At 43.6% G+C, this 288,358-nt stretch overlaps 1 protein-coding gene across 2 annotated transcripts; it reads left to right on the top strand.

The window, feature by feature from the left end:
- Nucleotides 1-49,679: 49,679 nt before the first annotated feature.
- LOC144764004 (uncharacterized) lies at nt 49,680-217,530 on the top strand. 2 transcript variants are annotated; one of them, XM_078650129.1, is made up of 23 exons: nt 49,680-49,835; nt 69,762-69,920; nt 104,606-104,749; nt 111,260-111,400; nt 112,617-112,772; nt 119,145-119,291; nt 124,252-124,395; nt 125,272-125,421; nt 129,000-129,149; nt 140,355-140,495; nt 143,095-143,238; nt 145,771-145,911; nt 148,506-148,649; nt 151,030-151,176; nt 165,053-165,199; nt 167,052-167,213; nt 182,222-182,368; nt 189,844-189,987; nt 190,510-190,659; nt 195,636-195,776; nt 199,642-199,794; nt 201,088-201,237; nt 217,179-217,530. In XM_078650129.1, the coding sequence occupies exons 1-23, from the start codon at nt 49,736-49,738 to the stop codon at nt 217,211-217,213; spliced, it is 3,237 nt and encodes a 1,078-aa protein (XP_078506255.1). In that variant the 5' UTR covers nt 49,680-49,735; the 3' UTR covers nt 217,214-217,530. The 2 variants fall into 2 exon arrangements, with proteins under 2 accessions (XP_078506255.1, XP_078506256.1); XM_078650130.1 differs by lacking the exon at nt 129,000-129,149.
- Nucleotides 217,531-288,358: the final 70,828 nt, after the last annotated feature.

Below are 288,358 nucleotides of genomic sequence, written 5' to 3'. Positions count from 1 at the left end.
CAATTTTTTTTACCAGACATTTGATTGGTTATATACCTGAATATATATAAAGGAAGAGAAGGAAACACAGCCATTTTGACTACTACTTCCTGGTGTACATTTCAATAGGATTTTCACTAATAACTTCAACTTCTTTGTAAAGGTAAATTGTTATTTTAAAAACTGAAGTATATTGTGCACTTTAAGGTAATATGGTAAACTTTTTCCGATAGTTATATACTATCCCTCTGTAGTAGTTATAGATTTTGATAGACTTCTCTATTATAGTTATGGATGGATTTAGACTTGTCTTGTATAAATAAGAATTTACTTAGGTTAAATCACATACACTTTTTTATATTCCTACTTCCACTCTGATACTATACACTGCCCAAAGATAAACTCACTGTTAAAAACTGCCTATCTAAAATTAATCCCAACAGTGCCCTATCTCTACTAATATATATTTTTTTAATGCAAATTTCAGGCAAAATGGAAGGCGAACAGAAAGTATCATTTGAAATTGTCCTTGCAGAGACCAACCAAGAAATCATTGATCCAAATGATATTGAATTTATGGATGAATCTTGGGACCAAGAACTACTGCAATGTGTGCAATCAGTAGATATCCTCCTTGAAAATGAGGACATTTTACACACTCAAACATTACAAGCTATGTTCAATGAAAATAACGACATTTCAGACAGTGAAATGTTAGACATTTTATTAAATTTTGAAACACAATCACAATAATAAATAATTCCTTAAAAAAAAAAAAAAAAAAATCAACAAAACAAACAATCAATTAACATAATATATTTGAAAAGTCTATTATTCTTTTTTCCTCATAGTACGCTCCCCGGGCCGCTTCCCGGTTCGCGAACCGGGCGCTTCCCCGCGGGGCACTTTTAAAGCCTCCACATCAAACCTAGGGGGTCAGGGAGGATCTACTATGCCCCCTTATGGTCATTTGCCCCTTCGCTTTGGCCTCCTCTTGTCTCTCGATCCTACCGAGAGACAAGATGGCGGCCGCTACGGACTGTTTGGAATGTTTACAGACACCGGAGAGCCAATCAGCTTCGCTTCGCGAAGTTCCGTTACGTTCCGGAGCGCTGTTACAGATATATATCATAGGGCCAACCGCCCTATGGAAATTAACATGGGAAAAACGCGTTTTGGGACCCCCATTTTTTCTCGGCCCCCCCTTGACGAACCCCCCCCAAATTTTCAGTGGCTGCTCAGAAACAAAATGTTCCATTTTCCTGAAAATTTCAGCCAATTCCGTCCACAAACGCCAAAGTTATTAGACATAGAATTTTCAAAAATCCCATAGAGAAAAAATCCTAACTATATATACCTACTGGCGACCGCCAGTAGGTAATATATATATATATATATATATATATATATTCACTGAAAAAACCATAGGTTTCACACCAGTTATAGTTAGGAATTAGCATTTAAAAAACCTAGTAAATTCACTGAAAAAACCATAGGTTTCACACCAGTTATAGTTAGGAATTGGCATTTAAAAAACCTATTAAATTCACAGAAAAAAACATAGGTTTCACTCCAGTTATAATTAGCTGAACATTTTACTCATGCACACACACCCCCCACACACATACCCCCACATACACACACCCCACACCCACCCCTCCCACCCCCCCCACACATACCTCACACACCCACACCTCCACCCACACCCAAACACCCCACACACCCACACCCACACACACACCTTACACCCCCACACCCCCACCTACACCCACACACCCCACACACCCCTACCCACACACACCTCACTTCTCCCCCCCCCACACACACACACACCTCACAGACACACCCCACACATCCCCCACACACACCTCACCCCTCCCCCACACACACACACCTCTGACACACACTCCCCCCCACACACACACACACACACCACACACACACCTCACACACACACACCCACACACACACTCCTCTCACACACACATACCCACACACACCCCCACACACACACCCAAACACACACCCCACACACACATCCACACATCCTACACACACACACCCCACGCACATACCCCCCCACACACAACACCCCCCCACCCCCCCACACACACACCACACACACACACTCATTAATGTTTTTTCTTCTTTTTTGAGGGGGTGCCCCACACACATACCCCCCCACACACACACCCCACCCCCCCCCACACCCCCCACACATACCTCATACACCCACACCTCCACCCACACCCAAACACCCCACACACCCACACACACACCTTACACACCCACACCCCCACCTACACCCACACACCCCACAAACCCACACCCCACACACCTCACTCCCCCCCCCACACACACACACCTCACAGACACACCCCACACATCCCCCACACACACCTCACCCTCACACACACACACACCTCTGACACACACACCCCCACACACACACACACCACACACACACCTCACACACACACACACACACACACACACTCCTCACCCCCACACACACCCACACCCCCCCACACACACACACCCACACACACACCCCACACACACACCCACACATCCTACACACACACACCCCACACACATACCCCCCCACCCACACACCCCACACCCACCCCCCCACACACACACCACACACACACACACACACTCATTATTTTTTTTTATTTTTTTGAGGGGGTGCGCGCCCCGGTACACGTATCGGTACACGTAGCGGTACGCGTACCCTGGAGAAAAAAAGAAAGTGTAGCATTTTTATATAAATTGGAGGTAGTTCTGAAAAGAACTGTTTTTTAATTCTTATTGTTGTTTTATATTTTGTTATAGTTTTTTGTACCCCGCGACTTTTAAAAAAAAATATTATTTTTTTTGCCTTGGGGGTCCTTGTGGGACCCCCTGAGCAGGCCTAGGGGGTCAGTGTGTTTCTACTCTGGCCCCTTTGCGAGTTTCACACCTTTGTTTCACTGCTTTCTTGTGCCTTGGTTCTAACAAGGCACAAGATGGCTGCCAGGGACCCCCAGTATGCAAGCGGAATTAGTTCCCCCTCTTCAAACATGCACAGGGGCTGCGTTGCAGAGAGGTGTAAAAAAGGGTGTAGCGTAGCCTCATTACACCTCTATGCAATGCAGCCATCTGGCGCATACTGGAGGCTCCTGGTGGGCTAGATGGCCCCCAGGGACCCCCATTATGCAAGGGGAATTAGTTCCCCCTCTGCAAACGCGCCAGGCGGCTGCGTTGCAGAGAGGTGTAACAAGGGGCATAGCCTCATTACACCTCTGCAATGCAGCCCCCTGGCGCATACTGGAGGTTCCAGGTGGGCTAGTTGGCCCCCAGGGGCCCCAGTATGCAAGGGGAATGAGTTCCCCCTCTTCAAACATGCACGGGGGCTGCGTTGCAGAGAGGTGTAAAAAGGGACGTGGCTTAATTACACCTCTCTGCAATGCAGTCCCCTGGTGCATACTCTAGATTCCTGGTGGGCTTTCAGGTCTTATATAGGTAGGAATTAGCATTAAAAAAAACTTTGAAATTCACTGAAAAAAACATAGGTTTCAGGCCTTATATAGTTAGGAATTAGCATTTGAAAAACCTTTGAAATTCACTGAAAAAACCATAGGTTTCAGGCCTTATATAGTTAGGAATTAGCATTTAAAAAAACCTTGCAAATTCACTGAAAAAACCATAGGTTTCAGGCCTTATATAGTTAGGAATTAGCATTTTAAAAAACCTTTGAAATTCACTGAAAAAACCATAGGTTTCAGGCCTTATATAGTTAGGAATTAGCATTTAAAAAACCTTGCAAATTCACTGAAAAAAACATAGGTTTCAGGCCTTATATAGTTAGGAATTAGGCACAAGAAAGCAGAAAAACAAACGTGTAGAACACAAAAAGGGGGCAGGGTAGAAACACCCTGACCCCCTAGGGTTGCTCAGGTGGTCCCACTAGGATATTAATATATTTAAACGTTATCCGCTAATAGAATTAGCATTTAAAAAACCTTTGAAATTCACTGAAAAAACCATAGGTTTCAGGCCTTATATAGTTAGGAATTAGCATTTAAAAAACCTTTGAAATTCACTGAAAAAACCATAGGTTTCAGGCCTTATATAGTTAGGAAGTAGCATTTAAAAAAACCTTTGAAATTCACTGTAAAAACAATAGGTTTCAGGAGTTATATAGTTAGGAATTAGCTTTTACAAAACCTTTGAAATTCACTCAAAAAACTATAAGTTTTAGTGGTGTTATAGTTAGCTGGACATTTTACTCATACAAAACCATTGAAATTGCTCCTATATAGTTAGTTGTACTAACTTTATTTTGCGCACCCGCAATCCACTGCTGATGATGTCACATATTAGATCATTCATGACATGGTCAGTGACATCACTGATGACATCTCAAATGACATCACTGATGACATCACTGATGACATCATCCACGTGACAATCACATACACCTTTTCATACACTATTATAATTTTTCATCACTCTTTGTAAAATACAGAGTATCATATTTAAATCCATTGTCACAGCAATACAAGTATCTAAAAATCCACTCAGTGATTCATAGATGTATACACACATCTAATCCCTTACCTATGGATTCACTCATACATGCTGTCAATGAACAATAGAACACTATCAAAAATACTTATACATCTATATCGACATTAAACAACAGCACGCATCCTATTCACATATGAAGTCATCCTACTCACTTATGCAAACAATGGATCATACTTACATATTTACTTAGCAAAACACTTATACAAACACCACATCTTCTATTCATTTAGATAGTAAGTCATACTTAGTGAATTATAAAATCATTATTACAAGTATACAGTTATCCATACAGTCACTCACACAATCATTGTGTCTTATGTATACTTATTTATATACAACAACTGACACATACACTGCCTTTTATTTTTCTAGTTTGTTGGACCTGTACCCTTGAGAAATATATTTGCTCATCACCACACCCATAAAGAGATTCCCTCACCCAAACTGTTAGAACATGTAGTTTTAACTTCATATATCTACTGAATCAACTATTCACACATCTTTGGACAGTCACACCCCCCCACCGAACCACACACACTTTCACACTCCCATACAAATACTCAGTTAACTAATCAATAACTGATATAGACTTTCACATAGCTAGTAACCAACTGTAGAATCAGTTTACACAACAACTGACAAAGTGATACAGATATTCACACAGTTTAGTCACTATCCACTATATTTAGTGAGACATTATAAATTGGTCAAGTAAACAGTCAATTACACTGCTACTAAATCCTCCATCCAAATATTTATTTATATATATCCACTCATTCTTCATTGCAAATTGCTATATATATAATGCATATTTAAATAACGAAGCAAACCACATTCACTGGATGATGTCATCAGTGATGTCATCAGTGATGTCATTTGAGATGTCATCAGTGATGTCACTGACCATGTCATGAATGATCTAATATGTGACATCATCAGCAGTGGATTGCGGGTGCGCGAAATATAGTTAGTACAACTAACTATATAGGAGCAATTTCAATGGTTTTGTATGAGTAAAATGTCCAGCTAACTATAACACCACTAAAACGTATAGTTTTTTGAGTGAATTTCAAAGGTTTTGTAAAAGCTAATTCCTAACTATATAACTCCTGAAACCTATGGTTTTTTCAGTGAATATATATATATATATAAAAGACTACAACTCCCACAAGTAAGTGGGGGTCACGTGCTACAAAGCACTCAGGTTGAATTACTTAAATATCAACTCGAACTGCCTTAACGCTGCTTTGTCAATTGCCCCTGAGGAAAGTGCTGACTGCACGGAAACGCGTCGGGCGGACAGAAAGAAATGACGGAATTTGGCATCTCATCCAGAAATGCAATAAAGAACAGTTTTCAACTGGCCTGCTGTCGAGTGATCCTTTGTAAGCTGAGCCTTTGTGAGAAACAAATCAACACGACAGCTGCGTCGTGAAAGGAGCACCGCCTCAGGACGGTAGAGGAGCCGGTCTACAGGGACCTTCCCTGATGGAAATGGTGACAGCAGACTGCTACTAATGCGGGTGAATCCAAAAACCGGAGCACACTGAAGTGCTTTAATATCACAGCGAATGGACAGTATATAGCGCTGTGAAGGTCTACATTTTAATTAACAACCAGGACCCACTGTGGGTTTTACGATTATCAGTGGCAGTAAAAGACTACAACTCCCACAAGTAAGTGGGGGTCACGTGCTACAAAGCACTAAGGTTGAATTACTTAAATATCAACTCGAACTGCCTTAACGCTGCTTTGTCAATTGCCCCTGAGGAAAGTGCTGACTGCACGGAAACGCGTCGGGCGGACAGAAAGAAATGACGGAATTTGGCATCTCATCCAGAAATGCAATAAAGAACAGTTTTCAACTGGCCTGCTGTCGAGTGATCCTTTGTAAGCTGAGCCTTTGTAAGATATATATATATATATATATATATATATATATATATATATATATATATATATATATATATATATATATATATATCCAGAGATTCAACTTGTGATAAATCCTTTAAATAGTACTAGTTGCTTGATACAAAATTCCAAGTATTTCTTCACTCTCTATGGTCACATGTCTAGACACGTATTGTGAGTGGGTGTGCACTTCACAGCATTTATAAAGATACTGTGATGTCATTTGAGATGTCATCAGTGATGTCATCAGTGCGGTCACTGACCATGTCATGAATGATTTAATATGTGACATCATCACCAGTGGATTGCGGGCACGAGAGTTACAGTTAGTACAACTAACTATAACGGAGGAATTTCAATGGTTTTGTATGAGTGAATTGTCCAGCTAACTATATCACCCCTGAAACCTATGTTTTTTTTAGTGAATTTCTAATGTTTTTTAAATGATAATTCCTAACTATAACCTGCCTGAAACCTATGGTTTTTTCAGTGAATTTCAAAGGTTTTTTAAATATTAATTCCTAACTATAACATGCCTGAAACCTATGGTTTTTTCAGTGAATTTCGAAGGTTTTTTAAATGATAATTCCTAATTATAATGTTCATTAAGCCTATCTATTTTTTCTATCTTTTTTAATTATCATCCCAATCTCATCCTAGTAAAAACTGCAAATATCACCACTCTTCAATTGATTCCTTCCGCCAACAAAATCGCCACAAACCACTAAAAAAACAAGCGATAGCTCCACTTACCTGTAACAAATTAACATCAACATTTAAATGGTGTAAGGAGGTCGACTATCTACTGCGTGATTTACACCCAACTCACACCCATATTTAAAGACAAACATGTGATAGAGGTACTAATCATGCACCTACGGCACCAAACAAAATCACAACACCCAGCGCCACCACCACCACAACCACCACCCTGGATCTCTCCCCCTACTACCTCAGAGGCAGTGCAAAACAGGACGACGGACCTTCCCAAAATAATATATCCCCTCAACAGCACACTAGCTCAATGTTCAGAGATGTGGCAATAAACTATGTATAAGGGAAGGAACTCGCACATCAACAATAATGTACACACTGCTAATACTACGGGTGATATGCTATACACAACTCACTATACAAACCAAAAACTTTTCTGTGTGTACATATACCATTGATACGTGTAGTGTACTGCACAGTGGACGCAACCATATTATCTCAGACTCTGGGATATATATTGGTCATGTAGCTGTGTTGTTCTCCCCCCCTTGAAGCAGAAGCGGAAAGGGCTGTACCAATGTACGCAACTCCAGCGTAAGAGTATAAATAATTAGCATACGCCTTGGGTGTGGTTCACTTCTGCAAAGAGAAAAGACTCTGCCACAGCGAAGGTCCTCACCCTGCCACGTGGCTGCCACCATGACCACTTGCCTCCTCGATAAAGGCCCATTGCGAACTCAGCGCCACAGCACCGCAAACTTATGTCTGTATCAACTACTACCTTCCATCTACACTGCAGACAGCAGGGTTCACAACTTGAATTCAGCTTTGGATCTACACTACGCATTGCATTGAAGTTATCCTTGATTTATGTAAGGCAAAGACGATTCTACTCTATGTCCTCAGACTTTGTTAAAATAAGTGATACAAATTCTTTGTCAGTATCTGTGCTGACTACTGCCTTCGATCTACAGTGCGGTCAGTAGAGTTTACAACTTGATACCAGTGGCGCATCAGCACTACTGACAACATTGAATTGAGTCTTGATTCATTTGAAGCAGAGACAATTGTACTATGTCCTCAGATTTTGTTAAAGTATGGACAGTAGGAAATTCAGCCTTGATTTATTTAATGCAGAGACAATTGTACTATATGTCTTCAGATGTTGTTTAAATAAGTGACAAAAGCATTCCTCGATGTCTGTGTCAACTACTGCCTTCGATCTACACTGCGGACAGCAGGGTTCACAACTTGAATTCTGGTTTCCATCTACACTGCGGACAGCATTCAAGTTAGTCTTCATTTATGCAAGGCAGAGACAATTTTGTTAAATGATGCAACAAAAAACATTCCTCACTGTCTGTACTGAGTACTGCCTTCAAATCTACACTGCGATCAACAGAGTTCACCACTTGATACCAGTTCATAAGTCCTGTATACAGCAGTCAATGTATGGAGTACATTACAGATAATGCAGTGCAGCCTAAGATCTACACTGCGAACAGCAGGGTTCACAACTTGAATTCAGCTTTCCATCTGCACTACGGACAGCATTCAAGTTATCCTTGATTTATGTAAGGCAGAGACAATAATGTTAAAGGATGCCACAAAACATATTTCTCAATAGCTATACTGACTACTGCCTTCAAATGTACACTGCGATCAACATAGTTTACCACTTGATTCCAGTGGTGCATCAGCACTAGAGACAACATTGAATTCTGTCTTGATTTATTTAAGGTGGAGACAATTGTACTGTGTCCTCAGATTTTGTTAAATTATGTGACAAAAAAGCATTCCTCGATTTCTGTGTCAACTACTGCCTTCGATCTACACTGCAGACAGCAGGGTTCACAAATTGAAGTCAATTTTGCATGTACACTACGGACAGTAGGGAATTCAACCTTGATTTATTTAATGCAGAGAAAATGTTACTGTATGTGTTCTGATTTTTTTAAATAAGTGACAAAAATCATTTGTTGATATCTCTGCTGACTACTGCCTTCGATCTACAGTGCGGACAGCAGGGTTCACATCTTGAATTCAGCTTTGAATCTATACTACGAACAACATGAAATGTAGCCTTAATTTTTTGAGGTAGAGATAATTGTACTTTATGTCCTCAGATTTTGTTAAAAGATACGGCAACAAGAATTTTTGGATATCAGTGATGACTACTGCCTTCGATCTACATTGCGAGGGCTCCCAATTCATGTAGAATGGCAATTGTACAAGACGCATTCCAGTTGACAAGAGACATTATACCACTGCGACCCCCCCGAACCACGAATCATCGCAGGTTGCGCACACACTGAGTTCTTTCGGTACCACTAACTCACTGCACCACAAGTCATCTCCCCATAGCCTTATTAAGGCAGAATTCACTAGGCAAAATACATTGCTCCCAGTGCAGCCTCCTTGCACTACGCATTATCGCAGGATACGTACAAGCACAGCGCCAAAATTACTACTAACTCAGTGCACCATAAATCATCGCAAAGAAGAGTGAACATTTTTATGTCACAGTGAGACACACTGTCCCTTTTAAATGGAATTAATGCAGAATCCAATCGACAAAACACATTACTCCAATTACTGTGCCCCCGACCACGCATCTTCGCAGGATATGTACACGCTAAGCGCCAAAGGTACTAGTAACTCAGTGGACAAAAAATCATTGTCACATGGCGTTACTAAGACTGAATTCACAAGACAAAAAAACCATTACTATCAGTACAGCCTACCCGGAACACACATCATCGCAGACTCCACAGTACCTTGTTGTTTCAGAAACCACCAACTCAGTGCAAACCAAACACCTATCAAATCTATACAATATCCCTGTAGTATGATTCATTCAAAAACTTCTTTTATATCACTTATAGATTTAGTTGAATAATAAAATTCATGCTGCAAGTGCAAACACACACTTAATGTCAGTCTACACTAAGAACAGCACAGATCACAATTTGAAGTATAATGTCCCTGAAACATACATATTTCAATAATGTATTCTATACATGTTCTATTTTTCATTTTAATCATGATTACAGATGATGCAGTCCACCCTAAGATCTACACTGTGAACAGCAGGGTTTACAACTTGAATTCAGCTTTGCATCCACTCTATTGACTGTAGGGAATTCAGCCTTGACTTACTTAATGCAGAGACAATTATACTGTATGTATTAAAATTTTGTTAAAATAAGTGAAAAAAGCATTCTTCTATAACTGTGCTGACTAGTGGCTTTGATGTACACTGCGGACAGTAGGATTCACAACTTAAATTCAGCTTTGTATCTACACTACAGACAGTAGGGGATTTAGCCTTGATTTATTTAGGGCACAGACAAAAAATACTCCTGTGGCACTGCTAGTATGCGCAAGCACCTTTAATCCCTGCATCCTGTGGACTATGTTCACAAAGGATGTAGAACACGGCGCCAAAATGTACCTCCACCACTGGCAATACCGAGTACGACTGGGGCATCACCTTCAACATTGCCACCAGACATACGCCCCCATTTTAAGAAAGTTAGAATGCACTGCCTGAAATGCAATTGTTTAATTTGTTATGGGGAGCAATCAGTAGACCTAGTTTGCAGAGCAATTGATAACCATTGATGATAGGTTTTTTTCCCCCTCAAAGTTCATGCAGTACAGTATGCAACAGTCAAGGCTTTGAGTACAGACCGCTAGAACCATGCATCATCACAGGGTGAGCACACGCTTGCCAAAAGACATTCTTACTAGTACGTTCTGACTGAAGCATGCATCATCGCAGGCTCCACACAAACCACCCCCACCTCAGTGTACCACAACTCATGAACACTTTAGGATCATAAACCGTTTATGATTGAATATCTGTGTATGATATCATGATTACTATTCTACTTGTTACCAACAGCAACATAATAAAATGGAGTCGAGCATACGCGCCTGTACCCACTTCAACTATCTATCTGTTTCTGTGTATTTATTATGTTTTTAAAATGCTGCTCCTGTGCCCTACCACATTATATTGTGCTGTAAACAGGGTATGCAACCAACTTACCTCTGACAGTAACAAAAGTGTATAGTAAATTTATAAGTGCGTGCCATTGCTCGACATTTTTTTTAGCATATTTATATAGCGCGAAGTCGACCCAAAACAATATCAGCAATTTACATGAGCACCCTATTTACAGTACATTTTCAGGCATGCATAGATGACGTCATTTCTCTACAATAACAGGATGTGGACGCGACTCCGAGCCTTGAACACTGATTTTCAGCACCAAGTTTGACAGTATACTCGAATTACCACATACGTATATATACGTATACATACATACGTATATATATTAGCTGCCCTTCATGTGACAAAAACTGCAACCTAAAGCTTTCATAACCCTGTATTACTACAGCTACAACACTCCACTGAATGTACAACAAACATTCATATTCGCAGAAATGCGTCATGTCTACCATCTTTTATGTGTGCAACTATGGATGAATATAGGGTCAGTGATACCCCGTACCTTCCATGTTGGCCATGTTGTGGGACTTTACAGACATAATGACACATTTGCGTTTAAGACCTGGGTGACTGCAGCACTACAACATGGACACACAAATCAGTTGATTTCCCAGATAGCTCACGATGGAACGACACCCATAGCTCTGGAGTCATCGCTCACAGCCTCGTCAGCACTGCCATACGTCAGTCCAGGCCACTCCACTTACGCTTCCAGGAAATCATACCAACGCTACATGGCCCAGATTTCCATTGTAGTGATTTCTTAGTTCCAGGTCTAGTTGTCAGAACAGCACACACACTCCCTCATGGCTGGTATGCAAACACACTGCACCCATACACCACCTGCGTCACAACACACGTGACCCTATCAATAAAAAAGGCAGAGCACACGTGCTCTACGCCATTTTAGAGTTGCTCCCATCGCAAGCGCTGTGATGGCCCGTCCTGGTGGTTCGGACGCCGCATATAGGCCCGAACTACCTAACAGGGGGCTGACCACCACATGGCCTCTTTGGTCACTGAGTTAGTGGTACCGCTAGGACTTAGCGGGTGAGGAACCTGCAATGATAATGGGTGCACGAGTATGTCCTTTCCCATAGCGATATTAAGACTCAGCACCAAATATGAGACTTCTTGGTGACAGAGCAGGACTGCATGATGTAGAACGTACCCTGTCCACGAAAAGGTGAGCAGTGAGGTCTGGGTGCGCAGCGGAGAGAGTAAATGGGGTGCATCAGACTGGATACAAAAAGGTGACGCAGCAATTTAGGCGTACGCAGTCCTGTATACCGTATCTTATTGCATTTGTATTATTTTTTCCTAAGGCAGGAAAGTTTTTATAGTCGGTCAAAAGTCCGTCACTCGTGAACATTGAAACCACGTGTATCACTGTGCACCACTTGTTTTCTGTAACCGTATGGAAAACATTACTACTCTACTAATTCTTCGTAAATCGAAGCCCATTAAACAAGTTGAAACTGTACAAATAATTGTATTTTTCATGAGGGAGGGAAGGTGTGTGAAAGGGCGATGTTATTCTACTCCACATTAAGATAGTGACAATTACAAATCATAACATCTTTCTTTTACTATCTTTTAAATGTAGCTTCAGGGTGACTATGCCCCGGCACGTGGTGGTAGACACACCTGTGACACAAAGGTGAGCTGCGAATATTCTTTTTAGTCACTCTCTCACTTCCTTTCTCCTTTGATAAACAAATGGCGCACAATCTTATCTTCCTTTTTATCTAACAGGTTGTGTTTCACAAATTGGGGTCTCCCCAACACCTCCAAAGCTCAACATTTGAGGATTCTGTGATGATGCATGGCCATCGTAACAACACATAAGAAGGCTGCTTCGACAGGTGGTGGACCCTCTTTGAATCCCACCAATGGCACAAGGTGAGCAAAGACGCTTGTTTCCAAAGCAACGAGAAGTCACCTGTGGGCAGAGAGAGTGGATAGTGTGCAGCAGCTTGACTGCATACGAATGTACAATTACCTTCTGGCAGTGGGAGTGGATAGATTGGAACAGTCTGGGTGTGCAAAAAAGGGCACTCACTTCCGGACACTTGGAGTCAATGGGGTGCAACAGTTTGGGTACGCAGTAATGAGAACTCACCGCTATGCAGTGAAAGTGCAATGGGTATAGTACTCTGGGAGAGAAAGAGCGCACAGACACCTCCTTGCAGTGGAAGTTGATGTAATACAGTATCCTGAGTGTCCAAAGGCATAACGCCGAAATATACTTGTGCAGTTGTATGTACTCCGCTATTACTAACTCTATACTATCTTTCAGATCACTAAACTCGAGGGTGCACTATGAACCGGCACGTGCTTGGACACACACCGGAGGCAAAAAGGTGAGCTACGAAGATTTTCTCCAGTATCAACACTACCTCTCCTGCTCCATCTATTACTTTCTCTCTCTCACACTTTCAATGTTGTTTTTTTCTCTCTTTCTCTTTCTCCCTCTTTCTCACATTGTTTCTCTTTCTCTTTTCAAGTTATGGACACTGCTGTCCACTCTGCGGATAAATAAATCAAGGCTGAATTTAATACAGTCTGCAGTATAGAACGAAAGCAGAGCTCAAGTTGTGAGCTCTGTTGAAAACAGTGTTTACAAAAGGTAAGCAGAGCGGCCTAGAGACACAATGCCTCCAATTAATCGTGTTGCAAATAAACAATATTGTCCTGCATAATGACGTGATCACTCACCTAATTCTATCTCATCTCTGAATCATTTTAAAGACCTGCTGGACCATACTGTAGATCCGACCCAGCAGGCACTTCCCTACAGACACCTCTTCAACGCTGGCCTAGGAGAGGGGTGGGATGTATCAGGCACACTGTACACGAGCGAATAAGCAATATTGCCAAATGTTATGTTAATTTGTGATCTTTGACCTCATTCAGTCACATCGATCTAATTTTAGGGACTTATTTTCATTTTTGTTTTGCAGGTTACCTACCCTCCTACCATTGGAGTCCATCTTACATTTTTTCATTATACTGTTATGTTAAAGTTACGTTTCTTTTTATTTCTTTTTGTTTTAATAAAAGTGTTTACATCTTCTTTTTCTGACAACATTTCACTATTATTTAGTGTGATAATCATATGCCTAGAGAAGATTTAACAATTAAAAGTAGAAATGATGTTTATGACTAGAAGTATAATACTGAGGCTAACTCTGCAGAGGAATTCACTGTACACCTAGGATTTCAGGTGATATGGTGGTTTTTCTTCTTTTTTCACATTGATTATGTTGCACATTGCAGTAGCAATCTGATTGGGGTCCTGAGGAAGGCAGAGGATATAAGTTTCCATATGCACTGCTGAAACGTGTCGACCTATTAACCATTCTGGCAGGTATTTGTTAAGAATGCCCTATTTGCACTGTTTTTAACCTTGGGCATTTGGGGATATTAATAAACACAGTGTTTCTCTCATTTGCCCAATTTTAAGTCACTTTTACATACACTTTCGCACTGCAATATAATTTTCACACACATCACAAATCTCCACCATTTGACACCTATGGGCTACCCTAGTGATCCATAATTTGGTTTGGGACATAACCATCTGGTCCCTTAGTTCACCATATATGTTTCACGTTGGAAGCACTAAGAGGAGGTCCAGATGATGACTAGGGTGGTATTGAGTGGTGACTGATGGGTATCCTCACCCTTGAAGAGTTTCTTCTTAACATATACACTACATTTTTCAGGTTCTTTGGATGTACATATTTTTTAGGTAGATTTCTTGTTTCTTTCTAGACCAGTGGACATTCTGTTGTAGAATAGTTAGAATCTGAGGGCAGTGTCCATGCTAGGTCTCTAAATATTCCCTGGGACCCTCTCCTAACGGTTTGTGTTATAAATGAACATACGCCAGCAGCAGTTTAGAAAACTAATAATCATCTATAGATACACTCTGAAACATACTGAGCATTCTATACATATGTACCAGAAGCATATCCATAGGGAATCACATTCAAAGAAAACAATCTTTTAGCAGGTTACATTCAGTATTCACCCAGACTAGGTCCCTTGCTCACTTTGCCACTGGATTAGAGCTAGCCTGGCTGATGAGGGGTGTTACCCTGAAACCTGTCCCAGGATGCTTGCTCCTGGTCCAGGGAAGACCTGGCTTGGCAGTTTGGCTGGACTGCTCCCATGAGAGATAAGGTCAAGACTGATTTGCATTAGGCTGGGTCTGAACTGGGTTGCTGAAGTGAACTAGATGATGGATTGAAACCCAGATCTGTCACGGTGTGAGTGCTAGAAAAGTTTCAGCACTCCGTCCATCATCTCCGTGTTTTGGTACATTCAGTAAAACATCGAACATCTAAAAAATATGAGAGAGACTAGTCTCTCTCAGGCAGCTTACTAGTCCTCCACCCCAGTGGGGGATCGCTCACCTGAACCCAATGCAGCTCTAATTTCCTGGCAGTATATGTGGCAGTAAATGGCAGCAAAATAAGATTAGCATCCGTAAACTATACTCGGACCTATACTAAGCATTTTACACTTATGCACAAGGAGCAAATCCATGTTAGCATTTACATTGTCAGCATATCTAAGAAGAATGCATGATGTTAAACATCTCTAAATTAACTCAATATTTAAAAAAAAAACTTTCGCTCTCTGGTCCTTCACACTGGTGAGCAATATCTCACCCGAAGTTCCTCAGAAATACCAACTAACTGAAGACGCTTCACAGTATTTCTAAGAGCAAAGTCAGTCAAATTGTTGCTCTCTCAGTGAACTCCAAAGTGCAGAGGGGTGTCAGTCTCATGGCTGTCAGCATAACATGCACTGAAAACAATGCTGCTGACAAGCTTCCTTTGATTCCACAGCAATGACCAAGCACGCATTTCAGCCTTCAGCCATGACATCAGAAAGCCGGCTGAATCAGTGAAAAGCAGTGTTTACTTCTGTGCATACTCCAGTATGTGCGTACTCAGCCAGATTGGGGGGCCTAATGGGAGCTTGGCTTTAGCCGGTCTCTCCCTGGGCAGTCCTGGCATTGGGCGGGCCGCCTCGTGGCAATAGTGCGTCACTTGTGGAGGAGGCCGCGTCTTTATGTGAAGATTCGGTCCAATTTTTATAGTCAGGAGAAGACACGTGCAATGAGGAAACGCCCGCTTGCGAATTGTTTACTGATGTGAGCCTCGCAATAAGCTTTTCAAGCACATGGAGCAGGATGTGTCAGCTCCTTTGATTTGTGGGCCTTTGAGGTATGTGGAGAAGGGGAATTTTCTGCTGCATAGTGACACATTGTCTGGCCCACTGCATAATATTTACAATGTTTCAGTGGGCATGTCATCACACAAAGCTGTTCTTCACACAGATGCACTTAGTAACACTGCTAGCATGAGGCAAAAAGCGAGTATTTCTGTGGATGTCAAAAAAAAGGAAGTGCCTCAAGACACTAGCTCTATACTTAATCAGAGTGCAGTTTCAGATAATTTACATGATTTTGAACAACATTTTAGCATGTTGAAGGAGGGCAAACAAGCTGAATAGGGATCTAAAGAGGGGGACAAAAGAGCAAAGTCCCTCATGGAATGGGGATCGTCAGACTATGTTTTAGGTACTAAGGCAAAAGATTCCAAAAGTGTCAGGTCAGGTCAGTGGGTATTGGTGGAGAATGCTGATATGTCTAAGTTAACAAACAAAGCAGTTGGCGCTGCTGAATCGGTAGGTCAACATGGTTTAAAGAAGCAACAGAAAACACATCAGGCGGATGGAGACAGCAGTCCAGCTCACATGCCATCAGAGCACATGGCGGCTCTTTCACGTTGGCCAGAAGAACAAGGAAGCAGTGGCGGCTGGTGGAATTTGAAACTGGTGTGGCATGTGAAGAACAAATCAACGTATGCGGGCAAGCCTGGCGGCAATAAGGGGTGTTTGGGGGTTCTACCCACGTGAAGACATTTAAAAAAAAATTGCATCTTTTTGGTGCAATTTCCAGCACTATTTCTAGGATAAATGGACTAAAAATTCAGTGCTTCTAGGCATGCATAAAAGAAAACTCATACATTATTTCAGAGAATTTCTGGTTTGCCAAGGAAGTCTAACTTCTGAAGAGGGCTAGGGTACTAAGCAAGACTGCTTTGGCTCTATCCTTTCCAATAGAAAACACTAGTTAGTGATGTGAACAAATTCAATGGACAAACCTGGCGTCTAGGGAGAGTCCCTCCCCAGAGAAAGAAATTTAAAAAAGATTGGCAAATGGTGCATTTTAAAGCAAATGAATGCAATGATAAAGCAAGGTTTATTAAGCAGTGGGAACGTATAGTCTTGAAATATTAAACACATTAAAAACTGCCTGTATCTTCTTGCATTAATTTGTTCAATTGTTACTGTAATATGTAAATTGTTCTGCAAGACATCTTTAGCCCTTTAAAATGTATGCTTGCCCAGTGTCTTGAACTGCATGCAGCATTAACTTTGGAAAAATATGCTCTAACCAGACTTCGGGAAGCACCCACAACTGCCGGCTGTAACCAGTCATATAGAAATATGTGCAGACAGGTTTTTAAGTGAGATGAAAAAAGTGGGTGCTCCCTATAAAGGAACATGCTAAATACATTTCTGTGATTCCCATAGTGTGCCATCTGACCGGTATTTTGGTTTCTCTCTAAGATGTAATTTTATCCAAATCGATGGCACAGAAACTGACATAAGCCTGAAGCCTGTCAGTATGATTGGCCTTGTCACTGGGTGTTAGCTGTTTAAGATAAATGAGTAACAACAATGATTTCTTATAAATAATTAACATTGAAAATGTTTAAATTCTGAACTTCTGAAATAGTAAGTCTGTGAATTAAATAACATTGAGGTCTGTGGAAGGAATTTTGGCCTTCAATTATGTGTGCTTTATGTTAGATATGTATCCTCTTTTTCTCTGCATATCTTGTCCATCTGCACATCTTCAACACCCTCTCTTTTCTCTTCAGCATCCTCTTTTCACTCTTCCCCGAATGCCCTTCCTCACAACTCAGTCACTTCCCGCCCCCAACATGCAATGCACTCCATCAAATATAAGCACCTTAATTTCTCTTACTTTTTGCCTTGCAAATATTTTGACATCAGTGTACCCCCTTCACAGACATTTCCATATAATATCAGTTGCAAATGGAATACACAAACATTGTTCTGGCCAACCCACTGACAGGCACTTTGTTTGGCTTTAGCCGTAGCACCTGTGTGCTCAATCAAAGCCTTGGCCTGGGGGTCAATCTGTTAATGATTTCATTTCCCAAGCGGACTCAAAGGTGTCCTATGCATCAGTAGACGATGCTTTGAAGCTGGTGAGAACTGCAGGTAGGGCAGCCGAGCTTGCAAAAAGTGACCTACAATCAGCATTTCATTCATTACCAATACATCTTGCTGATTTTAAACTTTGTGGAATGCATTTATTTTCTATGTTGACAAAGTACACCTTATGGGTTGTCCTATTTCTTGTGCACTACCTTTTTAGAACTATTCTTCAATGTTTTTTTTTTTTTGGGAAAGAGTGGTCACAGTCTGGTTTGCCATTATTTAGATAATTTTTTGTTCATTGGCCAAAAAGATTCGGGCTATTGTTTGAGAGCTTCGCAATTTTTGCAGTTTTTCGCTAATGAGCTTGGCTGACCTTTGGCACCTGATAAGACAGAAGGACCAAGCACAAGATTGAAATTCCTTGGTATCGAGATTGACACAACAGAAATGATAGCTAGGCTCCCAGCTTCAAAGGTTCAAGAGATACAGCTTTTCTTGATAGCTGTTTTGAAAAAACAGAAATTGGAATTAAGGTCAGTGCAAAAACTTTTAGGCTACTTACATTTTGCTTGCAGAGTAGTCAGAGCTGGAAGAATATTCTCTAGAATTGTCGGCCTGGCTATGTCTGGGGCCTACTTACCTCAACATAGAGTAAGGTTCACCAGAGCTATTAGAGAAGACTTGTTGATATGGTTAAAGGTTTTGGATGACTTTAATGGTGTTTCTTTGTATTTTGTCGACGAAGACTCTACGTGGCTGGTTCAGATTTTTTCCGATGCTTCTGGCTCAAAAGGTTTTGGTATATTTTGGGACGGTCGCTGGTGTGCCAAGAGTTGGCCACAATCGTGGATGAAACAAGGCCGCAGTATTGCCTTCTTAGAGTTATTCCCATTAATAGTGGATCTACATATTTGGGGAAGTGAACTTCAGAACAGGTCAGTTATGTTCAATGTAGGTAATATGACTGTTGTAAAATTAGTCAAAACACAGAAAGCTAATTACTTAAAGGTGCTTAATTTGTTGATAGTTTTTATGGTGAAATGTTCTCAACTTAACATTGTATTCAAAGCAAAGCAAGTACCAGTTTAAAAAAATAACATTGCAGATGCTATGGTTCGATTTCATTGGCAGAAGTTTCACAGCCTGGCACCTGGTACAGACAGCAACAAGACACAGACCCTGCAGAACATCTGGGCCTGGGGGGATTGAGGATAGTGGAACTTGTAGAAAAATCTTTAGCCCCAACCACTCACCGAAGTTATCAGAAAGCATGGACTGAACTCTTAAGTTATGGTAACACCATATGTGGGAGAGAACATTCAGAGTCTAAAAGGGAACAATTTATTCTAGGTTTTGTTTTGCATTTAATTCAAAAAGGTTTATCGCATACAACTGTTGCTGGTAAACTTGGAGGAATCTCATTTTACGGTCACTTATTTAAGGGTTAGGACCCGGTTCAAGGTTTTTAGTTAAAAACGATTTAAAAGGTTTGACTAGGGAACAACAATAAAAGAGATCACTCAGAGAACCTGTAACTTTCGAATTATTGCAACAATTGTTGCTACAGTTGCCTTTTTGTTGTTATAACAAGTTTGAGGAGCTACTGTTTAGATTATACAAGTTATAGTTATTTTTAGGGGCATTTAGAGCCTCTGAATTACTAGGTTTAAGAGGGCAAGGTGGAATCAGAAGTGACAAGATATTTCTGGAACATGATTAGTTGAGGATTTGGTTGAGAGCATCCAAAACAGAACAATTGGGTAGAGGTAAATGGGTTTCTCTCAATACGAGCGGAGTTACTGCTTGCTGCCCAGTTGAAGAATGGAAACATTTTAAAATGAATAGAAGAGAAGTAAAGAGAAGTAGACTATTTTGCCACAAGGATGGTAACAAATTGAATGTTCCAAATGTATTATCTGTTTTACGAAAAGATTTGATCAACTTTGGAAAAATTCCTTTGAACTATGGCACACATTCTTTTCGTATTGGGTCAAGGAACTGAAGCCGTAAGATTGGGTTTGTCATGGTCTGAAATAAAGAGAATAGGGTGATGGAAATCAAACTGCAGTGAGAAATATGTAAGAAAGTAGACATTTTTTTTGAGGCACAATTTTTGCTCATTTCTTTTTCTTTATAGCTTAGGTTGCATTCATGGGCCAATGTCGGTTAAAATGATTACCTTCACAAAATGGGCAGCATTGTATGCTGAGCAACAAATATATGGCCGTTCTTTTGGACTTCCAAGTACCAGGCATAAAGTGGCTTGGAGGGGTAAAAGTGGTATGTATTGGGGGAGTTTGTTGCCCATCTTAACAGAACTTTTGTCATCAAGCGGATGCCCTGACATTTTGTTAATGCATTTAGGAGAAAATGATTTAGTCACTTTATCTGGTTTATCATTGATAAAACTAATAAAACTGGACTTGTCAGTTATAAAGTATAATTTGGGAAGCACATGTTTAATTTGGACAGAATTGTTAGCCAGAAAAAAATTGGAGAGGAGCCAAAAACCGTGCAGCAATAGACAAAGCTAGAAGTAAGGGAAATAGAGCAATGAACGTTTTTTGCGAAAAATATGGGAATTTCAGTTCTATCTGATAAGGCTCTGATTAAAGTCGATGCAACAAATCTTTGTTCTGATGGGGTGCACCTATCTCACATGGGTCAATCCTACTATTAGCTGGAAATAGGGGAATTGCTTCCAAAATTGTGGAATGAAACTCTTTGGTGCTCTAGCAAAAGTATATAAAATGTTTTCAATAAAACAACATTCTTGAGTGGGGCAGGAAAACTCTTCATTTTCCTGGGTGGTGGTTTTTTGGGGGGTGGACAGTTTGGAGCGGGCTTATCCATACCTCGCGGGAGGACAGAACTCAGGGAAGCTGAAGAGTAAGCGAACTGGTTTGAATCAACACTAGATCATATCGCTTGGGGATGCTTAATGGGGGAGATCATGCGATTGGGGTATGCAAGGAAAAGACAGTGAATGGAGGAAGAATGGCAAAGGTGGTAGAATATGGTGTTTTTATTGGGGGTGGAGTTTTTAGATTTCTATGTACTAGTGTTTTCAATTATTTACACTATTTGTATTTAGGAAAACTTTCGCTACATACCTGTCTTAATAAACTGGCCTTTTTTGCTAAATAAATTCATAGTGGTATGTGACTTATTGCATGAAACAATGATGATGCTCATGGCTGCGCTTAACAAGCACCTCAGGAACAATGCATGGCGGCTCAAATAGGCCTTTTCAAATGCCACATTGGATCCCCATACCTCAATAATAAGGGGACACGCGGTTCACAACGGTATAGGGACAAGAGCTATCCTCTCCTAAGAGGCAATTTAAAGTGTAGGTGGCAGGGCAGTGTGAAAGGCGCAGCATGGCACAGCTCATCAGTCTTGTGCTCCCAACGCTAGTATTGCACGTCACATCTGCTGCCAATTCACTTGCATCGCTTGCAGCATTCACTTACATCGCTTGCAGCATTCACTTACATCGCTTGCTGCATTTGGTGTAAATCAAGGTTGTCAATGTAATTCCTGATCTGCATGTATCCCCAAAAGGATGTGATGCTGTGAATACCAACTTCAATGTTGATGGCACCATGGATACATCACAAAACAAAAGCAACGAACGAATGAACTTAAGCGGTCCAAAGCACCCTTCACACTAGCGCAGGCTGTCAGATGTAACCGACAATGGTGGGGCTTCTGGGGGGCGGTTCTCAACACATCACTTCCTTTACTCTTAAGTTTCTTCTTGATCATCACCAGCGGTGTAATTTAAGTTGGAAACTGTAAGCAGTGGCAGTACAAAAACTGTGTTTAATTTTTCCTACAACAGTGTTAAGTGAAAGGAAACAGACATCTTTACTACCTCTACAGGGCTTGTGCACCCATTATTAAAGTGCTTGCGGTCATGGAAGGAGTCCAGAATGAAAACATGGTCCTCCTTGTATCACAGTCAATTAATTCCCCACCTGAATAGGTTCATAACAAATGTTTCCAGCCTTGGTCCAGGGCAGTACACAATGTCATGTCGGTGGCTATCTAGAAATTACTCTGGACACCCCGCTGTCTAAGCTGTGAGGAAATTGATAAGAGAATCAGCAAGTGTAGAAGTAGTCTGTAGTACTTATACTGAATCATATTTTTGTGTTTCAAGACTATTATGACATTTTGTCACTTTTAGTTGGCACATTTACAGACATAAGAAACTTGCGTTGAACCCACTTGAAGTCTGGGTGTTCCCTTTATTAATATAATTATATTGGCGCAATCCTCCCATGCCGTACCAGAGTCTTGCGACAGGTGCTTCTTGGCTGTCCCCAGAGGGTGCTGTGTGGGAATATGTGTGGTGGGCAAGAGACAGGCCCCCGCTAGCTGTTGCATCCCTATCCTCATGCCACTCATCCTTTCATTAACTGGACCTGGTGCACATGCTATCCTTCACCCTTGGCACGCACCCCTCTGTAGTCCTGCCCCTTCCTGCTGTCTCTTCGCATCTTGCTAGTCCCTGGCGGTGCCAATCATTGCTTCTGCTTGAACCTGGGCTGCTCCTGTGAAGCAACAGGAGGAGGAAGAGCACAGGGGAAAATCAAGGAATTAATTCTTGTATGCCAGAGAAGTGCCTCAGGCTTGGGAGCAATCCCAATAGACACCCAGGCGGAGACTGAAACAAGATTCTTAGAAAGATGTGTGTTGGGGATTTAAAAAACAGGTTCATCTTAAACTAATTGAGACCTCTGGAAGTAAAATCAGCTCCTATAAATAGGGCTTTCTCTCTGACATCATGTACCCTTATTAGTATAGCGACATCAGTGCCCTGTACATACATTACAAAGAATGTGCCCCTCCCATTGGGTAGGTAAAACAGCCTGGGACGCTCAGTAGAATGGAAAACTGCTGTACTTTTCCACCACTGCCACCCCTTTGGAACAGTCTTTTTAGATCTGCAACCTGTGATTTACTTGAATGTTTCCTACATTCACATTTGCCATTTTCATGGCTGTGAGTCATAAACCAGTAGTAGGGTATAGAACGGTTCCTCATGCCGCTGATCTTGGCAGGCTTTTGGTGAATCGATAAGAAAGGTAGTGACAACACACATTAGTCCACTCTATTTTCCCACCCCTTCTTACTACAGTCAAATAATGTTCTGCTCTGCCAACGTCAAATCTAAATCTACAATGTCATAAAGAGGCAGGGGGTCTAGGGACTAGATAGGGCTTCTGGTGCAGGTGCACCAGGTGCACTGGGCTGTGGATATAAATATATGTGGGTACAGGGGGGAGAAGAGACAAGTCCATGGTCGTGTTGGCAATTTAATTGCAGTCACTTACAAGTTTTTGGTGAATTAAGTTGTAATGCTGTAAGGATTTGAGAATGTTGCAGTGCAGTGCAGAATACTACCCTGTCCTCAGCCAGGACACTGATTACTAGTTCCTGCCCCAGGAACTGGGTGGCAGCATGAGGAGAAGGTCCTTAGATCACAGAAGAGAGGAAGGGGAAGCATGTGTGGAACCAAGCTGCCTTCTAGAGGGGGCCTCGCTTGGCAGTTCAGGAAGGACTGCTCACATGAGCGCCGGGTCAGTACTGATTAGCATAAAGTGTGTCTGGATGTAACACTTTAAGTGACTCAGGGTATTCCAATATATTGGTCCCTTGCTTTCTGTAAGAGAAATCCCAAGCTAAACCTCACTGGGAAGGTTTAACACGGCTGTAACCAATATGAGATTGTTTGAGGTCCCTTCTAGAGAGAATTTAGAATAGACAGTTCCCATGAGGCGCAGGGTCATTACTGATTTGTATGAGTTGGGCCTCCATCTGGAGTGGCACAGTGGGCGAAAAATTATGGTTTGGAATCCATTGCCAGGGGTTTAGATGATTTATTTTTTAAGCGTTCTCCCATCACCCGTTAGGTAGTTGAAACAAACACCCCATCTACTCCCAGAAGTCCAAGAACGAGGCAGCAAGACAGAACAAAATAAAGAGAAGGGACTGTGTAGTTCATTATCATCATCAACATTTTACGTAAAAATCATAAAAAACAATAAATGACATAATACATTATGGTTCCGGGCAATTAGAAAACACATCAGTTAATACAGTCAATGTCTGTTAACAATAAAAATAAAAGAGATACACTAAAATCAATCTACGTTTCAGTGTAGGTATTCATCTTGCAGGCCTCCCACAAATAGAGTTTTGTTTGGTGATGTTGTTTGTTTGAGAGATGGGTATACTGGTCTATAATATCATTATAAACACTGTCCCTTTGCAATGCATTTTTACATTTTCACTGCACTTTGCTGTTTGGATTTTAACTCAACTTGCAGTAGACCTGCTCCTGGATTTTTTAATACTGTTGAACCCAATGATTTAGCTTGCCTACCTGGGTCCTGTATCCTCTTGTATTCTCATTGGATTTAATTTTAATTACACCCTACATTGTTAAGTTTGTTTCCTCTTTAAGTGGGAGTAGTATCTGCCATGGGCAACACTCCCGAATTCATCCCTGGGCACCGAAGCCCATCTTTGGGAGCCTGGAAGCATCAGCTAGGACATTTAACCGTCTGTGGCTCTGGGATCCTCTAGTTACTTTCTTAGTATTCAAATGTGACAATGCAGGAACATACAAATAGCAATTGTCAAGATTTTTCTCAACTCTCTATTTCCTAGGTTGGCAAACCATTTGCTTATTGAAGAAAATCCTTTCACAATTGATTCCCAAGCACCATATTTTTTTAAATCATTCAAGTTCTTTCCAAGATGTGTAATGTTCTTAATGTATCCTTTCAAGTCTTTACTTTTATCTGGAATGTGGGTGCAACAATGTTCCATCTTTAGCATTCGGCAGACTCCGCCTTGCTTTGCGAAAAGGATGTCTAAAGCAAGATCATTTTGAAGAACCATAGATCTCATGGCAATCATTTCAGTGTCTAGTGCTAAGGATACTCCAGCAGTATCAGTAGACAGCGTGTCTACTACAGTAGAAAGTTTTTGTATCTTGTGAGAATTTAGTATCACAACAACAGATGGTTTTATGGCTCCAAAAATGTCTCCCACTATCTCTCCGATACTTGCACCTCTCTTAAGTCTTCGGTGCATCACAATGTTGGTTTCATCAAAATTACCACCATGATACATTTTCAGAAAGACTATTGTAGTGTAGTTCCTATATTCCCAATAGGCTTTGCACATTGGAATAATATAAACAGCAGTGTAGACGTAGGACTGAGGTCATCTAGGTCTCTACTGACTATATTAGACTTAAGGTTTGCCAGCTAGCTCAGAGGTCACTAGAAACTTTCTCGAATAAACAAGGAGGAGTTTAACCTCCCTGGATAGACAAGAAGGGATTAGCTTCTGACAACCATAAAACATGACAACTTTGCTCCCTCAGAATAAGAGTGTATCTCTAGAGTCGTGTGAAAACAATAGACAGCTATTTCACTCAGTCAATCGTGCATACTTAGTTTCACCAGACTGCAGAGAATAGAGAGACGGGCGTTTTCAATAAAAGGTGTTATTTATTGAGCAGTCTTCTTTCTCATGCAAGAGAAATGAGTTGCCACAATTGCAATACTTATAGTAAAGTAAAGTGCGTACAGTAAAAGGAGTATTATAAAATAATACTGTAAAAGCATTGATATGGTTTCTTAGCCATATGATACTTTAAAATAGATAAAATATATGCATACATATATACATTGACTAACGTACTCAACTGGTGCTTCTAAATACGCCTACCCCGGTGTACCTGACCTAAGCCTAATACGTGGGAAGGAGTAAGTAAGTAGCAGTTTAAGTTAAGTTGGTTTTGCCAAGAATCTGAATCAAGAATTCTCTTTAAGGGTTTAGTCAGCGCCGTACCTGGGTAATAGAAAGCAGGAGGTCTGGTATCTCTCTCTCAGGACTCGATATCCCAGTAACCCGCAAGGGTATCTGGAAACACTGGAGCTGGATTTTCTCGGCAGGAGAAAAGACAGCGTCTCTCTCAGTGCGTCAAAAGGGTGGGGCGGCGTCCGTGGGCTCTCGCATCAGCTGGGCTCTCGGGCAGGTAGATAGCCGCTCTGCTCCAAAACCACCGTGTGTTTGCTTAAGGCAACGTTGGTATATTTATACCTGAAAGATGCCGGGTTTGACGTAAGGTTGGACATAAGACGTCAAGAAAGATGTCACTAAGAACTGGTCGTTCTCTTAGTGTTTGCAGGAGTTATAGGACAAATCAAAACAGGAGCATGGGGGATTTCCCAGATTGCTGTAGGTTTGGTTTGTTTACAGAACTTGTTGTACTTTCTAGGAGTCTGGGGAAGTAGCCTTGCTTAATTTGGACTGCATGGGCTATAACTAAATATGGATATGATTCTTATGCCTTTATAAGGATATTATTTATTATAGCCATATAAGAGGATAAATTAGGAATATCGAATTAGGGTCCTAGATAGAAACACAACACCCTCTCCACGATCTAATGTCCCTTGTTAGAAAGGCGATCCCCGGGGAGGCAGAATCTGTCTGACTGACCACCCCGAGACCCACCTCTCCTTCTGGAGTTGGCCGAGCGCCGTCGAGAGGCCTCCTGGAGAGGCTCCTCTCCTAGAATCGTAACAGCTGAGCAATCACACCACTACAAAGGGGCACCACACAAGAGGGTAGGTTCTTAGAGTCTTTATCAGCAATAAAGGTAGGTTCTCTCAGCAATATGTACAAGCGGATCGCGGGATCCTTAATGTCTCGGTAACTGTGGGAAGGGGGTAGTGGGACAGTCTCAGTACCAGCCTGGCACGGGGATTCCCTACGCACAGCTCTCAATCCTCGAGCTGGGGGGGTTCCGCAAGGTCGAGCCGCGACGTCGTCAGCAGGGCTCCGAGGATGGTTCAGCGAGGTCGGGCCGCGACAGCGTCAGTAGGGCCCCGAGGATTGTTCAGCGAGGTCGGGCCGTGACAGTGTCAGCAGGGCTCCGAGGATGGTTCAGCGTGGTCGGGCCGCGACAGCATCAGCAGGGCTCCAAGGATGGTTCAGCGAGGTCGGGCCGCGACAGCGTCAGCAGGGCTTCGAGGATGGTTCAGCGAGGTCGGGCCACGACAGCGTCAGCAGGGCTCCGATGTTCCAGGGTTCAACGTAGCGAGTTCTTCTCAGGGTCAGCCGCGATTCAATCAGCAGGGCTCTCGACTCCAGGATACAACTGCCGACCCATTCAAGAGCTGCCCCAGATATGGGTCTGGAGTCCTTTGATGTCCGGACCCTCGCGCCTGGGGGTCAGAGGGGCCGGGATGAGAGTGTCCAGACACCCAGCAGGGGGGTGGAGCCAGCGCCCAGGGAGGCCGGAGGGCGATCAAAACCAGGCGTCCGGGTGACGGCTGGAGGGCCATCGAAACTCCCCTCCTCCTTGATCCGTCAAGTGGCCGCTTTACCACCTGGTCGGACCTTGGTGCCTCGATTTCGGGGCTTCGCTGGGGCCGCGTCCGAGGTCGGGCCGAGGCCACGTGGTCCGGATGTGGAGGGCCCACGATGGAGTCGGGGCCTGAGATGGCGGCCCGGGGTAGGGGCCGGACCAGCCGAGGGGGGCGAGTAGGGGTCGCCGTGTTCCTGAGGGGGAGAGCCGGGGGTCGCCAGGAGTGGCGGCTCTCGTTGAAGGTTGGAGAGGGTAGTTTTGGGGGGGAGGACAGGGGTCAATACCGTCCGGGGCCCACCATGCGGGAGGAGTGGGACCACGCCATGAGGCCGGGTCCAACATCCCTCATTACTAAAACTAAGCATTAGTAAACATATAATGGTGCATGTGTTTTCCAACCCACCCCAAAATACATAATTCGCATTTGAAATGGTATATGGTAAATACACGAGAATGAGTATTGGTACTGTACGCTTTTCAAGCAGTGGTATCATTCAGTTAAAAAATGCATATATATGTCAGCTGAATGAATTGCGAAAATTACACATGAAATGGCTCTAAATACAGAAAAGAAGGTCGAGACCATTCCATCACATATTTATACAAATTCTGTACTGTGCTAGAGGCTGAGGTAATATATTGTCTCTAGAGTTACAAAAATAGAAGCTCTGTTCTCTAAGAATAGTTCTACTTTAAGCAGAGTACATGTGCCAGAAAAAGGTAAATATTTTGGAAGTGAGAAAAAAAATATTTTTGCTTTCAGGGGAAAAAATAGTTCCAAATGTTTTTCAGTAGCTTTTGTTTTTCAAAGCTGAAGGCCGAATTCAGAGTTCAGGGAACGCTGTGTACTTGTCACTTAAAAAGTTATTCTTTCTGTTCAGGGGAGAAGATCATTTCAGACAGATTCGCAAAAAATTAGTCTACGGCATCAGGTAAAAGTTCGACCAAGTTTGAAAATGCCGAAACAATGCATGTGTGAGAATGATTGCTATCATCGATGTCAGGATCAGCAATGCTCACAGAAGGTTGTACCTGGGTGATGCTGCTCTCATCTCGTACTCCACTGCCACATACTCGTAGCGGTGAAGTCTCAACGAATGCCGTCATCAGAATGGGTAGCCGCTGGGGACAACACGATGCATGAGCCGTTACAGGACCTAGCAAAGTATCTGTATCCATTGGTACTGCTGATGGTAGTGTAAGACAGATGTCCAACACGCATTCTTCTCCGCATAGCATACATCGAAGCACAGGTAAGATGCAATTTTGCCAGATAGATCTGAATGAAAGAAACCAGGTCATATTCAGATCTCTTAGCCGGGCTAATCCGAGGACTTTAGTTATGCGGTCCCGATAGCGTATAGCTAGGATCGTTTTTTCCATCGTTGCTGGAGTCTTGTTCGTGATTTGGCTTGCCATATCAGAGCAGAAGAATCAAAAATAAAATTCCTGCTACGAGTCCCAAAAGTAGAGGTAGGCTGCCAAAGACAGAATGGACAAAATTGGGAAAAATGCCCAGAACTGTTTCGAAGGGTGTTAACAGTCCCCAAAAAATTGTCTTAAATACATGTGCGATGCCACTGGTATCTGACATGTTTAGGATTTGGCTTAGCATTTCTACGAAATGCACGGGGCAATTTGTTGATAAAAGGGAATGTATCTCTGCCGTTGTCCTTGCGACTTGCAGATCATACGTTTCTTTTGATGGCGTTAAAGGCACAGTTGTCTGTAAAAGAACAGACTTCATTCTGCTTAAAGTATCAATTCGAATAGAAGAGATATTCAAAGAAGGCCAAATTGTCGCCTCCGTATCTGGAGTGCTGTTTGGATACAATACTTGCATACAGCAAGTGACCATGGAACTTACGCTCACGAGATAGGCTTTCCCTGGCACCATGCCACAACAGCTGTGGTCGTTTATTAAAATATAACTCCCGTTAGAAAGTTGTTTAAAGAATGGCTCTATCTGTGTTGCAGGAGTGCCGTGCAGGTGACATGCAAGGTTATTTGAAGACCCTTCGCAGGCTTCATGCAAGTTAATACCTTGACAAAGAAGTGTACCGCTTAGTAATCTTTTACAATTTTTACCACTAAGAAATACCTCTTTTTTCCTTTCGCTATAACATGTGTGTGTATAAGGTAATTTCCATGTTGACTTGATGTACCCTTTACCCAACCTTTCATACTGGCCCGCTGGTATATACTCTTGGCAGTATTTAAATTGGAAAGTTGTTATCGGAATTGCAATTATTCCGTGTATTATCCATTCAATGACAGGTCTTTCTGACATTGTCAATGGTAATCTCTCAAGTTTTTCAATGCTCAGAATCGTATAGTCTGCTCCATTTTGTGCCAAACTGATTTGTTTATCAGTAGGGTTAAAGATAGAGAATAATGACGTTGTGTTGATTAAACGCCATGGCACGTAACCTGAACGCAGATTTTGCAACGTCCAGCCAAGCTGTACAATAGAACGTAATTGGGACTGACCATGTTGTAACATTTGTAAGTCCTGCTCTATTATATCAATAGCAGATGATACAATACTGTCCAGTGAATATATTCTGGAGGACAGAGTCATTAACCCATTGTCCACAACAGAAAGTGATTTTTCCAAATTAATACGATCAATTTCTCGTATTTTTTCTGCTGTTTCAATTTGCATTACTTTCCAAGCTTCGTTGTACGCAGTGTATATACCGGCCGCTATGAAACGTTTTTGACGCTGTTTGCATGGTCCCATTATGAAATCACGCAAGTCAGCAGCGTCTTTAAGTAAAGTCAAGTGTTGCTTAATTTCTGTCAGTGTCGATTTTTGCAGCCACTCAAGGCATAGTTTCCCTACACTGTATGTTGTAACTATCCCTGGATGTTGTCTCTGGGAGTATCTTGGGTCTGGCCTGGTCATTTTGTACCCCTGTGTTTTGTTCAGGAATCTATCTTGACAGTTATTTGTGTCTGTGGGCCAGATCAACCATTTTTTCTAATCAGGATTTGTTCTGTTTTGGTAAAAATTATGGGATACGTCTATCTCCATGTCTGTAGTGCTATTGCTATCAGGTATGGGCTTTTGGAATAGACGGTTTGTTTAAGTCTTTAATCTTAGCTAGGCCAAGACAAGTAGTCTGTTGAACGGTGTCATTCAAGAATATTATTTGTTCTTCGATCATGCAGGCTCTAAATAATGCTTCTAAACCTTGGACCTGCCATTCTTTTGTACCCCAGATGGTTTTTGTTTCAATTTTGTTTTTCCAGAATTCAAAAACAAATGTAATCATTTTTTCATAAAATGTTTCAGAATAGATACATTTAGCATTTGTCAGCATTGTTTTCATTCCTGTCTTATTTAACATTTTAAAATAAAACGTTTCTGCATCACTTGTGTTAAACCCTGAGAAGTATGGGAATTTCTCATAAAACGTTTTTGAGCTGCTTTTAGGTGGAGTTGCACAATGTTCCCATTGATTATAATTAAAAACCTTTCTAGGCTGAGCAGATTTATGCAAATAGTGATGTTCAAAGTGATTATAACAATACATTTCTTCATAATTTGATGAACCCTGTAAGTAATCATGTTCTGTAAATTTTGCTGACATAACTAAATCTGACATCATATCATTAATACTTTCAAAAGTCCCAATCATCAGAGAAAGTACTTGGTTTTACAAAGTCACTTAATGAAACTTTAAACTGGTGTAGATATTTCAAGAGCTCAATCGGGCCATAGATTTCATAATCCGTTTTGTCCCATGCTACCCCACTGGGTATTGGATTGGCTGTGACGTTCACTGATGATTGTTCTCTTTCTCGATGTGAGATGACTTGTGAGGCTTTAGGACCAAGTTGATGTTCTGACTTGCTGTGTCCATTGTACTGTATTTTCCTTCAATGAATTTTCCCAAACAAAGAACCATGATGAGCCAAAGCAGGAGGAAAAGTACACCTAACACAATCCAAAATTCAATCCATGGAGAAATCAGATAGGTTTCTTTGAGTTGATGAAAGAGTTCAGTTACTCTGTCTTTTAAAGTTTTTGTTGCTGGCGTTTCTTCGTGTTCGCTTGGATCTTCAGAAAAGTTATCGAAATTGATGAAGTAGCCAGATGCAGTTCTGTCAATTGTTGGAATTGCTTCCGAATTTTCATTTGCTTTTGGAATTTTCTTTGTTTCATTAGCATAGCCCGAGGCTACATCGTTGTAGACAGGTGTTTCTTGACGAACTGTTGCAATTTGGGTTTCAAGAGGTACAAGTTCCATGGCTTTGTTGCATAGTCCTTTTTTATTCACTGCAGGTTTATCGAATGTGATTAGTCTCTCAGTTTGAACCTGTTGTATTGTAGCAAATTTTGGTACTCTGCTATTTCTTGGGAGTCCACTGGGCCTACTACTTATTATTGGCCACATGATTGTGGTCTTACCAGGTCGATGGATACAACTCGGTTCTCCTTTTTACCAGCAAGGGGCGGTATTACAACTGATCTTGTTCCGCTGACAGCTAAGACAGGTACTGCTTTTCTGTAAGAAGGCCCAAATTCCTTCTTCACCGCGATCTTCTCTCTGACCAGATCCCCAATCTTTGGAATCCAGACAGGTCTTGCTGGGACAGGTGGTTTATCTTCAGTGGATGTTGGCTGCTGTTTTAACGTTATGTTGCTCAGGCCTTTTCTTGTTGCATTTAAGTCCTGTAAAACAGCCAAACGGTCTTTGATATCAAAGCATTTTTCTTTTACCATTGAACTCTGACTATCAAGGTCCTGAATATGCATTCTAGTACCGAACAATAGTTCGTACGGACTGGGACCTTTTAGAGAATTTCTTGGCATATTATTAAGACTACGTTGGACACTTGTTAAATGTTGGATCCACCCATCCCCCGAACCTAATACCCTCGCCGTTATAGATTGCTTTATGTCCCGGTTTTTTCTTTCCACTACCGCATTTCCCTCAGGATGGAAGGGACAAGAGTACCGCAATGCAATGCCCATGCTGGTCATGGCCTCCTTGTAAGCCCTAGAGCTAAAAGCAGGACCGTGGTCAGAATGTAGCATGCCAATTGCGTATGTGCCGATAAAGACTCGCAAATCTTTTATAACAGTTCTGGCGTCAGCCGAGCGCTGGGGCCACATCCAAGTGAATCTCGTGCAGGAGTCCACTGCGACCATGATATATTTATAGTTGCCGTCCCTTTGTAAGGGACCACAGTGGTCCAGGTAAACACAAGCTAATGGTTTATCTGAGATTAGAAGGGGCGTCTGTGCTGGTCGTTTCACTGTTGATAATTTCATTCTTTGGCATATTTCGCATTCTAGAACATAGGGCCCGATGTAGGTAATTCTTATTTAGCACTTCTTAAATACCGAATTTTACCGATTCGGTATTTATGAAGTGGTAAATATGAAGGGGGGAGATGTAGGTATTTTCAGATGTGTAAATACCGAATCTTTAAGATTCGGTATTTACCGAATCTGGAAATACCGAATCGGTATTTCCTATTGATTCCTATGGGCTGTGAAGCCCATAGGAATCAATGGGCAATACCGATTCTGTAATTACAGAATCGGTAAATACCGATTTTAGCAAGGGTGCAGGGGGTGTCACTTTGACACCCTCTGGCACCCCCAAAACAGGCTTGGGTGCCATGTGGCAGGCATATTTATTTATTATTTATTTATTTATAGTGTTTTGTATAGCGCGGACAAGACCCGTGGGTATCAGAGCGCTTAACATAGGAGGTAGATTACAGATTGACATTATAATAGCAATTATAACAACAAACAGATATGAGGTAGAAGACGATAGGCTATAAGGGGGTGATTAGATATATATATTCCTCACGCCTGTGCAATTAGCATTAAGAGGTGAATAAGGCTTAGCTTATGTCATAGGGCATATAGACAAGCTAGGTGAGGTAGGGGTTATATAGCATTGCCAGTGCAATTACATGTGCAATTAGCATTAAGTGTTGAATAAGGCTTAGCTTGTATCAAGGATCACATAGATAAACAAAAGTGAGGTAGAGGTTATATAGTTTTGGCTGCGAGATACAGTTATAAGAGCACATAGATATGAGGTAGCAGTAAAGGGTACAGCCGAGGCTTGAACGTGGACTCAGTCATTGTCAGATATTGATCTTCAAACTATTCATGACGAGGACATCATTCTTTTGGCGTAAATGTTCAAACCAGTGATCCGTAGGCTTCTCTATGTAGGGCATTTACTCATCATGTGGCTCTTCAGTTCCCGCTTGAATGTTACAGTATTTTTAATCTTCCTGATGTTTGGAGGGAGTGAGTTCCAGACTCTGGGGGCGGCTCCAGAGAACGCTCGGTCATAGGTCTTTTTCTTACGGAAAAAGGCTGGCCGCAGTAGCAGCTCCTTAGAGCTTCTAGTTGGTCTGTTACCTCCCGATAGCTTAATTTTCTTGGCTAGGTATCTAGGCGTGTTGTAGTGAACCGCTTTGTGGGTAATACATGCCATCTTCATTTGAATTCTGGCCTCGTAAGGTAGCCAGTTTAGTGCTTTCAGGTGAGGAGATATGTGATCGAATTTCTTCGATCCCGTGATGAGTCTTGCCGCTGCGTTGAGACAGGCTTTTAGTGGTGCTGTGGATGTTTTAGGTAGGCCAGCTAACGTGGTGCAACCGTATTCGATCCTCGAGATATCTAGGGATTGGATAGCCAGTTTTAGATCCGCCTCAGAGATGAACGGTTTCAGTTTTCTTAAATAGTTCAAGTGGAAACGGACGCTCTTAGCCATTGAATTAATGTGGTCTTTCAGTACCCAGTTAAGCTTCTTGCTTAACTGGGTACTGCCTTTGTGCAGTCGGTTGACATTTTAACTGTATTTTGTGAGGAGGAGAGTCCTCATCCCATCCTACATGATTTTTATATAATGCAGGGGCTTGGGCCACTGCCCATTTTCTTGCATATAAAGCTTTTTTATAAATTGAAATATGATTTGAGAATGCAGGCATAATCATTTCTTCGCCATGAGGGCACTCCCTGACAAACTCTGGTGGCCAGTCTTTCTCAGCTAAAAGGATGTCATAACCTTTCGGAAGGTTATCCCAAAAGAGACCCCTTACTTTCCTGGTCTTATCTTCCTCCATACGTAATGTTATTTCGTATATTTTATGAGGTTTGCTAAATCTGGTATCTGCAGTTTCAACTTGAATCTATTCATTCGTGTCCACTGTCTCCAGAAGATTCATCAGGATCTTGCGAACTATGGTCACTTCTGCTGCGCTGTCTAGCATTGTCTGGGCCCACTCTCCGTTTTTCAGTTGTGTCCTCAGTATCCTCGGCATGTTTAATTATTTTAATACTGGCTACCTTCTTTCTTGGAAATTGTAATTTTTTACTTTGATGAGCAGGTTCCTTGTCTTTGGACTTGACGTGCTCTTCCCTGTGTTCTGACCGTCCTCTTCTTTCCGATTTCTGCGAGGAAGTCTGAAAAGATCGAGAGGGACATGTATCAATATCTTGATATCTATCAGGTTTTTTCAAATTATCCCTATTTCTAAGGTTGTATCTTTTTTCAGAGGGCTCCCTCTGGGGAGACTTGTTTCCTCGGTCAGGAGATCTTTCTCTCCGTTGAGGAGACCTTCCTCTGGACTGGAATCATTTTTCTTTGGGAGTGGATTGTTTATTCCCATCCCAACTCTTTTTTGGAGTATTTAGATTATTTTTAATAAAGGTTTTGTCAGGATTTTCAGTTAGTTGGGGTTTTACTGGTTTCCCACCCAAACTATCTCTACCTAGTTCTTCATAGGATTTTTCTATGATTCTGGCAAGTTTAAATGGCTGTTCTGCTATATCTGTTTCTTTCAATTTCTGGGGGTAAGTTATATCCTCCGTTGCCAATTGAACTAACTCTCTATATGCCTTTGTTAATTCTTTTATTTTAACTAAGAGTTCTTTGCTTGACATTTTATTAATGTCAGGATGTGGTGTGTAGCTGGCTAGAACCGGCACGTCGCTCCTGGTCTACCTAGTGGACCGAGCCTGGTGATGTGATTTTGATGTTTTAGGGCGCCTTTAAACCAGAGCAGGTGCTCTTGGTAATTTAATGGGATTTCAACATCCTCGAAAGGAGTGTATACATCCGGAGGTTCCTCTATTTTGTAATAGTGGAATTCGTGTGTTACAGCGTTTGCTGCTGGAAAGTTTATCAATGAATAGAATACCTCTGTCTGACGATATTCATGGGCCTCTATCACGAATATGACTGTACCACCTCGTGATGTCAGTCCGTTTTCTATAAGTTTAAGAGTTATAGTTTTCCTTACGTTTACCGGAATGAGAATAACATTCGGGCCATTTTCTTGGAGACTTGTGTCATCCGCTAGGAGTTGAGCTGCTATTCTAGCTGCCTCCCTTTCGTCATCACTTTTCGTCATTTTTACTAACAGAAAGGTTTTTGTTGCAGATCAAGTTTCAAGGAAACAAAGATTAGGTGCACAATATTTTGGAACACTGTATCCTTCAACGTTGACTAAACCAAAAACTATACATAGGAATCTCTTCCTACTAAGTTCCGGTGGATTTTAACCTTTTACCCACTCCAGACTGCTATTGGAGTTTTTACGGGAAAAAGGGTCTGTGTGAAAAAGCACGACTGAGTTACTCTAACGTCTTGCGTTAGATTTATCGCCTGACCAAAGTTGGGCGCCATTTAGTGTAGTTCCTATATTCCCAATAGGCTCTGCGCATTGGAATAATATAAACAGCAGTGTAGACGTAGGACTGAGGTCATCTAGGTTTCTACTGACTATATTAGACTTAAGGTTTGCCAGCTAGCTCAGAGGTCACTAGAAACTTTCTCGAATAAACAAGGAGGAGTTTAACCTCCCTGGATAGACAAGAAGGGATTAGCTTCTGACAACCATAAAACATGACAACTTCGCTCCTTCAGAATAAGAGTGTATATCTAGAGTTGTGTGAAAACAATAGGCAGCTATTTCACTCAGTCAATCGGGCATACTTAGTTTCACCAGAGTGCAGAGAATAGAGAGACGGGCGTTTTCAATACAAGGTGTTATTTATTGAGCAGTCTTCTTTCTCATGCAAGAGAAATGAATTGCCACAATTGCAATACTCATAGTAAAGTAAAGTGCGTACAGTAAAAGGAGTATTATAAAATAATACTGTAAAAGCATTGATATGGTTTCTTAGCCATATGATACTTTAAAATAGATAAAATATATACATACATATATACATTGACTAACGTACTCAACTGGTGCTTCTAAATACGGCTACCCGGTGTACCTGACCTAAGGCTAATACGTGGGAAGGAGTAAGTAAGTAGCAGTTTAAGTTAAGTTGGTTTTGCCAAGAATCTGAATCAAGAATTCTCTTTAAGGGTTTAGTCAGCGCCGTACCTGGGTAATAGAAAGCAGGAGGTCTGGTATCTGTCTCTCAGGACTCGATATCCCAGTAACCCGCAAGGGTATCTGGAAACATCGGAGCTGGATTTTCTCGGCAGGAGAAAAGACAGCGTCTCTCTCAGTGCGTCAAAAGGGAGGGGCGGCGTCCGTGGGATCTCGCATCAGCTGGGCTCTCGGGCAAGTAGATAGCCGCTCTGCTCCAAAACCACCGTGTGTTTGCTTAAGGCAACATTGGTATATTTATACCTGAAAGATGCCGGGTTTGACGTAAGGTTGGACATAAGACGTCAATAAAGATGTCACTAAGAACTGGTTGTTCTCTTAGTGTTTGCAGGAGTTCTAGGACAAATCAAAACAGGAGCATGGGGGATTTCCCAGGTTGCTGGAGGTTTGGTTTGTTTACAGAACTTGTTGTACTTTCTAGGAGTCTTGGGAGGTAGCCTTGCTTAATTTGGACTGCATGGGCTATGCCTAAATATGGATATGATTCTTATGCCTTTATAAGGATATTATTTATTATAGCCATATAAGGGCATAAATTAGGAATATCGAATTAGGGTCCTAGATAGAAACACAACACTATTCCTATGTAACAAAATCCACAATATTTTTAGGCAGCCTATAATAGGCACTTTTCTCATAGATGTAATAAACTCTAGGAAACACAGGATCGACACCTTCCAATAATAAACCCCAATTTCCCAGAACTTGGAGTGTATGGTCACATTTGCTAGCACCAACAAAGTATCGGCTTCAGTCCTACAATATACAAAGAATGTTCTATGGTGCCAACCTAAAGCAATAGCAGTTTGGTTTCCCATTGTTTTGAGATCTGGTACCTTAAGTGCCCAAGGTGGTTTTCTTGTATGATTTGCAGTGTTAACCATTCTGTCTCTTCGTCTAGCCTCTGTTGATTCTACAAATTCCTATTCCACATTATGAAAATGGCAGGTTAGACTGTGTCGGTGTGCATAAGCAATGTCTAAACTTTGCGTAGGCTTAAATAATTCTCCCATCATTTCGGCCATTTTAGTATCAGGCACAGGATTTAAATATTTCCTCACAGGCACTTCGCAAATGACTAGATAATATAAGCTTGTTAATAAACTGCAAGAAATTCCTTATGTTACAGGCAGGTGGTGATAGGTCACTCCCTCAGAAAATGATGTAGGCTATTGCAAGCAAACATAACAATCTCTAGCATCCGTGGTTTCAAAGTATTCATACAGACATTTTGTTTATAGGCATCTTGAAAAGATCAAGCTGCATTTGGTTAAAAGGACCTCCTGACCTCCCTACATGACTCATTGTTTGTGACTGGTGTCATGTTAGCTACATTTTGTTGTTAACACACCATGCAGCGGTGACACAAAGCTTCTGTCACCGATCGGAACCTTTGGTTAAACCATGTCTGGCGAAAGAGGCTGTAATATCCTCACTATACTATTCCATTGCTCTATTGTTTTTATATCCTTTAATGTTTCCTTTCCCTTTAATTCCTGTATTCCCTTTACTTATTCTATTCTCTTTTAGAATGTCCCCTTCAGAACCTGTTTCATTGTTGCTCTGATCTCTTGGCTCTGCAGTACGCTCTGCTGTGGGTACTTTAAACTTTAAGACTTGTATTTACTGAATAAATACAATTAGTTCCAGTCGTAGGCCGCTCCTACTGTTTCTTTCTCCGTTGACTTCCCACCCTACAATTTTGTACCAAAAGTTGGTTAGGCAATAATTTCCACTGCTGTTCATTCATGGAATCTTTGATTTATGAAGAAATGAAAAATTGAAAGGATTGTTAAACTTGGCGAATACACTGCCGAACATTTTCTACAGAACTCATGACCTTTCAGGTGCATGTCTCTGCTCTTGCTTTCAAAGGCCTTCCCTTCCCTTCCCTTTGCCCTCAACGGCCTCCTCTTTAAAATCTCTGCACACAACCTTCTCATCGATAATCTTCCTTGCGCTTTCCTTGCGGATGCCGTACATTGCAGTAGCAACGCTTGCCATTGTCCTGGCTGTGGGAGCTCCGCTCCAACCCTAGCGCATTCCTTGCCTGTGCCTCTCCGTGTGTTGCTGTAGGAACGCTTGCCATTGTTCCAGCTGTGGGTGCTCCGCTCCAGCCGTTGCCATAGTAACCCTTTACTCTTTGTGTGCGCCTCCCTAGCTGCTGCTTTTTATTTCCTTGAGCGCACACCTCCAGCAGCTGCTTTTCGTTTGGTTCAACGTGATCATCGTATCAGTAATAGATCGCTTTCTTTTCCTACTTATTAGACAGACCATCCAGGATATTGCAGCATAGATTGGCAAATTTAGCGGCACAAATATGGAAATTTAGTGGCACAATTTTGGAAATTTAGCTGCGTTTTTGCAGCATTTTATTTTACTCATTTTGTGTCTGAAATCAATGGAAACTGTTTTAGCAGAGTATTCCACTTTGCAATAGGCATGTTCAAAGTGCCTGCAGCTCTATGGAAACACAGTTCCAGTACTAACCTCGTGGGAGGGAGCTGCATTTCTACCTGGGGTATTCTAGTGCCCATGTGTGCACCCCTGCCGGGGCGACATCCAACACCCTTTGACCTATACTTTCACTCACACACTTACACATGCACACACTCGCACATACACACACTGTCTCTCGCATAAACACACACTCGCCTGCAAGCTTGCATACAACATACATCTTAAATCATTTTTTAGTTACCTCAGCATCCAGGGAGTATAATTCACAGTTAGTGTAATAAGAAAAGAAAACAAGGAAAGTGGAGCCCCAACCAACGCCCATAAGGAAGAATTTCTGATGTGTTCCTGGCCAGAGGTCGCAAAGGCAGTGTCAGCAGTTGCAAGGGGCAAGCCAGGGGTCACACCTGCGACCACTTGCTACCCCTAAATGGCGTCCATGCTTTGCACCTTCAGTAAGTTTCTATAGGCCCACCTCTTTTGATAACACTTAAACTATTTTCTTTTGCAGAGGACTGTCCGCCTGATGTCATCCTGAACTGATATGTTACAATACCATCGTCCCTGTGTCTCTCAAACTTCTCTTTTGACTTCCCTTTTACTTACCTTCTATTTCTATAATTGAAATGTAGACTTAAATGTTGTGCTTTATGTAAAGCACCCTATCATGAGGCCTGGTATCTCCATTAATGATCTAAATAATAATTAAAATAAATTATAGTGGCTGCAACTCACTTTTCATGTAAAATGCCAATTGAAAAGCTTAACGAGTCTTGCCTCTGTGTCCTTCTGTCCTGCTTGTATGTTGTATGTTGTTGTTGCCTGCCTGCCTTTGCTGCATTGGGTGCAACAACATTCACAGCTGAAAATGCTATGCCATCTGCAATAATATATGATCGACTGTTAGTAGTCGCCGCTTTCTGCTGGGCTTTTTGTATATTTTATCAACTAGCGGTCTAAGCTATCCTCTCAAGTTCTGACATTGTTTTTGTTTGTTTTTCCCACACACATAGACTGCAAACAAATTACATGTCTAACTTTTTGGAGAGCTATGCTACAGCAGCACACAGGGTCTGTAATGAAACTTTATCACACAAACAAAACTACTAATATTGTGGACATCATAAGATGTGTATAGTTTAAGAGAAACATAGTTAGCCACATAAAAACGCTCAACCATATAATCTGAACTAAAAGCTAATAAAGCATTATGTTTGTGTTAGGCTTTGAGTTCAAGCAGCGTAAATAGAAGGACACCCTGCCAGGAATGGATACTTGAGGTCCTCTAAAGGATCCTCACAACTTGTAGAAGGAGCAGTCTCAACAATACATCAGAGCCATCAAATATATATGGATCAATCAATCATTTTAAAAGAAAATATATTTATTAGTCTTTATACAATGAACATTTCTAGGAATACATTCAGATAAATACACACAAGGGATTCAAAGGATGGGGTCAATGTATTTTTTCAAACAACATAGCAGCAAGGATATATTCATACTATTCAAGGTTCCAAACACTCCAGGGCAATCCTAACAACTCAAGCATTCATACTTTAGGGGATCATTCAATCTAGCATACACTCAAACTATTGATCCGGGAGTAGCTGACAATGCCTGCAACTAAAGGGTGAGATAATGGTTGCATGGACGGGGGCGTGAAAATAAGAAGGCAGATTGGATGATAAATGTTGTCCAAGGGACTCAAATACTGCCGTTCTTAGAGAAAGCGCTGACGCGCGTTTCGGTGTCAAACACCTTCGTCAGGGCAAGCAGGTACCACCATGGAGGGGAACAAAAAGCTGGAGTTTAAAAAACGTTTTGGCGACACGAAGGTTCACAGGGACCCTGTCCTCTCACTTAGATATAGAGGGAATTCTATTCGGTCGAAGAGAAGAACCTGATTTTTTTTTCTGACGATAGCTAAAAGATAGTCGTGGTTTCTGGATTCCACGGGATAGGGATAAGGGCTGCTTCACATTATCTGTTCCTTACTGAATCAAATGTTCAAGTAGGGGGAATCCCGAGGGAGTCTTTCGACGTTGGGGTGCTTCCAGATGGCTGGGGTCCTTTTGTTCGGGTCCGATGGCGGCAAAAAGATGGTAGGAAGTTTGAGTTCAAGCAGCCCCATAAATTCAACTGAAAACAGGCAAAATCATAAATGGTTGCCAGGCTTTCAGTATTTATTTAGGGATACTTCATATTTTTACCAAAGCTGTGCTTTAAGATATATATGAATACACTGTAAGAACCAATACTTCATTCGTTCCACATCTCACCCACACCTTGCTATCAGACATTAAAATGGCTGTCATCATTTGCAACACTGTCCATGCATAGTGAAACTTTGTGCCAGAGAAGCGATGTGAATGCTTTCTGTCATTGATGTCATCACTCAGCTAAGTTTGCGGTTGTTGGAATCTGCAAGAGAAATTCTTAACTCGTGCCATTCCAGAACAGAATATCGATTTGCCACTTTGAATAAAGAAGGAAAAATACTCCATTATTCAACCATCTAGGCATTGCAGCACACCAATGTTTTGACAATTTACCTCCTCTTCCATCACCTCCTGGTGATGGTGTTTGGAATATTTACATTGAAGCTAAAGAGAGACTTAAAAAACAATTTTCAAATGAACCTAATGTTCTCTTAGAGAGACACAGTTTCTTCAAACGTAAGCAAGGTAGTGATGAATCTGTAGAAGAATACGTAGCTGCTTTGCGAGTGCTAGCCTCAACTTGTGACTTTCAGAATTCTGTTGGTATATGTATTAGGGATCACTTTGTTTTTAACTGTTTTTCTAAGATGCAAGAAAGACTTCTCACTTGTAGGAATCCCTCACTCCCAGGGGCAATTGACATTGGTAAGAGCTTTGAACGCTCTAATATTTCATCTCAAGCTATGTCCTGTCAAGAAGGACATTCTCTAGTGTCTCATGTCTCTGATATTTCTGAAGGTGCTAAGATTTCCGCTATCAGCACAAGTAGAGATAGGACCAACTCACATTGGCAACAATCCCTCGTGCCATGCCATAGGAAAAATGTGTTCCAATTGCAAGAAAATGTGACATTTTCAAGCGGTTTGTAGATCCCTACATGCTGGTGATAATGTTAGAATCCACAATCTGGATTTACAGTCTTCCTCTGTCTCCTCTAGAGATGCCCCAGAAGTTTCCAATTGTTCTCAAACATTTTCTAACATTATTCTTACTATTTAAGAACCTCATGAATCTATCAAAATAGAACATCCTTTATGCCAAGCATTTATTTATGGCAAATCTCTGGAGATTATGGCTGATTCAGGAGCGCCCATTACTATTTTAATGGACAGTACTTTCTTTGCTTTATGGTCGTTTACAAAGTCTGGATATTTCTCCCAAAGCTTTTGGTGAATAAGATATTGATCTTTTGGGTTTCTTTTATGCTACTTTACAAATTGTTGGTATAAACATTAATACTAAGATTTATGTGGCTGTTAAGGGTAGAGATTTGGTTGGTTGGAAAGATTTAGCCAAACTAGGTATTCATTTCAAACCTGGCCACAAGAACCCTATTGTTTTAGAAGATCTTCCTTTTCTTTCAATCAACAGTGCCATCAATTTAAATATCAAGGATGATGATCTTCTTTCCACTAACAAGATACATTTTTGCTCTGTATTTAGTGAAAGAATCAGAACCATAAGAGGCTTTGAACATACCATTAGACTGAAAGGGAACTCACAAAGTTAGGCCTGTTTCCTTTAACGTCAGATATGATCTTAAAAATCTCTTAGAGAATTTAACCAAAGATGGTATTATTGCGCAAACGTACTCCTCTGAATGGGTTTCTCCCATTGTCCTAGCTAAGAAAAAGAGTTGTGACCTTCGTTGTTATGTGGATTTTAGGTCTTTGAACTGCAACATCATCGTATATTGTCATCCCCTAACTCATATTCAGGAAATGCTTGCCAACATTGTTCAATCTAAATATTTATCCACCATTGATTTACACTGCTTATCATGAGATAGCCTTAAGTACTGAATCCCAAGAGCTCACTACTTTTGTTACACCCTTTGGAGCCTATAAGTACTTAAGGCTACTTTTTGGCCTGGCCTCAGCAGCCAATGTTTTTCAAAAGTTAATGGATGTTTTGGTCAAAGATGTTTCTCATATTCATGCATTTCAGGACAATATTCTTGTTTTCTCTGAAACCAAAGAAAAACATTTAGAAACTTTGCATAATGTCTTTTCCATTCTCATTGCCAGAGGTATTACTATTCAAACAGAGAAATGTAAGTTTTTGGTTGAACAAATCGATCAGATAGGCCATACCATTACTCCTGAAGACATTAAACCTATGTTTTGTAATGTGGAAGCTATTGTCCATCCACCTCCACCTCCTGATAAGGATACCTTAAGATACTTTCTGGGCCTTTGCGAATATTATGCCCGGTTTGTTCCTGATTATGCCTCTAATGTTCAACCCCTAAGGCACTGATTTTGGTTAGAATGAAGAAATCAACATTTCTTTTACCAAAATCAAAGAACTTGAAGTTAAAGCTCCCGCCTTGAGTCCATTTGTTCCTGGTCACAAATGCACTGTTACTGTGGATGCCAGCTTGAAAGGTATTGGAGCAATTTTTGGGCAACATATTGGTAACAAAGAACTTACTGTACCTTTTGCTTCCAACAGTTTGTCTGTTGCAGGAACTAAATACAGTACCATTGAGAGGGAAGCTTTAGCTTGTGTTTGGGCTTGCCATACATTTTAAACCTATCTCTGGGGCAGTCATTTTGTAATTTTCACAGATCACAAACCCCTTGTTTATTTATTGCAAGGTGATGGTTTGGGAAAGGCTTCTGCTCGACTTGTACGTTTGTTATCCAAGCTACAAAAATATAATTTCACCATTAAGTACATACAAGGTAGTAAAAACTTCAGAGCAGACTACCTTTCCCAATCTACCATTACCCTCTACTGATGACATTGATGATGATTTTGAATGTGTGGTGGCAACCAATGATGCTTCATCCTCATCTAATGGTATTATTTCAGAAGGTGATTGTATTTATGCCACTCTTAAAAAAGTGTGTGAATACATTATAAAAGGTTGGCTACCCCTTCACAGTTTACCTCACGATTTGAAGCCTTTTGCTGCTGAATTGTCTCTTGAAAATGATCTCTGCATTAGAAATGGTTGTTTTATTCCACCTTCATCTCTTAGAATAAACTCATTCAAATTGCACATGAAGAGCATCCAGGTATCACTGCCACTTGCAAAAGACTAAGGGAGAATTATTGGTGGCCCTCCATGAATTCACAAGTTGCTTCATTTGTAGAGTTGTGTCCATAATGTGTTGTTTGTGACACGAATTGGAGAACCACACAAAGTGCCCTTTGTTCAGTTCCTTTACCCGAAAACCCTTAAACTAAGGTTGCAATTGAATTTTGCTGGTCCTTTCAATCTCTTGCCTACCTGCTCTAGGAGTTTATTGGTTTTTATAGAATAATAGTCCAAACTGAGTTACTTTTAATTAGTTGAGTCAGCCATTACTCAATCTGTTTTAAACTTCCTTAAAGATGTTTTTCTTCAGAAGTTCCAATATCTCTGTGCCTGATTTCAAACATTCCTTTCATGTCAATGATTCAAGTGTTTCTCTTACATGCAATGATTCTTTCTCCTCTCTTTAACAGGTATTGCCTGCTAAAAGGATTTGTAAATTGCCTACACGTTTCAATGACTTTGTTATGACTTAATTCTTTGTGGGGAGGGAGATGATGTAATACCCTCACTTTATTATTCCATTACTCTGTTGTTTTCATAACCTTTAATGTTTCCTTTCCCTTTAAATCCTGTATTCCCTTTCCTCATTCTATTCTCTTTTAGAATGTCCCCTTCAGAACCTGATTCATTGTTGCTCTGATCTCTTGGCGGTGCAGTACGCTGCGCTGTGGGTCCTTTATACTTTGTAACCTGTATTTACTGAATAAATACAATTTGTTGCAGTCATCGCCAGCTCCTGCTGTTTCTTTCTCCGTTGCATCCCCATGCTACAGAGATGCGTCATTGCATCCCTCCCAATGTGTGCAGGGCCATGGTAGTATCGCACCATGGAAAGCAGCAAAGTGTCTGTTAATACAGGTCTCCCAGCCGTGAACACACACTTTATCTGTTGCCTTTTAGTGAAAACTGTCTGGTCCATCCTTGTTTCTCAGCCTCTTGTACCTCATCCTGTAATGCTTTCACTTCCTCCCGTGTGTCTACAGTGGATGAAAAACAGTTTGCAATCTGTCTCATCAGTGTTCTTTCTCAGGGGATCTCCATTGAAAGTGTGAGAATTTAGAGTGCAATAATGCACAGTCTCATCTGCACAACGGTTTCAGACTGTGACACAATAAATGCCATCCCGAAGGGCAGCACACTTCACCACAGCAATTTGAGCGGGCACTGTAGTGACAGCAAGAAGTTTCTCATACTCTCACAGTACCCTGATGAGGTCCTGTACCCCCGCTTTGACCACAATTGCCCAAAGTCATGAACAACGCCAAATCCGTACTGACTGTCGGTGAAGATAGTAACTCGCAATTCGTCAGAAATGTTGCAGGCCTCCGACAAAGCTACCAACTCGGCCACTTGAGCAAAAAACCCACCTTTCAACCATGGAGGAACAATCACCCCCGCAACTGTACGAACAGCATAAGCAGCGTTTATATTTCCTTCCGCATCACACAAACAATATCCATCAACAAATAGCACATGATTTGATTTCAGGCAAAGGATATCTGGCCTTGGGTTTGTACAGAGCTCAGCCACGTCTCATCCATCTCAACCTCACTTCCAGGAAGAGGCATTAAAGTTGCTGGATTTAAACTCATGCATCACATCAAAGTCACATTCTCGGCTCCCAAGATTGTCTGCTCATACCTCATAAGGCAGCTGTTTGTGAGGTGTTGCATTTGAGCACGAGTAAGCAAGTCCTCAACTGAGTGTGGCACTTACACCCTAAGTGGATGTCCCATCAGAATGCTCTCACTCTGCTCCAAACTCACACACGTTGCAGCAACAGATTTCAAACATTCAGGCAATGAGTTGGGTCAAGAGTTGCCGGAAAATATGCTAGAGGTCTGCATGTATTTCCATGCATCTGAGCTAGTACTGATCATGGGCAGCCCTCGTGCTCACTGCAAAACAGAGTGAAGCTTGTGTTATAGTCGAGCATTGCCAGAACTAGATCTCAACAAAGACTCTCTCTCAGTTCAATAATACAGCGCATGCCATCATCCTTCTAAGGTGTCGGGTCTGACGCATCTTCGTGTTTCAGCCTCTGAAGGGGTTTGGCATTCAAAGAAAAACAGTAGCCAACCATTCCCAAAAACATGCAGACTTCCTTTTGTGTACTTGGCGGACTCATGTTCAAAATCACAGTGATTCTGTCTTGGGACACTTTCATGCTCCTTTCTCAATATGGTATCCAAGAAACAGAACATCCATCTTGCAAAATTACTATTTGGATGGTGACACTTTTTGTCCATTTACAGCTGCGGCGAAAACGATATGCAAATGTTCTATCTCTATTATAGGTCCAGGTCTGCGTGCCCCCTCTAGCGCCTTGTGATGCTTTGGTGTCTGTAGCACCTGGCAGAAGGCGCTGTGATGAGAGGGCCGCTGAAACCTTGCTGCTGCTGGCGAGAAGACGGGCAGGTGAGCGCCCCGAGGGATGGGGGAAAGATGGGTAACGAGGCCACGACAGAGAGAAGGGTCATGTCTCACAAACTGGAGGCAGGACTGGAGGCGTGAGGACAGCTGAGCCCAGCCTTCTTTCAACCCTTCAACCCCTGTATGCCCCCTCTCCAACAACTTCTGTTGTAGTCAAACAAAGTACTGCTGCAGCCGGGCATGAGCGAGGAACCAGTGAACTTTTCCCAGGTATGGGGGCAAGGGAGCCATGACCGGCTGATTGTCTTCGAAATTACTCCGTGGACCCGAGCCCACACGCCTCCTCTCCCTTACTGACTTTGATCTCTGAACTATGTACCCCCTCCCCCAGACTTCTCCTGGCACTCTAATTCATACTCACTGGGTCACTCTCATGGACTTCTTTAAGTTTTTTCTTTTGCCCTGCCCGCCATTTAGCTGCTGTTCTCGACCGCTTTTCTCTGGATCCTGACCCGCCATCTTGTCCATTCCCACATCCTTTTCCCTTTTCCCTCGTTTCCCCCTTGACGATCCTTAAATGTTTCTTCCTTTTTCTGATTTGCCTTTTCTCCATACCCTTGCATCCCTCCCACCCTCCCTTTTTTTTTTTGCAGAGTTTTATATAGCGCGAACTTGAACCGAACCGAATCAGTTATCAGAGCGCTTTACATAGCACCAGTTACGTTACATGAGGACACACTTTCATTTTAAGCACGGGGAGATTAAGTGATTTGCCCAGAATCACAGGGGTTTTTTGGCGTCGTTACCGAGACTCGAACCAAGTTCCCCAGGTCCGAGGTCGAGCGCCTTAGCTGTTAGGCCAACCCCTCTCCCCTTGGTGTTGTGACTGCGTCCCCCCTTCGACCCCACTTAATGGAACTCTGCTCTCCTGGATTTTTGGGTCTTGACCTGAGAACATCTACTATTTGTATATATATATATATATATATATATATATATATATATATAGAGAGAGAGAGAGAGATAACTCTAATCACTAGTATATGCAGTAGACCTTTGTACTCTACCATTCCTATGTGACTCGTAGAGTATATCCATTCGTATCCCTTCCTTGAATATCTCTTCCTTGTGTGACTTTATAACTTGTACATTTGCATTTTTTTCAGTTTGTATCTTTTATGTAACGCATGTAATCCTAAATCCTTATGCATCGCAACTGGTTTTTAAATGTAAATCGCTCTGACACCTTCAGGTTATGTTCGCGCTATATAAATTCGCATTAAATAAATAAATAAATATGCTGTGGAGGTCTTAAAACCTTCTGTCCAGCAGCACCAATTGGTTTTAGCAACTTTTAAGATTCAGCCCTATTTAATCTATGTAAATAACAACTATGAGCGTTTCTTACTTTCACGCTTCAGATTCAATTTCTTCCACAGATTGGTTAGCTTTCCTACGATTAACAACTGGACGCACGATCCACTATGTTGTCCCTGTGATAATGTCTCCCCCCAGAGCACCATTCATGTATTCTTATTTTGTAAACTGTATCATGAAATGAGGAAAATTGTCCTATTGCCATTCTTAAGAGTTTTAGGGTTTCGTCATTGCCGTGCGGCGATGATTAGTATGCAAGCGTTAGATAATCATGTATCTGTAGCGACAACAGCTTTGTTCCTAAGGAATGTGATGATTATTAGGAAACGTATGACTACATAACTGCACTTTACAAATGTATTTATAATTGTAATTGCACTCTAAAAATTTAATTGTCTTGCTTACGAATCCAATGAATTATTGTATTTTTATATTCTCTTTTTAAATTGTAGATTTGTAATTTATTTGTACTTGTATTATTGCACACAATAATCGAATAAAGATATTTTGAATTGGATTGAAAAATAAATAAATAACTAAATTGCGGTGATGACTGTGACGTCGCTGCCAGCCGTGCATGCATTGTAACAGAGCATGTGCAAAGGTTTGAGGGCAAAACTACCTCGTGCTTTCTGCCAGAAAAAATATGCTGAAAATGTCTCTAAGATTTCCCAGCAGACGCGGGGATACAGCCGAACTGAAAGCTGCAGAGAGACAGGCGGACAGAGACCAACAACCCCGAGGAGTAATCGAGAGATTGAATGATTCACCGCTCTGCACGAAGGGTGTTCCCAGGACACTGCTCCCCAGCGCCTGAGGGTTCCCAGCTCCGAAAGGTTGGGATTGTGAAAGCCACAGTTGTGAAAGGGGCCAGGCGTGGGTTCAGGACGGGCCTGTCAATCACTGTCAGGTCCAGGGCTCCGCCCCTTCACCTGAGCTGCGCTATAAATGCGAGGCCGCCCAGGGGCGCGGACCCAGAGCCGCCTGACTGCAGCATGAAGGCCTCAGCTGCCCCCCTGACCCTCCTGGGCCCCCTGGTCCTTCTCATCCTCTGCACGGCGCTGGCCCGCGCGCTGGGAGATGAGCTCCCAGGAGGTGGGTGTGAAGCGGGCGAGAGAGAGAGAGAGAGAGAAGAGAGAGAGAGAGAAGAGAAAGAGAGAGAGAAAGAAAGAGAGAGAGGTAGAGAAAGAGAGAAGAGAGAGAGAAAAGAAAGAGAAGAGAGACAGGGAAAGAGCGAGAAAGAGAGAGAGATAGAGAGAGAAAGAACGAAAGAGAGAGAGAGAGAGAGAGAGAGAAAGAGAGAGAGAGAAGAGAGAGAGAAAGAGAGAGAGAGAGAAAGAGAAAGAAAGATAGAGAGAGAAAGAACGAAAGAGAGAGGGAGAGAGAGAGAAAGAAAGACAGAGAGAGAGCGAGAGAGAGAGAGAAAGTAAGATAGAGAGAGAGAGAATAGTTGCTGCTTGTTAGAGTATTTTGAGGGAAACCGAGTTTTATTTGCATTTTTGACAAGCATGTGGCGCAAATCTCTTTCGCCCCTATTTAGTGAATGAAAACTTACTGTTTTTGCTAATTTGTTTATTTAAAATGCGAAAGAAAAAATGTAGCTTGAACAAAATAAGTAAGATCAGTTTTTGGTTCCAGCTTAGCACAAACCGAGTAAAATCAGTATACTTGCATTTTTTATTTTTATGAGCAAAGGCCTTAATGGATGAAGTGTTTTGTGTGTTAAATAAACAATCATAGTGGCACAAAATGATCTAGAAGCTAACATTTGTTTTCACACTTTCTTTTCTGGGATGTTACACTGGCGCAAAATTCTGATGTGTCTTTATATGAAGTGTATTTATATCCTGTACACCATGATTGGTGTGCTCTAACTGCGCCTACGTAATCTGGGTGCCCCACCCAGGTGTGAGGTGCTCATTGACGGGGCTGGAGAGGTTGTGGACATTGTGTATGGCGAGTTGTGTCTTGAGAGTCACCTACCCGTGTCTGCTAGCTCAGTGCACTGATAGACCCACTCCAGAGACCTGTATTTGAACTAATGGCGACAGGTTTGAATCCTGGCAGGGCCACTTACTCCTTCATCTTGCTAAGGTCGATCAGATGAGTACCATAGAGTTGGGTATCAATAAAAAATCTCTTATTTGAACACCCTGGGGGGAACATTTGCTTTACAAATGCATTCTATGCTTGGTCAGACGGTGAGCCAAGTCTGTTACCATGGACTGAAAGAACCCTTCTTTGAATGAATGAATGAAAGGATATATGTAGAAGGGTCCAGGATTCTGTTTTCTTCGAGGTATCGGGTTAGCTGTCTGTTGACGATCTTCTCGATGACCTTGGCCGGGAACGGGAGCAGCGAGATGGGCCGGAAGTTCTTGAGGTCTCTAGGGTCTGCCTTAGGTTTTTTCAGTAGGGTGTTGATCTCGGCGTGTTTCCAGCTCTCTGGGAAGGTCACTGTCTTGTGGGAGAGATTTATGATGTTGCGTAGGTGGGGTGCAATGGAGCTGCTGACTTTGTTGAAGATGTGGTGCGGGAATGGGTCTGACAGGCAGCTAGTGTGGATTGTGCTCATGGTCTTGATGATGTAATCGATGCTCACGCTGGTCCAGGCTAGCAGGGGGTCGTGGTCGATGGTGTGCGGGGAGTATGTTGTGCTGCTGTCTGTTGGGGCTGTCTGGGTGTTGAAACTGTCATAGATGTCTGCTATCTTGCGGTGGAAGAAAGTTGCAAGGGAGTCACACAGGGCTTGCGACGGCGGGATGTCGTTGGTGTTGGAGCTTGGGTTGGAGAATTCCTTCACGATGTCGAAGAGCTCCTTGTTGTTGTGCGTGTTGTTGTCGAGGCGGTTTTGAAGGAGGTCCTCTTGGCAGTCCTGATGAGCTGATGGTGGTTGCGGGTAGCATCCTTCTGGGCTGCGTGACTGTCTGGAGTCTGTTCGCTGTGCCATTTCTTTTGTATTTTCCGGCAGGCTCGCTTGGAAGCTAGGAGTTCTGGGGTGAACCAGCTGGCCCTCTTGCTGCTGTCTCTGTGAGGGGGTTTCTTCAGCGGGGCGAGGGTGTTTGCGCAATCGCTGATCCATCGTCGGAGGTTGTGGGCAGTGTCGTCAGTGTTGGAGGGTTCGGTGGGTGGGCTGAGAGCGAGTGTTGCGTGTAGTTGGCTTTGGGTGATTATTCTCCAGCAGAGGCGAAGGATCTGTTGGGCGCAGTGGTGTGTGGTGGGTTTCTGGAAGGAGAAGTGGATGCAGCGGTGGTCGGTCCAGAGGAGTTTGGTGGTGTGGCTGAAGGCGACGTGGGGGCTTGCAGAGAAGATTGGGACAAGCGTGTGGCCTGCGGCGTGGATAGGCGTTGTGAAGAGTTGCCTTAGTCTGAGGTTTGTGAGGTTATCGATTTGGGTTGTCCAGTTGCTGTCGTTGTTGTTCTCCAGGTGAAAGTTCAGATCTCCCAGGAGGATGTAGTCGGTGGAGGTCAGGGCGTGCGTGCTGATGAAGTCGGAAAAGAAGTCACTGAACTGGGGTCTGGGTCCGGAGGGTCTGTAGACGAGGGTGCCTCTGAGGGTGGAGTTGGGGTCTGTGTGGATCTGGAAATGCATGTGTTCGGCAGTGATTAGCTTGTCGTCGGTGCTGGTCGAGACCCTAATGCTGTTCTTGTGGACGATGCGATTCCTCCTCCGACTCCGTTGGTGCAGTCTCTGCGGGTGAACTTGTAGCCTTCTGGGATGGCAATGGCGATGTCGGGTGCGGAGGAGTCGTTCATCCAGGTCTCTGTCAGGAAGGCAATTGCCGGGGATTATGTGAGGGTCCAGAGCCTGACGGCGTGTTTGCATGCGGAGCGGATGTTCAGTAGGATGCATCGGAGGTGGTAGAGTTCTTTCTTGGCGGGTTGTTCGGTGGCTCTGAGGCTGGTGTAGCTGCAGTTCCGGCAGGTGAAGTGTGTGCGTTTTGGGGCGGCCTTGCAGCAGGTGTGGGTCCGTCCGGGGTTGAGAGCGTGGATTGTGCTGGTATCGTAGCGGTGGTGCTCGTCGTGGCGTGTCCTGGGACCAGGGGTTCTGGCGCTGGGCGCGGCCCAGGCTTGGACGGGAACAGACCGGCTTGCCAAAGGCGCGCCTTTTGCTTGCCTTAGTCGCACCTTTGGCGTGCCAGGGGCTCGGCCGCACAGCGGCAGCCATATATGGGGATGTGGGAGGGAGCAGCAGCTGGGAGGTAGGAACCCCTGGTCCCAGGACACGCCACGACGAGCACCACCGCTACGATACCAGCACAAGGGGGCGGGACCGCAGGGGACACAGTATCAAGAATAGGAGCGGTGAGGGCTCAATCAAGGGCAGCGAGGGGGAAACAGAAGGCAAGACAGGCTTAAATCAGGGAAACAGAAGGCAACAGAAAGAAACAGAAGGCAAAACACCGGTACACATCAGGGGCAGTGAGGGGGAATCAGAAGGCAAAAACGGGCACAAATCAAGGAAACAGAATGCAATAAAAGGAAACAGAAGGCAAAAAACGGGCACAAATCAGGGGCAGTGAAAGGGAACAGAAGGCAAGCAACACGGGCACAGACAAAAGAGCAGGCAATACGGGGAACGGACAGTGACAGAGATACAAACCTAAGGCCTACCACTGGCCGCCAGGGATGAGGCACTGGGGATAGCCTGCGAGTGGAGGAGGGCCTCGACTTATACAGTAGCGGCAGCGTCAGGGCACACAGGGCAGAGTTGTGTGTTGGGGGAGCGACCTACGTGCATTGTCAAGGGTCACACAAAACATCTTCAATAATTGAAGTATAGCAGGAAGCTCTGCAGTCCCCTCTGTAATTTGGGGTGAGACTAGGGTCTCAGCATTGGTGAGATCCAACCAGTACCTTCTCCTGAGATAATGTCTACTACTTATAGGAATCTGGGGAGTGGGTGTGGCACCAGCACATGAAATCATGATCTGAGGTGTTAACCAACACTCTTCAATCAGACTGTAGTATTTAGTATTCATGTGTGATCACAAATATTTTCTTTGCTCCAGAAGGACAAGCACTAAACTGGCCACTAAATCTTTGTGTCTATTGATTGATTGTTGAGTTCTGCGTACATGCCCTCCACACCGCCTCCCTGAGACTCCTCTGATTGCTTTCCCTCACTACAGTGAGAGTCGGGTGTGGAAAGGCTTGTACTTGCCCAGTTTGCAGAGCCACAGTAGGACTGTATATGGTTGGGGCCTTGTAGACCATGTCTACCCTGTTGCTCCCGAACGGGGTCTGACACCGAGTATATCTTCCTGTGTCAGAGACGCATGTCGCAAGTCATGTGACATGCACTCTGCATGTTTTTTGTCTGTCGCTCACTAACAGAGTGCTAGACTCTATTGGGCAATAGAGGCGCCCTTTACAAATATGTTGGTCTATTTGGTGTAAATTGTCAACTCCAATTGGGTGATATTTTTGTAAACAACAGTTTGGACTTAATAGTTCTGTTAGATAATATTGTGTTACAGTATTCTGCTAACAACCAACAGGGGACATGTGCATTTCTGGGTGCTCCTTGGGTGACAGGTTATCTTGAATTTAGTTTGAGTATAAACAGATTATTCAGCAGACACTGGGTGCAGATGATCACTTTATATTTGTTTTGAGGATAGATTGTGGCATTGGATGAAGGTTCTGAAACTGATGATTTGACACGGAAGCTCAGTCATGAATGAATGACTGGATGCTGGAGGATCAAGTAGGCAGGATTTATTACTGATCATTAAGTTGAAGTTACATCTTCTTAGGTATAAGTAGTGAGATTCTCAGTTGTACCCCTGGACCCACCAGGAGTAGGTATTGACTCCATCTCATCTCAGGGTACTCTGAAGCTCCAAGCCCACTGACACCTGATGGAAGACCTCTCATAGTATTCTACCCTCAACATCACACCCACACCACATTCCAGACAGCACAAGTCCAGGAACACAAAAGTGAACAGATCAGGTAACAAAACTCATATTTTTGCCTGGTGGTGTATTTTCTCTTGCTTTATTATTCACTGTGAGAAACTGGAAGAATTGCTCAGAAACAGGTTTAAACACTAGCAACACATTGATGGTACTGCTTGCCATCTTCATCTGTGGTTTCATTATTCCCGCACTGATCACAGAAAGGGGGGCGAGACATGCAATCCGCCAGTACATTTTTGGCTCCAGGGACGTACTCCACGTGTTAATCATATTGCTGAAGACTGTATGCCATTTGGCAATTCTTGGTGTGGCACGTTCCATACCTTTGGTGGTTGAAGTTGAACATGAGATTTGTGATCAGCTCGCACCGTGAAACTTGTGCCCCACAAGTATGTTTTAAAATTACCAATACCCCACCAACACGCTAATGGCTCACTCTTGATTATTGAATAAGATGACTCTGCTCCCTTTAAGCGCCTAGAGACAAAGCTACAACTTCATCCTTGCCATCCATGCGGTGCGGAAGCACATCACCAATCAATCAATAAATCAATCATATAATTTGTAAAGCGCACTACATACCCGCAAGGGTTTCAAGGCGCTGAGGGGTAGGGAGGAAGGGGTTGCTGTTGCTACTGGTCAAACAGCCAGGTCTTGAGTTGTCTCCTGAAGGTTAGAAGGTCTTCCGTTTGTCGTAGGATGAGGGGGAGGGTGTTCCAGGTCTTGGCGGCGCGGTGGGAGAAGGATTTGCCTCTGGCTGTGGTTCTGCGGATGCGTGGGATGGTAGCCAGGGAGAGGTCAGCGGAGCGGAGATTCCTGTTGGGTATGTAGTAGGAGAGTCGACTGTTGAAATAGGATGGGCCGGTCTTGTGGAGTGCCTTGTGTGCGTGGTTCAGGAGATTGAAGGAGATTCTTCTGTTGACAGGGAGCCAGTGCAGGTTCCTCAGGTGGGGGGTGATGTGGTCACGGCGCGGGACGTCGAGGATCAGGCATGCAGAGGCATTCTGGATTCTTTGCAGTCTTTTGATGAGCTTGGCCGGGGCTCCGGTGTAGAGGGCGTTTCCATAGTCGAGTCTGCTGCTGACTAGGGCCTGGGTGACTGTTTTCCTTGTGTCTGTCGGGATCATCTGTAGATTTCGCGGAGCATACGGAGGATGTTGAAGCAGGAGGAGGAGACCGCGTTGACTTGTTTGGTCATGGTGAGTTTCAAATCAAGGATGACTCCCAGGTTGCGTGCATGGTTGGAGGGTGCGCGGGGGGGGGGGTTCCCAGAGTTGCGGGCCACCAGGAATGGTCCAAAGCTGAGGGATTGGGTCGAGGATGAGGATCTCTTTCTTAAGGCGGCTATCATCCATCCAGTCGGCGACGGCCTTCATTCCCTGCTGTAGGTTGGATTTGACAGTGAGGGGGTCCTTGGTGAGGGAGAGGATCAGTTGTGTATCGTCGGCGTAGGAGATTATGTTGAGGTCGTGATATCGGGCGATGCGTGCAGGAGGCGCCATGTAGACGTTGAACAGCGTCGGGCTGAGGGAGGATCCCTGTGGGAGGCCGCAGAGGCCCATCTGACAGGCTACAGTCATGATGATACTTTTGTCCTGAGTATCAAATGGATTAAAGCAATTGCATGGAAAAACCCCTTTCTGATACATTGCAATTCTTGGTTGCAGCCCTCAAGGCACACAAATCGAACGTTCTTTTTAAGTAAATCCTGCATGTTGAACGTTTTTTCTGGAGAAGGGGAACTCGCACAGCGAAATTAATCCATGGTAGAGAGTTGTAATCGGTTGAGGTGTGCTACTAGAGGAAAACACTGTCTGGCCAGGCAGTGAGAAGTGAAGAACTAAAGTACAGCTCCCCCGCCTAGGGAGAGAACACCTCTGAGCACAACGCAAGTGGGACCAACTGGTCTATTTCCATACACAAATGGTAATTATGAGTTCATGCGCCAGTTAAAGATATCCATCTTTCAAAGTTTATTTTGACATATTGAGGAAATGTCTTTGATTCCAAATCATAAAGGTAACTGTAATCCACATATGGTTGAATATGTTATTGTACACACATTATCACATATCCCGATGCATTTCGGGCAGAGCCCTTCGTCAGGGGATTACTCTACAAAAAAATTTGAATATGACAATAATCACTACGAAATACGGGAATTCAATACACGAGATAATAAAAAGTGAAAACAAAAATATATTCAGTACCACGAGTGTAAGTGAATAGCCATCATCAAGATGAAAGCTAACCCAGTGTGTTGAATCCTGAGAAGAAATGGTGAAACAAAGGTAGCCACGAAAATGTCCCGAAAATTAGATCTGAAAGGGTGATCGAGAATAACATAGTAATCAGTGTACTGGCTCACACGTAAATGTGAGCTCTGTGATAATGCGAAACACCCGTGAGAGTATCGGTAAAAGAAACAGTCAACCACCGAGTTTAGCAGGAAGAGAAAAAGAGCTCTAAAGTCCCAAGCCGGGTACTTACATATGTGGAGAAATGCTCAGACTCCACGGAGTTCCAAGCTGAGTGGATCAACTGCGAGGAAGTTGTGAGCCGACATAAAGAGCATGACAGAGTCAACCGACATAGAAAGCGGACTGGATCGTCCCGAACGAGAATATAATGTAGGAAAGGGAAAACGGAGACTATAGAGTCGCCATGTTGGAGTGTGAGAGGTATACAGCCAAGTCCCAAGAAAAGAATAAAAAGGGATAGAAAATTAAAAAGGTGAAAGCGAGAAAGTAAGGAAGACAATTGTAATCAGTGTGGATATATTATAAATAACAGAGAAATTCCATACGATCATTGAGCCCGTGGGGGACCATCGTGGACAAAAAACGGATCCAAAAGTTCTCACGCTTTAATAGTGTGTTCTTATTGTTCAACGTGATCTGAACTTGTTCCAATATTTGATATTTAAGTTGTGCCACAGTATGTCTATTTTCCATGAAATGGGTGGCGACAGTGGACTTGAGGTTCTGTGTGCGAATGTTGCTCTTATGTTCTAAGATCCTCACACGGATCTTTCTTTCTGTATGGCCAACGTAACATTTGCCACAGGGGCATTTTAGAACATAAATAACATTACTGCTGTTACAGGTTGCATTCACCTTAAGTTTAATAGAGTGGCCTTTCATAGGATGATTGATGGTATTTCCAAGGATACAGTTATTGCAGTTACTGCAATTATAGCAGGGTTTAAGACCAGAGTAAACTATGTTGGTTTTTGCATTGCTGGGTTGACTCAGAATTTCTTTTAAGTTCTTGCCTCTGGTTAATGCAAACATGGGAGGTTGGCTAAATAATCCCTTAAAGTCTGGTTCCATGGCTAAGATCGACCAATGTTTGCGGATGATATGTTGAAAACGGTTAGATGACTTAGAATATTTGGAAACTACCACCATACGATCAGACGGTGTCTTAGATTTAGGTTGCAATAATGTAGTTCTCAAACATTTCTCGCTCCTCTCGGCTGCCAGGTCAAGTATGCGGGTTGGGTAACCACGTGCTTTGAGGCGATCCAAAACAATTTTGATCTGTTTTTTACATTCATCTTCTTTAGAGACAATTCATTTGACTCGGAGGAGTTGAGCATAAGGCAAGTTGTTCTTCAAACCCATACGATGAAAACTTTTATAATGAAGGGTAGAGTTTCTATCCGTGGGTTTACGGAAAATAGTAGTAGACCATTCTCCTTTTTCTCTCAATACTTCCACGTCCAAATAATGGACGCAATGCTCACTGTAATCCCAAGTAAATTGTATCCGTTGGTTGATGTTGTTCCAAGTTTCCAGAAAGGTTACGAGAGTGTCACTGGTACCTTCCCACAGCAAAAATATGTCGTCTATGTAGTGCAGGTATAACTTGCCATGTTCACGCCAGCTGCTTTGACATAAGATATGAGATTCCTCAAAAAGTCTCATGTAAATGTTCGCGTAGCAAGGAGCTGCTGAATTTCCCATGGCCGTTCCGTTGAGTTGTAGTACCCATTTGTCTAGAACAGTAAAATAACTGTGGTAAAGGGTAAACATGGTAAGTTGCATCAAAAAAACTTTGAGATCCGAATCAAGATCTGACTGAGCCAGTACATGTTCGATAGCTTCAATACCTCCATCGTGCGGAATGGAGGTATACAGGGAACAGACATCCACTGTACACATGATCAGTTGGGTGTGTCTCAGTTCATTCATGACAAGTTCCAGTTTAAGAAGAAAGTCCGTAGTGTCTTTGACATGTGACTCAGTAGCAAGAACAAATGGTTGGAGATATTTGTCTAAAAATTTACCCACGTTCTCATGGATACTTCCTATGGTGGACACAATGGGTCGGAACGGCGGATTAGTTAGATGTTTATGTATTTTAGGAAGCATATATAGCACAGGTGGTCTGGGGTTGATGGGTGTCAAGTATCTTCTGGTTTTATCGTTGATAGTACCGTTATCAAAGGCCTTGTTGATAATGTCAATCAAATTGTTAGTGAACTCCGGGGTAGGGTCCCCTGGTAGGACATCATAGGTGTTGGAATCACTAATATGCACTGCAATTTGTTGTTCATAAAAGGTGGTGTCCATGATCACAAGGGCACCACCTTTGTCGGCATTTTGACACATGATGTTAGGGTTATCCGCCAGTTTTTGTAATATATTTCTCTCTTTTTGTGTGAGGTTCCCATGTTTATCCGATTGTAAAAATGGTAAGTTCAATATTTCTTGTTTAACCAAATTTTCAAAAGCATCAATGATTTTATGGCTTTGGGGTGCCAGAAATGTACTGTGGGGTCGCAATCCTCGGAGCATATCTTCCTCCTGTGTGGTGATCGGGCTGATGTTTTGAAAGAAGTGTCTTAATCGGATATTTCGAATAAGTTTGAAGGCACTCACGTCAAGCTCCAACGTATTGGTTCAAGTGGTAGGAACAAATGATTGGCCCTTTTGTAGAGTATTGATTTCTTCGATAGACAACACAGTCGAAGAAATGTTAATGACAAGGTTATCATCGGTATTCAGCGTTTTCCCTTTGTCTTTTTGCTTTTGGTTGTTGGTGGAGTTTTTTCTATTTCCTCGGCGGGTTTTTCCCGTCCCGGATCTTTTTGTTGATCTGGACCTGATTCTAAAAAATGAACCGCAGAGTCAGTGGAGGTGCTTGGTATCTGTGATTCGACATCCGTTCTGGCGGAAGTCGGCCTTTGTCTTTGGTCTTCTTCAGAAGATGAAGTTTCATTAGCGGAAAAAGGATTATAAGGTTTGTTAGGGCGTCGGCGGGCGTACACCTCTGCCCAGGTGTACACCTCGCCGAGCTTATAGTCTATGGTGTCTCTCTTGAATTTCCGTAGTTTTCTTTCTTGCGTTTCACGTGTGTGTTTATCTAGTTGGATGGTCACATCCTCCAACATTTTATTGAGTTCTTCAGTGGTCATGGCATCGTCCAGCTCTTTTTTTACGCAGGTGATTTCATGGGACAGTTCGTCCAATGTTTTTGATAGTTCCTCCACGATCAGAAGGATCAGATCGAGGGAACATTTGCTCAAAATAGAATACCAGCGTTCAACAAATTTAGCATTGTTCTTGCAAAGTAGAGGTTTTAAGGGGACCCGTAGGCCCCGTGGGATCCGTTGGACACGATAGTACCGGATCAGGGTACTAGCATGTAGCTTCTGATTAGATTGTTTTTTGAGTAAGTAGAGTAATTGTCGAAGGTTGCTCTCCACACTGCGAGTGTTACCGGTGGCGGTAATGTCGTCCTGTATCATACCATATATTTTATCAGCATCCTCAGTAGTGTTAGCAAAGGTGCTAGCTTTTTGGTCGGTCATACCGGAGACCGAATCAAAATTCATGGTGACTGCGTGCTGAGATCCAAGGACAGAAAGGAAGTAATAACAATGGAGAAGGTGAACTCGCACAGCGAAATTAATCCGTGGTAGAGAGTTGTAATGGGTTGAGGTGTGCTACTAGAGGAAAACTCTGTCTGGCCAGGCAGTGAGAAGTGAAGAACTAAAGTACAGCTCCCCCGCCTAGGGAGAGAACACCTCTGAGCACAACGCAAGTGGGACCAACTGGTCTATTTCCATACACAAATGGTAATTATGAGTTCATGCGCCAGTTAAAGATATCCATCTTTCAAAGTTTATTTTGACATATTGAGGAAATGTCTTTGATTCCAAATCATAAAGGTAACTGTAATCCACATATGGTTGAATATGTTATTGTACACACATTATCACATATCCCGATGCATTTCGGGCAGAGCCCTTCGTCAGGGGATTACTCTACAAAAAAATCTGAATATGACAATAATCACTACGAAATACGGGAATTCAATACACGAGATAATAAAAAGTGAAAAAAATATATATTCAGAACCACGAGTGTAAGTGAATAGCCATCACCAAGATGAAACCTAACCCAGTGTGTTGAATCCTGAGAAGAAATGGTGAAACAAAGGTAGCCACGAAAATGTCCCGAAAATTAGATCTGAAAGGGTGATCGAGAATAACATAGTAATCAGTGTACTGGCTCACACGTAAATGTGAGCTCTGTGATAATGCGAAACACCCGTGAGAGTATCGGTAAAAGAAACAGTCAACCACCGAGTTTAGCAGGAAGAGAAAAAGAGCTCTAAAGTCCCAAGCCGGGTACTTACATATGTGGAGAAATGCTCAGACTCCACGGAGTTTCAAGCTGAGTTGATCAACCGCGAGAAAGTTGTGAGCCGACATAAAGAGCATGACAGAGTCAACCGACATTGAAAGCGGACTGGATCATCCCCAACGAGAATATAATGTAGGAAAGGGAAAACGGAGACTATAGAGTCGCCGTGTTGGAGTGTGAGAGGTATACAGCCAAGTCCCAAGAAAAGAATAAAAAGGGATAGAAAATTAAAAAGGTGAAAGCGAGAAAGTAAGGAAGACAATTGTAATCAGTGTGGATATATTATAAATAACAGAGAAATTCCATACGATCATTGAGCCCGTGGGGGACCATCGTGGACAAAAAACGGATCCAAAAGTTCTCACGCTTTAATAGTGTGTTCTTATTGTTCAACGTGATCTGAACTTGTTCCAATATTTGATATTTAAGTTGTGCCACAGTATGTCTATTTTCCATGAAATGGGTGGCGACAGTGGACTTGAGGTTCTGTGTGCGAATGTTGCTCTTATGTTCTAAGATCCTCACACGGATCTTTCTTTCTGTATGGCCAACGTAACATTTGCCACAGGGGCATTTTAGAACATAAATAACATTACTGCTGTTACAGGTTGCATTCACCTTAAGTTTAATAGAGTGGCCTTTCATAGGATGATTGATGGTATTTCCAAGGATACAGTTATTGCAGTTACTGCAATTATAGCAGGGTTTAAGACCAGAGTAAACTATGTTGGTTTTTGCATTGCTGGGTTGACTCAGAATTTCTTTTAAGTTCTTGCCTCTGGTAAATGCAAACATGGGAGGTTTGCTAAATAATCCCTTAAAGTCTCGTTCCATGGCTAAGATCGACCAATGTTTGCGGATGATATGTTGAAAACGGTTAGATGACTTAGAATATTTGGAAACTACCACCATATGATCAGACGGTGTCTTAGATTTAGGTTGCAATAATGTAGTTCTCAAACATTTCTCGCTCCTCTCGGCTGCCAGGTCAAGTATGGGGGTTGGGTAACCACGTGCTTTGAGGCGATCCAAAACAATTTTGATCTGTTTTTTACATTCATCTTCTTTAGAAACAATTCGTTTGACTCGGAGGAGTTGAGCATAAGGCAAGTTGTTCTTCAAACCCATACGATGAAAACTTTTATAATGAAGGGTAGAGTTTCTATTCGTGGGTTTACGGAAAATAGTAGTAGACCATTCTCCTTTTTCTCTCAATACTTCCACGTCCAAATAATGGACGCAATGCTCACTGTAATCCCAAGTAAATTGTATCCGTTGGTTGATGTTGTTCCAAGTTTCCAGAAAGGTTACGAGAGTGTCACTGGTACCTTCCCACAGCAAAAATATGTCGTCTATGTAGCGCAGGTATAACTTGCCATGTTCACGCCAGCTGCTTTGACATAAGATATGAGATTCCTCAAAAAGTCTCATGTAAATGTTCGCGTAGCAAGGAGCTGCTGAATTTCCCATGGCCGTTCCGTTGAGTTGTAGTACCCATTTGTCTAGAACAGTAAAATAACTGTGGTAAAGGGTAAACATGGTAAGTTGCATCAAAAAAACTTTGAGATCCGAATCAAGATCTGACTGAGCCAGTACATGTTCGATAGCTTCAATACCTCCATCGTGCGGAATGGAGGTATACAGGGAACAGACATCCACTGTACACATGATCAGTTGGGTGTGTCTCAGTTCATTCATGACAAGTTCCAGTTTAAGAAGAAAGTCCGTAGTGTCTTTGACATGTGACTCAGTAGCAAGAACAAATGGTTGGAGATATTTGTCTAAAAATTTACCCACGTTCTCATGGATACTTCCTATGGTGGACACAATGGGTCGGAACGGCGGATTAGTTAGATGTTTATGTATTTTAGGAAGCATATATAGCACAGGTGGTCTGGGGTTGATGGGTGTCAAGTATCTTCTGGTTTTATCGTTGATAGTACCGTTATCAAAGGCCTTGTTGATAATGTCAATCAAATTGTTAGTGAACTCCGGGGTAGGGTCCCCTGGTAGGACATCATAGGTGTTGGAATCACTAATATGCACTGCAGTTTGTTGTTCATAAAAGGTGGTGTCCATGATCACAAGGGCACCACCTTTGTCGGCATTTTGACACATGATGTTAGGGTTATCCGCCAGTTTTTGTAATATATTTCTCTCTTTTCGTGTGAGGTTCCCATGTTTATCCGATTGTAAAAATGGTAAGTTCAATATTTCTTGTTTAACCAAATTTTCAAAAGCATCAATGATTTTATGGCTTTGGGGTGCCAGAAATGTACTGTGGGGTCGCAATCCTCGGAGCATATCTTCCTCCTGTGTGGTGATCGGGCTGATGTTTTGAAAGAAGTGTCTTAATCGGATATTTCTGCACATTTGGGGTTGAATCTGGTGTAGAATTCAATGAGACTCAAAACGGATCGTAATTGATCCTTGTTCTCAGGCGCTTTAAAATTACCATTTGCATTCACCGATTTGGACTCGGGCTCTACACCACACAGTGTACACGTGATTTGTGTCGTTATTATGGTGCAATTGTTATTCTTTCATGTAAATCTTCCATTATTTTGTGAGGGAAGGATGTGTTGGGTGCTTGCATTCCTCTTTGGAGTGTGAGGGTTTCCATGGGGAAGGGATACGGGGATTGGACAGAAGATGTTGGTGGGAGGAGCGGTAGCTGGAGCGCTGCGATGGTCCTGCTGTTATCTAAATCTCAGTAAAAGGAGTTTTCTTACAGACTTGCGTCTGTTTACTTGGGCGCTACATAAATACCAAGTGTTATGATTACAACTTCTATCCTTGCTGCGAATGTGTTCTTTGTTGAAAACATTTCTGTCTCAACTTAATTCCCTCTGCATCCGGCAGGGGATGAAACGCAGCCCTCTGACGTCAGATAAGTTGATCTATCATCCAGCAGAAAGTTATTTTTTCTTTATGAAGGCCGGTATACAAGTAATGGTGCCGGCTGGTGATCACAATGAAGTAAATGCACCCAGGCCCTCAGGACATGTCATGCTCTGACCTTTGTCCTGCAGGTCACTCAAGCAAGAATGACACTTTGTTCTGACAATCCCTGGGACACCTTTAATGTAGAATGACCGACAAGCACGAAGTTCCCTGAGCACGTGAGTGCCTGCAGGGTACACGGGCCGAAACAACAGAATAAAATACTCTCCTCTGGGATTGGAGTTCGATCTCCGAGCGCTTCGAATTGTCCTGGCTGCTTCTAACCGCTTTCTGCTTTAGATAATTTCCAATAATCTTATGTTTGCACACCTAGACTGGGTGCAGTAAGCTTTGTGATTATGCTCTGGAATGTTTACTGCATGGACCAGCATGGACAGAAGTTGGAAAAAGACAAAGGGCCAGATGGTGGTAAATTCATTTTAACGAGTCCTTAATAGCGATTTTTTCCGAATCGCTATGAAGGCCTTGCTAAATTGAATGTAGGTGGGAATCACTTAAATATGAGCGATTCCTTAATATTCCTTAATAACGAATCGCTAATTGAGATTCGTTAATTAGGAATACCTAGCCAGTCATTCCTATGAGCTAGGAGGCCCATAGGAATGAATGGGAAAATATTCACTATTTGCGATTCGGTATTACACAATCGCAAATAGCGGGAGCTATTGCAAGGGGGCCAGGGTGTCCAAAGGACACCCTGTTGCACCCCCGAAATGTGCATGTGTGCACATGTGGCGCACATAGGGCATGGATGTGTGCCACATGGCACTTTAAAAAAAGCAAAAAAGTGCTTTTTAAAGGAAATTGCTACTTACCACCAACTTGAAGTGGGTGGTAATTAGTGATTCCTTAAGGCTGAAGTGCACTTTTTTTGGTGCTACTTACATTGCATTTAAGGAATCGCAATTTCTATTCCTTAAATGCAAGAGCAAAATAAGGAATCGCAATTTTGTGATTCCGTATTTTGCAATTAGGTTGAAACACACCTACATTGCTCTCAGCCAAATACCGGTTGGTAACCTTCCGCTCGGTATTTGGCCACCTACATCTGACACATAGTTCAGTTTCACCTAACATTACAATTCACATATTTATAATTGCATTTATGTTGCATGCAAACATTCTGCACACATTTTCATTTTTAGACAGGAGGGCATTAATCGATTTGTCCAGATTCACACAATGTACAGTTGAGTGCGTGCTCCAAGATTTCAAGCAGGGCTGTTTCATAAAAGTGATTCTGTGGCTGGGATTGTTTTTGCATAACTATGGGTGCACCACACAATTCACAATCTGCTGCTTAATTGGTAGATTTTAAGAAAAATATTTCTAACTCAAAACAATGAAAAGTTAGTAACTAAAGCACCACGCGTGGTCCTGTGCTGTGGCCGACCCTATGTCTGGGCTGACTCGCCTTCCAATCACTGATTGATGTACTTAAGCACTGAACTGAGGGCATGTAGATGAAACTTTTAAACGGCAAAACAGAGAAACAATACTGCCACAGAAGAACTTGACGCATTATGCCACCTTATTTTTCTTTTCTTGCCGTAGAATTTAATCAGTGCTGCTTCATAATTTGGTTCTCTGTTGCCCCATAATTCCTATCAAAGGGAGAAGGAATGAGTACAGTGACTTGCCACTTTTGATGTTTGAGTCTTTAATCTCTTCATCCTCTCCTTGTTAGTAGTCCCTCTAACACAGAGGTCTTCAAACGTTTGTCGGCTGAGCCCTCTATACCTTTTTACACGTTGAACCCGGTATACAACCTTTACCACGCAACTTTTACAACGACCTACCTTTACCACGCAATTTTTACAACACAGGATCCATTACAACGAAGTACCATTACAACGCATGTTTTTACATCGCAGATACCTTTACAACGCATACCATTACAACGTAAGTATTGGTAAGTATATCATTTTATTAAAAATATTATAGGTTTGGGTTTTTGGGTAAAGGGGTATTTTTTGGGTTCAGGGCTAGGTTTGGGTTTTTGGGTAAAGGGGTATTTTTAGGGTTCAGGGGTAGGTTTGGGTTTTTAGGTAAAGGGGTATTTTTAGGGTTCAGGGCTAGGTTTGGGTTTTTGGGTAAAGGGGTATTTTTAGGGTTCAGGGCTAGGTTTGGGTTTTTGGGTAAAGGGGTATTTGTAGGGTTCAGGGGTAGGTTTGGTTTTTTAGGTAAAGGGGTATTTTTAGGGTTCAGGGCTTGGTTTGGGTTTTTGGGTAAAGGGGTATTTTTAGGGTTCAGGGGTAGGTTTGGGTTTTTAGGTAAAGGGGTATTTTTAGGGTTCAGGGCTAGGTTTGGGTTTTTGGGTAAAGGGGTATTTTTAGGGTTCAGGGCTAGGTTTGGGTTTTTGGGTAAAGGGGTATTTTTAGGGTTCAGGGCTAGGTTTGGGTTTTTGGGTACAGGGGTATTTTTAGGGTTCAGGGCTAGGTTTGGGTTTTTGGGTAAAGGGGTATTTTTAGGGTTCAGGGCTAGGTTTGGGTTTTTAGGTAAAGGGGTATTTTTAGGGTTCAGGGCTAGGTTTGGGTTTTTGGGGGTACAGGGGTACAGGGTAAAAATAAAGTAAAATTAAATTTAAATTAAATTTAATTAAATTAAATTAAATTAAATGATATTAATGTTAATTAATTTACATTAAAAAAATATTATATACTTACCAATACTTACGTTGTAATGGTATGCGTTGTAAAGGTATCTGCGATGTAAAAACATGCGTTGTAATGGTACTACGTTGTAATGGATCCTGCGTTGTAAAAATTGCGTGGTAAAGGTAGGCGTTGTAAAAGTATGCGTTGTAACGTCATACATCCGTTGAGCCCCACCCACCCACCCTCCCCCCCACCACCACCTGACAAAAAAGTTCTGGAAACTGGTACTCTGCATCATTGATAGCCCTTCCCTCCTGCAGAGCCCAGGTCGTATAGGGCAAATCCTATTAAATAAAGTAAGTGTTGAGTAAACTGAAGATTTTTTTAGTGCTTGTGCTTATGTTAAAGTTCAAATGAAAAGGCTCTAAGAAAAAATTAGCACAAAAAATTACATTGGTGCTTTATTTTTCACATAACCTGATTTAGTTTAGCCTTTGCAGGCTCTTTAAACAACACATGGCTGGCATTTTTCTTCTGGTAACACTACTTTATATTCCTAATTATAAAATGCATTCTCACACTAAGGCAGTAAAAAGTAAAATCCAAATGTAAGGAATAGGCAGAGTGGGGTCCCAGGGGGTACTGAAAGAAACCATAAAATAAACAGCATCTGTAATTAGTTTACGGAGGTATGTAAATATACACATGGTCATTAACAGGTGCGCAACGCCAATAGGGCTCAGAGGGCATCAACCCCCTCACCCCCACCTGTCATGTGCATCATCCAGGGCTAAGACAACTTCCCGGGCACATACCGACAGTTTTTGAGCTGCAGTAGGCTGGCTGATCTGGTGTCCGTCTTATCGCAGCCGTACCTGAGTACTTCACAGGTCTTTAAAAGACCATTTATTTGTTAACAAGGCTTTGTTGTTTTTTCACCCCTGAATTAGCCCCTCCCCCGAAATTTTTATTAGCCACTCTCCCCCACACCCAAAATGTTTGGCTCTAGTTGCACCTATGGTGTGGACCATTTGTGTTATAAGTTTTCCAATTCACTTTTAGAAATATATTTTTTAATTGTGAACGCTGTGTGCAATTAGCAATTTTTTATCTAGATATCCTTTCCCTAAGTTTCTATAACTTTGACACAGGCTCAGATTAGACTTTACTTTCTCGGAATTCACAGCCGCACGTCAAAACTACAATACCCAGCATTCCAGTGGGATAGTTACAACAAACGTGATCAAAGTAAACAAATGATCATCCATAAAGAAGCAGATGGGGACATTGTCCTTCTCTAATCCTCTTTCTTTGCTGCTTGTGCTAGCCAACATAAGTACCATTCCTTGTTTTCTTACTTTAAAGTTTCAGTGATAAATGTAGTAATATTTATCTTTGATTCTGGAATAAAATCTTTTGGCATCTCATTCTGGGCACTGTGCAGCACCCGCTTTGACACAGAGACAGTGTGGGTGTGACGGTGGTGTGCCACTGTCATGCTGCGACAGGTGCCACTGCCTCAGCACATGTTGCAGCAGAAAGCCACGCTTCCAGTTTTAGATGTCACATGGATGGAGGAGAGCTCCAGTGGGCAGTCTCACCCGTGAGCTGTCCCATTTCAATCTCTGCCCTCCCTGCAAGTTTCAACAGCAGCTAGGGCCGTGGGGTCTGATTGCATTGCTGAACACTGATAATCCTTAGTCCCCCTTTGTCACTCACCTCCACGCAGACATGGCTGAAGAGCATGGGTACATGAGGCAGGAAACAACAGTAAGATATGTTATGGACACAGATTTTAGCATCATGTTAGAATTGGCAGTCTCTAAATCGCTCGCGGCAGCCACGTCAAAGGCCTTAAAAAAATACAGGACCTCCTTACTGACCGGTTTGGACTTGCAAAGTGTCGCAGTACGGACACACCCTGTGGGTGCAGGAGGGTCCCCAAAGTGTGGATAAGAGATAAGAGAAATTCGGAACAAAGGCATACTCTTTTGACAAGTTGCAGTTGCGAAGATTCCCCCCCTTCGGTCCTGCGTGTCAGCCCGGGCTGAGACAGCTTCCAGGGCGCACACATAGAAGGTTTTGTGCTGCCAGCTTCACCCTAGTACTTCACAGGTCTTTAAAAGACCATTCTCGTGGTAACAAGGCGTTGTTGTTTTTTTCACCCCTTCCTAGCGCCTCTGCATCTCGACTCTGACTATGGCTCAGACCAGTGATACTGATAGTACGACCCGGGGCCGCATACGGCCCTCCTGATCTTTACATGCGTCCCCCTGGGCAGCAGCAGCACAGGGCTGCTTTTTACTCGACTCAGCCCTAACATGGGAATTTTTTTTTATATAGAGCAATCACCTATTTAAAGGTTAATTGCAGTTAGAGAAAGGAAGTAGCGAGGCTCTTAACTTACAACACCTTAATTTCTAAAGACAGCCACTACGTATACATGCTTTGCTTCCCCAACACCCACTTTACACCCCCCGCTGGCATCAATGCGGCCCCTCGGACACACCATAGACCAAACTTTACGGCCCCCGGGAAAATGTTTGTGGGTACCCATGGATCAGACAAATGACTGGTGCCTGGAGGCAACAATGGAAGGTGAAGTGGTGGGGTAGAGTGGGGGGGGGGGGCGCCCCACAGTTTGAAGACTTATGCTCTAACATCACATTCAGAGATGTAGGTGCAGTTTGAATTAATGAATGCAAATGTACATTTTTATGCATGTAAGTGTGTCTTAGGTGCATAAGAAAGTGCTGTGAATGAATCCGGAAAGAGAAGTTGCCTAGCCAGAAGTTACATTTACTACCTGACCTCTTTTAGGAATCATTTGTTTTTTAGTGTCTCACTTCTTCGATCTAACCACATCTCCTTGTCTTTTCAGCTGCAGTAAAGAGTGGCTCTTGCCCGCTGCCTCCTAGTTACACAGACTGTAGAGAAGTGAATAAAACTGAGAAACTATGCAGTACTGACCAGCAGTGTCCGGGGAAGGAGAAGTGTTGTAACTACGGCTGCGGCTTCCGTTGCAAGAACCCTTTGCAAGGTAAGGCACCTACCCACAGGCGTAGGAAGTGTGGGGGACGCGGGGCACATATATCCCCCCCAGATTTTGTAGTTGGGGGGACATGGCTGACGAGGGTGGGGGGGTGAGGGGACAAAAGAATTTCCCCTCCCCATTGGCACATCAAAGTACTTTGACATGCCAATGGCCTTGTACTTGACCTGTGACCTTCTCTTTTGTTGTGCTGAAATTAAGCTCAAGGAATGTCTTCACACCTCCTCCTCGCCACCCACTCCACTCCTGCCTGCAGTCTGCACTTTCAGGACAAAGGGAGAGAGGTAGTTTGTTGACTGCTGACTGCATCCAGCCCCTCCTCAGCGGACCATTGGCCCTACCTTAATATGCAATTCCTGTGTCCCTTGTTTTCATGGGATATGTTGCCTTTATGTTATAATGGCTGCTTCCATATGAAAGCAAGAAGAGAAATTCACAAAAGGGGCCTACAGTCTTGCTAATGACAGTTTGGCTCACTCTAATAAACCAGCATTATTGTGATGCAGGAGAGCTTCTTAGCTTCAACAGCTGGTCCTTTGTTCGTGGTTTCCTATTATATGTTAAACTTTGTAGATAGTTATCTGGTTTACAGAGCACACCATGACTACTGACACTAGTGATTTTCAGACTTGAAAATGTACTAGTCACATAATGACTAATGGAACACATCATGATGTTTTACAAGGGTCTTTCCTTTCAGTGACAGAATGTCAGGGACAACTGAAGTGCTTGGTTATCAGACATTGCAAAATAACATGTGCTGGTCATAGACAAGTGGTGAGGCTGTGTGCTTGAGGTATACTCTAATTAAGGTGCTGGAAAGTGTAGAGCACCACTTCCAAAGCTAGTACTTGGCCTTATCTGGATTATTTAGATGTTCTATACACCACCTCATGTCTGAACTGGGTGCTTGCTAGTGTATATACTGCCTGCAATGCCGGCCAGCTCCAAATGGTCACCATATCCTTCACTCCAGTTCATACAAAGGGAAGAGAAGGAAGACTACATCAATAGAAAATTGATTATGACAAGCAAAAAACTCAGACATAGAGGAAGTATCCAGAGGGTAATGAAAAATAAACATGCTATGGGAAACTTAGAATTAACTCATCCATTTCTTTTCACTACATGAATAGAAACGTAGATATAAGTCATGGGAGCTTTATCTGTGAGTTGTGCTTGAAAATCAATATGGTGAGGCAATATTGCACCCTATTGTTTATAACTATTATTCCTTAGAAAAGCGCATGCGCACACACAAACACACACACACACACACACGCACACACACACACACACACACACACACACACACACACACACACACCTGAAACTGCATCATGAGAATACATGATGTACATTCCTGCACATGGGTAAAGTGAGTGCAAGTGGAGAGGTGAGTTGCAGCGGCCAGGGCAGATGATTTCGGAACACAGGGTTCACGGTTCGATACCTGGCTCCGGCGGCAGATCAGCTCAGCACCATGTGACTCTGGGCAATAGCTCACTTAATTTCCACGACGGCCCCCAGCGCCTTGAGACCCATAAGGGTGAGTAGTTTGCACTTTACAAATACTGGATTTATTTACATGGGTTGCTTAGATTGCTATGTTAGCAGCAGCAAGTGTGAGATCTAGTGGTTCCCCATACCACTTCCTGAGCATTGTGGTACATATCTACCTGTGGATAATATTATGTAAGTACAATAGTATCTCTGTCTTACGATATTGTGATGTCTTTCTCTTTATCATATTGACAGGTGATAGTGTTGTACCATATTGCATTGTTAGCGGATACATTCAGAAAGAAAGGTGAACGACCTGTTTTTGTGCATTGTACAGGCTTTGCACTTAATTGACTGATTTTATCTGTGCTTTAGTGACAATGCCCTTAATAAGTACATGTTTCATAGGCAAGTGACTATTACCCATGACTTTAATTACCGTAGCATTTCACAATAAAATAATTTTACAGGTATTAATCAATCTTAATAATTTTCAAAATATTTATTTCAGTGGAAAACTATTTTTACAACATTCCACACAGCACTCAGCCTTTCTATATGTCTACATCCAAATTTAGATGCAAAAATGTAGCCGGGAAAATATACATATTTTTAAAAATATTGTTGCTGAATTGTCTCTTGCGTTTTCACAGACAACGCTGGTCATTTTTTAAATATTTCTCTTTCTTTATTTTAGAGCCCTGACCCTACCTTATGTGACTGTTTCACACTGCGTAATTCAGCCACTCAAAGCCTAATGTTCTGTTAAAATGCTTATTGTGAGCAGGTTAACTTCACCCTTGAGCATGAGAACAATTATCTCAGACATAGTCAGAGCACACATCTATTTATTTATTTATAATTTGCATTTATAAGGCGTGAAAGCTACCCAAAAAGGGTTTCCCGGCGCCATAACGGACTAGATGCAGAAATAGAGTCAATGTGAAGTGGGGTTACTGGTCAAATAGCCAGGTCTTAAGAGCTCTGCGAAAGCGGGTGTAGACAGTTTCATGGCGGATAGTCAGGGGAAAAGTATTCCAGAGGGACGGACCAAGATAAGAAAAAGATCTTCCACCCATCCCTGCGAGTTTGAACCTAGGTCATTGGGACCGCCCACCATAAGTGAGGGGGTTCCGTGGGGGGTATTAGGATGCGCCCGCCATTGTGGCGGGCGCATCCTGCATTTTTAGCATTGTGGCGGGCGATGCTCTCAGCACCGCCCGCCACACTGCTGTACCCTTGTTTGCTTGATACTGCATTGTCAAGGCGTCATCAATGGTTATGCCCAAATTATGGACATGGCTGGAGGGTTACGGGGGGCACCCATCTCAGTTGGCCAGTGCAGTGGACCCCAGAGATCTTTCCTCTTTCCCAGGTTCAGGACCTCGGTTTTTTCGCCATTCAACTTGAGTTACTTGTTGTTCATCCATTTTGCAATATCACCGAGGGCCTGCTGAAGGAGAGATGGAGTACAGGGGTCGGTGTTAGAGAGAGAGAAGATGGCCTGGGAGTCGTCGGCATAGGTAAAGAGCGTCAGACCAGCTAGTTCCGCTATGTAAGCTAAAGGCCGGACGTACAAATTAAAAAGCAACAGGCTTAGAATAGAGCACTGAGGTACCCCGTAAGGTGATGAGAGAGTGGTTGAGCTGGCTGTAGCAGAAAAGATTTGGAAAGTGCAGTTGTCCAGAAAGGAGATAATCCAGTCTAGGGCAGAGCCGTGGATACTAAGGGACCTGTCTTGATTAAAATGGGGTGGGAGATCGTGTCGAACGCTGCACTGAAGTCCAACAATATGAGCGCCACTGTCTCTCCAGCATCTAGATTATGTTGTTGCCTCTCAGTGACTCCCAACAGTGTAGTCTCAGTGGAAAAACCGGTTCAGAAGCCGGATTGAGAGGGTTGAAGGATGTTATTAGATTCAATGAACTGTGAGAGGTGGGAGTGAATGTGTCTCTCAAGAATTTTAGAGAAGGCTGGCAGAAGGGAAATAGGTTGGTAATTAGAGAGAGTGTCAAGGACAGCAGTTTTTTTTTTTAAAGAGGGGTCCCCATTAACCCTGGGCGTAGTTGGCGAAGTAGCACTACACGTAGCTCTATGAAGTGCACTTCGCACTACGCAAGCTAAGCGTATCACTACGCGAACTGCGTAGTACCCTGTTCGTACTGTGCAAGATGCCGTTCTCAATGATTGCACAGTGCGGACAAGCATCCGGCACTGTGCAATCATTGAAAACGGCATCTCGCACAGTGCAAGCTGTAGTTTTCTGCCGCTCGAGGAGAAACCTGACCTCCCCGCGTTGGGAATCTCGCCGGGTGGTTTATTTTCCACGCTCGCGATCGGCAACTTGATGTTGCTGATCGCGAATGGGGAAAAAGTCTCGCCAGGTTGCCATTTTGCTAGCTTGCGGTCGCCAACATGACATTGAGGACCGCGAGCAAGCAAAAAAGGACCGCTGCACTACGCTAAGCTACGCGTGTTTGCATTGTGCTACGTGCAGTTCGCATAGTGTGAAGTTGCGCAAACTTTGCAAACTACTCGAGCGTGCGTAGTGCTTTGCCCAGGGTTAGTCACCATAGCATGTTTCCACTGTGAGGGGATGTTGATTCACATAGGGAGGATTTAAGAGTGTTTAAGATGACATGCTGATGGGGGTATCAAGCTGTTTCATTAATGAGATTGGGAGAGGGTCTTTAGGGGAACCAGACTTGAATATGCCTAGTATGTTTTTAGGGAGACTGTATTTAGAAGGGGCAAGAGTCTAAGTAGGAGGTACATATATTAGGCTCCATAGAGGGCTCCAAGTGTGGAGTGACCGCAGGGTCGGGAGAGAGAGTGTTCTGGGGCAAGATTATGGATTTCTGTATCGTAAGGGGGTACATTGTGTCAGATGTGTTGGTCTGTCCTAAACTTTACACAAATAACAATTTAAATACCACTATTATGTCTTATTTCTTTTAGAGCACTACTCAAGCCAATACAGGGTGTCGGAGCGCTTTACATCACACATACACATTATACATTTACAGTCAATCGTGTGTGTTTATCAATTTACAGGATGTGATACATAAGATAGTGAGGGTTACGAGGCGTAGGAGTCACATGTTCTTTCCTAAATAGTTCACAGTTCTATATTAGAAGGAATACAATTTATGAACATCAACTAACCAAAGGATCTCTGTATTAAATGCAATAACCCACTTACCAATCTCCATGAAATCAACATCCGTCACCTGTGTTTCACATGATGTGCTTTGCGGAAGACATATTAACCCTCTATTCTATTTTGATTCAAAACTAGGACTATACAAAACACCTGACTCTCCAGCAAGAGCATTAACCTCCAGAGTTATCATACCATTATTATTATTTCCTGAGGATTACTGGGTACATGAAAATCTATGCAGCAGATGCCTTAACCCCATAAGATATTTTAAAATGCAGACTTCACAACCAATTAAGCAGAACGGATATACTGGCATGTTTCTCCTTTTTACCAATTTCTTCCTGCCAGAGGTTTTATGAATAAATGAATGTAAATGTGGAGACCTAGATCCTGCGCCAGGGTTGCATCCTTTTTTTGGCACAACTCCAATGCAGAATCTAGTTTGTTAAATATTGTAATGTGGTCAAATGTACTCATGATAGACCTGCTTAATATCAGTGAGGTCTGATGTCACTTTTTGTGATGTAACTTCCTGTGAGGTTATGTGCTGAGATGTCATTTACATACTGACTAACTTGGTTAGTGCCCCACTTTTTTTTTAGGACTTGTGCCCTTGTGGGGGAAGTATAATGGAGAACTGGTGTTGGTGATTGTAGGAGGCAGGCTTAGTATATAGTGCACACTCTAAGGAGCAATGCACCTTGCCCTAATGCAGGCAACCCTTATAGTGATTTTAGTGGTCTTTGATACCCATAGAAAGCTCTCAAAGTGGTAGACGAGGAGAGCAGCCTTCAGGCTCATCTTGAAGTAGAGTAACGCAGCTTATTTTACCACAATTAATTGACAGTGTAGATTAGATGAAAAAGAGCCACACTGTGTTTGTAAAAATAAGTCTATTTAATATGCAACACAATCAGTAAGATATTGGTATATCGCTTAACCGGAGATATCAACAATGCACACAAGATTTAAGAAAAATATTCAGGTAAGTAGCGCAAATATACACTGGTCTCCAGGGTGAGACCAAACCATATACTAAGAAAGTGGAAAACAAACTGCAAAGGAGAACGGGACTTGGATCAGAAGACTCAGAGGAGCTGGGGACACAAGGAACCACTTAGGGTAAGTACCCAGGAATCCCATGAAGGCTGTGTGCAGAGTGGAAACACAGCCTTGGTGCCCAATGTAAGTCAATGGAGAAGTCGCTGATGCAGTTTTAAAGAAGAAGGACCCTTCCAATAGGACCGTGAAGAAACTCTTTGGATGATGGGACGTTGGAGAGCCACCCCACCCGTGGATGCCCCAGGTACCAGGTTACCTTCACCAGAGACGCCGGCTGCATAGGGGTGAATTGACGTCAGAACCTGTTGTAGACAACAATGGAGAACTTCAAAGAAGATTCCTCTGGAGAAGCCTGTGATAAAGTCCAGTGGAATCCAAGAGTGGGTCCTTGTGGAAGAGAACCTGCAAGCAGAGGGGACAGAGTCTATGCCACTCTGAAGTGACCAGGAGGCACAGAAGCACAATGCCCACTGATGCCGGGACGTTCAAGAGTGATGACGGTGACCTTGTCACTGCAGCTGTGAGGACCAGGCAGTGCTGAGAAAGACCAGGAGCCGCGAATGAGCTGTCGCATATCAGGTGTTGTTGTTCAGGTGGTTGGTGTCAAACGGAAGCACCAACAAGCCTTGGTAGCTGAAACTGGTGTGGAAAGCAAAAATATGCAATCATTGGGACCAACACGTTCCAAGGGACTCACCAAGTGCAGAAGAGTCAAAGAACACCCTGAGCAAACAGGGGTGTCGACTTAAGCAAAAGAAAACCCACAGGCCGAAGGCACAGGTGTCGTAAGAGAACCTCAGGCAGCTGTTTTAAGATGGAGACCCACGGTGCATAGGATGTAGTGGGGACGCTGATCTTTGAGGAATGAGGTGCTAGAGGCTGGAGCTTCTAAGAGCCAGAGCATCTCTAGAGTGAAGAACCAAGAAGCCTTGGCAACAAAAAGTAATCGCGGTGCACAGGCGTTTGGTCCAAGCGGCTTCGATGAGGGATACTGTCCTCAAAATGTCAGAGAAGACAGGTTAGGCTTCTAGGGAGCTGCAGAACCACCACCTGTGTTGCTGGGCTTCGGACAATAGGACAACAGGAGCAGCAAATTGGTAAGCTTTGCTGCGGTGACTGTGGATGCAGGAGAGTGACTCCTCTCCAAGGGAGATTACTTCAGATGTCCTTGATGCCCACAGGCCTTCTGGAGAACCTGGATGAAGCATAGACACAAATGACACAGATGACTTGAAGAACAGTCGGACCAGGTGCAGCATCAGTCTTCCTCAATGCTGTCTCAGTTCCAGACAAAGTCCGACAAAGTCCATGTATCCAGACAGTCAAAGAGTGTCTTGGTTTCAGAGGTGAGTCTTGTTCCATGATCAATCTGAGGACCCACCCACAGGGGAGCCCTTAGGTACCCTAGAGAAAGGGTTGGAACAACTCAAGGTTCCCTCCCAGAGGAGGGGTCAGACAAAGGGATGGTTGCTCATCTGTCCTTTGTCAGGTTTTGCACCAGAGCGGGAACCAAGGATTTCTGAATGGGCTCAAACTGGAGTATGTAAGAAGGGCACCACATGTGCCATTCAAAGCAGTCTGATGCAGCTGGAAAGTGCTCTCACCCCAGCCCACTTCACTAAGTGCTGACCACCTCCCTGTGACAGGAAATCTATTGTTCTGCCTTCCCTGCTTGAGCTCAGCTCAGCAGCAAGAAGGCAGAAACATGAAAACAAAATCCCGCGCACACAGATTCAGTACAAACAAGTAGAGTGTTACTATATGTAAGTTACAGAAACAAAAGTCCAACGTTGATTCTTTGAATTTTGATGTGTAGCTCCTTTTATTTGATCGAAACACCCATGGTAATTGACAGCCAGCCGACACGTGTTTCGTTATAGGTCTATACAATCATAGACAATATAACTCTTCAGGGCTGGAAAAATACAAAAAACGAATGACCTATAATAAGTCCGCTACACAAGTAGTTTGTCATCAATGTGCCAAAGTGAATGTGACATTCTCCTCATACCAAAGAATAACCTCGTTATAAGGAACCCAAAAGTGATTCTATACGCAAACTATAACAGAAAAATTCCGAAATGTCTGGATAAATGGATTGCAAATTTAACAGCACTAATAATTATAATCGTCGATGTAATCTGAAAAAAGTGTAATCCGAAAAAAGTGGAATGACACCCGTGAAGCCTATGAAATAATGGTCAATTATTCTTGATGACGGAGCAACAATAACAAAAATATTTACAACAAAACTTTAAATCATACATGAGCAAGGTCCGAGTTTATAGCAAGTTTGTGTTCAGAAATGTAATAGCAAGGCGTGATCCATCAACCGCATGCAACCCCATCAGTGCAATGCGTGATACAAAGTATTTCAGAGCTACCTCAATTGCTGGATCTTTGTCTGTTAGGGCTAGTTGCACAGAAGTAAGTAAGGAGGGAAAAGAGAAGAACAGAAAGAGCAAAAAAAGTTTTTAGTAGGTAACAGTGTTTAGCAAGGAGAGTAACCCCAACCAAAACGGGGCAGTATATCATATAAAGAGAATCTTACCCCTAGTCCGGTGATAATTCCAACCCGGCAGGGTAACCTATTAGTTAGTCGAAGACGATATATTGTTTCTGTAAAGATAATTAGGTACTCCATATTAGGGATTGGATAATTTAAACCCAAATGGAAAAATAAACAAATTCTCTAGATGCTGGTATCTAATCAATTGCATGTATGAAGCAAGAACCTCTCAACATTATATCATCCAGGAGGTATCACACAGACCACGGTCTCCACGACCAGTGAATTGTAAGAGAACTGAATGAAGGTAAACCAATTGTAAATGCTATCATAGCCACATGTATTACCAACGAAATTGCCTATATTTTAGTGCAAGAAATGAGTCATATTAAATCACAACCTCACCCATGGTGGCAATCTCTTACCCGTAAATTTCAAATCACAAGGTACATAGAAGACGCCAGATTTCAGCACAATTGTGCCATCCGCAAAACGTAGTCTTAGAGAAAGTCTTTATTGCCGATTCACCACTTGGGTACGTGTGGTATCCAAGTTCTAAAAACGAGAAATATAACGGGATCTCTAAGTACGATAGTATTCAGTAACGGTGGGTAGTCTATTTTATTAAATAAGTAACCATAAGGTTCAATTTGACAGTCCGAAATTCAATAAGAGCCGTATTTACCTGGGTAGAATCACCCTCGTTGTAAACGGCGTCCCCGACCCGGAAGTAACCCCAACGTGACCCGGAAGGTCAACTTATAGTCTCCGTAAGTTAGAAACAGCTAGAATGCGAACCTCCGTAGTGGTTGATAAGATTAGAAAAGGGACTATGTCAACGGTAAGTAAACTATAAGTCCCGATTGTGTACACCATACTGAGAAATCTCAAAATACTAAATTAAAGTGGTACGTACTACCTGTTGAACCCAAATTTCCAACTATTATTTCAAAATTGCTCATGTATCAATAACAACGTCATAAGCCACCATAAAAAAGATAAAAAGGATCTAGATCGGAAATCAGGAAAGCAAAAGAGAAAGGAAAAGAGAAAAGATAATTGAGAATTTCCTATCATTGTAAATTAGAAGAATGGTCAAAATAAAAACATCAGAACTAAGAGAAAATTAAATTATTTACACGTCAAGCCAAAAGGAAATATGGTATATTCAATACAGTGCAAAAGTCATTTACATAGGTTGGTAAAGCATATATATAAGGATAAGATTATGGTAGATGTGACGTAACCACTATGACTAAACGTAACGTAAGAGTGTTACAACATCCACTCTACGTACAGTCAGTGTAGTGAGTACAAAAAATAGTTAAAATGAGGGCAGGGAACAGAATTGTTCCCATATCTCTATGTACAGTAATCCAAACAAAATACCGTAGTCTAGTGTATTGTTATTCTCATTAATACGACATATTGATACTGGATATGAGACATAAAAAGAAAAGAAAAGTAAGATGGCCAGGCAAAGGACTACTGTGCAAACTAAATATCTAAATTTAAGAGTCTGATCAAGATCCATCAGTCCCCCAAAAAGAATTGCATCTCAGGGTCACAATTAGGTCCCCGCCCCACTGTATGTAGTCTCATGATCCAGAAAGCCTCAGCACGTCTTAGGCGAAGCTCTCTATTGCCTCCTCTAGTATCGATAGGAATGTGGTCAATTCCAAAAAAGACAAATTCTTTTTTGGGGCCTTGTGCCTGGCAAATACTTGCGTGAATTGCCATCGGGTATCTAGCATCTTGTTGTAATAGAGCTCTAACATGTTCCCCAATTCTCTCCTTCAAGCTCCTAATGGTACTACCCACATACAATAATGTATACCACAAATTTGGTTAAGCAATTAATATTCATACGAATCTCATAGGTTTTGTTATCACAACCCTTGAAGTTTTTAGTCTTATGTTTAGCCCACCTACATATTCCACAGAATACACATTTGAAAAAACCTTTATTTGAAGAGTTAAGCCATGAGTTGGTTTTTATTGTTCTAGGAACTGTGGGACTAAGTCTGTTGCGCAAAGTCCTACCCCTCCTAAATGTGATTTGAGGTGTCTGGTCACATAATTGGTCAGTGTCGTATTGGCAGTCAGGATATTCCAATGTCTTTTAAGACTCCTGCGTAGGACATGGCTCAATTCATTAAAGTCAGTGACCATCCGAATGTTGTCTTTTTTGTCCCCATTGGGAATAGATTTTGGTTTAAGAGTTTCTTCCCTCTTAACTCGCTTGATTCTTTTTTTGGCCTTGTGGATGATACTGGGGGGGTACCCTCTTTCTACGAAGCGTTGATTCATATCCTCAATGCATTCTTGAAATTCTGGTTCTTCACTGCAATTACGTCTGGCCCTGATAAACTCACCATAAGGTATAGCGGTGATTTGGTGTATAGGGTGAGAGCTGTCAGCGTGTAAGATAGAATTGCACGCAGTATTTTTCCTGAAAAGACGGGTCTTTAATTTATTGTGGTCAGTGTACAGTTCTATATCTAAGAAAGAGATATGTGTACTGCTAAATTCCATAGTAAATTGCATACCATATAAGTTGCTGTTCATGTATGTGAGAAATTCCAAAAGTTCAGCCTGTGTACCTGCCCATAGAAGGACACAGTCATCTATGTATCTCCCCCAATAGATAATCTTATCAATCCATTTAGCACCTCTTGTGCCCCAGATCCAATCTTTTTCCAGACAACCCATGAAAAGACAGGCGAAGCTAGGTGAAAACTTAGACCCCATAGCGACCCCCTTGGTCTGTTTGTACCATTTACCCTCAAATAGAAAAAAGTTATTGTTGAGGATAATTTGCATCATTCTTATTAGCATTTGGTTATGCAACCACTCAGTGGCTGGCCGAATACTCAACATTTGTGTTACTGATTCCAAACCAAGATTTGAGCTAATGTTCGTATAAAGTGCGACCACATCTAAGGTCGCCATAATCATACCAGTATGCCAATCCACATCCGCAAGAATGCTTAAGATATGTTTCGAGTCCTGTATAAAGCTAGGTAGATTGCGTACAAGAGGGCCCAAGAAAAAATCCACGTATTCGGACAATTTTTCAGTGGGACCCCCGATACCCGATATAATCGGTCTACCTGGCGGAAAGTCTTGATTTTTATGTACTTTCGGTAAAGTATATAAATACGGAAAGGTGGGTCTAAATACCTTTAAGTAAGCTAGTTCGTCGTCATCCAATAAACCTTGGGAGTGCCACTCAACCAAGTGTTTATTGATCATCGATCCCAATTGTCCTGTAGGGTTATAACTCATTGGTTCATAACAGTTTGTGTCTGAAAGTTGTGTAAGGATTTCATTAGTGTAGTCAATTTTATTCATTATCACAACATTTCCTCCCTTGTCTGCCTCCCTTATCAGAATGGTTTGGTCCTCACTGAGGTTCTTTAAAGCCAATCTTTCTCCTTTAATGAGATTATCGCCAAAAGTTGCCCTCTATGTTTGTTTGTAGTTTTAAAGTCCCATTCATCCAGGTCCTGTAGAACCCGTTTGTAGAAAGTATCAACCGAGTTCCCACCCGGGAGAGTGGGTGTCCATTTCGATTTATTCTTCAAGCCACTAGTAATGGAACAGTCCATGTCTATATCTAGATCTTCCAATAGTTGGGTCATAGTTAAGGGAGAATCCTCAATCTCAGTTATAGATAGTAACAAACGTGTCGCTTGTATTTCCTGGATACTTGGTACATCAGACACATTACTCATGTTTGCGATTCAAACCGGTTTATTCATTCTAGGATTACACACAAAAAACTTTTTTAGCTTGAGTATTCTGACAAATTTGTACAAATCAACCTTCATTTTACACATGTCACCAGTCTCTTTAGGGTTAAAACTCAAGCCCCTCTCCAGTAAGGAAACCATATCCAGGTCAAGAGTTTTTGTAGAGAGATTAATGACCTGTAAGTCCCTATCGGTGGAAATTATTTCCTTACGTTACCTGAGCGCAGTTTCCTCTTGTACTCTTCCTGATCTGTTTTGTCCACCCCTTTGGCCTCTACGGGTTTTGGATCTGGTGCTATTCTCCGTCCTTGGTTTCTGTTCCCCTTGCGTACTGTTCGGACTTCCAGTAAAAAAGCCGAAACTGGTGTGGTGTTGCTGTTCTCATTATCACTATTGCTAATGTCAGGGATACTGTTGAGTGTGGACCCAGAAGCTACAGAAATATTATCTGCTTCCGGTGTGGTGCCCGACTTGGTGTTACCCTTAACTATTGAGTCGTATTTGCGTGCATATGTAAAGATTCTCCCCGTCTTGTAATCTATCTCATCACGTCTTAGTTGCCTGGATTTTCTTTCCTTAATGTCTTTATGGTGTCTAGAAAGTATGTCTTGTAAAATCACATAGTTTTTATCAGTGGCCTCTTTGAGGTTCATGTCTTTTATTTCCTTTTCTAGGGTGTCAATCTCAGCCTGTAGTTTACTAACTTTTCTGTCTGAACTTTCGATTAAAATCATCATTAAAGTTTCAGAGTTAATAGTTAAAGAATGTTCCCATTTAACTAGGAGGTCTGGATCCAGTTCGTCATAAGTAGGTAAGACTTGGGAACGTAAGCCTCTAGGAATTCTTTTTAGCCGTAAATATTGTTTAAGGTTGGCTTCATCCCACCACCTGGCATTCTCAGTTTTTTTCAAACGTTCCAGTTTGAAGAATTTTTCCCTTAATCCCATACTACGAGTGGTGTTGCCACTGGTTGAAGTCTTATTTTTATTAGAATTGTCAGAAGAAAGGGTTCCAAATAACTCTTCCGCTTCTTTGTCCCTCTCCATGATTATGTTCATCAACAGCAATTAGAACATATAAACACAAATTCTGACGCTGTGGCAGCCCTTCCCGAGACAGTTAATATACAACAGCAAAAGGGTATTAAGTATACGGGAAGTAATGGCGCTCAAACAGTATTAGCGTGCATATAAAATGAAAAGGACGGCATTAACTGGTGCTAGCAGGGAGGGGAGACCCCAACAACCCCTCAATTTAGATGATGAACATTCACATCTAAGAATTAAGAAAACAAAATCCCGCACACACAGATTCAGTACAAACAAGTAGAGTGTTACTATATGTAAGTTACAGAAACAAAAGTCCAACGTTGATTCTTTGAATTTTGATGTGTAGCTCTTTTTATTAGATCGAAACACCCATGGTAATTGACAGCCAGCGGACACGTCTTTCGTTATAGGTCTATACAATCATAGACAATATAACTCTTCAGGGCTGGAAAAATACAAAAAACAAATGACCTATAATAAGTCCGCTACACAAGTAGTTTGTCATCAATGTGCCAAAGTGAATGTGACATTCTCCTCATACCAAAGAATAACCTCGTTATAAGGAACCCAAAAGTGATTCTATACGCAAACTATAACAGAAAAATTCTGAAATGTCTGGATAAATGCATTGCAAATTTAACAGCACTAATAATTATAATCGTCGATGTAATCTGAAAAAAGTGTAATCCGAAAAAAGTGGAATGACACCCGTGAAGCCTATGAAATAATGGTCAATTATTCTTGATGACGGAGCAACAATAACAAAAATATTTACAACAAAACTTTAAATCATACATGAGCAAGGTCCGAGTATATAGCAAGTTTGTTTTCAGAAATGTAATAGCAAGGCGTGATCCATCAACCGCATTCAACCCCATCAGTGCAATGCGTGATACAAAATATTTAAGAGCTACCTCAATTGCTGGATCTTTGTCTGTTAGGGCTAGTTGCACAGAAGTAAGTAAGGAGGGAAAAGAGAAGAACAGAAAGAGCAAAAAAAGTTTTTAGTAGGTAACAGTGTTTAGCAAGGAGAGTAACCCCAACCAAAACGGGGCAGTATATCATATAAAGAGAACTTACCCCTAGTCCGGTGATAATTCCAACCCGGCAGGGTAACCTATTAGTTAGTCGAAGACGATATATTGGTTCTGTAAAGATAATTAGGTACTCCATATTAGGGATTGGATAATTTAAACCCAAATGAAAAAATAAACAAATTCTCTAGACGCTGGTATCTAATCAATTGCATGTATGAAGCAAGAACCTCTCAACATTATATCATCCAGGAGGTATCACACAGACCACGGTCTCCACGACCAGTGAATTGTAAGAGAACTGAACGAAGGTAAACCAATTGTAAATGCTATCATAGCCACATGTATTACCAATGAAATTGCCTATATTTTAGTGCAAGAAATGAGTCATATTAAATCACAACCTCACCCATGGTGGCAATCTCTTACCCGTAAATTTCAAATCACAAGGTACATAGAAGACGCCAGATTTCAGCACAATTGTGCCATCCGCAAAACGTAGTCTTAGAGAAAGTCTTTATTCCCGATTCACCACTTGGGTACGTGTGATATCCAAGTTCTAAAAACGAGAAATATAACGGGATCTCTTAGTACGATAGTACTCAGTAACGGTGGGTAGTCTATTTTATTAAATAAGTAACCATAAGGTTCAATTTGACAGTCCGAAATTCAATAAGAGCCGTATTTACCTGGGTAGAATCACCCTCGTTGTAAACGGCGTCCCCGACCCGGAAGTAACCCCAACGTGACCCGGAAGGTCAACTTATAGTCTCCGTAAGTTAGAAACAGCTAGAATGCGAACCTCCGTAGTGGTTGATAAGATTTGAAAAGGGACTATGTCAACGGTAAGTAAACTATAAGTCCCGATTGTGTACACCATACTGAGAAATCTCAAAATACTAAATTAAAGTGGTACGTACTACCTGTTGAACCCAAATTTAAAACTATTATTTCAAAATTGCTCATGTATCAATAACAACGTCATAAGCCACCATAAAAAAGTTAAAAAAGATCTAAATCGGAAATCAGGAAAGCAAAAGAGAAAGGAAAAGAGAAAAGATAAGTGAGAATTTCCTATCATTGTAAATTAGAAGAATGGTCAACATAAAAACATCAGAACTAAGAGAAAATTAAATTATTTACACGTCAAGCCAAAAGGAAATATGGTATATTCAATACAGTGCAAAAGTCATTTACATAGGTTGGTAAAGCATATATATAAGGATAAGATTATGGTAGATGTGATGTAACCACTATGACGAAAACGTAACGTAAGAGTGTTACAACATCCACTCTACGTACAGTCAGTGTAGTGAGTACAAAAATAGTTAAAATGAGGGCAGGGAACGGAATTGTTCCCATATCCCTATGTACAGTAATCCAAACAAAATACCGTAGTCTAGTGTATTGTTATTCTCATTAATACGACGTATTGATACTGGATATGAGACATAAAAAGAAAAGAAAAGTAAGATGGCCAGGCAAAGGACTACTGTGCAAACTAAATATCTAAATTTAAGAGTCTGATCAAGATCCATCAGTCCCCCAAAAAGAATTGCATCTCAGGGTCACAATTAAGTCCCCGCCCCACTGTATGTAGTCTCATGATCCAGAAAGCCTCAGCACGTCTTAGGCGAAGCTCTCTATTGCCTCCTCTAGTATCAATAGGAATGTGGTCAATTCCAAAAAAGACAAATTCTTTTTTGGGGCCTTGTGCCTGGCAAATACTTGCGTGAATTGCCACCGGGTATCTAGCATCTTGTTGTAATAGAGCTCTAACATGTTCCCCAATTCTCTCCTTCAAGCTCCTAATGGTACTACCCACATACAATAATGTATACCACAAATTTGGTTAAGCAATTAATATTCATACGAATCTCATAGGTTTTGTTATCACAACCCTTGAAGTTTTTAGTCTTATGTTTAGCCCACCTACATATTCCACAGAATCCACATTTGAAAAAACCTTTATTTGAAGAGTTAAGCCATGAGTTGGTTTTTATTGTTCTAGGAACTGTGGGACTAAGTCTGTTGCGCAAAGTCCTACCCCTCCTAAATGTGATTTGAGGTGTCTGGTCACATAATTGGTCAGTGTCTTATCGGCAGTCAGGATATTCCAATGTCTTTTAAGACTCCTGCATAGGACATGGCTCAATTCATTAAAGTCAGTGACCATCCGAATGTTGTCTTTTTTGTCCCCATTGGGAATAGATTTTGGTTTAAGAGTTTCTTCCCTCTTCACTCGCTTGATTCTTTTTTTGGCCTTGTGGATGATACTGGGGGGGTACCCTCTTTCTACGAAGCGTTGATTCATATCCTCAATGCATTCTTGAAATTCTGGTTCTTCACTGCAATTACGTCTGGCCCTGATAAACTCGCCATAAGGTATAGCGGTGATTTGGTGTATAGGGTGAGAGCTGTCAGCGTGTAAGATAGAATTGCACGCAGTATTTTTCCTGAAAAGACGGGTCTTTAATTTATTGTGGTCAGTGTACAGTTCTATATCTAAGAAAGAGATATGTGTACTGCTAAATTCCATAGTAAATTGCATACCATATAAGTTGCTGTTCATGTAAGTGAGAAATTCCAAAAGTTCAGCCTGTGTACCTGCCCATAGAAGGAGACCGTCATCTATGTATCTCCCCCAATAGATAATCTTATCAATCCATTTAGCACCTCTTGTGCCCCAGATCCAATCTTTTTCCAGACAACCCATGAAAAGACAGGCGAAGCTAGGTGAAAACTTAGACCCCATAGCGACCCCCTTGGTCTGTTTGTACCATTTACCCTCAAATAGAAAAAGTTATTGTTGAGGATAATTTGCATCATTCTTATTAGCATTTGGTTATGCAACCACTCCGTGGCTGGCCGAATACTCAACATTTGTGTTACTGATTCCAAACGTAGATTTGAGCTAATGTTCGTATAAAGTGCGACCACATCTAAGGTCGCCATAATCATACAAGTCTGCCAATCCACATCCGCAAGAATGCTTAAGATATGTTTCGAGCCCTGTATAAAGCTTGGTAGATTGCGTACAAGAGGGCCCAAGAAAAAATCCACGTATTCGGACAATTTTTCAGTGGGACCCCCGATACCCGATATAATCGGTCTACCTGGCGGAAAGTCTTGATTTTTATGTACTTTCGGTAAAGTATATAAATACGGAAAGGTGATTCTAAATACCTTTAAGTAAGCTAGTTCGTCGTCATCCAATAAACCTTGGGAGTGCCACTCAACCAAGTGTTTATTGATCATCGATCCCAATTGTCCTGTAGGGTTATAACTCATTGGTTCATAACAGTTTGTGTCTGAAAGTTGTGTAAGGATTTCATTAGTGTAGTCAATTTTATTCATTATCACAACATTTCCTCCCTTGTCTGGCTCCCTTATCAGAATGGTTTGGTCCTCACTTAGGTTCTTTAAAGCCAATCTTTCTCCTTTAGTGAGATTATCGCCAAAAAGTTGCCCTCTATGTTTGTTTGTAGTTTTAAAGTTTCAAAGAATCAACGTTGGACTTTTGTTTCTGTAACTTACATAGAGTAACACTCTACTTGTTTGTACTGAATCTGTGTGCGCGGGATTTTGTTTTCTTAATTCTTAGATGTGAATGTTCTCATCTAAATTGAGGGGTTGTTGGGGTCTCCCCTCCCTGCTAGCACCAGTTAATGCCGTCCTTTTCATTTTATATGCACGCTAATACTGTTTGAGCGCCATTACTTCCCGTATACTTAATACCCTTTTGCTGTTGTAGAAGGCAGAAACATGTCTGTGGTCGGCAGCAGCACTAGCTTGCTGGCAGACCCTGAAAGGCTGTTATTAGGGATACTTCCAGCACTTGAATCAGTGTTGGGGTATGATTCCAACATGTTTGATTACAAACATGACCAGGTTCAGTGCAGCCATTATATAGTTAGATGTCTCTCATTGACTGATGTAAATGTAAATGTAAATGTGGGATACTTGTAAAGCGCACTGTTACTCTACCCGAGTGTCCTGGCGCTGTAGACCGCTGGGGAACCCGTACTGGTTTTCTCTGTGAGATGGTCCCTTTCTGGGTATCTCCAGGGTGAAACCAGGCATCCCCGGCGTCTGTGGGGGGCCGTTGTAGAGATGAGGCAAGCTTAATGCCCAGAGTTACTGAGTGTGTTCCCTGGTTAGAGTAGGCACTGAGGCGAGAATTAACGAGTCCGTTGACCCTGGTCCAAGGCCCTGCCGCGTCGGGAATTGAACCCTGGTCCCGGGCCGTTCTCTGCTTACAGGTCTGCCGCCTCTAACCAGTGAGCCACACCTCTTCACTATTCACCGTCTCCACTATTTACCTTAAAATAGCTGACTGCACTTACAAAGCTTGGAGAACAGACTCTGTGGTTTGTAGGGGTGTCCTGCTCATGCAGGGGCACCCTCACACTTGTAACCAAACATCATGCCCTTTAATAGAGGTGACTTATAGGTTTAAGTGGAGTGACCTCAGATATAAGAAAACTTGTATCTGTCATGAGAGGTGCTATTACCTCAATGTTAGGCTTGTAGTCAGAGTTTAAGTGGACTCCCATGGGTGGGACAATACATGCTGCTGCCCATGGGAGACCCCAGTGTATCCATGCCCTGGGTACCTTAATACCATATACTAGAGATATATAAGGGTACACCGGTAGCCAATTGTGAATGTACCAAAGTACTTACCAGAGCCAATAAAGGTTAGAGATCACAGTTGCTGGGGTCCAGATTAGCAGGATCCCAGCAGACTACAGTCACAACACACTGACACCAGGCAATATCTGGGAAATCCATCTGCATTGGCATAGTTACTCCCAGGTTTATGTTCCACTGCAAAATCCATCCCCGGTAGGGAAGTGGACCACCTCAAAAGTTTAAGTTTTTCACCCTTCATCTGTTTAAGCCATAAGAGGGGCTTATGGTCTGTCTGAACAATAAAGTGAGCGCCAAAGAGGCATGCAATAGATTGGACAACCAAAGTTTCTGTATTGAGTTGTATACTTTGCGATGCATTAAGGGGAATGCAGGCGATAAACTTCTTGTATTTGAGAAACTATTCTCCTTCTTGTGCCCTGCTAAACCCTGCGTTTCCAAAAGAGATCCAACTGACTTCAATACTGAAACAAAAACAGAATCCTATACCATACCATTAGACTTGTCAGCCTTAGGGTGGACTTTCCCCAAACTGTTTGCGTACTTACCTCCTCATTTTACGGATTCTTTTTGTTGGAGTTAGGACTCTGGGCACTTTACCACTGCTGACCAGTGCTAAAGTGCATGCCCTTCTCCCCTAAACATGGTAACATTGGTGTATACAAAACTGCCATATTTAATTGTCTTGTAAGTATTTTGTACATAGGTATACCATATACCCAAGACCTGTAAATGAAATACTACTAGTGGGTCTGCAGCTCTAATTGTGCCACCCACACAAGTAGCCCTATACAAATGTCTCATGCCTGCCACAGCTGAGCCTGTGTGTGCAGTTTTAATGCCATGTCGACTAGGTTTTGAAAACCTCTTGCCAAGTCTTAAACTTCTCTTTTATTAAACATAAGTCACCCCTAAGGTAGACCCGAGGTAGCCCATAGGGCAAGGTGTTATGTTACTAAAAGTTAGGATATGTATTTTTAGGTTTTGCATGTCCTTGTAGTGAAAAACACCTACATTCTTTTTTCACTACTGTGAGGCATACTCCTCTCATAGATGAATGTTGGGAATTGATCAATACATTCTTTTAAGCTGTAATTTCTGGTTAGAAAGGGATGGCTGTACCATGTTTTACATCTTTGGAACGTCAATGATAAATCCTCTTTACTGGTAAGGTTGTATTTCATGTTACTTTTTTAGACATGCCAATGTTTGAAAAGTGCACATTTCTCTGCTCTTACAGATCTGTGTGCCTGTAGTTTGGCTCCAACACACTCCAATATTAGTTCAATTGCATTTTGAGGTTTAGGAATGTCGCAAAGAGCATCAGAAACATGTTTTTTCACATTTGGACTAATTACTTTGTGAATGTAAATAACAAGAAAGCATACTTGCAAACTGTGACTACATGCCTGCCTTTATCAATGTTTCACTACAAAATGATACAATTGTATTAGTTTAACAGAGCGTATGGCTCTCAGAGGTTTAACAATAGCTATTGAATGGGTAAGCATTGGGGAAAGAAAAATCTTAACGGGTAAGAGATGCAAACCACCTCCCTGAAGGCAAAAGGTGTAAATTTTGTGTTTTCTAGCTAACCCCACACTGTTGAGGAAAATGCGGCAAATTCCGACAAGGAAGTCCAGATATGTGTCAATTTGAAACCTGAGTGATATGACCTAAGATTAGGAGAGTTAACCCCATCAGTATCTTTAGGTTGTTGAAGAGGGGCTATGGAGATTCTAGGTTTGCATTTGTTACATAAAAATTGAATAAAAGAATGGTTAATAGTTTTGAAAAAGGTGTGTGGTAGTGAAACCGGAAGCATACACAAGTAAAAATTCACAATTGGCAGCAATATCATTTTGATTGTAGATAATCTACCCCACCAGGACAGAAATAAAGGAGACCAACCATCTAGCTAAGAAGTGATTTTTGTAATATTTTCATCAAGAATAATTGTAATAGTATCTTTAATATTGTTTAAGAGATACCCAAGCATTCAATATATTTTGAGTTCCACTTAAACCAGAATCTTTAAACATATCTGGTAGGCAGAATTTATTTAGGGGCAGGACCTCTGATTTATCTATATTAAGTTTGTATCCTGAAACTGTAGAGTATGAATTTAATAGTGAAAATAACTCTGGGTAAAGATGTATTAGGGTTGGATAAATATAACAAAATATCATCAGCATATGACGTGTATTTTATATCTAAACTTTTAAATTGAAAGCCCTAAACGTTTGGAGAGACCGGTGAATTGTTTCTTAAAAGGGTTCCAGTGATAAAATGAGTAAGAGTGGGGATAAAGGGCAACCCTGTCTAGTCCCTCTATGAAGGGGAAAATAATTGGATTGATTCAGAATATAATAGCTGAATATATTTCAGGAAGTGAGGACTAAAACCATGCCATTTCAATGCTCCAAACACAGGTTACCAATTCACCCAATCAAAAGACTTATCAGCATCTGGAGGTAGGGCAGCCAAGGGAGAGTTCAATTTAGAGGCCAAATGAACGATGTTAAGGAAGGTTCTAGAATTGTATGAAATAGATCTTACCTTAACAAAGTCCGATTGATGTGTGTCAACTAAATTGGAAATAACAGAGTTATTACAAAGTGCCAGTAATTTAGCTAAAATCTCACAATCTGTATTAATCAATGAGATAGGCCTATATTTTGCCACATAGAGAGAGATCTTTATCTTTTTTAGGAATTGAACAGAGCATAGCCTGAGTAAAAGAACAGAGTGTTTGCCCTGTGGTAAAAAAAATTAGTGATGAGAAGTAATGACTTAGGAATGTAAGGAGAAGCACACAAAAAAAGCCGTCAGGTCTAGGACTTTTAACTGTCAGGAGTTGGTTAATGGCATTTAAAACCTCTTCCTCGGATAATGGAGTGTCAAGAGAAGACAAATCTACCATTTTATCTAGAGATTTAGGGATTGATTAAAAAAAGGTATCTAATTGTTCAGTTGAAGGGGAAGATTCTGTGGTATATAACTTTGTGTGGAATCCAGAGAAGCTCTCTAATTTTTGGAGTCCTTATTATGCCTGATCCAAGCAGTGTCTGTTATAGCAACAATCTTATATTTTTGTTTTCTTGCTTTAAGGTAATTCGCCAGGGTTTTCCCGTCTTTATTCCGACCACCAACATTTTCAAATTAAAACGGAGCAGGCAACCACAGGGATTGTCCAATGATTGTTTGTTATATTGCAATTTGGCCTTAATAAGTTTAGATAAAGTGTCATTACAATTAGAGGAGAAACATTCATGTCAGAGTTAGGATCATCTAAATCTGCAATTGCGGGAGCATGATCCGAAATGAGTATTGAACCTATTTTGGCATGAGTTAGGAATTGAAGAGTGTGTTGAGTAGCATATATATAATCTATTCTAAAGTGAGAATTATGAACAGGAGAAAAGAAAGTCAATTCTAGGAGATCAGCATGTGATGCTCTCCAGATGTCTACTAACCCTCTAGAGGATATGGTTCTCTGAAAGGCTCCGGGCATTTTGGTAGGAATAAATCTAGTCTGAGATCTACAATCTAAAAAGGGATCCATAACCTGATTACAATCTCTCCCCACTATGAGATTCTCTGGTGCATGGGATGATAACAGAGAGAAAAAATCATTCCAGAATATCAAATCTACTCCATTTGGACCATTGACATTACAAATCGAAAATTGTGTATTATTTATCTTAATAGCTAACAAAAGCCATTTTCCAGCATCCTGTTAAAGTCATCCAACAGCTAAATATTTAACGATTTATGAAACCGTATTAAAATACCATTCTTGCTGTACACAGCAGGAGAGCTAAAATACTCCCAACCCACTGTCTGTGTATGGAGGCTATGTCTTGTTCCTTATCATGAGTTTCTTGTAATAAAGCAATTTGACAATTTAATTTTGACAAGTGACATAATACCCTCTGCTTCTAAACCAAATTATGAAGACCTTTAACATTCCATGACACAATACATAAATAACTCATAGAGAAAAACACGAAGGCAAACTAGAGAACAAACAGTATAAAAACTTATAATAAAAATAATGTTTATCCATCCATAAAGTACAAAAGTAGGAAGCGCACAGCTTGTTTAGAGGTTTAACAAAAGGTTATTGAAATGTTCTTTAAAGGATTGGGTGCTCCCGACAGGTAACGTGTCCGTCCTTAACACGTCTATTAATAATACGTCATGCGTCACCATGGGATCATGGCGACATCCCTGAATGTGGGGCACTCCTTTAGGTTCTCATGAAAATGAGACTCCAGAATAAAGTTCGAAAAGAGAATTTTAATCAATCATTATTCGATTTTTCAAGTTCATCAGTTGATTTTTACACGGTAAATGTATCCAAAGAAACTTGTCTTCATGCTCCAATGCATTTCGGGCTATGGCAAGCCCTTCATCGGGGAGCCTCTACAATTAAATCAGACACAGCAAATCGATATCGTAATACTAAAATACTGAACAACAATAGTGCACAAATTGGATGAAATCCAAGTGACAGTGAAGATTAACGGTGAAAATTAAAAATAGGTGCATAACGAGTGCTCCACAAGAAAAGCGAGTCAAAAAGCGGTATATGTGAGTTAGAACCAAAAACATATTATAGTGCAAGGGTCAAAAACGCGGGTTGCCAGCGGTATATACAAGTGAGGACCGGAATCATTAAAGTGCCTAACGATGTGCGGAATAAAAACCTTAAAAGAAGTCTAGCGGTATCAACGTTTAGGAACCCGGTGGGTGAACATTACAATACCAGACGGTATGCAGGAATCAACATAGCGTGCACAGACATGCTTACCAAATACGAGTGCGTCTAATGGAGTGCGAGTGGGGCGTTTAACGATGTGCCAAAAAACAAAAAAACTAAAAGGCTTTTAGCTTACTTACAGTGAATCAGGATAATCGCGCGTTTCACACGCCGGTATCAGTAGCACAGGCAGTGCGGTGTGGTTAATAAGAAAGAAAATCAAAAACGGACTAACAAGTGGTCGACAAAAAATCAAAAACGGACTAACCGGTGATCAACTAAAAACGTGGTGGCCATCTTATAGGAGTTACCTAAAGATGGGAAAGTGTAGGTGAATTATCTAAATACTGAAAACTAAGAACAGTAATTTATGATAATCGCATATAACGGAACAATGATATTTAGACAGCTATATTTACACAAAGCATGCAAATTCCAAACGATCATTGAGACCGGTCGGTCTCATTGTCTGCATACGATAGATCCAGGCCATCTCTCTTTGGAGTAAGTGCTTACTGTTGTCCATTCCTTCCCTTTTTCGCACTTGTTCCAGAATCAAGAATTTCAGTTGGGAGACATTATGTCTATGCTCATTAAAGTGCACAGCCACATTGGATTTGGTGTTTTGGAGTCTAATGTTTGATTTATGCTCGTTGATCCGAGTCTTAATCTTTCTTTCGGTCTTCCCAATATAGCATTTCCCACAAGGACATTTAATCAAATATACAACGTTTGTTGAGTCGCATGTAGCGTCTACACTCAGTTTAATGGGGTTGCCTCTCATGGGGTGATTGACTGTAGTTCCAGGAATAATGTTATTACAGTTTCCACAATTTCTGCATGGTCTAGTTCCTTTAGGAAGTATTTTCTCTTGGTGTTTACTGGTCAGGAGTTCTTTGAGGTTGGCACTACGAGTATATGCGAAAAGAGGTGGTTCCTTAAAAGTCATGCCAAAATCTGGTTCAACACTCAAGATAGGCCAGTGTCTCAAAATTATGCGTTTGTATGTGGAACTCAAGTTAGAGAATTTAGAAACAAGTACCATTCTATTGCTGGTTTTAGGAGGACCCTTGACAAACAATGATTCTCTTGGGGTGTCAATCGCTTTCTTGCACTATAATATGTTTTTGGTTCTAACTCACATATACCGTTTTTTGACTCGCTTTTCTTGTGGAGCACTCGTTATGCACCTATTTTTAATTTTCACCGTTAATCTTCACTGTCACTTGGATTTCATCCAATTTGTGCACTATTGTTGTTCAGTATTTTAGTATTACGATATCGATTTGCTGTGTCTGATTTAATTGTAGAGGCTCCCCGATGAAGGGCTTGCCATAGCCCGAAATGCATTGGAGCATGAAGACAAGTTTCTTTGGATACATTTACCGTGTAAAAATCAACTGATGAACTTGAAAAATCGAATAATGAATGATTAAAATTCTCTTTTCGAACTTTATTCTGGAGTCTCATTTTCATGAGAACCTAAAGGAGTGCCCCACATTCAGGGATGTCGCCATGATCCCATGGTGACACATGACGTATTATCCATCCATAAAGACACAGGTGTAAAATGGTAGAATACTAAAGGAACAAAAATATCTAAAGAGAGTTTTCTGCATAGCAGAAAAAGTAGTAATAGGAAGTAAAAGAGGGAAAAGAGAGACAAAAGATAAAAAGAGAAGAAAGGGAATAGGGAAAGCAAGTTCTTCTCTGATATAAATAAAAAAAAAGCGATGACGGAAGGCCAAATGACTTTAGCCATAAGAATGAAGAACAAATAAGACATTGATGTTGAGGTAGAAACTAGACAAACAGACGTAGTTCCAAAGTCGAAACACTGAGATTTAGTAAATATAATATCAACAAAGTAAGGAGGGAACAATTTCAAATGAAAAAGACATACCTTTCATGGCGCCAGTGGGACTCACCAAACAGAAAGGGAAAAGCAGGGCTGAATGAAACGTGGACGTTGGAACTAGAAAGACATTACTGAACGTAGACACCCACATCCAACAAAGGGGGCCTAGGGACCTGCAAAAAAGAGAAAAAATTAATGAGCAATATTTAAGAGTTACTGAGTTCTATGACTTCTCCTTTGTGCATATGTATGAATTTCTTGAGCTCTGGGGATCTGCAAAAGTTATATTTCTGTCTTTATAGCTGGCCTTGTAAAAGCAAGGGTGAATAAGTCCATAACGAGCATTCATGGAGCGCAGCGTAGGTCTAAGATCTAAAAACTCCTTCCAACGATGAGCCGTAGCTCTAGAAACATCTTGGCTAAAAAAAATCTTCTGACCAGACCATACCATTTGTTTATGTTGTTTTGCTGCTGTGTCAGAATTAGCTCAGGGTATTGAAGAAAATAGGCAATGATCCCTCGTGGCCTCTGCGAGGTCGAAACACTAGGAGGACCAATCCTGTGTGCTCTTCGGATGTTGAGATAAACATCCAAAGGTCGTGGTCAAAACACTAGGAGGACCAATCCTGTGTGCTCTTTGGATGTTGAGATCAACAGGATTTGGAAGGCCAACTATTTTCGGTAAATGAATCTTCAAGCAGTTGATCATGTCAGGGCCGTCAGACCTTTCCAGTAAGCCACATTTGCTTAGAATGTTGCACCTGTTACGGTTTTCCAGATCCTCTGTAAATTTCTTAAGTTGACTCACTTTGGATAAAGTTTCAACATTGGCAGTCACATCCTGAGCATCGCTAACCCTCTGTTCGACCTCCGCAAGTCTAGAATCCAAATCACACAATTTTTCCTCAATTCTTTGAAACGCCGCATTAGTGTCTGCCATAAAAGGTTTTATGTTTCTCAACTGATTCATAATGTCCTCCAGTGTCAAAGGAAAAGATGATTTATTCGGAGAAGAGGGGTCCTTTTTAACCTTTTTATTTGCATTGCTTCCAGATTCTTTCTGATTATTAGCATTGGAATTGATAGTAGACTGAGGTTTACCTGAATTTGCAGACTCCATAGTTTTATTTAGCTGAGAAGAACAGGCAAAATGGCTTAGGAACTCCTTCAGAACCCACAAAGTCAAACCAGAGACTGTACAGCTTCAAGAGAGAAGACCAACAGGTTATAACAAGGAGTTATGGGGAATCACAATGTGATAATCCATAACAACCATCAAACTCTTGTCAAATCCACATTGTATGCATTTGTAATGTTCATACTGCCCTTATAGATTATCCATATGATATCATAAAAATAAAAAAGTCAGTAAAAAGTAAGTAAATTGAAACTCTTCAGTTATTGGAAAATGTCCCATATTTCTTTAATTTCCTCAGCCCACATTACCAATGTGTGGATAGAAACAACTGTGAGCGGGCTACCACATGAGGAAAAAAGCTTAAAACCTGAAGCTCGTGAAATGGCAGCCGTTTTATGGAATGAGCCAGGAGCTGCAAGGGAAAGAATGTAAAAAAGATAATTAAACCAATTAAAGGTCTATAAACATACCCGGCCAGAAATGGGTGCTTCCAAAGCCTACTGAAGGATTTCGGAACCGCACCTTGCCAGAAAATGCATCCCTCTGTGAGGAAACGTTCCTTGGTAAGATGGCAAGATGCTAATGAGCAGCTATCTTGAGTCACTTCTGTAGCCGATCTCTCGTGACAAATACATCTTGAAACAGCTTTAGTGCTGCACAAGCTGTATTACTACTTTATATACATTAAAAGGCAAAAGAAGGAATGCCATGAGTGAAATCGATATTAACATTTTGTATCATAGTAGTATTTCAGGAAGAAGCATAAAGGAAGTAATGACACACAGGCTCTGATTAATTTAATTTTACATCTGTGTGGGGCGTCTACAGGTCCAAACTGTGGATTTCTTCTTGAAAAATGGAAATATTGATTTACAGAATCAGGATTATTCGCAGAAATATATGTATTCATCTGGTCAAACCTGCCTGTTTACTTGGACATTTTCGTAGGCCAGTGTGGTTAGGTTGTGGGGTGACCTTAAGATTTCCAAACAATCACAGTGATGTACCAAAATAAAATAAAAAACAAGGTACAACAAGCAGATGTCAGGCGGTCCAATGTGTATTGAAAGGGAAGAGAGTTTGGGCTATTAGGAGTGTAAGTAGCAGGAGAACAACAATTTGAAGTTTACAACAAAAATTCATATCTATCCAAGCATTGAGGTATTTATGAGTCATACCAAAAGATCTCTGTAAAATCGAAAATCTGCTTCTGAAGATTTGGAGGCCATCTTAACTTCGACATTCATCCGCCACTTTTTTGGATGAATGGCAATGAGCAGAATTCAAGAAGCCTACAGTTGAGCCGAATCATCGGAGCAACGTCTGACCAATCTCTCTGCTTCCCTACCTAACCGAAGGGATTGAGAAGGCCATCTATATGAACTCACACCCCACCTTGAGCTTCATCATCTTCTAGACAATATTGAATCAGGATTCAGAAAGAACAAGAGCACCGAAATATTACTCATTGCGGGTACCAATGAGATTTGAGGCGTTCTGGACCAAGGATAATAAGCATCACTCATCCTGCTCAACCTCTCCACGGCCTTCAACACTGTGTCCCGCAACACCCCTTCCGAAGACACATCCAGATTGGCAAACAAGGATACAATCTCAAATAGGTCTTTTCCTTCCTAAAGGGAAGAACGCAAGGGTCAGGCTGCCACCCTTCATATCAGACACCACCTTCTTTTGGGAGTTGTCGCTGTGCGGCTGAGGGGAGCCTGCCCGCAGCTCTTCAGGCCGATCCTCCAGAGGCTGTTGTGCGGCACTCAGGATATGCTGTGCCAGTGATCAGATGACTGAAGAAGCCTCTGTGGCCGGGATTACGCAGCGGACCTGCACCTGCTCTCTGCTGGACAGCTGCAGCACTGTCAACTGCTGGCCTCCACTGCCGCCACCCCGCAGGAACACGATCTGCTGCGTTAGTTGGGACACCTGTGCTACCGACACAGTGATGGAGTGTGTTCCCTCTGAGCCACCATCCCTGTCTGTGGCATCTTCTATAATTGCCGCAGAGAAATGGGCTTGCACGCAAAAGGAAGTAAATGTGGACGCCTGGGTGCGGGCTTCTATGTCGGTGGCCGGTTACTAAAAGTTTGCTGGCACTACACCCTGATGTCAAAAACAGGCAGCGTAAGACCCACGGGGACAGAAACCAAACAAAAAATGAAATATTAACTTGGGACTGCTGCCGAAGCAGCGCAGCCAAACAAAGAAAAAGGTTAAACGTGGTCATCACACTCATGTGAAGCTCCAGACCGCTTGGTATAAAATTTAGACAATTTAGAATTATGAACAACTAGGAGGTACCCATAAAAGCAAAGGCTTTATCCAACTGCAGCTAGTGTGGAGGTACGAACTGTTTTTGAGTTTTTAGAAATGCATGAATGTTTACAGCATGCATCTGAATAAAAATATGTTATTTATTCTTAGAAACTATTTAAACAAAAAAAGATATATAAGAACATTTGTTACAGCATTTAGCTAAACAAGGCTATTATTGAACTTCTACCAAACTATTTCCCTTGCCGCCCCCAGCTCAGTGTTTTTTAATTGTAAACGTTCCTTCCAAGATGGTGTTTCTGTCAAATTAGGCGGATAAAAAGGTAACACCCACCACTTCAAATCCTAGCAGACACTTCAGTCTCTTTTTCATTTCACTGCCTATAAGAGGATTGTGTGTAGTAAATATTGGGAATCTATGACATAATATCGACAGACAGAATATAGACATACAAAAATATGGACACAAAAATATCGAAATCAAAAATATCGGAGTTCTATCTATATAAAAGTAAGTACATAAATATCGGAAAAAAATATAGTAGTACAAAAATATCGAAGTTAAAAATATTGTTTTTTTAAATGTATTAATAATAATGTAAAAATAATTTCAAAATACATATAATTTAGAAAATTATAAATATAAACATTAAAACATATTTAAAAAATAATAACTAATACATACACATTTAAAATAAATTAAAACTACATATAAATTCATATATTTACTTACTCTACATATTGCAACAGTAGGAAAAGCGTTGGATAGCGTAAGGGGAAAAATTACTATTCCCACTCCAGAGGGTGCAACAGTAGGGAAAGCGTTGGATAGCGTAGGGGTAAAAATTACTATTCCCACTCCAGAGAGTGCAACAGTAGGGAAAGCGTTGGATAGCGTAGGGGTAAAAATTACTATTCCCACTCCAGAGAGTGCAACAGTAGGGAAAGCATTGGATAGCGTAGGGGTAAAAATTACTATTCCCACTCCAGAGAGTGCAACAGTAGGGAAAGCGTTGGATAGCGTAGGGGTAAAAATTACTATTCCCACTCCAGAGGGTGCAACAGTAGGGAAAGCGTTGGATAGCGTAGGGGTACAAATTACTATTCCCACTCCAGAGAGTGCAATAGTAGGAAAAGCGTTGGATAGCGTAGGGGTAAAAATTACTATTCCCACTCCAGACAGTGCAACAGTAGGCAAAGCGTTGGATAGAGTAGGGGTACAAATTACTATTCCCACTCCAAAGGGTGCAACAGTAGGGAAAGCGTTGGATAGCGTAGGGGTAAAAATTACTATTCCCACTTCAAAGGGTGCAACAGTAGGAAAAGCGTTGGATAGCGTAGGGGTAAAAATTACTATTCCCACTCCAAAGGGTGCAACAGTAGGGAAAGCGTTGGATAGCGTAGGGGTAAAACTTACTATTCCCACTCCAGAGGGTGCAACAGTAGGGAAAGCGTTGGATAACGTAGGGGTAAAAATTACTATTCCCACTCCAGAGGGTGCAACAGTAGGGAAATCGTTGGATAGCGTAGGGTTAAAAATTACTATTCCCACTCCAGAGGGTGCAACAGTAGGGAAAGTGTGGGATAGCGTAGGGGTACAAATTACTATTCCCACTCCAAAGGGTGCAACAGTAGGGAAAGCGTTGGATAGCGCAGGGGTAAAAATTACTATTCCCACTTCAAAGGGTGCAACAGTAGGAAAAGCGTTGGATAGCGTAGGGGTAAAAATTACTATTCCCACTCCAAAGGGTGCAACAGTAGGGAAAGCGTTGGATAGCGTAGGGGTAAAACTTACTATTCCCACTCCAGAGGGTGCAACAGTAGGGAAAGCGTTGGATAACGTAGGGGTAAAAATTACTATTCCCACTCCAGAGGGTGCAACAGTAGGGAAAGCGTTGGATAGCGTAGGGTTAAAAATTACTATTCCCACTCCAGAGGGTGCAACAGTAGGGAAAGTGTGGGATAGCGTAGGGGTAAAAATTACTATTCCCACTCCAGAGGGTGCAACAGTAGGGAAAGTGTTGGATAGCGTAGGGGTAAAAATTACTATTCCCACTCCAGAGAGTGCAACAGTAGGGAAAGCGTTGGATAGCGTAGGGGTAAAAATTACTATTCACACTCCAGAGAGTGCAACAGTAGGGAAAGCGTTGGATAGCGTAGGGGTAAAAATTACTATTCCCACTCCAGAGGGTGCAACAGGAGGGAAAGCGTTGGATAGCGTAGGGGTAAAAATTACTATTCCCACTCCAGAGAGTGCAACAGTAGGGAAAGCGTTGGATAGCGTAGGGGTAAAAATTACTATTCCCACTCCAGAGGGTGCAACAGTAGGAAAAGCGTTGGATAGCGTAGGGGTAAAAATTACTATTCCCACTCCAAAGGGTGCAACAGTAGGGAAAGCGTTGGATAGCGTAGGGGTATAAATTACTATTCCCACTCCAGAGGGTGCAACAGTAGGGAAAGCGTTGGATAACGTAGGGGTAAAATTACTATTCCCACTCCAGAGGGTGCAACAGTAGGGAAAGCGTTGGAAAGCGTAGGGTTAAAAATTACTATTCCCACTCCAGAGGTTGCAAGAGTAGGGAAAGCGTTGGATAGCGTAGGGGTAAAAATCCCTATTCCCACTCCAGAGGGTGCAACAGTAGGGAAAGCGTTGGATATCGTAGGGGTAAAAATTACTATTCCCACTCCAGAGGGTGCAACAGTAGGGAAAGCGTTGGATAGCATGGGTGTAAAAATTACTTCCCACACTACTCCCCCTTTAACACACAACACACTATACATACAAAAAACCACAATTAATATAAATATCAATTAATACATTAATAACAATTAATATTAAATTCATGTAATTATAAATTAGCTAATTAACACATTAATTACCAATAATAATTAATTACCAATTAAATAAAAAGATATTTACAAGACTAAACAATATTTATTACTACATTATTTATAATTAATATTATGAAATAATTAAAAAAAAAACCAATTAATTAATTAACAATTAATTAATAATAAATACCCCCCCCAAAAATACAATCTCTTTATTATTTTAATTTAATTATGTCGCACCCTATTCCCCTATAAACACACAACCCACTACACATGAATAAATAACATTAAAAAATGTAATTGTCATTTAATCACTTAATAATAATTAATTACCAATTAATTATTAATTAGCAATGCCAAAAAATTAAACATATTATTATATTAACTCTAATTAATTTAATTAACTAATTAATAATAAGTAATTACCAATTAATTATTAATTAACAATAACAAACAATAATAAACATTACTATATTAACTCTAATTATTTAATTAACTAATTAATAATAATTAATTACCAATTTATTATTAATTAACAATAACAAAAAATAAAAAGTACTACTACATTAACTCTAATTAATTTAATTAACTAATTAATAATTAATTGCCAATTAAATATTAATTAATAATTAGTTATTAATCAAAAATATTTTTAAAACATATTAATCAATTAATTATAATTAAATTACTTCCCACCCTATTCCCCTATAAACCCACAACCCGCTCTGATACTAAAACGCAAAATGTAAACAAAATTACTAATTCTAAACATACATTAAAAAACATGTTTAACAAACATAAACAACATAATAAAATACATAACACTAAACAAAATTTCAATATTAGTAACATACATACCTTAATATCGATATTCTGTCTATCGATATTATTGCACATCGATATTCTATACCATCGAAATTAAAACATCGATATTATTGTATATCGATATTTTAATTTCGATATTTTGTCTCTCTACCAAATATTGGTTGTAGCTAGCTAACTGAACAAGTAGAATTAACTGAAGGTATGCTTTATATGTGTTGACGCAGAGGTGTTATTTTTTTAAATATTTCCTTAACTGCGGCGCAAATTCCGCCGTGGTGCGGGAGTTCTATTAGGTGGGTGGGGCTGTGTTGGCCAACGGACATGCGTAGCACTACTGAGGTAGTGCTCGTGACGGCCGTTGTCCGACACGCGCACGCAGCGGGTAAAAAACCCATAGAATAATTCATGTGCTCTGAAGTCCCTTTTTTTAAAGTTACTGGTTCTATTGTAAAGCGCTCTGACACTTTCAGGTAAATCTCAAGCTATATATAAAAGCATAAATAAATAAAAAATAAAAAATCCCTCAGCCCACCCTTTTCAACATATACAGGAAACTGCTCGGCAACATCAACCAATCACAAGATATCACCATCATCTTCCATGCCAATAAAAAACAACTCATCCTCTCTCTGACAGACAAGACAACCACCACCGGAACCAACACTACCAACTGCATGACCATAGTGGCAGACTGTATGTCAAGCATCTGCGTGAAGCACAACTCAGACAAGACGGAAGTACTGGTTGTTGGCAAGAAGAGCACCTCATGGAACTGCACCTTGAGGCCTTTGGAGTTCAGACCAACAACCATACCCACATACCACACAAAACAACTCCTACACAGTCTCTAGACGATCCAGAACACTTCTACAAGACTCATACTCGACCTCCTGTGTGGCAACCACATTACACTGCACCTCAGGAAGCTTTACTGGCTCCCCATTCATAAGTGCGGCCAAATTCAATATCCCACCATGTAAACAGCCTCGCTCAAAACATCAGAGCCGCCTCCTCAGTAAGGGGACCACACACCTACACCTTGCCCTGGTGCCTGGATACCTCTCGGGTGATTAGTGTGCTATAAAAATGTACAGAATATATTGCAACAGATGAAGGAACCTCACTGTACCAGGGTACCACATCCCAGTCAATAGTTGCAAGGTGGAGAAAGGGACAGTCATGAACACCTGGCTGGTCCCTGCAACTGCCCTTGCTCACAACCCCATACATTGTAAGAAGTGGGGGGGGTGAAAAGTGGCTGCATCATTGATCTCAAAGTCTCTTCTCTATGCTTTCTGTTGTTTTCTTCTTCTTCAGTTGTCTTGATATTTAGGTAATCAAAGTGCAACGTTCAGAAGATTATGTTAAACAAAGCAATCTAGGAAAATGTGACACATGGTCTACCTGGAAAATAGGTTCTCTCATTTTGGATAGCAAAGACACTGGATCATCAAATTATGTTGGGCATGCAGTTGTTTTGTAAACTTAGATTAGTGGATATGAATGCAGGTAAAAACTATGGAGTGTCCCCTCTGCTTATCTGGCATTCATAGAACCAAGAAGGGTTTTAAAAGTGTTTTCTGGCTTGGCTCCAAGGCTGAAGAGGAGTAACCCTTGGCCCGTGCCCCCACCCACTTAGCTGTTTAATTGTCTCTCTCTACTCTATCCAGTAAGGAACACATTATTATATCACGTGCTTCTTGTTATCCCACCATGGCCTGACTGAAACAAAGTAGGGAATTGAAAAATTCCTCAATCCAGCTCAATTCTATGTATGTGTGTGGGGGGGGTTGTGTGTATGTGTAAGTGTATCTAGAGGGATTGTGGGTGACACAAAAACAAACAAATTATTGCCACCTCCGGTTTGCACTACTGGAAAAGGATTCGGGCAGTTAATAGATATCTCAGCTGACCAATGGTTTGTCACTAGTGATGTCACTGATTATGTCACTTTTGTAAAGTACTGTGATCTATGTGATGTTATGAGAAGTGCATTTGCAGGAGGAATGGTTGTGAACTCATCATAAATGGAAATTACAGTGGATTTTAGATTTCAGATAATTACCATAATGTTCCTTTAAATGTGGAGTTCATGGAACATTTTTTCCCATTTTAATATCAGTTGGCTGAAGATCATAAAGGATGATTATACTTTACCTTTTGAGCTTTGTTTTGAGTAAAAAAATTATTTATTTATAATGTAATCATATTTATATATCCTTTTGTCAACTGCCTTTTCAGTAAAAGAAGGATCCTGTCCCAACTTTAATCGATCCATATGCTTATATGTCAAGCCTCTTCCTGATGCCTGCCAGAATGACACTCAGTGTCAGGGGACCGAGAGGTGTTGTTGCCTTAACTGTAGGAGGACCTGCGCAGCGACAGGTAAGGGGACCTAAACTCATCTCTGCCCAGCCTGCAAGGAGCTATTGCCCTCTTTCACTAATCAAAGATTTCAGTCAAAAGAAATCTCATAAATAATGTTTAGGGCATGCTTTGTTTGTAGGCTTGGGTATCTTTACGATTGAGATTATTGAGAACTGCAGGAAAGCGGCAGTTCCATAATTTACTTAAATTATGGGAACAAGAAATGCAACAAGGGCAATTAATCCTGAAATACAAGACATGGAACAAAAACTTGTTAAAATATATATAAATATGTATTCTGCGCTACTATTTATGGAGTTTGGGGGAAGGAAGATAAACATATCTATACTGTATAAGTTCGAATAAATGATTCTAACAAAACTGTAGATATTGTTAAGAATAGAGAAAAAGTAAAACCATCCATATGTGTAATAATGAATTTATATAAATCGTCTATTAATATAAAAGAAATATAGAAAGGCAGTTGGGTAAATTCAAGGGGGTTTCCTTACTTCATTAGACACAGTAATAATTTTTTTTAACAGGTGAGGAGGATAAATATGTAGTTAGTGGAACCAATAAAACACATAGATAGTATTTAGTCTATTATGAAAACAAATGAAGTTCCACCAAGACCTAAGAGTAATGTTGTGCACTTGCTTTCAATTGGACGTTATTAAATGAAAAGAAACAGCCAACAACAAATCTATCAGCTTATAGCTAGAAGCAACTGAGGAGCCAAACTGCCTGGAAAAACATTAGATAAAGATGAAGGGATAGTCATTTTAAACATCTTGTTGATTTGGCACCAAACCAATTTCCAAAATTGGGGAATAGAAGGGCATTCAAATAACATATGTTTTAAATCTGCAGTTGAGCTCAAGCAGGACCAGCAAGTTGGAAAAAATGATTTTAGAGTCATGGGGGTAAACAACAAACAATGTTAAACAAAGTAAAGGGTTTGCATAGTGTTTGCAGCTCATGTAGTTTCATGAAGCTTAAGCTACAACTTGTCCCACACGGCACTGGACCAACACTGCATTACAGTCTTTTCCCAGGCCAACTCAGTCTTTGATTTGATCCTATCTAAGAACACATTCAATGACATAAGTAGTATAAGCCGAGAGGTTAGTGCTTAATAATGAAAAAAGTGTAATAGCTATGGAGAGAAAGGTAGGTGTATGAGGTAATGCGGAAATATACTGATATGGGCTCAAAAGATCAGATTGTGGTTAGGGTGTAGACAGGAGAGAAAAGTTAGCTTGGAGATTAAAAAAGAATAAATATTGATCCTCAGCCTTCTTTAATTCTTTGTCGGTTTTGTTCACAATTAACAAAAAAACTTTGATGAACATGCACTGACAAATAAAAAGTAACATTTCGTAACATGAAAGTAGGAAAATGTCTAAGGTGTCGTAAATAGAGCCTACAGGAACAGTGTGTATTAAGGGTGTGCTGTGAAATTGCCAATATGGTTCTCTAACTCTAAGAATATCCAGAATGGTCTGTACACTATCTGGACATCACTTGTTGATACTTATGAGCTAAGCAGCACCATATTCAATAATAATTCCATATACATAAAGGTGTATCTCCTGTACTCAGAGTTGGCCATCACTTTTCTTGAAAAGGCTTCAAAGTACACAAAGTAGATGGGACTCAGTGGCCAAGCGCCCTTTGATAGTTTGATAGTAATCAGCCATGTCTCATCTCTGTCAAAACATCTGGATACAAATGGCTAATTGTAAGGGAACTCTCTTCTCCTGGGCAGCACAAACAGCCAAATGTCAACCCTAAGCACAAGGCCTGGTATTTTGTCAAAAATGTGTTGAACAAATAAACTTTCCACCTGCACTTGAAAGATGAGTCCATATACAGCAGCCAGATGTTTATCCCTGTGATACCACAGTGTAAGTTAGCATGTTGCCTCTTTGAGTTCCAATAACAAATGTTAAACCACATACAATGCTGAATATACAGCATGAAAAGTAATATGACATCACTTTACATGATGCTATGACAATCAGTTGGATTGTGCCAGTACTTCTGCTACCAATATTAGTTTGAAGAAATGTAAAAAATACCCATACTCAGGTGGGGCCATTCCATACATGCCTACTGAGGCAGACAATAGCTTGTGAAAACTTAGGCTAACAAACGTAGGTTGCAAAAACATGTCAAACTTTTGACCTTACATAAAATCTGCCTGCAAATATACTTCCCCCACCCCCCTCCTGCTCCTTCAAATAATTAGTTACCCTTAAAATCCTAGGATAAGACTTGGAATGCTAAATCGGTATAGTCATACAATAGATACATAGTGATTTTGGCTTATTTAAGGAATTTAAACTGGTTGACATTTGTTTAGTTAAGTATTAAAGCACAAGATTTGGCAGTTCGTGTTTTCAGATGTTTGTTTGTTAGATGATGCATTTTGTGTTTTCAGGCCATGTTTTCAGATGACATGATTTCAGTCTTTGTTTTCAGATGATATGCTTGTAGTTTCTATTTCCAGGTTGTGGTTTCAGATTATGTGTTTGCAGTTTGGATTTTTAATCCATATTTCAAATGATGTATTTGTAGTCTGTATTTTCAGGCAATATGTTCAGGTGATGTTCTTTAGTCTGTATTTTCAGCTGATGTGTTTGCAGTCTGTGTTTTTGGTTAATGTGTTTGCAGTCTTTTTTTCCATCTCTATTTTTAGATGATGCTTTTGCAGTCTCTATTTTAGATAATGTGTTTTATCTGTTTTTTTCACTCTGTGTTTCAGATGATGTGTTTTAGGCTGTATTTTTAGATGATGTGCTTGCAGTCTTTTTTTTTAGTCTGTATTTTCAGATGCTGTGTTTCCAGCCTGTTTTTTTCAGTCTCTATTTTAAGATGATGTGTTTGCAGTCTGTATGTTCAGATGCTCTGTTTCCAGCCTGTTTTTTCAGTCTCTATTTTCAGATGATGTGTTTGCAGTCTGTATTTTCAGATGCTGTGTTTCCAGCCTGTTTTTTCAGTCTCTATTTTCAGATGATGTGTTTGCAGTCTGTATTTTCAGATGTTGTGTTTCCAGTCTGTTTTTTCAATCTCTATTTAGAGATGATGTATTTGCAGTCTGTATTTTTAGATGATGAATTTGCTGTCTCTTTTCTCAGATGGCGTTTTTGAAGCCTGTGTTTTCAAATGAAGTCTGTTTTTTCATTCTCTATTTTTAGATTATGTTTTTTCAGTCTGTATCTTCAGATGACATTTTTAATGTATGTATTTTAAGTTATGTTTACAGTCTGTTTCCACAGTCTGTATTTTCTGATGATGTGCCTGCAGTCTTTTTCATCTTTATTGTTAGATGATGTGTTTGCGGTCTGTATTTTCTGATGATCCGTTTGAAAACTCTGTTTTCAGATTATTATTTGTATGCTGTCTGTGTTTCAGACTCTATTTTCATATGACGTGGTTTCACCTTGCATTTTCAGGAGATGTATTTGTAGTCTCTATTTGCAATCCCTGTGTCTGGTTGATGGTTTTGAAGTCTGTAGTTTTTGTCTGTATTTTCAGATAATGTGTTTTCAGTCTGTATTTTCTGATGATGTATTTGCATTCTGTATTTTCAGAAGATGTGTTTGCAGTCTTCGTTTTCAGTCAAAATTGACGTATGATGTTTTTGAAGTCTGTATTTTGAATCAGTATTTTCAGATGATGTGTTTGTCCGTATTGTTCATAGTTATCTTTTCACTTGAGACAAAGTCAAATGACCAAAAGCCTGTGGTAAATGAGCTGAAGTCAAAGGTTCCCTAGCATGTTTACTGTCTGCATGGGATCAAGGAATTATGTCTTTGAGTTCTGGGAAGGCCACCACAGAGCATCTCACTGAGTTTGTATAGTCTTTCTATTCCTGTTTGTTATTAGCAATCTTTTTTTTGAAATATCAATGCACTCTCACTCATCAACTTGCTTACATTTCACCTTGCATCCAAACAAAGATCTGTAAACTTACATATGTATGACCTTCACAAGGCATCAATATGTATTGGTTATGAGACATAGTTATAAAGAAAAAAACACTTTATGGCCAAATCACATAAGTAATTATGAGTTTGGTAAATAATACTACATGAGTAACTCTTTAAGTACTCTCACATGCCCTTATGAATTATCCCTAAATTGTCTAAGTCATTTGGCAAGTAGGAGTCCATAAAAAAGAACTACACGAGTACTTCTTTACATACTCGGATTGTGTTTGTGGAGAGGCCCGATGTTAGAAATCTTGTCAATTCTTTATAGGCTCTTATTTTAACAAAGATTACAATTATGGGCTTGATCTAGAGTTTGGGGCATGGGCTGCTCTGTCAGAAACATGTATCACTGTCTTGTAAAGCTCTTGTAATACAATGGATGGAATGTGCATCACATCTGTGACAGAGTAACCCACCGCCTAACAATAAATCAGGCTTTCATACTTCATGTATTATAAGATGGTCTGATTACATGCTGCAGCAAGGAACCCCCAAAGGTTAAAAAGCATTTGGAAAGCAGTTCTATCCAGCTCATATTGTAATCACATTGAGGCTGCCTGCCTGAACTTTAGGGGCCTGCATACAAGAATGGATTGTGCAGATCTTGAAGGAAATTCACTTATGGGATCCACTTTGGACAAATCTCGTAGGTGTTTTTTTGGTTTCTGGTGTAGAAATTACTTATCTGAAATCACTAATAATGAACTGTTACTCTGTGGTCATGTCATGTCTGGTTTGCATAATCCTTGTCCCATCTTACACAAGTATACAATGCACAAGTATTTAAAAATAAAAACAATGGAATGAAATGGTTCAATGAACAATTCCTTGTCTTTATGAAGTTCTGCAGGGCCTCGGGCAACCACTATTGTGCAGAGGCTGCCCAAAACTCCTCTGATGATGCAAGCCGGTCATTGGCTAGTGTCCGAATTCCCTCGCCCAGCTGTGACTCTCACTCATCTCAAAGTATTCACTGTACACTGAGTGGTCTTATGTTTCCATATTGGCCTTTTCAGTCGCCGACATACTCTTACCTGAACATTTACTGACTTATTTTATAAAGATACCAATATGCAGGTACCATGTCCCGCAGACTTCCTTGTTAATTTGGCGTTTGGTTAAAGTTTCAATTTGTGATGTTCTTTAGACCAGCGCTGGTGTGAGGATTTTTCATGTCTTGAGCAAAATGGAATTCCCCCTAGCAAGAGGGACATTTTTGAGGAGTTTGTTATGAGCTGAAAATCTCTTCCGCTGTAAAGGCAGCCACCTACAGCCATGATAAAGATTCACCAGCTATGGTTGATGCTTAAAATTGTAGGTGTGAACAATTGTTGTGTTCTCACCCTTAGGTAACTTGTGTCCAGTGCTCGACAGTCCAGATTAGTTTAATTTGCACTTGATAACAATCTAAGGAAATTTAAATGAATGGTACAATTCTGAAACATTCTCTACTCCTTAGAGTCACAGGGTTTGACTTTCCAACCCACTGGCACTAAGGACTTAGTCAATGTACCAACCCACCAATGAAATCCAGTTGGGCTGCAATCTGTTCAATACCCACTGAGCAATATTGTGCAGGAAGTGTCTCCTGGTAACAATCAGGCCACTAAGATACATTCATGGTCAACCATTGAACTCCCAACCCCCTTTTGTCACAATGTAACACACTCAAACAGCACTAAAAAGCGGGTTATGCACTTAAAAAAAATATCTATTACTGCATAAAATTTGAATGTATATCACACAGAATATAAACAGTAAGGTAGGGAAGCAGGTTATGGATAAGGAGAAAAACAGAAAAAATAAGAACATGTTTATTGAATTTTGAAGACCTAACATCCACATACTGCTACCTCTAGGTGCTATGAAATGTCTAGCTGAATCAGGAATGTATAAGCCGGCCTTTGAGTTTCATAGAGGCTGTGGACCACATACCTGTTTGCAAAACAACCAGTAACGTTTATGTTGTTTTGAAATAGCAAAGTAGCTATTTTCCATTACCTTTCTGTAGTGGATACAAACATAATCTTCTGAAGGCCACTATTCTTGTTGATGCTTTCTACTAAAGTGGGCACTGCATCTGGCATGACCATATCTGTGATAGCCCCAGCACAGAATCTCTCTCTCCCTATAATCTGGCACCTGGGTATTCATAAATTTTCTAAGTGCCATTATTTTACTCTATAGAATGAAAAACCACAAGAAAGCTTGCGGGCGTCAATGTTTTGAGTAACGTAACAATAGGACAAACAATCATGAATGTAAATTCTCCAGCTCGATTATCACATTTATCTGATGTATGTCATTTATAGTACACAATCCTAGATAGCAGGTGCATGTGACGCAAGCATTTCTACTCATGTCTAGCTATTCACGCATTCTATGAAGGAAGTAGAGGTTGAACTCAAAGGGATTGTAGCAGTTCAGAGCCCTGTGAACATAGCCATTGATGTTAATATTTTTAACTTGACATAAGATAGTACCATAATATTTCATGAAAGTAATTCTAATATTATTTCTGTCCCAGTTACGCCTGGCACGTGCCCACGTGCTGTGGCTAGGTGCAAGCTCCCGCTGCCTGACCCGCGGTGCAAATCTGACGCAGATTGCACAAGCCCGATGAAGTGCTGCTCCCTCTGTGGATATAAGTGCCAGAACCCTGAGAAAGGTACTCATTTTTTGTCACTTTATGCAAGCAGACAACCTGATTTTAGCAATGTACTGTCTCCAGAAAAAGAGTGATGCTGCATATGCCCTCACCAGGGCTAATCCCAAGGCCAATAAATAGAGGTGCCGGGGGGTCCTGGTGAATGAAACCTCAGGCTGTCAGTCTGAGGTGAAGCTGAAGAGAAGGACTTGTTTGTGTATAGGGTTAGGTGCCGTCAAAGGGGATTTTACAACAGAAATGTTTCAAGGAATGATTACATGAACATTCAAATTGGAAAACAAACAAATCAATCAATGAAATCATGCTTGAGGTTCAGTACCACACACTTGATCAACTTATAGGCTTTTTTGGATGAAGCAGTCATTTTTGGGAGAGAACATTGATTTTTAACTGAGGTACCTTAGCTACACCTTGCAATTCTTGGGAAGTTTGAAGGATTTGTTTTAAATCTCACACAGACAAGGTGACACTTTATTGATAGAGCAGGTGCTGCATAGAGTATCTAAGAAAGCAGAGCAAGGAGTGGAGGGCTGGGAGGAGGCTGCCTTAGAGGAGAAATAGTGCTCAGATTGATGGGTACCTAGACTGAGAGTTGGAGCATCAGTGTTCCTCAGTTTACTACGATATGGAGTGCTTGTTCCTATAGAGCAGCAGAGGGTGTATGGCTTTAGTGCCATTCATACTCAGAGCAACGAGTTTCACAAGATGTCAGGGGGATGAAGAGTGTGAGTTTGCTTTATGGCCATTGATGGCCAGTAACTTGCTCCTGCAGGTAGCGGTCCAAATGAAGATGGGCTAGCCAATCAATCATGGATTTTTTCTCATTGAGTATTTCATGCTTTCACTTGCTTTCCTTTAGGTAGCTATGTTGCCTGGCTCCTTAGGAAGCTAGAGTTTTTTCTAGTGAGGCATGCCATGATGTGATTATCCAAGTTGCACAAACAACACCACTCATATGTCTGTTTAGATAGAGCAGACTGGCACACACTATAGTACACACATCCTTGCACTGATTTGTCTGCTGGCACCCAAAACATCTTTAAATAATATGAGGCAGTACATCTGACTCCTAGGGTCTTTAGCTTCCTGTTCAGAGGTAAAACCTGTGTTTAGTGCTTGACAGAACCTAGATAACACATTAGTTCCTAGGGAATTATCTTCCATTAGATGCAATATTTGTGCTCCTGTTTTCAAACTCACTCTTATTGTGTCATAGTTGCAGAAAACCCAGGACGGTGTCCCGTTGACCCAGAGATTGAGCAGCAATGCGGGTACCTACCCCCACCAAAGTGCAACAGCGATGCAGCTTGTGGAGCCGACGAGAAGTGCTGTTTGTTCGGCTGTGGAGTACAATGTGTGAAGGCCCTGCCAGGTAATGACTCAAGTTAGAAGATAGAGCGCTTTGGGAGTGCTTGCCCTATTGACATGGAGATTGAGAAACAGTGCGGATACCTACACCACCACAGTGCACCAGCGATGCAGAGTGCAGAGCCGATGAGAAGTTCCACATGTTGTCAGCTGTTGGGTTCAGTTTGTGAAGGACCTGCCAGGTAGTAACATGAGTTAGATGATGGAGGGCTTTGGGAGTGCTTGACCCATTGGCATGGAGATTGAGAAGCAGTGCGAGTACCTGTCACCACAGCAGTGAAGCAGCGATGCAGAGTGTGAAGCTGGGGATAAGTACCGCTGGTTTGGCTGCAGGGTACAGTGTGTTAATGCCTGGTAATGACACAAGTGAGAAAACTGAGAGCTGTAGGAGTGCATGCCCTATTGACCCATAAATTGAGAAGCTGTGCAATTACCTCTCGGCAACCTCACCTCTTGCCCCCTTTGTGCAGCAGCGATGTAAAGTGTGGAGCCATCAAGAAGGTCTACTTGTTTTTCCATATGGGATGGAGTGTGTGAAGGCCCTTCCAGGTAATGACAAGAGTTAGATGGTCGTTGACTTTGCGAGTGCTTGCCCCATGGCCCATAAATTGAGAAGCAGTGCGAGTACCTCTCACCAACCTAACCTCTTGCCACCGAAGTGCAGCAGCGATACTGAGGGTGGAGCCAGAGAGAAGTGCTACCTGTTCAGATGCAAGTTGCAGTGTGTGAAGACCCTTCCACTTAGAGCTTTGGGACAGCATTTGCTGGTCTTTTGGAAGAATATGGTTTGTATACTCACATCATTTGTGATTTGAAGTAGCTAGAATAATCCTATACCAATCTCAATCCAGACGCTTAAAGAATTGGAGGGGTTTTATTATAGCCTTATAGCCCGCCGTAGCGGGCTATACCAGCTATTAAAGGCTAGCTGCACCGTTAACGGCCCGAGCTGAAGGCACAGGACTTTAACAAAGCAGCGGGACTTTAATGCCGGTATAGCCCTGCTGCGAAGGGCTATAAGGCTATTAGAATATTCTGCTACTAGAGGGCAGAATGTTCTAACAAATAAACCAAAGCCTTCAGTGAGCGCGAGGGGTTTGAAATCCCCTCACGCTCCCTGAAGCCTTTGTTCACAGCCAGAGCTGTGAACAAAGAAACAATGTAATGTTGGAGCTCCGGGCTTATACCAGCCATTATAAGCCCAGAGCACTCCATTGTTTTCAATGGAACTACAAACATTACAATGTTCTAATTGGTTCTATCATATGCAGCTTCTTTGCAATGCTTTCTTATGGATATCAACTCACATTCCCATCAAAAATGTATGGAGAAACAAACTTTGACAGTTAAAAAATAAATACTTAAAATTATTAGTACATCTTCATTTTTATTTCTGTTATAAAGTTCTCATTCTGCGCTTAATTCCATTTACAGTTAAAATATTATCGCAGGATTTCTTTCCTACTAATATATTTAAAATCCTACAAATGTGTTCTGCGATTGAAAGCTTCAATTTAACATGGAACGTTTGCTCTGTACTCTTTTCTAGACTCTAAGCTACATGTCCCTGATGATTTCATTATAACCCTTATTCAGAAACCCAAACCAAATCCAAACACCGATTGCTGCCCATTCTGTGCCCTTCATTTCTCTAGTTTTTGATGTGGAAGTGTAATACCTAAGAATGCACCAGAGAGAAGGATGTTAAGAATAGAACATATATATAATTTAGAAGAAAGTTTTTATACTTGATAAATTAAGTCTGCAGTGGCAATCTGTGCTAATATGGGGTGTACACTCACAGCTAGATTCTGGTGGGGGTTAGAATGCTGAAGTTGCCAAGAATGTAGACTCATAACAGCTGTTATAGGTATATATCCTTCTACAAGTAAAATGTAAGCAAGGGGTAGCGTTTGCAGCCCTTTATTGAAGCAGAAGCAGTTCTGCACAGAGGTACTTGTGTGCACCCTGGCCTTTGGTATAGCAACTGTCTTTTTAAAGATATCTGAGACCCCGAGCAAAACATATTTTCAGAGGCCTCTTTTCAGAACAACTTTTAATTATATTACCTATTTCAAAACTACATGATTCCACACAAACCTCAGAAATGTGGCAAATCAAAAGCAGTCGAAATATGCCTTGCCAGAAGCCCCAAAAATCAATTAGATGACATTTGGCATAGACATATTCAACAAGCATTGGCATAGCCAATAGGTCTCGCCTTTGGCACTTTATAATTTTTCAGTTATACTTTACATTATCGTGGGTGAAAGCTAAGATATTTATTAAGCATATTATAGAACTGCATTGAGAAGTACGTAATTAATGTGTTATTTTGTATAACTAAACTGCAGGGTACATATGAACAATAGTAATAATCGGGTAGCAAATTAAACTGCCAGAGAATTGTACAGAAGTATTGGGATGGTATAAACACAGGGGAACAGCAGCTGTTATAACTTGGTTAAGAACTAAGAGGTCGATTCTGTTGGCGGGGAATCCGCATCCTCCGGGGCGGTGGAAGCCACCACCGGCCCGGAGGATGCGGATTCACCGCCGCGGACATTGCAAACACCCACCGCGACATTAGGATGCCGGTGGGATCAGCGGCGGACGGCAAGTCCGTCCGCCGCTGATCCGCGGTGTATGCACGCAAATTTGGTGGTGGTGTCTGCAAGACACCGCCAGCCATATTAGGTTGCAGGCGGAAACATGCTTTTCCACGGCGGCTTTTCCGCCGTGGAAAAGCATGTGGTCTTTTGTGTTTGGGGGGCCGTTGCGGGCCCCCAGGGTGTTGGGGGGTGCACATGGGGGGTACCTATGGTACCCCCCTGCTTTGGCATGCACAAGGTGGCAGGCACCACGCGGTGCCTGCCAAGTTGTGCATGCCAAAGTGAAACATGCATATTTTACATTGCGGCAGGTGCTGCTCAAAGCAGCACCCGCCACAATGTAAAATATACGGGATATGACCGCCAGGGTGGCGGTCACATTCTAATTGCTACGGAGGTACGGCCGCTGCCCCTGCGGTCGGTCCCTCCACCTCGGGGTGGCGGACGGACGCAAGTCCGTCCGCCATCCTAATCGACCACTAAGTTCTTCTGTTTACGTATATAATACATATGGGAATATATCCCTGTGTGAGTAGAATGTGTTTTAAATGAAATAGCATACTAAAAACATTTGTTTGTTACTAATAAAGCAAATTGATGCACTTTAAGCAACTAATAAATGTACGTTTTGGTAACCTGCTTCTCTTTTGCGTGGTGCGTGCCACAAGCCATTAAAAAGTAGGGCTGGGGCAGAGTCACTAACGTATTTGGAGACATATAGCACAGTGCGTGGTTCGTGAAACAAGCCAGTAAAAGATAGGGCTGGGGCAGAGTCACTAACGTATTTGGAGACATATAGCACGGTGCGTGGTGCGAAAGACAAGCCAGAAGGCCCGATTGTAGGCTTACTACCGGCTGATGGAAAAAAACGTTTGAGTGAAAAGGCAGTCTTACTAAAAATCAGCGTAGGCCAAAGCTTCTTTGCGCTAAGGAAACATAACCGGAAAACTGAGCGGGAGAAAATATAGTCAAAAATACAGGGCCATATTACCAAGGTGAAGTGTCGCCGCTTTTTCGGTGAATTGTGCAGAGAAAGCGGCGATACTTCTTGTGCCCTATTAACAAGGGCATGCTAACGCCTGCCTCAAGCCCACTTTGCATGTCAGCGAGAAACATCGCTAATGACATGCAAAGTGGGCGTTCCCACGTCCAACTACATGTAAAACGTGGTTGGAGGTGGTAACACCCTATTACCAAGGCAGGCGTTGGGAGAAGGAGACCTGCGATAAACTCGTTTATCGCAGGTCTCCCAACGCCTGCTCTGATCAGGTGTTAGGCATTGATAACATGGGGGTGTGGATCATAAAGCTGAATCCACCCCCCCATATTATCAAGGCAAACATTATCTTGTGATAACAACGCTTGTTTTCACGCGCTAATGTTCCCTATCGCCGGATTTAATATCGCCTACGTGTTGCGCGTTGATAATGACGCGCTAACACGGCGATAAAATCCGGCGATAAAATCCAGCGATAGCCGGCGTTGGGAAATGTGCGATGTGCGTTTTTTAACGCACATCTTGGTAATATGGCCCACAGTTTTTAAAAGACGACTGGAAAGCCAGAATCGGTTCAGAATACAGAATCGGAGAAAGAGGATTTCGCTATCTAGCAACCACAATTGAAAATAACGTTGCAGAGTTGTGCAGTTCAGAAATTATGTGAAATAATTATACTGCAAGGTTGGTTACAGATCTAAGATGTTCTGAAAACCAGGTACATTTGGCTTCCTTTATTTTAAGTTTGCACGTGGCAAACTGGTAATTACTCCTTTATAAAACTCACTAAAATTAGCTGCTACGTTTCTACAGCACCGCCTCACTTGCCTTTACAGAGAGTAACTGTTTTCTCTCTGAAGGGGTGAAGAACAGTGTAAGACTAATGTAAGCCCTATGTAAGTGCAGAGTTAATACCGGTAAGCAACCCATGGGGGTTCGAGCTGTTGGTGGTAATAACAGCGTTGGTAAGACGCCTCTAACTGGGTGCAAAGTCATCAGCTAAAATTCTTTCAATCACGATGGAGAAATTAAACAGCTAATTTCTGTTGCATATCACAATATAATGGCGTATTTCACTTTTTGTCTGAAGTATACACTGGCTAGGGAAATTGTTACTATAGATCAGTAAATGAAAACATATGAAAAGTGTGATCCGGTTTTCACTAGAGAGCTTTAGACAAATTCTTTTGAACATGACCGAACAGGAAGAATACCTCAAGTCTAATTACAAACACTTACCGCATGCGACCCATGGTCTATTTTAAAATACGTAATCTCAACTGGATAATAAGCAAAAATAGATGGCAGAGGAGTTTGAGACTCGCATACATTATAATTGAGTAAAAAAAGGACCAGATGCAGTTAGAACAACGCGCCGCATGGTGGCAGCAAATTCTGAAGAATGTATGGCAAGAAATTATTAACCCTGGGCAAAGAAATATGCTATGCTCGCGGAGCATGCATAGTTTGCGCAACTACGCACTACGCGAACTGCACGTAGCACAGTGCAAAAAACGTGCAGCGTAGCAGAACTTTTGCTTTGCGGTCCTCAACGTCAAGTTGGCGACCGCAAGTGAGCAAAATCAACATCCCTGCGAGACTTTTTCCTCGTTCGTGATCAGCAACAACAAGTTGCTGATCGCGAGCATGGTAAATAAACCTCCTAGCGAGATTCTCAACGTGGGCAGGTCAGGCTTCTCATTGCGAGTGGTGCTTATGCTCGCGAACACTCACAATGAGAAACTACCAGTCCCCGTTTAGGAAGTTGCTGCTCGAGTACAAATCTACTCGAGCGGCAGAAAACTACCGCTTGCACTGTGCAAGATGCCGTTTGCAATGATTGGACAGTGCGGACAAGCATCCGGCACTGTGCAATCAGTGTGAACAGCAGTTCCTTACCACACTCTGCAGTACACGTAGCTACTCATAGCGTGCGTAGTGCGGAGTGCACTTCGCGTCGCTACACATAGCGCTACTACGCAAACTACCCCCAGGGTTAGAAAATATACTTGTATTTTGAATATTGCTCCTTCATTGCTCTAGCAGTGCTCTGTTTAATGTATGAGCCACTGAAAAATATCCACATGGCCCGTGGATGGGCTGGTAATTGAACATTTAGACATATTGATTTCAAACCATCAGAAAATACTTCTTTACACAGGCGAGAAGTGGCAAACTGCCAGAGCCAAAGACTTAAGTCCCGGCGTTGGCTAATCATCCTGTGTTGCGACCTGGCTGAAATGGTTATAGGTGCAGCATTTGCCTATGACTGGAGAAAAAGAAAGACAAACATAACAAGAATAAATTCTACAATGTGTGAGTTTTCTAAAGAAATCCCCCCAAAAGTCCCACATTATCTGGCACGCATACAGATTAAGTGTGCTCTGACTCTGTTGTATGTCAGGCTTAAAATGCAGCACATAAGATCATCCCTTTCCAATGGAAGTATTGTTCTCGACCTGAGGATAATGATTCCTGAAGGAGAGTAGTAGATGCATAGCACTTTCTGCCTGACAAATGCAATGAGGATAAACGCAATATTCTTCCATATATGTATCTGAGGAGTTGTAGGAAAGTGATACTATGTATACATTGTTAGGATATGTGTAACAGGAGCCTGTTTTATCCACCTGCATTGTGCCATGGTATGAAATGAATCAAAACATCTCTAATGATATTTAAGAATGTCAATGTCTTATTAGTTTGTTATCTCGGTTCAACTGTGTTTCTGAATCATAATGTTAACAATGTTTGTGATGTGTTTCAGACACAGATCACCCAGGCAGTTGCCCCAACATATTGGCCAAGTGCAAGCTCCCGCTGCCTCCCCCATCGTGCCAGAGCGACGACAACTGTACGAAGAGCCAGAAGTGCTGCGACCTCTGCGGGAAGAAATGTCAAGATCCTGAGAAAGGTAGAGTGTCCTCAACATTCTCACTTCATGGGGTTCAGGACTATGGCCCCGATGTAGGTAAATCTGATTTACCAACTCTAGAATACCGAATTTTACTGATTCGGTATTCTAGATTCGGTAAATCAGATGTAGGTAAAAATTCGGTAATTTTTACCGAATCTGTATGATTCGTAATTACCGAATCGGTATTTACCGATTCGGTAATTGCCATTGATTCCTATGGGCCTACAGGCCGATAGGAATCAATGTCAATTACCAAATCGGTAAATACCGATTCGGTAAAGTTACCGATTTTGTAAGGGTGACAGGGTGTCACTTTGACATGCCCTTAGGCCACACATGACACACATACATGCCCTAAGGGCATGTATGTGTTTCACATGGCACAGGTGTACATGCACAGATGTGCATGTACACAGGTGTTCGTTATTTACCATGCAATAGAATTACATGGTAAATAACGAATCGGTAATGGCCTGTGGCACTGTTTTCAGTGCCACCTACATATGGATTTACCGATTCGGTAAATTTACCGATTCTGTATTTTACAGAATCTGTAAATTTACCGAATCGGTAAATATACCGATTCTGTATATTTTAAGGCCCCTACATCTCCATTAGCAAATACAAATACAAATACTATTGCTTAGAGGTTTCCATGGCTGAGATAATTTGACTAAAGCTCAACAGGTTCAACCGCAATGATGTCTCATCACATCTCAACTTTAGTTTGTTCATTTTTTCAGTTGTGACAATGGCAATCTTTTGACATTCCACCTAAGGTACTTTAATTGAACAGCATGTTTGTGTTCACAGGCTGCATGACATAATCTTCAGGCTTTGCGTGGTTTCCTCATTTGAGGTTAAAAATCTACTAGTGAAGCTCAGGAGGTGTTTTATCAGCTGGTGTCCTTTCTAGATTGCTGAAGTTAAGGAGTCTTCTTAAACTCTTGTAAGATCCCTGCATGCCAGTGTATGTTTATCTTCCTGCAGAGCTTCGCTTGCTGGTTTTTGTGCCCACTCAACTTCACGTCATTGGTGAACAACTCCTTTTTCCATCAGAGTTTGGTCTATAGTGCAATGACACATTGAGCAGGAACCACCTGGTTCCTTTTCCCCAGGCCCATCAAAATCTTTCAAGATTCTATGTAATACACTGAGAATAACACCTGTGAGATGGTGCTCAGGACCACAGCATCAGGTCAGAGAGGTTCATCACACAGCACTTCAGCCCATCCTTGAAGGCACCTTGCCTTAGCAGCCCCGCCTGATAGTGGTGTTTGTCTCCTCAATCTTGCCCGTCAGGTCAAGGATTCTAACTTACCCTCAGGTATACATTTTTTACACTATTCATACGGTGGCCTTTTTCTGATTTCCCATTCCCAGTGTTAATTGTTTTTTGTCCTAGTTTTGTTCTGTTATTTTTGATTTTATAGATACATCGGTTATGTCCATTTCTCCAATTATTGCCTAACTTTATTCTCTAATGGTAACCAGTTGAAACACCTCTGCTATTGTTATAGCAACCTTACTTTGCACATTAATCATGTCACCAATTGAATCTGCTGAATTTTGAATCTTCATTCAGTATCTATCAGCATCTCTGGCACAGATAAGCCTAAAGGTGGCCACTGTTTTTTCAAGGAGGCTTCTAGCCGGTCTCTATTTGTGAACAGCTTGTTATAGTATTACATAACTAGCCAGAGTTCGACTTGGCTCTAGCCAGCAAGTGCCATGCAGCCCAATTTAAAAGAAAGTAAAATACACCAGTGATGCTGTTCATGTTTAGGGACCATCTCTGGGTACCCGTAGCAGCACATACCAGCCGCGGCAGTGCCGGCTGTTGATATTACCAGTAATTCTAGGTAAAATGAATAGACATGCCCCCAGCTGCTGTATGGCTTCTAGTACAGCACTGCAACTATACCAGCAGAAGCAAAGTGTAGAAGGGGTGGTGATGAATTACAAAGGTCTGTATTGCTCCTGCACATGGATTTTGCCACCCTACTGAATGCAGATCACCTTTGCCTTCCAGTCGATAGAATCATTACTTGTAGAAACAGCATTTGTTTGATGTTGATTGATTGCACTGTTGGAGAATCTCCAGCTCCTCTGTGGGAAACTCATTGCCATGATATTCTTTCTGGTAGATAATAATAATAAATAAATAATAATAATAATAATCCACATTTGTAAAGCGCAAACAATCACCCGTAAGGGTCTCTAGGCGCTGGGGGCCGTCGGGAAGATTAAGCAAGCTATTGCCCAGAGTCACATGGTACTGGGCTAAACTGCCGCTAGCACCGGGGATCGAACCGTGATCCCCAGATTCTGGAGTCAGTCGCCCTGGCCGTGGCGCCACACCTCTTCCTGGTGGATGACAATAGAGCCGATCAAACTGGAAGACATGCAGACTTCAGGCTGACCTCATCCTATCATTTCAACTTCAGAACTGCCACCTAACGTGTCAAAGAAAGCGTCACTCTGTAAAACCCGCACTGCTCTGATCATCGGTGGGGGCGGAGATGGCGAGGGGCTCACTGCGGTGTCTGATCATCGGTGGGGGTTGAAATGGTGAGGGATTCCCTGCAGCATTATTGTCCTACCCCTCTCTTTCTAAATGGCATGATAGCTGTCACTAAGGACCTGGGGCAAGGTTGGCCATTGCCACGTGCACACATATTGTCTACGTGCACACATATTGTCTATCTGCTTTTTATTGATGTTCCTGTGTGTTATCTATATGCACTAAGCTGAAAAGTGTCAGTGCTGATGTGCAAACCCCAACACAGAGGATGAGCCAGCAACTCTGTGATTGCACCTGGTGCTGGGATAATTGTACAACTTTATAATGCTCTGGAAAAAGTAGTTATGAGAACCTGTTCCTGTTTACTTGCTAGGGTATTGATATTGGTTCTCTTAATCATCAAATAAGCCAGATGGCATCAGCTTCCCCTTGTAGGTTTATGGTGCTTTTAAACACTGACTATTCTGAATGTGCTGTTGAGGTCAATGTACCAGGATGCACAGTGATCATCCTTTTGGTGTGTGCTGTACTTTTGTTGGTATCAATGTGTCCCAAAGATTAAGTGTGCCTTTGCAGAACAAACTAACAATGGCCCAGAGAACCCAGACTAGTATTCAAGTTGCAAGCCTTAGGTAGCCATATGGCACATGGCAGTCCCTGTTACGGAAAATGGTTGCCGGTCTCCCTGGCCTAAATAGGGTAGAATGACCTCACTATGACCCCGCGGCTCATTGGTTGATAGACTTTGAGTGACGGGTTCCCACCAGCAGAGTAGGATAAGGTTCTATCCATAGAAAGCCCAGTGTCTTCTTTTATTTTTCTGACAGATACACAATTCCCAAACACTAAATGATGCCTCTTCTAGTTACCTGCAGCTGGAAGAGGACAAAGCTGTAACACAGTAAGATTTATGGGGGCCTCAATCTGCTGTAAGGTGGAGGGAAAATACAAACACAATCAGGCCTTTATCCAAGGATGGGGGGGCATGACAACAGGTAGCAGCTTCATCTCTAGCCAAAACTGCTAAAATAATCACAGCCTACAGTTTTGATGCCTAAAGCATCTCACATAAATTGTCTACTTATGATATAGTAATCCTAGCTACTGCATAAAATGGTTGCAGCACACTGGTCATTTCCTGGAAGACTACTGTCGAGAAAGGAAGCGCCAGGTGAACTTAAAAAGACAATAATAATGATTTTCAAAATAGAAACGTGAAATAATTCCTTATTGGCTCAGACGTTGGTCGTGCATAAGCCTAAACCTACCTGAGGCTCAGACTGTGCTTCTAAAGGTTTTAAGTGGTAATAAAGGGGCTGTAGAAAAAAACACTACATGCCTTCGACAGCATCAACGAATAATTAGGATTATTCAACCCATGAAGAACATCAGTGCTAAGACCTCCTGACAGCATCATCTACCCAGGCACATTGAAAGGGGTGAGTGAGGCCTAACAGCAACAACCAGTGCACAGAGTGGGACAAACCCCCAAACAGAAACCACACACCCACAATCCTGCAAAGCAGTCCTTTGTGTGCACAGAAAATGCCCTCATCATGGGTGCAAACCAAAAGGAGGGAGATGCCCCTGGTCCTCGGTGCCTGAAGGTGTATTCTACATTGTGCTGCCCTATCTGAAAAAGTCAAAGCACAAGCCAGAGAAGGAAGAATTTGATAACAGTGGGACTAGGGAGAAGTAAAGACAGGGAGAACCTTCACCCCACTGCTGCATCTACAAAAGCACTTGAAACACCTACAGCGCTTTGCCACATTATGCAAAAAAAGGAAGTCTTTACTAGTAATAAAAAAAACCCTTGCATCATCCTAAGAGATTTGCCAGAAACAGTAGGAAGTGAGAGGCAAAACACACCTACGTCTGTGAACAAATGGGTATTGGGCTTAAAACATCAACTTCAAAACCGACTAATATGTAATGTGTTTTATATATGTGCCCTGGTAGCAGTTATCTTTCTTGTAATGTAAGTAACTAGCATTCTATTGTGCTTGTTAATACAGTATGTAAAGTAGAGGTCAGTGGGTCTGAATATATGGTGTTGGTAAATACATTGTGTTCTGTACTACATGCGCTGCTTTATTGGTGTGTCAAGGTGTATGGTGAAATTAAACAAACCATGAACTATATAGTGTGTTGCTGCTACTACTTTGCCAGATGAAGTGTTGTTGCTGGTATACGTTATTTGCTCTGTTGCATGTGTTGTTGGAGTCAGTTTGCCACATTTCACAGCTCTGGCACATATGGCCTGGGCCTCCCTGCATCTGCTGTTGTTATTAGTGTGTTAAGGATTGCAATGTTTATAAACATGTTGACTTCTCTTTCACTGTAGGATGTGAGTTTGGAATCTTTTTTTACCCTTTCTAGTAGAGATATATTCCATGCTGTTTTCCATGATTTTCCTCTGTCTTTGTGCTACAGATCACAGTGGCTTCTGCCCAGCATATAAGCCCATAATATGCAATGCAAAATACATCTCTGACTGCAATCGTGACTCTGGCTGCAAGGCTGATGAGAAGTGCTGCAACGTGGGCTGCAGACAGACCTGTGTGAAATCTATGAAAGGTAAGGCGTCGGTGCTAATTCCACAATGTCCCTTGGACCACATGATTGGCTGTGCCCTATGTGTCACCCCAACGGCTGAGGTCTTTATGAGCCCTGGTGACCAGGACCACTTTGTTAAGAACTCCTGTGAGTGTTCTAGAGAGCCAGTGTGACGATGTGCATTAAGGACTCTCCTAAAGGAGGGGTGTGCATTACATATGAACTATTCATGTATCTTGAACTAGTGGACACCATTCTTTCCACACACAGTCTTCATGCATCCCACCTGTAAGCACAATCACACATCAGACAAGCATGGGGAAGTAAGATGAGCCATTTATAGGAGACTGCTAGAATTGTATCCAGAGGGTCAGCTGATATCCTGTCCTGTGGCCCCAGCTGTCAGTAGGGTATACTTCGGGATCAGGGTGGACTCCACCATTTGTGACCAAGGTAGATATGAATTTGTACAGAACAAATGAACATTCAAAGGTAGAACAGAAATCATTTGGAGAGGGATACACTCTCATTAAAAGAGTACAAGTGCACAGAAAGATCCATACAGAATGCAGATAAATTGATGGGCCACAAATAGCCTGTCTCAGGGTCCATCTTCACTGGCACTAGTATGAAGAACAAGAGAGATGTGTTCACCAACGAAGCGCACAGATACGCGGTTGTCTGAGCAAAGAACAATGTGATAATAAGGAGTGAAAATCTGAAGAAGCTGAAGAATAAGGAGTGGCGGAACTATGTGCAAGACATGCACAAACATGTCTCAATGCATACGAAAGACTGTGCTGATAATTGAAGGCAGTGACCTTCTACTTCAGGGTACAAATGAAATCATATTCTATCTCCAAATCAATGAGGCATGCTCTGCTCTTTGCATTTCAGAGAAACCTGGTGTTTGCCCCTTTATACCGATGGATGAACTATCAGAAGACATGTGCAATAAATGCAATGAGGACAAAGACTGCCCACAAAATGAAAAATGCTGTGCTGGGGGCAAAGGTCGTGAGTGCCGGAAACCCAACCAGGAAATTGGTAAGTGTTCTATTACTCAAACACTTGTTATTGCGACACAATAAGTGTCCTGCCACACTTTCCATGCTCAGACATTAGTGTGGGATGCTATTCATTCTGATGTCTAGGAGGGTGGAATATCTTTGTCAAAGACAGAGGGATAGTTGAGCAAACAGACACACATCTACTAGTAACAGGGACTAAAGTTTCACCTCACCAATGAGGACTAACAAGGGATATGTTTGTATTCCTTTTTCAAAGTGGATATGGTTTTGCAGTTCCAGCTGTTAGATGTGGAGGTATACAAGATGTCCAAATTGCTGGCCTAGTATGGTTTTATTGTACATGTGCAGAGACAGGCATGATTGTACCCCTCCACCAAAATTAAGACTTTCAGTGGAACACAGACAAGATGCTCAGCATTTGGACCACCATCCCAGTCCAAATCCATCAGACTAATTACCTTCTCTCGTTCCCAAAACAACTGGATTCCAAACTCTTCAAGCAATACCTTGTCACTTTATAGCTCCTCATTGATACCCTTCCATCCTCTCTGTACACTTGTGTCTCTCTGTACCCATGAAGTACTTCCTACTTCCTCTTACCTATACATAGCAGATATCATTTGCCACCTCTTGACTTGGCCCTATACCTTCCCACCCTTCAGGCACACACCTGTAATAAAAACATTTTCCTTTATTGACTTTATATATGCAACACATGCATAGATGCATAGGTACATGGTGACTGGTATGGTCTGTTTTGACCCTGTGTCTGTGCTGCACAGGCTGGTGGCTTTTCAACAAACAAGATATATTTCGAGGAGACAAGATGGTGCCTGTGTGAGCGGTTGTGTTCGGCTGCTCCTTCCCGGCTCAGAGAATGGTAATCTGGGTAGAGCACCTCCCCCTGGTTAGCACAGAGTTGGTATGTGCCATCAGGGAAAGGCTTACTTGAGGCCAGCCTTGGGAAATTCAGCTTACTACGACTAGGACTGAGATCGGCAATCTCAGCGGCAATGGCTGGGAGTCCCACAGGAGGTAGAATGCCTCCATAGTCAGCCCAAGTGGTCCAGGACCAGGCCACCAAATAAATAGTGGCTGCCCATGGCTCCACCTGTCCCCTGATAAGCTGGTGTGCGGGGGCAGCATGAATTCTGGAGGAGGGAGTAAATTAGTGTTAAAGACTAACAGGAGTCCTGAAACAACTATGAGGCTGCCCACGGTCCTGCATGGTGCCACCTCAGATGGCGGCCACCCTTAGTTCCATTTTTGCACCTATAATGGAACTATGTTTGCACATCATGGCAGTGGTGACCAAGGTGATTTGGCACAGAAGCCGCAAGTTCAATCACAACCGCAAATGATTATAACTACGTTTTTTTCAACCTACAATAACTGCAGTGGGTGTAACCCATCAGGACAGTGTGAAGGATGGTATGTTACCTTTATAACGCAACTTTTACAACGCACTACCATTACAACGAAACTTTTACAACGCAAAAACTATTACAACGCATGTATTTACAACGCATGTTTTTACAACGTAGGTACCTTTACAACGCATACCATTACAATGTAAGTATTGGTAAGTATATAATTATAATTAAAATGTTATATGTTTGGGTTTTTTTAAGGGGTATTTTTAGGGTTCAGTGTCAGTTTTGGGTTTTTGGGTAAAGGGGTATTTTTAGAGTTTAGGGTCAGTTTTAGGTTTTTGGGTAAAGGGGTATTTTTAGGGTTCAGGGTCAGTTTTGGGTTTTTGGGTAAAGGGGTATTTTTAGAGTTTAGGGTCAGTTTTAGGTTTTTGGGTAAAGGGGTATTTTTAGGGTTCAGGGTCAGTTTTGGGTTTTTGGGTAAAGGGGTATTTTTAGAGTTTAGGGTTAGTTTTAGGTTTTTGGGTAAAGGGGTATTTTTAGGGTTCAGGGTCAGTTTTGGGTTTTTGGGTAAAGGGGTATTTTTAGGGTTCAGGGTCAGTTTTGGATTTTTGGGTAAAGGGGTATTTTTAGGGTTCAGGGTCAGTTTTAGGTTTTTGGGTAAAGGGGTATTTTTAGAGTTCAGGGTCAGTTTTGGGTTTTTGGGTAAAGGGGTATTTTTAGGGTTCAGGGTCAGTTTTAGGTTTTTGGGTAAAGGGGTATTTTTAGGGTTCAGGGTCAGTTTTGGGTTTTTGGGTAAAGGGGTATTTTTAGAGTTTAGGGTCAGTTTTAGGTTTTTGGGTAAAGGGGTATTTTTAGGGTTCAGGGTCAGTTTTGGGTTTTTGGGAAAAGGGGTATTTTTAGGGTTCAGGGTCAGTTTTGGGTTTTTGGGTAAAGGGGTATTTTTAGAGTTTAGGGTCAGTTTTAGGTTTTTGGGTAAAGGGGTATTTTTAGGGTTCAGGGTCAGTTTTGGGTTTTTGGGTAAAGGGGTATTTTTAGAGTTTAGGGTTAGTTTTAGGTTTTTGGGTAAAGTGGTATTTTTAGGGTTCAGGGTTAGTTTTGGGTTTTTGGGTAAAGGGGTATTTTTAGGGTTCAGGGTCAGTTTTGGGTTTTTGGGTAAAGGGGTATTTTTAGGGTTCAGGGTCAGTTTTAGGTTTTTGGGTAAAGGGGTATTTTTAGAGTTCAGGGTCAGTTTTGGCTTTTTGGGTAAAGGGGTATTTTTAGGGTTCAGGGTCAGTTTTAGGTTTTTGGGTAAAGGGGTATTTTTAGGGTTCAGGGTCAGTTTTGGGTTTTTGTGTAAAGGGGTATTTTTAGGGTCAGTTTTAGGTTTTTGGGTAAAGGGGTATTTTTAGGGTTCAGGGTTAGTTTTGGGTTTTTGGGTAAAGGGGTATTTTTAGGGTTCAGGGTCAGTTTTGGGTTTTTGGGTAAAGGGGTATTTTTAGGGTTCAGAGTCAGTTTTAGGTTTTTGGGTAAAGGGGTATTTTTAGGGTTCAGGGTCAGTTTTGGGTTTTTGGGTAAAGGGGTATTTTTAGGGTTCAGGGTCAGTTTTGGGTTTTTGGGTAAAGGGGTATTTTTAGGGTTCAGGGTCAGTTTTGGGTTTTTGGGTAAAGGGGTATTTTTAGGGTTCAGGGTCAGTTTTGGGTTTTTGGGTAAAGGGGTACAGGGTAAAAATAAAGTAAAATTAAATTAAAATTAAATTAAATAAATTAAATTAAATTAAATTAAATTACATTACATTAAATTATATTAAATTCAATTAATTTACAATTAAAAAATTAATATATACTTACCAATACTTACGTTGTAATGGTATGCGTTGTAAAGGTACCTGCGTTGTAAAAACATGCGTTGTAAATACATGCGTTGTAATAGTATTTGCGGTGTAAAAATTTCGTTGTAAAGGTATGCGTTGTAAAAGTATGCGTTATAACGTCATATATTCGTGAAGGATACATTCTGAAATCTATTCACGCCTGTCTATCTATATATCATGCTCCCCCCCATCATGCTGTTATAATATTTTCACTTCCTGATTGCAAATTTCATGTTCCATTCTTATACAGAAGATGGTCTGTAAGCTACAGGTTTACCCCATATTTTTTAGGGATATATTCTGTCCCTATAAATGATAGAGATAGAAGTGAAATATGAGGTATGATATGAACATCTCTCAATCTTTTCCTAGAAGTGAAATCTGGTGAGTGTCCCAGGCGGATTTCATGGTGCGATCGCCCGCCCCCGTACAATCACAAGTGTAGCAATGACAGTCAATGCCCAGGAGAGAAGAAGTGCTGCATCGAGATTTGTGATCAGGAATGCAAGGATCCTGTGCTAGGTAACAACCACTTCTTCACTTAAGTGCCTTTTGGATGTTTTGTTTTTATCCAGACAAGGCTTGAAAAACCGTTGTAAAGAACCAGGACATTAGAGACATCAATAGTCTGTGACTTCTTTAAAGCATTACTTCCAGGGCAGAGCGACAAAAGGGTTTACAAAATGTCTTGTAGACATCATTTCCTTTCAATTTTTCAATGAGTTGCCCTTCCACTCCACTACCCCCCTTAGAAACCTCATTGGCTGTTCTTCTCACTGTTATTCACCTCCTTTGTTCATTGTTTATCATGGAAAGCTTCATAATACTGCTTAGCTTCCAAATAATTTCTAGGAATGTAGGGGCAGATTTACAATAAGTGGCGCATCCCTGCATATCAGCAGGGATGCGCTACTTATTGTGCACCATGCCTCCGCCACCATGGATGCGCCGCATTTACAATGCAGCGCACCATGGGGCAAAAATGGCACAGATGTGTCACGCGTCTGTGCTGTAAAAGCGGCGCATTGCTGGAGTTGCGTCGCAAGAGCGACGCAGCTCCATCAATGCTCTGGGGGGCCCTATCTTAATGCTGCGTCAATCCTTATGCCTGCTTCAAGCAGGCGCAGGGTTTTGATGCAGCATGAGCCCCAAAGTGACTTGTGGATTTCACTCAGCCACTTTTAGGAGGCGTTCCTGCGCCGGAACTCCCCCCCCCCGCGTAGGAATGCCTCCTTCTGGCGCAGGGCTTTACAACATGACGCATTTCCCAGATGCGTCACATTGTAAATCTGCCCCTTTGTTTCTAGCTTTCTTTCCCCAAACGTTAACTAAGAACTCAATCTGCCTAACATTAGACCTTCTCCTCCCTTTGGGTGACCAACGAAAAAGATAGTATACAAAACCACACATAACTACATCGATGCCAAGACACTGTTGCCAGGGTGTGACAATCGAATACTGTTTTCAGAATATCTTTATAATATGCACATAAATATTATGTCATAATGTATCACTTCACTGCAATTTATACTAGAAAATGTACTATCATAAACAGTATTTTTGTGGATGGTATTTAGAACACAATATACATGTCAGATGATATTTCTCTATTCAATGTTCTGACATGCAACCATGCCACTGGCATCTATTGCAGTTTCCGTGGTACTTTAACATCACAGACTGTTTCTGTCTTCAGCTTTGTATATGTTCTTACATTGTCCTTACTTCCATGTACCTGTTCTATGTCTTTTTGATTTCACTCCATTCATGGTTCTCATCACACCACCCTTGCTGGTACATGGCTCTATCAGTGAAAGATCATTTCATTTGTAACTCATCATATCTAACTGCTCATCTTCCTAGAAAGACTTCATTGCTGACTTGCTGTATTGTTTATATACTTGTATTTATATATCTCTGAAATATGTCCTCTCCTGCCTCAACTCCAGACAACACGAACATACAAGTTCTAGCATCTTTTGTAATACATATGTGGTGCACACACTGAGAGTGCTCCCACAGAGGTCTTCGGTGCTACTGTTGCCCTGTTTGAGTGAACACCGCATAAAAAAGCATGTAGGCCCAACTGTGGTTATCTGGTCACACTAGACCCCAGAAAAGTCACTGGTTCCTGCTGACCAGAAAGGAGCGCACGCTGTCTTCAGGGATCAAGTTAGGCCCACTGATCGAAAGTACCTTAAACCCGGTTGCAGAGTCGTGCGGCGGTAGTGATGAAGGGTGAATTGAAGCCCTTCAGGGTGTGGCCACAAGTCACAAACCATAAACCACCCTGCCCTGTGGTTTTGAGCCGTGGGCACATGTCATCGACGCAATACTTCACTGAGGAATAAGGAACAAGCAACAAAGATTACAGATGGGTGACATTTTATTGCACAAAACACAGGTATTTCAATAAAACACATTTCTAGTGAATATTCTTTAAAACAATCTGGCTTCACTCTGCCAGGAGTATAAAATAGATCGAACTTGCTTCTAAAATGCTGCGAGGCAAGCTGAACTGAGTAACTCTTAAACATGCACAATGGAAAACTGCCAGAGATTCAAAGATATGGAGTACATTTCTTATGAAAACATAGTGCCTAGAATTAAGCCTTTCTGATGAGAATGATTCATGCAAGTCAAACATTTTGAAGAGACCCAGAATGTGAGTGGCCAGGATTATTGAAAAGGCACAATTGAAATTAGTTGGGGTAAGCAGGACACTCTATAAAGTCTAGTGCCCAGAAGCCCCTTAGCCTATGGAGACTATCCCAGCAGGACCTAATAGCCTAAGTGAACCTAAAATGCAAGGGATTGGGTGTGAATGGAAAGTACAGAGCAAGGACAGACATTTAAAAGACAAAAGTATTATCTGGCTTAGGGTGCCCACCACCTGAGAGAGAGGAATTGACACCCCAAGTCAGACAATCGACTAGCCGGAGAGCCTGCATGCAAGAAGTTGCATTAGCAGAACTCTGGCTTCAGATTTGACGGGCTGAATCTAATATACCTGAAAAATGCAGAACTAACACTGTTCTGACGCCTTTTCTGACGCACTTTCTGCAGGTGGTTTAACCACATGTGTTCTAGGACACTGGAAGGACACCCCTAAAGAACATTCTGTTCCCTAAAAGAGGACATTGTGCTCTTCAAAAGCGAACATCTTGTACATTTCTAAAAATATATGTGTTAGAGCGGAACCTATGACAGGTGCTGAGGTGCTGTGACATCTATTTCATGCAAGCTATCTTTCAGAACAACATTTCTGCAAGATTCCAAGATGTGCCAACTTGTAATGGCTGAGTCTGTGTAGGTGTGTGGTGTCTTGCAATGGGGCTTGTGAAAGGCTACTGTAACTTTCCTGGTCTGCTCAATTGTCTTGCTGTCTTCAGCACATCAGAAAAGCACGTTTAAAACTATTTAGGCTCAGTGGATTCTGTTAACATAAGCCGGTGGCTTTGGGCCTTTGGCTTGGGCCTACAACCCCGGGATTCATGGGATCCATGGGATTTCATTTGCTGATTTTATATGGTGAAAATTGGTCATTTTAGCATATTTTCAGATTTTGTCAAGTAGGGCTCACATCGGACCTTCATCCTACCAAGGTCGATAAAAAGGCCCCTCTATCAGTAGTACCTAGGAACTGCGATGGAAGGTCATGCATTGTCATTGAGAAAGCCGTCAACAATGGGTTTGCAATGCGACGGCCTGATTTGAGGATGCGTTGCACACCAGCGGTTCCTAGAGGGCTGTGAGCAGCGATGCAAAATCCAGCACCAGGGATGGGTAATGCAATGCTTCTGCTGTGGCGTTTAGAGAGGTGATGCATTGTATGGTGACTCTGACACAGAGTTTTACTGAGGCTATACATAGTGCTGTGACTTTGATGCCTCAGTTCTGCTAATACCACGGGTGGACTGGCAGAGCACCTAAAGGCACACTTACAAGGGTCCGGGAAAGGATTGGCACTACTAGTGAAGGTAGGACTCACAGCTGGGAAAGTTCAGGTGCTGGGTTGAAGATGGAAGAAGTCTATTCAGTCCCTGAGACTTCTGATCAGGAGGCCAGACAACTAGCCCTTGTAGTCATTCTGGTGGTTTTAAGTTCAAGATACATGTCCACTCCTTCCGACTCAGGGAGGAGGTCAGCAGGGCGGCCAAGTAGCAGTCCTGTTTGCAAAAGAGCAGCACAGCAGTGCTTCATTAAAGTCTTACGTAGGTCTGAATGTGTACTGAAGACTTGGGTCCAAGGGTCCAATATTTATATCTGCTGTCCACCTTGAAATAGGAGAAGATTCTGAAGGTTTCACCTCCTGAGTAGTTTGAAATGTTCTGCCCCCTTCCTTGGCCCCAGATTGTCTAGGGTTAAAATAGACTGGTGCCAAACCCCTTTGCCAGCGTGCCTCGTCAGGATCTTTGTGATGTGCATGTGTGGTAGGTGACAGCTCTTGCCCCTCGTCAACTTAGAGTGGCTCATCCTGCAAACACCTAGCTGCTTGTTGTCTCACGGTCTGTGAGCAATGCACAAAGGCCAACTGCATGCTACCCGTAGTCATCTGACCCAGGATACAGACAGCAGACACCAAATGGTTTGAGCAAGAAAATGCCACCTTTCTAACAGTGGCATTTTCAGAATTGTGACAAAAAATCTGACTTTACCATTAAGGAGGGTTTTTAAACACAATTTGTTGGACAAAAAGCACAGCCTGTCTCCGTGCTCCCAATTGAAAGTTATCACTTATTAAATGTAAGAAGGTAACCCAATATCATCCTATGGGAGAGGTAGGCCTTGCAGTAGAGAAAACTAATTTTTGAGTTTTTTCTGCCAAAATGTTTAAACGGTAAATGTACAGGTCTAATATTTCAAATATACTGCACCCTGCCCTTTGGGTTGTTCAGGGTCTACCCAAAGTGTGTCTTGCATGTATTAAAACAGAAGGTCTGGGCCTGGCAAAAGCTTTATTTGGTAGGTTAAAATTACAGTTTAAAACTGCACACACAGGCTTCAATGTCAGGCCTGAGATCTGTTTTGCAGGGCTCCTTAAGTGTGTGGAACAATCAGGGCTACAGGTTCACTAGTAGCATTTAATTTACAGGTAAAGTACATTAAATATATCAATGGGGTGTAAGCCAATCCTACCATGTTTAAAGGAGAGAGCACATGCACTTTAGCACTGGTAAGCAGTGGTAAAGGACACAGAGTCCTTAGGCCAGCAGAAACAAGATCAGCAAAAAATAGAAGAATTGAAGCAAAATGTTTGGGGGACGACAACCCTAAGAATGACAGATCTAACAATGAGATATTTATTTTGCCTAGAGTGAGGAACATACTTATATTTCCTATAAATAAATTACACTGCAGCTGTGACTGCATTTGATAGTCTACGTAGATTCTACACTTAATTTTTGATTGATTGATTGACTGGCCGGGGAGATGACATAATGCTATCATTTAATCTAAAACAGTTTTCAGATAGTATGGATAAGAGAACTTTGTGCACCACTGAAGCTTGGTTGCAAGTGCAGCAAAGTGGTGTCATGAGGTTTATAAAATTGAAGCTGACGCAGGGGTGGGACCAGATCCTATAGGAATTATTCCTTTGTTCGGAAAAAATAAATTCTTGCTAATATCCATAACTTCAGTAAGTGCAAGATATTGCATAGCTAACGCAGGAGTCCTTTTTCACACCTGCATGCATATCCTTTGTACCTTAAATCAAGAGTCATTATTTCAATGAGGGTTGGTCTCCAAATTATATTCCTCTATTCTCTGACCAGTTCTCCCACTACCTTCTTCATTGATGGGTCATGATCTACATCTCTTCACATGTCAGCCACAAATTCCTTTAGGATATTGTTTTGTTAGGGGCACATGGCGCAGCTCAGTAAGGTGCTACACTCCAGATGTTGCCCCCACAGTTATCTAATAAGACCCTAGTAGGAGAGCTATGGGCTAATATTTCAGTTTATTTGTACAGCTACCAGACATAATAAATGGGTCCCTCTTTAATGTTAGTGCTTTGTCTTGTGGTTCATGGTATATAACAACCAAGCTGAAAATAGAATCTACCTGTCTCATCTGTATTATTAATACACAACTGTTCTGCACATGCTTAAAACTACTTAATATAAATAGCATGTTTCCTGTCACTCAGTTTAAGGCATTACAACTTCATCCATCTCAGGCTTCTCCACATTTTGAAATTGGTGCCAATGATTAAAAGGTACAAACGTGATTCCTAAAGAGCCAACTAGTACATCAACTCTAACATTGATACATTTTCACTGCCAGTCTTATTCTATAGCCTAGAAAATGAGCCTTTATATTCTTCTTGGATAAACATAAGAAGATAGGTTAAAGTGCTATCCAAAATTATATTTTAGTTGTAGAAAATTTACATAACCCGATTGAATTGCCACATTCAGTCTTACAGGATATCAAATTCGATCAGTGCCCATATGTAATCATTTACAGTATATAGAAATATTCTGAGGACAATATAACAAACAAAGATGGGTAGCGTAACATGGTAAGAACTAGGGGCCTTATTTATGAGCCATTTAGGCCTCCGTTGCAACACTTTTTGTGATTCTACGATAACGTAAAATATGAGCCACACTGCGCCTTGTTTACAAAGTGATCAATAAATGAAAATGTTATACTGGATCATAATATGTGGTTAAATCCTGGAAGATAAAGTGAGAAGGAACAAGCCAAAGGCATTCACAATATAAAACAGTACCCACTGATAAGTGTCAGGCCAAAAAGCGCACAGTATTAGCTTAATGGCAGTTTATTCTTGGTTATTCCACAAAATACAGCTCCCAATTAAATTACGGGAGGGGGGTTGGTTACTAACAAGTAGTGAGTGAAAAAAGTGCAAAGAGTGGTGCTCTTGAGAAGAGGTAAAAAGGGTAGAGAGAATAAACTCAAGATTGACTTTTTCAATTCTTTATCGTGCCAAGGTTAACTATCTTTAGCAATGAGGAAAGCCTGCCCCTGACGTCATTTAGGACATAGTTACTATTTCTTCCTATCACAGTGATGTGTTCATCTGTGAAGGTTTCCAAAGGGTGGGGAGGAACAAGAGGGTGCAGGCCCCAGAGTGGGGGGTTATCGTCGGCGTTTCGACCCAGACGCAACAGGGGTAGTTTTACTCCTCAGCAACTGGTCTTCCTCAGGACGGGGGAGGGCAGGGAACCTAAGTAGAAACATGGAGAGCCCCCAGCAAAACGGTGGGCAACCCTTTAGTGGTGTGCCATGGACATGAAAGGTCCCAAAAAACAAAGCTGTAATCAAAACGTTCATGCGTGGAAATCAATCCTATGTTAACCGCTGTGTGCCTAGCAGTGATAGAATGTTCTTACAACAGCATATAACAGCCCTATGTCACTGCTTCCTAAGTAGAAACATGGAGAGCCACCAGCAAAATGGTGGGCAACCCTTTAGTGGTGTTCCATGGACATGAAAGGTCCCAAAAAGAAAGCCGTAATCAAAACGTCCATGCGTGGAAATCAATCCTATGTTAACCGCTGTGTGCCTAGCGGTAAGAGAATGTTCATTCAACAGCATATAACAGCGCTATATCACTGCTTCCTGCGTGCACGGCTATCACAGGACCACTGGTGGGCTCCGTCACCAGTGGTCCTGATGTATCTCTCTTGCCTCTTTCTGCACCTCTCTTGCCTCTTTCTGTACTTCTCTTTCCTCTTTCGCCACCTCTGTTGGTTCGTTTTGCACTGCTCTTGCTTCTTTGTACAACTTTCTTACACAATTTTGTAACCTTGTTCCGTATTCTGCACCTCTCTTGCCTCTTTTTGTACCTCTATTTCCTATTTCTGCACCCTATTCCCTCTTGCTGCACCTTTCTTGCCTCTTTCTGCACCTCTCTTGCCTCTTTTTTAATTTCTCTTGCCTCTTTCTCCACCACTGTTGGTTCTTTTCGCACTTCTCTTGCTTCTTTGAGTACATTTCTTACAACATTCTACAACCTTCTTCCCTATACTGCACCCATGTTGCCTCTTTGTGTACCTCTACTTCCTATTGATGCACCCTATTCCCTCTTTCTGCATCTTTCTTGTCTCTTTCTATATCTATTTTGCCTCTTTCTGCACTTCTCTTGCCTCTTTCTGCACCTCTCTTGCTTCTTTCTGCAATTCTCTAGCCTCTTTCTCCACCTCTGTTGGTTCTTTTCGCACTTCTCTTGCTTCTTTGTGTACCTTTCTTACAACATTCTACAACCTTCTTCCCTATACTGCACCCATTTTGCCTCTTTGTGTACCTCTATTTCCTATTTCTGCACCCTTTTCCCTCTTTCTGCACCTTTCTTGTCTCTTTCTATATCTATTTTGCCTCTTTCTGCACCCCTGTTGCCTCTTTCTGAACTTGTCTTCCCTCTTTATGCACCTCTTTCTTCTTTCTGCACCCCTCTTGCCTCTTTCTGCACATCTCTTGCTTCTTTCTGCACTTTTCTTGCTGTTTTCTGCACCTCGCCTAATTCTTCCGGCAGCTCTCTTGCCTCTTTCTGCATCCTTCATGCCTCTTTGTGTAGTTCTCTTGCCTTTTTCTGCAACACTCTTTCCTCTTTCTGCACTTCACTTCATTCTTTCTACACCTCTGTTGCTTCTTCCTGCACCAATCGTGCCTCTTTCAGTACTTCTGCCTCTTTCTCAACCTCTGTTGGTTATGTTTGCACTGCTCTTGCTTCTTTGTGTACATTTCTTATAAAATTATGCAACCTTCTTCCCTATTCTGCACCTCTCTTGCCTCTTTCTGGATCACTAATGCCTCTGCCTGCACTTCTTTTGCACCTTTCTGCACTTCTCTTGTCTCTTTATGCACCTCTGTTGCTTCTTGCTGTACTTCTCTAGCTTCTTTCTGTACCTCTCTTGCTTCTTTTTGCACCCCTGTAGCATCTTTCTGTACTCTTCTTCCCTCTTTCTGCACTCATCTTGCCTCTTTCTATACCCCTCTTGCCTCTTTCTATATGTCTTTCTCCTTTCTGTACTTCCCTTGCTTCTTTCTGCACCTCTCTTGCTTTCTCCCGTACCTCTTTTGCCTCTTTCTGCACTTCTGTTGCTGCTTTCTGCACTTCTCTTGCCTCTTTCTGCACCCCTTCCCTCTTTATGTGCTTCTTTTCCCTCTGTCTCCACCTCTGTTGGTTATTTTTGCACTGCTCTTGCTCCTTTGTGCACCTTTATAATAAAATTCTGCAACCTTCTTCCATGTTCTGCACCTCTCTTGCCTCTTTCTGTACCGCTAATGCCACTTTCTGCACTTCTTTTGCACCTTTCTGCACTTCCCTGGCCTCTTTGTGCACTTCGGTTGCTTCTTTCTGCACTTCTCTTGCCTCTTTCTGCAGTTCTCTTGCCTCATTCTGCACCTCTCCTGCCTATTTCTGTACCTCACGTTATTCTTTCCGCACCCCTCTGACCTCTTTCTGTAACCCTCTTCCCTCTTTCTGTACCTCTCTTGCATTGGCGCTAGGCAGCACATTGTGCCTGAACAAGAAAGCTATAGCAGTTCACCATATAATATTAAATATCAAGCATTCCTACCCTTTCATCAGTGCAGTGAAAAAAGGTGGCTTGCTGTGTTTCGCTGTGTGAAAGTTTGATAAATGTGCCCCTTGGTGCCCTTTATTTGGAGTTTCCTTTGTAATTGGACATTACATCTGAATGGTTATATGACTTTCTCTTTTCTAGATTTGTATAGCTCTGAGAACATTTCCAGATATACTGAATGTTATTCTTAAGTAACAGTATTTGATTTGATATTCGATGATCTCATGGATCATTTAAAACTGATTTTGTATCACTACGACTTCAGAGTGTTAACATAATATTGAAAGTCTTTTCATTGTTCTGTAACATTATGGATGTATTTTGTAAGTATGATGCATAGTGAATCCTTGTTGTAGTCCTTGTGTGTAAGTTGTGTTGAACAATTTAGTTTCCTTTATTTTCAGGCATGCTGGGGGTTTGCATCTGAGCTGTAGACCTGGGGGCTCATTTACAACACAATTATGCAACACAGCAACATAAGCTAGTTTGCTGCACCATAAAGGAAGGGCATTGATGTGTCCTACTTACCTCAATAGAATGCATCCATGTCCTTTCCTTTGTGTTGGCACCATTTAGGCAGCTTTGCACCAATACAGACACCATAGAGCCATGGCACAAGCAGGCCTGCATTGAAAACCACTTGTTTTTTTGTAGAAAGGGACACCATCCTTCACAAAAACAAATGTTGCGCCTGCCCTGGGGAGGCACATGGTTTTGACGCATTCCCAGATTTACATTATGTTGCTAATCTTGGAAATATGTCAAATACCATTGGCATTGAATAGGAACACCCACTGTAACTTCCTTGGCACACTGCCCTGATGCAATGGGAAGCAAAGCAGTGACTTGCCCTGCCTTCCCTCACACCATATCTATGAGCCCCTGAAAAGCCATGCAGGGTCACTTTCTGTGGCACCGTAGATATGGGCCTGCACTGTTCACCTCCAGAGCATCACAAAAGTGATGCTCTGCCACTGGAAATGTGCCACAAGAGACTGCTAAATAAGATCCGGGGTGTCTAATTGCTGTGTATTGAAACACCTTTAATTGTTCTATGTATGCATGAATTAAGTTTTATTTATTTCCAAGCATTTTATGGTGTCAATCCATGTTAAAGCTTTGTGGTAGGCCTCGCATGAACATTGAGCTTTATGTGTGGGTAGTTGGGGGAAGTCCTTTCAAAGGGGTACTGCAAGATGAAATGATGTCAGTTGCATCATACACAAAAAATATTTTAGTTTAGATTACAGGATATCTAGTACACTTTTGCTAGAACTAATTAGTAACAAATGTCATCCTCAAATAAATATATTTAGTACTAATATAATAGGTGGACATGGTACTTGTTCGTCACCCGGGCCTTCTCACACAAGGCCAATCATCAAGGACTAAAAAGCTGAAAATGCCAGAGGAAGGTTTGGTGAACTTTATGACTATTTTGGCCTCCCTTGCGTCACTTTTGTGATTCTACGATAACGTAAAATATGAGCCACACTGCGCCATATTTACAAAGTGACGCATCAAGGCAGATGTGTCACTTCGTAAACTCCTGAGCTACAATATACCTGCAACAAGTATAATGTATGCAGTGTGGGTATTCCTTCGAAGGCAAGGCTCATAGAACTGCAGCAGTGAAATCTGAGATTTCACTGCAACACTTCTAGGATGCCACTGCGTGAAATCCTTACGCCTCTCTCACAGCAGTCATAAGGAGTAACACATGCCCTTTCACATGTATTGCTTGCGCGCTTCTGAAAAGACACATTGCTGGAGTTGCATCTGTTTTCAGACACACCCCAGCAATACACCACGTTTCCACCTACGAATACGTCAGGAATTCTGACGTATCTCTAAATCCTTGTGACATGGAGCGCTGTACAGTAAATCCAGCGTGTCGCAAGGAGGGTGCCCTGAAAAATGTTGTATCGCTGTTTTCACGTAGCTATGCAACACTTTTAATAAATGATGCCCTATATCTTTGGAGAAGTAAGCAAACAAATGGTGCATTTTTTTCATGTAATATTGCTATGGTAGTGGTGTAAATGTGGCCAATATGTTAACACTTTTGTTGTGTTTGGGGTGAGCAAGTCAGGGGTTCTTATTAAGCCTCTACTGTGCCGCTGTATAAAAAGGTCCCCAAATTTTGTAACTTCCTCTGTTACAGTGAAAACTGGTGAATGTCCAAAAGACACAGTTGTGTGCAAAAAGGCTGAATTGGATCAGTGCAAGATCGACATTGACTGCACGGGAAATCAGAGGTGCTGCCACTTCCAATGTGGACTTAAGTGCAAGGATCCTGCTAAAGGTATTATTCACAGCCACTCACAAGAAGTCATTTGAAGATCTAAATGTTTCTCTTAAAGGGGCTTGTGACTAAGTGCCCTCCTCATCTTCCCCCATTACCCTGAATGCTGACAACATAGCCAAAAGCAATGGCCAACAAAAATAAATAATGCTCTTACTCCTTACCCACCCTGTCATATCCTGGTTCATGTATTGCTGTCTTAAAGACAACCGGTGGAGTTTGACATTTTATGTGCCAAACCTATTTTACTAATCAGATCACACGTTTATCTCACTGAAGAGCTTAAAACAAAGATCTTCAAGTTCATGAGCTGTTACAGCTGGGTGCCGAGAGAAACATGGTCTGGCAGTATGGGGGACAGCCTGTTTAATTGGGCAGGTCTTTGAGTTGAAGACACTATTGTAGTGTTTATAATCATCAAGAACTATGCAAGCATTGGAAAACAGAAGACATCTGGTGAGGTTTCCCAGCATTTCTCAGAGTACATAGATAGGGGGCACCTTAAAAAAGAGTATGAGGCACATGTAAGAGGTATGAATTGGGTACTGCTCAACTGGTGTAAAAAAGCTTCCTGAAGCCACAGAGGTACTCCATACCTGTGGTAGCACATATTAACTGTGGCAACATCACTTCAGAGGTCTGGAGGGTCTGCGGTACAGATACTAGAGAATAAATCCATTTTAGAAAATATGGTAATTGTGCAGACATGTAAACTAGAAAAAAACTAACAAACTGAGGGAAGCATATGAGGTGCATGGATATAAATCGTAGTTAGAGAAGTAAAGAGAATAAAAAACACTAATTTGGCGTTCAGAGGTTACAATCCAGGTGAAACGGTTCCATTCTCACTCTCACAGATTCTTAGTTGTCTTTTTCTTTAACATTTTGAGTGTAAATAATTTTCAGGATAGTATGCTTCTGCAAACCTGTATCTGTGATTTCCACTCCTCATAGTAAAGCAGAAGGAGACCTGCAAAATGGTAGGTAATCCATGTCTCAAATAGCCCATTAACATGTTACTCCCAGACTGGGTGGTTGACCCCTGCTTCATGTCTCCACTAGGTTAGAATGAGTTAACTTAATTAAAACTAGGGCAAGAGTATCTCAAATAAAAAAGAGGTGCAGTCCAGTTCTCATTCACCCCATAACGACAAGAGGCAATGTTAAGCAACAAAGTGGTGGGAACACATTGACCTTCAACTTAATTGCTGTATGCCACAGTGGCACTCAAAGCAGGAACACAAGAGGTGACATCTGTTAAGTTTAATTTTTCATACAGTTTGCCACTGCTGCGGAAAAAAAAATGGCATATTCTTTGGGGGGTGAGGATGAAGTGTCTTTAGTCTCTATTGCTCTCAATCCCTTGAATTTTCTGTCTTACATTACATAAACAAAACCTCAACATCTCTCTACTTCTCCCAATTTAAAGTCAGTATTGTCACAGCTTTGGGATTAGGCAACAAAGTATAATGTTAATGGTGATGTGGTGGGTTTGCTGCATGTTTCGTCTTTGCTCTAGGCTTAAAGGCTGATTATGATGTTGGGTGGACTTCAGTCCATCACTCATCGTATCAGGGATTGGGACCGCCCAACTTGCTGCCGGCTGTCCCATAGTAGGCATTACAATGCGACTACCACCACGGTGGTTGCAATGCCTATATTTTACATTGCGGTGGGTGCTGCTGGCTGCAGCACCCGCCGCAATGTAAAAACAGGACATGTTATATATCCCTGCCTAAGTGGCAGGCACCATGGGGTGCTAGCCACATGGTACTGAGATATGTAGAGGGGCACAATAGGTGTCCCACAACACCTACAAGCAAGGACTAGGGGGAAGGAGGGCCCGCTACAGGCACTCAATGTCCCTTTCCACCAGGCATTTTGTGTCAGGTAGCCTACCATGAAACAGCTGGCAGAGAAAGGGACAACCTAATCCCTATGGCAGTGCCTGGTAAGCACCGTCAGCATTATAGGGACTATGAGCCCCTCCGTCACACCAGCGTTCTCAAGGAGTCCGTCAGATGCATGGTAGTTGGTTTTTACGACCGCCACACGTCTGCCCTCAATCATAATATGTCGGGCGGTAAAGCTGGTTGCGATGGCGGAGAGACTGCCATCAACCTCCTGTCAGTGGCAGTCTCCCCGCCATTGTAATCCGCCCTTGCTGTCGAAGTGCTGTATGATGAATGTCTTTAACTGTTCTACATAGTCGTGATTTAAATTTTATTTATTTTCAAGCATGCTGTGGTTTTACTACATATGAAAGTTTTGTGGTGGGGTATGTTTAAGGACTGGGTTTTATGTGTGGGGGTTTGGGAGAAAGCCTTTCACAAGGGCATGATGAGATAATGTCAGTTACAACTTTAAAAAAAGTTCATTTTTGTTTAGATTGCAGGTTATCTATTACACATTTGCCGGAACTAGTTAGCAAGTAATGTTATCTGAAATTAAATATTTTTAGTACTAATATATTAGGTGGACATTCTACTTGTTAGTCACAAGGGCCTTCTCACGCAAAGCCTATTACAAATGATTAAAATGCTGCAAATGCCAGAGGATGGTTAGCTGAATTACATGTCTGTGACTTACTCTCTTACAGAGAAACCTGGTGAGTGCCCAGTGCCAGTTTCAACATGTATAACTCCTCTTCCGGCTCCAAAGTGCAGCCAAGATAGCGACTGCCCAGGATCACAAAAGTGCTGCACTCCGGTCTGCACACAGGAATGCACAAACATCACAACAGGTAACAAGCATATACAATATGTAGGATCCAGATGTCAAAGTGCACACCACATGAGAGCCCTGCAGTTCAAGGATGCTACATCTTAAGACTAGTCTATATGGGTTCCAATCTTGTTATTTGCTCTCCCCTTGGGTATCCAATCCCGTATTTCAGTGGTCATCAGAAGATAGCCAAGTGTAACTTAGAGAGAGAGATCTGTTGGTTGTTTCTGGCATTTCTATCTCTAGGATGGAAATCATAGACAAATCATCTCTATTGCTTCTGTCTGCACTTCTTGTGCCACTTTCTGCACCCCATTTGCCTTATTCTGAACCTCTGTTAGTTCTTTCTGCACTGCTCCTGCTTCCTTCTGCACCTTTTTTGCAAAGTTCTGTATCCCTCCTGCCTCTTTCTGCAATCTTGCCTCTTTCTGCACCTCTCTTGTCTATTTCTGCAACTCACCTGCCTTTTTCTGCACTTCTCTTGATTATTTCTGCACCTCACCTGCCTTTTTCTGCACTTCTCTACTTCTCTTGATTCTTTCTACACCACTGTTGCTTCTTTCTGCCATTCTCGTGCCTGTGTCTGCACCTCTGTTGGTTCTTTTTGCACTGCTCTTGCTTCTTTGTGCATCTTTCTTATACATTTCTGCACCCTCTTCCCTCTTTCTGTACCTCTCTTGCCTCTGTTTGCATGCCTGTCCTATCTTTCTACATCACTTTTGCCTATGTATGCTAATCTCTTGCCTCTTTCTGCAGTTCTCTTGAATCTATCTACACCACTGTTGCTTCTTTTTGCCCTTCTCTTGCCTGTTTCGTGCACCTCTGTTCTTTTTGCACTGCTCTTATATCTTTGTGCACCTTTCTTATAAAATTCTGCAACCTTCCTCCCTAGTCTGCACTCCTCTTGCCTCTTTCTGAGCCTCTATCCACTCTTTCTGCACCCTCTTCCCTCCTTCTACACCTCTCTCGCCTCTGTCTGAATACATGTTCCTCCTTTCTGCACCACTTTTGCCATTTCTGCTAATGCACCTCTGTTGCTTTTAGGAAGGGACACCTTCTTTCACAAAAACAAATGTTGCGCCTGCCCTGGGGAGGCACATGGTTTTGACGCATTCCCAGATTTACATTATGTTGCTAATCTTGGGAATATCTCAAATACCATGGGCATTGAATGGGAACACCCGCCGTAACTCGCTTGGCACACTGCCCTGATGCAATGGGAAGCAACGCAGTGACTTGCCCTGCCTTACCTCACACCATATCTATGAGGCCATGAAAAGCCATGGAGGGTCACTTTCTGTGGCACCGTAGATATGGGCCTGCACTATTTACCTCCAGAGCATCACAAAAGTGATGCTCTGCCATTGGAAATGTGCCACTAGGGACTGCTAAATAAGATCCCGGGTGTCTAATTGCTGTGTATTTAAACATCTTTAATTGTTCTATGTATTCATGAATTTAGTTTTATTTATTTTCAAGCATTTTATGGTGTCGCTCCATGTTAAAGCTTTGTGATAGCCTTCGCGTGAACATTGAGCTTTATGTGTGGGTAGTTGGGGGAAGTCCTTTCAAAGGGGTACTGCAAGATAAAATGATGTCAGTTGCATCATACACAAAAAATATTTTTGTTTAGATTAAAGGATATCTAGTACACTTCTGCTAGAACTAATTAATAACAAATGTCATCTACAAATAAATATATTTAGTACTAATATAATAGGTGGACATGGTACTTGTTCGTCACCCGGGCCTTCTCACACGAGGCCAATCATCAAGGACTAAAAAGCTGAAAATGCCAGAGGAAGGTTTGGTGAACTTTATGACTAATTTGGCCTCCCTTGCGTCACTTTTGTGATTCTACGATAATGTAATATATGAGCCACACTGCGCCATATTTACAAAGTGACGCCTCGAGGCAGATGTGTCACTTCGTAAACTCCTGTGCTACAATATACCTGCAACAAGTATAATGTATGCAGTGTGGGTATTCCTTCGCAGACAAGGCTCGTAGAACTGCAGCAGTGAAATCTGAGATTTCACTGCAACACTTCTAGGATGCCACTGCGTGAAATCCTTACGCCTCTCTCACAGCAGGCATAAGGAGTAACAAATGTCCTTTCGCATGGGGCTTGCCCGCTTATGAAAAGACACATTGATGGAGTTGCATCTGTTTTCAGACACACCCCAGCAATACACGACGTTTTCACCTACGAATACGTCAGGAATTCTGACGTATCTCTAAATCCTTGTGACATGGAGCGCTGTACAGTAAATCCAGCGTGTCGCAAGGAGGGTGCCCTGAAAAATTTGTATCGCTGTTTTCACGTAGCTATGCAACACTTTTCATAAATGAGGCCCTATATCTTTGGAGAAGTAAGCAAAGAAATGGTGGATTTTTTTCATGTAATATTGCTATGGTTGTGGTGTAAATGTGGCCAATATGTTAACACTTTTGTTGTGTTTGGGGTTAGCGAGTCAGGGGTTCTCATTAAGCCTATACTGTGCCACTGTATGAAAAGGTCCCTGAATTTTGTAACTTCCTCTGTTACAGTGAAAACTGGTGAATGTCCAAAAGACACAGTTGTGTGCAAAAAGGCTGAATTGGATCAGTGCAAGATCGACAGTGACTGCAAGGGAAATCAGAGGTGCTGCCACTTCCAATGTGGACTTAAGTGCAAGGATCCTGCTAAAGGTATTACTCACAGCCACTCACAAGAAGTCATTTGAAGATCTAAATGTTTCTCTTAAAGGGGCTTGTGACTAAGTGCCCTCCTCATCTTCCCCCATTACCCTGAATGCTGACAACATAGCCAAAAGCAATGGCCAACAAAAATAAATAATGCTCTTACTCCTTACCCACCCTGTCATATCCTGGTTCATGTATTGCTGTCTTAAAGAGAACCCGTGGAGTTTGACATTTTATGTGCCAAACCTGTTTTACTAATCAGATCACACTTTATCTCACTGAAGAGCTTAAAACAAAGATCTTCAAGTTCATAAGCTGTTACAGCAGGGTGCTGACAGAAACATGGTCTGGCAGTATGGGGGACAGCCTGTTTAATTGGGCAGGTCTTTGAGTTGAAGACACTATTGTAGTGTTTATAATCATCAAGAACTATGCAAGCATTGGAAGACAGCAGACATCTGGTGAGGTATCCCAGCATTTCTCAGAGTACCCAGATAGGGGGCACCTTAAAAAAGGAGTATGAGGCACAATTAAGAGGTATGAATTGGGTACTGCTCAACTGGGGTGAAGAAGCTTCCTAAAGCCACAGAGGTACTCCATACCTGTGGCAGCACATATTAACTGTGGCAACATCACTTCAGAGGTCTGGAGTGTCTGCGGTAAAGATACTAGAGAATAAATCCATTTTGGAAAATATGGTAATTGTGCGGATAAGTAAACTAAAAAAAAATAACAAACTGAGGGAAGCATATGAGGTGCATGGATATAAATCGTAGTTAGAGAAGTAAAGAGAATAAAAGACACTAATTTGGCATTCAGAGGTTACAATCCAGGTGAAATGGTTCCATTTTCACTCTCACGGATTCTTATTTGTCTTTTTCTTTAACATTTTGAGTGTAAATAATGTTCAGGATAGTAGCTTCGGCAAACCTGTATCTGTGGTTTCCACTCCTCATAGTAAACAGAAGGAGACCTGCAAAATGGTAGGTAATCCATGTCTCAAATGGCCCATTAACATGTTACTCCCAGACTGGGTGGTTGACCCCTGCTTCATGCCTCCACTAGGTTAGAATGAGTTAACTTAATTAAAATTAGGGCAAGAGTATCTCAAATAAAATAGGGGTGCAGGCCAGTTCTCATTCACCCCATAACGGCAAGAGGCAATATTAAGCAAGAAAGTGGTGGGAACACAGTGACCTTCAACTTAATGGCTGTATGCCACAGTGGCACTCAAAGCAGGAACACAAGAGGTGACATCTGTTAAGTTTAATTTTTCATAGTTTGCCACTGCTGCGAAAATAAAAACTGGCATATTCTTTGGGGAGTGAGGATGAAGTGTCTTCAGTCTCTATTGCTCTCAATCCTTTGAATTTTCTGTCTTACATTACATAAACAAAACCTCAACATCTTTCTACTTCTCCCAATTTAAATTCAGTATTGTCACAGCTTTGGGATTAGGCAATAAAGTATAATGTTAATGGTGATGTGGTGGGTTTGCTACATGTTTCGTCTTTGCTCTAAGCTTAGAGGCTGATTATGATGGTGGGTGGACTTCAGTCCATCTCTCATTGTATCAGGGATTGGGACCGCCCAACATGCTGCCGGCTGTCCCATAGTAGGTATTACAATGCGACTACCACCACGGTGGTTGCAATGCCTATATTTTACATTGCGGTGGGTGCTGCTGGCTGCAGCACCCGCCACAATGTAAAAACAGGACATGTTATATGTCCCTGCCTAAGTGGCAGGCACCATGGAGTGCTAGCCACATGGTACTGGGATATGTAGAGGGGCACAATAGGTGTCCCACAACACCTACAAGCAAGGACCAGGGGAAAGGAGGGCCCGCTACAGGCACTCAACGTCCCTTTCCACCAGACTTTTCCTGTCGGGTAGCCTACCATGAAACAGCTGGCAGAAAGGGACATCTTAATCCCTATCGCAGTGCCTGGTAGGCACCGACAGCATTGTAGGGACTATGAGCCCTTCCGTCACACTAGCGTTCTCAAGGAGTCCACCAGATGCATGGTAGTTGGTCTTTACGACCTCCACACATCTGCCCTCAATCATAATATGTTGGGCGGTAAAGCTGGTTACGATGGCGGAGAGACCGCCATCAACCTCCTGTCAGTGGCAGTCTCCCCGCCATTGTAATCCGCCCTTGCTGTCGAAGTGCTGTATGATGAACGTCTTTAACTGTTCTACATAGTCGTGATTTAAATTTTATTTATTTTCAAGCAGGCTGTGGTTTTACTACATATGAAAGCTTTGTGGTAGGGTATGTTTAAGGACTGGGTTTTATGTGTGGGTGTTTGGGGGAAAGCCTTTCACAAGGGCATGATGAGATAATGTCAGTTACAACTTTAAAAAAAAGTTAATTTTTGTTTAGATTGCAGGTTATCTAGTACACATTTACCGGAACTAGTTAGCAAGTAATGTCATCGGAAATTAAATATTTTTTGTACTAATATATGAGGTGGGCATTCTACTTGTTAGTCACCAGGGCCTTCTCACGCAAAGCCTATTACAAAGGATTACAATTCTGCAAATGCTAGGGGATGGTTAGCTGAATTTCATGTCTGTGACTTACACTCTTACAGAGAAACCTGGTGAGTGCCCAGTGCCAGTTACAAGATGTGCAACTCCTCTTCTGCCTCCAAAGTGCAGCCAAGATAGCGACTGCCCAGGATCACAAAAGTGCTGCACTCCGGTCTGCACACAGGAATGCACAAACATCACAACAGGTAACAAGCATATACAATATGTAGGATCCAGATATCAAAATGCACACCACATTAGAGCCCTGCAGTTTAAGGATGCTAAATCTTAAGACTAGTCTATATGGGTTCCGATCTTGTTATTTGCTCTCCCCTTTACAAACCAAGGGTATCCAATCCCGTATTTCAGTGGTCATCAGAAGATAGCCAAGTTTAAATTAGAGAGAGAGATCTGTTGGTTGTTTCTGGCATTTCTATCTCTAGGATGGAATCATAGACAAATCATCTCTATTGCTTCCGTCTGCACTTCTTGTGCCACTTTCTGCACCCCATTTGCCTTTTTCTGCAAATCTGTTAGTTATTTCTTCACTGCTCCTGCTTCCTTCTACACCTTTTTTGCAAAGTTCTGTATCCCTCCTGCCTCTTTCTGCAATCTTGCCTCTTTCTGCACCTCTCGTCTATTTCTGCACCTAACCTGCCTTTTTCTGCACTTCTCTTGATTCTTTCTACACCTCTGTTGCTTCTTTCTGCCATTCTCGTGCCTGTTTCTGCACCTCTGTTGGTTCTTTTTGCACTGATCTTGCTTCTTTGTGCATCTTTCTTATAAATTTCTGCACCCTCTTCCCTCTTTCTGTACCTCTCTTGCCTCTGTTTGCATACCTGTTCTATCTTTCTACACCACTTTTGCCTATGTATGCTAATCTCTTGCCTCTTTCTGCAGTTCTCTTGAATCTTTCTACACCACTGTTGCTTATTTCTGCCATTCTCTTTCCTGTTTCTGTACCTCTGTTCTTTTTGCACTGCTCTTATATCTTTGTGCACCTTTCTTATAAAATTCTGGAACCTTCCCCCTTAGTCTGCACTTCTCTTCCCTCTTTCTGAGTCTCTATCCACTCTTTCTGCACCCTCTTTCTCCTTCTGCACCTCTCTTGCCTCTGTCTGAATACATGCTCCTTCTTTCCGCACCACTTTTGCCATTTCTGCTAATGCACCTTTGTTGCGTTTAGAAAGGGACACCTTCTTTCACAAAAACAAATGTTGCGCCTGCCCTGGGGAGGCACATGGTTTTGACGCCTTCCCAGATTTACATTATGTTGCCAATCTTGGAAATATGTCAAATACCATGGGCATTGAATGGGAACACCCACCGTAACTTGCTTGGCACACTGCCCTGATGCAATGGGAAGCAACGCAGTGACTTGCCCTGCCTTACCTCACACCATATCTATGAGGCCATGAAAAGCCATGCAGGGTGATTTTCTGTGGCATCGTAGATATGGGCCTGCACTGTTCACCTCCAGAGCATCAAAAGTGATGCTCTGGCAGTCGAAATGTGCCGCATCTATATAAGATCCCGGGTGTCTAATTGCTGTGTTTTGAAACATCTTTAATTGTTCTATGTATTCATGAATTTCGTTTTTATTTATTTTCAAGCATTTTATGGTGTCACTGCGTGTTAAAGCTTTGTGGTAGGCCTCGCGTGAACATTGGGTTTGATGTGTGGGTAGTTGGGGAAAGTCCTTTCAAAAAGGCACTGCGAGATGAAATGATGTCAGTTGCAGCATACAAAAAAATATTTTTGTTTAGATTCCAGGTTATCTAGTACACTATTGCTAGAACTAATTAGTAACAAATGTCATCTACAATTAAATATACTTAGTACTAATGTAATAGGTGGACCTGTTACTTGTTTGTCACCCGGGCCGTCTCATACAAGGGCAATCATGAAGGCTTAAAAAGCTGAAAATGCCAGAGGATGGTTTGGTGAATTTCATGACTGATTTTGGCCTCCGTTGCGTCACTTGTGATTCTATCATAACGTAGAATATGAGCCACACTGCGCCATATTTACAAAGTGACGCATTTAGGCAGGTGTGTCACTTCGTAAACTCCTGTGCTTCAATATACCTGCAACAAGTATAATGTAAGCAGTGGGGGTGTTCCGTCGTAGACAAGGCTCGTAGAATTGCAGCAGTGAAATCTCTGAGATTTCACTGCAACACTTCTAGGATGCCACTGCGTGAAATCCTTATGCCTCTCTCACAGCAGGCGTAAGGAGTAACACATGCCCTTTGACATAGCTCTTGCCCGCTTGTGAAAAGACACATTGTTGGAGTTGCGTCTGTTTTCAGACACACCCCAGCAATACTCCACGTTTGCACCTACGAATACGTCAGGAATACTGATGTATCTCTAAATCCTTGTGACATGGAGCGTTGTACAGTAAATACAGTGCATCCAGCGTGTCGCAAGGAGGGTGCACTGAAAAATGTTGCATCGCTGAGTCACTTCCTTAGACCTTGATACCCGCTCCACCCAATGTTGGTGAAAACAACTTCACTGTATGATATGAGGTTTTTTTTGTTCAAGAGCAGATACCATGTAACACATTCTCCACTATTTTCAGTGAAATCAAAGCAAGGAATGTGTCCGAAAGACACCATAGTGTGCGTTCAAGCTGAAGACGATAAGTGTAAGAATGATGGTGACTGCACAGGGGATCAGAAGTGCTGCTACTTCCAGTGTGGACGAAAGTGCAAGGCTCCAGAGACAGGTACTTGTGCCAAGGTGGAGTGATGGCTGATGATGTTGTCAGTTCTTAACTTGTATTTCTGCTTTCAAGCTGAACCTTATTCAGAAAGACACAGCATCATTGTGTACAAATGTACAAGTGCTGCGTTCATCTAGTGTAATCTGTAGAACTTCCACCTGGAGAACAACAATGACCGCAACACCATCACCCTGCTGGGCAACCTCGCCAACCTCGGTCTCAAGCAGCTGGTGTCCACCCCCACCCACCTCGCCGGACACACACTCGACGCCGTCTTCTCATCCAGCAAAGACATCACCTTCAACCACGCCACCGGACTCCACTGGACGGACCACAGCTGCGTCCACTTCACCTTCAAAAGATCGACGATCCACCACCACCAGCAACAGGTTGCGCGAAGAAGCTGGAACAAGATCACAGCCGACCAGCTCGCCGCTTCCCTGAGCCAGCACCCTCCCGCCAGCTCAGCGAACCCCAGCCAGGCCGCCGACAACCTCACGAAGTGGATCACCAACTGCGCGGACGAACTCGCCCCACTGAGGACCCCGCCCAGCAGACCCGGCAGCAAGAAGGCCCCATGGTTCACCGACGAACTCAAGAGCTCCAAGAAGAACTGCAGAGCCCTCGAGAAAGCCTGGAGAAGGGGACCAACACCGGACAACATGACCACCCTCAAGCTTGCCACCCGGAAGCACCACCAACTGATCCGCGCCACCTAGAAAACTGCATTCAAGGACCGGCTGGACATCAACGCACACAACTGCAAGGAACTCTTCAACATCGTGAAAGAGCTCTCCAGCCCCAACGCCGGAAACAACGACATCACCCCGTCGCAAGACCTCTGCAACTCCCTCGCCTCCTACTTCCACAACAAGATCGCGGACACACACAACAGCTTTAGAACTCAACCGACGCACGCCACGACCGAACCACCGCCCCCCACCACCACCCTCCGCGCCTGGACTCCGATCTGCACCGAAGACACCGTGCGCATGATGAACTCCATCCACTCCGGATCCCCATCCGACCCCTGCCCTCACCACGTCTTCAACAAGGCCGACGCTGTCATCGCACCCCACCTGCGGGACATCATCAACACATCCTTCGACACCGCCACCTTCCCGGAGAGCTGGAAGCACGCCGAACTCAGCGCCCTACTCAAGAAACCTACAGCGGACCCCACCGAACTCAAGAATTACCGCCCCATTTCGCTCCTCCCGTTTCCAGCCAAAGTCATCAAGAAGACCGTCAACAACAGCTGGCCGCCTTCCTCGAGACGAATGGATCCCTCGACCCCTCACAGTCTGGCTTCCGTGCCAACCACAGCACCAAGACCGCCCTCATCGCCGCCACCGATGACATCCGAACCCTGATGGACAACGGAGAAACAGCGGCCCTCATCCTCCTAGACCTCTCCGCGGCATTCGACACTGTCTGCCATCGCACCCTAGTGCAGCGCCTCAGCAACGTCGGAATCCAGGAGAAGGCACTGGAATGGATCATCTCCTTCCTCGACGGAAGAACACAGAGAGTCCGTCTACCACCGTACAAGTCAGAGGCCACCGAAGTCATCTGCGGCGTCCCTCAAGGATCCTCGCTGAGCCCCACCCTCTTCAACGTCTACATGAGCCCCCTCGCGGCCATCGCACGCCAACACAACCTCAACATCATCTCCTACGCCGACGACACCCAGCTGATCCTCTCCCTGACCAACGACCTCCACGAAGGGATGAAAGAAGTAGCCGAGTGGATGACGACCAGCCGCCTGAAACTGAACTCAGACAAGACGGAAGTCCTCATCCTGGGCTCCTCGCCCTCCGCCTGGGACGAGTCCTGGTGGCCCCCCGCCCTGGGCACCGCACCCAAACCGACAGACCACGCACGCAACCTGGGCTTCATCCTGGACTCCTCCCTCTCCATGACCAGACAAGTCAACGCCGTCTCCGCATCCTGCTTTAACATCCTGCGCATGCTACGGAAGATCTTCCGGTGGATCCCCACCGAGACCAGGAAGACGGTCCCTCAGGCCCTCGTCACCAGCCGACTGGACTACGGCAACGCCCTCTACGCCGGAACCACCGCCAAGCTCCAGAAGAGACTCCAGCGGATCCAGAACGCCTCAGCCAGACTGATCCTCGACATCCCCCGACGCAGCCACATCTCAGGACATCTGAAAGACCTGCACTGGCTCCCCGTCAACAAGAGAATCACCTTCCGTCTCCTCACCCACGCACACAAAGCCCTACACGACCAAGGCCCGAGCTACCTCAACAACCGCCTCAACTTCTACGCCCCCAAACGCCACCTCCGATCGACCAACCACGCCCTCGCCACCGTCCCCCGCATCCGAAGAGCGACAACAGGAGGAAGGTCCTTCTCCTACCTGGCCGCCAAGACCTGGAACTCCCTCCCGACCGACCTGCGCCTGACCCAAGACCACCTCTCCTTCAGGAAGAAGCTCAAGACCTGGCTGTTCGAGCAGTAGCAGCGCCCCCCCCCCCAAGCGCCTTGAGACCCTCCGGGTAAGTAGTGCACTCTACAAATGTCTTTGATTGATTAGAATTCAAAAGCTCCCATTCTGCTGGGATATTTATTTTGCCTTGAGTGAGGAACAGACTTCAGCTCCCTCCATATACACTGCACAGCAGCGGTATCTGTGTGTGTAGCTTCTACACTTGTACTCCTAATTCTATATCTTGATTGATTGATTGATGACTTGCTAGGGAGATGTCAACTAGTTGAGCATGTAATGTCAAACTGTTTTAGACGGTATGGATGAGAGGGTTTTTCATTTGATATTTGTTCCAAAATATGTGCACTGTTGTTGACTCCCGCATGGTAGTGTCGCAAAGTGTTGACATGTGTCTGAGCGAATGGAGGCTGATGCTGGACTGTGACCAGACCCTATGAGGAGACTTCTTTTGTTCTCAAAGTGCTGATCCTTGCTAACATCCATGGTCACATTGGTGATAAGAATCCGGCTACAGTTATTACTCCCAGCTATCTACTCTTTGTTGGATATTCACGGATCTAAATGTTTCCTTTAAAGGGATCTTGTGGGGCATGGTAAAGATGGTGATCTGAACGGTAGCAGATCCCGGAGGCTCCGAGCTCCAGGCCCCCTAACCCGGCCAAAACCATGATTCAGCTCCCCCGTGGTGCACCGAGGACGGTGGTGAGACGGGTGAGAGTAAAGGGGCAACATCGGGAGCATTTGTAGTGGGCGCACGCTCTTAGATCACACTCTAAGTGGCCCAGCAACCAGCGAGAGGAAATGGCGCCCAGGCCGGGAGCCCGATAGCACCAGTGCAGGAGTGAGAAAGATTGGGCTTATCACCAGTGGAGGCAGCGGCTGATCAGGTGGCAGTGAACCTGGGCGGCAGCCTGTCCCTCAGCAAGCAAGTGCACGCAGCTAAGACAGCCCGGCAAAGGAAGAGGTAAGCAGCACTGGTGGGGGCAGCAGTCTACCCCTGGGCTGCAGCGAAGAACTAGATGACGAGGCTCATGGGCCTTCCTAGGCACGGGCCCGGTGCCCCTACAGAGCAATCGAGGGGAAGCGGTGCATGGTGCCTGTGAAAAGTTAGCCTGGCTTATGATGTCCACTCATTTTAGTAGGCACTTTGCACCAGTCTAATCGACCCATTTTGATGGTGGTTGTAAAGTCAACCTTATAGAAAGCTATCCTAGTAATAGCATGCACCAGCAGTCTTCAGGCTAAGACTTCAGTAGGCGAGTTAAGCAAGTTGTTTTACCAATTATAATCCCTTGTGTACCAAATGAAAGGACACCACACAAGGTATATATCAAATATATATGTATTTAATATAAACACAACCCATCTGCACTCTTTATGAGGTCAGAAGTAAAAATACAATACAAGTCACACAGTTAATATACGATAAGTTGCACAGTATACGTTATGCCCTAGGGGCCTCACAAACCATAAATTAAGAAAGTGGTATAAGTACCACAAGAGAATTATAAAGCAGGCCTGGGGCCTGTGGAATTGCTGGGGCTACACTAATCAACCAAAGGTTAGGAAGTAGGAGGCCCACGGGAGACGCGTGCAGTGTCTAAACACAGCCGCGGGTTACCATTGACTTTCTATGGGAAATAAAGAAGTTACAAATATACAATGAAAGGACACTTCCAGATGGACTAGGATGGAACCCTTTTAAACTAGGACACTTCGAGAGTCAAGACCCACGGGAGCACTGGAGTTCTCGTGTTACCTCACCCAGGGAAGCCGGGTGCATAGGTGTCTTTTCGGGTCGGGTTTCGTCGTCGTTTCCTATGGAGAGCTGCAAAGAAGTGCTGCAGGCGATCAGAGGAAAAGTGTCCGGGTGGAACCAAGGGTGGATCGAAGATGTGAAGAACCTGAAAGCAGAAGGGACAGAGTCTGGGTCACTAGCCAGTGAAGGAACCAGGCGATGATGGGTGCTTTCAGGTGATGTAGTCAAATTTGTCTCTTCAGCCACGAGGTCCAGGAGGCATTGATGATGACCAGGCGCTGGATTCGATCTGTCCCACAATGGATCTAGTTGACTGCAGTGTCGGTATCTGGATTGGACCCAACAAGCCTTGGCAACCGCAACCCATGCAGGATGTCGAGATTCTGTTGCAGACCAGCTAGGTTTGTGGCACTTTTCCATTTCAGAGAAGCTGGAGCAAGCCTGGAGCAACCAGCAAAGCAAGTTAAATTCAAAGAAAGGTCTTCAGGGGGCTCACTAGCAAGGAACTGGGAAGATGCATCAAGCTCAAATGCAAAAGGGGGGTCCACGGAACACTCGCAGAGTGTGGCGGCCTGGGCTTTGGTGCAAATAGTGCTCGAGGCTGGGGCTTCTTGCACCCCAAAGCACAACTTCAAGATACCTCATTGAAGGAGTGCAGCTTGCAAAATGCAGGATGTCCAGGAGTCCCACGTCTCTCGTGTCCGCCACGTGTCCCAGCTTTGCTGTGGATGAGGGTTGGGGTAAGAGAAATCTGGAAGTCTAGATCCTGTGCCGCGGATTTTTCAGGATCCGGCGGGAGCCGCGAAAATGCAGACCGGCAAAGTTCTTGTTGGTGCCTGTTTGAACAGGATGGTCTCTCCATGACCACAAGAGAGATGTGCTCCAACTTCCAGTCAGAATGGAACGTCGAAGGTCCAGGATATGTCTTTCAAAGATTCGTCCAGGATAATCTAAAATCCTAGGGACACAGCTCCTATACTTATATTAAGAATATTGGCTGGACTAACTGGCTACCTCCCTCCTATGGGTGGACCTGAGAAGTGGGTGGTTATACCCCTTTCCCTTTGTCCAGTTTCGCACCAGAGCTGGGGCTGTGTGCCCCAGGAACTGGTTTGAACTGGGCTATGCATGGAGCACCTTGTGTGCCCCAGGCAGTGTCTAGAAGCATTCACTGAATGCAGCCATCCCTTCCCCAGTACACAAAACGCTTGTCTGGGGAGGTACCAGCACCTCCCTGGACAGGAAACCTATTGTCCAGGCCACCCCTGCCAGAGTTTTGTCCAGCAGCAGGAGGTCAGATGCGTGTCTGTGGCAGCAGCATCCCTTTTGTGATGCTGAGGCTCTGTTTAACTTTAACCAGGTAAAGCAGTAACTACATGTCTTCTCCCTCTAGAAGGGTGGAATGCTACCCCCACCACCAGAACTGGCGGGGAGCAGTATTCCTAGTGTTTGACACCTTACACGACATGTTTTGATAAAGCCAAACCAAAGTTAGCATTAACCGCGAGGATTATAATGTGCTTAAGAGTATATGGTATGGCTATATCATAGAACAGCTATAAGGAGATGGTTCCGAAAGCTGCAGAGGGGCTCAGCTCATGCTAGGGTACCCTCTCACATAAACCCAAGCACTCTGCCTCCAGGATTGTCAAGGCCTACCATAGGAGTGGCTTATAGGTGTATATGTGTCTATATATAAAGGTAGCTATAGGTATACTATATCTAAGTAAGGGGTGATTACACCACCTTACCCAGGCTGTGTGAACAGACCTGTGGTGTCAGTTTGGAAGGCAAACCAGGGGTGGTATAATACATGCTGCCACCCCTGGTAGGCCTAAGGTGCACCTATGCCCTGGGTACCTATGGTACACTATACAGGGGCTCACAAGGGTGACCCAGTAACCAATCTGGTATGTACCCAAAGTACATGGTATCAATTTAGAGAGAGAACAGCTGGGCAGTGGGTCTGATTAGCAGGCCCACAGCCACACTAAAGTCGTAAAACCAGAGAATTACTGCAAAAAGTGGGGGTGACCATAGGAAGCAGACCCTACTCTCCTACAGTGCCCCCCGCTGGGGTGGCGCAGCAGGGGCAGAGCTCAGATCTAGGGACACTCCCGACCATTGCTGCACAGCCCCCTTCATCAGCGTTTGCAGCCCCGGGAAGCACTAAGCTAAAATGACGGGACGGGCCTAACAGCCCCTTCACTGAGCATAGTGGTGGCCCTGGTGCGAAGAGGTGTGGGCGGACAGCCCTGGGGTCGATCAGGAGTGACAGATGCCTCAGGCGAAGGATCACGCTATGACTCAGTAGTTGCAGCGGAGGCGCTAAGGCCAGGACAGGTTTAGACCCACTGCGTAGACGGAGGCGACAGGGCCACCGTACGAAGGAGTACAACTTGCGGAGGTCGTCGCAGCCACAGTGCACCAGCTGCAGCGGGGAGCAGTGCCTCAGGGGACGGGCAGCTACCTTTCAGGCCAAGGAGACAACTGAGGGCACGGCTCATGGGCCTCCACTGGGCATGCAGTTGGGGCCGTAGCGGAACAACTCCCCACCCCCCCACTGGGAACAACAGGCAGACGTACAACAGATTGGAGGGGCTGTGGGCTGCCCTTGCCGGGATACTTCTTGTGCTGCACGGTACACACTGCTACCAAATGAAGTAGTTGGAACACAAAGGAAGATACTGGCAAAGACAGTGAGGCGGGCTGTTCAGTTGGGGTTAGGGAGGGACCAGGGAGTGATCCGGGAAATTGGAGTGGGGAGGGGGCTTTTCAGGAGGGAGGAAGCGGGAGAGAAAAGAACGAACTTGGAGACTACGAGAGTGGGTTAGACGAGACCCTGTAAGTGTTGAGGGGAGGTTGTTGGGGTTAGGGAGGAGGGAGGAGTGGGGAACCGATGTGCTGATGGGGTGGTGCATTTAGGACGACCAGAGTCATTGAGGGACAGTGCCCGGGGTACGGCCACACACAGGGAAAAGGCACACTCCTAGGGATATCCAAACTCCACTCATGCTCACATTATGTTGCGACATGTTCTTCAGGTGATAGCCCTCAATGTGAAGGGAGTTAAACAATGCTGTTAAAAGACGAGCCATCTTATCTTATCTGGAGCACTCTGGGGCGGATGTGTGCCTTCTGCAGAAAACCCATCTCCTCTCTAAGGACTGGCATAGAATGAGGTCCAGCACATTTCCCCAACAGTTTTACTCCTCCACCAACAACAAAAAGGCAGGGGTAGCCATATTGCTCGCCAGAAAATTCCAGGGCAAGGCGGGAGATACGGTGGCAGAAGTAAAGTGTAGGCTGCTGGCCTACAGGTTATGGGTGGGTGTGGTTTGGTTGCCGTGGTGGTGGGGTCCATCTATTAAAGGAGCCATATCAGAGGTTCTTAGTTCCCAAGACAGAAGGATTCTAGTGGGAGGTGACCTTAACCTTGTCATGGACTCATAGAAGGACAGATCCGGACAATACTATGGCCAAACGGGAGCCCTATCAAAGGAGGGAAGGGAGTGGCTGAATCATATGGGGCAGGTAGTCTTGTGGCAGGTGGCTCATCCCCATAGCACGCAATTCTCCTTTTACTCCAATGCACACCACACGTATGCCAGACTTGACCACTTTATAGGATCGACAGAGTTCAACGCCCTCATGGACAGAATGGACATTACCCCAGTGGCACTGTCTGACCACGATGCAGTGACAGTATCTTTCGACATGCCTCCGACTCATCGACCGAAGGGGAGGTGGGGACTATGGGAGAATCTGCTACTGCAGAAGGAGATATTTCAACAGTTGCACAAATGCACCACTGACTATCTTGCAAGAAACGATTCACCGGATACGTCTGTGGCAGCGCTATGGGGGGCCCACACGGCGGAGGTGATACGGTGGAGTTAGATGACCAGATAGCTGAAACCCTCAGGGAGTTCTTTGCCTCCCTATGTAGTAAAGATCCGCGGCTGCAATTGGATGGAGAGACATATCTCCAACGGATCACTGAAATAGTATTGATTACAATAATATATAATTACACAAATATCGAGGATAAAATATCGAATACAAAAATATCGAATTCCTATCTACAAACAGGTAAGTACAAAAATATTGAATCAAAAATATCGTTTAAAAAAAGATAGTCAAAATATCAAATTTTTTAAAATGTCTTAAAAATAATTGAAAATTAATGAAATATTAAAAGTATTTAACTAAAATATACTTAAAAATACTTAAATAACCTTACAATTATTCAATAATTAATGTAGGTTATATACAAATTCAATTTTATTTTTCAAAACACATATATATATATATTAACATAATATTAATAACAAAATATACAATATTTTTACCGTAGGATAGCGGGAGGGTAAAAATTAGTATTCCCACTTCAGTGAGTGCAACAGTAAGGAAAGCGTTGGATAGTGTAGGGGTAAAAATTACTATTCCCACTCCAGAGAGTGCAACAGTAGGGAAAGCGTTGGATAGCGTAGGGGTAAAAATTACTATTCCCACTCCAGAGAGTGCAACAGTAGGGAAAGCGTTGGATAGCGTAGGGGTAAAAATGACTATTCCCACTCCACAGAGTGCAACAGTAGGGAAAGCGTTGGATAGCGTAGGGTTAAAAATTACTATTCCCACTCCAGTGAGTGCAACAGTAGGGAAAGTAAATACTTCATATATTAATAAAAATACATTAAATATAAATACCAATAAAAAATTCATTAAAAGTAATTACCCATTTCATATAATATAACAATTAATCAATTAAAAATACAAATAAAAATGTATTATTAAAATGCATTACCTATTAATACAAATGAATTACCAATTAATTAATTAGCAAATAAAAATTAATTAACAATTATTTCAAAATAAATACATATAAATAAATAAATTACTTTCCACCCTATTCCCCTATAAATCCATAACCAGCTAAAGGAAATAATTTCATAAAATTAACACAATTATCAATTAATCAATTAATAAAAATGAATTACCAATTTAAATTTAATTAATGACCAATTTAAAATTAATTAACAATTAATTCAAAACAATACCAATAAATACATTTAAATATTTAATTAATTATAATTAAATTACTTCCCACCCTTTTCCCCTATAAACCCACAACCTGCTACAGAATTAAATTACGCAACAATTAAATAACATTAAATGCATTACTTAAAATAAATTATAAAATAAATATACAATTTTCACACATATACTAACATACAAAACACTTTAAAAAATTCGATATTATTAAAAAATCGATATATTTAATACCTATATTATACTTCGATATTTTGACTTTCTATATTTATGAAAATCGATATTAAATTACTTACCTTAAATTCAATATTTTTGTTGACTATATTCTGTCCATTCGTTATTTTGTCCATTCTATATTTTCACTTCGATATTAGTGCAATTCGATATTTTTGATTCGATATTTTGTCTCTATACCATCTCCAACACTCCGCCACTACGGCCTTAAACACCACGGGAGCAGAAGCTTTAGATGCGCCGATTAGGATCGAAGAAGTGATAGGTTCAATCTCCCATCTCAAGCCTTTGAAATCTCCAGGGCCTGATTGCTTCTCGGCTGGGTTTTATAAAGGGTTCTGTCCACTCATAGCCCCGATCTTAACTCCCCTTTTTAACTCATTCCAGGGTCCCGGATCTATTCCCTCAGAGATGCTTGCCGCTGATATAGTCGTACTTTCCAAGCCCGGGAGAGACACTATCTAATGTGGATCATATCAGCCGATCTCCTTACTCAACCTGAACCTAAAGTTGTTCACAGGGGTCTTGCGGCCAGATTGGGCCCACGCATGTTAGGCATCATCAAACCCGACCATTCCGGTTTTACTCCCAAAAGACAAAGTAGCGACAACTCCAAACAAATCATGCGTATAATTGATAAAGCCCATGGCACCAAGATGGATGCCCTTTTACTGTTTATAGTTGCCAAAATACATTCGACAGTGTAGAATGGAGAATGGAGTTTTATGGACAAGACACTGGTGCACTTCGGTATGCTTCTGTAACTGACAGTAAATGAGAAACATTTTTGATTCCACTTCATTGATGGTTTTTGTTACCGCCACCCCTGCTGGAACGTGGCTCTATGCATGTGCTATTCTTTACGTACCATATCTAACAGTTTTCCTAGAAGTACACCTTTGGTAAAACACTCTCAATTTCTGTATTGTTTATATACTTGTATTTAGATATCTCTGATATATGTCGTCTCCAGCATCACCTCCAGAATACACATAATAAGATTTGTGGTGCTGACACTGAAAAAGCTAAAGAACATTCTATTTAGGTTAGCGTTTTACCCACACAGAACCAGAGAAATTCAGCAGTTATAGATAAACTTATCTGAAGAAACTGTTACACGTGCTGCTAAGTAACTTTAGGTCATAGGTTTTAGTTTCTTAACAGAAGATTGACGAGAGCAATTAAATGTGTATGGTTTTCTGCAGGTAAAACGTGATTCTAACTATAACATCCATGTCACCTTTGTTTTTTCCAGTGAATTTGTATGTTTTTTTTAACGTAAAGTAATATATGAATTGATGTGCTTTCCTAGATATACAAAGTTTTATTTTTTTTATAACTTCAAAACTACTCAACAGAGATACACCAAATTACAAGAAGTGCGCATTTTGGGCCAAAAGCTAGCTTTCTGCTAAATTTGGTGTAAATCCGTTCAATTGTTCGGCCTTTAGCCTTGTCTGAAAATTGCTAAATACCCATAGAGGAAAAATTGTTTTAGGACTCCCACTTTTTCTGAACCCCCACTTGACGAATTGAACCAAAAATTTCCAGGTAGAATTAGGCAAACCAGGGTACTTTTTTCTAAACTTTTGTGAAGGTTCGTCAAACAGAGCGCAAGTTAGTAGCAAAAGAAAAACTGTTTTTTCTATGGGAAAAGTTGATCCTTACTATAATAGATATATATATATATATATATATATATATATATATATATATCTCCTACAGAGGGCTGTAGCCACTCTGTAGTTATAGTTAGGGTGACCAAAGATAGGGATTTTGAGGATTTTTGTCCCTCAATACCAAGGGGATGCAATGAAAAATCGGGGGCCAAAACAAGTGTTAAGCTAATGCATTTTGCATAGACTTTTGTTTTTTGCTTAGTGTAGGTAAGTAGGGTAAGTACTTTTTTAGTTTTAAGTTTTTAAAACGTAGTGATATCTGTGGTATCAATGTGATATCAATGGCAAGTCATTAGCTGATACGCTAATGACTGCATTTACAAAATTTAAAGGTAGCCATTTTGTTCTCAGCTCCAGTTTGCCCGTGGGCTGTGTTATATCTTTCAAGCACAATAAGTATTATACTAGGCATTTTTCCGATACCTATAGACACTTTAGTAAAGTGGTAATAGGTAGGCAAAAATACTTATACGTTTATAAATATATATTTTTTCAATTACCGAGTACCATGGTACTACCGCAGTACTAAACAGAATGTAAATACAATTACAAATAATACAAATGGAAATAAAGTTTAGGACAGTATGTTTTATAAATATAGTATACTAAAGTGTATTTTCATTTTTTTACATATTTAATTATCCACAAATATGTGTACTGAGTAGTGTGGAAATTCCTGCACTACTTTGAAAAAAGTGACATGACTATACACTGTTATAACAATTTATAGAAATGTATAAACAAAAACAGTAACTTTACAAAATGTTTTGGGATACCATTAGTACTGCTCTACTTCATATTTTTTTTATACGTACAAATATTTTTCTCTGCCCATTATAGTTAGGAGAAATATACCAAACCAAATACTTACCTACTTTGGAAGGCATGAGCAAAGTGTAATTAAAAATAACATAGGTACTTTCACTTTTGTAAAACCAATGAGTAGCCAATCATCTCATGACTTACCGCGAAATACCCTGACATTCTGGTAAAATACTGCAACAACAGATATTACTAACTTTAAATACCTAAACAATTCTAAAATAGATACAGTGCTTACCTGCACTACCCATGAGAATCATCGGCACACCAAAATATGTAATCCTGCCACGTTTTAGCAAAAACCGAATGGTGTTTTATGCACAATGCAAACTACAAAAGTGCATGTAAAATACATTGGATTCTTTTTTCTTTGCACCCCCTTCACCAAACCATGCAAAACTTGTACTCCTCCATTAATTAAACGCGTGTAATAGGCCTTCAAAATTTACCAGACATCTGTGAAACAGGTGCTAAGTAATCAAGGGAAAAAATGTACAAAAAAACAATGTCAATAATTTATTCAAATTTGTAAACTAAAAAGTGAACCTATTACCACAAAGGAAGTGGTACTGTGTTGTTAATAACAATATAATATAATACTTGTATAGCGCACTACTCACCCGCAAGGGTCTCAAGGCGCTTTTACGAATACCGCTGTGGAACCCATCCTGGCTTTCCCTGTGAGGTGTCCACTTCTGGGCACCCCCAAGGTGGAGGCCAGGCATCCTTAGCGTTGTGGAGATTAAGCAAGCTATTGCCCAGAGTTGCAGAGTGGTACTCCATGATTGGAATAGGCACCGAGGCGAGAATTATCAGGTCCGTGGAATTTTGAGCCCAAGACCCGCCGAGGCGGGGAATTGAACCCTGGTCCCGGGCTAGACATCTGCATGAGGTTCTGCCGCTCTAACCATTGAGCCACACTTCTCCACTTGAGCCACACTTCTCCACTTGAGCCACACTTCTCCACTTGACTATATGTAAGACCATAACCCATTATGCTACAAAACACTGACCTTACGGTAATACAAAATTCTGATAAAAAGTACTTGGCTAAATTCTTACCTTTGGTAAACACAGCCATCAGCTATTCATATAACCCATTCTCCGCACCATGTACTGTTGGATACCGTGCATTTACCACCGTAAACCATAGCATAATATATAACCGTGTGGTGAACAACTTATACATTTAATATTACTTACACTGTTTACATATGCAAACGGAAAATTAACATTTGCATTTCTATATTAGAGTATATATTTTGCAGATATACCATTGACATATTTTCACACAATTTAATGGAACATTTTCTTGAATTTACACACTCTGCTGTATGCCACGCCACTGGATACCAGTTGACTTTGCGCTGCTCCACTGTGCACTATTTAGAGTATGCCACTCCAGTTTACACCACTCCAGTACACGCCACTACATTGTAAGCTAATCCAGTATATTTTACTCCACTCTACTCCATACAGCTCGATGGTACACCACTCCAGTCCAAATATCTATACTCCATATTATTACATGGTTCGCCAATGCCACTGTTTACTGTGACACTTTTGTATAAGCCAGTTTCCTGGACAACCCTAAACTGTACTTCTCACATCTTCTTCATTCCCTGCTTACTGGAATGAACTATCTGTCATTACCTCTTCTTGCGGCACTGAGCTAACACTCTCGTCACCTAAGATAACCTTCCCCTACCACATCCCACCTATGTACATTGTCTATGAGTCATTTCCTTATACCTTGAAACCCTCACCACCCAATGTTGATGAAAACTACTTCACTGTAAGATATAATGGGTCTTCTGTTCAAGAGCTGATACCATGTAACAAATTCTCTACTGTTTTCAGTGAAACCAAAGCAAGGAATGTGTCCAATAGACACCATAAGGTGCATCCGAGCTGAAGACAATCAGTGTAAGAATGATGGTGACTGCACAGGGGATCAGAAGTGCTGCTACTTCCAGTGTGGATTTAAGTGCAAGGCTCCAGAGACAGGTACTTGTGCCAAGATGGAGTGATGGCTGATGTTGATGTCAGTTCTTAACTTGTATTACTGCTTTCAAGCTGAACCTCATTGAGAAAGACACAGCATCTTTGTGTACAAATGAACAAGTGCTGCGTTCCTCTAGTGAAATCTGTAGAATTCAAAAGCTCTCATGCTGATCGGATATTTATTTTGAGTGAGGAACAGACTTCCTCTCCCTCTATATACACTGCACACCAGCTGTACCTGTTGTGTAACTTCTTCACTTGTACTCCTAAGTCTATATATTGATTGATATGGCTAGGGAGATGAAAGCTAGTTGAGCATGTAATGTCAAACTGTTTTGGACGGTATGGATAATTAGGTTTTCATTTGATATTTGTTCCTAAATGTGTGCACTGTTGTTGACGCTCGCATGGAAGTTCCACAAAGTGTTGTCATTCGTCTGAGTGAATGGAGGCTCATGCAGGGCTGTGACCAAAACCTATAAGAAGACTTCTTTTGTTCTCAAAAGTCCTTATCCTTGCTAACATCCCTGGTCACTGGTGACAATAATCTGGCCTTACTTATTACTCGCAGTTACTGATGGTGGGATATTAGTGGATCTAAATGTTTCCTTTAAAAGGAGCTTGTGACTGAGTGCCCCCTTCATCTTCCCCCAGATGTTGATACCATAATCAAAAGCATTTTCCAACAAAAAAGGATAATTTTTAATAGTCCTGGCTCTCAAATGGTGATATATTAAATTGTAGAATGTGCTTTCTATTAGTTTTCCAATATCATGTTCCTACTCCACACCTACCCACCCTATCATATCCTTGTTTCTGTATTACTCTCTCAAAGATAACCTGTGGCATTTGCCATTTTATTTGCAGAACCTATTTTACTAATCAGAGCTTAAAACAAGAATCTACAAGTTCATGAGCCACCACAGCAGCCTGCTTAACAGAAACATGGTCTGGACGTGCTGGTACAGCCTGTTAATATTGGCAAGTCTTTGCTCTGATGACACTGTTGTAGTGTTTATAAACATCAAGAGCTAGACACTAGCGGAACACCTTGTGAGGTTTTCCGGCATCACTCCGAGCACCCGACAAGGGGGTATCTTAAAAGACAAGAGGATGAGGCACATGTAAGAGGTAGGGACTGGGTCCGGCTCAACTGGGGCAAAGAAGCTACCTGAAGCCATGAAGGGACTCTGCACCTTTGGCAGCACATAGCCAACTGAGTACTACAGAAAAACACACTGAAACAAAAACATTATTTGTGTGACTGAAAAAGTAGAAAAAAAGAACAGAGTAAGTGAGCTGTATGAGGCGGACAGATAATGAAAAGATTATGTGTGAAATGGGTTGATTCTCACACTTATGCATTCTTAGGTGTCTGATTCTTTAAAATGTTTAATGTACTAATTTATAGAATGGCATGCTTCTGCAGATATCTGTGGTTTCCACTCATCTTAGTAAAGCAAAACAAGACCTGTGAGATGTTAGATAATTCATGTTTCAAATAGCCCATTAACTTGCTACTCGGTTATGTATCCTCTCCTGCTGTTGCCTACATTGCTGATCAGTAATTTCACCATCTTCACTCACATGTATGGTGTCTCTCTGGTTACTGAGCTTGAGTGAAAGCTTCTCCTCTTTACATGACCTGCGGTTCAGCCTCCACTGCTATATTATCAAAGGCTCCAGACTGACAATCCTACTAGCATCTACTCACAAGAGAGTGCCTCCTACTTAGAGAGACACCCCAATGAAGGTCTTTCTTAATGTGACTGCTAGAGCTTATCTGTTTATCATATTTCTTTTTCTCATGCATCTCTCTACCAAATTTGACAAATACATTTCTTGACTTTTTCAGTTCCTATAAAGCCTGGATTGTGTCCATCACCTCCCAGCTACCCGACATGTGCCACTTTCCCCAGCCGGCCAATGAATGTGTGCACCACAGACCAGCAGTGCCCGGGAGATGAGAAGTGCTGTGAATATGGCTGCAAGCTGCAGTGCAAGAAGCCCTTGCAAGGTACTTGACTTGGACAGCTTCTCCACGATGAGACACCTTATACTCCAGCAACAGGCACAATATGCTGATTTCTGAAAGTAAATTAAAGGCAGGAAGAGGAAAATACCAAACCGCTTTAGAGTTTGGCTTGTGGATATCCTATTTGCTGTTGTGGCCAATTCAGGTTCTGTGGCTTATAGAGTTCACCCCATGGCACTGGAAGTGTCTCCATCAAAGTGTAATTGCAAAGACAGGCATTATAAACACATGGGGTCACTGTCAATGGCATGGCTATCATATAGTACGGAAAAAAAGTGGTCCTAGACTCTTTTTTTGTCATGCATTTAAATCAAAAACATTTGACATTCCAATACAGTATTTTGCATGCATCTAATCAGCACAAGATAATTAATATGTGTGCATTTTCTTAAGAAGGGAGAAAGGAGAAGGCGCCCATCAATTCTTAGGAAAGTATCTGTTTTATTCACAGAGCTATTGTTATTGATGAACACATAAACAAGTTATAGAGTAGTTTAGTAGGTTGCTCCAAAGGGGGGATGTGAAAGAGTAGTGCTCATGTGCGAGAGGGAAGAAAATAGAGAATCACAGAGTGAAGAAAGTTAAAAAAGGAAGTCATTACAACAATTATTACAATCCGAACTAAGTGCGGGTAACTTCAACACCAGTCCGTTATGGCCTGTCCATCATTTTTTCATTTTTGTTATTTAAACCACTTTTCAAACACTGTAGAGAGGTATCATCTGTTGGTTGGATGGGATAATGATGATATATGGTACAGGCCCCAGTGGGGATGATTGTCTACGTTTTTGCCCGGCTTAATGCGTTTGAGTGTATTTTAAACCTCGGCTTGTGGGTCTTCCTCAGGAGAAGGGAAAGAAGGGGGCAACCTATTTTAAGTGCCTGTGGCTGAAACTGTTCACAACTCCCAGGAGTGGGTAGTCCGCATCACAATTGCAGTGGAGATTGAAAATATCATTGTGGGTATGTCCAAGGCCAAGTCATTAGACAGTCGTAGTGTTATTGGTCATGAAATTAGGTCTGTACACCAGGGGAACTGTTAGAATTGGGGGTCTCTGGTTGGCGCAAGTAGGTACTTGTGACAAGCAGGGACCCTCTCCTCTAAGTCAGGGCAAAGGATGACCCTTCCGAATTACCCTTGCTCACCCTCTAGGTGCGTGGCGTGAGCAGCCAAGGCGATTCTCCAGGCGTTAGTCAGTTAAGCATTTGTAGACACACACACAGTAAAATATACCAATCCCCCCACAAATGGACACCAGGCTGTGAGTATATAAAAATACGCTTCTTTATGTAAAATATATATATCTCTTAGGTCAGACTTATCACAAGATCAAATAACGTTTTTGTAGCACCACAGATTGTAAATAGGCACTTTTCTTCTTAGTTGCAGTTTCAAATGGAAATATCCTTGTTATATATTCCCACAATAGTTCTTTCTCCTTCTGCACAGTTCTCCTGGTTCTTTGGTCGTTTCTGACCAGATTGTGCACTTTGTTACCCCTCTAGGACCTTAGGGACCCGGTCCTGCACTTTGTAGCACTTCGCGGCGCTTCTGACAGGGGAAATCCCGACCCCCTTCCAAGTCTCACGCTTCCCGCGTGGGACGCGGTCGGCCCGGCCGGGTCTCTGGGAGCGTACGGCCCCCCCTGGTCTGCGGGACCCCCGCGGGGGAGAGCGCCGACCTCAGAGCTGCCAAGGGGGGAAGAAGGCCAAAGAACCCAGCGCAGCCCCGGTCAGTCGTGCAGGGGCTCGGCTTGCAGCCTGCAGCTTCCCGACGCTCTGAGGATTCCAGCGGGAGGGGCTGGAGCGCGCTCGCGGAGAGGCGCTGCAGGCAGGCACACAGAGCAGAGCGGTGCGAGTCTGGTGAAAGGAACGGCTCGCACCGCGGGGGGACAAGTACAGTACCTTGGTCACTTGTAGGCAGGAGCAGTCAGCAAGGGGAAAAACAAACGTTGCGGGCCCCGAGCCCGTTGACGGTCTCGGTGGCGGCTTTCCTCCGGGGACAAAGGCAAGGTGCCCAGCGGCTCAGGCAGAGCAAGGCTGGCACCCGAGGCGTCCGTCCAGTTCGGAGGTCTGTCCCCTGGGTCTGTTTGCGTCCGGTGGGGATTTCTGGCGGGAGGGTGAGGCACCGCAGCGGGCCCTCTTAGGCGGTCGACACAGCGATCCCCTCAGCGGGGGAAGAGCGGCTCAACGGAGCGGAGCTCTTCCTCGGCGGGGACGAGGAGACACAGTCGGTCACGGCCTCAGGGAGGGGCTGGGGGGCACCACAGCAGCGAGTCTTCCAGGCGGTCAACACAGCGATCTCCTCAGCGGGGGGAGAGCGGCTCAACGGAGCGGAGCTCTTCCTCGGCGGGGACGAGGAGACACAGTCGGTCACGGCCTCAGAGAGGGGCTGGGGGGGCACCAAGGTCACAGCTCCGGCAGTAGTAGATATCCCGGTTAATTACCGGCAGACGAGCAGAGGCAGGTTGAGCCAGATGGTCCTGTGGCTCAGGTCAGGGGGCAAGCTCAGTCAAGCCCTTGGAGAATGTTTAAGCACAAAGCAGCAAAGTCTTTTCTCATCAAGTCTTTTCCTCTCCTTTCTCAGCAAGGCAAGCAGCAGGCCAGTTCTCCCAGCGTCTCTTCTCCTTCTAGTCGGGCAGAGGTCCTTCGTGGTGAAACAGGATTCTAATTTACAAGGAGCAGGGCTCCTACTTTTATACACAGTTTCTTTTGTTCTCACTGGCCAGGGGGGCCTCTGCATAACTGCTCTCAGCTCCTGAGCACTTGTGGTGGGTACTTCTGCTTCTGCATTCAGTGTGAGGGCAGGCACATCAGCCGCTCCCCAGGGGGGCGGAGCCGGCATTGTGAAGACAGGGGTAGCCTGAGCACTCTGTTGACAAGCTTCGGTCTTTCCTGGGCCAGGTGCAGGCTGAGTCATCAGTCGCTCCCCAGGAGGGCGGAGCCAGCATTGTGGTGGCAGAGCACAGCCTGATGCATCATTCAGGGGAAACTCCCACCACCCACTAAGGTGTCATCTGGCTATTCACTACCTGTCAACTCCCAGCCCTGTCACTCACACACACCAGACAGTCAGATCCACATCCAAGCAGAGGCGGGCTGAAATGGTTAGGCAAGCAAATGCTAACTTTCTAAAAGTAGCATTTGCAAACACAGGATATTAAAATAAACTTTACTAAAAGAAGTATTTTATTATTCTGAGTTCAGGCATACTAAACATTAATTTCTACCATGTTCCCTGAGCCTGCTGGGATTATAGAGTGTAATAATTCCAGCAGCCCATCTGGCCTAGAAGGGAACTGGTAGCCCTACAATAGTGAAAAACGAATTTGGCAGTAATTCACTATTAGAACATGCCACACACATCTGGGCATGTTCTACCTTACACTTACAATGCACCCTGCCCTCAGGCCTACCATAGGGGTGACTAATATGAAGTTAAGGGAAGGTTTAGGGGCTGGCAAGTGTGTGCACTTGCCCAGCCAGCATGACAGTACCAGACTGTACGCAGGTTCTGCAATGGCAGACCCTAGACACATTTTAAGGCTGCTTCTGTGGGTGGCGCAACCAGCGCTGCAGGCCCACTAGCAGTATTGGTATTCACAAGCCCTGGCACTCCTGGTGCACTTTACTAGGGACTGACAGTAAATCCAATGAACCAATCATGGACATCAATCACATGTATACTTTTCAGAGGGAGAGCATATGCACTTTAGCACTGGTCAGCAGTGGTAAAAGTGCCCAGAGTCATTAAACCAACAAAAACAGGTCAGAGAGAGTATTGGAGGAAGGCAAAAAGTTCAGGGATGACCCTGCCAAGAAGGCCAGGTCCAACACAACCCCCTTCCAGCCAAAACGCAGGGTAGACCAATCACCACTGTGATGGGCTTCCCTGCTTTGGGCGATAGAACCTGGACCTGGCCCGCAACAGCAGGGGCACATTCCAGTTCTACGCCAATCTGAACCTATTTCAAATCCTCTGTCCATACTCTCAGGGTCCACCAAGCCAATCCCTGGGGCACCCTTTTCTTCCTCTGTGGACACCACCTGTGCAGCCTCTAACCGTAACTGGCTCACAGGTGTGTCCCAACAGGCAGTCATCAAATCACAGTGGCCACGGACGGTAGTCAGGGCTGAGACCCAGGCCTCATGCCTCTCAGGGCTCTCAAACCTCTGTGGCCTCAGAGAGCGGGGGGCAGTAGCCCCAGGTGCCTGACACCCTTTGTCCACTCTCCCTCCTGTCAGGTCAGGTATGCCATCCTGGCACTGACTCACCAGCCCCAGGCCTGTACCTGGCTGCTGGACCAAAGACTGGGGTGGGCTCTCCCACAACCGGTCCTCCTCCTTGGGGCTCTGTACCCTCCCACCTGGAGTGGTACCCCCTTCCAGAATTGTCAGGGCACCTGTGGCAGGTGATCTGCACAATTCTCCCACCAGTTCAGGGGTGCTATCCTGCAACTGGGGCACCAGGTCAGGGGGGACACCCTGCACCTGGCCCTTAAACCTAGGGTCTAAACCCTCAAGTCGCACCGGGGTCAGAGGCGAGGACTCCCTCCCTCTGCACCCCCTTCCAGAGTACTGCCCATTCCCAACTGGAGTGGTACCCCTAGAAGGGACATGGGCCAGGACACTGATTACAGTGGTCCCACCCTCCAGGTCAGACAACACCTGAACCTGACTCTCCAACTCAGGGACCCAACCCTGCAGTTGAACAATTGCCTGGCGCACCAGGACTTCCCGGGGAGCACGCATGCCCCCCCTGAGGGTGGCACATAGCTCATGTGCCGTGCGACAGTCTACCTGGCGCAGATCTCCCAGCCTCTGTCCCTCTGACAGTGTGGGAAGATCCCCCAGGACAGAAGTGGTGTCCCCATGGTCATTCACTGGGGACTCAGCCCTGCTGGCTGGCCCCTGACCCACTGGTTCTTCCACTGGGGACTCTTTTCCCCTCTCGCCCCTCTTCCTGGACTTCTGCACCCTCCCAACTGGAGTGGTACTGCCAGTCACCAGAACTACTGGAGCCCTGTTTACAGAGCCTCCACGTTCTCTAGCCACTGGGGGATCCCCCTTAAAGGGTGACTCATCCGGACAGCCTAGGCTCCCCACCTGGTGTTCCCTTACAGAACCATCCAGGCTCTGAGACTGAGGTTGGGCACTACCGGGACAACACCCATTCTCACTCCTTCCCCTTAAGGACAGGACGTGAGGCCCTACACCCCTCTCACTGCTACAGGACCTAGCTGGGCTACTCTGCGCCACTTCCACCACTCTGGGCTGGAAGATACCTGAGCCACTCCCCACAGGATCACACCCCAATGCCTCTCCAGACCCTCTGGAATCCACCACAAGGTCTGCCTCCAATGTGAGCTCCCTGGGGTCAGAGAACTCACTCTCAAACAGGTGTTGGCATAGCTCTGGAAAACTGGGACTTAAAGTATGCTCTCCCACAATTGGGTTACACAGCCCCCTAGCAGGGTTAACCAAACTATCCTTCACCTCACCATCCAGCGCCTCACACACATACTCCACACCATTCTTCTGAGACTGGCCAGACAGTAGCGGACTGTCTCTGTCACGCAACCCACACTCTTCTGGGCGGTCCTTACACTCACCCACCAGGACCTCAACCATGGGGGAATCCCTCCCACCACTAGGACCATGAACTCCTACGCCAGCCACCCTATTCCCTTCAGGGACGCTGCGCACTACTGGAGCTACCTCATGCCCTTGAACCTCCTGGTGTATGTTAACCCCCTCCAAGTCAGGTGCCATATCTCTAGGTGCGCGCGCTATGCTGTCAGCACTAGATACCTGAATGTTGCTGCCACCATCCGAGCTGGACTCCACCTCCAACTCAGCAAAGCTCAATCTGCGAGCTACACAAATCTCTGGATGTTGGGCGGAAGCCCTCCTGGCTTCAAGCTCCAAATCAAGTTCTTTCATCCTAAAGTAGTGATCTCTTTGGCGTTTTAGCGCCTCCATGGCTAATTTTTGGCTTTCCATTGCCAATTTATGCTTGTCCATTTCCATTTGTCCTTTTAATTTCGCCATCTCTATTTCATGTGCCCTGGTTGCTGCCTTGTCTGCCAACTCCTCTGGCGACAAGCATCTGGTTGCTGCCTTTTCCATCCTCACTGAACCAGGCATGACGTTTCACAAGCACATGGAGATCTCCCAGCAAAATTATAAAAATGGAAACCTGTGGCTACGTTATAGATCTGCTCTCCCTATGTGGTGATTAGTAATTCACTGTATGTAAACTACAAATGCAAATTCGCAAATCCTCACCGCTGCGACCAATGTTAGAATTGGGGGTCTCTGGTTGGCGCAAGTAGGTACTTGTGACAAGCAGGGACCCTCTCCTCTAAGTCAGGGCAAAGGATGACCCTTCCGAATTACCCTTGCTCACCCTCTAGGTGCGTGGCGTGAGCAGCCAAGGCGATTCTCCAGGCGTTAGTCAGTTAAGCATTTGTAGACACACACACAGTAAAATATACCAATCCCCCCACAAATGGACACCAGGCTGTGAGTATATAAAAATACGCTTCTTTATGTAAAATATATATATCTCTTAGGTCAGACTTATCACAAGATCAAATAACGTTTTTGTAGCACCACAGATTGTAAATAGGCACTTTTCTTCTTAGTTGCAGTTTCAAATGGAAATATCCTTGTTATATATTCCCACAATAGTTCTTTCTCCTTCTGCACAGTTCTCCTGGTTCTTTGGTCGTTTCTGACCAGATTGTGCACTTTGTTACCCCTCTAGGACCTTAGGGACCCGGTCCTGCACTTTGTAGCACTTCGCGGCGCTTCTGACAGGGGAAATCCCGACCCCCTTCCAAGTCTCACGCTTCCCGCGTGGGACGCGGTCGGCCCGGCCGGGTCTCTGGGAGCGTACGGCCCCCCCTGGTCTGCGGGACCCCCGCGGGGGAGAGCGCCGACCTCAGAGCTGCCAAGGGGGGAAGAAGGCCAAAGAACCCAGCGCAGCCCCGGTCAGTCGTGCAGGGGCTCGGCTTGCAGCCTGCAGCTTCCCGACGCTCAGAGGATTCCAGCGGGAGGGGCTGGAGCGCGCTCGCGGAGAGGCGCTGCAGGCAGGCACACAGAGCAGAGCGGTGCGAGTCTGGTGAAAGGAACGGCTCGCACCGCGGGGGGACAAGTACAGTACCTTGGTCACTTGTAGGCAGGAGCAGTCAGCAAGGGGAAAAACAAACGTTGCGGGCCCCGAGCCCGTTGACGGTCTCGGTGGCGGCTTTCCTCCGGGGACAAAGGCAAGGTGCCCAGCGGCTCAGGCAGAGCGAGGCTGGCACCCGAGGCGTCCGTCCAGTTCGGAGGTCTGTCCCCTGGGTCTGTTTGCGTCCGGTGGGGATTTCTGGCGGGAGGGTGAGGCACCGCAGCGGGCCCTCTTAGGCGGTCGACACAGCGATCCCCTCAGCGGGGGAAGAGCGGCTCAACGGAGCGGAGCTCTTCCTCGGCGGGGACGAGGAGACACAGTCGGTCACGGCCTCAGGGAGGGGCTGGGGGGCACCACAGCAGCGAGTCTTCCAGGCGGTCAACACAGCGATCTCCTCAGCGGGGGGAGAGCGGCTCAACGGAGCGGAGCTCTTCCTCGGCGGGGACGAGGAGACACAGTCGGTCACGGCCTCAGAGAGGGGCTGGGGGGCACCAAGGTCACAGCTCCGGCAGTAGTAGATATCCCGGTTAATTACCGGCAGACGAGCAGAGGCAGGTTGAGCCAGATGGTCCTGTGGCTCAGGTCAGGGGGCAAGCTCAGTCAAGCCCTTGGAGAATGTTTAAGCACAAAGCAGCAAAGTCTTTTCTCATCAAGTCTTTTCCTCTCCTTTCTCAGCAAGGCAAGCAGCAGGCCAGTTCTCCCAGCGTCTCTTCTCCTTCTAGTCGGGCAGAGGTCCTTCGTGGTGAAACAGGATTCTAATTTACAAGGAGCAGGGCTCCTACTTTTATACACAGTTTCTTTTGTTCTCACTGGCCAGGGGGGCCTCTGCATAACTGCTCTCAGCTCCTGAGCACTTGTGGTGGGTACTTCTGCTTCTGCATTCAGTGTGAGGGCAGGCACATCAGCCGCTCCCCAGGGGGGCGGAGCCGGCATTGTGAAGACAGGGGTAGCCTGAGCACTCTGTTGACAAGCTTCGGTCTTTCCTGGGCCAGGTGCAGGCTGAGTCATCAGTCGCTCCCGAGGAGGGCGGAGCCAGCATTGTGGTGGCAGAGCACAGCCTGATGCATCATTCAGGGGAAACTCCCACCACCCACTAAGGTGTCATCTGGCTATTCACTACCTGTCAACTCCCAGCCCTGTCACTCACACACACCAGACAGTCAGATCCACATCCAAGCAGAGGCGGGCTGAAATGGTTAGGCAAGCAAATGCTAACTTTCTAAAAGTAGCATTTGCAAACACAGGATATTAAAATAAACTTTACTAAAAGAAGTATTTTATTATTCTGAGTTCAGGCATACTAAACATTAATTTCTACCATGTTCCCTGAGCCTGCTGGGATTATAGAGTGTAATAATTCCAGCAGCCCATCTGGCCTAGAAGGGAACTGGTAGCCCTACAATAGTGAAAAACGAATTTGGCAGTAATTCACTATTAGAACATGCCACACACATCTGGGCATGTTCTACCTTACACTTACAATGCACCCTGCCCTCAGGCCTACCATAGGGGTGACTAATATGAAGTTAAGGGAAGGTTTAGGGGCTGGCAAGTGTGTGCACTTGCCCAGCCAGCATGACAGTACCAGACTGTACGCAGGTTCTGCAATGGCAGACCCTAGACACATTTTAAGGCTGCTTCTGTGGGTGGCGCAACCAGCGCTGCAGGCCCACTAGCAGTATTGGTATTCACAAGCCCTGGCACTCCTGGTGCACTTTACTAGGGACTGACAGTAAATCCAATGAACCAATCATGGACATCAATCACATGTATACTTTTCAGAGGGAGAGCATATGCACTTTAGCACTGGTCAGCAGTGGTAAAAGTGCCCAGAGTCATTAAACCAACAAAAACAGGTCAGAGAGAGTATTGGAGGAAGGCAAAAAGTTCAGGGATGACCCTGCCAAGAAGGCCAGGTCCAACAGGAACCAATTGTCCTAATAAATCTTTGTGAACTGCCCGGGGTCTACTTAGCTCCTCTCATGCCGTCTAGTGCCAGATTGTAAAGACAGAAGCATTTTTGTGGTGAACATGTTGCTGTTTCTTCTTGGCATAGTATGCTTAGAACCATAGTATTCTTTTTTATGGAACCAGATTGATGCAGAAAAGGAAGGGATGAGTTTCATAGGAACCTGTCCCATGAGAAAGAAACCAGCCTTGGGCTTGGAACTCAGAAGGCAGGTCATGGAGCTGCCCTCCTCTCTGTACTGTCCATGAGCAGACAGGACTGTCAGACAGAAGGCGGTTCCTCCATTCTCTGCCTTGCAGGTGGTCATATGACTGTTTGCCCAAAAACCTCTGCTGTAGGTGGAGGTTTATGGTGCTCTGCTGTTTAGTTCAAATGAACAATTCAAAGCCCTTGTTACAAGTATAATAATGTTCCAATCTGGGCATTTCCCTTCCATAGCAAATACCAAATACCAACATTACTAGGTCAAACCTCTCATGGTATTAGTTGTGATTCTTGGAATCTGCAATAACCACAAAAATCAGTGCATTCACAAGTGCCCATGTCCTTATTGGTCTACCTTCATTCAACACACTCTCCCCAGATACATTCTGCCATGGTTTCACTGGAGGAATGTGTCTGTGGAAAATGTAACAAGTGTGGGTTTTCTCTCATGCCTCATAATCCTGATTGGGACAGAAACTACTGTTGTCCCTACTTTGGGATTCCCTTGACTCTGGGCTACAGAACTTGAAGAACGCCCCATTCTGTGGATGAGCGGAAGTGGGGGGAAGGTTCCCTCTGCTTTCTGTACTCTATTCTACTGCAGAAAAGGGAGAGTCACCCTATGTTGCCAAAAGGGTCAGGGTTGGATACAATTAAGACAACAAACAAACTTTCCTTTTCTGCACTCACCATACACTGGGGTCCAACGTTTGCTTATATAGAACAAATGGAAATGCATTAAACGTTAATTAATACAGATTCTTTATAAATACATTCATGTGACAGATTACTTTTATTGTGATGTCTTTAATTATTCTTTTGGTATTGTGTGGTTATGAATTTGAGCAATTGTGGATGTATTAGAAAATGACGGACTATGTGAAGCCCTTTTAACTCAAATATGGAATTACATATTGATGTTTTTATGGAATTAAATGTAAATACTTTTTGAGGATAATAGGTGTGACAGAGATTACTTCTATATATTTATATGTGGGAAAAGGTTTTTACAACAAAATCTGCATTCATTACCATTTAGTGCACTTCCATTTGTTTTACATAAACAAACGTGGACCTCAGTGTTTCGAGGGTGCACAAAAGAGAACTTTGCTTGTTGTGCTCTATCGGAACTGTGCATACATGAATTACAAGAACTGAATGGTAAATACTGGCCATGCAATTAATGTTTACTGAGATTGAAGCACATGCCTGAAAGCCACAAGGGCAGATTTGCTAAGGGCTTGTGTTGTTCTTGCATCACGCCAGCCCTTGACTGGGATATACCAAGCCACACAAAGCCACCTTGCGTGGCTCTGCATGGTTTAGTAAATACAAAGTAACACAAGGCAGCCCATTGTGCTGCTTTTGATACCTTGCTGCAGCAATGCATTCCAAGATTTACAAAGAGTTATGAACCTGGGAATGTGTAAAAATGGCTTGCCTCACAGACACACGCTTAACAAGGTAAAATATATTTATGTCCTATCGTGACTTCAGAAAAATACCTTTGAAGATATATTTTTGCAGTAAGGTGTCCCTTCCGGCACAAAAACAATCCTGCCTGTAACATAGGCAGCCCGGCACCATGTCACAAAGGGTGCCTGCATTGGTGCTAAGCAGCACACCGTGTGACAGCGCACGGAGGCAGCCCTGTTTTAGTTAGTATATATGGGGCATTTCTGCTCTCTCCCTTTCACTCAGCGCAGCATGTTGCCTTACTGCATTGCATGAAATATCGATAAATCTGCCCCACAGAGCTTTAGCAAAGCTTCATCAGTGTTGCAGAAAGGGGAAAGCCCTGCATAGCACGCCTGCAGATTTAACCTTGTTGATGTTACGTTACGTTATGTTATGTTATGTTACTGCAACTTGTAAAGCGCAACAGCTGCCCCAGCAAAGGGGCGTCCCAGCTCTGACAACAGAGCAACTGACACATGCGACAGATAGAAGGATTATGGTGTAATGAAAAGGTGAGTCTTAATGGCCTTCCTGAATTCTAGATAATTGTTAAGGCCACGGATGAGCGCAGGAAGTGTGTTCCAGAGGAGGGCCGCTCTGCTACGGAAGGAGCGGCCTCCAGCACAGACTTGATGTGTCTGGGGGACCACCACCAGGTGTTAACCCCGTGAGCGGACGTGTCGTGAAGGGACATATGGCGAGAGAATGTTGGCCAGGATAGTAGGGGTGGATCATTTCAAGGCTTTGAAAGAGATACATAGAGCCTTGAATTCTATTCATCTGGCCACGGGCAACCAGTGAAGACGACAGATAGCGTCAGACACCGGGCAAGACTTGCGCAGACCCAGCAGGGTTCTTGCAGCCGCGGTCTGTGCCCTTTGTAGCCTAAGAATTTCAGCCCTGTTGGACCCCAGATATAGAGAGAAGGCATAGTCCAGTCTTGACATTGCAGATGCTTGAATGATGACCTGTCATGTAGGTGCATCAAAGAAACCCAACAGGTCCCTGCCACCTTATTGGTTTGAAATCAGAAGTTGAGAGATGAGTCCAGCCTTACCCCCCCGATATTTTACTACCTGCTTGGGGGGGGGCACTACCAAGACTAGCGAGCCACCAGAGTTCACTCCACTGACCATGGTTCCTTCCCACCAGCAATACCTCCGAATTGCTGGCATTCAGCTGGAGACAGTTGGTGGTCATCCACTCGGCAACAGGAGCTAGGTTGCCCTGAAACTGAAGGGCGTCCCGCTCTGCGTTGTCCAAGAGTGCCACCACCAACAGTGTATCGTCGGCGTAGGAGACCATGGTCAGTTCTCTCCTCTTGGCTACTGCAGCCAGGGGGTGGACGTAAATATTAAATAACAGGGGGCTGAGAGAGGAACCCTGTGCCACCCCTTGTTTAATGGGGTGTTCACCTGAGGTATACGGGGGGGGCCTTTACCATGAATGACCTCTCGTGGAGGAATGAGAAAAGCCACTCCAGGGCTGGGCCAATAATTCCCACCTCCTTCAGGCATCGCAACAGTATGGCATGGGACACTGTGTCAAACGTAGTACTAAGATCCAATAGAATCAGTGCTGACATTCGACCAGCGTCCAGTGCGGACCAGAGATGTTCCGTTACAGCCAGGAGAGCAGACTCTGTGCTGTGACCTGGTTGAAAGCCATTCTGGGAGGGGCCCAGCGTGTTGTTCCTGGTTAGAAAGTCAAATAGGAGGGAGTTGACATAATGTCTCTGTGATCTTTGCCGCCAAGAGAGAAAAGAAATAGGGCTGTAGTTATCTGGTTTATCCGGGTCAAGAAAGGGTGTTTTGAGTAGGGGTATCACCTTGTCCTGTTTCCATGCCTTGGGCACGACTGTCATGGCAAGACACCCGTTTATCACCTGGCTCAAGGAGGGTTGTATTGCGGGCAGTTTTTTCCTAAATTGGTCTGATTTGAGCAGATCTGCAGGAGATCCTGACTTGATTTTGCTGCAAAGTGCTAGAAGCTGGTCAGCAGAGATCTCAGATTGGCGGAAAGGCATCTAAAGTATTAGCCTTTTGCCAGCACCGTGCTATCTGCACGTTACTGTCTGTAGTCAGAAAGGACCTGTAGATGTTGTCCACCTTCCTGACAAAAAAGGTGGCAAGGTCCTCACACTGCTCATTGGACTTGATAATTGGCCCAGCGGTGGTGTGCCAGGATTGAAGGCTGGAGAGTATCAAGAAAATGCTCTTCGATGGATTGTCACTCTCTCGAATTTGAATGGCATAAAAAGCTGCTTGTGCCAATTGAATGGCCTTATGGTATCTCTTAATCGCCGCCCAGTCGATATGGTTTGCGGCTGGATTGAAGTCCCTTCTCCACATACACTCCAGCCTCTTACAGCTCTTGTGGAGATCGGCCAGTTCGCCTTTATACCATGGTCTAGTTTTTGATTTGTGGTTAGTAGACCATTTTTCAGGAATAAATCTGTCTAATCCAGTCGGAGAACACCCTGTAGGCCTTATTGAGGTTGTCCGGCAAACTCTGTCAAGCCTCCGAGAGTTAGGCGCCAAATTGCTCCCTGTTCAACTTGTGCCATGAGCGTTTGAGGGATGCCGTCCGGTCCTCACCCTGAGCCGGGATTATGTCCTGAAGTGACAGAGGGACCAGAAAGTAATCTGTCCATCCCATGGGGATGGGTGAGTGCACTGTAAGCAAGGGTGAGTACGTGAAGACTGGGTCTAGCAGGGGCCCGGCAATATGCGTCGGAACCGGAACCAGTTGCACTAGCTGACATGCTGCAAGGTCAGCTGCAAAATTAGCAATGTCAGTGTCATCGTTATTGTCAAGTTGAAGGCTTAAATCCCCTGTGACGGTAAAGTTGGCGGTGTTAACTGCCAGCGTGCTGACCGTTCCTGCGAGGGCTTCCCTAAAGTCAGTGGATGGCCCAGGGGGCCGGTATACTAGGAGCCCTGACAAGGTGTAATTTAGGCTCAGAGTAATCTTATAGTGTGCGCTTTCGCATCTGGGTATTACTTGTTTTACAAAAATACAGGAGTAGCAGGATGTGAAAATGGCCGCAATGCCCCCCTTCTAGAAGCCCTGTTGCAAGTGAGAATACAGTAGCCAACAGGGAGCGCATGGCCTGGCTCGGGCGTCGTGGCATCTGAGAGCCATGTTTCGGTAAGGAACAGGATGTCCGGAGAGGTGTCCTCTATTAGGTCATAAACATCAGCATGGCGTTCGACTAAGGAGCGCCACTTTAGATTGAAAATGCTGAAGTGCTTCCTGGATGAGCGGAGGTGGCGGCGTGGAGATGGGATTGGTGCAGCATTGTAGCCACACTGTAGGCAGCAGAATGGGCCCTCCGTAGTGTCCACACAGAGCTGTCTGTAGCTGTTCGCTGAGGTCCCAATTTTTAAAAGATCATTCCGGGTGTAGATTAACCTTTCTCTATTGAAATGGGCAGGGTGTTTGGTGTCTGGTGACAAAGTGGCGCGGACGGGCGCAGGCAGCCTTGCCTTTGGCGCGCCATCAGCGTGCCCGCTGCGCGCGTTCGCAGCACTTCCGCGCCATCAGCCTCTTTTCACAGGGGCTGCTGTCAATTTCTGGAAGATAAGACCGTTTCCTCACTAAAAATGGCGGACGATCATGGCGCACCAGAGTTGGGTATCCGCCACTCGCAAATCCCTCCACACAAACAGCCCGCTAATGGCTGGTGGTAGACTGGAGAGGGATTGGCGGAATCTAGTCTCCAAACTGGGTATCGGTAAGTAAGCAGCAACTTTTAGTGCAAATGCGCAAATTATAAAAACACATTTTGGCATAGTAAAATTTCCAGATCAGGTCACAAACTTTAAAACCAATTTTTCAGAGCACTCAATGGCACACACAGATAAAAACAGACACAGCTTCCTACAACCGAGCTTGCCTCTGGCGTGTCAGTTGTATGCTGTGATCGAAATCAGCTGCGCTTCCTCATCATCGGCCTCTTTTCACAGGGGCTGGTGTTAATTTTTGGAAGACTAGACCGTCTCCTCACCCAAAATGAAGGAGGAGCAATGCGCACCGTAGAACATCTGTATTGCTATTAATTATAATTATAAATCCACCTGGTATTTTACATTGCATTTTAAAAGTATGTTTTTCCTAAATAATGCTTTGTTATTTATCATAAAAGCCCATGCACTTCTGACATCATTCTGACTTCTGCTTCAGATAAATTTGGGTCCTGCCCCGCCTTCAACGGGTCCATCTGCAAGTTTGCCCGCCCTTCTCCTGCCGAATGCAGCAGCGACAGCCAGTGCCCAGGGACTCAAAGATGCTGTTGCCATGGGGCCTGCAGGATGGAATGCGCTGAGACAGGTGAGAAGACTTCAAGGGCTACTAGGGGACTGCAGTGAGCCCCTTTCTAAGGGACCATGCTAGGTACAGCATATCTCACTCCCAAGGTATGCATTACAGGGCGCCATCAGTGAAGCCTCTCCAATCTTATAGTGCAACAAGTAGTGGCACACTGAAAAAAGAGTTGGGAGGAGAGAGCATGCACGTCTGCACAGGACTGCTGATGTCTCTCCCCAGTGCTGACGGCTATGAAGAGCACAGCTCAATCTGTGCCAATGGCTACAGCTTGCCATCAACAGCGGATAACTGTTCAAAGCTTTGTGTCAGCAAGCACAGTCACAAAGATGTACATTGTGCATATTTGCATTTTTTACCATTTTAATTTCTATACCTTTCTGATGAAATAACTAATAACATTTCTATTTCAAAAAAGCACATCGAGAAAAAATGACAGCATTGTATTGTGAACCACAAGGAAAGAGATGTCATTTTCTCAACAACCTTCCCTTTGGGTGCTCAAGGGGGATGTACGACGGAAAAACACATTCTATTGTAATGCATGCCTTTACAACTTGTGCATTACAACGTGAATGCTATTACCACACATAACCTTTACCACATATTGTTTTTACAATGATTATCCCTTTACCACTCATGCCTTTACAGCTAATTTTGTTGTAAAAGCATGAATGTTGAAAGCATATGCATGGTAAATGTTTTCCCTGACCCCAGCCCTGAGCCCTAAAACCGTACACCGACATGACCTCCCTTGGCCCCAAGCACTCTGAAAAAATACCCCGCCCCCTACCCAAAGCCCCTAAACTGGACCCCAGCGCAACCTCCCCTTGCCTGTAGTAGTTGGTGTCCATCAAAAAACTACCCAGCCCCAGCTGTGAGCCCTACAATTGGACCCCTGGCGCAACCCCCCTGGCCTCCAGTCCTTATATGGAAACCAGCCCTAGCACAAAGCCCTAAAACGGGCCCCTTTTGTATCGCTTTGTTCGCCCTAAGTGTGGCAGGGTATGCTCAGACGTGAGCCCCTTGCTCACTTGGCCACTGGATTCAAGATAACCTGGCTGATGAGGATTATGAATCCGAAACCGGTCCCAGGATGCTTGTTTCCGGTTTAGGGAAGACATGGCATGGCAGTTCGGGCTGCACTGTTCCAATGAGGCACAGGGTCAGACTGATTTGCATATTGCCATGTCTGAACTGGGGTGGCCGAGTGAGCTAAAGAATGGTGATGGATTAAACCCAGATCAGTTGACTGGGGGTGAGTGTTTGATTTGATCAAACGCTCCGTCCATCATCCCCTTTTGTATCGCTTTGTTCGTCCTAAGTGTGGCAGGGTATGCTCAGACGTGAGTCCCTTGCTCACTTGGCCACTGGATTCAAGATAGCCTGGCTGATGAGGATTATGAATCCGAAACCGGTCCCAGGATGCTTGTTTCCAGTCCAGGGAAGACATGGCATGGCAGTTCGGGCTGCACTGTTCCCATGAGGCACAGGGTCAGACTGATTTGCATATTGCCATGTCTGAACTGGGGTGGCCGAGTGAGCTAAAGAATGGTGATGGATTAAACCCAGATCAGTTGACTGGGGGTGAGTGTTTGATTTGATCAAACGCTCCGTCCATCATCCCCTTTTGTATCGCTTTGTTCGACCTAAGTGTGGCAGGGTATGCTTAGACTTGAGTCCCTTGCTCACTTGGCCACTGGATTCAAGATAGCCTGGCTGATGAGGATTATGAATCCGAAACCGGTCCCAGGATGCTTGTTTCCGGTCCAGGGAAGACATGGCATGGCAGTTCGGGCTGCACTGTTCCCATGAGGCACAGGGTCAGACTGATTTGCATATTGCCATGTCTAAACTGGGGTGGCCGAGTGAGCTAAAGAATGGTGATGGATTAAACCCAGATCAGTTGACTGGGGGTGAGTGTTTGATTTGATCAAACGCTCCGTCCATCATCCCCTTTTGTATCGCTTTGTTCGCCCTAAGTGTGGCAGGGTATGCTCAGACGTGAGTCCCTTGCTCACTTGGCCACTGGATTCAAGATAGCCTGGCTGATGAGGATTATGAATCCGAAACCGGTCCCAGGATGCTTGTTTCCGGTCCAGGGAAGACATGGCATGGCAGTTCGGGCTGCACTGTTCCCATGAGGCACAGGGTCAGACTGATTTGCATATTGCCATGTCTGAAATGGGGTGGCCGAGTGAGCTAAAGAATGGTGATGGATTAAACCCAGATCAGTTGACTGGGGGTGAGTGTTTGATTTGATCAAACGCTCCGTCCATCATCCCCTTTTGTATCGCTTTGTTCGCCCTAAAACGGGCCCCTGGCACCAACGCCCCAGTCCTTAAAAACACTATCCTAAGCCCAAAGCCCTAAAGCCATACCCAGCCCTCAAAAAACGCCCGGTCCATACCCCATTCCCCTCATCTCACGACAGTGATGAGGTAGCTCTTCAAGGCTGAGGTGCAGGCCATAAAGAGGTACTGGAAAGGTCTCTTTGTCTCCATTGACAACATTGATTGCCACACAGGGGCCTTTACCACGGATGTATGTCGTTACAACGCATGCTTTTTCCACGCATGCCTTTACAACGCAGGTATTACAACGCAAGTCGTTACAACGACTTGCGTTGGGGGACGCTGGATAGTGAATAGTTTAATTTACTATTCCAACTCCAGTCCCCGTGGATAGTAGGGAAGTTTTTGGATAGTAAATTAAACTATTCCCTATCCTACAGCGCCCTCCAGCCTAAGTCGTTGTAACGACTTGCGTTGTAATACCTGCGTTGTAAAGGTACTGCGTGGTAAAAGTTTCATTGTAAAGGATGTTTCGCCTTTACCACTGTTACCATTCATATGCCCTGACCACTAGAATGCCCTTACTATTCATACCTTTACAACGTAATTCGTTGTAAAAACATGCTTGGTAAAGACATATGCATTGTAAAAATGAGTGGTAAAGGCTGTGCGTGGTAACGGTAGATGCATTGTAACAACCCCGTGGTAAAGGCTATGCGAGGTAACAGCCACGTTGTAAGGCATGTTTCCCCTCAACTGTCTAGCTGTGTGCACTGATTATTAATGGTTTGTGTGAACTGCAGTTCACAATGATGTGCAAGTGCTGCAACACCTGCACTACACCCTCCTTGGCTTCAAAGAGGTCAGACCACCTTTTCACAGAAGGCAATGGCAACATTAGTGATAAGAAGGAGGTGAAAGAGCTGTAAGTGAGGCCTTAAAGTGCAAACACAACAGGATGTGCAGAGCCCACATGGACCTCAGTGGAAGCACATTGTTTAAGGCTTTGGATTGAACACAGGTGGTGCAGCTGATCCTTATTTCAAGGGGGACCTTGTCAGAGCAGAGGAAAGACCTCCATGCCTGCTAGGATCCAGCAAGGCAATCCTGGTTATGGTGAACACACTATTGAACACCAGGATATCAAAGACAATGGTGCATCCTGGGCAGGGTCAGAGTTACAAATCCCACTGAGGCCTCACCTGGGACACTCAACAATGCATTTCATTAAAGGCAATCTCAGACATGTCAATGACTCGATTAGAGTAACAGTCTTTTCAAAAATAAAATAGAGGAAATACCTTTAAAACTGGTTTCAGACTTGTCAGTTTCATATGCAATTGCATAAGTGAGATCTGGAAAATATCTCATTTACATTGACTAGATGTTTAATGACACACCACCTATACATAATTCTGTTTTAACATGTTTCGATAAGACCCGAGATGTAGCATGAGAAAGCATAGAGAGAAACAGGAGATTTGCATGTTGCTTTTATGTATGATGACTGTGCACAACTTGTACAGGCTGTGTGTCCACAAATGAGCAAAACAATTAAAAGTTGAACTTTTAAGAAAACTGATTTAGGCATGTAAGATCTTAGTGTAAGAATGGTCTTAAAGAGTTTTAAATATTGACATTTTTAGCCACAGAGCTCTTGTGTGCTGAACATAAGACAGCTGAATGGGATGAAAACACTGTCAGCAATTGGTTACTTTATACCCATAATACAGATACAGCCAATATATTATCCAGGAAGAGAAGCACATTGTTATTATGCACTCATGGCTTTATATCCTCTAGTTCATCTTGAGTGTGATTTCATGAGAGGTCACTGGCTGTAAATCATAATGGTGATATATAAGGCAGTGTATGGCTTTAAAATAATCTTCTTTCCTGTTCCATGTTAGAGGAGTTGCCACGGAAAAAGACTAAAATGTTGACTTCGCTGCTTATGCCTGATTCCTTGCTCTTCCCTGCCATGACTTTGCTTTGCACCTCAAACCTAAACTCCTATTTGTTCTTCTTACTCTAAAAGTCATGATTTTATCATATGGGACTTCTTGAAGCATTGAGGAAACTGCACAGGTTTAGAACATATCAACTTGAAGAAAGTGGAATATTATGTGTGGTGAGTGACTACCCATCTTGAGGAACAAACACAATCCCTAACAAGTGAACCACCAAAGTCACTAAATACTAGGCTCAACCCCCTAGCAGCAATAGCGCAGAACAGACAGGCTTAACTTAAAGGCAATGTGTAAAGTATCTGTGCAGTACCAAAACATTCATAAAGTCAAACATTTAATAAGGGAAACTAAAGAAATATTTTTTAAAGTTGTAAGTAGAATCAGCACCAATATAAATAATGTAACACTGATAATCAGTGGTTGTAGTAAATCAGGACCTAGGTGTAATTTGATACTGACCATAATGGAGTTTGGGTCAGTTACTTGTAAAGATCAGAGGTCCTCTACTACTAATGTGAAGTTCACCTAGGCAGGGAATGACATACTGTACAGTTACTAGGGCAACTTCAATCTATGTTTAAAAATTCATAATGCAAATGTTTTCAAAAAAAGGATACAGTAACTCAATGTACAAAAATATAAATTGTGTTTTATTAAATATTTTCCATATTAATATCCTATTTATCTGATTTTGACAGAGAAATTACTATATCATACTACATGCATACTGCACCCATTCACATCCCCATACATACAGATCATACATTTAATTACATTCTTTGGAAAACATTCTTAACTTTTGATTTGTAAGAACTATGAACGGGTGATGATACAACATCCCATTATTAATCACAATGAGATATACAGACAAAGAATGCACCAATAAGAAAGATGTGGCTGCAATTCATCTACGTGCGTTTCAACAGAGGTCTGCCTCCTTCAGGAATGCCACTTTCCAAGTATTTCTCTAGTAGAAGTATAATGCCTGACAAAGGGTAGAGAGTATTCTGAAATAGGAGCTAATAACTTCATATGCCGGTCCCGTTGAAAGGAGAGTTTTGGGATCCTGAGGATATATCCACTGTGAGGCTGGAATAATGCTCCTGATAGGTGAAATGATACCAATATGTGAGTTTTTTTTTAATTGTAACCTGGTCCTGAATAAAAGCATATAGTGGGAAGCGACGAGTTGTGTGCCCTGGTTAAAAAGCTGTGTGTTTCACAACAGGAGGGTTATCCTTGTTATGAAGATCACTGTGTCCCCAGCTCGGGTTTCTGTTTAACATAATGCGGTCCCGCTCGTATCCGGATCCGAGGAAGTTTGGGTCAGTTACACCATCTAGGTTAATCCTGGTCAAAAACTGTACTTTCTCACCTGAGTCCTTTAAGTCCCAATCCGCAGAGACCAACAGCAGAATAAAGTTCTGGTACACATGCCGGTAAGCTGGGCAAATTCATGAAAGGCTTCTTGTAGCTTGTTGTGTCCTTGTATCTTGAACAGGAGGTCAGCCTAATGTCCCTTGGAGTCCACTTCTTTGTTCCGGGTACAAGAGGGAGCAGGCCCAGTCTTTCAGGGCTCCTGCCACAGTCACAGCTAGTCCAGTCGTCTTCTGTATTTCCTCAAATCCAGAAAGTCTTTTGAAGTCAGTATCTGTAGGTGCCGCACTTATGATTGGCATTACCTATTGGGTGAGATTGACTCCTGGGCATGCACTAAACAATGGGGTGAAGGTTCCTGGAGCAAGCCCTATCCATTTTGATTTTTTTCATGATGGGGAAAGTGTTTGGCCACACCAAACGTGAGGTCTGAGTGCTGGGGGTCTACTATTATAATCCTAGTGTTCTCACGCTCAAGTTCTAACACTAAAAACCAGTATGGAGCAGCCACTGTACCCCCAATAAACCCAGAGACAGGCATCTGGTTGAATAGAAAAGTAGGGTTTTCTAAAAACCAGGCAGCGGATCCACAAAAGTTCTTTTGATATACTATTTCCATTCCTTTCAACTGTGCCTCCAGTGTTATATGTAAAACCCAGAGACAGAAGTCTGGTGGGACAAAAGAGGCATTCAACAGTAGATTCTTAAGAATTATCCTAGCATCCTGTTCTCTGTGCTACAAAGTGTTATATCTAAACAAAGCAGACTCAAGCAGGCTTTAACACTCAAGCATTATTTGACTCTATCATCAATAAGGATCCCCGCCCTGTGTATTTTGTGAAGATCAGAGGAGTCATCTTTGCCCCATGAGGTGAGTCCGTTGTTTGCTCCTGAGAAGCAGTTCATGCCCTTTTCACTCCAATTCAAACACTAATTGCTGGTTCACTTACGTGGGGTTTTAAATTCAAATTTAGCCTCCAGGAATTTCAGGCAGAAAAGGTATCTTTCAAAAACGTACTTTTCCTTAATATTTATTACAACTCTGCCTTCATCATTGAATTGGATTTTCAAAAACTATTAAAAATTGTCGTTTAGTTAGTTTTCTCGCTTATTTCATTGCTGAGATACACTATTAGAATATTAAATTGTACTCTGGTTTCCTAAATAGGATAGCTAGGCCTGTCACGGTAGAAAATAGTTTTTGGGTGATAGGCACTGTAAGGACATGTTAACATTAATGTTCTACCTGTCCTACTCATAAATAGTACCATGTACCCTGCGTTATGGGCCACAAGGCCTACATAAAGGAGACTATTTCATATTTGAACAGGAGGTTTTGACCTGCTGAAAGGGTTTATTTTGACAGGTAAAATTGCAGTTTTTTACATTGCTACTTTCAGGCTACACTGGTAGACCTGACGTCATGTTTACACTGCAACTGTAGTGAGTAGCACAATAGGGGCTGCAGTCCACTCTTTACATTTAATTTACAGGCCCTGAATACATTTTGTACCACTTACTAGGGGATTAAAGTTAAGTTAAATATACTAATTAACACATTTTCTGTTTAACCATGTTTAAAGGGGGAGCACAGGCACTTCAGCAATGTTTCCCAGGGTTAAAGTGCACAGAGGTCTAACACCAGTAGAATATAGCTTTAGCAGGGTTCAAGTGCACAGAGGTCTAACACCCAAAAAATATAGGTTACTACAAAAAGCGAAAAATCTGGGGTGACCTCGCAAAAGATGTATTTCCTACACAAGTCATGGTCTATGTTTTAAACAATAATGTAGAAAATAGTATCAAAGCATAATGCAGTAACAAACACACTTTTTCTCAGTTTCAGAGAAACTAGGAACATGTCCACCAAAACCCCGCGATTGCAAGCTACCACTGCCTGTTCAACAGTGCAAGGACGACAGTGGCTGCAAAGGCAAACAGAAATGCTGCTCTCAGTGTGGAATACAGTGCACTGACCCTATTGGTATGTCATTTATTCATTTTGCATATTTTTGTGAACGCTATGGCGCCAATATGCATTTGTGCTAGCTACATGAAACAGTTGAGACAAGGCAAAATTGAAAGTACAAGATAGCAGTGCAGGCTTCTACTCATATAATCATTGCAAATATTTACTGACTTAATCTTGTTTGCATTCCATCACTGAGGACTCTGTGTTCCACTACATGTCCCTTGTTGATTGTGTGACATCACAATGAGACTCTGATTTCAGGTGTCACCAGTGAGCTTCTTTTTGCCTGAGAATGTCGGCCACTTCCTTTACCAGGATGATGTAAAACTGCCTATTCTGTAGTGAGAGGCATGGACTTTTTTACATGTACCCCTGTGGAAGAACTGCCTATTGACTCTCTTATGTTAAGGTCTGCCCAGGACACATAACTGGGTTAGTTGTCCGCATCATGTCCGGCACCTGTATGAAGAACTTTAATCTTTAATACTTTACTGAAATATTTTAGATTACACTTTGGCATTATCTATGTTTCAGAGAACCCAGGATTTTGCCCAGTCCATCCAGAAAAGGAGAAACAGTGTGGCAACCTCCAACCACCGAAGTGCAGCAGCGATGCAGAATGCAGAGTTGGGGAGAAGTGCTGTTTTTTTGACTGCGGGGTGCAGTGTGTAAAATCTTTGCCAGGTAATAAGACACATCAAAGGCACAGGACCCATTGAGGGAAAGACAAAGGGCCTATAAACTGAGGAGCTATAGTCTCCCCTAATTTACTCTCCAGTATAACACACTATTTCCCTGTTAGAATAACGTTATATCTCGATCATTAGGATCAAATCACAGTTCAAATGTCATTGCATTTCTATCCCTCTAAATCTGTTACTTTACAATGTTCATTCTGTGTTTTTTTTTATACATTATTTTTTATTATCAAGAGGATTTGTATGGTTGAATCATTTTATGAACAACTGAAATTTTATTTGAATCCGCTAAATGTAGTATAAGACGCAATCGTCTTAACTTAACATCAATGATTTTTGATAATCAATTTGATTGACTTTAAAGAAGGAAGAGAAAATAAACCAGCAGTAATCAAAGGCAGCATGCTACAGCAGCTGTAAAAAAATTCTCTTGTTACATATGAAGAAAAGGCACCAACAATACATAATCTTATTGAACCTTGCACACTGCCCACTTTTCCTACGGTGGGGTGCTGGTATTTTATCTGCCCCAGCCATTTGCCCCAGACATTGCTGTGTTTCGCTTGGCACCCTCTGGCCTCATACAAAGACTTCTCTTGTGTGGCATACCAGTCAACCCTCCTGTGCCATTTCGTTATAGTGGGTGGGATGGGGTTTGACCAGTTAGCAGCAATATCCCTCTTGGCCACTACTTGGCAACAAGCTGTGTTTAGGAACAACTTGTCAGATCTGGAGCCATTGAGACCATCTGTGATTCCCAAGAGCCCATTCAGTGGATTATGTGGAACCTCCCAGCCCAGAACCTCTGAGAGTTCATTTCGATGGAGTTCCAGTATCGTGTTATGGTGGGACATGTCCAAACCATATGGTAGAAGGCCGCCTGGTCCTGTTCACAGCGCGTGCATGATGCATTTAGTCTCATACCTGTGCTATGAGGGCATTTTGGTATTAGGTATGCAGCATGCAGGTAATACAATTGGATCAGACAAAGTTTGGCTGAGGTAGCGACTGTTTTGGTTTCCATCAGTGCATCTCTCCAGTCTTCCTCCTGAAGAGGCCCAATCCATCCCTCCCATTGGCTTCTAAGGTGATCTAATGTGTTTGGAGTGTTGTTTGTTAGGGGGCAGTAAATACGGGAGATCCCTCCCCTTCCCAGGTCACCTGTCATGGTTTGCGCCTCAGGGGCTGTACTCTGGTAGCGAGTGCCATTTGGAATGTGGCTGTAAAGGACATGGCGTACTTGCAGGTACTTATAAAATTGAGAGGGGTGTAGGGTGTATCGGGTCTGCAAACCTTGAAAAGTGTGCATATTGTTGCCCGTCCATATGTCCTCAAGTTTTGAAATCCCAATAAGATCCCAGGTCTTGAATTCCTCTAAGTTGCTGACCTCTCGAAGCCAGGTACCCTGCCAGAGCTGTGTATAACGGGTCAACTTGTTCGGCCATTGGGTGTGGTGCAAGGAGGCGCTCCAGGCCAGAAGGACCACACTGGTCACCATGGGCATAGATCTAAGTATAGGATCCCCATACATCATTGTTTGGATCCTGGGAAGAGCCAAGCGAGCCAGCTTTGTTCTGTATGCTGGGTCTGACCAGTCTCCAATGCAGCATGAGTAAGCGGGTTGCCAGATAATACAGATGCCCATACCCCAGTCAAAGGATGGGATTCAGCATTGGGACAAGGCCAAGCGGGTTCTCCGCCCTCGTCAGAGGAATTTGGTGATCAAACTGTCCAGTTCATTAAATCAAGTCCCTGGGAAATGGAATGGAGTGTTTTGAATTATGTAGAGGAATCTGGGAAGTATCATCATTTTGAAGAGAGAGACTCTTCCAAAGGGAGTAAGTGGTAGTGTCTGCCATTTGTGAAGGTCCTCTCGGGCTCTCTTCACCAGCGGGGTGATGTTGAGTGTCCATTCGAGGTCAGGAAGCAGAGCCACCCAAATTCCCAGATATTTAAAGTATTGCCTTCTAATAGGTATTGTGGATTGCCAGTCAATACATTCTCTTGAAATTTGGAGAGGGACTGGGACAGACTTAGCGGGGTTTAGGTGCAGGCCGGAAGCTTGTCCAAAGGAGTGCAGAGCCCGAAGGCAGTGAGGTTCAGATTTGGCCGGCCCTGCTAAAGAGAGCAAGACATTGTCCGCGTATAAAGCAATTTTGTCTTCATCGGTGCTTAGCCATTTCCATCCCTTGATTCGGTTGTCAGACCGTATGAGGCATGTGAGAGGCTCCATCGCCAAGGTGAATAGGAGTGGAGAGAAACACAGTCTTCCCTGGTCCCTCTCCTAATAGGAAACAGCTTTGACAGCGCCCCGTTGATGAGCACTCGTACCTATGGTCTAGTGAATAACACCTTATCTAATTTACATAAATATTGACCCAGACCCATCTCGATCAGTACATCATCTAAGTATCACCAATCTACGGAGTCAAAAGCCTTCTCAAAATCGATGAGGAGAAGTGCTAAGTAAGGGGTCAAAGATTGTCGATTTGCTAAGGCTATGTAAAGACGTCTGAGGCAGTGCCTGGTGCCCCAAAATGGCATAAATCCACAAATTGGTAATATAGGGCTTCAGTCTGTTAGCTAGGTCTGATGCAAATATTTTAACTTGTACGTTAATAAGAGAGATTGGGTGGTACTCAGTACAGTGTGCTGATGGAGGTTGTTTTTTGGGCATTACCACAATGGTGGCGGCGTCTGTTTCTGGTAGGAATGACCCCTTTTTGACCGCTTTGGCATACATGCCTAAAGTTAGATTTTTCAATACAGTTTTGAAGATTGCTCTTTTAGAAAGTTGGCATTTTCCTTCCCTTATCCCTTTGCGCCTGCAGCCTGTCTTGGGTCACATGACCGAGAGCAGTTGACAGTTAGACTTTGGGAATTTTTCCAATACAGTCTCACATCAGAGGGATTAGGGCCATGTACTGGCTGGAAGAAGGATGGAGCTGAATAGACTGTGCTTTGCCTTCACACACAGAGCCTAACAACCCTGTATTGCCACTGCTGCTAGATTTTGGAACCATGGCAGGGGAGTTAAGAAATACCATTCACTTCAAAGAAACTTTCCAGAAGCTTCTCCCACCTTGCAGAAGAAGGTCACCAGTGTACAAAAATAGAACCTTCAGACCCACTCTTCAGTTCGCTACTGGACCTGGGGAAGGACTCTCAGAGGACTGCCTGCTGCTGAGACCTGCTGTGCACTCTGCAGACTGCTACTGTACCTGAAGGACAGCTTTAGTGCCTGGAGCCTCTCTTGAACCCTCAGAAGCCGACCATGCAGTTGCAACCTACATATTTACCTGCATCCAGGACAACCAGAAGTAACTCAAAGGGCTAGATTGCTGGCCTCCTGTTCTGAGCCACATGGACAAAAAAGGCTCCCACCTTTAGCTTTCTAAAAGGTTGACTTTACAACCACTATCAATAAGGGTCGTTTGGACTGGTGCAAGATGCCCACTAGAATAGTGGACATCATATACCAGGCCAACTTCTCACACTGTTCTGACAACGTTCACCAGATGGACTCTTTAAAAGGACCTAACAATGCCTAAGCTAAACGGGTTTGGTTATCCGATTGCATAACTAATCTGTGATGCAGATCTCACTACTAAGATTACATTAGAACAAAAGCTGACACACTGTACTGTGTGCTACTAACTGTTCTCCTATTGTAAATTACAATTATACTAATAACCTCTGAGTGCTTAACATCCTAATCAGTTGCTCTATTTGACTATTCATAAGGCTAAAGAAATTCATTAGCATAGAATTCTGCAATATGAAGCACAACGTGCACTGAAATATGCCAGAATTTTCTTGTCATCTGCTAACATTTTTATTCTAAGCTGAGCTTGAAGGGCTGAGCCAAGGCTGGTATGTATACTGTGGTATTTGGTATTTACCTGTACATCTTTGTGCCTTAATAACATCCACGTGTTCCTGCAGTGACATCATGTTTTGGAATGTATTGTTAGTTGCTAGGATGTGAGGCAGATTGTTCAGGGTTCCAGTTCTGTTATTAGCTGGTGATGCTGTAGCTGGCTGGGGTCTCCGACATCTTCAACGTAACAAATCTGTTACCTCAAACAAAGAGTCATTGAAGTGGAATTTAACGTATACCTGTGCCACTCTACATAGTGAAGATGGTACTGAACTTTGCTGTTTGAAAGTAGTATATAGTCATTTAAGGAAATTAGATCTGTGTTCAAATACAATCTCACATCAGTTTACGTCCTTGATTACTTTTTAAAAAATAACATTTTCTTTCATATAACTTGCCGTATGGATAATATTTAAGGTACATATATATTGTTTTCATGTAAGTGTGTTTCTTTTTCTTCCCATTGTAATCACTGCAGAAAGTCTTCAACCAGCACATTTAAAATCCTCCTTAGATCCTACCTAAACAACAGGACTCTAAATAATTATTCCTTGTTTGTCATTTGAACATTTTAAATAGTTGCACTTCTCTGGACTTTGTTTTTAACTTTGACCAGAAATTTGAATTGCCTCTGAGAGCAAATATAAGGAATATTTAGTTTTCCATTTGAAAAAGTCTCCCTTCTGTGCTAGTTGCAACCATATTTGTCACAAGAGAACATTGGTCAAGTTAAAAAAAATCAATGAGAGAAAAACCTATATATCTGTATTGTATAAAATGGAATGGGCGTATGGGTTGGAACAAAATCTGGCGTACAAGACTTGAGAACATATGAATCTGAAAATACATATTTACAGTAGCATACATGGAATTGTTCTCCTTCTACACATTTTTCTTTGATGTATGAGAGACTTGAGGTTCAGGAAGTTAAATTGTTTTGCTCAAGAACGCACACTGTGGTCGGTGGTAAAGGGGGTTTCCACAGCTAAGCAGATGCTCTGGAAATAACATTGGTATTTATCATGCAGTGATGTTTACTCCATGAACAACAATATTCCTTATCACTCTATTGTTGTTTCCAGTCAAACCTGGTATGTGCCCAGCTATCCTGGCCAAGTGCAAGCTTCCCCTGGATAAGCCAGAGTGCCAGGATGATAGAGACTGCCCACTGAACAGGAAATGCTGCGAACAGTGTGGAAATAAGTGTCTGGAGCCAGTGCCAGGTAAGGGTACCATTCATACCTCACATTTGATTTAATATGTACGAAAATAACAAAATTAATGTATCTGTTGTAATTTAAGAAATAACGTGTCACTCTACCATGCACACTCAGAAATTGTCATTTGAGAATAATATGTGTTATTATGACTGCTATGATTTCTAGTGGTGTAAAGTTATATATTCTGCAAGGGTATAACAGTGCATTGAGGAAGGGCGAGTTATAGTTAATGTAGTGTGGTGAGTATATGTCAAGATTGTGTGTGGAGGAGCTTGTTGTATAGTAAATTGAAGGTGGTGCATAATTAATAAATGTAAGTAATCACTGTGGACTGTTGACTTATATAACTATAACTTTAGAATTAGAAGTAGGATTTCTAATGTTTGTAAGTTGAAGTTGCTTGAACCTTTTTTTTCCATTAAATGTAAATGTTGTTTATTTTTTAATAAATGTGTGTTTCAAATCGTAGCGTTAAGTTTCATTTAGTTGAGTGTTAAGCGGAGAGTGGTAAGATAGAGTGGAGGACAGTGTCATGGAGTTTAGTGCAGTAAAGTGTGACATGGTCTGGCTCCACGCTAGATGTTCTAGCATGGAACCATGGCATCCAGGTATTCCAGGTTTGCCAGTTTGCCCAGTGAGTTGATGGTTGGGGTTGTATAATAAAGTCTCTCTTAGAGTTTACCTGTGTGTCTCTCTTACGTTATTTCACTGGCGACGATCGTACTGCAGAGGGATGAGAAACAACCCTAACATCGACAGTTCGGTTGAAGGGAGGAGATATAAGGCTGAAGACGTAAGGATTGTTCTTTGCTGTCGGACAATGGGCCACAATTTTGTTCACGTGAGATGGAAGATTATTTGGTGAAATTTGGCATTGAACATAAGAAAATTTCGCTCTATCATCCAGAATCTAATGGTGCCATTAAGAGATTGAAAAAAACATTGAAGGAAAGCATACAAAAGCATACAACTAGTAAGAGTTAACAATTTGAACTGGAGGGATGAATTACAAAATCGTATATCAGCGTACAGATTTACACCTCACTCTACAACTGGGAAGACACCTTTTGAATCTGCAAATACCATTTTGTGTCCGGGGTGGATGTTTCTGGATAAAGGTCTCAAGGACAATGGTATTGGTGAATGGAGGAGCAAGGAATTAGCTCTACAAGGGAAACGGAAATGTATTTTGATGCACGCAAATCTTGAAAGGTTATTAGGTTCAATATTGGTGCTCAAGTTAAAATCAAAGCTCCTGTTGGATGTCAAAACTGGTCAAAATTCACTGCTGTACAGAGTGTGGTTAAACTGTTTAAAAATGCTGTTAAAACCAATGATGGTCGCATCTGGAACAACAGTCAAGTTGTTCATTTTAGGCCTAATTACAACAACATTGAAGCATTGGAGTCTCTTGACAGAGTCTCTCCTTGTTTGGAAAGTGAGTCCACTCACAAGAGTGTTAGAGTCAGGAAAATCCCAAGAAATTGTAATGATTTTGTGAGAGATTGATTCTGTTTATAATGCTCTTTTGTTGTTAACTATTTACCGTTTCTATTGTTTTGTGTAATTTTTAGAGGGAGGAAGGTATGGGTTATCCTTGTTTGTATTTCTTTTTTTTCTTTGACAATATATTTCAAATGTAGGAAGGAAGAAGTGTGACATGATCTGGCTCCACGCTAGATGTTTTAGCATGGAACCATGGCATCCAGGTATTCGAGGTCTGCCAGTTTGCCCAGCGAGTTGATGGTTGGGGTTGTATAATAAAGTCTCTCTTAGACTTTACCTGTGTGTCTCTGTTACGTTATCATAAAGCCTAGTATTGTACATTGGAATAGAGTGGAGAGGAGTAGAGTGGAGTGGCGTAGAGTGGACTATGGTATAGTGTGTTGGTACTCAGTGGAATACCGTAAAGTTGAATGTCGTACAGAGGAATAGGGTAGAGCAGAGTGGCGTAGAGTCAAATAGAGTGCCATACAGTGGACTGGCATAGAGTTAAGTGGCATAAAGTGGTTAGGTAAAGTGTAGTGGTGTACAGTGTAATATCGTAGAGTGCAGTGGTGTTTACTGCAGTGGTGTACAGTGAAGTGGTGTATAGTGGAATAGGATACACTGCTGTGGCGTACAGTGGAGTGGCACACTGTTGAGTGGCATGGAATGAAGTGGCGTACAGTGTAACTGGAGTTCCATACAGTGGTATAACATACATTGAAGTAGAGTAGATTGTAGTGGTGTACAGTGGAGTGGGGTAGACTGGAGTGGCGTATAGCAGAGTGGCATAGAGCGGAATATCATATAGTCTAATGATATGGATTGAAGTGATGTTCAGTGGATTAGTGTGGAGTGGCATACAGTTAAGTGACGTTCACTGGAATAGGGTACAATATAGTGGTGTATAGTGAAGTGGAGTTGACTATAGTGGCATAAAGTGGAATAGTGTAGAGTTGAGAGGTGTACAGTAGAGTTGCATAGATTGTAATAGCCTACAGTGGAGTGGGGTAGAGTGGAGTGTCACAAAGCTGAGTGTGTAATAGTGTAGAGTGGCGTGGCATAGAGTGAACTGGGATACTTAAAACAGACATAGCACAAACATAGATTAACAGATGCAGAGCGTATGTGCCAGCAAAATTGATCATGAGGTGTAAATGCACATTTTTTGTAATAAGTGTATATAGCGCTTATAACACTTGCTGCGTTCTGGGTTAGGGCCTTCTATATAGGAAAGTGTTAGGTTTTGTTCCCCACCAATTACTACTTTATTAAGGTGGCAATAGTTTGAGATATATATTTATACTTGTCTATATATTTTGTCCATCAGTTTAGGAAGCACAGCGCTTTTAAAGAAAAAAGAATTAGAAGCACAGTCATTTTTAGGTATTACTTCTGTACTTCATAGACATTTTTGTGAAGATTTAAATATGTTAAATATTGAAAATATGCTGTAGTACACTACATTTGTAAAACATAGTGTAGTAAAGTATATTGTGATTTTTGTTTGTTTTTTTAAGTACCGTGGTACTCTCGAAGCCGTACTGCAGTACCCCATACATTGTTTTTTGAAGACATACAAACCTATAAATGTTTTTCCCTTCCTATTACCACTTGAATGAAGAAGTAACAGGCAATGGAAAACATCAAACTAAATACTTATATATAGCTAAGGCCAAAATGCGAAACACAGCCAAAGTGTATCTAAAAACAACATAGCCGTCTATAGCTTTTGTAAAGGCAGTCATTAGCCAATCACATAATTACTTGTCATTGCTACGTACTATGATACTTCTGTGGAATACAGAGAAATCCCTCGAAATGTCATGAAAGTAGCATGATAGCCAATATCAGTAAGTTAGTATGCCTTAGATCTTTACCCTACCTACATGTAGTACGCAAAAAACATCATCTGCATACTATAATGTGTAACCCTGCCAAATGTCATCAAAATCCAAATGGGTGTTTAGCCGGGATGTGTGAATAGAAAGTCAATGGCAAAAAAATGCATTGGTGCCCAAACACATTTTTGACCACACTTTTATCTTTGTTCCCCCTAGACCAATCATGTAAAACTTTCCATACTCTGCCAATGTAGACAAAGGAATAGGTCTGGAAACCTTTGTGGATATTCATCAAATTGGTGCAAAGTTATTAATGGTGAAATATCTGAGGAAGTTATATCTTTGGTAACCCAAACTATAAGTACAGGGTGGCTGCAGCCACTTCGTCATAATTTCATATATATATATATATATATATATATATATATTGATGTTGCGCATGTGTGCTAGATGTACATAGCTGCTAGAACGCTAGAACCAGATGAATATGAGAAAATATATACACTCAACGACTCACATCCACATTTCTTTTCCTACAGATCATGCAGGAGTCTGCCCATCCTATATTATTCCAAAACCCCTGATCTGTCCAGCTGTCCTCAATCTTTCCTGCAACCACGATTGGAAATGCAAGGCAGATGAAAAATGCTGCAATGTGGGGTGCCGGCGAAAGTGTGTCAAGGCTCTACCAGGTGAATATCCAGCATTAGACAAGGTACAACCGGTCACACAGTGGAGCTAACCAGAGTTCTTGTAATAAAGCAGTGGGGCTACATACTATGAAGAGACAATGCTCAATCCAAGTCACACGGTAATGCAACTTTCTGGGTCAGGAATGAGATCTTTTAGCGAAGTAGGGACCTACTATTAGGTAGTGAGTACGTCACAGTCCACAGCAGACTCAGAGAATAATAATAATAATTAAAATGTATGATTCTTGGTTACATGATTAAAATATGCATTAATACACTGGACTACTGGAAGCTCTGTTGAAGACAAGAGAGTAGTAAATGATGCCCCTATTTCTGCTACAGTATCCCATTTTGGTGTCCCAGTTTCTTGCATTTTTGTTTAGAACATTCTGCCCTCAGTGGGTGGAATGTTTAAACATCCTTTCTGCCTTGTGGTTGTATCAATAGTTATTGTCCTCTCCCTCGTTAAGGGCCTTTGCTGGTGGCTCATATTTATGACTCACATGGAAGGACTTTAACAACCACGGTAGCCTTAGTCAGCAGGCTGTAATGCTGTCTGAAGTGTCTAGGTCTGATCTTTATTGAAATATCAAGGAGGTGAATGTATGGAGCGTTTGTGTGAACTCCCCATCTCGTAGTGCTGGGGTCAGTTTTGAAGTTTATTAAAAAAAAATAAACTTCTGCCAACAGAGGTTTGGTCCATCAGAAGAAGAAAACATGTTGACATGAGACAATTAGAAATCAGGGTACAAGAACAGAAAGGGCTTTGAAAAGCAGTAATTAAAGCTAAAAAAAAATGGACTAATAAAACAAGTGAAATGTTCTTGGAAGAAGTAATGATGGCTTATGCAATTTTTAAAAAGCTCTCTCCTTTGACCCTAATTGCTCATTGAGTAAAGGTGCACATATACATATATGAGGTTTCTTCTAAATGCAATTATTGTATCTCAAGAAATCAGGAAAATAGCTGTTTCTGAAGTCACCTGGGAGGCCATAGGTGAGGGCATGAGCCGTCTATGGCAGTGGTGGAATTAAGGTGGCACAGGTGTGGATATTTTGAGTCCATCTTTTGGAGAAGGGCAGTTGGAAAGCCTAAGCAGTTACAATTTTAATCAACGGCCCTGGACCTTTAACAACCAGCACATTCTACATTAGACTAGTGAGTTCATCATTTTAGGGGTCCGTGACTCAAAGGGTGGCTTTTATTAAGCTTCTTTAGTCGATATTAACATGTTCTAAGTGAACTGCAAAGGAAATGCTTAAAAAGCTGTTTTTGCTTTTTTTCCTTTTCAGAAAAAATGGGTGCTTGCCCGAAGATGACTCTACTTACGAATTTAAAGGATATCTGTCACAAATGTAATAATGACAAGGACTGCCCAGGAAATGAACGATGCTGCGCTGGACCGAAGGGGCGCGAGTGCCTACCGCCACCCAGATTTGTTGGTAAGAAAGAGGTTGATTTTTTCTTAAACATTGGATGAGTTACATTCTTTCACGATTGGAGGTATCTGAACCCCTCATGAACAATGCTGTTCATTCCTATGGGGTAGAGAAAATGACCATACGTCAGCATATTATCAGGATAAATGATTTCCCCTCATGCTTCCTACCTTTTCTATTTGCAGAATAGTAATTTCCCCATCCTGCAGTCGCCAATAGTGAGGAGATGCAAGCAGGCGTTTCTCTGGGGGTTGCCATTAAATTTCTCATCTGAGCTGCTTCAGTGCTTGCCCTAATCAGTCAGTCAGTCAAATAACTTTATTTGATTCATAAGAATCATAAACGTTTACAAGAAAGTTTGTACATTCGTTTTAAAATACATAAGATTTTATCAAACATACACAAAAATTGACATAAAGTTACATAAAATCAATAACATTTGTTCATGATTCATAACGTTTCCTAATTAAAAGAACAATTCTCCTCAAACTGCGCACAGAGCTACATATGGTAACGGTTGATAATGACCTCAGGTATTCAAAACCTTCTTGATAAGTACAGGGACGAATGTCCCTTAGAATAGGCTTAATGAAACGGGCTCTTGGATCTTTATAAAGTAAACAAAAAAGCATAAGATGCATTGTGCTCTGATGGGCTGCATTATTACATGGACAAGGCGGAAGTCTCTCACACCATCCCCCCTGTTTCGGAAAAGCCAAAAGAAAATGCTATGTGCAGAATAGTAGTTTTCCCATCCTGCAGTCACCAATAGTGAGGAGATGCAAGCACGCGTTTATCTGGGCGTTGCTATTAAATTTCTCATCTGAGCTGTTTTAGTGCCTGCTCGAGTCCAAACCTATTGACAAGCTGACAATGTGTAGAGTCGCCTCACTCCTAAAGTACTATTGTACTCCATGTGGATTATCAAATGAATCCCTTTGTACAAGTGACTCTCTAAGGTCTCCGCATGTACCAGGACAAGGGACATTCGGTAGTCCTGGTACTATTGGATTTATCGGCAGCGTTCAATACCATATCCCACAACATCTTGCTCGAACGTCTTGCAGAGATTTGGCTTACGAGTGTGGCCTTGGCCTGGCTGCAGAGTTTTTTGTCCGACCGCACTCAAAGTGTCAACATGGGTGCGTTTCATTCAGCGGAGGCAGAGATTACTAAGGGGGTGCCACAGGGCTCATGTTGGAGCCCCACTCTTTTTAAAATCTATGTGGCCCCACATACTTGGTGGCCAAACTAGGGCCAAAAGTTGACCCCATAGAAGTCCCAGAGATCTGTAAAAACAGCTGGTCTTGATAGCTGAACAAATGCCTACTTAGGGCTATCTCAATACACTGGAGAACAAAAGGCAGTGGAGTGTTGTAAAACCACTCACGATTCACGAGAGCCAGTGCTGCTGACACAAGCGTGGCATCTTGGTTGCCAGTTGATTCGCGCCTGAAATTCAAAATGCTGACAATTGCTCATCAGGCCCTGAATGGTATTGGCCCCATATACCTGCAAAAGAGGCACTTGGTCTTACTGCCCTGCCCCGACCATCACCTGCACGCCGTTGCTCAGAATAGCAGACCAGGAGGGCCTGCAATGCCCCACATGAATCCTAACCACGTGTCCTACTGAACCGCACCTTCGACCCGTCGCCTGCCCTCCGGGCCACCCTAGCGCCACATCGCTACCTAATAAGGCTCCCCCCTCCACCACACCCACGATGGCCCGGGACCAGCCCTCCCCTCCTCCACCAGCCCCACTTGCCCCCCTTAAACCTCACAGTCGGAACTCCTTCACCATCATTTTCCCCCCACTCCTCTCTACTAAGTTGCGACGCACCTTCAAGCAGAAACTCATTCGCAATCATAAAGAAACCCTAATCACTGACATCTACCACTCGGCCTCCAATGGACCGACGAAGATGGACCTAATATTCCACACTGAAAGACCGGAATATTGGGTCTCCACGATTAGATCGCGGATGTTTATCGCCAAAACAACCTCCACTCTCCACAGCTGCAAACTAACTGCGACTCTCCCGTTCAGATCAGCTGGCAGAGGTTATACAACCGTGACCATCTTCTCCAATGGCACGGTCCTCATCCAAGCCAACAACGAGAACCTGGAAGCTTTCGACTCCATATTTCCCGCACTTAGGTCAGCCCTTCCCACCCTCCCTACCCTCGCCCCTACGCCGCCTCCGACCACTACCACAACTAACAGAGAAGACCTTGATATGCCCTTCCGCGACCCTTATCCAGCCCGTCAGGCCCACCCTCCCCCAGCTATATCTCACCCCCCACGCACAGCCACCCAACACCAACAGAACACTCAATCCCCTTCCTCTACCCCTTCCTCCAACTACCTCACCTCCCCCAACGTCAGTCTCCGACAGCCTCCTACAGCAACCACCCCCACGCCAACAGGCTGCTTTCAGCCAACGAGACTCTCCCCCTCGAGTCTCCCTACAACTCTCAAACCACCCCTGTCCAAACCCCCTCCTGTCCTCCTTCCTACCTCCCCCTTGTCTAAACACCCTCCTGGCCCTCCCCTGAACACCCCCCCGTCCTTCACCCTGACCCCTCTCTCCCAACCCACTCTCTCGAACCCTAACACACTCGGCCCCACTCCGGATGCCCACATCCCCTCCCTTGAGTCCATATCAAAACGGCTCGCAGCCTTGGAAAACCAGGTCAACACTATCACCCAAGGTTTATCAGAAATCCTCTCTAACCTTGGTATAGTCTGTAACCCCCACAAACTCTCTCCCCGGACCTCCCGCCACGCCAAAACCATCATCACTCAGGGGCCCTTAAAAGCCGTCAGCGCCCAATCTCTCGCCCCCCTCCCCAAGGACCAGGGTTCTGATTAAAAAAAAAACGAAACAACAAGAGCCCCTTGCACCAGACCCCTGTCCTCTACTTCCTCTCCCACTCCAGCGGGCTCAAAACACCCGACCTCCAGGCCGCTTAGATCAGAAGCTCCTATGTCAGACAGGGAAGCAGCCTTACTAGCGGCCACCTACGACTCCTCCATTGCTGAGTCACCCAAATCCAAAATCCAAGTCATCACAGGTCACCGGAAAGACCTACCCATCGTCAAACCACAGAGATTACCAGTCCTCACCGCTATACCTAGAGAGACTAAAGACAGACCCTCCAGCAATCAGGAGAAATTCACCAACTGCCTCCTAATCAATTGCAGATCGGCCTCTCTACATGCAACGGACTTAGCTGAATCCATCCTCACTCATGACATTGACGTTGCGTTCCTCACGGAGACCTGGCTTAATAAGACATCCCCTCCCTGCCTAGACATGCTGGTTCCACCCGGTTTCTCCCTCATCTCCAAAGATAGGATTAAACGAGGAGGTGGGGTCACTATCATCCTCAAGGACAGCTGGAGCATCACAGAAACCGCCTCCTTCGAGTACGACTCCTTTGAATGTCTATCCACCGTCATCAAAACAAAAGACAACGACTCTCTACTGTGCCACCTACTCTACCACCCCCCGGGCAGAAATAATGAGTTTGGAGAACAACTATCAAACCTGATTGCACAAGACGCACTTGGCGATTCCAAAACCTTAATTCTTGGTGATCTGAACCTCCGTTGGAATGAGACCCATAACCCTCTAATCAGATCGCTATCTAGCCTCCTTGAAGATAACAACCTCACCCAACACTGTACTGAGGAGACTCATTACAAAGGAGCCACACTGGATGCCATCATTGCCCAAAAGAATTCTATCACGGTCAACCACATACTACCAGTTGACTGGTCAGATCACCACATGATCTTATTTCACATCAATCACCCCATCATCTCGCTTAAACCTCCGCAAGACCCCCCTAAATGGTCGAGAAACCTCTCCCAAGTACCCCAAGATATCCTGGAAGGTCAACTAAGTTCACTTCTTCCAAATAACACACTGCACCTCTCGACAAACGATCTCGTCGACCACTACAACTCGGGGTTAGTCTCCATACTTGACAATCTAGCTCCTCTAAAGCTCAAAAGAAGCCGAGCCACTCCATCTAGAACCTGGTTCACTGCGGACCTCAACACAGAAAGAAGAAACTTGAGAGCCAAAGAAAGAAAGTGGAGAAACAACCCAACCGCCATTCTCCGCCTCCAACTAAAATAAGCCAGCAGGAAGTACAACAACCATATCAAAAACAAGAAATCCAACTTCTTCCGCGAGGCATTGGTCAAATCCAAAAACAGACCCAAAGAACTCTACACCATAATCAGACAACAAACAACAAAGCCCCTGCCCTCAACCCTGCAGGCATCCAAAGAACTCTGTGATAACTTCGCCAACTTCTTCAACGACAAGGTCTTAAAAATCGAACTTTCTCTTGACATCAACAACCCACTCCTCCAGAAGAGAAACTCGGCCACCCCATTGGCACTCCCATCCGACTCCTTTTCCTCCCCCTGGCTAAGCTTTCGCCCCGTCCAGGAAGCTGAGATAATCTCGCTGATCTCGACCTCCAAACCATCAGCAGACATTTCAGACCCCATCCCCCCCTCCTTAATCAAAAAAATGAAGCTTACCTTAGCGCCTATCTGGGGAAGAATCATAAACAGCTCCCTACAAAGCGGAGTGGTCCCCGATTGTCTAAAAATGGGGCAAGTCACTCCTCTGCTGAAAAAACCCGGTCTCGACTCAACTGACTTGAACAATTTCAGACCGATATCCAACCTCCCCTTGCTCTCGAAAACACTTGAACGCTGTGTACTCCTGCAACTGACTCAACATCTGGACAACATCAATCTCCTGGACCCCCTCCAATCCGGCTTCAGACAAGGCCGCAGCACAGAAACCGCGATGCTGAACATCATAGACGACATTCATGGATCTCTGGACGCTGACAAATGCTGCCTCCTCATACTCCTTGATCTCTCCGCAGCGTTCGACACGGTGGACCACAAGCTCCTCATCATGACTCTTCAAGAAAGAGCCGGCCTTGGCGAGGTAGTTCTCAAGTGGTTTTCCTCCTTTTTACATAACCGCTCGCAATTAATAAAAATTAAGAACTTCACCTCCGATACCCAGCAAGTCAACAAGTGTGTCCCTCAAGGATCAGTGCTCTCCCCTCAGCTCTTTAACATCTACATGGAACCGCTCGCCAAGTTACTCAGGAACGCCAACATCCACTTCCACCTCTACGCGGATGACACGCAGATTTACCTGGAAACCTCCTCTCTTAAAGACATCCACAGACTCAACGATGTCCTAAATGAAGTTCAAGACTGGCTGACAAAGAATCACCTGAAACTCAACCCTGACAAGACAGAAACACTCCTCATCTCAAACAAAGATGATAACCCCCAAATCACCGAGTGGCTAAAGTCGATCAATGCTCTCAAAGGTAACCTCTCGCTAGCCGACTCCGTTAAATCCCTGGGCTTCACCCTAGACCCCAAACTAACCCTGACAAACCACATTAAGAATTCGGCGAAAAGCGCATTTTTCAACCTCAGACTTCTGAACAAAATTAAACCTTACATTCCTAACAAGGACCTCAAACTAGCCACTCAATCGCTAGTTCTATCAAGACTTGATTATGGGAACTCAATCCTAACAGGCATCCCCAAATCGCACCTGGCCCCACTAAAAACAACATTTCACGCGGCAGCGAGAATGGTCACAGACTGCAAAAAATCTGACCACATCTCCCCGGCACTCAAAGAACTCGAATGGCTCCCTGCGGAAATGCGGAGTACCTTCAGAACGGCCTGCCTAACGCACAAGGCCCTCCACACCGGCAAACCGGAATACCTGGCAAACAAGCTCAAAAAAGCAGGCCAAGCCAGACATTTGAGAAGCTCTAACTCCCTGCTGCTCATTCTACCAAAATCCAGAAAGAAGAGAACTGCGAACTGCTCTTTCTCAGGAAATGCCCGCAAAATATGGAACGCCATCCCCCCGCACATCAGAACTATACCGTCCTAAGCAGAATTCAAGAGCCAACTCAAATCCTTGTGCCTTATCCGCTCCCTTGGTTGTGGGTAACTTGGATCAGCTAACGTCCCAGAATCCATGCGGTAACGTTGAATCCTGTACCAAGAAGTCCTGCTGTCCGAACTTTTCCTCATTCCAAATTGTCATTCGCTAATTGCTTTTATTGGATTTGTGTCATGTTGTTCTCTTTTCATTCCCTCTACTGTAAAGCGCTCTGCTACCTTCGGGTCTTGTTAGCGCTATAGAAAACTTCTAAATAAATAAATAAAAATAAATTTGCCTTCTACGTACCAGGGCGACTGCTTCGGTCTTCCGCCAAATGGCTGATACAGACCCCGAAGTTCAAGCGCCAGCGTCTCGGTGGCAATTCCTTTGTGCGCAGGGCTGGCCTGGCCTGGAATTTGTTGCCCTTAGCCCTGCGGACCATTCAGTACCCATTGATGTTCAAGAAGAAACTCAAGACTCTGCTTTTTTAATAAGATGATCGGACATTGCCTTCTTTCGGGAGCTAGCGCCGGGACACTTCCAAGTAGCTGTGCACTTCATACATTCAATATAACATTACATAACATAACATCTTGAGGAATACTGGTGTAGAGAAATTCAATGTCGATCATTATCAAAAATTGAGTGGTGGGGTCATATTCAATAGTCTCCAGAGTGGTTAGATTATCAGTAGTTTCCTGTACATCGGAAGGTTGGTTAATAATAGTTTCTCCAAGGAAAAAATCAGCTCGAGAACGGATTGTACCCCAGACACAATAAGACGTCTAGGAGGAGAATGTTGAGCCTTGTGATTTTTATGCAAAATATAGAATGCTTGAATATGCAGTGTTGGATTGATTAAAAAATCCTCCTCTTTAGGGGTTAGCCATTTTTTATCTTTAGCGTAAGCCGTCATCTCCTTAATAATTCCCCTGTAGCTCATTGGTAGGGTCTCTAATAAGAGGTATGTAATTCATACGTACCTCTAATAATCTTATCACCTCTGCTTCATAGTCTTGGGAACTATGCATTACTACTGCAGCACGTTTATCAGGAGGTGTATTATTATTTTGTCATTGTTCTGGAGTGACCTAATAGCTTTCAAGTTTGCTTTATTCATATTCTGAAATACATGATTGTTCTAGAACCATAATTTCCCTGAGGACTCGTTCAAAGACAATAACTTCTGATCTCATCGATGAATTAGGGGGCAGAAGGCTGATGGAAAATGGTGGTCAATTGAGAGAACTAATGGGGGGCAGCCGTTTTATTCTCAAAGAACTTGTGAAGACGTATTTTCTGCATCATCATTAAAAAAATCTGATCTGCATTTAAAAGTACTGCGTTGAGGGGTAGGAACAAACTCTAAGCCCTTATTCAGAACTTGTAATTCAGCCTGGAAAACTGTTATCAACCAACCTTTCAAATTGTCAATGGGTGTTATAGTGGAAGCAGCATTGGGAGGAGACAGAGGTTAAGGATGAGGTAGAGTTGGAGAGGGTTGTTTGATTATGTAAATCCTGAGTGGTTACTCTCGTGTGAAAGTAGTCGACGATCTAGTGTGGTGGGAAATGATTACCAAATCCATGGCGGCTGGGGGATGTGTTGGCGATGTCAAATATGGTCAGAAGAGATTGAGTGGCAGAGGAGTCAGAAGTTGATGCTGATTTCTTGATGAGTGGAAAGAATTGTTTGAATAGTTTAAGGTGACCATCCGATGCCTGAATGAGGATGATGCCATTTTTGTAAATGACAATGGTGACTGCTGCTTTGCATCTCAAACAAAGAAGGAAATACCGATCGTTTGCGACCAGGTGGGGTTTCCTGGCTGTAGAGAACAGGAGCATTGAGAGCAGGGCTTTCTTCCATTTTCTGCACAAAAATAACGTTTGGCGCAAGGTGTTAAAGACCAATGTTTCTGGATGGGATTTGAGGAGTCTGTGTTTTAGGGTCTTAGGGCCAGACGTAGGTAAATCAGAAATACCGATTTCTTAATAGCGAATTTTACCGATTCGCTATTAAGAAATTGGTCTTTCCTATGTAGGTAAAGATTCGGTAAAAAATACTGAATCCTTAATATTCCTTATTACCGAATCGGTAATTGAGATTCGGTAATAAGGAATACCTACCCATTCATTTCTATGGGCTTGGAGGCCTATAGGAATGAAAGTGAAGACATTCAGTATTAGCGATTCGGTATAACCGAATCAGTAATACCAGGAGGCATTTCAAGTGTGCCAGGTTGTCCAAAGGACACCCTGTTGCACCCCTGAAATGTGCATGTGTGCACATGTGGCACACATCCATGTCTTGGATGTGTGCCACATGGCACTTTAAAAAAAGCAAAAAAGTGATTTTTTAAGGGAAACCGGTAATTACAACCAACTTGAAATTGGTGGTAATTACCGATTTCTTAAGGCTCAAATGCACTATTTACTGTGCTTCCTACATTGCATGTAAGGAATCGGTATTACCGATTCCTTAAATGCAAGAGCAATAAGGAATCAGTATTAAGGAATCGGTGTTTACCGATTCCTTATATACCGATTCCTTATCTACATTAGGAATGGCTAAATACCGGTCGGTAACGCTGAAATTTACTGAATTTTGGCGTTACCGAGCGGTATTTAGCCACCTACGTCTGGCCCTAAGAGGCTTTGATAGATTTCAGAGGTAAATGATTTTGGGCCAGATGTAGGTATCCAAATACGGTAATTTTTGGCCGTTACCGACCGGTACTTAGATACTGAGATGTAGGGCATGTCAAAATACAGATTAGATAATTTTACCGAATCGGTAAATTTACCGAATCAGTAATTTTACCGAATCAGTAAATTTACTGATTCAGTAAAATTACCGAATCTGTATTTTGAAATGTAGGTAGCACTGTAAACAGTGCTACAGGTCTTTATATGTGCATTTACACCTGTGCCATGTGGCACACATACATGCCCACATACAGGCACACATACATGCCACATGGCACTAATCAGGGGTGCAACAGGGGGTCAAAGTGACACCCTGCCACCCTTGACTATTTCACAATTTTACCGAATCCGTATTTACCAATTTGGTAATTGACATTCATTCCTATGGGCCTCCAGGCCCATGGGAATGAATGGCAATTACCGAATCGGTAAATGCCGATTCAGTAATTACCGAATCTTAACGATTCCGTAAAAAATACCGAATAATTATCTACATAGGATTTACCGATTCTAAAATACCTAATCGGTAAAATTCGGTATTTTAGAATCTGTAAAACCTTTTTACCTACATCTAGCCGTTCATGAGCAAACTGGCCCAATGGTTCTAAGGTGATTTTTGTATTACTTTGTGGATCGATGTCAGAGAAAAGGAAGTAACTGTGGGTCCTATGAAGTGGGATATTTTGGTATGGAATGGGGATCGCAGGCTGGACTTCTTTCTTGGGAGAAGGAGCAAATTTAAGAACTCTTACTTAAACAAGTTGGCAGTGAGAAGCGATCCTTCATTCAACAATTATGATCATAATATACAAATCCTTTTATTTTATTAATGGTAATTGATAGTGATGGTTTTGGTTAGGGAGAGCCCACAGGCTGGTAAATGTTGATAACATGTAGATGCTTGAGAGAGGTCGAATCACATTACAATTTGGCCACTGTCAGAGAAGTAGAATTCTAGTGATCATAGCATGTTAATAGGCTAGTTAGAGTCTTTATAGTTTGCGTTTGAAGTGCCCTTTAAAGTTTAAAAGTTTTCATAAAAAGGTAGCAGGCAAAAGTAATAGTCAAAAAGAATATTTATGGAAGGTGTGGGGGACAATCAATACAGTAGTTGAGGATGACCGTCACTGTTGCTGTTTGGTTATACATTGTGTGTCTATAGTTGTTATTTAAGATCTTAGTGATGGCTGATCACCTGCGAGTTGGGAAGAAAAGGAATCTTCTTGCTTGCTTCTGTGTCAGAGGATGCAAGGGTACAGCTTGAGTATAAAAGCGATCAGTCAGTCCTGAGTGGTCTCCACATTGGATGCTTAATGCAGATTCTTTAAGAATCTATTAGCAAAGGAGATTTAAAAGGCTTAGAGAAGGAGATCACCAATGAAAAATTTAGCCACTAGATAGAGCTCCATGGCTGAGAATAAAACACGGTCTTGTATTTGTTTCCCTGCGTGAGATCAAGACTGGTCAGGAAACAAAAATATACAGTGCAGATATTACTACGAGTACAGGTGAGACACACCTACTCCTCACAGGTGGCGGGCATTAGGGTTTGTATTTAATTTTTGTGTTATAATCAGTTAAAAAATACAGTGTAGAAATCCCGTTACAAGTAGGGGAGTGAATCAGAGCTCCCCACTAAGATGGCCGTCACGTTAACAGCATCAGGATGGAAGCTGTCCTAAAAATATGAGTCCTCTTTCTATTTCTTCAGCGTGAAAATAATGTGTACTATGAAGCAAGCACCAGTTCTAAACATGAGGTAGGAAGGAGGTCTTGCTACATACCATATAAACTTCTCCTCAGCTTAAACATAGTATAGCCCCAAGATATGCTCACTGTACTTCCCAGGGCTTCCTGTTGTACTTTTCATTCCTCAACATGTCATTCGCCGGAGTGTAAGGGAACAGACAGCAGGTGACGTGATCAACACCAGCTACACAGGAGAAATGTTGGTGGTGCCGTGAAGATTTGAACTGAGTCAGATTCCTTGGGCAATGAATCACATCACAGACCGAAGGGGGTTAAAAGGTCGCTTTTATTTCAGCAACAACAAAACAATCATAATGTAATCAATGACTTTCAAGTAACCCCACCCCGTCACCACTCCTTGATCCCCATGAAATATCCCCATATTGATCCCCCAATGAAATTTCCCCCATATCCATCCCCCAAGAGATTACCCCCATATCGAATACCCCATAAATATTTCCCCCAAATAGATCCCCAATTTTCCCCCGCACGAAACCTCGACAACAACCCCTCTGTTTCCCTTCTGTCCTAAGCTATTCTGCCTACTCCAAGTCTTCCTGCCTGCCTCAATCCCGTCCCAATCTGCCTCTGGTGGAAAAGGAAAATTATTGTGACACCCAGGAAACCTACCAAAGGAAAAAAGTGCAACTATAAAAATTGTACAGAAAAGAGGAAGGGTGGGTGGGGCACAAAATGAGCGCACTGCCTCCTACCTCTCCTCAGGATCCCCAACTGGCATAATTAGAATACAACATTTGAAAATGTTGCGTTCTAAAGCAGGCACCTCGCCTGCACGTGCTCGCTCCGGGCGATACTAACTGCCCAAAGCTGCCCGGGGGTTTACATTCTTTTAATGCCACCCCGAAGCCCTCCACTGGGGGTTGAGGAACATGAATTCCCAAACTTAGGAGATCAGGAAAGCGGAGAGAATCATAATGCTCGATGGTAGAAAAAGAGGCAGGTGGAAACCCCCCTCAGGACAGCGGGGGTAGCAAGGTTCGTACTGCCAGCAACCTTGCAGTCAGATACACTGGTCCGTTGTTAATTAATGGTAAACGTGGGCTAGACGCGATCAATTCAGCTGGCATCAACAGTGTCAGCGGCTCCCCCAGGCACCTCTGCTATGGAAGCCTTCGAGCATGATCCTCGTGGGGCAATGTATGATGTAAGGCATCGGTCACAGCATGTTAAGGGATGGTCAGACCCTCCCATCCCCCAACAATGCACAAAATGGCAGGCTCTTTCACCCAAGCCTCACAGCCCTAGTTGTCGAGCGATCAAGGAGCATGCAACGCTCCTACCTTCATCTACCCAGAGGCCGGACCTAATGGTCAGAGGCTCGCAGATGGCGAAAACGGATTGAACGGATCAGACAGGTCACCTGCAGTCCTCAGGATTCCACCTCGGCTCCACAGCACAGTGTCAGAAGAGGCAGATATTAGAGCACAAGACTGCCTTCCAGACTAGAGGAACGGTAGACCAAAAATGTCCTCTTCAACGTTGGCAAACAGAAAATGGCTAAACAGGGTGTTATGTTTGATTACTACCCTTCTACTAGGTAATGTTCAGGAGTGGGAGTGACCTTTTGTGGATGTTTTGAACAAATGGAGCTGGAACCCAGGGCTCCGGTTCGGTTACCACACGAGCAGCTTTGATGTCTGTGTACGTCTTCTAAAGTGCATCTTTCCTACTACGCCCCTAAGTCTGTGTAACACCTGGTGCACTATGGAACACTGGCAATGAAGGTGGGATGGCTTTTAGTCCCGTCACTGCCTCCCTGTATCTACAGTCTGTGGATGTGACTCCTGACCGTTACCTGCTTTACCTGCCTGGAGCTGCTGCCTTTCGTCTGCTGCGGGGTTGGGGTAGCTGCTGGACACAGTGTGAGGCGTTGGACTCGCAGTGGTTGCCTGTGACCTGGGTTTCAAGCGAGGATTTTGGACCGAAACTGAGACACACAGAATCATTTCTGCTTGATGGCCCACCATTGGCACAGGCGGTTAACTGGAGGGACTGGTTAGAGTGCCTTGAGACTTACTTTGCGGCGGAGGATCTACCAGTCGAACACGAACGCCCCATGTTGTTACATCTGGGTGGTGCTGCATTGCACAAGCTTGGGAATTCAGTGGTGAAAGCTGGACCACCTCATACCTATGCTACATTGACGCCTGCCCTGACCTCTCATTTTGTACATCTTACCAACTCTGATTATGAACGCGTCCTATTGCGACAGGCGAGACAGTTCCCAGAGGAGTCCGTAGATGATTTCTATGCTCAGCTCTGAGAGCTGGTGAGTATGTGTGAGTGGCTCTAAATGGTTTTCTAAAATGGATCTACGAGCAGGATACCATCAACTGCTTTTGGATTCTCGGTCAAGAGCCATTACCATGTTCTTGACGCATGTCGGTCTTCGGAGGTACAAATGCCTTAGTGTCGGAGTGTCCAGTGCCGCGGAAGTCTTCCAAGATGCCATCCGAGGGTTGCTGGCAGGCCTCAAGGGTATCCTCAATGTCAGCAATGACATTCTTGTGCATGCCCCCACATTGGAAGAACATATGGATTGTTTGAGAGATACTTTCTGGAATTTACATGAGTGTGGCCTTACTATCCACCAAGAAAAATGTGTGTTCCATAAGAGGAAGATTGCATTTTTTGGAAACTGTTTCACCCAACATGGAGTATTACCGGATCCGTCTAAAGTCCATGCCATTCACATGCCTTCTGCTCCCACATCAGTGACTTGTGTAATGAGTTACATGGTCCCTTATTGTGGACGTTTATTTCGTAATTTGATGGATCTCACTGCCCCTTTGAGAGAACTGACAAAATCTAATGTCAGCTGGGACTGAGGGCTGGCCCAAGAACAAGCTTTTGAGGATACCAAGCAGGCCCTCTCTGCTGTTACCACTCTAGTGTACTTCAATTCATTCCGAGATTTTGAACTGCCTGTGGACGCTAGTCCTACTGGCCGTGGTGCTGTGTTGTCACAAAAGAAGGAAGGCGGGGAGTGGGCACCCATAGCCTTTGCGAGTTAGTTTCTTACGTATACTGAGCAACGGTACTCACATATTGAGAAGAAGGCAATAGCCATTCACTGGGGCTGTTGCCATTTCATCTATATCTTTACGGACAGTCATTTATAGTCCATATGGACCACAAGCCGTTGATTCCACTTTTTATGGGACATTCTTCAAAGCCCCCATCCAGGATCGAAAAAGGAATTCTTCAGCTGCAGGAGTACAGTTTCAAGTTCTCTATCACCCAGGGCCGCACAACCCTGCTGATTTTTGGTCCTGGCATGCTCGACTGGCCATGGCGGAAAAGGAGTTTGCAGCATACAAGGTGGAGGCATACATCAGGAGGGTGGTGGAGCGATCACGCCCGCGGCCCATTTCCTTGGAGGAGATTATGAGTGCAAGGTCCTCTCTATAGAATTGCATAAAGATAATGGTCCTCCTTTTTCCAGCCAATAATTCTCCGATGACCTACTGTCTCGGGGAGTTCATCATCAGAAAAATCACCCCGAGCTGGCCTCAACAAATAGGGAGGCGGAGTGCTTTATGCACACTCTATATAAAGTTCTTCAATTGCGCTAGCCTATGGCCAGAACATAGAATGTGGTTTGTACACGTTCCTGAGCGAATACCGGTTTGCACCCCATTCAACAACACAGGCAAGCCAAGTCTCTCTTTGTAATAGACGAGAGTTAGGTGAAATCTAGCCTCAAGTGGGACCATTGTCACAGTTACAAGAAAGTGTTGCAGTGAAGTTAAGGCAATGGCAGGTCAAGAATGACCACATGTCTCCGAACCGTGGGGCCAAGACTAAATCCTTTGATGTTGGTGATACAGTCATGGTGAAGAACCGCCATCCACGTGGGAAATTCATGCTCGCTTTTGAGATAGACCCTTGGACAATTCAGGCTGTATAAGGGACAATGATCACGGCCCAGAGGGCTGAACAGACCGTCACCCGGAATATATCTTGTTTTAAGGAATTTAGGAGTCCAAGGAGCCCAGGGGCAGAGTTACCCTCGAATATGGCGTATGGAGGGTTAGAATTTAATTACATCTATATCTTGCCGGGAACCCCTAGTGATTAAGTTTTGCCACCTGGGATACTGGATTTGGATCCCGTTGGGGTTTCCGAGACTGTTATCCCTAATGATTCTCAGCACTCTCAAGGGGCTGGAGACGATGATGGCCTGGAGAACAATAGATGGCGCAGGAATGGGAGATACCATCTCCAACCATGTCCTTCAGTTTCCTCTCGTTTGAAAGACTTTGTGTTGATCTAAGTCTGTATTAGTGTTTGTGGTTTGTGCTTTTTTTGTTTCCTTTTCTTTTTTACTTTTAAATGTTTTTCTTTTTACTTGTTGTTTCATTTTTGGTTTTTCTTTTTCACCCAATCATATTCTTGTTCTTTTTCTTTTTGTTTTCTATGTGTTGTTCTATTTGAATAAATGAAACCAGAACCCAGGGCTCCGGGTTCGGTGACCACACGAGCAGCTTTAGTGTCTGTGTGTCTCTTCTACTGTGTATCTTTCCTACTATGCCCCCAAGTCTGTCTACCACCTGGTGGACTATGGATCACGGGGCTATGTTCAAATGGTGATCCCCAGTCTGAGAGCCTCTTCCAGGCTCAACCATCCGGTGGCCATCTTTACAGTGATCATCTATTGAGTTTACAATGTAAAGCTTGTCTTTATTGTATACATTTGGCAGCTGCTCTCTGGTCTTACACTCTAAAGATAATCTATTGAGTTTACAACATAAAGCTTGCCTTTGTTGTATAAATTGTGCAGTTGCTCTCTGGTCTTTACACTCTAAAGATAATCTATTGAGTTTACATCTTAAAGCTTTCCTTTGTTGCAACACTGTACAGCTACTCTCTTTTTCACTCTAAAGATACTCTTTTCAATTTACACTGTAAATCTTGCATTTGTGACATGCACTATACAGTTGCTCTATGGTCTTTACAATCTAAAGCTGATCAATAAAAATTACACTGTAAATCTTATGCCGTAAAGCTTTTTTATGTTCTCTATACTTTAACCTGATCTATGACATCACCATTGAAAAGCACACCTATGTTGTGTACAGCAGGACACAATTCTTTGTTTACACCCTGACGTAGACCTTTGCCGTTTCAGTACAATATGTTACTTTCACCGTAAATCTTCTCTCTGTTGCTCTACGATGTATGATGAGGTCTTGGATAAACGAATGCACTTTTCTGTTCTTGTGCAGTGACATGTTAGAAATGATTGATTTGATTTGATTTGATTTATAGATTTGTAAAGCGCAACGATTGCCCATGGGCGTCTTGGCGCTAAGATAAATCCTTTTTCAGCTATACGGCCATGTCTGATTTTTATTTGGAGAAAAGCCATGTTTTTACTTCCTTTCTAAAGGTTTCTAAAGATGTACAGGTTTTTATGTTCAGAGGTAGTTGGTTCCATGTACGTGATCACAGTGCTTCTTTCACATCTGCTCTCCTTGATTCAGTTTTTCTGTTTCTGTTTGTAGGACTTCGAATCCCTGATGAAGACCTGAGCTCCTAATTATGAAGAATCTCTGTGAAAGGATGTATGATCTATCAGCAAGAGACAGATTGTGATGACACTCACATAAAGATGTTATGATACTATCAAAATACATTGACTATTCCCCCAATGTAACTTGAAGTCAAGGGGTACACCTGGAAGGGTTTGTGAAGACTGTGTAAATGCGTCAGTTTGAAATAATTCTTTATTTATTTTTCATTTGTCCTGCATAGATTATAATACTCAATTCTGCACTCTAACACCTCACAGCAAACTTGTTCACTACAGCTTCACAATGGAAAACATGTTTCAAAATAAACTTGCTCCATGCTCAATCCTGTCTCTGTTTTATTACATTTCTTGAAAAAATAAGCTCAACGTGTCCGAATATGTTCCTTTTTTAATGAAATGCTAAACTTTGAAACTAGTTCCAACACAGAATGCCAATACAAGATCACCTTAAATGTAGTTCAACTGCATGGGACTGATTATGTTTTCTGATTACTTTGGAAATCAAATATTTACATAACAGCTCATCCCTGAATAGCACATGCATAAATGAATATCCCCAAAAAATGAATCGATTAATATTTTTCTCTCTCTCTCTGACTCTCTCTCTCTCTATCCTTCCCTCTTTGGAATCCATTCATAGCAAAATTACAGCTCTACATATATGTTACCTCCTGAAATACATTCCACAATTTGAAATTAATAGAACAAGTGATGCAAAAAGTCGAGGTCATGTGAAACGTAAATCTTTTTTTAAATGAACATGAATTGACACAATACTAATTTTCAAGAGTATTTTATTTTATTTTGCTAGACTAATTAGAGTCATTATAAATTAATAGAACAAATAAAACAACACAATTAAGTAGAGTTCCAAAGCATGAAATTGAAAACTATGATTTGATGAGATTTTTTAAATATTGTTATGAGTCGATATCACATATAAAAAGTGCTTACTTTAAAAGTGCTGACCAATACTTTTGGACAACAGTATCAAAAAGGGACGCCCTCCCTCCTGGGCAAGTACCCTCAATGATCCTATCCAGTGTCCAGGGCAGTGCACCAGCGTAGCTCACTGTAATCTAATACAGGCACCTACGCCCTAAGCTCAAGTCCTTCCCTAACTCCTTGACTGGTCTGCTGGTGCACCGTCCCTTTTCCGTGGCCGCAGGTTGAACCTGGTGACTGAAGGCACTGTCTCCTCAAAAAAAAGGGGGTGAAACTCAGGGTCATATTGACATTGAGACTCCGATTTTGGTGTATTGGAAACGGGGTATTCCAGGGCGGCCTTATCTCTGGTGGGACCGCCTCCAACAAGTCGGTGTCAGTTTATTTGTCCATCTCTGCCCACCTCAATTGGGCGTCAGAGAGGGAACGAAGCGTGGCACCCGCTCTCCTTCCTTGTCAGCAACACCTTTGAGGGTCCATCGGTCATACAGAAGTGGGAGAGGAATCCGTTTGACGTGGGTGGCATGCACCCAATGCTTTTGACCTTCAAGCTCCCTGTGCGGGTAACAAGCAGGACTAGCAGGGGCCCTTTCCAACTCAACTCCAGGCAGTTCTTTCATTGAAAGTTCTTTACAAGAACGAAGTCCCCAGGCTGTACCTTATGCCCGGGCCCCTCTGGCACTGGTTGCAGCATGGTGTGAATCTGTTGGTATATAGAACCGAGATCGTACTTCTCAACCAGGCCTGCTGACTAGGGGTGGGTCGCTGCATGACATTTCTGCTTAATATTCAAGCCTTTGCACACCAATTCAATCCCTTTTGTATTGAGGTGACTTCTGTTGTCACTCCAAATCACACGTGGCAACCCATAGTGCAGGAACAACTCTTTTAAGAGTGCCTTCGCTGTCGCCATTGCTGTATTCTCTTTAATGGGGTGAGCCTCAATCCATTTACTGAATGCACAAATCACTACTAGCACATACTTCAAATTGTTAACTTGTTCCATTTCAATTAAATCCATCTGGAGAACCTCGAAAAGGAAGGAAGGCGGTGCAAAGTTACCAGGGTTATGCTTCAAAAAATGATACAATGCTTCACTTGGTGTGTGGCTACCTTAGCGATTATTGTTCTGCCATACTGGGTCCAGTAGCTTGCATATTCCTGTGGCACTATTATGTTCTGGGCCATGGGAACAACAGGGAGCACGTAGGCGTTGGACAGAAACCATCTCAACTTCCCAGATAAATCAGTTCAGCACCCATCCTCATCCAAAACGCCATGTACTCTCCTCCCATATTGCCAGTTCATATACGGTCGCCTCACTCTGTATTTCCCTAACATTTTCTAATGTGTCCTATAAAATTCCATTATCTGGGACCCACGTAGCGGGACCTGCCAAAAACATCTTTTTCATCTTTGATCAAGCTGTCTCCTTAGCTGTCTAGTCTGAAAACGCATATCCCCTCCCAACATCGTCAGTGATGGCTTTATGAGTGCTACATTTTATTATTGCTAACTTATCGGGAAGTGTCAATGTGGACAGCAATCTATGTATTGACGGGCCGTTCTGTATTCAAAGTCCGGGTGAAGTTGAGACCCTCTCTCCGCCCAGAGGATCCCAAAATTATGGGCCACCCCAAAGGCGTACTGGCAGATGGCGTAGACATTAACAGCTAGTCCCTCACTCAACTCACAAGCCCTAGGGAGGGTAACCAACTCTGCAGCTTGAGCCGATTGGTATGTTTCAACTACAGTGTGTAACATTGTGATTGCATAGGCTGCAGTGGTGGTGCCATCCGGTAGTTTGAATCAAGAGCTATCGACATAGTTCCCCTTGGGGGTCAGATAAGGGAACATCAGTCTGGTCTACCCATCTTTTTGTTTCTTCCTCATTCCAAAAAAAACAATCATGGAATTCAGTGTCTTTTTTTTCGAAGGGAGGGGTATTTTTGTGGCTGGGTTCAGATTGGTAATGTGCGGAGAAAACAAAGTGAATTCATATCCAGTCAGAGGCGCACTAGTAAGGTGCTGCGTCTTTGTCTTATTCAATAGCGTATCCACAGCATGAGGTACCATTACTGTCAGATCAGTATCAAGAATGAGCCCTGCCGATTGTCTGATAGAAACTGCCACAGCCGAGGCATCTCTCAGGCAGCTCGAGAGAGTTCTGGAGATGTTATTAAGCATAGCAGAGAAATAAGTGCAGGGTCTCTGCTTACCACCGAAACCCTGTGTTAGAATAGAAAGCGCGCAACCATCCGCCTCGTGTCCTTAGAGCGCAAAAGGCTTCTAGTAATCAAGAGTACCAAGCACAGGAGCAGAGCAAATCGCAACCTTTAATGGCTCAAAAGCTCGCTGGCATGCAGATGTCCAAGGCAGGGGTTCCTGCACATCTTTGGTGGTCAGGTAAAGAAGGGGTTTCATTAGTAGGGAATAGTTAGGGATTCAGTGCCGACAATACGAGGTTTTGCCAATGAATGTGCGTAAGTCACGTTGGGTCTTAGGAACAGGTATATTAGTAATAGCAGCTATGCGTTCAGGTGTTAGTCTGCGGCCCTCCTTCGATAGTAGGTGAACTTAGTAGGTGAACTTAATAGGTGACCTCCTGTCGACAATATTGAAATTTCAAGAGTGACACCTTATGTCCATGGTGTGTCAAATGTAACAATAATTTAACTGTGGCTCCTTTGCAACAATCCTCAGTGTGTGAGGCCACAAAGAGGTCATCAACGTACTGCAACAGCACATTACTGGCGGGAAGCTCCAAAGAATCGAATTGAGCTTTCAAAGCTTGGCTATAGATACTAGGACTTTCTGTATAGCCTTGAGGAGCACAGCAGAATCTAAAGCTCTGACCAGCTATTGCAAATCCAAACAGATATCTGCTATCTGTATGGATTGGTATGCTAAAGAAAGCATTCTTTAAATCGATTACGGAAAATAATTTTGCTGACGGGAGAATCATTGTCAAGATCGTAGTAATGTCTGGGACCACAGGGTATTGGGGAACGACTATTTTGTTTACCTCTCTTAGGTCTATCACAAAGTGGTAAATCATCAGGGTGGGCATCAGAAGAATCCAAGGGTGTCTTTTTAAGAATAGGATGAATAGGGCTATTACACACATTCGCCACTGTCTCTTCAACCACACCAAACTTAATTATATCCTGTATTATTTGTAACAAAGTCTTTACTCCTGCCACCGAAATCTTGTACTGGGGAATACATGGCAATTTGGCATTATCCTTTATCTGGATGAGATAGGTGGTATCTGGAGCAACCCCACATCTGTGTCTCCTGCAGCCCACAGTGGGCATGGTGCATTCTTGACTTCCAAGGGAAAGGGAGCATCTTTTGTGAAATCTTGCTTTGTGCAGGCCACCTGTGGTCCAATAGTCAAGTATACACCATCAGGAGAACAAAATATTGCTGCATATAATCTTTTTAACAAATCCAATTCCAGCAAATTCTCCTCACAATTTAACATTAATAAAAATGGTGAATCAACCATAAAAGGGCCAATAGTCAATGCAAGCGGTTTGGAAATGGGGCTAACACTGAAAAGCCTACCGACAGAGCCGCCCCGGGACTAGTGAAGGGGAAACAGCTATTCATAGCCCTGTATCAATAAAAAATGTCTTGGTTGTACCCTGCAAATCAGCGTGACATAGGGTTGGCAATGATCTACTGTAGTGTAGCTCCTATTTTCCCAATAGGCTCTGCGCATTGGAATAGTACCTACAGCAGTAAAGGCCTAGGCCAGACGTTAACTAGGTCTACTACTGTCGATACTAGACTTAATTTTTGGGTTTGCCAGCTAAGCTCAGAGTTCGCTAGAAACTTTCTCGAATGTTCAAGGAAGGATTAACTCCCCTGATTAGACAAGAAGGGATTTAGTTTCTGACAACCATAGAACATGACAACTTTGCTCTCCCCTAATCAAGAGTCAATCTCAAGAGTCGTGTGAGCACAAGGCAATTATTTTACTCAGTCAGTACGTGCATTCTTAGTCTCATCTGAATGTAGAGAAAAGGAAGAGACGGGCGTGTTCAATAAAAGATGTTATTTATTGATCAGTCTCTTTTCTCGTACAAGAGAAATGGATCGATATTATTGCGATACTTATAGTTAAGTAAAGTGCATACATTAGAAGCAATAGTATAAAATAATACTGTAAAAACATTGATATGGTTTCTGAGCCATATGATGTTTAAAATGATTAAAATATATTTACATACACATATACATTTGACTAAACGCACTCAACTGGTGTTTCTAAATACGCCTACCCCGTGTACCTGATCTAAGTCTAATACGTGGGCGGGAATAGAAAGTTACAGTTTAAGTTAAGTTTGTTTTTGCCAAGTGAATAACTAAAGAATTCTCTAGGAGGGGTTATTCAGTTCTGTACCTGGAATTTAGGATGAATGAGGAATGGTATCTCTTTCTCTGCTCTCGATATTCCAGGCTGCCTGCGAGGGCTACCCGGAAGCGCCGGTGCTGGGTCTCTCGGCTTGAGATAGCAGCGCGTCTCTCAGCGCGTCAGGAAGGCGGGGCTGCTGCCAGCGGGGTCTGCTTCTGCTCTCGGCTTCGGCAAGTATGGCTGCTCCGTCTTGTCACCACGCGTGTGTTTGCATAGGGCAAGGTCGGCAATATTTATACCTTAAAGGTGCCGGGATTGACGTAAGGATGGACATAGGTACGTCAATAAAGATGTCATACGACTTGCTCGTTAGCACATTCTTTACTAAAGTTCTCTGTGAAATCAAAACAATGGCCGCACGGATTATCCAGGTTGTCATAGGTTTGATTTGTTATGAGAACGTCGTATGCCTTATCAGGGGCTGGAGGAATGTCGCTTGTCTAATTAGATCTCAAGCGTTATGACCTAATCAGATAACACGTTCCTGTGCCGTAGTGTGACTGCGTCAGATAACGGTATCTGCATCATGGGGGATTTCTTGCCTCATGGGCTGACTGTTAGTTGACTAGCTAGGTAGTTTAACCAGAATAGGGTCAGGAATAGGGGGATCGATTCAGAACCTATAGAAATACACGACACCCACTCCACGCTAACTATGGTCATATCTACTAATCTATGCATAGTATAACATAGTACAACATACTATAGAGTATAGTGTATACCTTACCACCCCAAAATACATAAATGCATTTCGAAATTTTCAAATATACTGAAAAATTGCAGTCATATATATTGTATGCACTTAAGCTATGAATTAAATGCAAAAGTAAACACGCATTTTATGCATTATTGCTTGTTGGTATATGAGAAATACACATGAAATGGCTCTTAATATGGCTATACAGAAAAAAAGTCGAAACCATTTCATCACATAAAATATATTGTGAACATACCAGCGGGCAGCTAAAGTCTATATAAAGTCTATAAAGTATCTAAAAAAATAGAAATCTCAGTTCTCTAGGAATAGTTTCTTACTTTAAGCAGAAGATCAGTGTCCCGGGGAAAAAATATATAGAAAAATATTTTAAGGGCTTGCTGAAAAAAGTTGCTGTCCGTGAACTGGAGTGAAATTGTTCATGTGACTTTATTTTTAAAGTTGAAGGCCGAATTCAGGGAACGCCGTGTGCGAGTTTACTCAAAAGTCTCTATTTCTGTTCCGGAGAGAACATCATATCATTCAGGCTTTCGAAAAAACTGTCAACAGCTTCATGGGAAAGTTCCTCTAAGTCGGAAATAGGGGTAACCATGCATTCATGCGCATGATTGTCTGCATTGACATTCTGATTTGTATTGCTGACAGAAGGTCGTACCTGTTCGATGCTGCTTTCATCTCGTACTTCACTACTCTTCAATCGCAGTGGTGAAGATTCCAGGAATGCCGTCATCAGAATTGGCAGCCTTTGAGGGCAGCACAGTGCGTGAACCTTGGTAGGAACCAGCAGTGTATCTGCATCCACCGGCGCATCCGATTGTAGCGTCAGACAGGTGTCTAACACGCATTCTTCTCCGCATAGCAGACACCTTAGTACAGGTAAAACACACCTTTGCCACATTGGTCGAAATGATAGAAACCAAGTCATGTTCAGGTCTCTAAGCCGGGAGAGTCCCAGGATTTTTGATATCCGGTCCCGGTATCCAATGGCTAGGATCGTTTCTTCCATTGTCGTCAGAGTTTGGTCTGTGACATGGGTTGCCATAACGAAAAATAAGGACTAGGAATAGGATTCCTGCAATTAGTCCCAGAATCAGGGGAAGTCCGCCAAAAATCGAATGGACGAAATCTGGAAAAATACCCAGTATGGCTTTGAATGGTGTTAATGCCATCGAAAATACTGTCTTAAATACCTTTGAGACCCCAGTGGTATCAGAAATATTTAAGATTTCGCTCAGGATTTCCGCGAAATGTACGGGGGAATTGGTTGATAATAATGTATGTATCTCTGCAGTCGTCCTTGCGACTTGTAGATCATACGTTTCTTTTGATGACGTGAGCCTTGTAGGCGTCTGAAGAAGCACTGTTTTCATTCTGCTTAAAGTGTCTATTCGAATAGAAGTAATTTTCAAACTGGGCCATGCCCTCGCCTCCCTGTCTGGAAAGGAGCTGGGGAACAAAGAACGTCCACAGCACTTGACCTTCGCTGTTGTAGTTACTAGATAAGGAGTCCCGGGCATAAGACTGCAACATCTGCGGTCTACAATAAGAATGTAACTCCCATTATAGAGTCTTTGAAAGAATGGTTCTATTTCAGTTGCAGGTGCGCCTTGCTGGTGACATGAAAGGTTGTATGAATTCCCTTCACAGGCTCCGTGCAAACTAATACCGTTACATAGAAGCGTGCCGCTTAGTGACATAGCACAATTGTTGCCACTAAGAAACACTTTCTGTCCTTTATTACTGACACATGCATGTGAATAGGGCAGGTTCCATGTTGTTTTAAGGTACCCCTTTCCCAATTTCTCGTACATGCCAGCCTGTATATATTTTTGGCAGTATTGAAACCTGAAGGTTGAGATTGGAATATTTATGATTCCGTGGATTATCCATTCACTGACAGGTCGTTCTGACATTGTCATTGGTAATCTTTCTAGTTTTTCAATGCTCAAGATTGTATAATCAGCACCCTTCTGCGCCATACCGATTTGTCTATCAGTAAGGTTAAAGATTTGGAATAGTGACGTTGTGTTGATTAAACGCCAAGGCACGTAGCCTGAACGCAGATTTTGTAACGTCCAGCCAAGCTGTACAATAGAACGCAATTGTGACTGACCATGTTGTAATAACAGTAAGTCTTGCGATAATATATCGATTGCTGAAGACACAATGCTGTCCAATGAAAAAATTCTGGAGGACAGAGTCATTAACCCATTGTCCACTACAGAAAGTGATTTTTCCAAATTAATACGGTCAATTTCCCGTATTCTTTCTGCTGTCTCAATTTGAGTAACCTTCCAGGCCTCATTGTATGCTGCATATACAGAGGCTGCTATGAAACGCTTTTGACGCTGTTTGCGTGGTCCCAGTATGAAATCACGCAAGTCAGCACCATCAGTAAGTAAAGTTAGGTGTTGCTTAATTTCAGGCAGTGTGGAAGTTTGTAGCCATTGAAGGCATAATTTGCCCACACTGTAGGTTGTTATTATCCCTGGGTGATGTCTTTGGGGATATCTAGGGTCTGGCCTGGTCATTTTGAAACCCTGTGTTTTATTCAGGAATCTATCTTGACAGTTATTTGTATCTGTGGGCCAGATCAACCATTGTTTCCAATCAGGATGTGTTCTGTTTTGGTTAAGTATATGGTTTATGTCTATTTCTTCATCTGTATCAGAGTTATTGCTAAACATTGTTGGCTTTGGAATAGACAGGTTATTTAAATCTTTGATTTTGGCTAAGCCAAGACAGGTGGTTTGTTGAACAGTGTCATTTAAAAATATCATTTGTTCTGGGATCATGCAGGCTCTAAACAAAGCTTCTATACCCTGTACTTGCCATTCTTTTGTACCCCAAACACTTTTCAAATCAACATTTTTGTCCCAATAATTAAATCCAAAAGTATTCATTTGTTCAAAGAATAAGTCAGAATAAATCAATTTTGTGTTGGTTATCATGGTTTTGGTCCCTGTCTTGTTTGACAATTTAAAATAAAATGTTTCCGCATTACTTGTGTTAAAACCTGAAAAATATGAATATTTGCCATACACGGTTCTTGAGCTCCCTTTTGCAGGTGTAGCACAATGTTCCCATTGATTAAAATTTAAAACATTTCTAGGTTGTGCAGATTTATGCAAGAAATGGTTACCATAATGGTTATAGCAATACATACTATCATAATTTGTAGAACCTTGCAAATAATCATGTTTTGTAAATTTAGCAGACATTACTAAGTCAGACATCATATTGTTAATACTTTCAAAGTCCCAATCATCAGCAAATGAGTTTGGTTTTGCAAAGTCACTCAAGGAGATCTTGATTTGGTGTGGATATTTCAGGATCTCGACCGGACCATAAATTTCATAGTCAGTGTTGTCCCAGGCTACCCCACCAGGTATTGGAATTGCTGTGAAGTTGGCTGAAGAAAGTTCTGAAGAAAGTTCTCGTTTCTCGACGTGTGAAGATGTGTGTGGTTTGAGGACCAAGTTGATGTTCTGACTTGCTGTGTCCATTTTAGCATATTTTCCCTCAATGAAGCGTCCCAAGGTAAATACCATGATGAGCCAAAGTATGAGGATAAATGCACCAAAACCCACCCAAAATTCAATCCATGGAGAAATCAGATATGTTTCTTTTAGTTGTTTCAAAAGTTCCTTAGCTTTGTCTTTAAAGGATTTTGATGATGGCTGTGTCTTTTGTTCGCTGAAACCTTCAGAGGAATCATCGAAGTTGATGAAGTAACCAGATGCAGTTCTGTCAATTGTTCCAATTGGTTCAGGATTTTTGTTTCTTGCAATTTCACTTGGAACTTCATTGTAGATTGGTGTGTCTCTGCTAAATGTCTTTATTTGGGTTTTCAGAGGTCTTAGTTCTATTGCATTGTTGCATAGTCCTTGTTGTTCTTCTTTAGGCGTTTCGAATGTGATGAGCCTCTTTGTTAGGACCTCTGTACTGGTAGCAAACCTTGGTGTTCTGCTACTTATTGGGAGTCCACTTGGCCTACTGTTTGTTATCGGCCACATGTTGTGGTTTTACCAGGTCGATGGATACAACTCGGTTCTCCTTTTTTCCAGCAAGTGGCGGTAGTACAACTGATCTTGTCCCGTTGACAGACAAGACAGGAACTGCTTTTCTGTAAGAAGGCCCAAATTCCTTCTTTACCGCGATCTTCTCCCTGACTAGATCCCCGACTTTTGGAATCCAGACAGGTCTTGCTGGGACAGGTGGTGATTCTTCAGTGGTTGTTGGCTGTTGTTTCAACTGTATGTTGCTCAGGTCTTTTCTTGTTTTGTTTAAGTCCTGCAAAATAGCCAAACGGTCTTTGACATCAAAGGTTTTTTCTATTACCACTGAAGTCTGACTATCAAGGTCAGAGATCAACATCCTAGTTCCGAATAATAATTTGTACGGACTGAATCCCTTCAGAGAATTTCTTGGCAAGTTATTTAGACTACGTTGGACACTTATTAGATGTTTGACCCACCCAGCTCCCGAACCTAATATCCTTTCTATTATAGATTGCTTTCTGTCTTGGTTTTTTCTTTACACCATCCCATACCCTCAGGAAGGAAGTGAGAAGATTCCCGCTGGGCTGTGCTCATTTGGCCATTCTTTCCCCCCCCCAGGCTGGATTGCCTGAGAAAAAGAAAAAAAAAATGGTCGAACGTAGCATGCTCTTAGCGTATATGCCATTTAGACTCGCAAATCTTGTATAATAGTCCGGACGTCAGCCGAGTGCTGTGGATCTACATTATAAGTGGGAACTAGCCTGTATATGTTAATCGCAAGCCATTCTTTTTGTTGGTAATATTATCCGCCTTGCTACGACGAGGTATTAAACTGCTTCTCTCCCCACTGCGATCTCTGTTGCAGTTTGGGTAGTTTTTTACAAACATGGTGTAGTGCAGGCTCATGCCTGGCCACCAGTACCGTGATTGTAATTCTTCCAGAGAATCTTTTAATTTATGGTGTCTGAGACCCTCGCCCATGTGTGCGTCTGCGATTAACAAGTTTCTCCTGTCCATGTTTGGAATCACTCTATCCCCCACTCCAGGGATTCGAGCAAAAGGAATGGAGTTTGCATCTATGATGTATGTGTAATTGAGTGGATAGTTGATCGGTAACGCTGAGCAGTCGCCTTTTGATGACGTTTTCACCGCCAGCAATGTTTCGCCGTCAATGTATTTTAATGTACGCTTTTTTCGATCTACGGGAGCCGGTTCACTGGCTGCCGCTGCGGCTGTTTCAGCCAATGAATTCCCTACAACGTGAACGCCATCACGCTGGTGACTCAGTGAGTGTGTCACGTGAGTCTTTGGTAGTTCTTTCTTCAAAAGAGCTACTTGTTCCCAGAGAAGTCTCTGCTTTATTGGTGCATCTGTGTCATCTTTGTAACCGTTCTGAATCCATGTCTGCAAATCCTTGTTATATGCTTTGACGCAGAAATATGAATCTGACACTATAAGTGTCGGGAATTCGCGATCCGCATTATCTAGCGCCATTTTCAAAGCTATTATTTCAGTTTGCAGTTCTGAATTTGTTTCTACTGAGTGTGATTTTGTTAATAGAGGTCTTAGTTTACCTCCGCGCCACACTTCTTTTGTGATCTCACATGTGGGATTGTATGCATGTTCTCCCCAAACTGAGGGTTGAGCATGTCCGTCTGTATATATTACACAGGCGTAATGTCGTAGAGGCAGAATGTCGATTGGCAGAGGATACGTCTTTTCATATTTTAGATTTTTCAATTCTTCTAGTTCTGGATCAAAGAAGTAATATACTTTGTCCGTTGTGATTGAATTTACCCATTGTAACCATTCTGGATCCAATGTTGTTGTTGGTAAATTACACGGTGTTGTTAATGCCTCAAAGGCTGATTCAGCTGTTCTGACTGTGATATGTCTACCGTCAGCTATGTCTTTTTCTCTAGCTATTGCGGTTTGAACTGCTTGAACAATTTTTCCTTTGTTGTTGAATCTCTGTTCAGCTTTTGTGTACAAATGTGATTTGAATGCAATTGGTACCTTATCTCCCTCATTAGAGGTTAGGTATGTGAATCCGCATCTCCCTGGGATGACTCGGATCACAAGGTTGCGTGTATTATCACGGGTTTCTAATTTTGTTTTAATTAGCATGTCTGTTTGTAAGGATCTCAAAATTTCTGTGTGTGCTTGAGTCCAACTGGATCTTTTAAAGTCTGGTTTAATTAGATCATAAAGGGGTTTGACCCTTTCTGCGTAATTTGCAATATATGTTCTTCCGAAATTTAGGAAGCCTAGAATTGACTGTAGGTTTTTTAGTGTTTTAGGAGCTTGGATTACGGCACATTTCTCTAGGAAATTGTCTGCCAGGCTTTTGCCTTCACTTGATAACTCATATCCTAAGAATAGGACCGTCAGATGGGCAATTCTGGACTTTTTGAAGTTGAATTTGTAACCCTCTGCAGCGAAACCAAGTATTATGGTGTTCACTCTTTTCAAGTGAGTCTCCAAGTCATCATCTGTTAAGTAAATGTCATCGACATAAGATAATGCTTCATCATCATATAGTTGTAGTAATTCTGTTACTCTTGCTGAGAATACCCCCGGGCTGTTCTTGTACCCCTGGGCTAACCGACAGAATTGTTTTTGAGTGCCATTTACTGAGAATGCAGTTAAATATCTGCTCTCTGGTGCTATGTTTTGACAAAAGAATCCGTTGGAGATGTCCAAGGTTGTTTTGTATTTTTTGCGCACTATGTTATTCATTAGTGCAGCACTGTGTGAGTTTTGCACTGCAAAAGTTTTGCAACATGTGTTAAGGTGTCGGTAATCCAAAACTAGACGGTACGAATTGTCTGGTTTGGAGACCGGAAACAAAGGATTGTTCATTTGTGAGGTGCAAGTTTCAATCACCCCCTGGTATTCTAGCTGATCTAGTATTTCATTTACTTGTTTTTTAGCTTCTTGCTTAATTGGGTACTGCCTTTGTGCAGTAGGTTGTGATTTTAACTGGATTTTGTGAGGAGGAGAATCCTCATCCCATCCTACATGATTTTTATATAAAGCAGGTGCTAAGGCCACTGCCCACTTTCTAGCAAGTGTATATTTTTTATGAATCGGTATTTGATTCGAGAAGGCAGGCATAATTACTTCTTCGCCATGAGGGCACTCCCTGACAAACTCTGGTGGCCAGTCTTTTTCAGCTAGAAGTATGTCATAACCCTTTGAGAGTTTATCCCAAAATAGTCCCCTTATTTTCCTAGTCTTATCTCCCTCTATACGTAATGTTATCTCGTATATTTTGTGGGGCTTGCTAACTCTGGTATCTGCAGTTTCCACTTGAAGGTATTCATTCGTGTCCACTGTCTCCAGATGATCCATAAGGACTTTGCGAGCTATGCTCACCTCTGCTGCGCTGTCTAGCATTGTCTGAGCCCACTCTCCGTTTTTCAGTTGTGTCCTCAGTATTCTCGGCATTGTTAACTACCTTGATACTGGCTACCTTCTTTTTTGGAAATTGTGATTTCTTTTTCAGTTGAGCAGGTTCCTTGTCTTTGGACTTGGCGTGCTCTTCTGATCGTCCTCTTCTTTCCGATTTCTGCGAGGAATTCGGAAAAGATTGAGAGGGACGCGTATCACTGTCTTGATATCTATCAGGTTTTTTAATATTATCCCTATTTCTAAGGTTATATCTATTCCCAGAGGGTTCACTCTGAGGTGACCTTTGTCTCGGGTTTGGAGATTTCTCTCTTCGCCTAGGAGACCTTCCTCTGGACTGGAATTTCTTTTCTTTAGGATTGGATTGTTTGTTTCCATCCCAGTTCTTTTTTGGTGAATTATTATTATTAAAAAATATTTTTTCTGGACTTGTAGTCAGTTGCGGTTTTACTGGTATTCCACCTAGACTATCTCTGCCTAGTTCTTCATAGGATTTTTCTATGATTCTGGCAATTTCAGCTGGTTGGTCTGCTATATCTGTCTCTTTTAACCTCTGGCGGATCGCCACGTTTGCTGCTTCACCCTTTATGTTGGCTAGTAATATAGCCGAGACCTGCTTGAAGTCTTTTAGTAATTTCATACCAAGAGTTAAAGCAGGTTCTGGACCGTATTCATCTTGAATTTGTTTTAGCACATCTGGTATTACCGAAATGGATGGAACACCGTGCGTTTTTGTGTAGATGGAAGCAAAGACTGTACCCCAAGTGTCACAGTCCTCAATGTGTGGTGCGATTCCCATTGGGAGACATATAGTCAGAATTCTGTGTTTTTCTAATGGGGTGGTGTCAGGAAACACCGCCTCTATTTGGGTAATTTTCTGTGCCAACCAGAATGGTATTTGTTCCCGTTTAGCTGGAACTTTACCTAGGCAGGATTGGATGTTCTGTGGTGTAATTTTATTTGTGTTCCCCTGGTGAGGGGTCAGCTGTGGAAGTTTAATCGCTGGCTGAATTGTTGAAGTCCGCATTACATACTGAACTAATTGTCTGTGAATTTTTAGTAGTTGTTTTAGCTGTATTAACAGCTCTGCTGCAGGCATTCTTTCGATGTCTGGATATGGTGTGTATCCGGCTAGGACCGGCCACGTTGCTCCTGGTCTTCCTAAAGGACCGAGCCTTGTAATGTGATTATTATGTTTTAGGGCACCATCAAATAAGAGCAAATGCTCTTGGAATTTGAGTGGTACTTCCACTTCCTCGAAAGGAGTGTACTCATTAGGAGGTTCCTCTACTTTGTAATAGTGGAAGTACTTTGTTATAGTATTAGCTGCTGGAAAATGTATCCATGTATAGTATACCTCTGTCTGCCGATATTCGTGTGCCTCGATTACGAATATGACTGTGCCACCTCTAGGTGTCAGTCCATTTTCTATAAGTTTTAAGGTTATAGATCTTCTTTTGGCGACCGGAATGAGTATTATATCCGCGTCTGCTGCTTGCATGGTAGCATCAGCATCTGCTATTTCAGTAGCTAATCTAGTAACCTCTCGTTCTTCATCGCTGTCCATTTTGCTGACAGGATGGTATTATGTTTATTTGCAGATCAGGTTTCTTTATGGAAACAGAGATTAGATGCACAATATTTTGGAACTGTTTTATCCTTCAACGTTGACTAGACCAAGAACCATACATAGGAGTTCCCTCCTGCGAGGTTTTGGAGGATATTATAACCTTTCACCCACTCCAGACGTCTTTGGAGTATTTGGGAAAAGGAGTCTGAGTGAGAAAGCACGACTGAGTTACTCTAAATGTCTTACGTTAGTTTTATCGCCCTTTCCAAACGCGTTGGGCGCCATGTAGTGTAGCTCCTATTTTCCCAATAGGCTCTGCGCATTGGAATAGTACCTACAGCAGTAAAGGCCTAGGCCAGACGTTAACTAGGTCTACTACTGTCGATACTAGACTTAATTTTTGGGTTTGCCAGCTAAGCTCAGAGTTCGCTAGAAACTTTCTCGAATGTTCAAGGAAGGATTAACTCCCCTGATTAGACAAGAAGGGATTTAGTTTCTGACAACCATAGAACATGACAACTTTGCTCTCCCCTAATCAAGAGTCAATCTCAAGAGTCGTGTGAGCACAAGGCAATTATTTTACTCAGTCAGTACGTGCATTCTTAGTCTCATCAGAATGTAGAGAAAAGGAAGAGACGGGCGTGTTCAATAAAAGATGTTATTTATTGATCAGTCTCTTTTCTCGTACAAGAGAAATGGATCGATATTATTGCGATACTTATAGTTAAGTAAAGTGCATACATTAGAAGCAATAGTATAAAATAATACTGTAAAAACATTGATATGGTTTCTGAGCCATATGATGTTTAAAATGATTAAAATATATTTACATACACATATACATTTGACTAAACGCACTCAACTGGTGTTTCTAAATACGCCTACCCCGTGTACCTGATCTAAGTCTAATACGTGGGCGGGAATAGAAAGTTACAGTTTAAGTTAAGTTTGTTTTTGCCAAGTGAATAACTAAAGAATTCTCTAGGAGGGGTTATTCAGTTCTGTACCTGGAATTTAGGATGAATGAGGAATGGTATCTCTTTCTCTGCTCTCGATATTCCAGGCTGCCTGCGAGGGCTACCCGGAAGCGCCGGTGCTGGGTCTCTCGGCTTGAGATAGCAGCGCGTCTCTCAGCGCGTCAGGAAGGCGGGGCTGCTGCCAGCGGGGTCTGCTTCTGCTCTCGGCTTCGGCAAGTATGGCTGCTCCGTCTTGTCACCACGCGTGTGTTTGCATAGGGCAAGGTCGGCAATATTTATACCTTAAAGGTGCCGGGATTGACGTAAGGATGGACATAGGTACGTCAATAAAGATGTCATACGACTTGCTCGTTAGCACATTCTTTACTAAAGTTCTCTGTGAAATCAAAACAATGGCCGCACGGATTATCCAGGTTGTCATAGGTTTGATTTGTTATGAGAACGTCGTATGCCTTATCAGGGGCTGGAGGAATGTCGCTTGTCTAATTAGATCTCAAGCGTTATGACCTAATCAGATAACACGTTCCTGTGCCGTAGTGTGACTGCGTCAGATAACGGTATCTGCATCATGGGGGATTTCTTGCCTCATGGGCTGACTGTTAGTTGACTAGCTAGGTAGTTTAACCAGAATAGGGTCAGGAATAGGGGGATCGATTCAGAACCTATAGAAATACACGACACTACAGGCACCTGAATTGGTCCAGCACAGTGTCCCTGGCTTTCCTAGCTATGGGACAACCCTGTCACCTTATCCATGTCATAGTCATCGCGATAGTACTGTTGACCTCGGCTTCATTAAAATAGTTCCTGTTCTGTCCATTGTGTGATGTATTCTCTGACTGCTTCCCCCCTAGGCCTCTTCCTCCTCGTCTGCATCTTCTATAACCTTGACCTCTTGGGGCCTCTCCTTTCTGTAACAACTCTGGACTCTCATTCCACCAATGTCCCTCCTGCTTACAATACCCACATTGTTTAAGCCCAAGGGGCACACTCGAAGCACCACCCCAATTAGACCTGGGTAACTGCTGGGCCGAACCCAAACCTCTGACTCTTCCCTTCGCAACTTGTTGCATCAACACCCTCGTCTTCAAATCCTTTGACTTTTTCTCTACCTTTTCTTTGTCCCCATTCTTTCTATGCTTGTAGTACTGTGCCATACTCAAAATCACTGATGGAGATGAGGTCGTCCAAATACTTTCCAAAGCCGGCAACCTAGTTGTGATCTCAGGAAGCAAGTTAGTGACAAACCTGTTAACAAACAAATGAACACCACCCTCCTGTGATAAGTCCTGATCACTAAAGTCTAAAAACACACCTTCAAATCTGGTAAAGAAATCAGACACACTTTCATCCATCTTCTGATGACACGCAGTCAGCTCATCCCAATTCACTCTCTTTGGTGTGATGTAAGTGATAATACACCCCGGCAAAGCTAGGAGTTCCGTTTTCGGCTTATCGACGGTCTTATGCTCCTTATCCCATGCCTTGATCTCATCCCATGTGCCACCCAACTCCAATGCATGATCCTGCGCATGAACTTACCTCCATATATCGACCGGTACCGGCAGACCAAAGAACAATTCAATATCAACTAACGTCATCACTGTGGAGGAGGCCGCCTCCGTCTATTCTTTATAATAGGCAGTGGGTTTTTTTCCGGGGTCCAGCAGTTGGCTCTTTAGAGATAGAACCTAACTCCTCTTCCAGAGAGTATAGATATACTGTTCCTGGAACCGAGCGTCGACCCGTGGTCTAATTATATTATCCATGGAGTCACGCAGTTCCGGTTTTTCAGGATGGTAAGTGGGATGCACCTTCCTTATGGAGTGCTCTGTCCCTATCGTAGGAACCTTTTAGAGCAATCTGTCTCGGTAACCCACCAGTGTTGTTACAATCCTAAAAACCTCACTGGGAGCCATACCCGTAGCATATATACTCTTGTCACGTAGGTCATAGATGATCTGCGGTGCAACACTATGAAAACACGGTTCCCACTGTCCTATTAACTTGGCCGACATGTGCTTAAGAGCATGCTGCTGTATGAATGGCTCATAATCTTTCATCATACTCCACAAATATTCCAAACTATAGATTGCGTTCCGAGCCCACTGAGCTGCTTGATTCGCCACCATTTGTTTTCCTCATCACCCACAGCAGAACGCACCAACACTTTCTCTATGTGGTCTTGCTCTGCTGCCCAATTTGCCTTATGTATTTCACGCACAGGTGTTCTGACATTTGACAGTATTTGAGGTGTCACACCCAAGGGGGAAAGGGCAGATGCAGAGACAAGTACCATCAAGTAGGGAGGTAGTGTTGTAGAGGTGAAGGGGGCATAGTATCAGTCAAAACAGAACCAGTAGACAGGACAGGAGAGCTAACTGCTCCCACCCCTATGGCTGGCGTGTGTAGAGGAGAAGTAAGTGGGGCCGCGGCTGAGGCAGTAGTGCTTGAAACAGAAAATCTAGAGAGGGCGGCACTAGGTGCCAAAGACTGGGACGTCGGAATTGTTGGGTATATCCCTTCAGGGGCATAAGGAGGTGGAGGCGAGAATCCAATAACTCTTCAACAAAATCATCACCTTCCTCTCTAGTAACATAACATTTATCAGTCTGTAATCAGAATTTCTATCTGCACATTATATCCCCTTCTTTATCTTCTCCCTTTCATAGGCCACTGCTTTCTGTGTTATAGTTTGCGTCTGTCTCTTCCGGGCCTCTTTCTCTGCTCTCATACGCTGTTGCTTTGCTTTTTACTGCTATACTCTTAGAGAATCAAATATCTACTGCCTACTCCTTTTCCCTGCAATAAATTCAATTTTTGTTCATCAAATGAGCCAGTAAGTGGCCATTGTAGTTCAGCATTGTCCCTCGTATATTTATTCCACAATGTGCTAAATATAATAGGGCCAATACCATGCTTGACATATACGTTCAAATTTAGGAAACCCTCCGCAGGCGCAGGCTGGCTCTCTTCCAATCGAGCATCAGTGGAACAACATTGACACACAAAACACCCTAACTTAATTAAACGAGGCATCTTAATATAAGAAACAGACAATGTCCTCAATGGAAAAGTATAACATCAACGAAAGCAATAAAAGGAAAAAATAAACATGAGAATAATTGTTCAAGAACCAAACCAAAAACGGCCCAAAAACAGCCCACTGCAGTCCGGAGACTCCACCAAGTTCAAGAAGACAGGCTCTATCTTGCCCCAGACCTTTTCAAGAGAAGACCAAATTACCAGTTGGCCTGGCAGATTGTTCAAAAACACTCTGTCTTTCAAAAAGGGTCCGCAAACCAACCAAGTTCAAACCAAGACAGCCCAAAAGACTGTATCAAGACAGCCCCTCGGCTTGTGCCGTTCAAGCAAGCCAGTTCGAAAACTGCACCAATACAGTCAAAAGACCATACCAAGACACAGCTGCAGGCTTGTGCCATTCAAGAATGACACAATTTTTCCAAGAATCAAATCACTAACCTGGTGCAGTCTGGTCGAGTCAAATTATTCTCTACTGCCGACTCTTTGGACCACACGGTCAGCTCCAAGGTTTTGCCTTCCCAGGACCCCACAGGTGACCACTAGACGAGTATTACTATTCCCACTCCAATGAGCGCAACAGTAGGGAAAGCGCTGGAGAGTGGAGCATCCTAGCATCCTAGGACCGGTTTCGCGCTTTCAGCCCTCATCAGCCACAATAGCTTGACTTCAGTGGCATGGAGAGCACGGGACCCATGTCTGGGCATACCCGACTCACTCGGGGTGACAAATACAAAAAGAGCAATTGATGGGCAGAATACAGAACAATGTCATACCTTCACCCCAGGACAGAGATGTGGGCCTAAATCCATTGTTTTGTTGCTCACCGTGCCACTGACAAAGCCATGTGCAAATCAGTCTTGACCCTGCGCCCATGCTCTCCGTGCCACTGGAGTCAAAATGTACTTGCTTGTGAGGGGTGAAACCCCGAAACCGGTCCTAGGATGCTTGTTTCCATTCCAGGGAGGACGAGGCCTGGCAGTTCAGGCTGGACTGTTCCCATTAGGCACAGGGTCAAGACTGGTTTGCATATGGCTGGCTTCAAACTGGAATGGCATGGTGAGCAAAGAAAAGATGGACTTAGGCCCAGATCTCTGTACTGGGGTGAATGTATGACATTGTTCTGAATTCTGTCCATCAATTGTTGTTTTTGCGAATATCCTGTAACAGCACAAGAACATCTTAGTTATAGCATTACCTCTCCTTTTTATGCTCCCTGAATTCTTAGTAAACAAATGCATATTAAAATCTCCTGAAATAATAATGCTAGTTGCCGGATGCTGATGCGATAAGATTGTAATTGATTCCCATAATACTGAAAGCTGAGTCATCTTAATTGCGTTCTTTACACTCAAATACACATTTATAAATATAATTGGTATTTCAGAGTCTATTTTAATACACAATAACCAGGTCAATTGAAAGTATATTACATGGTGAGTAACATCTAAATCCAAGGAAACATAAGTAGAGAGCCCACCTAAGAGTGGTAAGCACGGTGCTGGTCGTCGTGTGGTCCTGAAGAAGAGCTTTTAGGGGACAGCTCGAAGCATGTCGACCCAATATTAGGGACACCATACACATTACAGTTAGGTATTTCCCTAATATTAACCCCTTATTTTAAAGCATACCGACTAGGAGCAGGAATAAAACATTAGTGCACTAGCTAGGTATTTTCAACTTATATTTTTCCACTCCACAACACTGTGCCACACATAATTTAAAACTAAAGTGTTCCTACATAGTTCGCAAGTCATAACATGCCTCAATCCACAGTGGATTGAGAAGACCCCATTGATGAAGCATGCCACCTAGGGGCAACCCTGGTTAGGTTTCTTATTCCGGTATTCCAGGATGTTGTGGAACTGCATTCAGTAAGGAGGGTGACCATAACCTTAACCTCTACCCCCCTTTTTTTATTGTAACATTAGCTTAACACCAATCTGCATATTTAATTTACTTATAAACCCCTACTAATATGCACTACATATGCCCAAGGCCTGTAGTTTGAATGCTACTGGTGCGCCTGCAGCACTCATTGTGCTACCCACCTAAGTAGCTCTCCAACTATGGCTCAGTCCTGCCATTGCAGAGCCTGTATGTGCAGTGTACACTGCCTCTTCAACTTGGCAAACCTGGTAAACCTTATGCCAGGCCTAAATCTTCTCTTTTTATACGTAGATGCCACCCTTAAGGTAGGTCCTGTATGACCCACCGAGCAGGGTGCAATGTCTTGAAAAGGCAGGACATGTACTTTTTAGTTTTACATGTCTTGGTAGTGAAAAAACTCCCAACTTTATTTTTCGCTACTGCTAAGCCTATCCCTCACATAGGTTAACTTTGAGATTACCTTATTACCTCTTGTAAATGTGTAATTCCCAATTGTGAAGGAATAGACTTTTCAAATTTGGTGTCATTGGACACAACATTTAAAAATACAGTTTAACAAATGGCAACTTGGCAATTTACTCAGTTTAGCCATTCAGTGCCTGTTGTCTGTCTCTACCCAGTGTGGCTTGGATGGCAGCTGATCTTTGTTCATTTCTCTAGACAGCCACACAAAAAGGGAATGGAGTTTGCCTTCATGGGCCTTCCTGGTAGATGGTAGGGAGGATCTGGGCACAGCCTCACACTTACACCTGAATATGCTGTGTCCTGCACACACACTAAAGGCTGCACACCCCCTGTAATGAGTCTGGATTCAGGACAGGAAGTGAAGAACTCTGTGCACTTAAAGCATTCTTTGAAGTCTCCCCTACTCCAAAGGCACAATTGTTCCTCTGACCCCATAGCTTTAGCACACTTCTGGACCTGTGACTACTCTGACAGGCAGAGGAGCTGCTTTGCTGCTGAAATGACTGCCACTCTACTGGACTCATGCTTTACCCTACAAATGCCTTGCTGTGCTCTTAACGTGCTGAGCTGACCTGCTTCCTGCTCTTCTCCTGCACGGTGGCAAGGACTGGAAGTGCATCACTTAAACCCACGGATTGGCTGGCTTTCTTCCTGTTCTAGTCTCAGAGATATCCGAAACTTCATTTGCCTGCATTTGGGCGCTATGAGGCTGCGCTGTCAAGTGGGGCTCCCCAGTCCTGGACCCTTTGAAGTGACACCCAAGGTGCTTCTGCAACCAGAACCTACGCATTCTCATCGGAACCAGAACATCTTGCAATCCACGTGGGTCAGAACCAGTGCATCTTCTTAACATTTGCGTGGTTCAGAACTGGCACATTCTCTTCGAAGCATGGAACAGAGCCAGTGCATCCCACTCAGACTCAGCGCATCACCTTTGGGATCAAATCAACCCCTGCTCCATGATCAGTAGCCATGCATTGCCTTTGGAACAGGTGCCTCACACTCGCAACCGACTCATCACCACCATGGAGTAGGGAATCTTGATGCATCTCGCCCACTGCGTGGCTCAAGATTCACACATCGCTTCGGCTGCATCTTGCATCTTGCATCATGCATCATCAACATCATTGCAAACCCAGATCAAAGGTACTTTAGTTTGGCAGCCCCAAATGTGTCCCTTTATACAGTCCATGCTCCATCACAGTCAGCCTGAACTTTAGATTTGCCCCAGTCTAGCACAGCCAGAAACCCCTTTAAGAGCGAATTGCTTCTAAGTGCTATTTTACCTTTATTCTTTAAAAGTTCATATCTCGAATTCTACTTGTTGGCTTTTTGTCCTTTTGGTCTTGTTTTATTTATCAAATTGAGCTCTATGTTTCTAATTTGGTGTGGAGTTTTGTTGTCTTTTCACTGGGTTACTGTTTTAAGTGTTGCACAAATACTTTACACATTGCCTTCTAACTTAAGTCTGATTGCTGTGTGCCAAGCTACCAGAGGATGAGCACAGCATAATTTAGGATGTGTTGTCACTTACCCTGGGTAGGATTTTGCTTCCTGCTTGGACAGGGTGGATACCGCTGCCAACCAGAAATCCAATTTCTAGCACTGATGATCAGCAGTAAGGATAGGACTTATGTTTGTGCAATGACATGCAGTAACTAAGTGTTCACTACCCATCCACATCCAAGACCATTTCAGATTTTTTTTATTTGTCCCTGATTTGCATTTTTTTATTTTACCCATATATAATGTCCTCTTCATCATCAGAGGCTAGCTGGTTCTACAGCTGAAGCTTTGAGCTGCCCAAGTTGGACAACTACAGAGTGTCCCAGCTTAACAGACTTTTGCAAGAAGATGGGAGATCCTGCCAAGGGTGCCACCAAGAAGGTGGAACTTCAAAATGCACCTAGGGCCTGACAAAAGCCCACACCAAGGAGAGTGATGTAATGGGGGAGCATGAGAATGGCTTCTCTGAGAAACCATCTGTAGCAGTTTAGAGGGATACCTCTGGATTTGAGCTCCATGTGAGAGCAGGAAGCTGTGTCTCTTGCCATGGCCTATCCCCAGAGGTGCTGAGGGAGAGGTGGGAGGAAAGAGATATATTTTTTTATTTATTTTTATTTATTCATCATCAGGTATTAAACTTTACTAATTCGATAATACACAGAATATATACAATGAAACAAATATACTCCTTTTGGAGTCCTGAATACAAGAAAATAGCACAATGTAGACACACATGCGGAAATACTAAAAAGAAAGGAGAGAAGAAAAAAAGCAGAGTGAAGGATACAAGAAAAAAAAAGAAATAATGCTAGGTATGCCTTTAGAGTGGTCATGATGCCCAGCTTATATGGGAACTACCTCAAGTTTACCCCTTCTAATATTCATCCATCCTTAATTTCCATTCTACAACCGGTGTCCAGACCCGTTTCCCCAATTGCTTTGCCTTCTACCCTTTTTTGTCATACAGAGCTTTCTCTAAGGTATATATAGCTAACAACCATGACAACCACTGTTGAAATGTTGGCGGATTTAGGTCTTTCTAAAGAGTTGCTATACACAACCGACTTAAGGTCATTGCCAGAAATATAAATTCTTGATGAGGTATTTCAAACCCATCTCTCGCTACACCTAAGACCATAACTTCATTGGTTAAGCTAATGGATATCCCTAATACACTATCCAAGAATTGTTCTAATGAGCGTTTAAATGGATCTAAATTGGGACATGAGGCAAACATGTTTATTGTATCTGCCTGCAAGCTTTGACACCTCGGGTATGTTATCCCACTTGTTCCACCCCACCGAGCTATTCTATGCGGTGTGTAATAAAGTTCAAACAAGGTCTTATAATACTGTGCTTGCAGATTCGCTACTTTTAATATTGTATTTGCAAAAATAACCAATTTTTCACCCTCGTTCCCTGTTGAATTTAGCTTCGTTCTCCATTTTTCAAATACTTTCAACCGATCATCCTCTTTATACTGGCATATTTCATCATATAATAGTAAAATCGAACAACCTCTTCATCTCTCAATTGCTCCATAACATCCTCCCTTTTAAAGTTCATATTACACACCTGTTTTTTTAATAAAACTGACCTAATCTGCAGATATTTATAACAATCTCTGCGCTCAAGATTATATAATTGCTGTGCTTTGTCAAAAGCGATTAAGCCTGTGTGATCGATGAGGTCTCCTATGATATTAACCCCGAGTGTATCCCACCGTTTCATCACCTGGTCGTGGAACGCCTCTGGTAATGAGCGATTCTTATACAGAGGGGTATAAAAGTTCATCCTCCCAAGTTTAATTTTTTTCCGAACCAGAGACCATACTGAAGATGCGGCCCCTAGTATCTTGAATTTTATTTTTTTGTAGTAATTTGTTTAATTAAATGTAAGCAGTCCCTTGTTATAATCCGCTATTAATAGTTCAAATATATCTGGAATGCCATCATTGCCCCTCCACCTATCATTCGTATTCCCACCTAGTAATCCTCTGATGTATTGCAGGGCTGCCGCCAAATAATAGGCCTTAAAATCTGGTACCGCCAGGCCACCCCGATCTCTAGATAATGACAGGAATTTTATAGCCCTTCGTGTTTTTCCTTTTGCCCATATAAAGCGATTGGTAAGTCCCTCAATTTCCTTAAACCAGCTGTTAATACATTTTAACGAGGAGGAAAGAGAATTCAAGCTACAGATGGCTACATTAAAAATAAATGGAGCTGAGGATAAAAATTCTGACGGAGCCTTAGCAGAGAAGAAACTGCTACTGGCTCATGAACCAAGTCTAAAAGAGTTGGGCATCAAAACCAGACAGTCTCAGACCAGTGGTGACGGTGGCAGGATACAATGTAGTACCTGATGGAGAGAAGGGGATTTGTATACCCAAGGATTTGGTGCCCAATCATGTAGTGGGAGATGACATTGATAAGTGTTTTCTGCTTATGTGGTTCCACTGAAGGTACAGTGGGTTTCTGTGGAGAACTCGGGGGGGGGGGGGTCTGTGGAAGCACATGAAAAGACTTGGGAGGAACTAAAAATAATGGGAAACCCGATCTACCCTTGAGGCCCTGGGCGAAATCAAATGAACGGGTAAAGGTGCCTAGGAGGGGTTTATTTGCGATGCTTAGTTATATTGTTTCAGTATATTATTAAGTGCAAGAGTTTTCCATCAACTTGCCAATTAATTTCTTTTTTTTAATCTTATACAGCATATAATTCTAGAATTCTCAGTTCCTTATATAATAAGAACCCATGACTAAATACCAACATAAAGAGATATACAAAAACACGTGTATATATAAAAAAGAGAATTTTATCTTTCAAAGTTCATAAAGGGTACTGCAAATGTAGACACAGACTGTAACAAAAGGAAAACACAGACAATTAGTAGGTCCTTCAATGTCACAATTGTATACACTTTTTCTCTCATAAATTATTTTCCAGAAAAAAAGTGTTAAAGTTGACGTTTCATTCTCTAAGTATTCGTCCATGAGACCATCTTCAGGACTATTGTGTATAATACAGTTGACCCCTGAAATATACTTCAAACAAGCCAAAAATCCAGTACAGTTGTTGTCAACTTCTATATATAGGTGAGGGCAATCATTGTTCAGTGCCTGTTATTTTTTAATATCCGAATATTTCCCCCAAAAATAGTAAGGTTATCTGAGTCTTCATTCCTCTTTGAGTGGAGTCTGTCAGTTAATTCTCCAAAGAGAGTTTTGAATTATGGATATTATATCTGGTATTTCGTTAATCACGAGAAGGATTGTCAGTCTTTCGTCCGATCTGCCTAATAAACCCCTTGAAGGCACCTTTACCCGTTCATTCAACACTTGGGAGGGGCGCACTTCTAAAATCAGAGGTTGGGGAGCAAACAATGAATACTGCCACAAAGATAATTTTGATTGCCAAATTTGAGCTGCTTCAAGAAAAATACTGCCAAAGATTTTGGGACAGTGAGACGTTCCCAAGCCAATCTTGGGTAGATTTGATTGATTACTCTAGTAAGGCACTGAATGGCTGGTTGAGGGGCAGTGTTAATTATTTTAATGGGTTATACCTTTTGATCATGAGAGGGCACAGGCTCAGTATCGGTTTTCCAGAGATGCACCAGCACCTTGTTGACAGTAAGCTCACTGACCCAGGTGGCTTGCTGAAGGGAGGGGCCTCTATGCTAGCACCAGAGTATCCAAAAATGTATCGGGAGGACACCCACAAAGTTGATTAGGGTTTCCCATCAGAAGAAAGAGAGGGGAAAAAAACTAAAATCAGGGACCTGTCAAAAGGCCCTCAAAATAATTCCCATGGCAGTAGTGATAACCAGCCCCAGTCCGATCCTAAGAAAAAGCGGTTCTTTGATCATAAGACCAGGAAGTTTGTACCCCAGTTTCCATCTTGCTATGCTATGGGCACAACAAGGGTGAGTCCAAATATCCCAGGAGGGCACAGCTCTCCACTGGTGGGTAGACATCAAGGATGGCAAGTGTAGCGCTCAGGGAGGAGATAGACCCAATTAGTTTGGAAGATAGAGAAATTATGCCAAAAGCCCACAAGACTTTAAATGATTCAATGTATAGGCAGTAGTTCATCCTTAATGGGCAACATATGGAGGCACTGATAAACACTGGAACACGCTTGATTTCTTCATGTGTCTTCCAGTGGCTTTCTTGAGGGGGGCCAGTGTGTCCCCGTAGTTCATGAACCAGCGGTGGAGGTTGCAAGCTTCGGTGTTTGACGTAGGCGGTGGTGGGGTGCTGCCGAGGGCAGAGGTGAGCTGGTCTTCAGAGACTTTGTTCCGGCTTCTGCGGAGAGGCAGTGTGCGTGCTTGTGTACAGTTTTTTTTTTAAGGAGAAGTGGATGCAGTGGTGATCTGTCCAGAGGACTTTGGTGGTGTGGCTGTAGGAGATGCTGTTTTCTCTGGTGAATATGGGGTTGAGTGTGAGCCCCGCTGAGTGCGTGGGGGTGGTGACTAGTTGTTTCAGTCCGCTTTTGGCGAGGTTCTCTAGGAGGGAGGATATTTTTGAGTCATCATGGTTATCAAGGTTGAAGTTTAGGTCTCAAGGAGGATGCAGTCTGTGGATGCGAGGTCGTGGGTGCGATGAGGTTGGTGACGGCTTTGGTAAAGGGAGCTCAGAGGGCGGGCGGCCTGTAGATGAGGCTTCCGTGGAGAGTTGTTTTGGGGTTGGTCTAGATCTGGAAGTGGAAGTGGAGGTGGTCCATGAGGGTCGTTGTGTCATCTGTTTGTGAATGATGGTGAGGCCTCCTCTTGGATAGATGGGGTGGTCCATGCGCAAGATCTTGTATACATCAGGAAAGCAGTGGTGATGTCGAGTGGAGAGTTTGCATTGTTCCAGGTTTCTGTGAGGAAGGCGACATCGGATGAGTAGGTCCCAGATTTCTATGGTGTGATTGCGTAGGGAACGTATGTTGAGGAGGATGCTGTTGAGTGGTTTGTGAGCGGTTATGTCTGGTAGGTTGGGAGATTCTTCTGGGGTACAGAGGTGGGTGAAGGTGCCACAGCAGTGTAGAAAGGCTAGAGGGCCGTGGGTGTTTTTTGACATCAAGAGCTGTCAGTTGTTGTTGCGTCTGGGGTTGAGATTGTGGAGGGTGCTGCAGTGGTAGTGGTGGCGGGTCAGAGAACCAGAGTCCCTGTTGCTGGTCATGGTCAGGTCGCGGACAGGTGCAGACGGGCCTGCCTTTGGTGCACCTTTGGCATGCCAACAGCGCACCCACTGCGTGTGGACTCCATTAAGTAGGGATAGGGGCGAGCGAGAATGCTTGGAGGCAGGAGTGGGAAGGATAAACTAGAGGGGGAGGGGACAAAGGGGCAGCAGCAGCGATGGAAAACAAAGCAAAGAGTGGAAGAGTAAGAAATGAAAAAGTGAAAAGTGGCAGAAGGGAAAAACAAAGGAAAGAGAAAAAGAGGTCAGAAAGGGAAAGAAGCAAAGAGAGGCAGAGGCAGAACAGCAGTAGATAAGAGTGCTCTTCCACTATACCATCAGGGATGAGGCATAGGCAGGAGCCTGCAGGTGGAGGAGGGCCTCAAACACTGTGTAAACCGAGAGCTCAGGGAGGCAGTACTTAGTGGTTGTGGTGTGTGGGGGGAGAGCAGTCAGTGGTCTTGTTCTTCTTGCCAAGCAGTGGCTTCCATTTAGTAGGGATCATCAGCTGGAAGATGCGAGCGGGAAGGAAACACTGGAGGGGAGGGGACAAGGGGGCAGCAGTGACAGGGGAAAACGAAGGAAAGAGTGAAAAGTGAAAAAGTGAAAAGTGACAGAAGGGCAAAACGAAGGAAAGAGAAAAAGAGAGCACAAACGAAAAGAGAGACAGAACAGCAGAAGAGCATAGTGCTCTCTCACTGGACCACCAGGGATGAGGTGTGAGGAGATAATGGGGAGATAATTGGGGAGATAATTGAGGCGGAACGGTCGGAATCTAATCAATAAACCCGCACGCACGGCAGAGCTCGACTTGGACTCCCGTCATGTAACAAAGGGCCCTCGAGAGATGCTGGGGGCTGGGAGCAGGCTCGCAGCCGAGAAGGTTGGGGCAGAGTTAGGTTCATGCCTGGTCTCTCGCATGCGTGAGGGTGGGGCAGGGCAACGGCAAGATGGCCGCACTGATGTGAGGCTCTGCCGGACCGGGAAATAATCCGATAAACATCTGCTGCATCATGACATATTTGTGCATGATATGCAGCTGAACGGAGTCCCGGTTACTTGCTGCATGCGTTGAAGTCCGTGGCGATTGATTTGAGGCTGCAACAACCGGGTGAAGCGGACTTTACTACTCTATGGCAAAGTTGCAGCAAATGGCGGCTGTGGTGGTGTGCTAGTCGGATCGTCTGCTGACCATACCAGGGCCTGCTGCACCATCGTGCTCGACCCCCGTTGCACCTGAAGGGCTGCGCAGTGTGGAGGATGCAGGGTGTCCTGCTGTGATAGTCAGGGCGGCTGTCGGAGACTGCCAGCTGAGTGGAGCGGACGGCTTGGAATACCGCCATGTGTGCGGCCGATCCTGCGTGGTGACCGGGGTGGAGCGCTGACAGCTGCGATATTGGGCGGCGCCTCTATCGACGGCTGCCCGACACCTCCTGAGAAGGTCTCCTGCCTGAGCTGGTGCCCGTCGGCGCTGGTGGCGGTAGGTAGGGGCGGCGGTTTCCCTGCAGTACGGGCCGTGGAGGCGGGATCGGGCTGTGGGTAGAGACCGTGTCCTGCTTGCTGTGACTGGCGCGAGGTCTAGGGGAGGTGCGGCGGCTGGAGGGGGTGCGCTGGGCCCACCTGTGTTACTAGGAAAAAAAAGGGATCGTGCTGTGAGTTCTATATGCAGCTGCCGCCGGCCTGTGAAGCAGAGGGGCTGCAAAATAATGTGTGAGCTGCGTTTGTGTGCTCTTTGAGACTGACAAGCTGCAGGGAGCAGCGGGGCCTGAAATCAGCCCTTTTGGAGCTCGAAAACTCCTTCCCCTGCCATCTGAGGTAAGCGCATGGCTGCATAGGGACCCTTCACCTCTACCGGGGCTTTTATGGAGGAATTTGCTTCACTAGGGATAAGATGTGTACCCCACTCGGGTGACTCCAAAAAAGAGAGAGTTTTCCCAACTAAACCAGAAAGGACCGGGAAATGGCTCAATACAAAAGAAATTCCTTTCTGCGTGCTTTAAACTCCTAGATGTAAATTAATTACACAAAACCATCTGTTTAGACCACTTTCATAATTTTTTAACCACCCTGTATAGAAATTTAATTAAACCATAAACATGTGTGTATCTTAGTCATCATTTATTTTATATTAAAACAGACTTAAAAATGAATGCATGTATACTCATCAAACAATTTATTTATTTATTTATTTAAAACATTTGTAAAGCGCAGCTGTCACCTGGCAGGTATCCTGGCGCTGAAAGCATTACTCCTGAACTAGAAGCAGTGGGAACTGTTTTAAGGGGATAGATGTGGCGCAGGGAACTAGGGGAAAAGCCACGTTTTTATTCGTTTCCTGAAAGGCAGGAGCTGTGGAATTTGGCGAATGTCGGCGGGCAAACTGTTCCACAGCTTGGCGGCAGCTACTCTGAAGGATCTTCCCCCGCTCCTAACCTTCTTGAATCTGGGTACCGTCACAAGACAGGCTGTAGCGGATCGTAGACGTCTGGTAGGGACATACCAGGAGAACAATTGTTGTAGGGGTCTTGGGCCTGATTCGTGCAGTGCCTTGAAGACCAAGCGGAGAGCCTTGAAAGCTATTCGTTGCTTCAAGGGAAGCCAGTGTAGCTCGGCTAAAGCAGCTGTGGCCGAGGATCTCCTGGTCCAACCAAGGGCCAGTTTGGCTGCTGCCGACTGGACTCGTTGAAGTCTGTCCAAAAGTACCGCTGGAGACTCGAGCAGGAGAGCATTGCAATAGTCAAGGCGACTAAGAATAGTGCACCTGACTATCAATGTTCGGGCCTGGGCGGGGAGTAATGGCAAGATTTTACGCAATGAGCGCATAAGGGCCGAACAGGTAGCGACCGTTTTGGTTACCTGCGTTTCCATGCTAAGATTGTTATTAAGCATGACACCCAGATTGCGGACACTGGTAGCTGGTTGAGGCTGGTCTGGGTTTTCCGGGGGCCAGAATTCCATCGGCAGAGGGCGAGGGATCCTGCTCCCGGGACAAAACAAAACCTCGGTTTTGGAGGAATTGAATTGGAGGGAATTACAGTGCAGCCAGCCTGCAGTGTCTCTTAGGCAATTGTGAAAAGCTTCCATGGGGATTGAGTTTTCCCCCTCCCATGAAAGAATGAGCTGGGTGTCATCCGCATAGTTTACCGTTTTCATTTTGTGGGTTTTAATTAGAGTGACCAATGGTTTTAAGTAAACATTGAAAAGGATCGGACTAATAGAAGACCCCTGGGGTATACCGTGAGGGACTGGGGAGAAAGCAGATTGAAAAGGGGGAAGGGATACAGCTTGTTTCCTGTCTCTGAGGTACGAATGGAACCAGAGCAGGGCAGTGCCGTCAACCCCAGCATCCCTCAACCTCTCCAGCAGAATCACGTGGTTAACCGTATCGAATGCGGCAGACAGGTCCAGCAGGATCAAGGCCACTGCTTGCCCCCTGTCTGCCCGCATACGAAGTTCTTCCATGGCTATAAGCACTGCTGTTTCGGTGCCATGGGCTGGACGAAATCCGAATTGGAAATCGTCCAGCACGTGATTCTGCTCAAGATGTGTCGATAGACAGGAGCTGACCCAGCGTTCCACCACCTTCGCTGGAAAGGGTAAAAGCGAGATAGGTCGAAAGCTGGAAGGACACTCCGGGTTCAAAGATGGTTTTTTCAGTAACGGGGTAATAAGTGCTTCCTTCCAGGGTGTAGGAACGAGTCCACAACATAGGGATTGATTACAAATCCTCCGGAGGGTGTGGAACAGCTGCGTTCCGCATGCTTTCCAGGTTTTAGGGGGCAGAGGGTCCAGAGGGGACCCAGAGGTGATGCCAAGTACCAGTCTCTCAAATTCAATCTCGGGGATAGGGGGGAAGGCCCGTAGACCTTCCCTAGGAGAGCAGACTGGACTCGGAGGATCCCGGTTGGTGGTATCAACTCCGGGGGAATGTATAAGGTTTTGCGATGGGGGAGTTGCCAGATTATTAATAATGGTCATGATTTTGTCCGTAAAGAACTGTGCGAGATTATCACAGAAGGTCTGCGAAGTGGGGATGGTTTTCTTGGCACAGTCAGGGTGAATAAGATTATCAAGAATCTGGAATATGCTTTTCGAACTGTTGGCTGCGTTGACTATAGTGGAGCAGTAATAGGACGATTTGCTCTCTGTGATGGCAGTTTTGTATTCACGGAGCTTGGTTTTCCAGATGATTTTATTATTGTCACAGTATCCCTGTCTCCACTTCCTCTCAGCCTGTTTGCAGGCTGATTTGAGATTTTTCAGGGAATCATTATACCAAGGAGCAGGTGCTCTGCCTTTTGGTTTACAATGTTTTAGTGGGACAATGGAGTCCGTAATGGATGCTATCCTCGTGCTGAAGGCTCTGTAGTTGTTTTCAACCGGATTAGTTGGAGAGAAGCTGCCTTCCACATCGAAGACATTGGTAGTAGAGCTCAGTTTTTCCAGAGCTTTCCAGTCTCTGTATGTAAATTCTGGTAGAACGCTTTTGTTCGGCTTTCTTGTTTTAGTGCTGGTAATATAAAATGTAATAAGAAAGTGATCCGTCCAGCTCATGGGCAGAGTATCGTTCATGTGTGTTAAATCAGGACTCGAAAAAATAAGGTCGAGTCGATTGCCTGCTACATGGGTAGGTTGCTTAACCAGTTGGTGAAGTCCCACGCTGTCACAGGACAGCAGGAGGTTGTCCAGACCTGTGTCTAGGCTACCGTTTGGCCAGAGATTGAAATCCCCTAAAATGATTAGTTTGTCGTGGGAGGTTGCCATATTCGTAAAGGTGGTGAGTAATACTTGCTGTTGAGGGATGGTAAAGGACCCAGGGGGTCAATAGCAGACAATTGCTGTGAAAATATCTCCTTGGTGGCAGTTTATAGATAGGCCCAAGAGCTCAAACCCAGCCACTTGATCTATATCTATAGTGTTTATTTGCCAGGATGCTCGGTAGATAATGCCAACTCCGCCACCACGGCCTTTGGGTCTGGGGAGGTGCAAAATATTAAAATCTAGAGGGCAGGCCCCGGCTAAATCAATATCGCAATCGGTTTGAGTCCACGTCTCAGTTAGAAAAAGGACATCTAGATGGTGGGATTCTATGAGAAGACCAATTTCATTAGCATGCTTTGGTAGTGATCTGACATTCAGAAGGCCTCCCATAAGCAGGCCCTTATGTGTGAAGTCCGGTAGTGGAAACGCTGTGTCTTCAAAGGTGAGCTTACCTTCGTGAGCAAACCCTCGTAGATTAATCAGTGACTCCCGGGTATACCGTGGGAGCTGAGGGTAAATTTGGGCAGGGTTGTCGGCGCTGGTCGCGTCCTCGTCGCGGACGAGCGCAGACGAGCTTGCCTTAAGCGCGCCTTCGGCGCGCCCGCTGCGCTCGTCCGCTGCGCTTCCGGTGTGGACTCATTACTTGTAGTGGCAGCTCAGACGTCAGAGGGGGGCGTGGCCAGTAGAGATGGGCGTGTCTCTAGGCTCCCTCGGCGTGGAAATGGCGCCAAAGAAACGAGCGTTTTAGTGCCAAGCAGCTAGTAATCACCTGCTCGGCGAGGCTGGGGTAAGTGCCAGGACGATTATCGTGTGCAAATAAGCAAGTTAAAAACACAATATCACAATGTTAAAAAAATGATCAATTTCAGGCTCCCGGCTTTTCGCCTCAGGAGCAACTCTTTCAATGCAGCGGCGCTAGTGTTCAGCGCGCTGTATTTATCTCTGTGGGGGGGGGCGTGGCCAGCAGAGATGGGCGTGTCTCTAGGCTCCCTCGGCGTGGAAATGGCGCCAAAAAAACCAGCGTTTTAGTGCCAAGCAGCAAGTAATCACCTGCTCGGCGAGGCTGGGGTAAGTGCCAGGACGATTATAGTGTGCAAATAAGCAAGTTAAAAACACAATATCACAATGTTAAAAAAATGATCAATTTCAGGCTCCTGGCTTTTCGCCTCAGGAGCAACTCTTTCAATGCAGCGGCGCTAGTGTTCAGCGCGCTGTATTTATCTCTGTGGGGGGGCGTGGCCAGCAGAGATGGGCGTGTCTCTAGGCTCCCTCGGCGTGGAAATGGCGCCAAAGAAACGAGCGTTTTAGTGCCAAGCAGCTAGTAATCACCTGCTCGGCGAGGCTGGGGTAAGTGCCAGGACGATTACAGTGTGCAAATAAGCAAGTTAAAAACACAATATCACAATGTTAAAAAATGATCAATTTCAGGCTCCCGGCTTTTCGCCTCAGGAGCAACTCTTTCAATGCAGCGGCGCTAGTGTTCAGCGCGCTGTATTTATCTCTGTGGGTGGGGGGGCGTGGCCAGCAGAGATGGGCGTGTCTCTAGGCTCCCTCGGCGTGGAAATGGCGCCAAAGAAACGAGCGTTTTAGTGCCAAGCAGCTAGTAATCACCTGCTCGGCGAGGCTGGGGTAAGTGCAAGGACGATTATAGTGTGCAAATAAGCAAGTTAAAAACACAATATCACAATGTTAAAAAAATGATCAATTTCAGGCTCCCGGCTTTTCGCCTCAGGAGCAACTCTTTCAATAGAGAGTTGATCACAATTTATAATACCATTGCATACGAATACATATTACACAATATACTACAATAAAAACTTTGTCTTCTCTGTTCTTGTACATAAAAATAATCTGTGTGTCGACGCGTTTCGGTGTATTGTTTAGTACGGTACACCTTCCTCAGGACAGATTCATTTAAAAACATAGAATCTTCTTTCTAAAAAAGATACATACAATTAATATCATATCACAATATGTTAACAATTATTCACATTCATGCGTGCTAATCGGGTGGGGGGTCATAAACAGGTCTTACTTATTATTAAAATCGATTTTTTCTTGGTACCAGATGAAGATCTCTGGGATCACCTTTGACGTGGAACACAGTAACAGTTTTCTATCTCATCCCAAATTCTGTGTAGAAATATTACTCAGTTTTAATCATAGAGTTTATCATGTTAATTCAATAATAAATCCATAGGTCCAGATCTATACTTACTGGATGCATGGAATACCGTGCTTTGCTCTAGTTTGCAATGGTCACAAAACTCAGGTTTTTTCAAATTTCCACCTTAATTGACGAGGGGTTTTATGCCTCCTCTGTCTCACACAACACGGATCCCTCTATATTGCCTTTGGTGGATCCTGTGTGCCTAGATCATGAATCATAAAAATTAAATAATGTCATTGCGGTTGTGTCTATTAAATTATAGTTCATTGTACTATCACAGTATTATATCTATTCACAAGTGACAGGGATATATATTATATTCCTCTGTCTTTATAGTGGTCCGTCATTTTTTCAAAATTAGTGCAAAACCAAAAGAGTCACCCATGTTTTAATCACAGGTTCGACAGATATACCATTTTTATATTGTGCCGTTTTTCTTACATTAAATCAAAACCGGCATGTATCTTAATGCAAGATATCTTCAATGCAATCACGGCCAAGGGGATATATTTAAGTAGTGACTACTCGAACGAACTTAATCGTACAAGTACAGCCGTCCCAGTTAATATCTTCACAACGAGATTCCTTGCTGGTATTATATTTTCACTTTAACTGCTGCCCCTTTATTACTTAGAGAGTGCAAAATTCTCCCCAGTGCATAGCAGAACTCGCGAGTCGTTCTCAACCCCCATCTATTCGGGGGTCAGCCTCCCGTTTATACCTTACCTTTACGAAAAACTGCAGCAGTTCCCCGTCCCGGTCTAACTGGTTCCCGGAGCACGATACACTGCTCGAGAACCAGCGCATTTATATACACCTGCAATCCTCACTGATTAAGTCAATGGAAAACAGGTGACTGTTATGAAGTTAGCACACTAGTAGCTGGGAGTGGGAGGAGCTAGGGGGCGAAAGGAAGAGGAGGAGTGAACACAGGAAAGGGTCAGTTAGAGCAGGGACAAGGTAGGAGTGAGATGTAGAGAATAAAGCTCCTGTGAACATTATAATAATTGTTGTGTTTATTGTAGCTGGATGCTACAACTGGCGACGAGGGGTGGGATTGAGCAAACCCCACTGTGCAGAGCCTCGAACGCCTTGTCCCTAGCAGCTGTCGCGCTGCAAACGCACTGCACACTGGAAGTGTGTGTCCCGAGTGCGAGCCTAAAAGAAAGCAGGAATCGGGAGCCCACTCCGACCCTGTGGAGTGCCCCAGAGGTGTGGACGACGCCCACGACGTGCCGCCAGTAAGCGCTGCTGCGAGCGCTGAGATCTGTGTCCAAGCGAGATTGGACGTCGGAAAACCTCACGCCCGATGCGTGAGGTTTAGGAGGCCATCGGCGGAAGAACGCGGGAACTGCGGAGGCAAGTCGGGAGCCCACCCCGATCTCACCTGATGTCCATGGTGTTGGTGGAGAAGTGAATCCTGGCGTGGACTGCCCCAAAAGCCGACCGCCGGTGAGTGCTGAGTGCCCCCGAGTGAATGAGCCTGGAGAGCCAGCCTCGTGTGTGCCTGCAAGGACGGCGGCCATCTTGAAGTCAGGCGCTGGAGTGAAGACAGTAAGGACAACCCTGTGCAAGGCAACGGCGGCCATTTTGAAGTCAGGCGCTGGAGAAAACAAGCATTGGCGACTGAATGAAACAAGCATTGGTAAAGCAAACAAGCATTGGCGACTACAAGAAAACAAGCATTGGCAAAATAAACAAGCATTGGCGACTGAAAGAAACAAGCATTGGTAAAGCAAACAAGCATTGGCGACTACAAGAAAACAAGCATTGGCAAATAAACAAGCATTGGCGACTGAAAGAAACAAGCGGTGGCATAGCAAATAAGCACTGGCAAAGACAAGTGAGATCGTTGCAGAATGTCCGAAGAAGATGCTCAACCTCCACCCAGTGGATCACTGTTGCGAGCACCCGCTCCTATCAAGGTAACAACGGAAGGGAGCATGGGCCCCAAATGGCAAGAGTGGCTGGAAGAGTTTGAAGATTATATTGAAGGTTCAGACATCACTGATGAGAAAAAGAAACTGATTGCTCTGCGCAACCTGGCGGGGCGAGAGATAGTCAAGATACTCAAAGACCTGCCCGCTGCTGACGTCGATACTTATGTTAAAGCGTGTGAAGTCCTGAACAAGAAGTTTCTTCACAAGAGAAATGTGGACTATGAACGACACACATTTCACTCTGCCAGGCAAGGGAAGGATGAGCCCATGAGTGCCTTCATGGTGCGTCTGCGGAGACTAGCCAAGTACTGTGAATTCGATTCTTTCTCTACTAACGCTGCCATCAAATCCCAGATAATAGACGGATGTCATTCGGATCAACTAAGGAGACGACTACTGAGGAAACCGCATGGATTGGATGAAATAGAGGAGATGACACGAGCTTATGATCAGGCGGAGAAGTACGCCGCCGTCATGGAAACGGAACACAAAGGGAGTCATGAACAGGCGCGACGCGTACACGCCAGAAGTGACAGTCGGAGAAGCTCCAGAGATAAACAATGGAGATCACACACATCCTCCCGTCAAGAGCAATCAGGCTATCAACGTCGAGAACCATGGAGGAAGGAGAGACGACAAGAAAGAGTGAGAAAGTGCTACCGATGCGGATATGATTACCCTCATGTGGACAGCTGCCCGGCCATGGGCCAGAGATGTCGAAAGTGTGGTCGCACTAACCACTTTGAAGCGATGTGCGGGGACTACAACAAAGAGAAGCGAAGTGGCCACTCAGGTACCACACGATCTGACACACGAAGCAGAGCTACAAGAGTGTCGCGGCCCGACACTCGAAGACACCATGCGCGAGCTGTCCAAGATCAGACGGAGCGGTCCCCTGAATCGTCACATTCTAGCAGAGAGTCACGTCGGTCTCGGTGGGAAAGGAGGTCACCTTCCAGAGAATCCAGACCTTCGTCCCGAGACTCTGTTTACACCATTGAATATCTGAATTTGGCAGCAGACCCGGACCAGCTTAAGAGATACCCTCGGCTGGACATTAAAGTTGGAAATCACGAATCAAAGTTTGTATTAGACTCTGGTGCCTCCTTGAATTACATTCCAGTGACTGAATATGAAAGGATGAGTCCACGACCTCCCCTGATATTCGCACCTGTAAGAGTCTTCACGTGGATGGCTAAGAAGCCACTTCCCTGCCTAGGGAAATTCTCGACGACACTTACACACGACAACACAACCATTTCAGCAGTCATCCATGTTATCAAGGGCCCTGAAGCAGACTGTCTTTTGAGCCTACCAACTGCTGAACGACTCCACCTGGTGGAAATTCTCTTCAGAGTTAGCGACATCCGAGATGTGACTCGCCTGTTTCCCAAGTTGTTTCAAGGCCTGGGCAAATTGAAAGACTGTCAAGTGCGATTGCACATCAACGAACAAGTCAGGCCTGTCGCCCAACACCCTAGGCGAGTACCATTTCACCTACAGGCCGCTGTTGAGGAAGAGCTCCAAGATTTGTTGACTGCGGACATCATTGAACGCACTGATGGCCCGACCCCATGGGTTTCACCGGTCGTCATCGTTCCCAAAAAGGGCACGGCCAACAAAGTCAGACTCTGTGTGGACATGCGCTTGCCCAACACTGCGATAGAACGAGAGCGGCACCCGGGGCCACACTTGAGCGACATGATCGCAGCACTCAACGGAGCCACTGTGTTTTCCAAATTGGATTTAAATAAAGGTTACCATCAACTGGAATTGGAAGCAGGGTCCAGATATATCACTACTTTTGCAACTCACCTGGGGTTGTTCAGATATAAAAGACTGAGTTTCGGTGTGTCCTCGGCGGCCGAGATATTTCAGGAAATGATCCGACAGGTCATTCAAAATATTCCAAACACGCTCAACTATAGCGATGACATCCTTGTCTATGGTTCTGATGTCAGAGAGCACGACATTGCGCTCAATCGTGTCTGCCATGCCCTATTGGCAGCCAATTTGACTCTGAACAAAGAGAAATGCGAGTTTCACCAGGACACGCTGAAGTTTTTCGGTCACATCTTTTCTGGTGCTGGCATGAAACCTGATCCCGACAAAATCATGACATTGAACAACACCAAGAGTCCCCGGGATGTGGGCGACCTCAGGTCGTTCCTGGGAATGGCCAGTTATTGTGCTCGCTACATTAAAGATTACGCTACAATCAGCCACCCCCTCCGCATACTAACCAAGCAGGGTCAGCCGTTTGAATGGACTCCCCAATGTGAGCAGGCATTCAAAGAAATCAAGAAGGCGGTGGAATCAGCGAATCACTTATCATATTTCAACCCAAAGCGGAAAACCGAAATAACTGTAGATGCAAGTCCGGTAGGTCTGGGAGCGATCCTGGCACAATATGAAAATGACACAGATCAGCGCCGCATCATTGCCTACGCGAGTCGTAGTCTGACTGAGCTGGAACGAGCCTACTCCCAACCTGAAAAGGAAAGCTTGGCCGTGGTATGGGCCTGTGAACATTTTCATGTCTTTATTTACGGAAAGCATTTCACCTTGATCACAGATCATCAAGCTCTCATCACCATCTATGGAAATCCAAGATCCAAGATGCCACCGAGGATCGAAAGGTGGGGCCTACGATTACAAGAATATACCTTCACTATACTTCACAAACCTGGGAAATCTGAAAATCCTGCGGACTACATGTCCCGGCATCCTCTCCCATCATCAGCTTCCCGAGCTTCCATTGCGGAAGAGTACATTCATTTTGTAACGGATCAAGCTCTTCCCCCAGCTATCCCTCTGTAGACTATTCGGGAGATGACGGCCCAGGATGTCATCTTGCAGAGAGTCCTTCACAAAATCCGCAACAATAGATGGAGGCATGATCCTCAAGACGATGAAGCTGATTCTTTGACTCAACGTGAACTACAAGCCTTCCGGCATGTGAGTGGTGAACTGTCTGTCACGACTGATGGCATATTGTTGCGTGATCAGAGGATTGTAATCCCTACACAACTGAGACAGGGAGTGGTTGCTCTTGCACATGAAGGACATCGAGGAATAGTATCGACCAAACGAGCACTAAGGGAACGAGTGTGGTTTCCGTTCCTTGATCAACTAGTGGAAGTCACCTTAAAAGATTGCCATCTCTGCCAACTCACCAGCAAGGGTGACCCTCCAGCTCCTTTACATATGACCAGCCTGCCCAGTGGTGTGTGGCAAGAAATCGCCATAGACTTTTATGGACCCCTGTCATCGGGCAAATATGTGCTGGCCATCATTGATGAGTATTCCAGGTATCCCATTGCCTGTTTTGTGTCATCTACGAACACTGCCAGTACCCTCAAGGTCCTCGATGAAGTCTTTGCAGCGTGGGGAGTTCCCAAGATCGTTAAATCAGACAACGGACCTCCTTTCAACGGAAATGACTTTGCTGCTTTTGCGAAACACCTTGACTTTCATCACCGCAGGATCACGCCTCTCTGGCCACAGGCGAATGGGACAATTGAGAGGTTCATGGCCACCCTCAAGAAGACCTTCCAACATGCTACCGTGGAAGGGAAAGACTTACAAACAGCACTCAATGAAGTTCTTCGAGCTTATCGTACAACTCCTCATGCTACGACTGGCAAATGCCCGGCGACTCTCATGCTGGGACGTCCCATGAGGAATCGCATTCCCACGTGGGATGGAGCCCTGGAAGTATCATTATCTGAGATGGACTCACGGGAAATGAGAGCCACTGATGACCGCAACAAAAGAAAAATGAAGGCCTATGCCGACAACCGGAGGAGAGCACGGTCATTATCATTAAATGAAGGGGACAGTGTCATCGTCAAGCAAGATATGCAGAAAAAGACTGACTGTACATTCAAGGATGAACCACTGGTGGTCACCAGAAGGCAAGGGACTATGGTAACTGCGGAGTCCGAGCAGCGGCGAGTTACGAGAAACATCTCGCACTTCAAGAAATTGCCAACTGATACCTCAAGAACCATGGTTAGTGACACACATAATCCCCTAGTTGAAGAACCACAGTCAAATGGTCGTGAGAACATTGCTCCGATCCTTGAGACATTGAATACTGATGGTCTGAGGGCCAGGTCGCCACGACCTCATCGTGACATACGTCCACCCAAGAGACTGATTGAGGAGATGGACTAAGAAGTCAGTATGCTCTGTTTGTTTTGTTACAAAGGGGGGAGATGTTATGAAGTTAGCACACTAGTAGCTGGGAGTGGGAGGAGCTAGGGGGCGAAAGGAAGAGGAGGAGTGAACACAGGAAAGGGTCAGTTAGAGCAGGGACAAGGTAGGAGTGAGATGTAGAGAATAAAGCTCCTGTGAACATTATAATAATTGTTGTGTTTATTGTAGCTGGATGCTACAGTGACTGTTAAGTAACATATTTGTTTTGTATAGCCGCCATCATTGTAGTTTATGCCAGTAGTTTTCACCATATGTTTATACTAGAAAACGGACTAGGGCATAAATAGCGCGGTACGTTTCACCACATTTTTCGGTTTATTTTTAAGATGTTTAATTTGAACCTAGTTGAGGGGAGAATAGTCCGTTTCATTCAATTCAGAACATATACCCAGGGGCTAAACAGCAGAGAAGAGTGGGAAAGGATTATTAGATAAACATATTTGTCCAGTTACTCTCTGTGCTGATAAACCACTCTCAGGATTGTGATGAAGCCAAGAGGGATAATACACATAGGATATGATGATGATGCCTCTAAATGTAGATAAAAATAAATGATGACATACAGCGTTTGGTTACAATTTCATGTAAAGTGTTAGTTCATAATTGTATGTATGAATTGAGAACATTAATTGATAGAACTTATCCGTCGATTATTGAAAGGAACTATCCAATATTTATTTAAAGCAATATATGCGGCTTATAGGTTCACTTAGAAATATATAAAATGTGATGTAAGACGAATATTGGGAGTAAAAAAATGTGATTAATAAGCCAACATAATATTAATGATAAGCTATGGGAGTAAATGCACTGTGGGACTGTAGATCGCAAATGAAACCATGTATAGACTTATATTTGTTTAGTCCAGAATCGCCTTGTTTTTGTGATATACTCCACTATGTTATAAAGGAATATTGTTGAGGATTGTCAATTATCACATGATTTAACTGGTTAATATAATGCACACCATTCATGTTATGCCATCAAAGAACATTATGTAGGATTATCAACTAGCATGTGATGTAACTGGTTTATATAATGTATGCCAGTGTGTGTTACCAAATGTCAAATTATAAGAACTAGAATAATCCTCTGCTTACACAAAGATATATACACGATTTGGCGAGTTTTGAATTACCATAGAAGCTTCATGAATAGGGTTGTTGTGGGAATTCATGTTTTGAATCGCCTCACTGTCCAAAGACGACTTATCCTCATAAAACGAGATAATAAGGGACTACGGTGCAAGTAAAAACTACAAATATGGCGACGGTTTCTTTAAAAAAAAACACCGGATAAACTAGATACTTATATTAATATGTGTCAGTATATCAGTTGATGAAACGGACTATTCTCCCCTCAACTAGGTTCAAATTAAACATCTTAAAAATAAACCTAAAAATGTGGTGAAACGTACAGCGCTATTTATGCCCTAGTCCGTTTTCTAGTATAAACATACGGTGAAAACTACTGGCATAAACTACAATGATGGCGGCTATACAAAACAAATATGTTACTTAACAGTCACCTGTTTTCCATTGACTTAATCAGTGAGGATTGCAGGTGTATATAAATGCGCTGGTTCTCGAGCAGTGTATCGTGCTCCGGGAACCAGTTAGACCGGGACGGGGAACTGCTGCAGTTTTTCGTAAAGGTAAGGTATAAACGGGAGGCTGACCCCCGAATAGATGGGGGTTGAGAACGACTCGCGAGTTCTGCTATGCACTGGGGAGAATTTTGCACTCTCTAAGTAATAAAGGGGCAGCAGTTAAAGTGAAAATATAATACCAGCAAGGAATCTCGTTGTGAAGATATTAACTGGGACGGCTGTACTTGTACGATTAAGTTCGTTCGAGTAGTCACTACTTAAATATATCCCCTTGGCCGTGATTGCATTGAAGATATCTTGCGTTAAGATACATGCCGGTTTTGATTTAATGTAAGAAAAACGGCACAATATAAAAATGGTATATCTGTCGAACCTGTGATTAAAACATGGGTGACTCTTTTGGTTTTGCACTAATTTTGAAAAAATGACGGACCACTATAAAGACAGAGGAATATAATATATATCCCTGTCACTTGTGATTAGATATAATACTGTGAAAGTACAATGAACTATAATTTAATAGACACAACTGCAATGACATTATTTAATTTTTATGATTCATGATCTAGGCACACAGGATCCACCAGAGGCAATATAGAGGGATCCGTGTGGTGTGAGACAGAGGAGGCATAAAACCCCTCGTCAATTAAGGCGGAAATTTGAAAAAACCTGAGTTTTGTGACCAGTGCAAACTAGAGCAAAGCACGGTATTCCATGCATCCAGTAAGTATAGATCTGGACCTATGGATTTATTATTGAATTAACATGATAAACTCTATGATTAAAACTGAGTAATATTTCTACACAGAATTTGGGATGAGATAGAAAACTGTTACTGTGTTCCACGTCAAAGGAGATCCCAGAGATCTTCATCTGGTACCAAGAAAAAATCGATTTTAATAATAAGTAAGACCTGTTTATGACCCCCCACCCGATTAGCACGCATGAATGTGAATAATTGTTAACATATTGTGATATGATATTAATTGTATGTATCTTTTTTAGAAAGAAGATTCTATGTTTTTAAATGATTCTGTCCTGAGGAAAGTGTACCGTACTAAACAATACACCGAAACGCGTCGACACACAGATTATTTGTATGTACAAGAACAGAGAAGACAAAGTTTTTATTGTTGTATATTGTGTAATATGTATTTGTATGCAATGTTATTATAAATTGTGATCAACTCTCTATTGTTTGAGTATACATGCATTCATTTTTTAAGTCTGTTTTAATATAAAATAAATGATGACTAAGATACACACATGTTTATGGTTTAATTCAATTTCTATACAGGGTGGTTAAAAAATTATGAAAGTGGTCTAAACAGATGGTTTTGTGTAATTAATTTACATCTAGGAGTTTAAAACACGCAGAAAGGAATTTCTTTTGTATTGCCCCACTCGGGTGACGGCTGACTTCAAAATGGCGCAGCGTTCAGTGCAGGATGCCTCTTAACCTGTCCCCCAGCCTGTGATTCTCATACCAATGTCCAGCGCAACGAGTCTACTACTAGTGGGGATAAAATTCAGCCCAAGTTGTTATGCTGGCCACTCGTTGATTCCTATTGCCTGAAAGAAGCCCATGTCCACCCATAAATGCCTGACCTTAAGATGGCGGAATTAGAGACTGCTCTCTACATTGCCATTATCAGTGCTCCTCGCCCGAGCATGTGCCCTTGGAGCAGCTAATTGCACCCCTAATGTTATTTGCAGGGTCCCTTGGCACATTATAATCACTGTCTCTGTCTGATCTTTCATTGACACGCGCTTGCCCTTCAACACGGTGGAGAGCTGGGAGCAGACCCAGGAGCAGGTGAGCACCTCGACGCCGCGCACAGGGCACACCTGCACGCCTAATTGCTGAGCTGTATTAAGTGAGTTCACAGCCTGTCTTCCAGATTACTTATTCCTTATTACTGAGCTGTATTAAGTGAGCTCACAGCCTGTCCTCCAGATGTGTCATCTTCACGGTCAGTGCTTCCTGCAGCAACCGGACAGCCCTGCGGGCATCTGCGAGAAATGCATTCTTCCATCATAATCGCCATCCGCTTAACTCTTTAACTGTGTGGGTTTTATATTTATTTTTAACACTTTTACAGCTGCGCAGAAAATAGTGCCAGCTGCACCGTTTAGGCCTTTTACAGCTGCGCAGCAAGTAGTGCCAGCTGCACTGTTTAGGCCTCCTACAGCTGCGCAGCAAGTAGTGCCAGCTGCATCGTTTAGGCCTTTTTTACAGCTGCGCAGCAAGTAGTGCCAGCTGCACCGTTTAGGCATTTTACAGCTACGCAGCAAGTAGTGCCAGCTGCATCGTTTTGGCCTTTTTACAGCTGCGCAGCAAGTAGTGCCAGCTGCACCGCTTATGCCCTTTTTACAGCTGCGCAGCAAGTAGTGCCAGCTGCATCGTCTTGGCCTTTTACAGCTACGCAGCAAGTAGTGCCAGCTGCACCGTTTAGGCCACCAATCTGATGTACAGCAAGTAATGCCAGCTGCATTGTTTAGACCTTTTCACAGGTGCACATCTAGTAGTGCCTGCTGCACCTATTAAGCAACTTTCTCCGTGGGGACAGTTCAAAGTGAGTCATGACTCCTGCTGCATCAGAGGTGGTCTGAAGATGACGAGGTTACTGTGCATTTTCTAGACATTGCTAATCATTTTGTGATCCACCCTATGCTCTTTGCCCATACGTTAGTGTCTCACAGGAGCTTAGGGTCATATAGTAGTCTGTTGAGAACTTGGGCATTCATGGCGGCTGGTACCGAATATGGTTCTATTAGCAGGCTGGTACTAAGTTCAGTGTTCTCCAATGGTCACTGGGTGGTCATTTTTATTCTGTTCTACTTTGTCTGTATTTGCTCTGTGATGGGTCCCTACTATTTGCAAATATTTCCCTTGTAACTTTTATCTAGTGCTAGGTGGCACCTCATACTCCTAGATGAAGGGCCCAACAAATTCCCACCTCACTTCCCTGATGGCACATTAACTGAGTTATCTCACCATAAACGTTTGGATTATGCTCCCCTTTTTGCCCTTTTATTTCTCCTCACCACCGCTTTCCCAATAACACCCCTCTCATCCCTCCCCCACCCTTCTTCACCTCATCTTCCCAACATGGCCACCTCTCGAGTTAAGTCTGGAGCCAATTGCTACAAAATCATTTATCCTCCCGACCAGACTAAAGCTACAATAAAACGGCTGAAGCATAACACTATTGAACGTTTCCCGGACTCCCTTTTTGTTGATCAATTTTACAATGGTTGTCTTGGGAGGCTCAAAAACGATTTCATTTTCTTCACTCGCGACACCCCCTCTTGGTCCAACAGTTTTTACAATTCCCTTAACATCACCTCCCCCTCCTCTATCCCTTATGGGAAACAACTAAAAATTTCCCCCTCTGAGTGCTTCAATGGCTACCTCACTATCTCACTCTATAACAACGGTACTGTCATGATCCAAGGCAAAGACGCCTGCCTCTCGCTCTTTGACCACCTCTTCCCCACCTTACTCCCCTCCTCTGCAACCGGGTTTCCCCCTGTCTCTCCTTCCAGCTCCACCCATTACTCCCTTTCTCCCCTGCCGACCCCACCCCATTCCAATTGGCTGCACTCTCGAGAAGCACAGGTCGGCCCTCTTCCCTCCCCGCCCCAACTTACCTCATCTCCTATTCCTCCCCCCTCACAGTATGTCCCCTCCCACATTACTTCAGCCTTACCACTAGCTAATACGCTCCTCGTCCCATCTACACTATCACGATATTCCAATCTCTTCTCCTCCCCCATACTTCTTCCTATCACCCCCCTTTTTAGTCCACCTCTCCTCCAACCCTCTCCCCCAATTAACCTTTCCTATGCTCCCCTTATCCCTCCTCTCCACCCCTTCATCCCCTCGTCATTCATCCCGTTTTCGCCACATTCCCACTGCATCTCTCTCCTCCCTCCTACTCCTCTAGTACTGCTGCACTACCCCCTTTCCTCTCCTAGTAACCCCTTCCATCTCCCTCCCTCGGGCCCAGCAGGACCACTTCCTTTCCTCAACTTCCCTTTCTCTCAAACCCCCTCACTCTGCCAGATGACCGTTCCCTCACTGCCACCTCTCCTAACTGACAGGACCTCCACAACCACTGCACCTCTTTTCCTCCCAAACCTCCTACATTCCCATGACGCCACTCAGGCCTCCCCCCTCCTACTTCCCTACCGCCGTGTTCCGCACCTTTCTCCCTCTAAATTTGTCCTTAATTCCTCTCCCTCTTGCAACACCAACAATGAAAACTCTCCCTTAACGCCCAATTCACTTACTCCACCTGTGAACCCCACACCCCAACTTACCTCCTGTCCCCCAACCTCTCCCCAACTTACCTCCTGTCCCCCTACCTCTCCCTGCCTTCCACCACCAATTCCACCCCCCCTTGTCTCAATCTAGCCACCCAACCTTCCGTGCTCTGCCTCATTCTCACTGGAAAATACGCTAGGCTCTCTGATCACCTCCATCTCACAGCTTACAGCTGCCATTTCACTTTTATGCTCTAAGATCTCCACCCATCCATGCACCTCTACTCCCTCCCAACTTCCCATGAGTTGCACCTCGCCCCCTCACCCCAATACAGCCAAGCTCAACCTCTTGTCTGCAAACGTCGTTAACTCACACAAACCCTTGAACGCCACCCTTCTTCAACAGACATACCCTAGCAACCCCACTATCTACACTATTCCGAACATCACCTCTGTCAGAACAAAGCATCCACCTAAACCTTCCCGAGCACCCACACATAAGTACAATATCCCGATCACCCTTCAGAGCCCAAGTGCCCCGTCACCAAAACAGTCTTGACAGAGCTGCGCTGTATGCTTCACAACTGCAGATCTGCAGTAAAACACAAACTTGAAATCTCCGATACCATCACCCTTCACAAACTTGACATGCTCTTCCTCACAGAGACCTGGTTCAAAGATACCTCTAACTCTATGTTTGATCTCCTATTACCCCCAGGTTATTCCATTTTTAGGAATGACAGAACTGACAACACGGGGGGAGGTGTTGCAGTCATCTTTAGAAACGCCCTCCAACTTAAGGCTTCTCCAATCAGTTCCTCCCTCACCTTTAAATGCCTTTCTCTTGAGCTTCAATTGAAACACTGTTCACCGCTCAGATTCCATATCATTTACCGCCCGCCTCGTAGTGGCCCTTCGTTTATAGAAGATCTCACTGACTTCATCAGCGACCAATACACACAAAGTGACAATCAGACCTTCGTGGGTGACTTCAATCTCCACTGGGGCGTACCACAAGACTCCTCTGCGAACTCTCTGGCCACCTTCCTCTCTACAAACGATCTTATCCAACACTGCATTGAACCAACCCACTCTAAGGGCGCAATCCTGGACCTTGTTATTTCTAAAGCAGGCATGCTTTCTACCACTACCCCAATTCATGTAGATTGGTCTGACCACCACCTCATCCCATTCTCTCTTCAACTTTCACACTCTATAACTCTTGGCCAACCCAAGAGGGCCATCTCCTGGTTCCGTGATGCCAAAAATATTGATGTCGGTCCCCTCTGTGAGTCAGCTTTGCTATCACTTCCAAGGCTAGACCCGAACATAGCTGTTGACGACCTCACCTCCCAATGCCTCACAGTTCTTGCAGCTGAAATTAATAACGTCGCTCCACTCAAAAGCAAAAGGATAAGGCCCACACCCTCAGCACCTTGGTTCAACAAATCCTTTTATGAGGAAAGGAAGCAGCTGAGATTCCTGGAGAAGCAATGGAGGCAAGTGCCCTCCACAGACAATTTAGCCATGCTTCGCACAGCAAGATCCAAGTACCACAAGCATATCTTCATTGAGAAAGCGGAGCACTTCAAAACCCTCCTTGACTCCGCCAAAAAAAGACCCAAAAAACGATTCGATCTCATCAAGATTCCGAGCTACTCTCCCCCATCCACCGAGGTGGAGGATTCTACTAAGAGAGCATCGGATTTCGCTATTTTCTTCAATGAGAAAGTGAAATCACTTGTGGATCAGATCGCTCATCCTACACCTCCAGAGGAGCGCAAATCCTTAGCCATTTGGCAGAGCTTTGACCCCATATCTGAAGATGTCCTTCTCAAGTGTATACGCGAAACAAAGCCCTCCAACCATTCTCTTGACCCTATCCCCAGTGCCATTGCCTTTGACTTCTATACCCATTCCCTTTCCTATTGGACCACTCTGATCAACCTCTCCCTCTGGCAAGGCTCCCTGCCTGTCTCCTTCAAAACTGGGCAGGTCACCCCTCTGCTTAAAAAGCCCACTGCTGATGCGAAGGACCTCAACAACTTCCGCCCCATCACTAACCTTCCCTTTCCTGCAAAGATCACAGAAAGAGGTGTAGCTAAACAACTCTCTCGTCATATCAAGGACAATGATCTTCTTGACAATTGTCAGTCCGGCTTCATCCAAAACTGCAGCACTGAAACAGCCCTACTGCAAGTGGTTGATGATGCGCTGAGGATATTCGACTCAGGAGGGTCCTGTCTGCTAATTCTCCTTGACCTTTCTGCAGCCTTTGACACTGTCAATCCCAACACCCTCCTCAATATTCTTCAACAGAGAATGAGCATGGAGGGCACTGTGCTTAAATGGTTTGCATCCTTCCTCTCTGACAGATCTCAAATGATCAAAATAGCGAACAATATTTCTTCTCCTGTGGCAGTGGGTCAAGGTGTTCCCCAAGGCTCTATACTTGCACCCACTGTTCAATCTCTACTTAGAACCACTGGGAAACCTCCTAAGCAAATCCGGGATTCACAATCATCTCTATGCAGACAACACTCAACTCTACCTCAAGGTTGCTTCCACTCATGATCTCTCCATCCTAAGCTGTACTCTTGACTCCATCCAAAACTGGATGGCAACTCATCAATTGATTCTGAATCCCTCCAAAACTGAATTCCTCCTCTTCTCCTCCTCGCTCTCTCCTCCCCCGGTTCAATCATGGATGGATCAGATGAATCTACTAAACAATAAACCCATCATTGTCGACAGCGCAAAATCCCTTGGTGTCATTCTAGACAAAAAACTCAATCTAACTCCCCACATTAATTCTATTGCAAAATCTGCTCGTTACCAACTGTGCCTTCTTGGGGAATCCGACTCTTCTTCCCGGAGCAGGACCTTATAACCCTGGTGCAATCGCTGGTCCTCTCCAGACTAGACTACTGCAATTCTCTTCTTACTGGCCTCCCCAAATCTCACCTGTCCCCACTTAAGTCTGTTTTCCATTCAGCAGCTCGCTTCATTTTTGGGGCCAAAAGAAGCGATCACATCACACCGACAAGGACCAGATATCATTTGTGGTCCTGTGAACATCAGGACTGGAGTGAAACCGTGGACTGGGGATTGCCGCTGTATGGTGGCATTCTCTTATAAACGGCGGCAACGGAAGGACCTAGAGGGCGTCATTGTGGCCAGATGAAAGAATCCTTACAGATAATCTATGCTAAAGGGTAAGAGGCGAGGTTCACCGTCACCTGCGAGCAGGATCTTCATTCAATACTCCCTGACACAGCTGTGAGGAGTTCTCTCTAGGCGCTGCACGTGGTCCATGTTACCTTCATTTGTGGTTTCCACTGAGACTGTGTGTTGTATTGCCTTGCTGTCACTGGCAATGTTTTTGTGAACATTGCATTGGGTTCACAAAATATAAGAGCTGGAGTCTCCGCAAGATTCCGTAAGGGCATCCCATTAATCACGCCTACAATTCCCACTAAAAATAACACTAAAAAAAAACTTTTTTTTTTTTTCAAATTTAAGGTTTTCTTGAAGGCACTGGAGAGAGGACATGCAAGGCCTGGTAAGCTGCTAATCAGAAAGTGGGGAGACTACCAAGGGGGGCATTGCAGGGTTCTAAAAGTATGGGCTGGGGTGCAGGTGCCCTCCTCGCCCATGCCTGTGAATACCTCTGATTACAGACACGGTATATGTGTTTGTAGCCTGATTTCGTAGACCTGCTCCCAACTTTTGAGTCATCAGTAAACATACGTGAATGCTTTGATGATTGCGTAATCATGACTTTATTTTCTTATCCAAATCTCTTGAGCAATTTGAAAACAGGGATATCTGCTTTTGCAAAACACCTGTTCCTGCTGCAGGAAAGAACAATAAACAACAAAAGAGATACGTCGCCAGGAACTGGCCGGGGCTGTGACATGGACCGTTATTGTCATAGCCCCACTCACCAAAAAACCAGGAACTGCGGAAACTGAGAAAATCCCCCCTCTCACCTCCAGACCAATCCTCCACACTGACTACAGCAGGATGGGCAATTGATTCCAACGGGAAAGAGACGTGAGTACATCCCACCAGATGTTTTTCTGGTTGGGAGAAAATGGTGACTCGTGGAGTGTCCTGGACTTCTTTGTTGTGGGACGGAGGGGAACGCAGACAGTGTCTGTCTCGATGGGGTTTTAGGATCGGTGGGGGAGGCCAAGGTTTGGGAGACAGAAAAAGGGCAGATTTTTAGTTAAGTTAAGGTTTCGGCTTAGAGATGAACCTTGGGGTACTCCAGAGATGATTTTGTGAGCTTTCCACAGGTAGGGTGTCATGGTAACTTTCTGTGCTCTCCCCAAGAAGAAGGACCATATCCATTTGAATGCAGAGTGGGAGACAGTGTCAAAACCGACTAAAAGGCAGAGTACGATGAGGACTGTTGTTCATCCTTGGTCAAAGAGCATCTTGATGTCATCTGTGGCTGCGGTGAGTGTGGTTTCTGTGTTGTGTTTTGGTCAAACTCTAGATTGCAAGCTGTCCAGATGCTGGTGATTGTCTAGGTGGTTACTGCATTATCTGTATATGGTGTACTCCATGATCTTTTTTGGAAAAGGTAGCAGGGAGATCAGTCTTTAATTTGCTATTTGGTTAGGGTACAACCAGTGACTCTTACCGCATTTCCAGCGCCGTGAGGGGAACGGCCGAGGTCTGCACACGCCGGGAGGCTGCAGGAGGCGGTCAGCGACATCGGACCACACTCCCCAGCAGCCTCTTGGGCGGCGGCGCGCCCGTGACGCGTCCAGAGCGCCCGGAGGCGCCAGTAAAAGCCTGACCCCCCGGGAGCCCAGAGGGGGAACACCAGTGACTCTTACCGCATTTCCAGCGCCGTGAGGGGAACGGCCGAGGTCTGCACACGCCGGGAGGCTGCAGGAGGCGGTCAGCGACATCGGACCACACTCCCCAGCAGCCTCTTGGGCGGCGGCGCGCCCGTGACGCGTCCAGAGCGCCCGGAGGCGCCAGTAAAAGCCTGACACCCCCTCTCGCCCCGCGAGTCGCGCGCGGGCAGCGCCGGGCGGAGCCCGGGCAGAGGGCGGGCCGTCTGTGGCCGTCCGGGGCAGGAGGAGGCAGGGCAGGGCCACCCCATTTTCATCTACCGTACCGGCTACAACCTGTGGTGCCGCAACTCAGCATGTCAACACGCTCCGGTAAGGCCTTGAGGGGTTGCGGGGAGAGTACCCCCAGAGATGCTATGTTTGGCTCGATGGACAAATTTCTGACAAGGGTGGCGGCTGTCATAGACAATGAACTTGCTATATCTGAACGGCGCCTTTCACTTGACTTCCCTCCTGTTAAAAGCCCTCCGCCAGCAATAGTTGTGTCCCCTTCAAATCCTTCGTCCCCTGCACTCTTGCTTGGAGATTCACCTGGGGATCCCCTTATTGCACCTCCAATGGGTGGTTTAGAGGTGTTAGAGGGGTTAGATAACTCACTGATTGATGTCCACGGTACCAGCCCATGTGCCGTGTTTATAGATCCTTGCAATGAGCTTTCCTTAGCAGACCCACCTGGCACCCAGTCCCTATACTGCCCTGAGGCTCTGACTCTCGCTATACAAGCCCCGTCTAAGAAGCAACCCATCCAGGAGCCCATTAAAAGGAAGGGGAGAAGGGCAAACCACACTCGAAAGGGTTGTCCACTCAAGTCTATTAACCACCCCAGGTACCCGCTCCTGAGGGGTCCTTCCCCCCAGAGCACTGCAGGATCGGTATCCTCGGTATCCCCAGGGACAGCCACTTGCGCACCAGTTGTTACTGACATAGTGCCACCTTGCTTGTCGGCCCCATCAACGCCTGCTCAGGATAACGTGGGTCACTCTATGGAGGCGTTTGAGAAGATGGTCAAATCTCTAGTGCTGCCACTTATAGACCAGGTCAAGAGGTTGGGGGAAAGACTTGACTGCTTTGAGCAGGCTACTAGGGACAATTTCTTTGCTCTAAAAACCCTTCTCAAGCACCAGCCGAAGCCCTGTGAGGATAGGACAGATAGGTCAGATAGGTTAGAGGAGCTCAATAGGATAGAGGCCCCAGTGAGACCCCCCCTGGGAGACCAGTTGACGCAGCCGCCTAAGCACCCTGCACCTGGGAATACGATCTTGGCTGCTCCTAGGGGTGGTACCAGTCAGACAAAATCGAAGGCTCCCACCTGTGTTGCCCTTGTGCATGCTACCCTTCCCCCAGCAGTAATACCCCCGGTGGCTGGCAAGGCACCAAGGAAACACAAGAAGGGAGGGATGGGCCCTACTTCGCAACCTGGGGTTGCCATATCTGATGCAACTGGTGGGGTTGCATCAACTCCTAAGGTTTCATCTATTCCTGTCCCACCTACACATCGGCCCCCTTTGGGTCCTCCTCAGATTGGCAGACGCAAGTGCCCCCCAGTCAACCTCCCCCCTGAGTGTCACCCGTATGTCGTTATCCTCCTGAAAGTTCCCCCTCTTGGGAGTACCCAGCGTGAAAACCATCAGGCACTAAAGAACAAGGTCATCCACTGGCTGAAAGCCAACAGGCCCTTGCCTGTGGGAGTGGATGGAATTGTTCTCGGTGTACGCAGGGTGGGTTGGATTGGATACGGGGAAAAATCGCTTGAAGGGGATTGTGTGGTCGTAAATTTTCAAGATGCTAGGGTTGCCCAATTTATATGCTCTCAAGGTCAACCCACGGCTGGTTCGGGAATCGACATAGTCGATTTGACCTTCTTTTATCCACGGCCTCTTATGACCACCCCCTCCATCCATCTTGGTCATCCCTCCTTCACTGGCAGCCTAGGGGGCCAATTTTTGGTAGAAAACAATGCCCACGGCTTCCTGACCCCGGGAGTTCCTTCTCAGCAGCTATGTACGGCCCCAGTGTTGCTAAATTGGGGACCTGGGAGTTGTTGACTCGGTTACGATCCGGGGGAGGTCGTTGTGGCCCCGGGTTCTGTCGCTGAGTCAACACCATACTCCAAAACCATTGGCCCCTCCTCTCCACTGCAGACTCTGGCTATGGCCGAGTATGTAGAGGGGAGGGGGGAGACCAGGGCTCCCCATAACTCTACGCTTGGTCCCCCTGTTGTGGGTTTTGCGGACTTGTCACCCCCTGTCGAGGATTGTAGCATTGCAGCTGTAACGGACCCCCCGATTAGGGTTTTCAGCTGGAATGTTGCGGGCCTCGAGAGGAAGCTGGCATTGCCGGATTGGAACGAGCGTGTGGAGCAATACTCCATATGCCTGTTCCAGGAAACATGGAGCCGGGTGCCCCTCCATAAGGCGGGGTATTCCACCCACTTTTTGCCGGCAGCAGAAAGTGCAACTGGTAGGGGCCGTCCCTCTGGCGGTTTGTTAATCTGGGTAGCTACCAAACTTAACTGTAGGGTGGAGGAGAAGGACACTAACTGCCCTGACCTCCTAAATATTTTGCTTCGTAATTCCCAGGGCAGAGTTATCTTAAACATTTTTAACATTTATGCCCGCGGCACTAAGGGGGGAAGAGAATCCTCGGTCATAGCTTGTTTGGAGGTGCAACTCCGATCATCTCCATACGGGTCTTGTACACTGCTGGCAGGTGATCTGAACTGCACCTTCGAGCCTCTTGATCTGGATATTTTAGCAGATCAGGAGGAACTCGATAATGGGTGGGGGATTCCCCCCCTCGAGCTTGGCCCTGTTAAAAAGTGGACGGAAGTGGCCCTCCAGATCAATTCCCTAGCAATGGAGTTCGGGCTTAGAGCTGCCAATGGTAGGACCAGGTCCGACAGGGCAGGGGCGCACACCTACAATAGGCCAGGACACACGTCACGCATTGATTATTTCCTCCTTGACACACACCTGTGGGGCATGGTGGAGGACATGGTAGTTTTACCTTCTGTGGAGAGTGACCACAATCTGCTGTCCCTCACCCTGTCACACAGGTGCGTCAATAGTACCGTGAGTGGGTCTTCTTGTAACCCCGCTCCAGACCTGTCAGTGGTCTCGAACTGTGGGCGTAGGCTGAAGTGGGCGAGGCTGGCTCTTTCGGAGGAGAAAACCTCTGTGATCAGGCAGCTTCTGGCCTCAGCCCTGGCCAATCTCGACTGTCAAGAGGAAGGACAGATGGAGGTGGCACCTAGGTTTTGTGCCATAATCCAGGCCATTGGTGACCTCTTTGTAGTCCCAGCCCACCCGAGAGGAAGGAAACCTATCCTACGTCCGGGTCAGGGCTGGTACAATCAAAAGTGTAGGGAGGCGAAAACACTTCTTATTGAGGCAGTTAAGTCCAAGTTACCGCTTAGGACTAGAGAGGCCAGGAGACACTACACACTCTGCCAGAAAAATGCAAGGATGGAATGGGAGGACAAATTCTGGCAGGACCTCCTGGCGGCCAGCCGTGGGAAAGACGCTAAAGGTTTTTGGGACATGGTGGGCAAAAGGAATCGTCCCGACGATTCCCGGAGGACTTGTGCGATTAATGCCCAGACTTGGTTTTCCCATTTCCAAAACCTTTACTCTGCTATTGAAGGCCCACTTAATGATCCCTTTAAAATTCCACCCTTTACTCTAGACCGAGACCAGGAATTGTTTTCCCCCCTCGATGTAATAAAGCAAATTAAAACCCTGGTCCCTTTGAAAGCTGCTGGCCCGGATGGCCTACCGGGGGACATTCTCCGTGCCTATCCGGAAGAATGGGGGGCTCTAATCTCTGCACTCCTCAATGCAATCATGGGGGGAGGGCCTGTGCCTGACTCCTGGAGAGGTGCGGAGGTGGTGCCCATCTTCAAAAAGGGCAGTCGGGATTCACCAGGGAACTATAGGCCTATAAGCCTAATAGACTCCAGCCAGAAATTGGCCGGGAAAACCATCTTGGGGAGAATTACCCAATGGGTGGACGACAATCACATTCTGTCCGACATGCAGGCTGGGTTCCGTTCAGGTACAGGAACCATTGAACAGGCCTTTAGGCTTTTGTTGATACACTGGAAGGTGGTGGTGCTGGGCAAGGGCAGTCTTTATCTGGCCTTTATTGACCTTAAGACTGCCTTTGACCTGGTACCGAGGGAGGAACTTTGGAGGGTGCTTGATGGCTTAGGGATGCCCCCGTACCTACTGAACCTCCTCATTAACCTGCATACTAACACCTATGCCCAGGTTAGATGGGGGTTGAATGGGGAAAAGACCGATAAAATCAGGGTCGAGAGGGGAGTAAGACAGGGCTGTGTCTTGGCCCCCACCTTATTCTCCCTCTACATTAACGGGGTGGTAGATTATCTTCTGGGCGAACCATCAGACGCTCCTAGCTTGGGTGGAGTAAAAATTCCAACTCTGTTGTTCGCCGACGACACCCTCCTCATCTCCAAAACCCCCCAAGGTCTACAGTCCCTACTGAACCGCTTCCAGGATTTCTGTACCACTAAAGGCCTCGTCATAAACATAGATAAGACCAAGTACCTAGTCATGCACCCACCCCGCAAACTTGGTCTCCCTCCAATTCTGAACTCTATACCCCTAGAAAGAGTGGCGGAATTTGATTATCTGGGGATCCGCTTGAACGATGCAATGAGCTGGACTGCCCACATTGATAAAATGACTTTGGCTCACAAAAGGGTGGGGGGCGCCCTTCTTAAGGAGTATAATAACTCCTCAAAACATTGTGTTGCTCCCATACTCGAGATTTACAAAGCCCGTGCAGTCCCTGCTTCTCTCTATGGATCGGAACTGTGGGGCTTGGGAAAGGTCGATTCATTGAGTAAGGCCGAAAATAAATTTATCAAGGACCTTCTTGCTATCCCATCGAGCAGCCCGACCATCCCAATGCTCTTGGACACTGGCTGTAAAGCCATAAAGGACCAGGCTCGGCTTCGCCCCCTTCTGCTCTGGGCACGCTTGTGGAGAGTTCCGGAGCTACAGTCTTACGCCAATGGGCTGGCAGAAGTGATGCATGCTGATGGCTGGAGTAGCATCAAATGGCTGAAGGACATAAAATATCTTTTAGGGGAACTGGGTTTGGCCTCTTGCTGGCATAGTCACTCCGCTCCACCAAAGAAGACTCTAAAAAAACTTTTCTGGGAGTGGGTTGACGTGAAGCGCTCTAGTAGCCAGCAGCATTGCAAAACCACCGCAGTTTTCCTGTTGTTTAAGGACGTTGTCTTGTACGAGCCATATATGGATATTATAACAGTTGCCATGGATAGGTCCCTGTATATAAAATTTCGGCTAGGAACCTTGCCCTTGGCGGATCTCTGTTCAAGGTGGAATAAAGCCCAGCACACATCACGCTTTTGTGCCTCTTGTCCGGATAAACCAGAGACGGTGCCACACTTCCTTTTTGAATGCCCGGACTATGGTCGCCCCAGATCACGTTGGCTTGGCCCCATTTGTAGAGAATTGGGGACTCGTCAGCACTTTGTTGCCCTTCGGATTCTTTTAACGAATACAGCCCCTCCTATTGTTTGTGCTGTTGCAAAATTTTTAAAATGGGCTTGGTTGATAAGACTTAGAAGACTGTCCATATCAATTTAATTCTCTTTTTAGATAATTTATTCTGATACATCGTGTTTTAATTGCCATTCTATTTGTACAGTCTTACTTATTTCGACATGCTGTTTTTATATTTTTTTGTACTGCTTTTATGATATGTGCATATCGAAATAAAGCATCAATCAATCAATCAATTTGGTTAGGGTGTGCCAATGTTTTCTTGAATAGGGTGTTAACGGTCACTTGTTTCCAGGCATCTGGACGAATGGCAGTGGTGATGGAGGTGTTCAGACTGTGGTGGAGTAGTCTGCCAATTTTCTGGGTGACCATGTTGTAGATATGGTGTGGGAATGGGTGTGTGGGTGATCCAGAGTGGATGGTTCTCATTATTTTTGTTGTTTCTTTGTGGTAATAGGCTTCCAGGCAAACAGGGTGCCTTCTGTGTGGTAGATTGGTAGACTGGCTGTGAAGCTGTAAGAGTTCAGTTGAGGGTTGAAGTTGTTGTAGATGGTTTGTATTTTGGTGAAGAAGGAGTGTAATAGTCTGTAGCACAGGTCCTGCAAGAGGGTGATGTGAGGTGAAGGGTGAGCTGATGTCTTTCACAATCATGAAGATCTCTTTATTGCTCTCGACACTATTCTCTATGTGTTTGACATGGGTCTTCTTTTTTTTGATATCCCATATCTGGTGGTGGTATCCACTTTGGGAGGCCTTGAAAGGGCCCTTTCCAGTCTCTTTTCAGCAAGTTTTCCATTTCCTCTTTAATTGTGTGCATTTCCATTTGGTTGCTTGGAGGTCTTTTGGCCTGCTTTCTGGCTTTGTGCTGGCTGTGTTTGAGCGTACCAGAGTGCTGGCACAGTCTGATACTCAATTGTTAAGTTGTTCTGTGTTGGCGTTTATGTTTCCAATCAGGTTGGGTCTGATCTACATAGGTCAATGGCCCAGTCTGCTTCTGCGCTACTTCTCCAGTTGCATCACATCTGGCTGGTATTGACAGATGTCTTGAGGCAAGGTGGTTATCTGGAAATGGAAGATGGAGTGATCGGTCCAAATGAGGGGTGCAGTGGACGTGAACTTGACTCTGTTGAAGATAGCGAAGACGGGGTAGATGGTGTGTCCAGCAGTGTAGTTGGATTAATTGATGTGCTGTGTGAGTCAGAGGGTGTTGAGGTTCTCAAAGACTGCTGGGGTTGGTCTGGTCTTCCAGGTAGAAGTTGAGGTCTCCTAGGAGGATGTAGGCCATGGAGTCCAAGATAAGTGGGGCGACAAAGGCTGTGTTCTCTTGGGATGAAATTTGTTTTTGGTCCATTTAGGCCGTTGACACGTGTTAAGATCAGAGTAATATTTGCTGTACTTTGGAGCTTGTAGTGAAAGTACTCCAAGAAGGAGATCTTGTTTTCAATGGTTGTGATAGAGATGAGAAATTCCTTAAAGATGATCTCTTCTCCTTCCCTTGGTTTGTGTTGGTGGTACCATCTTGTCACCTCGTATCCTGCTGGGATTGCTGCAGCGATGTCCAGGACAGACGAGAGGGTCTGACAGGTTTCTGTCCTGAATAGAAAGTCTAGGGTGTTGTTGCTAATCAGGTCCCAGATCTTCATGGTGTATTTGCACAGTGAGCAAGTACTGAATAACATGGGTGAGAGTGATTTTGGGGGTGCTGGCTTGTTGGTTGGGGGTAGGCATGCTGAGGGTGGCCTCAGTGAGTGCAGTGGTGTCTGTGTTGTGGGTCTAATGTTGTATGTGAAGTGGCAATTCTGACATGAAAAGGATCCTTGTGTGGTGTGTAGTATGGCGGAGCAGCAGAGGAAGGATGAGCAGCAGGGGTTGAGTGAACGCAGGAGTGCAGCAGGGTACCTCTGGGGAGCCTGGGTTCCTGATGCTGAGTAGGGTCCAAGCATGGATGAGGGGTAACAGGCTTGCATTTGTCACGTCTTTGGCATGCCAGCAACATGCCTCCTGTGCACGTTATTTGCGCATCTGCACTGTGGCTCAAAAAAATAAAAGTTCCCTTCTCCTGTTGATGTGATTAGGAAGAGATTACCTCCTCCTGGGCCTCACTTTTCTTAACATGAGAAAAAGGGACTAAGTGTGCGATAGAGTCTTATGCAGGTTACCAAATTTACAATAAAGTAATTCAATGCTTTTTTCAAAATGTCTTTGTTTTATTATTATGTATTGTATATGTTTTTTAATAAATAACATGGAAAAGTGTTTTAACTGATATGGATTAATAATGATGAATGTACTGGTTAATAAAATAGGTAAACATCTTATTCCTTTGCTTCTGTGCAGTTGCTTCGTTTGACTGTGTAATCACAAAGCATTGAATTACTTTATTGTAAATTTGGTAACCTGCATGTGACTCTATCACACACTTTCACGTTGGGAAAAGAGAAGCCCAGGAGGAGATAATCTCTTCCAAATCACATCAACAGGAGAAGGGAACTTTTGTTTTTTTGAGTCCATATACCTATCCTTTTTCCAAAGAAGGGTACCTACCACATTACCTTTAGATCTGCACTGTGGCTGCCATTAAGTAGGTTCTAGGAGGCAGGCGGAGCTTAGTGGGATAGCAGGAGAGGAGAGGAAACATGGGGGAAGCAGGTAAGGAGCATTGGGGAGGAGGGAGAGGGCATTGGTGGCGGGAGGTGAGAAGGGGAGCACGGCACCCAAAGTAAGATAATGGAAAAGAAGAGGCATCAAGGGGTTAATAAAAGGGTCAAGAGGCACAAAGAGTGAAAAAGAAAGAGAGAGACAAGAGTGAAAGTGAGAAGAGAGCGAGAGGAACTTGGAAGAGGCAGGTGCTTTAAGGCCCAGGAGCCAGGTCAGCAACTGTCTTCACTAGTGGGTGAACTGGCCCAGGTAAGTCAGAGCCGGGCACCTGCTTGATAGTTGGTGCATGCTGGGTCATCATTACATAGTTCCTGTGAGGGTGCAGGGCAAGGGAAAAGGGGTTAGAAGACGGGTGGGAGTAGCAGGCAAGGAGAAGTCTCTTCTGTTGTCAAACTACGGTCTACCTGCATTTAAACCATTTTAATGGAGTTCCATCTCTGCCAAGAAATAAATCACGCCCTATATCCAGAACTGAAATGCTCCTTATAGAAGACTTGAGCTGGGGACTTTTCCAATGTAGGAATATGTAGTCCGGTGTGGCAGGCTTATAAAGGAGAACAATAATTGAGATTGTTCTGCTGGTGGAGCAGAAACTGTTATGCACAAAGGTTACTCAGACAGGTAAATGAAGGCTACTTCCTCTATTGAAGCTAAACGGTGCTTGAACCATACCAAAGGCTTTGTCACTCTGTGTAAGGGCAGGTGATCAATTGATTATTACTACAGTGACCTCTTAGTTATGGTCATCAGGCACCAGGTGGTGTTACAAATGATTAAATAATAGAGACCTGACGGTGATAATGTGCTCTACAAATGCAAATAGAAATAGAAATATGTATTTTATAAAATGTTAATTTGCCTAAACAAACTAGTATCCCATGAATTGATATGCGTTTGGTGCTATCACACATGTGATATTATGGTTTCACTATACAGTGATCTTAGCAATAAATAATGTGAAGTGCAGGGTTTTCCCTGCAAGAACCTTGAGATGTATGTATTATTACTCATTATAGGTTGAGATATTTTGGTTTTGAATGTATCTTACTAGATGTTAAATATATTGCAGTAACCCCCAGTGAAGTGTTTTTATGATATAGTCATTGGGTATTGGATGCAACTATTATGAATATCAGGCCCAGGTTGGTCATGTGGAAAGGTTTATGATATGCTATTGATTGATATAATGCAATTTTATGATGCTGTGTTGTTACTTATGTGGTATATATGAGACTCTGTATTGTCCAGTTTGATCAGTCATTTCATTTGTATTGGTCTTTTTCTATTGTTAGCCAATTTTTCTGATGATAATACATTAATTGGTTGATTGACCTGCCAATAATTTTGTTAAAGTCATAAAAAAATTCACACAAAAGATATTAAAAAATAAACATCACTCTCCTTTTTATTTTTCCTCTTGATAGCTCTGGAAAATTTGTAAAATACCAAAAGTAGGCTTGCCATGCTACTCCCCCATTTTATGTAAATAAAGGTTTATGTTTAGTTATCTGTTGCCGGTAAGGCCTGTGGAACTACAGCGGGATTCCTGGGAGAGAAACATCAAAATGCACAATCGGATTGGTTGATACTGAGTAATCGACAAAGCACTGCGCAATGTGATTTGCAGGATTGCAACATGAATAAAAATGTTGCCCTCGCCATTTTAGGGCTCTGACTCCTGAAAAACAAATAAAGCTAAGGGACCATGATTTGGTTTGCTGTGGTCCTTTGGGGCTCCCATGGGGAACCAGTTTTTCCCCCATGCCCAGTTTTGTAATCTCATCCTCATCTATGTCTATCAGGAAGACAAAGAGGGATTCCGAGCAGGTGAAAATTGTTCTCCGGAGACTGAGATCTAACTTCTTGAGTTTGAAGTGAGGAACCCCGGTGTCTGCAGGTGTCAGGCTGCAGTGTGAAGTGTAGTGGTGCAATGGGCGGTGCACTCAGGTTGCAGTGCAGGCATTGGCTTAGTGATGGTCATTGAGCTGCATTGGTGAGACCATAGTGTGGTGCGAAGTGGAGCAGTGCTCGTTGCATTGTTGACAGGTCATGGTGCAGGCTGCAGCATAGTCGTAGCTGAAGCGCTGTTGTCGGTAGACCCAAGGACATGGAGCAAGACGGGTAATGCGGCGTGAGGGCCTTCGGGTTGGGTTGCAGGCAGCGGTGTCAGTTGATGAACTGGAGTCGATGGCGCCAATGGGCCAAAGCTGTTGTGTGGGATGGGGCGGTGCGTCGCATACATTTTTTTTAATTGTTGCATTTATATAGCGCAATAGCTACCCTAAGGCATTCCAGCACTGGAGTTGGACGCGTACAAAGAGAGGCCATGATTCAGTGGGGTTTTGGATGAACCACATTTTGAGGAGTTTACGGAATAGCAGCAGGTTAGATTTCTTACGTATGTACAGGGGTAGTGCGTTCCATAGTTCGGCACAGTTGTAAGAAAAAGATCGTCCACCACATCCAGCTCTCTTTATTTTTGGGAGTGCATCCAGAGAGAGGGATGTGGAACATAGAGTTCTGCTAGGCTGGTATGGAGTGATCATGGAACGACTTATTGTTGGCCCCTTCCCCCAGAAAGCCTTGTGTGTAATGCACAAGGCCTTGAACTGGATTCTCTTCCTGACAGGTAGCCAGTGAAGGCTTCTTAAAGCAGGTTTAGAGGATTGTCGATGAAGGAGTCAGAGGAGCAGATGAGCTGCACAATTTTGAAGAATCTGAAGCTTTGAGATTGTGAGTTGGGGGGCTCCTAAGTAGAGGGCATTACCATAATCTAGGTGAGAGAGTATAAGGGCCTGGATCATAACTCATCTGGTCTGCAATGGGAGGGATCATGAAATAATATCAATAATTACTCGGTTTCAACAAAATAGTTCCTCGTAGTCCAAAGTTTTATTGTAGTCTTCTTTATTTTGTGCTTTAAATCACTCGTGCAGCATGTTTATTTTTACAACGGCCAGATATGCCCATCCGAGCCTTTTTCTGGACACGTTCAGAATAAACATAAACCAACTTCATTAGCGAAATAGCTGTTACCCAATGCATTTCAGGCTCTAATCATGAGCCCTTCCTCAGGGGTTCACTAAAATCGAAAAAAACATGATAATTAATAAGTGGCCTCAAACCGCTCAGTTCAACATACCTGTTGATGTTATATAATCTACATTACTAGCGACTCTGCATCAACTTTAAGAAGCACATTCCCGCTACGCGCAATGTGCTGTCACTATCTCGCTTCAAAGGCCCAACATTTAAACCTCCTAACTTTAATGTACAGCTGTAAACCCTCCTCTACTGTGTCCGACCTTCAAAATGTCTCCCATCTTCCCACCAACGGATTTCTCTGAACCGTAACCCCGGTCTAAACACCCCGGCTTCATACTGCAGGCACTCGTACCTTCGCGTCTTGTAATCAAGTAAATCTCGTCCAGATGGTTCCTTTTCCCCGTGCTAACAGACTGCCTTTAAATTGATACTCAAGGTTTAACCCCTCCCTCCAGCTGCAAACTGCGCCTATCACGGTCATTCTGTGTGAATCTAGTGAGCCCTGAAAACTACAAGACCCACAATACCCCTCGGCGCAATGTTTCGAGGTTTCAACAAACAATTGCCTTTGACATAAATTATTAAAACCGATACAACTATACCCCGCCCACCCTGTGGATGTGAATCACTGTGCTTCAACAACAATTAATATTAATGCAGTTGCCCATTATGGTAAAAAAGGTAAACATTGTCAACTAATAGATCCCATAGTATAGGACTCCAAGTGTTGGAAAGAATAAACGGCTAAAAGCAGCACTCCTGATGCAATTCCGATTGAGAAGCGATAGTTGCACGAGTTCATCAAAATCATTATAGTCCGTTTCGAATGTAGTTTCACTTGGGTGCATCTTGCAGTAGGGCAAATAAGTACAACATTCAAGGGGTTTGCAGTGCACACCATTGTTTGAGTCTATTGTATCCATTTGCAATATTAGACTTTCTGTTGCGTGCAGCTTGGACAGCGTGATGCCCTGGTATCACGCAGGAGAATACTTCAGTGAAGATGGAGGGGGGATTACCTCCAGGTCTAGTGCACAGCATTATGAGCAGTGATCATGAAATAATATCAATAATTACTCGGTTTCAACAAAATAGTTCCTGGTAGTCCAAAGTTTTATTGTAGTCTTCTTTATTTTGTACTTTAAATCACTCGTGCAGCATGTTTATTTTTACAACTTCTCATGGCCAGATATGCCCATCCGAGCCTTTTTCTGGACACGTTCAGAATAAACATAAACCAACTTCATTAGCGAAATAGCTGTTACCCAATGCATTTCGGGCTCTAATCATGAGCCCTTCCTCAGGGGTTCACTAAAATAAAAAAAAACATCATAATTAATAAGTGCCCTCAAACCGCTCAGTTCAACATACCTGTTGATGTTATATAATCTACATTACTAGCGACTCCGCATCAACTTTAAGAAGCACTTTCCCGACCGGGGTTACGGTTCAGAGACATCCGTTGGTGGGAAGATGGGAGACATTTTGAAGGTCGGACACAGTAGAGGAGGGTTTACAGCTGTACATTAAAGTTAGGAGGTTTAAATGTTGGGCCTTTGAAGCGAGATAGTGACAGCGCATTGCACGTAGCGGGAAAGTGCTTCTTAAAGTTGATGCAGAGTCGCTAGTAATGTAGATTATATAACATCAACAGGTATGTTGAACTGAGCAGTTTGAGGCCACTTATTAATTAGGATGTTTTTTTTCTGCAATGGGAGGAGCAGAAGTATCTTGTGAAGCATCCTCAGTAGGCCGTAGCAAGTGGCTGATAGTTTAGTTGCCTGAAACTCAAAGCTGAGAGAGTGGTCCGACCAGATACCCAGGCTTTTAATTTGGTTCATGGGTTCTGGAGTGGGTCCAAGACAGTTAGGCCAAAGCAGGTCAGGGTTGAAGAATGGCGAGTTGCCGAGAATCATAAGCTCAGTCTTGTCCCCATTACGTTTTTAGCAGGATAGCTCCATACATTTGCCTACCTCCTCTAGATATTTCCCAAGGTGGCTCAATTACTTTTCTGGATGGTTTAAAGCCATCACAAGCTGTGTGTCATTGGCGTAGGTTACGATTTTTATGCCAAATGGACAGACTATCTCTGCTAATGGATGCATGTAAACGTTAAACAGTGTGGGGCTCAGGGATGATCCCTGAGGTATACCACAATTGAGGGTCATACGATTGGAGATAACATCTCCCCGAAGAGCAATGCCCACAAACCATGGTGCAGGCAGCAAACAGCATTGTGGTCAGCTTGGAGCAGAAGTGAGACCAGGGCTGTGGTACAATGCAGGACGGTGCTCCGTCTTCTCCACGAGCGGTGTCCACTGGTCATGGTGCAGGCAGAGGTGTAGGTAACGGTGTCGTCCGGAACACCAAGGAGGCAGTGTGAGGCGAGGCAGTGGGAGGTGAGCTGCCTACAGGTCTTAGTGAAACCAGCGGCTCGGTGGCGACATTGGACAATGTCGTCAGTGAGACCCAGTTTGCGGTACAAAGTACGGTGGTGCCCTCTGCAGTGCCTTCAGGTCACAGAGCTGGCTGTGGCATCGTTGACGGCATCGGGTTTCCTTTTTTCTCTATGGCAGCTGAAATATTCAGTTCCAGAAGCCGGTACCCAGATGAACTTGAAGCCTTTGATATCCCTGAGACTTCCAACTGGAGACAAGCCCCACATCAAGCCCTTGGAGATACACAGAATGCAGAAAGAACAGTCCAGTCCTTTCCCTGCCCAAAACAGAAGCTCACTGCAAGGTGGTAGTCTCTCCTCACAGATCTTCATGCTCTTCTTCGTGACAGGTTCCTTAGTCCAGCAGTAATCTAAGGTTCTGGGGTCAGGGCCCCAGGAACTTATCAGTAAATCAGATATGCCAATCATGGAAACACCACTCCATAAACACAATTTACATGGCCCGCATATGCACTTTAGCACTGAATAGCAATGATAAAGTGTCCAGAGTCCTAAAACCAACAAAAACATGGTAAAAAACAAGAAGGGCGAAAAGCAAAAAGTCTGGGGGTGAATCTGATGAAAAAGCCAAGTGTAACAGTATTGCTTACACCACTTGATGTTTTGTTTGGAGAGGTTGGTTAATGTGAGAATAAATTGAGACTCAAAATGGCCAACATAATTATTAGCTACGTTGGGAGCAAAAATGTATCCCATTGAAGTTCTAGAACATTGATGGTAGTACGTAGAGTCAAACAGAAACTAATTAGATGTCAAGGCAAGTTCTAGAAGGACTGTGATGAATGCCATCAAGACACAGACAGGTGCAGGACGTTGGTCCAGGATACGTCCAATCACCTCAGTGCTTTGGTTCTGAGGAATGTTAGTGTAGAGAGACTTGATGTCCAGTATCACTGGTATCTCTTCAGAAGGTTGTTAAATCAAAGGAGAGAGAGAGGACTAGGTAAGCTAGTCCGAATCCCCGGTATTATATATCAAAATCAAAGAAGGACTAGCTAGGTTTAAGGGAGAAGGAGACTCAATGGAGTACGTATGTCGGCAAACCAGTCGGTTTGTTCGCCTAATTACTGTGAGAGGATTAGCTGAGAGTTGTCTGTAATGGTTGGGGTTATTCGATTGTCTGGTAACCTCTGCTTCATACTTGTCTCTGTCCTCTATTACAATACCTCCCCATGTGTCTGCTAGTTTTATGATTATTAATTCTTTTTTCTTGAGAAACAGTAGTGACTGTCTCTCTAGCCATGTAATGATAGATAGCGTCAACGCTCTTGTAGTTTTAAAAGTATTGATGTCTTCTAGTATTGCTCTTTCAAATGCTAGAATTTCTGGAGGCATCATGGCATTAAATCAGATGCAGAGCTGCTCGGTGTTGATTCCCTTTCTTGAAGAAGTATTTCAGCCTTAATGTCCTGAAAAATGAATGAAGTTCTAAATGTATTCTGAAACACACCTGTCTTTTTCTGTTACTACAAAGGACAATCCTTTGTTCAAAAGGGATATTTAATTCCTGTCTAACTGGTGACTTGAGAGATAAAAGATAGGGATATAACCATCCTGAGAGCTGGTGTTATTTGGAAGGAGAATATGTAAGTGGCAGGAATTTGGGATAATCTCTGTGATAAAGTCAGTCATTCCTGAGTCTGTTTCAAATTCTATTGTCTCTCCAGACCCCCGGTGTTTGGTGCTCTCCGGCATACTGGTTCCACGTTCTCTGTTGAATCCATTTGTTGCCCCTTCCTCTCTGACCCTGACCTAAAAAACGATTAAGTGTAGGATTACCTGACCCTGAGCTTGTACCTTTGCCTGTGTCAACTGAGGAATCTGATCCTGTTGAGGATTCAGAGAATGTTATCAATTTGTTGTCTTGGTGTCTGCCCCACGTGATGTTTTCCCTTGGGGGATGTGCTTGTAAATAATAGTCCTCTAGTAAGTATGGTAATGCCTCTTTCTTACTGAAATTATTATTGTCCTTTTGGACCTTACCTGCTTTTTTCTTTAATTCGAAGGTATTGAATTTGTTAATTGTTTTATACAACTTGTCAAGTGCCATTTGGCACTCTTCAAGGGTAACGCATCTAAGCAGCTCTTTTTCTAGGTCTGATATTTCTTGTAGCTCTTTCTTACTATGTTCTAGCGCAGTTTCTATTCCTAGCACCATCCAGTTCCAGGAACAAGTTGTGGAGATATGGCTAAAACCAGTTTTACAGTTTTTGTCTTCTCCTAAAATTCCTGGTATGTTACAGGCTTGTAGCCCTTGTGGTATGATGTTTGTTTTCAGATATTCTGTCAACATGGGGGCATGCAGTTCTGTGCACATGGGTTATTTCTTTATATTTTCTAATTTTTCCAGAAGTACCTGTCTGGTGTTTTGAGTCTGAGTTTATCAACGACCCCCTCCAACAGAACATCAAGTGTTGGAAGCGATACATAGATGACATGTTGATGCTCTGGAAAGGCCCCAAAGACATGCTGCATCAGTTTGTCCACTCACTCAATACAATTCAGCCATTTTTCAAATGTACATATGACATAACCAGAGAGAGCACCCCTTTTCTAGACCTGAAGATCAAAAACAAAGATAACCATCTAATTGTTAATCTCTATAGTAAGCCAACAGAACAAGAAACATTACTGTATATGACAGTTTTAACTGATGGGCGCTTAAGGATGGACTTCCCTATGGCAGATTCCATTGGTTACGCAGGAATTGTACTCAAAAAGAGGGCTTCTTTAATGAAGAGTCTATTCTCAGTTGCACATTATGAGAAAGAGGATATCCCAAGAGACTTATAAAGAATTAAAACCTTCTGTCCACATACTACTAAAATTGTCGAAACTATCAAATGCCATTGGCCGATCTTGAATACCATGAGCATATTCCAAGAACTCACATTTTTTCCTTCTAAGAAAGGGAAAAAAATAAAGACCACTTGATACATGCCAACTCCTGTGTTTCGAAACCCAGCAGTACCATACAAGAAATGTGGGGATGTTACAGACTTGTAGCCCTTGTGGTATGATGTTTGTTTTCATATATTTTGTCAACATGGGGGCGTGCAGTTCTGTGCGCATGTGTTTTTTCTTTGTCCTTTCTAATTTTTTAGGAACTACCAGTCTGGAGTTTTGAGTCTGTGTTTAGCAACACTCCCGTCCAACAGATCATCAAGTGTTGGAAGCGATACATAGATGGCATTTTGATGAAGACCACCAGTTTGCATGGATGTACAGGGTTACTCCTGTGTTGTTTGAACGATCCTTTGGTCGGCAACTTACATCTTATGCAGACGATACCCAAATTGTGTTATCTATCCAACGAGGGTCTCAAGTGGATATGGCAGCAAGATGTCACGATTGTCTAAAGAACGTGGCCGGATGGATGGCCTCCAATTGCCTTAAATTAAACGCCGGGAAGACCGAGGTCATTATGTTTGGAAACAATCCTAACATATGGACCCCTGATATGTGGCCTGAGGCCTTGGGAAGTCTACCAGTCCCCACTGGGAAAGCAGAAAATCTGGGTGTGATTGTGGACCAAAATTTGAACTTCGGGGATCAGGTTAGTGGAGTAGTTTCGTCCTGTTTCCATATCCTTAGGATATTAAGGAAAATAAACTCTCTCCTTCAGCTGAAGGATTCAGGACAGCAGTAACTGCCCTTATATTGTCACGTTTGGACTACTGCAATAGTCTGTACCTGAATTTGAAAAAAAAACATGGGTACAGACTGCAGGTGGTTCAAAACGTGGCAGCAAGACTTCTGATAGGGATCCTCAGTGCGCGAGGGTCTCAGGCAACTCCACTGGCTGCCTGTAACAGGACGTGCTCTTCAAAGCTTTGGTGGGCATTGGTCCAGAGTTTTTGAGCAGGTGTCTTAAGTGATATGTGCCGGGAAGAGCTTTGCTCGGCGAAGGCAGATTAGTTGCGGTGCCACAAATAAAAAAGGCCAGATGGTAAGGAAACAGCTTCTCCTTCTGTGCAGCAAAAGCCTGGAAAAACTTGCTGTTGCATCTTAGAAATGCCTCAGAGCTCCTTTCATTCCGAACATGGCTTAAGACCTTGTTATTTATGGAGTAGACCCCCGTGTCCTGCTCAGGAGTCAGTAGGTAGCGCCAGGACGCCCTTGGGCATAAGTGCGCTTTGTAAGCTCCTAAATAAATAAAACAGTATAATGTGGGCAGGTGCGACTCTAATGCAAGGAATGCTGAAGTATGATGTCAGCAGGTGAGATGCTAGTGTAGGAAATGCTGAAGTATGATGTCAGCAGGTGAGATGCTAGTGTAGGGAATGCTGAAGTATGCTGCCAGCAGGTGAGATGCTAGTGTAGGGAATGCTGAAGTATGCTGCCAGCAGGTGAGATGCTGGTTTAGGGAATGCTGAAGTATGATGTCAGCAGGTGAGATGCTAGTGTAGGGAATGCTGAAGTATGCTGCCAGCAGGTGAGATGCTAGTGCAGGGAATGCTGAAGTATGATGTCAGCAGGTGAGATGCTAGTGTAGGGAATGCTGAAGTATGATGCCAGCAGGTGAGATGCTAGTGCAGGGAATGCTGAAGTATGATGTCAGCAGGTGAGATGCTAGTTTAGGGAATACTGAAGTATGCTGTCAGCAGGTGAGATGCTAGTGTAGGGAATGCTGAAGTATGATGTCAGCAGGTGAGATGCTAGTATCGGGAATGCTGAAGTATGCTGTCAGCAGGTGAGATGCTGGTTTAGGGAATGCTGAAGTATGATGTCAGCAGGTGAGATTCTAGTGTAGGGAATGCTGAAGTATGCTGTCAGCAGGTGAGATGCTAGTGTAGGGAATCCTGAAGTATTCTGTCAGCTGGTGAGATGCTAGTGTAGGGAATGCTGAAGTATGATGTCAGCAGGTGAGATGCTAGTTTAGGGAATACTGAAGTATGCTGTCAGCAGGTGAGATGCTAGTGTAGGGAATGCTGAAGTATGATGTCAGCAGGTGAGATGCTAGTATCGGGAATGCTGAAGTATGCTGTCAGCAGGTGAGATGCTGGTTTAGGGAATGCTGAAGTATGATGTCAGCAGGTGAGATGCTAGTGTAGGGAATGCTGAAGTATGCTGTCAGCAGGTGAGATGCTAGTGTAGGGAATCCTGAAGTATTCTGTCAGCTGGTGAGATGCTAGTGTAGGGAATGCTGAAGTATGATGTCAGCAGGTGTGATGCTAGAGCAGGTATGGCTAAAGCATGATATTAGAAAGTGCGGTCCTAGTGCAGGATAGCATTAGCAGGTGAGATGCTCTTACAGGGAATCCTGCAGTAAGATGACAGTGGGTGTGAGGCTAGTGTAGGGAATATTGCAATATGGTGTCAGCAGGTGAGACACTAGTGCAGGGAATGCTGCAGTATGGTGTCAGCAGGTGAGGACACTAGTGCAGGGAATGCTGCAGTATGGTGTCAGCAGGTGAGGACACTAGTGCAGGGAATGCTGCAGTATGGTATCAGCAGGTGAGACACTAGTGCAGGGAATGC

Source organism: Lissotriton helveticus, chromosome 6 (assembly GCF_964261635.1).
Source record: "Lissotriton helveticus chromosome 6, aLisHel1.1, whole genome shotgun sequence".
NCBI lineage: Eukaryota > Metazoa > Chordata > Amphibia > Caudata > Salamandridae > Lissotriton > Lissotriton helveticus.
Note: the sequence above shows the minus strand (reverse complement) of the source record. Positions and strands in the feature narration are given on the sequence as shown.

What these genes read in the sequence shown, in the direction of transcription:
- LOC144764004 (XM_078650129.1), top strand. Translation starts at nt 49,736, where the DNA reads ATGAAGGCCTCAGCTGCCCCCCTGACCCTCCTGGGCCCCCTGGTCCTT. An exon ending in GTGCAAGAAGCCCTTGCAAG is followed by an intron (nt 167,214 to 182,221) that starts GTACTTGACTTG and finishes CTTCTGCTTCAG; the next exon opens with ATAAATTTGGGTCCTGCCCC. An exon ending in ACCGCCACCCAGATTTGTTG is followed by an intron (nt 201,238 to 217,178) that starts GTAAGAAAGAGG and finishes TTCTGTTTGTAG; the next exon opens with GACTTCGAATCCCTGATGAA.